The sequence below is a fragment of the Aulonocara stuartgranti genome (assembly GCF_965226115.1).
Source record: "Aulonocara stuartgranti genome assembly, chromosome: 13".
In the NCBI taxonomy this organism is placed as follows: Eukaryota; Metazoa; Chordata; class Actinopteri; order Cichliformes; family Cichlidae; genus Aulonocara; species Aulonocara stuartgranti.
In genome coordinates, this window is record NC_138949.1 from 21,845,431 (window position 1) to 22,133,788 (window position 288,358).

General features: G+C 40.9%; 10 protein-coding genes and 1 long non-coding RNA gene across 22 annotated transcripts in view; 7 read left to right on the top strand and 4 right to left on the bottom strand.

Annotated features, from left to right (window-relative positions):
- Positions 1-14,301: 14,301 nt before the first annotated feature.
- On the top strand, positions 14,302-25,500 carry LOC309720875 ((E2-independent) E3 ubiquitin-conjugating enzyme FATS). Its single transcript, XM_082558073.1, has 5 exons — positions 14,302-14,534; positions 19,039-19,219; positions 20,806-20,869; positions 21,397-21,496; positions 24,918-25,500. Exons 1-5 carry the CDS (start codon positions 14,427-14,429, stop codon positions 24,945-24,947), a joined length of 483 nt encoding a protein of 160 aa, XP_082414199.1. The 5' UTR covers positions 14,302-14,426; the 3' UTR covers positions 24,948-25,500.
- Positions 25,501-28,820: 3,320 nt separating this feature from the next.
- Positions 28,821-128,334, top strand: adam12b (ADAM metallopeptidase domain 12b). 3 transcript variants are annotated; one of them, XM_082557350.1, is made up of 23 exons: positions 28,821-29,381; positions 42,267-42,388; positions 45,338-45,411; positions 69,058-69,136; positions 71,852-71,928; positions 72,571-72,754; positions 73,465-73,530; positions 74,298-74,369; positions 74,778-74,947; positions 75,426-75,510; positions 79,339-79,487; positions 102,212-102,389; positions 105,921-106,010; positions 108,421-108,616; positions 108,741-108,849; positions 109,295-109,493; positions 111,578-111,655; positions 113,438-113,546; positions 113,892-114,078; positions 114,814-114,922; positions 117,178-117,432; positions 123,992-124,167; positions 126,516-128,334. In XM_082557350.1, exons 1-23 carry the CDS (start codon positions 29,264-29,266, stop codon positions 126,565-126,567), a joined length of 2,934 nt encoding a protein of 977 aa, XP_082413476.1. In that variant the 5' UTR covers positions 28,821-29,263; the 3' UTR covers positions 126,568-128,334. The 3 variants fall into 3 exon arrangements, with proteins under 3 accessions (XP_082413476.1, XP_082413477.1, XP_082413478.1); XM_082557351.1 differs by having other exon boundaries at positions 113,940-114,078; XM_082557352.1 differs by lacking the exon at positions 28,821-29,381 and adding an exon at positions 41,498-41,621.
- LOC309720431 lies at positions 83,085-90,744 on the bottom strand. Of its 2 annotated transcripts, none has more exons than XR_014280483.1 (2): positions 90,502-90,744; positions 83,085-83,533 (listed from the first exon to the last, which is right to left on the bottom strand). It is a non-coding gene; the product is annotated as an uncharacterized lncRNA (long non-coding RNA). The 2 variants fall into 2 exon arrangements; XR_014280484.1 differs by lacking the exon at positions 90,502-90,744 and adding an exon at positions 83,736-83,818.
- Positions 128,335-131,729: 3,395 nt separating the features above from the next.
- dhx32b (DEAH (Asp-Glu-Ala-His) box polypeptide 32b) lies at positions 131,730-138,834 on the top strand. Its single transcript, XM_082556681.1, has 11 exons — positions 131,730-132,138; positions 132,272-132,465; positions 133,052-133,427; positions 133,539-133,775; positions 134,239-134,332; positions 134,417-134,566; positions 135,272-135,463; positions 135,561-135,701; positions 136,464-136,654; positions 137,677-137,867; positions 138,448-138,834. Exons 1-11 carry the CDS (start codon positions 131,857-131,859, stop codon positions 138,620-138,622), a joined length of 2,223 nt encoding a protein of 740 aa, XP_082412807.1. The 5' UTR covers positions 131,730-131,856; the 3' UTR covers positions 138,623-138,834.
- A 455-nt stretch (positions 138,835-139,289) lies between these two features.
- On the bottom strand, positions 139,290-152,669 carry edrf1 (erythroid differentiation regulatory factor 1; the record flags this gene model as incomplete). Of its 2 annotated transcripts, XM_082556680.1 has the most annotated exons (26): positions 139,290-140,206; positions 140,646-140,818; positions 141,104-141,219; positions 141,361-141,514; positions 141,777-141,926; positions 142,626-142,784; positions 142,921-143,147; positions 143,267-143,485; positions 143,640-143,840; positions 143,969-144,160; positions 144,258-144,405; positions 144,869-144,940; positions 145,080-145,361; positions 146,105-146,216; positions 146,628-146,739; positions 146,824-146,971; positions 147,947-148,058; positions 148,747-148,868; positions 149,000-149,101; positions 149,216-149,360; positions 149,469-149,593; positions 150,053-150,178; positions 150,265-150,331; positions 151,148-151,356; positions 152,194-152,293; positions 152,593-152,669. In XM_082556680.1, the coding sequence occupies 25 exons, from the start codon at positions 152,290-152,292 to the stop codon at positions 140,041-140,043; spliced, it is 3,738 nt and encodes a 1,245-aa protein (XP_082412806.1). In that variant the 3' UTR covers positions 139,290-140,040. The 2 variants fall into 2 exon arrangements, with proteins under 2 accessions (XP_082412806.1, XP_082412805.1); XM_082556679.1 differs by lacking the exon at positions 152,593-152,669 and having other exon boundaries at positions 143,969-144,163; positions 152,194-152,301.
- Positions 152,670-153,008: 339 nt separating this feature from the next.
- LOC309720097 (autophagy-related protein 16-1) lies at positions 153,009-156,740 on the top strand. The gene is made up of 7 exons (XM_082556682.1): positions 153,009-153,563; positions 153,643-153,706; positions 153,827-153,911; positions 154,222-154,295; positions 154,665-154,916; positions 155,046-155,164; positions 156,065-156,740. The coding sequence occupies exons 1-7, from the start codon at positions 153,434-153,436 to the stop codon at positions 156,136-156,138; spliced, it is 798 nt and encodes a 265-aa protein (XP_082412808.1). The 5' UTR covers positions 153,009-153,433; the 3' UTR covers positions 156,139-156,740.
- Positions 156,741-157,130: 390 nt separating this feature from the next.
- tex36 (testis expressed 36) lies at positions 157,131-158,614 on the top strand. The gene is made up of 3 exons (XM_082558074.1): positions 157,131-157,265; positions 157,408-157,482; positions 157,584-158,614. Exons 1-3 carry the CDS (start codon positions 157,191-157,193, stop codon positions 157,902-157,904), a joined length of 471 nt encoding a protein of 156 aa, XP_082414200.1. The 5' UTR covers positions 157,131-157,190; the 3' UTR covers positions 157,905-158,614.
- Positions 158,615-166,266: 7,652 nt separating this feature from the next.
- Positions 166,267-253,247, top strand: ctbp2a (C-terminal binding protein 2a). Of its 4 annotated transcripts, none has more exons than XM_082557349.1 (10): positions 166,267-166,724; positions 190,835-190,996; positions 236,237-236,391; positions 240,725-240,869; positions 241,526-241,732; positions 242,892-243,106; positions 245,368-245,498; positions 245,606-245,733; positions 245,827-245,950; positions 248,992-253,247. In XM_082557349.1, the coding sequence occupies exons 2-10, from the start codon at positions 190,939-190,941 to the stop codon at positions 249,173-249,175; spliced, it is 1,347 nt and encodes a 448-aa protein (XP_082413475.1). In that variant the 5' UTR covers positions 166,267-166,724; positions 190,835-190,938; the 3' UTR covers positions 249,176-253,247. The 4 variants fall into 4 exon arrangements, with proteins under 4 accessions (XP_082413475.1, XP_082413472.1, XP_082413474.1 ...); XM_082557346.1 differs by lacking the exons at positions 166,267-166,724; positions 190,835-190,996 and adding exons at positions 208,043-208,546; positions 209,249-211,558 and having other exon boundaries at positions 245,603-245,733; XM_082557348.1 differs by lacking the exons at positions 166,267-166,724; positions 190,835-190,996 and adding exons at positions 208,578-211,558; positions 246,211-246,288 and having other exon boundaries at positions 245,603-245,733; positions 248,992-249,103.
- On the bottom strand, positions 251,743-274,847 carry zranb1b (zinc finger, RAN-binding domain containing 1b). 3 transcript variants are annotated; one of them, XM_082557355.1, is made up of 10 exons: positions 274,411-274,847; positions 272,290-273,363; positions 264,710-264,897; positions 261,913-262,066; positions 261,037-261,108; positions 260,081-260,279; positions 258,894-259,014; positions 258,353-258,482; positions 254,605-254,834; positions 251,743-253,595 (listed from the first exon to the last, which is right to left on the bottom strand). In XM_082557355.1, exons 2-10 carry the CDS (start codon positions 273,269-273,271, stop codon positions 253,371-253,373), a joined length of 2,301 nt encoding a protein of 766 aa, XP_082413481.1. In that variant the 5' UTR covers positions 273,272-273,363; positions 274,411-274,847; the 3' UTR covers positions 251,743-253,370. The 3 variants fall into 3 exon arrangements, with proteins under 3 accessions (XP_082413481.1, XP_082413480.1, XP_082413482.1); XM_082557354.1 differs by having other exon boundaries at positions 274,259-274,847; XM_082557356.1 differs by lacking the exon at positions 274,411-274,847 and adding an exon at positions 273,887-273,986.
- Positions 274,848-275,513: 666 nt separating this feature from the next.
- Positions 275,514-285,709, bottom strand: abraxas2 (abraxas 2, BRISC complex subunit). Of its 2 annotated transcripts, none has more exons than XM_082557358.1 (9): positions 285,562-285,709; positions 282,641-282,731; positions 281,510-281,546; positions 281,026-281,092; positions 280,525-280,715; positions 280,123-280,242; positions 279,444-279,528; positions 279,193-279,310; positions 275,514-278,888 (listed from the first exon to the last, which is right to left on the bottom strand). In XM_082557358.1, exons 1-9 carry the CDS (start codon positions 285,631-285,633, stop codon positions 278,323-278,325), a joined length of 1,347 nt encoding a protein of 448 aa, XP_082413484.1. In that variant the 5' UTR covers positions 285,634-285,709; the 3' UTR covers positions 275,514-278,322. The 2 variants fall into 2 exon arrangements, with proteins under 2 accessions (XP_082413484.1, XP_082413485.1); XM_082557359.1 differs by having other exon boundaries at positions 280,123-280,245; positions 285,562-285,654.
- A 32-nt stretch (positions 285,710-285,741) lies between these two features.
- eef1akmt2 (EEF1A lysine methyltransferase 2) overlaps positions 285,742-288,358 on the top strand; it is a gene marked incomplete at its 5' end in the record, with an annotated part of 5,922 nt that continues 3,305 nt past the window's right edge. For both annotated transcript variants that reach the window (XR_014280482.1, XM_082557362.1), the window contains 4 exons: positions 285,742-285,851; positions 286,248-286,313; positions 286,417-286,531; positions 287,903-288,010. Coding sequence is in view for 1 of the 2 variants with exons in the window: in XM_082557362.1 (XP_082413488.1) it covers positions 285,742-285,851; positions 286,248-286,313; positions 286,417-286,531; positions 287,903-288,010 (399 nt within the window). The remainder of the gene's footprint in view (positions 285,852-286,247; positions 286,314-286,416; positions 286,532-287,902; positions 288,011-288,358) is intronic.

Below are 288,358 nucleotides of genomic sequence, written 5' to 3' on the forward strand. Positions count from 1 at the left end.
AAAAATTAATCTTAAAATCTTTTTTAAAACTGCTGCTGTGTCCGCAGCGTTTGCTCTACAGGTATGATTTTACCCTCAAAACGTAGCCATGGCTGTCCTCTTTCATCCAATGTGTTTACTATTGTACTAGGTGTTATGGTTCTTTCATAAATGTCACCAATGCACAGCCTCCTCCCTCCAACTCTTCCATAGACTCTAATGTTAAAATGGCTCAGAAGGTTCGTTTGAAAATCAGAAGAGCATGGTGTCTTTCCACTGTCACCACGTCCATATAATAAGCTCCACAGGCATGAAAACTGAGAATTAGGTAGACTAGACATTGCTGTCGCTCACGGTGAAAGAATTTTGTCAATACGACTTTTACTTTTCATTTGGGAACGATTTGTTTCGGCCTGACTTTTCTGTTCATTTTAAGCAGCAAAAGTGAGGCGCATGTCTGTGTACGTGTGTATGGAGCCATTGGGTGCAGTCACTATAGCAACCAGGCTCACACCTGCCTGCTTAACGAGCTCTCTCTGCCACTCTGCCAAAATTAATCTTAAACACTTCTCTTTCAACGGCTGCTGTGTCCACAGTGTTAAAGCCATCATTTTACCCTCAAAACGTCGCCATCGTTGTTCTTTTTCCAACATCTTGTCTTTCAAAGCTCAGAGATGTCAACTTTTTAAACTGTGTGGGTCCAAGTGGAGGGATCACATTTTAGTCATTCAGTGATTCAAAGAATATGACCTTTTAATATTCTTTCAGATGTTTTCTGACTCTAAATGTTCTTTTCTCATTTCTTAGGTTTTTCTAATTTACAATTAAAACATTTTCAGCTTTTTTCCAACTCCTTCTTCTGTGTAACCTTCAGCTTTTAGCAGTTCAGCACCTTTGTTTTCAGGTTAAATTCGTTTTTTTTTTTGTTTTTTTTTTTTTTTTTATCTCATTCAATATTTTTAACTCAAAATTCAGCAATTAATTCATTTCAGTGCATACATTCAGATTCAAGCATTCACACTGCAGTTTCTTCAGAAAATGCACTTTCTAGTTATATTTTATTCTGTATTCCGTACGTTTTTTGTAATCCTATAACTTCAAAACCGTTCAACTTAGAAAAACCATTCAAACACCGTTAGATTCCTATTCTTTTGGACAACACTGCTTCTATTTTTCATATTTTTAACATTTATATTTTTAATTTTATTCAACTTTATTCAACAAAAATTTATAATGTATTTCAATGGGGAGACCCTTCAAATCCTCATTCAACTTACTCATTTTTAAACTCTTACTACTTCCACATACATTGACATAGAGCCACCATTCAAACTTTAAAACGAAGACAAGACATTCAACTATTCAACTTGTATTTATCTTTTCAATATCTATTATACTTTTTCTTCAGTTCCAGTTTAAGTTTCATGATGTTTTTTCACCCGTTTCAGAGTTTATAATGGGTGTGTATGGGACGGAATGTTGGGGCTAGAGTGAGGCAGCTCAACTGCTAGAGTGAGAGGAGCAAAAAAATTAATCTTAAAATCTTTTTTAAAACTGCTGCTGTGTCCGCAGCGTTTGCTCTACAGGTATGATTTTACCCTCAAAACATAGCCATGGCTGTCCTCTTTCATCCAATGTGTTTACTATTGTCCTAGGTGTTATGGTTCTTTCATAAATGTCACCAATGCACAGCCTCCTCCCTCCAACTCTTCCATAGACTCTAATGTTAAAATGGCTCAGAAGGTTCGTTTGAAAATCAGAAGAGCATGGAGTCTTTACACTGTCACCACGTCCATATAATAAGCTCCACAGGCATGAAAACTGAGAATTAGGTAGACTAGACATGGCTGTCGCTCACGGTGAAAGAATTTTGTCAGTACGACATGTACTTTTCATTTGGGAACGATTTGTTTCGGCCTGACTTTTCTGTTCATTTTAAGCAGCAAAAGTGAGGTGCATGTCTGTGTCGTGTGTATGGAGCCATTGGGTGCGGTCACTATAGCAACCAGGCTCACACCTGCCTGCTTAACGAGCTCTGCCTGCCACTCTGCCAAGATTCATCTTAAACACTTCTCTTTCAACTGCTGCTGTGTCCACAGTGTTAAAGCCATCATTTTACCCTCAAAACGTCGCCATCGTTGTTCTCTTTCCAACATCTTGTCTTTCAAAGCTCAGACATTTAAACTTTTTAAACTGTGTGGATCCAAGTGGAGGGATCACATTTTAGTCATTCAGTGATTCAAAGAATATGACCTTTTAATATTCTTTCAGATGTTTTCTGACTCTAAATGTTCTTTTCTCATTTCTTAGGTTTTTCTAATTTACAATTAAAACATTTTCAGCTTTTTTCCAACTTCTTCTTCTGTGTAACCTTCAGCTTTTAGCAGTTCAGCACTTTTGTTTTCAGGTTAAATTCGGGTTTTTTTTTTTAATCTCATTCAAGATTTTTAACTTAAATTCAGTAATTAATTCATTTCAGTGCATACATTCAGATTCAAGCATTCACACTGCAGTTTCTTCAGAAAATGCACTTTCTAGTTCTATTTTATTATTATCTATTCCGTACGTTTTTTGAAAGCCTACTCCTTCAAAACCGTTCAACTTAGAAAAACCATTCAAACACCGTTAGATTCCTATTCTTTTGGACAACACTGCTTCTATTTTTCTCATTTTTAACATTTATATTTTTAATTTTATTCAACTTTATTCAACAAAAATTTCCCATGTATTTCAATGGGGAGACCCTTCAAATTCTCATTCAACTTACTCATTTTTAAACTCTTACTACTTCAACATACGTTCACATAGAGCCACCATTCAAACTTTAAAACGAAGACAAGACATTCAACTATTCAACTTGTATTTATCTTTTCAATATCTATTATACTTTTTCTTCAGTTCCAGTTTAAGTTTCATGATGTTTTTTCACCCGTTTCAGAGTTTATAATGGGTGTGTATGGGACGGAATGTTGGGGCTAGAGTGAGGCAGCTCAACTGCTAGAGTGAGAGGAGCAAAAAAATTAATCTTAAAATCTTTTTTAAAACTGCTGCTGTGTCCGCAGCGTTTGCTCTACAGGTATGATTTTACCCTCAAAACGTAGCCATCGCTGTCCTCTTTCATCCAATGTGTTTACTATTGTCCTAGGTGTTATGGTTCTTTCGTAAATGTCACCAATGCACAGCCTCCTCCCTCCAACTCTTCCATAGACTCTAATGTTAAAATGGCTCAGAAGGTTCGTTTGAAAATCAGAAGAGCATGGTGTCTTTACACTATCACCACGTCCATATAATAAACTCCACAGGCATGAAAACTGAGAATTAGGTAGACTGGACATTGCTGCCGCTCACGGTGAAAGAATTTCGTCAATACGACCTATACTTTTCATTTGGGAGCGATTTGTTTCGGCCTGACTTTTCTGTTCATTTTAAGCAGCAAAAGTGAGGCGCATGTCTGTGTACGTGTGTATGGAGCCGTTGGGTGCAGTCACTATAGCAACCAGGCTCACACCTGCCTGCTTAACGAGCTCTGCCTGCCACTGTACCAAGATTCATCTTAAGCACTTCTCTTTCAACTGCTGCTGTGTCCACAGTGTTACAGCCATCATTTTACCCTCAAAACGTTGCCATCGTTGTTCTTTTTCCAACATCTTGTCTTTCAAAGCTCAGAGATGTAAACTTTTTAAACTGTGTGGGTCCAAGTGGAGGGATCACATTTTAGTCATTCAGTGATTCAAAGAATATGACCTTTTAATATTCTTTCAGATGTTTTCTGACTCTAAATGTTCTTTTCTCATTTCTTAGGTTTTTCTAATTTACAATTAAAACATTTTCAGCTTTTTTTCCAACTTCTTCTTCTGTGTAACCTTCAGCTTTTAGCAGTTCAGCACTTTTGTTTTCAGGTTAAATTCGGGGTTTTTTTTTTTTATCTCATTCAAGATTTTTAACTTAAATTCAGTAATTAATTCATTTCAGTGCATACATTCAGATTCAAGCATTCACACTGCAGTTTCTTCAGAAAATGCACTTTCTAGTTTCAAATGTTGCTCAGTTTTATACAAGTTCTTTCTGTCCTGAACGTTCTGAGAATGTCTGCAAAGGTAGTGATTGCAACTGTTAATGGACAGAGTTGATGTATGTGTTCTGAAAGTTGATTAGAAGAAAGGGGACAGTGCACACTGAGTTTTTGAATAGCATGTTGTTGTTTTTTTGTATATGTGTATATGCTCTGTTTTGAAATTTGCGATCAAGAAGTTCTATGGCCATGTTTTTTGTGGTTATAATGTTATGTAGATATTTTAAATATATCTATGCCATTTCAACTGTGAAATAAAAGTGTCTCTTAAGCTGCAAATATTTGTTTTAGAAAATATTGATTTATTATTTAATAGAATAATAAGAATATTTATTCAATTCGATTAATATTAACTAGTACATTCATAATAAATATTACTTAATAATTACATAGAATATAACAAAGAAAAGATGAGTAAGAAACACAAAGAAATATCAGCAATGTTCACTTGGGTTTTGTAATTGGATGCAATGGTATTCTGAGTAAAAGTTACAACCTGTAGATGAGTATTGCCAGTGCAATTTACTTGTGTATTTCACATAAAAAATAGATGGTTCTAGTAAGTAAATATTACTTAGAAATAGCCCGAGTAAAGATTACAAGCACTTTCTGTGTGGAAAAAGTTGCCTAGCTTTTTTTAAGTAAATGTCACTCCAATTTTTTTTCAGTGTGCCAAATTTACTATTCCTATAAAGTAGGCAGTATGAATTATTAATTGCATACAACACAGTAAGTGCAGATAGTGCTACAGCTACACTGGTCTAACCATCTCAAGATGTGGAAATACTTAAGCGGCAAATCTAGAGGCAAAAGCCATGATGACGAAAATGAAGGGCATTATTCCACTGATAAAAAGACGATCTTCTGTGATCTGATGAAGCTGGAGTTTTCAAGGGATTTGTGTGCGTGCGTGTGCGTGTGTGTGTGCGTGTGTGTGAGAGATTGAGATTAGAATTGTTCTTCTGGGGCTGAAGATGGCTTTAGTACAATATATCAATGGTGTTTCTGATGTAGGCGAAGGAGTTCTTCGGGTAAGTGAGAAAATAATCTGCTCAGAGTTTGTCTAATGAACATGGCATTGTGTTAGAGCCCAGTATTGATTGTACAAATCCCCACGAAGCTTGGTGACAATCAAATGAAAAGTGACATGGCTGGAAGACTTAGGGTGAACGTACTGTACTACAAGAGAATTTTAATAGGATTAGTGCAGAATAGACTCCCCTGCACATATCCTGAGACGTGGTGTGTAAAAGCTATTTCACAGTTATTTCCAGGTTCCTTCTCAGAGCGTTTAAACAGGAACACTGATTTCAAAATTTTAGACAGGAAGAAATAAAACTAGGAACAAGGATGCCAGGATGCTTTTAAGAAGAATGGACTGAGGTTACTCTTTTTTTACTTAACTGACAAATCACTATGAAACAACCTTTTAAGCAATTTGCAGATGAAAAAGTATTGAGCTACTCTTTCTTTGCTACCTTTAAGTGTGCTTCAACAAATAGGCTGACATTTACTCGAACCTGCAACATCTGGGCTGGGCCTGTAGAGCGTGAAGGGGTCCCCTACTGGGCCATCCGCACCTTTCTTGCAGAGCTAACTGCATCCTCCCCAGCCTACCTGATTCTGTGTGTTATCTGAAGCAAAGTACAAAACACAAGCACACTATAACTGCCCTTTCCCATTCACCGCAAACAGTACCGGTTTCTCCTTGTACTTATGTTTAATAATTTGCCGATTTGGATTCAATAAACAACTCTTTGTCCCCTAATTCTGTGTGTGGCCTTGCTTTTATTGTTTCTGGCCTTTTGCTAGGCCAGCGGAAAAAAACCCCAAAAAGCCTCTTCACGGAATGACTTTAAAATGATCGCTGTGTATTTACACCTATTTAATACAGTAGCACCATATGGCTCTGATTAATCGCTGGAGACATGAGCCAATGATCACGACTGTGCTTCATTCAGCGCATGTATCAGTATAACCAGTGGGTCATGAGCAGTGACAATAGTGAAATATTCCTCGATGTTTTTTCTGTATTAGTTGAGTAACTGGGTAATTTATCATGGAGAAAGTGTAAACTTATTGCATTTTAGTGTGATTTTAATGCCAACCTATTTTGGCTGGGTTTCATATAAGGGAGAAACAATAAGGTGAATATTCAGCACTTTCAGCGCTGTACTGAATCTAGACATTTATTTATAGTTTTGCCTTTACTCGCTCTGTTCTTTCGTCTATGTCCTGGTCGGCCTATTCCGAGAAGATGTATTTGTCTTTTCAGAGCAGCTTTGGGAAAACATGTTGGTGTGAGCAAGCACTGGAAAGAGTAAAACTGGGTGCAAACAGCTGTACTTTTTCCTATATATTTTTTTTGTCTTTGCTGCATCAGTAAACTGAACTGTGGGAGCTGAGGAGAGCTTCTAACTCCATTAATAACTTGTGCATTAGGGAGCTATTATGCATGTCCTGAAACCTGAGAGCCAGTCACCTGTTCTGCTACCTGAGCCTGGGCTCTGGGGACAGAGGAAGAGGAAAGGACATCCTGAGTTGTCTGTCTGAAGGACTCCACTCAAACAGGGCCTAAAGGAGTGCTGGGAGCTTCATAAATCCCTGGGGGTTATTTTTTAACCAGCACAACTAAACCAGAGGCGTTTGTAGAGAAGTAACTGGGAAATATTAAAATTCAGTGAAGTGTGTCCACCAGAGCCATTGTGGTTAAACTTCTACCAAGGACTTCTTTTTTGTTTGCACAGTGTAATCGGCTGTTCACTCTCATTTGGCTAGCTTAAGCTCACTGGCTAATTTTTATAAACATATTGACTTAGTTGATTGGTTTTTCTTTTCTCCTTGAGCCCCTGTCAGCTGAGAGGAGTTTCCAATACAGCTTGAGAAAATACCACAGAGCACCCTCAGCTACCTGATGACTACACAGATCTGTTATACTCCTGGGTGAGTGCAGGACAGCTCACACAGTGGCCGCTGCTGAAAAAGGGGTTATATCTTTTCCAAGGAAAGATTGGACAGTCACCTCTTTAACACAGATACTCTTCTTTATAAGGTAAGAAGACTCCACAATGTGGTTGGACGGGAGATTTCAGACTGATGAAATTTTGTTTAAAAAATGTTTTTCGATTTAAAGTAAATGTTAGGTCAATAATTGTTACCCTTATGGAAAATATATTATGATAAACGATGTGGTCATAGGAGTTATACAATCTACCCAAACCGAACAGACTTTCTGGAAAACTAATCTTCAAAATGTTTTTTGGGAGGCTTTTTGGGTTTTAATTTCCATTAAAAAAAACTCCTGAGGCCAGTGGCATGTTTTGATATTGTGATTTTGAACTAATTACTGTCCATGTGACCACATTCCAGTGTCCCACAGTCAGGACTATTACAGCATGCTTGACTCACTTCGAAATAATTCCACTAATCCAGGAACAAGTATGCCACTGCCACAGCTCATAATGAGGAGCACGCATGAATGCAACGTGTATGTTTTTCCTCATAATCCGTGACACATTGATCAATATTGAATGTGTGCTCGAACAATAATTTAACTAATAATTTAACAGAGAGTGGAAAATAGCTGGGTTCTTTGCTTTGTTTTGCGTTGTAAGTCAAGCTTGCAGAGAAATTAAAGACACTGCATGCATAAAGTGGAGGGCCGGGGTAATAACACTAGTTCATGACAGAAACGACCTATGCTAATAACCACACATACCAGTATTTTGTCTCTCGGAGCTCTCTCAACACTGGCTGTGCTGATGGGTTTATCTCTCATATGCCCACAGTTCTGCACAGCCTGTCTGCTTCCTAACCAGCTGTAGGTCCCACTGCCTCCCTCTGTGTTCCTGGCACTGTCAGGAACACAAAGGTTTACTCAATCACTGGTTTCCATGCATGCAACAATGAGCAAATATTCACATCTGCCAAGTTCAAACCCTGTTCACTGTCTGTGTGTTGTCACTCTGTCTTCCATGCACACCTTGCTATGCAGCTTGCATATTTTCTTCCAATCTCTCACAGACTGACTGGTTGGTGCATAATGGTTACTTTTAAAGAACAAGACTGGCTTCTAGAGTAAGACATGGCAGACCAACAGTGTGTCTTTCTTTCAATTCTTCATTAACCTTAGTTAATTTCATTTTTTGAAACCTACATAAAACAAATCAAAAAGAGTGGGGCACTCATTTCTGACGCAGGAGTAAGCAGTGCTCCTCTGGAGCCTTTTCAGCCGCTTGTGCTAGCTGTTAGAAAAAGTATGAAGTAGGGGTAACATGCTAATGATATCAGTCATTTATATATTTTACATTCTTCTTGGCAATTAAATTATACATAAAATACAAGTGTGAGAAACTCTAGCCTGTACTAAAATACTATAAACATGTGAATCTGCCATTCATCCAAATTCCAAAGGTGTCCTATTAGAGCGAGACCTGGTGACTGCGGAGGTCATTTGACTACAATGACAATGAAATCATTGTCCTGTTCAGGAAAGCAGTTTGAGATTATCTGAACTTACTGCATTTTCTTGTTGGTAGGGTTTGATGGGTGAACTGAGGTCACAAAGGGATGGATATGATCATCAACAATACTCAGGTAGGCTGTGGTGTTTAAATGATGCTCACTTGGTTCTAAAGGGTCCAAAAGTGTGCCAAAGACATACTCCCCACACCACCGCACCACCACCATCCTCAACCACTGATACAAAGTAGAATGGATCCATGCTTTCCGACTGTTTTCCATCAAATGCTAACTCTACCAATCTAAACGTTGCAGGAGAAATTGTCCAAAATCCTTTGTCCAAGTTTGGTGAGCCTTGGTGAACTGTAGCCCCAGTTTCCCGTTCTTACTGGCATGAGCAGCATCTGCTATGTCTTTCTACTGCTGTAGCATATCTGTGTCAAGGTTTGTCAGTAGTTCAGAGATGTTGTTCTGCATATCATTCAAAGTTCAAGGTTCAAGGTTCTTTATTTGTCACATGCATAGTTATACAAGTATAACACACAGTGAAATGTAGCCTGACACGCTCCTCGACATGTGCAAAAATTGGGGGGGTGTAGAGGAAGGGGGGGGGGGGGGGTGTAGAGGAAGAACATTTTATAAATATATATATATATATATATATATATATATATATATATATATAGTATATACACTGGGTGAATGTGCAGTAGTAGCAGCAAGCAGGTGAGTTCTGTACATTAATATGAATAGATTTCATGGTTATTTCATTGGTTATTTGAGTTACTGTTGCCTTCCTATCAGTTCAAACCAGTCTGCCCATACTCTTATGGCATCTGGCATCAACAAAGCCCAGAGAACTGCCTATTATTGGGTATTTTCTCTTTTTTGGTCTTTTCTCTGTAAACGGTAAAGATTGTTGTATTGTGTATCCCAGGAGATCAGGTGTTTCCGAAATTCTCAGATCTGCTGAAACATGGCAACAGCAACGTCACATTCAAAGTCACTTAAATCACTTTTCTTTCCCATTTGAACTTCAGCATCAGTCGATTCTTGTCTTGTGCCTAAATTCAGTGAACTGGAGGGTGATTGACAGATTAGATATTTGCATTAATGAGTAGTTGAATAATTGAAGTATTTGATAATTTACAAAATGTAAACATGATATCTATATTTCTATATCTTTAACATATCAGTCATCACGAATATCGGTAAATTCTGGCACCCCTAAAGGGTCTGGTCCATTAAAAGAGATTCAAGCTTTTGGTCATTTCGGTTTTTTTAAATTCATGTTACCATGTTTATTGTCAAAAAAGTCACCTGATGATCTGAATTCTTAAATATCTTGTTTTTAACAAACACTGCATATTCAAATAATTTCAATTACACTTGTTGGCTAAGGAGAAAATAAATCAAAGGGAAAATGGGCTGAAACCATGTATGTATTAATTTCTATTTCAGCGTTGTTGTTCTGGCCTGCATTCAGTTCCCAAGTGATTCACCTCAAAGTGGAGCACACACAGTAAACATAATTACTTCCCTTGTATAATATGCTCTGTACAATTCATGCAAACATCTGAACGGGCCAACAGCGAGACTTATATTTTCAAGGTCTCACTGTAGCATTGTATAACACTGAAAGAATGCTCTGTGTGCTTGAGTAAATTACGCCTCCATTCATAATAATCTCAGTTTTATTGACTGTAATAACTACATTGGGCTTTGTTTAGAGAGCAGTGCACTTTGGGTATCATGATTAAAAAACTGAACTATGCTCAGTGGTGAATAAAATGAGTTGATAAAGCCTTTTTCTTTGCCTTCTGAAACAATAGGACAAAACATTTAGGTTATTGTACGGTGTCAAGACATTATCCAAAAAGTGCCAGCCAAGCAGGCCGATAGCTATGTTAGGAGAGTCATCGTCAGCTGAGCTGGAAAGCAGAAAGCAAGAGAGAGAGATTTTTCTTTTGGATGCTGTTAGGTGGGAATAAGCATGGCTCCGAGCGTGGAATAAATGATGGCATGATAAAGTGGAGTGAATAATGTGATATTGAAGTGTTAACGGAACTACCATTTTCTGTGACAGGATAGGTGTACTTTTGTGATGAGTGGGTAAGTCTGATAATTGCATTTTATGTTGAGGAGTGTGCCTTTGAAGTGGACTTCTCTTTTAAGTCATACGTGGTGTGTGCAGCCAAAATCAGAAACCGCAGTGCGCTAATGTTTTCTCTGTACTGAGCTGACAGATGAAAGAATTATAAGACAGCTGGTCGATGTCAGCAGGTTTCCACAGCTGGAGATTTCCAAACTTACTGACAGTTAACATCAATGAACAGCTCTTGTTATACTTATTTGAGGTCTTGTGACCTAGACCGATGTGACTGCAAATATCGGTGAGCTCGCTACTGCACAGTGCGATCTTTCACTGTGTACTTGTGGTATTTTGTACTTTAAGATGTAAGTGGAAAATCAAATCTTAACATTTAATTCTCAACAAAAAGCATTTAAATTGAGGATTAAAAAGGAATCTCTAAATCTAATTAAATTATGTTTAAAGTTTTCTTTAATATTGGTTTATAATAACATTCAAGCAAGAGGAAATGTCATTCATTAATCCAAATTATATTTGTGCAAACGTCTCCTGATATTTAGCTCTCGAGGATGTGAGTCAACTCAAGGGATGTTTGGGGAAGATGTTTCATAGTTTGCCCTTCAAAGACGATCAGAAGAAAAAAAATATTAACCGGTAAAGTATCCTTACAGCGACAGTAGGAAACTGTCCTGTTCGATCTTTGATTTTCTTTTTTTAGGTGAAGTTTGAAATAGAAACAGGGAAGGCTCTGATCTTTGTTTTTCAAAGGACCAACTGGATTGTTCATTTTAAATGTCATGGATAATTTGTCCCCACATGCTGTCCATCAAGTTGCACATTGTCATGGAAACAGCAACAGATAAAGAAACAAGTAGCACAGGAGAGCAGATGATAAGTCTGCCCTGTCACATTACAGCAGTTCATATCTTTGTATTTGCAGTCTTTCTTTGTTTCATTTCAACTACAGAACCTCTTGGTTTGCAGGGGTATTAAATGAAGACTTGGAGCACAACTCTGATACAAGACATTTTTCTTTTCTCTGTCTTTTCATAGCCCTCAAATACGGATATCACCGCTTCACTGCACAGAAATGTCCTGTTGCTGGGTGTGTGGTGGGGGTAAGAGGCAAGTGTGAGGTGAGTGTCTCTTAGAGCAACAGCAGAGACGGTCTATTCTCAGGCAGCAGTTACTGGATATCTTCAGTGAACTTTCCACCTTGTTTTGGACTGAAGATACCCCCAGAGGTGGTTGTAAAGAGTCCACAGAGACATTTTCTTCCTTCTTCACTGCAGCCCTTTAAGGTCCTACCATCACTTTAAGTCTCCAAGATATCCACGCCAACACAACCTGTGAAGTTAGCAACTCCTCCAGAAGTGGCAGAAACCTTTGGGAGAAGAGCCCAATCTAAACCCACCATGAGAGTCTCAGTTTCCCAACTGAACGTGTGCAGACCAAATCCTGGCTACCTGATGCCAAGTGACTTCAGACGGGCCTACTCACCAGCTGATGGATTGGCAGTGAAAGATCCCGGAAAGAAGAAAGTACAACTTGTGCACTGCAGACTGAGCTATACAGAGGAAGACAGAAAGCAGGAAGTGATTGGTGGCTCAGTAAAGAACCTGTTCTCCTCACAGCCTTCTTACCGATCTTGTATTTATCACGAGGTGCCTCTGAGGTGCACTAGATCCTTTGTGTTTTTGGACAAGCCACTTTGTATTTCCCTTGTGGAACTACAGGGGAAAGGAGCATGTAAACCAGCTTTGTGTAGGTCTACATTGTCAATTCGCCTTGGTACCTCGTCCTGCCACAGATCCTCTAAAGATAGCAAACCAGCCAAAAGAAATGAGGGATATGCGAAATCCAGAGCAGCCATGTTGGACAGCAACCAACGTAATGGCCGAGAGAGCTCTTCGGGTCGCTGCAGAGGCCCTCTATCAAAGCACAGGGGCTACAGGTTCAACCGAACACCACCCGCTTGTGGTGTTAACAGCAAGAATGAGGATTCAGACACGCACTGCCTCAGTAATACTTTGGGATTATTGTCATTCAGAGGGCCAGGTCCCTCAAACACAAAGACTGGCACACAGAAGGGGAATGCAGATGAGGCTAGCTTCTCTGCATGGAGAAATTTCAGGCACAGGCAGCACACTTTCGAAACTGGCTCAGGTATGAATTTCATCACCTTGATTCACAAGTCTAAAACATTTAAAGTGGCCATGCCAACTGATCTGTATACTCCTTTGACTGCCTTATATATATTCTAAAGCTGCTGTAGATAAGATCGCATTATTCTGTAGGTGTGAAAGTAATCTAAATGTGGTCTTGGAGGGTAGAAAGTCTCATTTTTTCACTCTGCCTGTCACCTTTTGATTTATACTTCATGCATGGATAATAGACTCACACACACCTACCACACTTATCCTACTGTACATTCACATTGTTTAAATAAATCCCAGCTGATACAAGCACACACTCAGCTCAACTGCAAGTTTTATTAAAGTGCAAACACTTTCTTTCATCCTCCTTTTACTTTTCACACACTTTGCTGCTGCATATCTTAACAATAGACTTAAAATAAACTGGGGGGGGGGGGGTTTAAGAATCTTCCAATCTCTTAAGAAGTCAGGACAAGATTTTATGAAAGGATTATTTTTTTAAAAAAATGTAATTGTGTTTATGCCACAGAGGAATTTCCTGTTTTAGAAAATGGCAATTAAGACAACAAATCAGCCCCAAAACAACACATGTGAGTTGTTCAGCACATGTGAGATTTTCAGTGTCACACTACAACATGGTCTATTATTAAATGCAAAATTTGGTCCAACTATTTCACTTCAAACGCCATCTTAAAACACACACTTTGACTGTTTTCCTGCTTAGAGGTAGTCTTATCTGTGCAATGTTTGAATAAATCCCTAAATATGAAGTTTATATCTTAGTTTAAGACAGAAAAAATGGGGAAGCAGTTAAACAGGATGCGTACAAAGGTATAAAAACCAACATATCTGCACTTCTAAAACTGACTAAAAGGCCTCACTTGCTTATAGGCAGGAGCCCAGAAGGCCTATAGGACTGACATTTGAGGTCCTAGACAAATAATCATCTCCTTGGTGAAATTCCTCTGGTTTTTACTTTATCACTGTTTTACGTTCTAAGTGACTGTTCTTTGTACTCATTTTATATTTTTCACTTGATGTAAGATGAAAGGCTGTTAATGGATGATTTCCTTTTCACTGGAATTTATAGTGAAGCCAAGAGGGAAAGCTACCTCCTATAGAAATAGTTTGACCGGTGACGCTACTTTGTAATAGTGCTCTATATACATGCCATACGCTTATGGCAGGGTATTCAGTGGAGATATATATTCTACAAAAGCTACAGGAATGGGGCTATGGGTGGTGGATGGATGCGCTGCCATCTTTTACATTATTCATGGGCCACACTCGTGTTCCCTCTGGGTTTTTCTATCTATCTATGTGTGTGTGTGTGTGTGTGTGTGTGTGTGTGTGTGTGTGTGTGTGTGTGTGTGTGTGTGTCCCTTTGCAAATTATAAAAGTTTAGCTGGAGCTTAAGCATACTGTGAAATCTTTATTACAGTGACGGAAAGAAATTAACTGGAACAAACTGCAAAAGATACCGCTTAACACAAACACAACTTCAAATTATTTTTGCTTGTGAAATGGGGAAAATCATCTTGCTCTTTGAAATTTATTTTGGTTTTGATTGACAAGACTCGCCAAATTAAATTTCACTTTTTTCTGTGTCCGTCAAGTGGTTTCCGAAACATGGAGCAAGCAAGAGAGACCTGCAAAGGGCAAAAGGATGACTGCTCCACAGAAAACTGAAAGAGTTCCTACTTTGGATAAGACCTGTTATTATGATTCCCCACTGAAGACTCTAGAAGGCACTCCCAAGACTCTCAGCCTTCAAGTATGAGCCATTTTTCTATACTGTTTTTTGTTTGTTTATTTGTTTGTTTGTTTTAAGAAAGCTCCTTCAGAGTTAATATTGACCTTTATTTGGGAGGTTATATTGAAATGAAACCTCCATGGAGTCCCACATCATAACAGAAATGTTTAAGAACAACAGTCTCATAGATATCTATTTTTGGTAATACCCAGAAAAATGCTTTGTTGGCTGCAAGAGCTGTTTGTTGTTGCAATGCCACAAATGGCCAGAGGGGTCAAATTTTCCTATAGCATAAATGACAGAATTGTAACCAGTTAATAGTACTTAATGCTTTTTTGCACATATGCATCAGTACTTCTACAAATTTAAAGAGATCTTGTATCTACATAAGGCTATAGAAAAACATGGTCCAATATATGCATCTATCTATCTATCTATCTAGCTAGCTAGCTAGCTATCTTTAAAAAAAAGGGGGCATGTTGGATTTACTTGATTCAATAGTGGACATTGGTTGCACACAAATGTTTTGCTTTGGCAGAAACTTAAACAACTGAGTTAAATCAGCACAACTTTTTCATATTCAGTAAACCTGTGCATTTTGTGTTCATAAAACGCGATTAAAACATGTTCAAATGAAGTAAGTTGAGCTCTTGGAATATTTTAATCCTTCACAATTTTGTCATTTTATTTCAACACTATTCAATAACTTTTACCCCAATACTACTTGTACACTTAAATACTACATGTTGTCTTCATATTACATAATGTTCAAGTTACCATAAAACTTGAATGGGTCTACAACAACTACGATCCTCCTATCTTTATCCTGGTTGCAGGAGGGCTGGGAAATAACCCTGAAGTGATAGGTTACGAGGCAGGGTACACCCTGGACAGCTCACCAGTCTATCACATAGAAACAAACAACCATTTACACTTACATTCATCCATCTGCTTCCGCTTATCCTTTTCAGGGTCGCGGAGCCTATCCCAGCTGTCATAGGGCGAAAGGCGGGGTACACCCTGGACAGGTCGCCAGTCTGTCGTAGGGCTAACACATAGGGACAGACAACCATTCACACTCACACCTAGTGGCAATTTGGATTATCCAATTAACCTATCCCCACAAGCTGCATGTCTTTGGACGGTGGGAGGAAGCTGGAGTACCCGGAGAGAACCCACGCAAACACGGGGAGAACATGCAAACTCCACACAGAAAGACCCCGGCCTGATGGTGGAATTGAACTCAGGACCTTCTTGCTGTGAGGCAACAGTGCTAACCACCGTGCTGCCCATTTACACTTACATTCACGGGTAATTTAGAATCACCAGTTAACCCTAACTCTAATAACTGCATGACTTTTAACTGTGGGAGGAAACCAGAATACCCAGAGAGAAACCACCTCAAACTAGCCAGAATGTGGATTTGAACCCAGGACCTTCTTACTGTGAAGCAACAGCACTAACCAGCATGCCAACAATCTACGAAATGCAGGAAAGCTATGATTTCCTGTATTTGATGCAGAATTTTTTTTTTGCCCTTGTTAATCCACAATAAATAGCAATAGCATGCTCAACAAGAACAAATTAAGTTGTTGAATTTCATACAGATCTTTCATGATTTAATTACGTTCATAGAAACATGAAATTATTGTGTTCAAATTACAAGTTAGACTTTTTTTAATGTAACAACCACCCAATTTACTTTTTTTGGTATACCAAAAAAAGTAGAGGTGGCTGCTCGACTTGACTGAGATGGATGCCTTCCTGAAACCACGATCCAAAGAGCGCGAGACTGAAACCCATGCAGTGCAGCGGGATTTAACATTGCTATATTATTGACTTACTTTTTGTAAGTAATTGTGTTAAATACACGCGAGATGCTTACGTAAATCCAAGAGCTGGCCAATCCCTTTTTTTCAGTGTAGATAGATCTTTATTCTCAAGTGTTTGACTTTATTGTTGACATTTAAACTCAGTTTTTGCCTTGTTGACTTTGTTTCTCAAATGCAAAATTGTGTTTTTGTACTAAATCAAATTTCAGGACTTTGTAAATTACGTTTTTACACAAGTTTTCCAAAATTTGGCATCAAATTCATAATAAGCACATAAGTCATAAAAAAAACAATTTTTTGCCTCAGTAATTGGTATGTTGTGTTTGTTCATTTTCAATTAAATTTAGGGTTTCAAATTGGTTGAAAGGCATTGCATTTTGTTTTATTTATTTTTTACACAGTGACCCAGTTTTTGTTTTGTTTTGTTTTTTTGGTTTTTTTTGTTATTTGAAGGGTGTTGTAGGTGTTTTTACTGAAATGATTTCAGGCACTCTTTCAGCTGTGTAAGATATTATTAAATATAATTTCAAGGAAAGAAAAAAAAACAGACCAGACCCTCCAGTGGCAAATTGACTTCCAAATTTCTTCTCTTTCCACTCCTTTTGATCCATCAAAGTTAAAGAAAAATGTTGAAGGTGAGTGAAGCTACTGTGGATAGAAATTCACAAATAATTATTCTACACGGCACAGAACCACGACCAATAATACAAAGGTTGTTTTGGAGGGAAGAAAATACTACAAAAAGCAGTTTGGTATTGTCACAATGCTACCACATAAGATGGAAGAGGGCAGTATATGTGCCATGTGTAACCTTTAAAATCCTCATTAGTCAAGTTTTACATATGTACACTGCTCAGTTAAGCTTTCCCACACAGAGAGCGTTAATTTGTTTTCCTGTTGAAATGAACATCTGTACAACAGCTGCATCATCTCAATGGGTAATTTGAGAGATTTTCTTTTTATTACTTTAGCTGTTTTTCTCATTTTTACATTTTAGGTCAAACGTGGACCCACTTGCAGACTCAAACACAAAGCAGAATAAAAGCAAGCTTTATTATCAAGTCTACCTCTGAAACTGAAACACAGAGACCTACTCAAGGGAAGCAAGAAAGTAAAACAGACACTCCAACAAAGGATGGGGCAGGGCTATTTATACACAGAAAACAGGCTGGGGATGAGAAACAGAAGAGAAATGAGATGTAGGCAAATGCAATCAGGACAATAAAGAGACAGGAAGTAAAACTCTAATCAACGGAGGAAGCCACCTATCAGAATAAAACAGTAAATTAACAAACAATTAAAAGAAGACAACACCAAGACACGAATAACCTAACTTTTGGAGAACACAATAAAATGAGATGGATTGGGAAGAAACAGAAAACACTAAGGGAACTACACTCGTGAAAAATAATCAGCTCGGCTGAGAAACTAAAGTTGACCGAGGATTCACAACCCAAAACTAAGACTGTAAATCATTTTAACAGGCATTCAAACTCCATAAACACAAAGATACCCAAGTGAAACTTTAAGATACTAGAATAGTAATGAAAAAGCAGGAATCCATTTCTCCATACAGACCAGAGTTCACATAATACAGAAAAACTAAAAGTGTCAGCGTACCAGGATAACAATGAATACATGAACCCAGACACAGGATCACAAAACAGAAAACAAAGACTCAGCCACATCACAAGCAATCAAACTCACGTTTAGAATAATAAAGGAACAAAAAGTTAAACTCAAATGTGTTCATTAAGATCCTAAATTCAAAAAACTTGATGAGGACGGTCCTCAGTCCTGGTCCTTGAGTTTCTCTGAAAACTTTAGATTTTTTTTTTTTTATATCTTTCAGCTTTATGTTTTGCTTTCTGTATTATATCTATATAGACCCAGTTCTGGGTCTGTTGCTGTCTTACTTTATGATTCCTACTCATAATATTTATTGTTTGCAATCCAGTGCTTTGTTTCTTGTATATTTATTTATTTATTTTTGCATTTCAGTGTTTTCCCTGTCTCTCATCCATCTTTCTCTCATTTCTGATCGTGCCTGTACTGCCCTCTCCATCATGTCTTACATGAGACTCTTAGTATTTGTCTTTTATTTCCTGTTTTAGTTTGAAGATTGGTTTTCTTTGATTCCTTACATCAGTTTACTTACTCTTTTGTCGTTTACCATTTACCATTCTGTTTTTGGCCGAAATTAAATCCTCGTTATACTACCCCCAGCTTTGTGCTTATGGTCCCACATCTTTACATTTCACATATTTTGGCACATGGGTTCAACAAATTCAGGAGAAAAAAGAAAAAAACTAATAATTCCAGTTTCCCTTTTTTCTTTTTGCTATTTGAAAGCATTTTTGTAGTTTTATCTTGTTGCTGTGATGGGTAAAGATCCAATGAGTTCTGTGAAGCTTTTTAAAGGATTCCGCTTCCCCCTGTGAGCAAGGCTCTTCTACCTTTATCTCCACTAAAGCTAAGCATAATATTTCCATGTTGCCTCCACCTCCTAGCCATTACAAGGCTGTGAAGAGGATTTTCCAAGGTTAAGATGTAGATTAGAGATGTTTTCAAAATAGATTTCAACCCAGTGAAGATTTTCTTTCTCTTTCCACAGGATTAGTGTATATGAGTTGTACTCTATTCTTCCCACAAACAAGCAGCTTACTGTATATATATTCCCCACCCAACCCCAGGAGGCTTTGGAGCTCTTCAGACCAGACTTCATCAGCCGATCTCAGGGTCGACTGAGGAGGTTGGAGCAGAGGGCTAGGATAAGGAAATCACTGCAGGACTCCAATCCAGACCTGGTGCAGGGCCTTAGGGAAAATCGTGTCAAGCAAAAGAGGAACTGCACCACACCAGATCCACTTAGCGGTAAGCACAGCTGAATAACTCAGGTCGAAACCTGGAGCAGAAGTAAGCCACTTAGTAGAATATAATGTCACATACTTATTGGCCCACCAATCTGAATGATTTGATTCTGCTGTAAAATGACAGCAGCACATCAGGAGCTCTAAGTCACAGTGAAAGATCCTGGAGGTTGTGGAAGTAAAAGTAAGGCAGGAGCTCTTGCAACAACAGCAGGCAATCCACAGTGTAGCTACTGCAGATCAGATAGGATTCAGTCCACAGCAGGCCCTCATCTCCTACATTGATCTTTTACCATGTATCCCATCTCTTCTGTCACTTCTACAGAGACAGAAACATTCATCAAACCCATGAAGCACTACGATGAAAGCTCCTCCAGTCAGTGTAGTTTTCTGGAGACACTGCAGCCTCCAACACACAGAGTGAGAAATAATTAAATAAGAAGCTCGTAGCCATACCATATTGAATTTTTCTAGCATTTTGAGGAACTGTGAATTGTTTCTCCAATAATTCTTTTTAACCTATCTAAACTGGGGTGGACTGAAACAAAGGGGAGGACATTACATTTTATTCCCTTTAAAGTGTAGTGGCATTTATCCAACTTTGCTCTCTGCTGGACATTTTCTGGTACTGCAGATCGGTTAAAGCACTGTTTTCTGCATGCAGGAAATAAAAAAGTTTCAAAAAATAGACCATAATAATCCTTTGGTTTTGTTTTGTGCTATTTCAAGTTAAAAAAAAGATTCGTCAAAAAAGCATTCATACGCAATGCCAAGTATAATTTTAAATACATATAATGATGTGTATTTTTTTTAATCGTGGTTGGGTTATTTAAGGTTCATAAAGGTGTTCACTGTGCAAGAAATTGGCTTCTATATACATTTTTCTGAGCATTAATCTCCAGTTTGTGCTTTTGAAAAATGTGGGATTTTATTACATTGGTGGAATATGAGCTCTCCACAGGTTACATAATATCAAATGTTCATAAATGCATCCTAATTTTAAGAGTAGCAACACATCCCATAACAATCATTTCCTGGCTTTTTTTGCTGGATAACAGCCTGTTTTTTTCTGAAGTTATAGGAGGGATGTGTTTTCAGATCATCTCTCGGCTCTGAATTTTGTTTTGGAAGGTCATGGCGGGGTCATGAAATTAGGAACCATGAATAGCTCACAGTCATCTCTGACTGAAGTTTGGATTCTAATTATAAACAGAGTTAGTAGGACTAGATATGCCCGTGCTTGGCATGTGTGTGGGTTTGATATCTGTCCATGTGTGTGTGTGTGTGTGTGTGTGTGTGTGTGTGTGTGTGTGCGTGTGTGTGTGCATGCGTGTGTGTGCATGTGTGTGTGTGTGTGTGTGCGTGCGTGCGTGCGTGCGTGTGTCTGTGTGTGTGTGTGTCTGTGTGTAACTGTCTGAAACAGAGAGATCACACACAGCCCTCAGTGTTCATTTACATATGCGAGATTCATTTACATTTTAATTCTTATTTGTTATTCCTGTGTGTTTGTGTGTGTGTGTGCGTCATATTATTGCCTGTGTGTGTGGGTGTGTGTGTGTGTGTGTGTGTGTGTGTGTGTGGGTGTCTTAGATAACCTTTTCAAGCCTAGAGAGAGGTCTATATCGAGTAGAGAGATGCAGCTGAGGTCCAGACGGTGAGTTCTCAGATCAAACCCGAGTCAGACATTGTCACTCTTCTTCTTGTTGCACTTTGCTTTTTTTTTAATTCAGCACAATCCATCACCCTTGTTTGTCATATCTGGATGCATCCACACAATGCACATTCACACATATGCATGCTGTATAGATACAATAGATCTTTGACGCCCAAATGTCTTGGCAGGAGATATGAGCTTTCCTCTGTATATCTTATCTATTTTTTTTCTTCCCTTATCTGGAAAGGCACACCTGATCAGATGATGGCTGCCCATTGTAATTTTTTTTCAAAAGCAACATTATCTGGCTTGGAGGATCTCTTGACAAATTGGCTGTAGTTGCGGGAATGAAAAAGTAGTCTGAGCGAGACCTGTTTATCAATGGATCCAGGTTTTTCACTGGCTGTGGTCTCACTAGATAAAACCTCATCTCTAGTATGCCAGTCTGCTGGCATGGCTCAGCCACCCTCAAACTTCTGATACTATATTCCCCTGCTGCGTATGAATATGCGTTTTTCTGTCTGTAGGATTTACAACATGCTGCCAGAGGTGACAAAGAGAAAGGAGGAGGAAAAAAGAAGGGCTGTATCTCAAGCCAACAGACTGCGGGCCGAAGTCTTTAAAAAGGTAGTGCTTGGGTGATTTTGGTATAAAAATCAGTCCTGAACACTGATTATTGTGCATGAAAACTGTCAACAAACATTAAAAATACTCCTGAAGTACAAAAGAAAACACAAGAAGGGTTGATCCAAAGGATGGCATGGTGGGGCACAGATTAGTATAGCGTCAACTCACAGCAAGAACATTTTGGATTGTGACCTGCTAGTCAGGTGGGAAGTCTTTGTTCTGGTTTTGGATAGCCTCACTTCCCCCACAGTTGAGCGACATTTGCGTGAAATTAATTAGTGTTTCTAATTTGGCTGCGGTTGTGAGGAACTCTCTGTGTTAGCCTACGGATGGACTGGCAACTAGTCCAGCATGTACCCTGCCTCTAGCTCAACTCCACCTGGGATAGGCTCCAGCCCCACTCTCTAGTTTGATAGTTGTACCCATACAACCCCAAAACTGCTCATTTTTAAATACATATTTTTTGCTGTTTAACATTACAGATGCAACAATGTATTGAACCGAATGCAAAGAACTGAAAACTGAGTTTGTACAGCTCTAACAAGCTTAAAAATTCAGTTTTTTGGTATGACCACCTTTATTCTTCAACACAGCCTTCACTCTTTTAGGTAAGCTTTCTTTGAATCGCTCTAAGTAGTCTTCAGGAATAGTTCTCCAGGTCTCTTGCTCTTTCTTGGATGTTGGCTGCCTTTTGTTCTATTCTCTGTCAAGATGATCTCACATTGCTTCAACAATGTAGAAGCTGAGTTGCTTGGAGGCCAATCCATGACACTTGTGTGTTTTTCTATCCAGCTATGCTTTTATTGTACTGGCAGTACCATTCAGATGCTTTCTGGATGGTATTGCATGGTGGATCAAAATCTAAAAGTACTGAAATGCATAGCGTACACTCTGTTTTACAGATGGAGACACTCACTGTTGTATCTCTCTCCTGACCCCCTCCATACATATTAACAATTTGAGACAAAGTGTAAAAATTTGGTTCATCACTCCATAAGACCTGTTGCCACTGATTTTCAATCCAATTTAATTGACATACATTAGTCTTGTCTCCCTGTTTTCCCTTTCTTTCTCACTGAGACCATTTGTAATCAGACTTTGTTGAAAAGTAGATTGTTGAGACGGTTGAAGGTGTAGGTCCACCTCTCAGGTCCTGTAAATGTTTTTCACCAAATTTCTTTAGGTCATGATTTTCAGATACTACTGTAGTTTTTCAGAACTGCCACTTTCTCTTTTGTCCTCCAGTTGTCCAGTTTTCTCAGTTTTTAAGGACACACTGCACATCATGCTGAGATATAACACATTTTCAGACAATAGCTCATTAGGATTTACCTTGTTGGTCCAAAAATACATGTTTATGCTTGTCAAATTGTGTTATCTTTGGCATTTTTCAATGAAAGAAACAAAGTATGACTTTAATGGCAGGTGTCAAGTAATAAAGTGCCTAAAGATATTATTTAAAATTGGTTCTTTGCAAAAATGTATACACAACCCTGGTTCATCCTTTGACTTAAGTGCCGTTTTGAATGATTCTTAGGTAAGTGTTAAGCTGCTGGACTGAAAATGAGTAAAAAAAAAAAAAAGGCAGTCACCGTCCGCAGAAAAGCTTTTAAAGTCTTTCTGAGAGCGTGGAGAACTGTTGCTCAAGACCACTCAAAAAAAAAATGTACAAGTCTGGCTCCTTTAAAGCAAAATATAAATAAATGAGGGGTGGCTCAAGACTTTTGCACAGTACTGTATACTCAAGTAATGTTTCAGTATTTTCAGTTGTATTTGACTGGATTAATTAATGGAAACATAAGCACACACAGCCAAAAAAAACAAGAGGCCAGTCATTCTTCAGCATGCTAACATGTTTTAGCATATTTCTCAGAAAAGCTAAAAGAAAACCATTTCACAGAAAAACCAACTTAAACAAAATATAATATATATGTTCAGATGTCTTTAACCATCTGCAATTGTATCTTGATTAATGAATATAGTGTCCGCATCTAAAAATGAAGCGTGGTTTGATCCTTGTCCACCAGAGGTCACTGCTCAACTGCTGATGTTTCTGTCGTTTCTCACTGTGGAGTATCGCCAGTGTATGAATTCAACATTAAGGTCTATCTAAACACAAATCCTCATATTTGCTTGAAATCTGTTATTTGCGGTGTGTTCAAAAATCAGAAAGCATTAAAGAACCTTCTTATCAGTCATGCCAGAACAAAATCATTACTGCATTACAGCTAAGCCTGTTTCATCCTTTACACAACCATGTCGTTTTGGCTTTCACTGCTACAGAAAAATCTAGCACTACAAAAGCTTATATCCATTAGGCAATGCTGACATGATGCAGCACAGCTGAAGGATGTGGAAGCATCCACATCCTTCAGCTGTTAGGGGCCTGTGGCGAATGAATGATATATTTAGGACATGCGGTGTCAGACAGATCCATTTGGCTTCCCTTATGATCGAGTCTTCAGTCTCTAACATAACCAGAACAATGAATTCACTGTCAGTCAGGTGAGATGTGAAAAATGTGAAGAGATGTCTCCAATCTCATACAGATAATTACACAATTATGACAGTCTCGGTGTGTGTGTGTGTGTGTGTGTGTGCGCACAAAAGACAGACAGAGACAGAGAGAGAGAGCGAAATGGTGTGTGCACGTGTTTTTCCATGATCTTATTCAATATGAGCTAAAATTGAAAGGCTTATTTCTTCTTTGCCACTGTGTAGGCATGCTGGGAACTGTTTTGCCTTAGGCCTCCCTTTCATTTTTAAGAAAACTGTGAATCTACAGTAAATCACAGTCGTGTGGTTTACTGACACAGCGAGCAACTGTAGAAGAAAGTGTGATGTCAAATCGCTCTGTAAGAGAATATTTTATTTCCTGGTGAAATGGAGCAGTTATGATGCCAGTGTGACCTTCCCACCTCTCAAATGAAGCCATTAGCTGGGCCCAACCACAGAGACTGAGAGAAAAGGAGTGTGTTCACCCTAACAAACACTGTGTGCTTTAGAGGTTTCATTTCATCAGAAATTCTCCAACCCACACACACACACACACACACATATACATGCACACACAGGGGGGAGCCCAACTAAGACTCACAGCAGGGTCTGATAGCACAGTGTAGAGGGTGGCTGGTTGTGAATGCTGGCTGAAATTTCATTTCAGCTGTTGTGTAGTACTGTAAGAGAAGCATGATTGCATAGCAGGGGTGTATGGTCAGGAAGCAAGCTATAATTATTCCCCCTACCTGAGCTTAGCCTTCTCAGCAGTGAAGCTGATGGAAGTGAAAGCCAATTTGGCAGCCTGCGTCTTACCTGAGTGATGCTGAGCTGTTCTTAAAAGAGAAGGGAGGTCTAAGAGTAGACAGATATGTTTTTGATCTTCAGGAGCTAGCGTAGCATTGTTGTTTTTCTTGTCTTGCAGAAAATTCTGGATCAGGTCCTGCAAAGATAAATCGGACACCGGCGAATGGGGATACTTCACTGACCACTTACTGCATCTTCAAGCTTAACACTTTGCAATAATAATTACTGTATAACTCCTTTAATTTCTTACTTAAGTCATGCTACATGTATGTCATTTGATGTTGTATTTTGCATCCTGTAACCAGAAAAAAACGATATTGCAGATATTGTCACCAGGCTTTTATTAGTTGAGGATAATGTATTTTGGCTATTATCTGTTACTGATATGATTCAATCTGACACTAAACAGAGATGCCAGATTATTATTAAATAGGCAATTTTGTAAAAGTAGTCTGCAGGTGGAAATTGCATGAAGTGAAATCTGTGTGAGATCAATTGTGTGCAAACAATAACAAAGCCCACACACCCCACCTACCACCGACAATTGCTCATTACCGACAAATGTGATGAGTTTGTCAGTTGTCAGGTCTTTTTTGCTGGTCAAATAAACATGCAGCAGTCAAACAACACAGACATAATCATCTAAATTGAGCAGTTTCGTTCCTGATGGTTTTCTTCATTGGATATATCTTTTTCCACAAATGTCGCTCAAGGGCTGCAAAATAAACTGAATGTATCCCTCGGACATTCTGCGTTAAAGTTATTTTACAGGAAGTCAAGCCTTGGTGCTTTAACCAGAAAACCTTGGCTGTCATTGTTACTGTACAGTAGGTGTTCATAAAGCAGGAGAGGGAGGCTACGTTTCGTCATTGACTTCACATGTGCCTGGAGGCCTGTGGAACCTCCCATCCGGAACAGTGGAATTTCAAGCTAATCGAACTCAGGAGACTTGCAGCACCCGTGAAAGGGGCCTTTGTCACACAGCTCCAAACCAAAGATGACATTGTAATAAGAGAGGAGACTCCTGAGCACAGCCTGGGACCGCAGACCACATATACCTTGTAAAGGTGACTGACAACTCTGTGGCATTTAAACAGTGCCTGCTGGGATGAGGAGAGAAGACGGGAAGGACATGTGCTGCAGGAAAAACACAGTATATTCAAAGAGTAAATTCTTTGGTGAGTCAGTTGCTTTGGAGTAAATGCAAAATGTTACGTTAAATGTTTAATAAAGGTTAAATTTGCTTACTGCTGTATTTCATTCTCCACTAGGATTAAAGTGATTAATTAAGGCCCTTAGGTGCAGTAAACAGCATCAATAACTACTGACTTTACTCCTGCCTGTGTTGTCAGGTCAGCAAAGCCATTTTGCAAAAGTAATGCGCATGGGAGAAATGTCCTCCTGCCATGTAGACTGGTTCCAGTTGATGAACACATACTGACAGGCAGTCGTATAAGAGGAGACGAGTGCTTGTCAGTCAGCCCGTCTCTCTCTGAGGCATCATGTGTCTGTATGTCACAGCGTTATCTCCACAGAATGTGTACTATGTGCTCTGAGGCCCTTCAGCTGGCTTCCCAATGGCTTTGACTGACTCAACAGCCCTGAGGGGTAAGACTGATATGGCAGGCTTAGAAAGAAGTGAGCTTACAGTGCTAAATGTGTATGTGCATGTAAAGCCACTCATTACAAGCGTTTAGTCATTAGGCATATCCCTAGCAGGCATACTATTTGAAAATCTAGCCTCAATGACATCATGTGTTTTTATATTTAGGTGTATTAAGGCGTTAAAGCCATCAAAGAATCTCAGGCTGAACAATAGGTAGTCATTTAAAAAGGCAAAACTAGACCTAACGCAGACATAACTCCAGTCAGCTCAGGCAAAGCGATGAAATTCTTCCTCTTTCTCCCTTGCTCTCAGTTTTTCTTTTTTTTTTTCAGTTTGTAACCTCAGTGGAAATGTGAAGTGAAATGACGCCTGCGCAGAGATACATCTGTGACTTTTTTGCCTGCAGCACACTCACTAAAAAAGATTAGGCTAAACCACACCAGGTAGCCTGTGCAGAACACAGATGGGGCCTGATTTATGGCGGTTTGTGTGCCTGGGCACAGAGACGGAGTGAAACAGGAAGAGGAGATGATAGGTGACTCATATTTTTTAATATAGATTGTTCTGAGAAATTGAATCATGCTAGTTCGGTCAAGGTCTTACATTTATTCCATCAGTCATTACAATTATAAGTTGTGCAGATAGCTAGGTCTATGGTTTAATGCCACATTATTTCAAATCTTACTTCAAAGTTTGCCACGCAAAAAAAAGACAGAAAACTTATAGGAGCAAATCAGGGCACAACAGGTTTAAAAGGCTTAGTGTTTTAAAAATGTCAGCTCAGAAACCACATGAGTCTGCATTCAAAGATTTTCTTCTACACAACTCATCACAGAATTTCTCACGATCATTTCCAACAAATTACATCCCAAGCGATGCTGTGGTAAAACTCGCTAACCTCCCTTGGGCTCTGCCCTTTTCAGAGCTGAGTTCTGTATCTCACTTGTGTGTATCTCAGCCGCTCTATCATCACATGCTTGAGAAAGTCAGAAAAAAGCCAGTCATCCTAATTCACCCTGGACCCGCTAGATGAAAGAAGACATTTGTCTGTGTTTCAAGGATGAGTAGGAGGACTAAGACTAAATAAGCAAGATCAATATTTGTTGTGTTCATGGAATTAATTGGTTTAAATCTGTCTGCAATTATTTGTCGCTGACATATAAAGAAATGTTTAAATGTGCAGATTACTTCCATGCAGAAGCGGTTGGAGAAAAGCCACATTTGTGTATCCTGGTAACATGCTCTGAGAAATATACAGAAATTCAAACACACTGATCTGGTTTTTATGTTTCCTGTTAAGTTGTGAGAAGCCAGCAAAAGAGAGCTTGAAGATTAATAAGAGGAAGATATGCACAGTAGGTTACATTATATTCTCTGCAAAATCTTTTCTTTACAGCCTACGCACATTCCTTCTCAGAAGCAGACTGTTCAAGACAAGGCTGTCTGATTTCTTTAGACTTGTAACTCAATTCATTAATTTCACAATTTTATGTAAATTCACATTTTTTTATTTATTATAAACTTTCATATATTTTTTTTCTCCTTATTCGTTTGCTGCTCTAGTTATATTTTTTCCTGAATAACATGTTTTGTCATTGTAAGGCTGGCCATATGTCAATATGTTTTTTTCCCTTTAAATTCACCTACTCTTTGTTGACAACAAGCTAATTAACTATCACAGACACATAAAGGGCAAAAAAAAGAAAGAAAAACTATAACTAACCAGCATCCCCCCCTGCAGAGTTCAGGGGGAAAATCTATGCATTCATTGATTTACATCATCCACTCGAATGTTCTCTGAACAGAAAGCGCAAAAACGTATATGATACTGCTATTAGTAAATACATTTGCTTATACAGACCAATCCCAGTCCACCAGTAAAACTAACATTGTGTGAGAGAATAGTGCAAACTGCATTAATAAATAATATGTACACTATAAATCTAAGAAAAACAGCTGCATGAAATACTACAGAAGTGTGTGTACAATCATGTGCCTGAAAGCTGTTTTCACCTGTCAAAATACGCAGTTATTATACAGTGCTATATATCGCCGATTTTTATAAAAGATTATGCTAATATAATTATTTTTTATATTTTTAATCTCCAGGTTTCACAAGTGGCTATTGCTGCTTAAGAAAAAAAAATGTCCTTGAATGTCCAGAATAGACTTAGTTGAATGAATATGATTTTTATGGGCGAAAATATCAGATAATTTCAGTGGGCTGGCAGCAAACTCATTAAAATTGTTAATGATTGGTTTTGGGGTGAACTCGTTTCGGTTTCTATTGTGAAAAAGTTCAAGAACCACTGGTCAGTGGATTAGGTTTGACTCCGTTATAGGTAAAGGGAAACAAAGAACGACAGCGGTCTTAAACGCAGATAGACTTTAGGACCCAGAGGCGTGTGAAGAGCACATGGCAAACTGTAGCTGCTCTGGGTCTAGAGGGGATGGCAAGTCCGCTTCACTATACTCTCCAACAGTCTCCTCTCATTCTGTCTGTGCTGTCGCTTTCTAACACCCTCCTCACATCAGCAACACCCTTTCCCAGAAACATTTAGCTAACACTTGCCGCTTATCTCTCGTTTCCCCCCTCACCGTTGTCCACCATATGTTTGGTGTTGCATGGAAAAGTTTCTGAGAGCTTCTTTCTTGGAGTGACAGCCTGCCGCATCTTGTTGGGAGTCTGGGTGGTGAAGTCTGTTTTCCTCCCTTTTCTTTTTCCCTCACACTCACTGTGAACTGCTTTGACCCGTATCTCCATCCTGTCACCAGTGTTGAAGCATCTGGTGGTAGCTACGTTAATAACGCAGTCTGACCGGAGCGCTTTTCCTCATTTCACCCTACCGAACCCGGGCATGATGCGAACCTGGAGGCGGCGGAAGAACTTTGGCTTGCTGATCCTCGCTCTCCGAGTCTGGTGCCTGTCCACGGCAGCAAAACATGCTGACAGCATGGTTTACAACATAGAGAGGGGTGAGTGGATATCTTTATTGTGAATATCAGTGCTATCACTCAGCGGGCTCATTGTCATGTACAGCTGCAGATGCTCAGCCACAGTCTGGTAACGTGATTTTCAGTGTTTGCACATTTTATTTATTTCTCTCTTTACAAAAAAAGCCGTTTCCTAGTCTCAAGCTGCGCATTTTACACATAGGCTGGGCAGAAAGGAAATTGGTTTTTTTAACATCAGTTTTCGTACTCAGATGGAAAAACAATAAAAGGAAGTCAGACTGCTGCGGATGAACAGATAGTTTGACATCCAGGAGGATGCAGCTTCATCTTTAGCCTGTAAACATAAACCCAAACAGGATGTCTCCTGAATGAATCAGCCACTGATTATGGGGTAGTCTGTGTATGGGATTGAGCACGTGACACAGTACAAATTTGTGCGTGTGGATGTGTGGATGTAGTAAGAGAAAAGGAAAAGGAACAAAAATAAATGCCACCCACTGTTAAACGTAAGGAGCTATTCAAATATAGATATTTTTGAGGTGATCAAGCATGCTGAAGTGATAAATAAGAAAATACAGGCCATATAAGGTTAAAAGTGCACTACTGAAACAATACGACATGCTACCATCACAGCTGGAGCAGCTAATACAGATGTACAGTGCCAACAAGTCAATAATAAGCTTTCATGAAAGAGAAGTAGAAAGATTCAGCTCATGAGTTGTTTGCTGTCCACATCAGCCAGCTGTCGGATCATTAAAGCTGCCACACACTGGGTTAGTTAAAACAGAAATGCAGAGAGTAAAACAGTTGTAATGGGTTGCGTGAGCGTTGAACTAGGGCAGGCTCTTTTGTGGCAGCAGTCAGATACAGTAATGTTGGATATTGACTTCAGCCTCTATGTGAAACGTTTGTCACAGTCTCCCCCCACCTTGGTGGGGGCTCTTGCTACAGCGCTTTTAGTCATACTACAGTTTGTTCGAATGGAGGCAGAGAGGGTTTTTTGTAGCAGACTCTTTTCATGTTCTCCCAAAATTGGGATAGACTAGGATAGACTTGGTCTATCCTATTAAAAATTATGATATAAACGTGCACAACACAATTTTTGACTTCTGAATTTTTAATTTATTTTGTTATTTATGGTGGTAAAAAGAAGACCAGATGTGCTGTAGTCATGTTCTCCATCCAGTAGCTGTAAAAGTTATGTCTATTCTCAGATTGGTAGCAAAAAAAAGGAAATAGTGTGAAGGTGTTATACAGCTACAAAGTCCAGAAAGGAAGGATTTAGAAAGGACTGGTTGGGTTGACAAAATATTGACCTTTGACATGGGATACTGATGTTTGCTTCCCACTTCCTAACAGTCACATGAATCTCTTTTAACCAGTGCCTCCCCACGTTAAATGATTATTTTGTTTTCTTTTTTTTGTAAAGAAATGTTGTCCTGTTTTGTTGTTCTTATGTGGAAATAACAAATTACGTAGGCGTGCACTGTAAGTAAAAGATTGTCACATTGGCCGGACACAAAAATCATGTCATAAATATCCATTTAGTCAAAATGGTTTGGCTTAACAGTGGCCTAAATCCATCATAACTGGATACTTGACTTAAGCCAGATTTGTGATGAGCCCTGCCAGAATCGGTCAAACTTATGCCAGTGCAGTGATTTCACACTTCTCCAGTGCTAGCCTTAGTGTTGCTGCTGACTGAAACTGACTCAATCCTTTTCTGTACCCCCCGGAAAAAAAAAACTCTGCGGCTAGTACCTCTGTTGCCAAATCTGGCAGTCCTATATGGATCAGATCAGCACTGACTGACATTCGGCCTTCCTGTGCCAACACTCAGCTGCAATCAGCAACCTGGACAGAGTTCAGAAACTGTTGTGTTGTCATTTAGTGAAATAAGTGATGCATTAGATAATGAGGACATTCTCTGTAGTGGTTTTGAAAGTGCCTGAGCGAGCATGTCCAAGGCTTTGAAGCCAGTAATAATGCATATTTGAAGACATGTGCTACAAATAAAATAGTAATATTCACCAAAAAGTAGGGAAAAAGTGTCAAAAACTTTACATTTAAGTTCCGCAGATTAAAATTAATCTGTTTAAAGGTTTTGTGCTATGAATGCAGTCTTTCATCGTACTGTATAATCATTTGCTTTGTCATACTCCCATCCCCTCTGATTAAAACTTTGACTGACAGCTCAGGAAGTGATTAGAATAGTAACATATTTCATGTTTAAGCTGGGAGATCAGCTTCTTTGTGAAAGTAGCTGTAATTAAATTTTGGTTGCACAGTGTTTAACAAGCCTACAAAGTAAAACTCAGGTTATCAGTAGTTGACTCAGCCTTCTGCTTGTTAGCCTTCAGAAAGCTTGTTTATATTTATGACTGGAATATTGAGTATGTTTGAATAACCATTTGTGTTTTCTTGTGTGAAGTGCTACGGCCCTTCAGGGCTCAGTTGTCTTCTGAACTTTTATAGCAAAAATAAAATAAAAGTCCCATAAGGGCGAGAATCAAGCAGGCCGTGTTTGTAAATCTTTGATGAATCGTTCTGTCTATTGCTTTCTCTCTCTGCCTGACTTTCTTTGTCTCTCGTCTGCATATCAACTGGTTTTCTAAGGGTCTTTTTTTTCCCCTTTTTTCCGGGTGGAGGAAACTCAATAAATAATTAGAGACAGAACCAAATGACCTGGATTAGATTTGAGGATATCAGCTGGTCAGACTGACTGCAGCTTCAGACAGAATTAATTAGAAAGATTAAAATGTCTGTTTTGTCTAAACAAACAGACAGCGGGGAGAATAAAACCTACCCCGAGTGCCCTGAAACACACAATAATGTATGCACAGACTCCTTGGTCTCCGAGGAGCATCGGTCACCTTTCAGCACAGTTTCCTGGGAAGTAGCTCTAGCCCATTCTCCAGTCTGTGGTGGAATGCTGACTATCGTCTGTGTGGGGAAAAAAACAACAGGTTTCTGTAAAATCCATTTAGGAAATAACCTCATCCTGGTCTGTCTCTCAAGCCCCTCCATAAGCTGTCACTTGACATTTTGAGGACAGGCTGGCATTGATCTGTTGGCCGCGAGGGAAGGCCACGCACAGTTAGAGTTGTCTCCCTCTGTTAAGCATCATTGGTCATTATAGCCATCAGTGTGATTTAGCTTCCTCCTGCTCTGCCTGTGGATGCTACAGATACATAATAGATATGCTGATGTCATGCGAAGGCAACTTAACACAGCGGTACACAAAAAACAGCAGTCACAAGCGACTCGGAATCGAATATGTATACATGGAATAATTCCTGATTTTATTAAGAAAGAACAGGGTGGAAAAAAAAGAGAATATGTTAGCGATGTATTGTGAAACTGTGAGAAATCTGGGTGTTAGACAGCATCAGAGCTACAGACCACCACCTAAAGAGCTCTGACAAACAGCAGTCAGTCATGTGTGTGATGGATAAGAGTGGGTGCATTTCTCTCCAGTCTGCATTATCCTTTAGAGAACCAAAAAAAAAGACACTGAGACAGGTGAGAAAGCAGTCAGTCACCTACATTTACCGCAGTGATTGGATGTGTCAGACCGCCTGTGATGCTTACATATTTTAGTGGGACACTTTCCCCTGCACTGAAGGAAAAAATCTTTATAGTGGAGCAAAGAGAGGAAGAAAGGAATACTGAATAGGTGCAAAATAGGATGGGAACATGGAGTCGCTCCTGTCACCACTGTGAACAGCGAGCTGTTATTTATGCTAGAATGCAGAAGAATGACAGATTTCTGAGAAGTTTAAACATGCAGTCGTCTCTGCTCGCGTCCATAATGAATGCGCGGCTGGCTGGAAGTGTAGCACAAATGGGAAGTGTACAAAAGAGCTAGTGAACATATGATTTCTTGAGAGCAGCGGTTCCTTGTTTGTTTCTTTTCCTTTGACCAACCATCCCTCTGAAGAAATATTAGGTTTCACTCAGATGAGAGAAGCATGGAAGTGGACTGATGCAACAACATGATTCAGGTTTGAGACTCACGCAGCTGCACAGCAGGCTGAACCATCAGGTTGCCCTACATCAATAATTTCACAACAGAAAGGTCACCACACCTCCATGTCAGCCTGTTTACCTTGAGATGTTGGTTATTGGATCCAGTCATGCTCTTCAGCCAATAGCCGTTATATCCTGAAGCTTTTCATGGAAGGAATTGAAGCTGTTTTGAGAGAATAGTATATGAAGAACACTTTTTTTTTTTAGAGACATGTGAAGCAGAATTGGCTCTGCTTTCTCCACAGAATTTGGGACCTCTTGATCTTTGTCTTATTGGAGTGCCCATACTTGAATTTCCTTCCTTCAAGAACACAAAAGGTTTTGCTGAGTGTTTTGTTTTTGTTTTGTTTTTGGTAAAAATTTAGCACACGTTGAATCACTGATTACATAATTGCATATTCTGAATGAATACAATCATTCAGTCCTTTCCACACATAGAGTGGGCTGCTTAGGTATATTAATGGCCACCCAAATATGCACTGTGAAATGTCTGAAATGTTATTTTTTTTAATAATCTGAAAGAATTGCATGTTAGACCTGTGATGTTAGGCCTAATGTGTAGCTTGCCTTTCATCTTATAGAAGCTAGGAAAGGCTCCAATTGCCCCATTAGCTGGATAACAGGGTAAAAAAAATGCATGTGTCATAAGATTAACGCTACATAGAAAGTTATTTTCGGCTGCTTCCTTGTCACACGTGGTCGTCAGAGCAGGTTTCTCTTCATGTTTGTTTTGGGATTTTACACCAGATTTTTGACACAATCGGGAAAACTGGAAACTGAGAGGGATAGCATCCTTGCTCTTATTTTGAAAGGCTGAAATGGCTGCTAAGGAGTTAGCCTTAGCCTTATGTTGCTCAGTCATCGTATTTGTCAGAGCCCCAAAAATATAGCTATAGATAGCAGCTATTTGCTGGTATATGTGGTACCATATATATGCCGTTTATGACAGCCAATAAAGGAAAATTAAAAAATGTCGAAGACACAGAAGAAATAGAATTTAACTTGTTATAGACATTATATACTATACTACAGTCTCACTGAAGCGGTGCTTGGAGATTAAAGTCTGGAGATCACCAGAATCAGTAGAATCGCTCTCTGGTTACTATTAATCATTTCAGGAGTTGTAGACAGGAATAGGGTCAGTGATTAAGGAACTGACCGACTGACCAATTGACTAAGATTATCATTGTAATAACAAGCTGCTAGCATTACTGATATTTTGTTAAACCTTGTCTCCCCTGCTGATAGCTTTTGGGTGACCCAGGATGTGTGATAAGTTCCAGTTAATCCCTAAATCCCCCGAGCTGAAATCCCTATAGCTCTGAGACATAATGCCCAAATCTGTGCAAGACAAGACGGGAATTGGCTATTCCACTGTTGCTCCCACAGGATGTGAATAAGACACACGAGTAAATCTCACTAAACCACGCTGAGAAATCTTGTATTACCATCATTTCACTCTGAGCCAGTGATTGCTCGATCAGAACAATAATGATGTGTGTTTGGAATGGATCTAGGAGGTAACACATCCAGGATTAACACCTTCAGCACTAATTACACCAGTTTGTTATCACAGGAAGAGTGTGCAATGTGGGAACAGATAGTAGGCACTGTTGAATTGTTGGTAATGAGGTAACATTGTAGTTATCTATCCCTGCAAAAGACCCTGGGACACTTTAGAGTGGTCTCTTTCACTGTGTCTAAAAAGCTCATAATGCTTTTCCTCTTTGTTACATTTTAAGCCCATTTATTTTTTCCCTTAGAAATCATAGAAGAAAAATTGCAGGGCTGAAAAACTAGTCAGTCTTACTCAGAGTGCTGGGTAAATCTTTTGATGCATTGTTTAAACAGAAATTTCTTGGGGTTTTTTCTCCTGTAAAAAGAACACCAGTGCTTTATTTTGATCTCAAAGAATTTTTTGTTTGTTTTTTTGAAGTCTTTTTTTTTTTTAACCAGTGCTCGAGGCATGGCTCTAGTTACAGCAATGCTGGCTTGTCCTTTCATTATTTATTTGGTCCACTGGTTTGGTTCAGAATAAAATATTTCAACAACTTTCTGATTGTAGTTCCGTGGCGGTTTTCATGGCTCCTGAGGTTACATCCTGCTGATACAACCTCTAGGCAGTTTTTTTTATAATGTTATAATAAAATTTTTTATAATGGTACCATGAGGTTGACATTTTTAGTTTTATGTAAAATGTCATGACAGCATTTTAATTTATTGGCATGACCTGTGGTCCAGACATCCATGCTGCTCAAAAGAACAAGTGATGCAATCGCTTTTTACTTTTACACCAAGAGCTGTCAGAGTGTTCCAGTGGAATATATCACCAACCGCATCGACTTATATATCCAAGATGGATTGGATTATGACTAAAAGTACTTGCTAAAGTAAGGACAGTCCTGCCTGTCTCAGCTGTATGCTGTACTTTGCGCAGCAGCAAGATCCTGGGTTCAAAGCCACCCATAGTGAGATTGCCCACAAAAAATCCTTGTTGGCCATGCTGTGGGTTAGCCCATGCAGGCCCCATAGTACTTTTACCTCACAGGCCCACATGAAGGCCCCTATTTTTGTGAGCAACCTCTTCTGGGCTTGCCCATAGAAAACCCATATAGGGCTCCTAAAAGCCTGACTTTTGTCTGACCTGTGTGGTCAAACCCACTCAGATTTCCCTGTCTGCACAGCCCCACCGTTCATCTACACCACCCACTGTGGGTCTGCACAGGAGTATTTGCTGCAAAACTGTTTGCAATAAGAAAACACTATACAGGGAAGTGGAAAAAGCAGCTGATTTAAAACCTCGGTAAATTGGAAGTTAGACTGGATCTTATTGATATACTGCAAAAGAACTCAAATGAAAATATTAGACTGTTAGGGAGAGTGCTTGATAGACAAATACATGTTTGTATATCAAGGATATATCTCCAGTCCAAGTCTGGGAGGAACGACAAATCCACTGTGCGTTACACTGTTAAAGGCATCCAGTGTAAAAATCTGCCAAATCCAAAATGTGGTGCTACCTGCTGCGGTGACCCATTGTGAATGGGCAGCTTACTGTGGGCCCCAGTACTGGCGTGAAATGCAGTGGCACATGTAGGCCCTGCACTGCTGGGCCCGGGTGGGGTCCCAGTAGTGTGTGTGTGTGTGTGTGTGTAAAGACATTTTTATTTACTAAATACTAAGATAAGATAAGATAAGATAAGATAAGATAAGATAAGATAAGATAAGATAAGATAAAACTTTATTAATCCCTCAGGTGGGTTCCTCTGGGAAATTCGGGGGATTAATAAAGTTTTATCTTATCTTATCTTAGTATTTACTACTATAACTTATTACATTTTCTTCAAGATAAAAGTGTAATTTCTAGGAAGGCGTTCATAGTTTGCTTTTGAACATTGCAAATGTGTGGAAATTATGCTGTAGCTTCAGCTTTCTTGTTTAATGCACTTCCATTCTGGGACAATGTGAACTAATGTTGAGCAAGCAGGCCAGTTATACTGCTCAAGATAAAACACCAAATTGAAATATACATTTGTACATTAATCTCTATAAGAGAAGCCTGTCTGTTCACCGAGTGACTTATTTTCCATTGAAAGTCTTTTCTTTGAAGTTGCTTCCACCATCAAACATTAATTCATATGCAGGAAAGTATCTAGCACCTCCGAGAGCTACAGCGCTCCTTTTTTTTTTAAACAATGCCATTACTACTTTTGAATGTCTTTTATTAGTCTACGAACATAATATTGAAGTAGGAACTGTAAAATGCTCCCTTTGATGTGTTAAAAAGAAATGCGTTGTAAAAGGAAATAAAAGCTGTAGTGCTGAGTTCTGCAATAAGTCTTACTGAATAAGCTGTAATATGGTAGACGGTCACAAAGATATATTGATGTTATTATATTTTTCTGAGAAACTTCTGATTAAATAAGTGCTAGCACAACCTCACTTTTTAATGTGTTTCTTTATATTGAGACCTATTATTGTGTATAGCGGCCTCATCCACCATTTTTTATAAAGCACTTTCTTTCTAGGCAAGCAATTATATATTTAGAAATCAGCAAATACTATTAAGTCCGGAAACATAGAAACACTGGGTCAAAGACCCAGTACTATGACACTGTGGCTCTCTAAGGGGAGTTACTTTTGGCTGTGCATGGTAACTTCACACCTGTTTTCCAGGCAAACTCATTGTAATGACAGGACCATAAGACGTTACAACGTCTGGCCAAGAAATTGTCTCACACATGAAACTCTGTAAAACCATCTGGTTTAATTCCTTTCACATTCCCCTGATCTCCAGTCCACTCAGCTAAACTAAGCTAACTATCTGCTGGTTATAGCTTCATATTTAACAAAGATGAGATTGATATTGATGCCTTCCTCTAACTCTAAGGAAGAAAGGAACTACTTTAGTACTTGTGTAAATGTACATGCGTGATAGAGATGAAAAATACATAATAAAAAATGAAAAATATCCCTCTTTGAAAGCTTATAATGTGTAATGTACAAAGGTGGAAATGGCCTCGGTATTTCATTCAGAGAAACACTTCTTTATTTGATTTCATATCAGTTAAGGATGAAAAAAGCCAGCCTGCCTACACTTATAACAACGCTCATCTCACGCTCACGCAGGGATTTTAGTTTGGGTCAATGTCTTACCATTTTGTAATCAATAAGGAAAATCAATACAGTAATCACTCCCAGAAATGGTTCTGGATCAGATCCAGATTTCCATCAAATCCAATTGTAACAGTTGAACTCACCTATGCTGTGTGTTTCTTATCAGCGTTTTGGCAGTTGTCCCTGTGTATGCGCTGGGTACCGTCATTTTCCTTTTTCAAGCTAAAAGCCTCTTCAGTGATTCACTGTTGGCCAAGATTCACCTTTCTGAGGGCATTTACAGATGATTGGAGGCTTAGAGGGTTGGTTTTGCAGCCGCTGTGCAGATATTGACCAATAAATCTTCACCATTATCAAATCCATAATCAGAGTTCTTATCCTTTGATCAGCTGGCATTAAAGGTCTCTTCTCTGTGTTGAGAAATAACTGAAGTCATGTCTTCAGGCTTTGTTGTGTTTCCTTGATTTTATTTTTAACTCTGCTCAAAGAGTTCCTGCTTGATGACTTTTTCTCTTTGTGTCACGTTGTCTGAAATATTTCTTCACTTTGTGATTCTTCTGTTTGCATAATAATGAATATTTTTACAGCTTTTTACTATACAACATATAATATATATAATAAACAACCTAATAATAAGTTGATTTGCAGTGAATTATTTATAGAAGACTCTTACTAAGAAGCTGTGGCTACTGTACCTTAAAGATAAAGATGGTTGTACCAAATATTGACTTTCAAGCGTGTTAGAATTGTATAAACTCTTTTTTAGGTAAAAAGGCAAACACAGCCTTATTTCCTGTTTTCCCAGCAAAACATAAAGACGTTAAGTTACACTTAGTTTGTATGCATATGTTGTTTGACGCTAATCTGATTGCAGAAGGTCTCTCAAGTCCCGCTGTGGTGTTCATCTTCTCTTGTGTTTCCTTGAACATTTTGCTTATAGATTGCTAAATGTCCTTCATCCTGCTGAACACGTCATAGACACCTCAGCTTCACTACTGGAACTTCAACATTATGCACTCCACACTGTATATAAATGCCACTTGTTTTGCACATATTCAACTCTGTATATTTTATATATTTTATTATTATTATTATTATTTTTATTTTTTTACTATTTAATTTGTAAAAATGTGTATACACACACACACACACACACACACACACACACACACACACACGTAGGAAAATATTTAGTATACACATCCAGAAATGCATACACTATTATATATTGTACATATATTTATTAGTTTCAGGTTGGCCATTCTTGTATTTTGCTCGTTTGTGTTGTTGTGTTTGCACATCTCTGTTGCTTGTGGGGCTCGCACACAAGAATTTCACTCGCATGTGCTGTGCCAGTGTGCCTGCACATGTGATGTGACAATAAAAAGTGATTTGATTTGATTTGATTTGATTTGATTTGATTTGATTTGATTTGATTCATAAACTCGTTTTGACCTTATGTTTTGTATTCTCTTATCCATCTCACTAGAGGGACCCTATAATAAAATTGCTTGTTGATCAGATACAAAAGCAGCCAGACATATGCATTTTTCAAAAGGTAATCCATGCTGCTTTGGCTGCTTTGCTTAAATCCCTCCACAATATAAACACCTTTCTCAATCAAAAAGATAAATGGACAAAAAGATGTGAAAGTTATCAGAGAAGCCTTTTGTTGCAGCGGGTAAAATACCAAGTCTATGTAATGAGGTAGAGTTTTTCCCAGAGTCCAGCAGCCTCTTCGATTTGACTGCAGTAATTGTGGCTCATTTTGTTTGTTTATGTTTTTGGCTGTTTCACTGCCCTGCTGAGAAAAGTGGACATCGGCCTCTGTTTGAATTCCCATTTCCTACCAGTAATACTCAGCTGTGCAGAATATGAAATAGTGGCAGAAAGAAAAATATATTTGTTAGATCATCAAAACAGAGTTGTCTTTAAAAGAAATCTGGGTTATGAGGCTATTTAAAGAGAGCTTGGGGGAAAGATGATCTTGGCTGCAAAACAGAACTTGTGTTTTTCATGTGTGACCCACAGATAATTCTGCCTTGTGTCCAATATGGGGGTACAACTGTGGTTGGCTTAGCAGTCATGGAGCTCTCAGAAAACATACGGGATTAACCCAGTTTTAGTGTGAATTTAAAAGGTTCCCAAAGAGGATAAAACCCGTGAGAATGATGATGAATGTCATATTTCTCTGCTGTTTGAAGGGAACTTTCTTTTAAGTTTGCTTTGGCAGATGTTGCAAACTGAAGCCTAGCACACACAAAATGCTACAAAAACTCATTAATTCACATATTAAAGGGGTCACTGTACTTCAAACAAAGCGCTTACCAGAACATCAAACGGCATCTAAACCCCCCCGAATTAGGGAGGCTACGTCCAACATTGAGTGAGCACGCTTACTTTACCCAGAGACTGGCCATGTGTGTGGAGGAGAGAAAATGGGCAGGATTAGATTTCACAAAACTCCCTTTGTCTCTTTTTGTGTAGAGACAAATGTAACGAGATGGATGCCTTCAAGGAAAGATTTTCCGTATGTTGCTCTTTATGATGGCAAGCTCGTTAGAATGTGGCTTTACAGAAGAATTAGAAATACTTAGATGTGGGCTGAAAACACATTGTACTAACTAGTTTGTTTTGAGCTCACCCAGGCTTGAAGTCTCCACTCCAAACTGATATTGTTTAAGGATCGCAAACTCATTTAGTGTCAGAGAGCTCTAAATGATTTGTGAGGGACCCTGGTGGAAGTGATGAAGTCTTTAATTAACAAGACGTCTGCCTGGCTTTCCTTTTATAGCTCTTTTTTAATGGCACTCCAGCCGCAGCCTGTGGTCTCAGTCATGCTGCTCCGTCTGTCTAACGTGGTTTTCGTGCACCACTAAAACCAACAAACTACCATCGGCATATGTTCAAATATCCCATTAAATGTAGGAGGTCCCTTTTATGCCCTTGTTAGCTTATTATGTACTGTGGCTAAGTTGAGAGTGTGGGCCACGCTGAGAACACAGACAAGCCGCCGTCACAGACAGTTTGAAGTTGTATGAAGCGTAGTCACGGTGGCACAGGAGTCAGTCTTCAAAGACAAGAATTGTCACCCTTTGAAGAGACAAACGTACCTGAAAATCAAAACACCTCCAGGCGGGAGGAGGAGCAACAAAATATGTGGGATTGTAGCATTTCTGCTCAGTGTACTGCTGAACTCTTGTTGCACTGTGTATAATGTTACACATGCACATGCAGACACGTGGATGCTTTACTGCAAATCTCCAAGGATTAGAGAATATGCCGAGACTTTAGATGTATAGTAAATAGAGGCGGCGCACTCACTCTCAGTTTTACTTTGTTGATAGCGGGAGCGTGAAACCTCAAACAGCCTCTCCCCTCCCCTTTTAACACTCTCTATTCAATCCTCTATGGGTTTGTAACATTTATTGGGCTACACAGGAATCCTGCTGGGCTAGCAACAGCACAGACATGCTCTGTAAGGCCGTTAGGGACAGCCAAGTCTTCTGTGGAGCTGAGAGAGACACTGAGAGAGCAGAGGGAATTGTGACTGATTCCCACATTTTGCTCCAAGCATTGATATGGTTTACTATACTTCATCTTATTCTATACACAGTAAGTTTCTTTCTGTCCCAAAAGAGCAATCTTTTAAAAACTAATTAGCTTAACCAGTTTCTTACTTTGGTAATTTAGCTCTATTACAAGTTTGGAAGAGGAGTAAAATGATATGTGGAAAAGAGGAGGAAACAGCACAGTATGGTGCTCGTTCCTGAACTACTATACAAAGTTGGACAGGAAGAAAGATAAAGGTATATATATATATATATATATATATATATATATATAAGAAATGGGAAAGACAATTTCATCCTACCTTTTTTAGAAAAAAAAACCCATTCCCATCTGGGGAAATATTGCAGAAGAAGAGTTATAAACTGCGTGAGAGCATCTATTATTGATGCTCTGTCTGTGGCTGTGGTCTTGTTGCAAGGGTCCTTTGGGGGATAGCATATCTACTCGCAGGAACAGGAGTGAGCTTTTACTCTTTCTCTGCAGCACCGACCACAGTCTTTAATAGTGTTCTGCTCTGCTGTGTGTCTGAGCCTTCCAAGCTTTTGTTGCATTAATGGTGTCCTTGAATTATTGAGGATATTACACAGCAGCTTTGACCCACATTTCTGACCCCTTTGTTTGCAATCTGTATTGTTTGTAGCTTGATGCTAAATTTCAAGCTAATCTGTGCTGATGATCTTTTCACAGGAAGTAGTCCAGACAAGGCCGAACAGAGCGGGGAGGCAACCAGGCCGCAAACTTACGAGACCGCCATACCTCTGTTGCTGAAGGGCAAAGAGCGCAGACCTCTCAGCCAACTCACATCTGGGGTAAATACTCTCAAAACCATTTAGCAGAAATAGCTTATTGGTAATAAGCTGACTCAGCCAGATACTGAACTAATGTCAGTGTGCTTTTCAGAGTGCAGCCAAGTATAGATGTCTGGCTTTTTGTTTAACATAACCACAGTATATGATTCCTTCCTCTGTTGCCTCCATCTGTTGCCTGTCTATTTAATTTCTTTTGGTAGAGAAGTCCCCTCTTTTGCTATGTTTTCCCTCCATGTCATGCCCCTTTTTGTAGTTCTTCTCCTTCCATGCTATCGGCTTTGTTTTGAACATGTCCTCATTTCTTTGTTAAATATGAGTTTGCCACACACTAGACACTACATATTGTGAACTTATTGCTAAAAGCTCTGTAACAGCTTGTAAAGAGTGTCATTTCGTTCATGTACTACACATTATAAGCTAGATTAAAAGATATATACAAATCATCCCTCTCTGGTTTCTCTAAACATGCCTTCTCAGGCTATGAAACCCTGTCTGTTCCACTTACTACAGCTGGAAAGGGAAATGTTTGAAATTTGGCATCTCTACCGCAACTTAAGGAAACTTTCCAGAGGAGGGAAATGTGTAGGTATTCAGAACTCCCTGAGCAATCAAACACTTTTCCTCGTGCAGGGAAGTCACCATCTGAACGATTTGTTTTGTTTAGGATTTTTTTCCCAGCGTTATGTGCCTGCCTCACAGTCAGTCATCACAAAAATGTCACATACTGTGGGGAAGTGAAACTACGTTTTATAGCCTTAATCATTTTGAGCTACATTAGCCATATTTTTCTATCACCTACTGTGCTGATATAAGGCATTTTTGTTAAGGCGAGACAATAGTTAAAGCAGCCTGCTGTCCCATATTAAACTTACTACAAGGGTAACTTGTGATTGTCTTATCAGAGACTGCAGTAAAAGTCACAACACAGAGGCAGATTTATGCACACACTGGTCATTTTGTTGGGTATACTTCGCTGTTCCTATTGTCTTCAGTCGTGCCTAAATTCTTCATGGCACAAATTAAACAAGGTGTTGGAAACATTGATCATTTCATCAGAGATTTTGGTCAATATTGACATCATAGCATCACAGTCTGCCCTAGATTTATCAGCCTTGTTGTAAATTCCTCTTCCATCACCTCATAGTGATGCTCTTGTGGATTTAGAGCTGATGACTGTGCAGGCCGTTTGACTGCACTGGATTCACTGTCATGATCAAGAAACCAGTTTGAGATGATTTGAGCTTTGTGATGTGGTGTGTTGTCCTGCTAGAAGCAGCAATATTCAAGGAAGCTGTGGCATTTAAGCAGCTCAGCTGGTACTGAGGGGCCCGAAGAGTGCCAGAAATATCTCCCACAAATCATGCAAACAGCAGCAGCCTGAACTGTTGATACAAGGCAGCATGGATCCATGCTTTCATGTTGCTCATACCAATGTCTGACCCCATCTTCTGAATGTTGTAGCAGAAATCTATTCATCAGACCAGGCAATATTTTCTAGTCTTTTATTGTTCAGGTTTTGGGAGCCGTTGTGCATTGTAGCCTTAGTTTCCTGTTCTTACCTGCAGGAGTCACAATACTTGTGGTCTTCTGTTGCTGTAGCCTATCTGAGAGATGTTATCTTACTGCTGGTAATAGTCTGCTGACATCTGCCATCAACAAGGCATTCTCACATTTTCACAGGCATCTTCAGGCTCTGCTTAGATGTATATTACATATTTGTATCGATACGCAGCTGAACAGGTGTAAAATGGTCAGCTACGGTATACCTGCCTTGTGTGCCAAGTAGAAGTTTTCTTGGAGCTGTAAAGTATTGCAGAATTATGACACATTGTCTTTGTTGCACAGTAGACATGACATGAATTGTCCACACACATACTTGCAGACACACAGCTTCAGACTGGCCAGCAGAGTATTTCCCCGAAGGCATCGGTCAGCTATCCTAAGAAATGTCACTGTGAAAGAGCACTCTGTTGATCTAAAATATCAGCTGATGAAATATAAATCCATTTCTGCTTAGTGTGAACATGTCTGACCCTTTTTCCTCTCTGCTAGCTTACGTTCATGAATCCTTTTTACAAAACTGAGGCTCTAAAGCATGGAACTTCTTTGCCTCTGTTTTGCCTTAAGGACGATGCTAATTTTCAGAAAAGCATTAACTCACCTTAAAGCTATATTTTGGAAATTGACATTTTAATATTTGATAGAGGATTCAATTTTTAAATGACACTTGCAGCCATTCGTCATTAACACCAAACCACTCACGTCACGTAATCATTACAGCTGTTGCGACACTTTTTCTCTTCCAAAAAAATCAAACTTACGTTTTGGACCAAGTCTGAAATACTGTCAAAATACATTATTGCAGATTTTGTGTTTTTATACACCAGTGACAAAAAGTCCCATTTTAAGTGAGGCTTTATCAATTTATTGCAAACAAACCTTGTCAGAAGCAAAGAAGCAACATGTCATTGAGTGACATGTGGTTTCCCACACAACACCATTAATTAGTCCTCCTCCTTGTTCCATTATTCTTTTGCAAAACCTAAACCAATCCACTGTCAAAGCATCTTAACATTGTCTGTTTTTAGACACATCTTCATGCTGAAAAATACACTGTTTCCTGAGTTGTCTCAATATGCTGTGAAACATTAAACAGCAACAGTACAGTTTCCTCAGTAACAGTAACAAATCCCTTCACTATATTATTCATTGTAATTCTATTCAGTGGATTTGTTTCCATTAAAGGCTTAAGGATTGTCATGGTATAAATGGAAGTTGATTCCAGATTTGGGAAGTGAATGATGTGGAAGTTTTCTTCCTGTTCCTCTAGCACTATTGTGCCTTGCCCCATCCTGCTTTGTGCACGAAAACGTCAGCTGAACCTTCACGCACGTCCACAGACAGGATTGGTGATTTCTGGGCATGACCTCATATCTTTTTGTGTTTCAGAGATATCCTGCATCGCTGCAGCTGCTGGTGCCCGCAGAAGGTGAACAGCTGATCCTGTTGCTGGAGAAAAATGAGTGAGTTTTTTCTTATGACTCATTTTAATACTCACCGGGTGCGTTGAGTTAGAAGAAACTGCATGTTTAGTATGCTAATCACACACAGAGTCAATAGATAAACCATGCTCCTGACCATTGCTTCCTCGAGTTACATATGCAAGAGGACAAGACATTGTGTGGGTCTAGGATACGGTATAGTGTATTCAAGGAGGGAGAAAATAATATGTCCCCTTGTGATTGGATTCTTTTATGGTTCAGTCTCTTGGAAGGGCTAAGAGATGAAAGCTGATAAAGAATAAGGCAGCACAGAGCTCAGAGGACATGCTCGTCCTCCCCTTCTTTGCTTTTCAGCATCTCTCATCACTTCTCTCCCTTCCATACTGTGGAAAATAACGCTGTGAACTCTGGAACGAGGGGTGAGGATCATGTAGAGTTCATAAATATGTAAATATAGCCACACAAAGTCACGCTCAAACTGAAATACACTGAGAAGAAATATATATAGAGAGAGGCAAGAAGGATAGCTGTAAAGCCAAAAGAAAAACCAGGTTACATGTCCGGGGGAAATTTAGAATCTTACAAGAATGATTGCATTACCGATTCAGGTCTTGTGTCTGTCAATATTTGTTATTCAGACGGAGTGGAGACATAATATTTTACTCTGCTGCTTTGGGATACGGATATTGACATTGAATTGATAGACTTGGTGAGGAACTGGTGAGGCCCCTTGTCACTGCTAACTCTCAGAACAAATTCAAATTGGACTTTCGAGATTCAAAATGCAGAGCTGTGTGCGAGACAGAAAATGAAAACCAATAACTGTTGTCGAAATTTAGAAATCAAATATCGATTCACATCTTTATTCTCCATTTTAAGGAGCGATTTCAGCAAGTGGTCTATTATGTGAGCAGATGAACAAATGAGTTAGCGTACATCCCCTAGGTACTCTGCCACTCCACGCTTCGATAATTCAAAACACTTGCAAAACAAACTAGAAATCAGCTCATGCTCCTCTCTAGAAGCTAAACGCTCCTTAGAAAAACACTGTCCCAACTAACCCTTCCGTTCCTTGCTCACCATATGACCTCCTGTAACCTCAGCATCAGCTGTGAGTCATCCGTCACCGGCTGTCACCAGCCTGGAAGCAAGCTGCCTTTCCCATCCGGCGTGTCAGGCCAGATGTGTCCTCTGATATCGCTTCAGCAGTTCAGCCAGCTCAGAACAGGTGGTCTCTGACCTCTACGTGTGCCTGTTATGTCGAGGGCGCATCCGTTGAGTCTGGGGTAGGAGGAAAGATGAGGGCGCTTAGGACAAAAAGTATGTTTGTAGTTTAGTGAAGTCCTTGAGGTTTTTTAGCAATATTTAAGATTCAGACACATCGTCTCTGCTTCCGGCGTTTGGTGGAGGCAGACACAACATGCGCTTCTGAGGTGCTGTGCAAATTAACTTTTTTTTTTTTACCCAAATCTGCATAGTGCTTGTCAGTACATATTTCTTCACCAGATAGTCATCAGAGGCCATAGGATTAGAAATAGGATTGAACTTTGCAGATATTTATTCTGTGATTGTCTCTGATAGGGAACATCAGGATATGACTGTTTAAAGGTATAGCTCATTTTCAAAAACAGCAGTCAGTGTCTGTCCCAAGCAATGTTTAGACCCTCAGGGCCTTTTCATTTCTATCCAACTCATAATGATTTTTAACAAAAAAAACTCCAGGGAATATCCTTGGGCTCATGTCTAGTGCATCTGAAATTTAGTCTTTTGTATAATTTTTCAAAATCACAATTTGAAGATTATAATCAAAGTAAAGGCGGTTCGTCTAGCAAGCCTTCACACAACTGAATTTAATTAGAGGGGAAATGTAGTAAAAACATTAAATGGAGTGAAATTTCCAGAATGAAGCAAATAAGAAGAAGAACAATTTAGTGCTGGTATTCAGGAATCGGATACATCTGAATGAGGAGAGCCCTAGATCTCAGTAGTGTTTCCTCTTTTTGCTGAGTTATTGCATGTTTTTGGTGAAAGCTCATTTTTAAATTTAATTTAATTTTTTTTTTTTTTTGCTTCAATTGCTGAGCCCGTGCAGTTTGCTCATTTGGCACTGCTGCAGAGCACACCTGTTTCATGGCAAGTGTGAAATGATCTCAGTCCTTACCGATATAAACAAGCTACCAGATCCAATTAATAAACTGCTGGTTGTTAGCTGCTTGGCGCTGTCCCATGCAAACTTGGCTATAGCAGGACAAGTACAAATCTACTGAGGAAGAAATCAGAGGAGATCTTCTGTTTGCCTGTGTGTATTTCTTAGGCGGCATGCACAATGCCTGTATGCAGAGTCAAAGTCCCTTTATATTTGTACAACTTGTAAATGAAGTGTTACTGCACGAACACCTGAGCTTCAGCTGAATTTGTTTTCCCCTGATGTTAGAGGCTATCTCTTTTGTGTTCTTGCCAGCCATGAGGACCAAACTGTCTGAATTCAAAATGTAAGCAGCATAGATTTTACATTCTTTTGTCAGTCCGTCATCATAGCTTTTGAAAGAAGAGCCCTGCAAAGCTTATTTTCAGAATATTCCTCTTTGTGAATATTGGCTCCAAAAAAGAGTCACTTCTGTGGAAGTCTTAGTACTTTTGCACTGTACACTGTATTTTGGCTTTTATTACTTTTGTACCCATGCAACATATATATCAGAGAGTTAGTTCAGCCTCTCTTGAATGCCATACCATATCATTTTTCCTTTCCATCACAGTTCATTCAAAGTTGGCAGTAAAACAGAGACAGAGGAGACATTATATCCCCATTTTCATAAAAGCAACATGAACATCATCATATATGATATTTAAGGCTTGACCTGTTGTACAGAGCAAACTGTGTTAGACAGACATGCACACCTTTGCCAGCAGTGGCTGCTTTGAAGTATAGCATTGATCAATAGCACTGTTGCCCGGCTTTAAATGATTAATGGTGGTCATACGGGACATGGGACATTACACATTAGTCTTGATTAAAGACTTCAATAGCACTGTCTGGGGGACAAAGATACTTCTGTGTGTGTGTGTGTGTGTGTGTGTGTGTGTGTGTGTGTGTGTGTGTGTGTGTGTGTGTGTGTGTGTGTGTGTGTGTGTGTGTGTGTGTTGTAGTTTAGGTATTACTAATGCTTTGGGGACTGAGGCATTATGGGGATATGGGTTAGAAGGTAGAGAGGATCATCTGACAATCGGAAGGCTACTGCTTCTGTTCCTGGTTCCTCGAGTCCACACGTGTTCATAAAGGCATAAAATACAGTGCTGTATGAATATTAAAGCTAATTATAGCTTTATATGTGAAATACACTTTATAACCAGCACTCTATTTACCATTTTATGGAGACAAATGTTGCTGCATTGTAAATAATTATAATGCATGGATGAAATTTGAGGTTAAATTAGGTTAACCAAGTAGTATTAATGATTTTTGATTAAAGGTAAAGTACGTTCCCATTAAATCAGTGGTTCTTAACCTGGGTTCGATCGAACCCTAGGGGTTCGGTGAGTCGGTCTCAGGGGTTCGGCAGAGCCTCCGCCATGACATGCATGGCTCATTTTGTGCACCAGTAAAAAAATCACATTTTATTTTTCACTAAAGAGGGGTTCAGTGAATGCGCATATGAAGCTGGTGGGGTTCGGTACCTCCAACAAGGTTAAGAACCACTGCATTAAATGAATGCAAATCAGTGAAATTAAGTCATAAAGTCACTGAAGTCATGGATACATAACTGAAAATGTTGGGGCTGTTGCATTATACGTTCACTATATATGCAGAAAACTAAGAGTCAGATTCATGTACAACTGTGTATTTTGTGTTGTCTTTTTGGAAAATGAGTTAAACTTAAAATACAGCGATTACCACATTTACTCTAAAAAGAAAAAACCTATTGGGGATTTCGGTACTGGATCATTCCGTCTTCTGAACAAGTAAATGTAGGAATATTAAAATGCCAAATAATGTAAACTGTTGACCTGCAACAGAGTTGCTGACAAAATAAGTACTCAATGAAATTCAAATATTTCCTATTTTGAAAGGTTTTCCCGATGCTGTTGAATGGAGTTTACTCAGAAGAGATCTGAGTAAACTCTTGAACACTTGGGCCCTTTTCTTAAGCAGTAAACACACAACAATTTTCAAGCTGCATTCCTAAAACCACTTAGACCAAACAGTGAAACACTCATAACGACTCTTTTTTTTTAGAAAAATAAAAGAAGCACATGGGGGAAAAGTCTACTGAACATTCATGGTGCACTTCATTGGAAAAAATAGAAAATATGGCATTCAGGACATGGTACCATTATGTGGCCATTTACAAAAAGGGAACAGTGACAAAGAGGACGCACGCAGGCACTCATGCACATATTTATATTGGCAACATGATGTACTGAAGCGTCAGTAAAAACCTGATGATCCACAAACTAAATGGCCTGTTCTCTTCTTTTGATCTCCTGTTCGTAGTGGCCACAGAGAATCAGCTGTGATTGGGTTGCACTCTTTGCCCTGCCTCCTTCATTGTCATTCCATGAGCGACGTGTATCGCAGTTCCTCAGATTTTATCTAAAATTGCTGCTCTTGTTCTTACTCTTCATCATCCATCACCTCTTGCACACTGGTTGCTTCTATCATCACTGGGGTCAGTCTTCAAATCACTGAGCTGTTTGTGGACTCTGAACTGGGTTCGTGACATCATTTTCAACAATTGTGGATAATTTTGAGCTATTGTGTGGAAGCTATGTGCTGTATGTTTAAATTCTTCTGCATGTGGTTAACATTATGTATCACAAGTTCATAATCTGTTTTAGCGAGTGTGTTTTTAGAGTTTTGCATGAAGATTTGATCAAATCTGTTAGTTTTGTCTAAGTTTTTACAAAACGTGATTTAATACATTTGTTTAGAGAATGGAGTTCTCTTTTTTTACAATTTAAATAGTGAACACATAGGCTAGGTATGATTATTGTGCTTCACTATGATTTTTAATAAAATACATCTTTTCAGCTATTCTTCTTGAAACACAATGAGCTTGATGTGTCCATATTCTAACTAGCTCACTACACAAGACCATGCATTTCCCATTGAGAACATTTCCTTTCATTCTTCTCTGGCAGGAAAGAAAAGAGGAAAGAGGCCTTTTGAAACACATGGCCACATCTAAACAACATCATTATGCTTTTGACAAAAAAATCCCCATAGCAACATCCTCAGTGTGTTTTCCAGGGGAAAGAAGATGCACTCTATTTCAATAACACAGCTGACAATGCCAACATCTCTCTCTTCGTGCACCACAGAGCAGATATATTATTACGCAGTTCATTCACTGTGGAGAGTTTTTGGCAAAAAAAGAAAAAAGAGAGTGATCCCAGGTTACTGTCAACTATGAGATAAGTTGAACTTTATGCAATACCCATGTGTTTGGGTGTCAGCTCTGGTACCTAAGCAGGCCTGTATTAGGGACTGCATGTGTAACTACTCAGTGATAATAAGTAGTAATGTGTTTTCAGGCATTCTAAATAAGCACGGTCAGTAAATGGGTTAGAAACTGGATCTTGGAAGTTGAAAACAGCAGCAAACTTCCTCTACTGGGTTCTTCCTGCACCAACTCTTCTATCACTCCCACTTCCTCTGCTCCAGTGAGTCTGTGATCGAGTTGTAGCGATGCTTGCTTCCTGTCACATGTCTCTCTGTTTCTCTGGCTATATTCAGGTCCCCCCACTGCCACCAACCCCAAACACCCCCTTCTTATGCTATCTCTTCCTATCCTCTCCTCCCACGCTCCCCACATGCTCGCTTGTGTTTTCACTGGTGGCAGCTAATCTGTCACCACGCAACCTGAGACCCTGTCAAAGCCACCGGTGGGAAACGTTGGACCCCAGGCTGCTGTTTGGTGCCAACGCATGTGTACTTGTACTTTGGTGCCAACTCTCTGTATGACTTTGTCTTTGGATGCCAAGCCATTTTGTTGTGCCTGTCACAATTAATTCAGGCATTATTAGGTTAAACACCTACAGAGGATTTTGGTTAGCGGCTTTCTTTGCTCCATTCAGTTAAATAGTTGTTCTCAGACTTTGTTTTCATAGGGATTAAACACGGTGGAACATTGTATTTTATTTTGTTCAGCGGCATTGGAAGGTTATTTTTGTTGCCTTTCGACAGAGCCAGGATATCTGTTTTCTCTTGTTTCATGCAGGTCAACTGCAGTAACAATGGGTCCCTTTTCCTGCTGCTTGGTCAGCCAGAAAAACAAAATACTTTGGCAGTCGGGTCTATACATTGACGAGTATCCCGAAACACGCATCCAGTTTGTTTGAGTATTGATCCGATTGTGAATTCTACCTCTAACATTGCATTTGTAGTTTTTGTTAAGCTTGGAGCGCATAGTAATCACATTTTGCCTCCTGCCATCTTTAATTAGTTAGCTGAACAGTTTGTGGATAATGCAGATCGTCCTTGGGGACAGTTGCCCAAATCTTGAATGACACTATGAAAAGGAGAGAGAGGGAGGGTAATTTTAGGTGTTGCTTTTTTTTCTTCTTTTTTTTTTGAACACTGGGTCAAAGCCAAGCTCGCTCAAAGACGCTCACATTCGACACTTTTTTCCTCTACTTAGAAATAGTTAGAAATCTGAGGTTAGTACTGAGCCAAGACATCAAATCATCCAATTTGATGTCATCCAACAATTATCCAATCACATGACAGCGACAGTGCATTTAGGCATGTAGGCATAGACCTACTAAAGTTCAAACCGAGCATCAGAATGGAAAAAGAAGGTGATTTGTGACATGGTGCTGTGCTGGTCAGGGCGGTCTGAGTATTTCAGAAACTGCTGATGTACTGGGATTTTCCCACACAACCATCTCTAGGTTTACATATAGTGGTCAGGGACGAACTGACAGGAAGGCAGTAGTAACTCATTACAGCCAAGGTAAACATAAGAACGTCTCTGAATGCACAAGTGAGAAACCTTGAAGCAGAATGTCTACAGGAGCAGCAGACGACAGTGTGTGCAAGAAACTGAGGCTACAGCAGCAGGGGACTGCATCAAGTGCCACTCCTGTCAGCTAAGAACAGGAAACTGCAAAAGCATTGGCTCACCAAAATGAAAAAATAGAAGATTGGAAAAATGTTGCTTTATTTCACATTCGGTTGGTAGGATCAGAATTTGGCGTAAATAACACAGAAGCATGAATCCATTTTGCCTTGTATCAACAGTTCAGGCTAGTGATGGTGGTGTAATGGTGTGGGTGACATTTTCTTGGCACACTTTAAACCCCTCCGTACCAACTGAATTACCACAGCCTACCTGAGTATTTTTGGTGACCATGTTCATTAGTTTAAGAGCACAGTGTACCTGTCTTCTGATAGCTTCTTACAGAAGGATAGCACACCATGCCACAAAACTCAGATGATCTCAAATTGGTTTAGTCAGATGGCCCCCAGAGCCACCAGATCGTAATCCAATAGTACACCTTCAGGATGTGTTGGAACAGGAGAGTCAAATCATGGATGTGCAGCTGACATATCTGTGCTGTGTCATGTTATTCTTTCAAAATGGAACAAAATCTCTGAGGAAGGTTTCCAGTACCTTGTTAAATTTGTGTGATTAATAATTAACTGTGCGTAAAGAAAATCACATAGTTCCCACTGTAGACACATATTTTGCAGCTTGCACTTGTTGAATAGAGCACTTATCTTACAATTCGACTGCCTAAAACTGTTGCTGGACTGAAACAGATGAAGTCTGGTATGTTGGTGAATAATTTGAAAATGTGTTCCAGGTATTGTTGTGATTGGGCTTTCGCTGAAAAAGTTTAATGCACTAATGCAGTCTATCAGCACATGGTATCATCTATTTGCTCCTGCTGCAGACCTATTTTTAGGTGTCTGCAGCAGCAGAGAGGATGCTGAGGTTGTTGTCATAGCACTTAACTAATATGGTCGTGTTGGTCTCTCTCTCTTTGTATTGTAATTTCTCATTTATGTAAGGGGATATAGTGGAACCTTAAACATACCATACAGAAAATAGAGAATGGTCACCTGTCAACGGAGCTAGTTAGGAGAACACTTAGCATCCTGTGAATGTAAGCAATTCACTATTTAGTTTCCAGGCGCTTTGCAGAGAGTAAGAGGCTCCTAATGAGACCAAAGGGGTGATGCATTTGCAGCCTTGTTCGCAAACCTTTTTTGTTTTAAATTACGCTCTGTGATATACTCAGTAGGGCATCAGTGGAATGAACTGTTGCCTCGGTGTCGGTGAGCGGAAAATCTATTATCTGTGTTGGAGTTTTTGATATGTGGAGTGGGGCTACAGATGTTGATGCATAATATCCACATTTATCCTGGGCATCATTTATCTGCATCAGCAGGAAATATGTCCTGGAGAGTGTGCTATATGAGCGATTACATTACCTCACTGTACATCAATAGATTGCTCAAGATAATGAAATGCATGTGCGATTTGTACATTATCATGCACATTCATATATTTGTCTACGGCAGGATACAGCCATTAGTGTACAGTTTGTCATCGGATTTCAGTTTCTAGGCCAGGGACTCAACCTGCAGAGTATATCATAATAACATTTCACACACAACCTTTCAAAACCCTTAGCCATAAAAGCCTGGTGTAAAGGCTTTAATGAGAAATCTTTTTCAAAGCAGACATTGCTTTGTGCATGATTCACATCCTATGCCATATCTCAGCAAGGAATAGAGAATGGGTCAATTGTAGGAGACCCATGAGAAATAAGGACTGAGACAGAACAGCTCAGCAGCTGTTTTACAATCTCATGGGTGTTTATCTGATATGCTTATTGCCAGCAATAAGACTCAGAACGCCATCAGTCACTGCAGGTAATATAAGATATGGAATATAGAGTTGTTGTTTTTTAATTCCTGATGCTGCTTCAGCACTAGGCGTGCAGCAGTTTAAGCGGGTATTGTCATTAACGTTGCAGATCCATTCAGTTTAATGTCTTCCTTTCTAAAATGTGTATACACTAGTGTATACAATACAAATTTCTAAGTGTAGAATTTATGCATTTCAAAACTATTGTGTTTTATTTGGTTAAATGTAGATTCTTAGTAATGATTCTTAAAATGTGTTTATATCTTATAATAACTAGACTAGAGTCTCATTTTTTTTGGTTAAAACACAAATTGTTGTTGTTGTTAACAATAAAAAAAACTACATGCAAGCAAATAATCTGATTCATTTCAATATTCATTTTAAGATGTATTTTTCTTGTAGTAAAACTTTTCGGTTTACTGAAAATCCTTTTCTTACAAACGTTGTTATTAAAAGTAAGCTTTGCATGTCTGTGTGTGTGTGTGTGTGTGTGTGCTGTTTGTTTTCAGAAGCATGTACTGCAGCCTCTCTTCTGAATTGGGAATAGCAGAAATTAATCACTGACACGTCTTAATCGTATTGCAAATAAGAAGCTGAGTTTGTGAGATAAGCACTTTTTATGCGCATGTTGTTACTGTTTAGAGAATAATCCAAAACTGCTATGGTTTTATTTTCTTTTTTTTTTTAAGTAAGTGAACACAGAAACACGTATGAGGAACATACTCAGTCATAATGCTGCAGGTGTCTGTCCATTAGTGTGACTGTGTGCATCTCAGAGTTGAGCCATGTTACAGCAGGCTTAGTTTAAGTTACCAGAGGGCTCCTTAAAAGATTAAGTTGACACATGTAGATTGATAGAAACGGGTCTTTGCTGGCCACCTTGTTAGGTAAAACACTTTAATTGTCACATGGCAGCAACTTAATGTTACTTGTCATAGTTGTCGGTGTCAGGTGGGCTGGTCTGAGTATTTCAGAAACTGCTGATGTACTGAGAAAATATCCAGTTAGTAGCAGTTGACTGGGAAAAAAATACGTTGTTGCAATGCTACAGTAACTCAACTAATTGGTATAACCAACCAACCAAGGTATGCAGAAGAGCATCTTTGAATCCACAACATAAGGAGCCTTGAATCAAATGGACATTAGTAGCAGAAGACCACAGTGGGCGCAGGAAAGTGAGATTATGCTACATACAAAAGATTGGAAGGATATTGCTTGATCTGATGAGTCTTGATTTCTGCTTTGACATTCGGATGGTAGAATCAGAACTTGGAATAAACAGGATGGAAGCATGGATCCATCCTGCCTGATATCAAGTTTATTGGTATATTACTGCTGCACATGTCTGTCCCTTTATGGCCGTGTTCTGATGGTTGCTTCCAGTAGTCAGAAAGCTCAAATCAGCTGTTTTCTTGAACACGTCTCTGAGTTCAATGTATTGTTGCTGTCCAATAAAGCACCTTTTTGATGTGGTGAAACAGGAAGTTCACATCAATGACGTGCAGCTGAAACATCTGCAGCAGCTTTGTGATGCTATCAAATCAATACAGGCCAAAATCGCTGAGGAGTGTTTCCAGCACCTTATTGAATCTGTGTCACAAAGGATTAGGGCAGGTCTGAAGGCAGAAGAGGGTCTAACCCAGTACTATCACAGTGTACCTAACACAGTGTTCAGTGAGTGGATAGCTTTTAAATTTCGTTTGACTCTCCAAGCTCTTTGGGGAGTTTAATTCTCAAACATTTCATGCTGGCGAGCCTTTTTAAATACTGATCAAATTTAGAAAATTTAATTTAATGAAATAATGAATGGAAGTAAAATATTTATGTTTACAGTTGGGCTGAATGAATTTTTGTGTAATGCTGAACACTCTGCCCTGTTTATCTTAGCAATGTGTTCCCAAATCTCTGCAATTAATTTAGCCTCTTTAATGTGACAGTTTCATATAAATACCGAAGATGATGGCCAAAGACTTAATAAACAGTGCTTAATCTTTTAAGCTTATTACTACTTTACATTTATTTTTTAGTGATATAAGATCAGTGATATTTTTTAAATCCTTTTACCGTCCTTGCTTGGGTTTTTTTGTAGCGACAGCTACTTTTATGGCGTCTGTGCCCTGTGGTCAGTGAGTGATGAATCGTGGTGCATTAAATATATTTAAAACGCAGGCATGCTCCAGACTGCTCTCACTTTCTGTACTCTAGGTATCAGTGAACCACTGAAACTCAGAAAAGGAGATGTGATTAAGTTAAAAGCACTTCATTGTTTTACCACCCGTAGCCCATACAATAATTGGCGTCTCCTGCTCAATACCCAGCAACCATGACGCCTTATGTTACCCTGCATCAGCGTCAGTGACAGACCGTTCACCCTGATCCTTATGTTAAACTGATACATCCGTGCCAAGTGAAAGTTACCAACTCCACCATGTTTGCAGGGTAATGGGCTGGAGAATGAAAGATTGCATGCTATTATCTTATTGGAGAATCAGTATAGGATCTGTGGAAGTGTAAAGAGTGGGTTTAATGACGTGAGACGTTTTTTAAGAGGAGGGGAAGAATGCCTCATGCAGTCTGGGACTGGAGAGATGATGGTCTGGGACATGTGTAGTCAGTGGACCATGTTATAATAAAGTAGTTGCCTAATGCACCACACGTGCCCCTTGCAGCTTATAGTTTAAAGTTTTCTTCCTCTCAACTTTTAGATTTAAGAAAGGAGGAAAAGTGCCAGATGTGATGGATGAATGTGATTGTGGGAGAGCAGGAGCTGATGATGATATGCACCAGTTATTTCTTCTTCTTTTTTTTTACGAAAGAAATGGCTGAAGAAGACAGAAATCAAAGGGAGGGGAAAAATGAAAGACATCTTTAATGTCTTTTCTGCTCAGCTCTTAATTGCAAATTTCCCCTGAAGGCAAAAAAAGTATGGCTGAACAATGAGGCTGCCCAGGGGAACCACCATAGATTAATTGGACAGATAGGAAGCCTCTGACATTAACATTTATGCATTTGTTTACTCTTTTTCAATGAATAATAATAGGCCACCTCCCTTGAAGATCCCTACTCTCTCATTAGTTCCAGTTTGTAGTTTGTTATGGATGGGAATATTGAAGCAGTAAACGAAGAGTTCATCGCCGTTCTGGGCAGGAATACAAAAAGTATTTCCAGAGAGAGTTCAGAACATTTTATTTTCACAACTTTTAATGGAGATTGTGAGCTTCTGTACATGTACATCAATTATCTATATTATTAGCTTCACTATCCAGAGGGAATGTTGAAGAAGGCTTTTTGGTGTTTTGTTGGGACAAATGCTAAAGACACAATTTACAAATTGAGATTTTGAGTCATCAGTTATCAGATATTCAGACATTTTTTATTTACATTTTTTGATGTTATTTAGGGTTTTTTTTCTACTATCCCTCATCTATTTGAATGATAATGCTCACATAAAGTTTCGTAAGATATATTTGACACATTTCTGCTTTCACTGTTTTACTCCCTGCTCTCTTTTCTTATAGAAAATGGCACACACTAACTATAGAAAGCTGAAGTAAGTACACCAGCTCTTTCCCAACCAACCTACTGGTCTTTTTTGGACTTGGAGAAGTCTGTGTCTCTTGAGGTGTCCTTTGGGTGGTGCTTCAGTAGTATGGGTCCATTGTTATGGAGCTCTTCAGGGAAAAATAGCTTGGCATTGTTGGCAATAAGTCAGAGCCCTTCCCACTGAGTGTACCACTCCAGGGTTTCCTTTCTTCACCGTTTCTTTTCACATCCTTTATGGACAGAATTTTCTAGGTGTAGCCAAGAGGCGGAGGGTGTCTGTGGTCTCAGCATCTTGTCTTTCCTTTTCCAGATGATGTAGTTTTGTCGGCTTCATTGACAGATGGTCTCCAGCTTGTATTCTGGGTTCTCAGTTAGAAAAGGGTGGAGAGTTCTCTCTGGGTTGGGAGTGACTTGCTGCACTAAGTAGAAGAGTTTGGGTATTTTGGGGTGTGCACTAATGTAGATGCTGTACAAGTCCATCCAGTGGTCAATCTACATTTCTACACTCAACTATTGCCACAGAGTGTGAGTAGTGACTTAAACTAGGGCAACTGAACTTGCTCAGGAGGCTGTCTGGGATTTCTCTTAGAGATAGAGAGAGAAACAAAGTCATTCAGGAGGAGCTTAGATTAGAGCTGCCATTCCTCAACACTGAAAGGAGCCAATTGGGGGGATATGACTAGCATACGTTCTGGATGAGGTGTTTCAGGCAACTGGGGTATGATCCCAGTATAGACCCATGATACGCCGGAGAGATTATATTGCTCTGCTGGCAAGAGCTGGCTGTGGAGCGGGAGGTCTGAGCATTTCTGCCTAGACTGATACCCCCCAAATCATAGACCTGGATAAGCAGGAAAAATAAAAGCAGAATGAAAAATAGTAGAATGAAAATAACATTATAAAGTTATTACTTTTTTTCCCCTAAATGCACAAAACACTTCAAATCCTCTGGTCACAAGGATGTTAAGAATGGATTTTTAACATATAATCTCTATATGCTCTTCCACTGAAAGCATATTTTGCTAACATCTTACGATATAAAGTGTTTATGGCTCGCTTCACATTGGTGGCACAGATCTTGCCTCCAAGCATTTTGAGTTTGTGCCATCATCATCTCGTGCCCAGAAATAATCTGTACTCCTTTGTTAGGGTTATAAAGAATTCATGAGCTCCTTTAGCCGCACATTTCACAAGCAGTCTAATGTTTAGCTGCGTGAACTCGGTGCATTAATTACAACAAACAGCCTCAGTGGCGCGATATGTAGAGAAGATGTGTTACGGGTCCCAGATGTGAAGACCACAATAACAAAAAGAATACAAATCTGTAAAAATAAAGGTAGAGTCTCAGAGAAAGAATCACAGGAGCACTCGTGTCTTTTCCCGAATTGCATCTCTTATTTCAGATCAACAAATATAATTTACATCCAGTGCTTTCACTTGTCAGATATGCTCAATAACTGTAAAAGGTAAATAAAAGGCATTTGGCAAATATATGCATCTATGGTCATTACATTTCTCCAGTTTACACTGTTAACCACACTATTCCTTCACTCATTTACATCAGCAGTGCAGATAGCATATAATGCCTTAAACGTCTTATTGCTCTTTCTCACATATAGGGCAAACTCAAAATAGCTTATCCACAAATCTGATATAAGTGCATAAATCTTACTAGATTAGACAAAACACACCTGGATGTATTACTTTGCAATGTAACAACATAAATGTACATTCATTCTTAGCTTATTCTTAACATTTCCACATCACTTGAACCATAAAGTATATATAAGATATTTTAATCTCAAATAATCTGATGTCAGGGCCTTTACAGTTAAATTGGAGCACCACACACACATATTTGCTTGTTAAATGGAGTTTACCAAGTTTAAATACATCCCGCGGGCTGGCGAACTCTCGCGGTAACTCTCGCGATAACTCGCGGTAACTCTCGCGAGACTTGGGGCTGCGCGGCTCGGCTTTACCACCGCTGCGGTGCCGCGCTTCAGTAATTTTCAACTAAACCCCACTTAAGGTTACATCGGCGGTGTCAACATAACTCTCAGTAAACACCGAAGTAGAACAAGGCACAAAACCCTCATACACTGTATTTTTAAGACGATACTGACCTGTAAAAATAAAGGTAGAGTCTCAGAGAAAGAATCACAGGAGCACTCGTGTCTTTTCCCGAATTGCATCTGAGAGGACAGGAAGTTGGTCCGCTCTAGGCAACCGCGGGCGAACGACTACAGTGTCAACAGTTCCGCTTATTATTTCTCACTTTTACTCTCCTCAATTGTTATGGACTACACGTAATGAATGTAAAATAATAATTGTCTTAATTGCTGACATATGTTTTTCTTAAAAATATTAAAATTTCCCAAAATGTGGTAGCACATTTGTGTTCACCACACGCTCCCCAACAGCAAAAGTGGCTCCTGACACTTAACTTGAATTATAAAAAAAACCTTTAAACTAACAAAGTCTCTTTACAGAAGTCCCTGGAATATTCCTCTTGCCCAGGTGTCCTTAGACTTCAGGCATTCTTCTTCCTGAGATTTCTGTTCAATTCAATAGCAAGGAACAACATATGAAACAGGTAAGTAAGGGCTAAGGGTGAGGGGAGAGGGGTAGGGGGGTTGGGAGTAGAGAAGAGGGTAGTAGAGGGAAGGATATGGCGAAGGTTGGACGTTGATGGTGTTCACCGCAGGATGAGCCTGATAGGCTGGTTGACCCAAGGATGGGTAGGTGAAGAATGTGGTGGGACGTCTCTGCCTGCTGGACTGCCTAAGATGAGATGGTGGCTCTGGATGGATGTCATCCCCTGGCTCCACCCTGGGTTCTGGCTCTGGGTCAGGAAGCTCTACTGGATCAGGACTGGACTCAGTGACGTCAACTTCTTCTTGAACCTGAGGCATCTCCTGATCGTCACTTAGTTGAGGTAGGTCTGGGTCTCTTAACACAATTAGATCCTCTTCCGGAACCATGGCACTTTTTTTTCTAGGTTGGACACGAGCCCTTAAGACTTGTCCTAGTTCACTTGGACCGGAGCTCCGTTGCGCTCCACTTGGAACTGGTGTGACTGGAGAATGGCCCCCTCGAGGGTATCTGGGTACACCAAGCCAGTACAATGGCTCACCCTCTTCCGAGTCAGTTGTGTCAGGGTTCGGCTCTGGTGTCATTGGTCTTCCGGTGGACTTCTTGTTTCTCTTGTGTGGTCTTGTACGAAAAGTCTCTTACAGTGACTGGCTGCTTAGGGCTAATCTGTATGATTGGTTGTGGTTGCAAATTGCTCTGCTGGCGTGCTACAGCAGGTGACTGGGCCCTTACAGTTCCACATAGTCTTAGCCTCTCACCCAGTGTCTCATACGCTTTCCTCAACTCCTCTAACTGTTGTGTTTCTGCGTTTGCATAGGGGTTTGGTGATATATCTGGTGGATCTTCCGGCGGTTGTGGGTCTAGCACGGTATTGGATGGTTGTGGACTGGGCATGGCATGTACTTCATTCTCACCAGCTGTTTGCACGGCAGGATTACTTCCCTGGATGACTAGATTAATCAAATCATTCAGCGTCAACAAATGACTCATGCCCTCATCTTCAAGTTGCAGTAGTGTGTTTGACTGTATGTAGGAGGTGATATAGTCCATACAACCTTCTTTATCATCCTGACTGAGCTGTGTAGTGTCTTTGTTTTCTGATGCGAGGCTCTTAGCGAGTTCGAAGAGGTCTTGACCTTGGAGTGAAAACAAGCGTCTCCTGATATTCCAGGCGAGTTCCTTTCTCTCGGTCGACATGTTGTATGTATTTCTGATTATCCTTCAGCTCGATAGTGACTAGGATGCGTCACACTCCCCTCACTGAAGTACGGTTCCACGTTGAGGCAAAGGTCCCCTTTTCACCTCACTACCTGGACACCTACTCGCTGGCTTGGCTGGAGTAACGGCCTTGTCACGATTGTGTCGTGGTTCTGGTATCACTGGATCTGCCCTCGACGACTGTAGAGGAGAGATCCCGGACGAGCCCCCACAGTTTGTTACGGGTCCCAGATGTGAAGACCACAATAACAAAAAGAATACAAATCTGTAAAAATAAAGGTAGAGTCTCAGAGAAAGAATCACAGGAGCACTCGTGTCTTTTCCCGAATTGCATCTCTTATTTCAGATCAACAAATATAATTTACATCCAGTGCTTTCACTTGTCAGATATGCTCAATAACTGTAAAAGGTAAATAAAAGGCATTTGGCAAATATATGCATCTATGGTCATTACATTTCTCCAGTTTACACTGTTAACCACACTATTCCTTCACTCATTTACATCAGCAGTGCAGATAGCATATAATGCCTTAAACGTCTTATTGCTCTTTCTCACATATAGGGCAAACTCAAAATAGCTTATCCACAAATCTGATATAAGTGCATAAATCTTACTAGATTAGACAAAACACACCTGGATGTATTACTTTGCAATGTAACAACATAAATGTACATTCATTCTTAGCTTATTCTTAACATTTCCACATCACTTGAACCATAAAGTATATATAAGATATTTTAATCTCAAATAATCTGATGTCAGGGCCTTTACAGTTAAATTGGAGCACCACACACACATATTTGCTTGTTAAATGGAGTTTACCAAGTTTAAATACATCCCGCGGGCTGGCGAACTCTCGCGGTAACTCTCGCGATAACTCGCGGTAACTCTCGCGAGACTTGGGGCTGCGCGGCTCGGCTTTACCACCGCTGCGGTGCCGCGCTTCAGTAATTTTCAACTAAACCCCACTTAAGGTTACATCGGCGGTGTCAACATAACTCTCAGTAAACACCGAAGTAGAACAAGGCACAAAACCCTCATACACTGTATTTTTAAGACGATACTGACCTGTAAAAATAAAGGTAGAGTCTCAGAGAAAGAATCACAGGAGCACTCGTGTCTTTTCCCGAATTGCATCTGAGAGGACAGGAAGTTGGTCCGCTCTAGGCAACCGCGGGCGAACGACTACAGTGTCAACAGTTCCGCTTATTATTTCTCACTTTTACTCTCCTCAATTGTTATGGACTACACGTAATGAATGTAAAATAATAATTGTCTTAATTGCTGACATATGTTTTTCTTAAAAATATTAAAATTTCCCAAAATGTGGTAGCACATTTGTGTTCACCACAGATGCAAACACCAGAGGCTAATATTGCATAAGATGGACAGGTCGGGCCTGCACTTTAGCAGCAAACCATAGCCAGAGAGAAGTTAGAGGACTGCCCTGAAATTGTGCACAGGGCTCACTCTTGCTGTGCTGTAGATGAGCACTTTTCCCCTCACACTGATTTGAAAATGTATTCCCCCTTTAATGGGAGCAGGGAGAGTATGACATCATGTTCTTTGTACAGTTATGAGGAAAAATATGTTTAGTGTGGGAATTATTTTTTGGTATTAAAAATTCAGAACGTGTGGGCCAGCAGCAGTGAAACAGTTCATTCTTTAACAGCCCTGCTGTGCCTGTTAGCTCTGGTGCTTGGCGTTATGTTCACAAGCGAGGAAAAATAATAACAGTGATATCGCTTCAGCAGAAATTGCAATGTTTCCCACCCAAACTGAAGTGTGCTTTCATTAGAAATATCAAAAGGTTTGGGGTTTGACACCGTAGCCGTTTTAATCCTTGTTTTGCACCTGCAGCCTTTCATTTTTATCCAAATTCTGTTATCATTTCATAAGACTCCGTAGCAGTAAAAAAATGCAATGCCAAGGAAAAAAGAAGAAAAAAGCAATGGGTGGTTAAAAAGAAGAAATATCCGGAAGCATGAAAGATAAGGTTACCCTTCATCAGGCTATAAAAGAAAATAAAACCCTTTAGAGTTGAAAAGGACATGCTGGGTTTCAGAGGGAGAAGCTTATTCAGAATGAAGAAAGTGACTCCATTATCACTGAGTGCTTAAAAACCTCACCTGCTGCACAGTAATACGATCACCTTTCACTCATGCTTTAAAGTGATCAGGAGTATGGATATCTGCATGAATTTGTGTGATCAGAGACATCATTTTTTTTTAAAGAGCCTCTCCATTTCCCATCAGTCACCAACCCCCCAGACTTCTCTTATTCCCCAAGGAAACAGATAAGACAGCTTTACCATTATTTACTCTTATTCGTGTCTGATATTCCTCATTTATGCAGCCTACAATCCTCATTTTCTCGGGTAACAACTCAAACAGTCGGGAAAGAAACTGTATGGCATTTGAAGTGTCATGTTCAGGAAAAAGTTTCTTAGAGTTTATTATGAGATATTTCTGTTTTTTAACCTGTGATTTCTGTTATTTTTAGAGCGTGTGAGAGCAAGAGTGGCAACCTTTACTAACTGTGCCCCTGCCATGATTCATCACCCTCCTCTGCTTTCAAGCACAGGGAATAATGTTTTTCCCTCTGCGGTTTACTTTACTGATGTGATGACTTCAGTTGCCTTAGGCGCCACTTTGAGCACACAATGCCATGAAGCCTGAGGTGAGGGACACAGACAGACAGGCAGGGCTGTCTGAACCATCTTGGCAACGGAGAAGGATGAAAGAGTATTCAGATATGAAAAATCAACTTTGCTTGTAAGTTGTGGACACGGCCACTCGGAGATTTAATCATTTGTATGTGCAGGGGCACTTTAGGAAAAAGTGTCATCATGCGGACCTCTGAGGACTCGCTGCAGGATTTTTTTAATAGTCAAGCAGCTGCTCCCTCTGTGACTTCTTCCTAAGCAAAGAGAGATCTTGACTCATTAAGGAGCTATCTTTGCTTTGGTCAGTCAATATTTAAATAGGCCTGCCCCATCAGCCAGCATGTTTGATATTCATCCAGTGCCTGCTGGAGCATATATAATGGAAAATCTTAGTCTGCTCATCCATGAATGTGACTCTTTAGTTTCGCTTATGGTGGTACTGTAAGTGTTACTATGAGACCCAATCCTTTGCCCGGCTGGTAAGAGTCTCAACGTATGCTGGTTGGATCTTTTTAGTTTAATAACTTTAAGAAATATAAGGTAGTTTGTCATGAAAGTCTGTATGGATATTGATCCATATAAATGACCTCTTGGCATCAAAATATCCTAACAGCTGCTTGTTGAATTGGCACAAAGTTTGGCACGGATATTTATTTTTCCCTGGTGATGAATCCTTATAAATTAGATTAGATTGGGGTGACTCGGACTCAGGATTTAGAGTCTTTGTCTGTTTGATTTAGTCATCTGCTAATCGGAAGGTTGGTGCTTCAATCCCTGGCTCTTCCAAGGAAAGGACAAGATGCTGAACCCCATCAGGGTGTGAGTGTGTGAATGTTAGGTTAGGAAAAATCACTTTTATGAATGTGTGTGTGAATGGATGAATGAGGCATGAAGTAAGAAAGTGCTAGAAATACACTATATAAGTACCAGTTCATTAGATTAGCTTCCATTGTGATCTGCAATTAAAGAAGAAAATATTTGACCTACAGTAGCAGCACCTGTAAAGTTAGCAAACATTATCACAATAACACTGGAAACACACAAACTAAGATTATTATACAGCTCTAAAATGCTGCACAAATGTTGCCCACACATTATCTTAGGTCATTTTTATTTCAGTGCGAAATGTCTCAACAGCTATTACATGGCTCGCATCAATTTCTGAACAGACAGTCCTCTTCCCCAAAGTTGAATATGTAATAAGTTTGGCATTTTTCCGAATCATCAGATGCTATCATCAGATGTCATTTTAAATTTCTCCGTACCCCCCAACGTTAATGATATCCTCACCCACATTTTGACCCGACACCTTAAATTTCAGTGAGACAACAAAGATGAAAGTAATGCAGAAATGGACACGATGACTCTTTTATGAAGCCAGTAAAGAAGATTAAAGGAAGGCTTTTCTTTAATTATGTAGTTCAGGGAATTTTTTTGTTTGTTTGCTTCCCTCACTCCTCCCACCCTCACCACTGTTTCTCCCTAGTTTTCTCTGGTTTTGCTGGCTTGTACACTCCGGTGCACTCACAGCCACAGCCACGGCCAAGCCTTAGCTGAAGGCACACTGAGCTGTATGTAAATCAATTTGGAACGCAGCCGTATGTGGAAATAGAATTAGACTTGTCAGCCACACCTCTTTAGTTCCTCTCTCGTCTTCATCTGCCTCTGTTTCTGTAGTAGTCTGCTCTTTTTGGAGTTTAGCATATGCTACCATAAGTAGCAGCTATAGGAAGGCTTAGGGGTTAGGCTTGTGGGGGAGAGGGGATTAAAAGAAATCACTGAAGTTAGCACTCTTCAAAGGAAGTAGAGAGGCTGCAAGAAGAGCCACATTGCTCTCAAATGGTTCCATGCTCAAGGGGATTTGTGTAATGGTGAATTATTACATGAGACACAGTCACATGTATGTAAATGAGTTTCTGCACTTGCACAGAACGTCGTACTGGCTGGATCAAGAGAGAAAGATGTTATTATAAACATCGATCTGTGTAAACAGCGAGTGATGCATTTAGTTTTCGGTTCATCGATCACACCGTTGTAGCGACTCTTTGTCTGTTTGATTTGATTTGTTCTTTTTAAATAAAACTCTTCAAAATACTTGCTCAATTCAGAGACAACAATAGTTCTATCTCCTGTAATTTCAGATATGGCAGAAAATAACATCTGCCAGTTTGTTTTATGCCTCTAAAATGAAGAAGGGTCCTCTGTGGTCTGCCGTAATGAGTGCTGTCCTTGTCTGTATTGTCCCTGCATTGTGCTAGTCCTATCTCTGCCAGCCTCAGTTGTTGTGTAAGATATAGTGTAGCGTTCCACTTATGCCAGCAGATGGAATGGAAACACAAAAGTGCTGTATGTTCATCAGAGACGTCGCGGGACGTCAGATTTCGAAGGCCAGATCGGCTATTTCAGCAACACAATGAGTGTTCTTGCAAACATATGTGGGAGTCTTGATTTAGATTTACTGGAAGGTCCTTTCCAAATAGTGAATCATGCTCCTAATTATATTTAAACATCACACGCATGAGCAGCACTCTAGCCTCAAAAGGCAGCTGTGGAAAGCTATTCATCTGGCTTTTTAGAGACAATCAATAATTCATGCAGTTATTTCAGAAAAGTTAAATTAAATCTAAGGAGGCGCATGTAAGATGGGAGATTATTCTTTAAGACAAATATTATTTTCTGCCTCCCAGGGGTGCTGTTAAACAGCCCGTCATTTATCACAATTAACCTGGGCGGCCATTAGTGGGCTGTTAATTAGATACTACACTGTGTCTAATGAATCGCAACACACAGTTAGGACCACAGAATCTGTGGTTATTGATTTAAACAATTACAGGAATGAAAATGAAAAAGAAAATGTGTTTTTCTTTGTGGAGGTGTAATATAGTGGCGTAGACACAGAGTCATCCCGCAGAGCATAAAACATCCTGCAACTTATTCATCAGTAACAGCTACGGAATAAATTATCAATCCTCACAGTATGCCGTCATTTTTCTCATGTGGAATAAGGACAAGTAAAAGATGTATTTATTTTCCACATGATTCAAAAATGTCAACACTTTGTCTTTTGCAGCATAATCATGGAAAATTGATTGACGACAGAGGTGGGCTGTTGGCGCCAGTAAAAATTGCTTAATTATATGGAAGTGTACACTTTCTTCCTTAGGTAGCTGTGTTTTAGTTACAAACATGAGTATTCTGCGTACTGGGTCAGATACACGACACAACATTAGAGCGCTGCGACAGTGAGAATCAGAAGCATGAAACGGTCTTCAGCAGTGTAAGATACACAGATACGCACCAACTGAGCTGCAAGATAACCAGTGAGGAAATTCTCTGCAAACGCACAGTAAACATTCATGGCCTCATAAACTCTGTGTACTCTTGCCAACAAGTTGATTACAGGGAGATTCCATCATGTAAATCCTGCAGCTTTTCCGCAGCGTGTGTCTCAGTCCCGGCGGCCACACTGCCCCTAAGCTGGCTTTCCCAACATGTCCCAAAAAAATACAGCACGAGAGCATTTGCTTGGAATTACCGCTCACGTGACACAAATCCCATCTTTACAGCAAACTGAGCCGTTTCGTTTCCTATAATTGTGCTGTGGCTGTTTCCGAGCGCCACTGTTAAACATTCACTATTAAGATACATATTTTGGGCTTTTCCGAGAAGCATGCAGCATCCTCTGATGTGTCATCAAATTTTTATGAGACGTACCGGGCTCTTCAAAGTGATTACTGGCCGCTCGGCTTATCAGATTTGGTTTAGAGCTTGCTAATGGCGTGATAAGGCACATTAAAGCGATAATAAGTATTTAATGAAGTTTAAATGTGGTCAGGCTCGGGGCACAGAGAATTGATCTTCCTATAAACGGGTGATAAAATAATTAACTGTAAATATCCAGATAAGACATTAAATGGACCTGAAGAACGGAAGAAAAAAACCCACTATTGGCTTAATGCCTCACCGTTGCCACTCGTCTCATCTAATTCTGGTTTGTGGTACATGCGATTTGCGTGAGCTGGCACAGCACTGTGGGGTATGTGTGTGATCTAGTTTTTAAGTCTCCTCTGTTACTTTTTTGCCATATAATCACCTTTAGGATAATACACGTCAGACTTGCAAAACGTATTGTTTGTTTTCTGGGTATTTCCACCTCCCTCTCTTCTTCTAATGCACTCTAACACACACACATCCTGAGATCATCCTGCCTGATGTCAATCTGAGTATACAGCTGCAAAAAATGGGTGTTCCTGCTGCTCCTTTGCCAATGCTCAGGGTGGGTCTCTCCATGTCCATCTGTTCATGGCCTGTAGAGGAAAGCACATCCACTCTCTCTCTCTCTCTCTCTCTCTCTCTCTCACACACACACACACACACACACACACACACACACACACACACACACACACACACACACACACACACACACACACACACAAGTGACACACAGTTGAAAAGATATGCACAGATACACACTCACGCATGCTGAGAAATGACATCAGCATTTGGTTCAACTTGTTCATGCTGAATGCCAGGGGATTCAAGGACACTTATGAATCACATAATAAATTTACAGAAAATCAAGTCTCTCCCCGCCTCGAACTGCTAAGTGTTTCATCCACATCATCCCCCAAATCCTTACAAGCAATCTACATATAAAGTCAACTGAGGGTCAAGTCCTCTCGGTAGTCTGAAAACAAAGTCTTCTTTTTTCTAATCGATGAGTAAATAAATGGGTTTTTTATGCTCTTGTCATGTTCTCTTCTTAGGGGTCTTTTTGCCAGCCATTACACCGAGACACATTACCGGGAGGATGGAAGTGCAGTCACCGGTGCTCACAACTTCACGGTAGGGCAGCGTTGGAGTGCTTTTGACATTTATGGTCAAGTTGATGTTCAGCGATGCTGCACAGTCACGTTGTAAAAAGTGACCCTTTAAAAACTCACAAAGACAGACGAGTTTTTTCTTTTTCCAGAGAATCAGCTTTACTCATTTAAAATCAAATCTAGGACAGAAATGAGTTTTGTTGTCGTTTTTTTTTTTTTTTTTTTTTTTTAATTGCTTCCATGTGGTCGAGTTTGTATTTGAAAGCCTCCCACTGTTGGTGAACACACTCTATCCCGTGGCCTACTTGATGATAAGCTGTGTTTCATGCTGGTAGTTTTTCAGCCAACATTGCCATCAGGATTTTATTATGGAATCCCCTTTTAGCAGATGGTTTATTCTTGACTGCTTGTTTTATGCTGTGTTCATGCTAGCTGTGCGAGGCGAAGTGCTCGCTAGTCTTTGGAAACAGAGAAAGTACTTCTCAAGGCTTTTTAGTGTGACACATGGATGGTTGAAATCAGTTTATGTGGCTCAGGAAAAAAATAGCACAACTGATCCTTTATAAAAAAGCTGTTTTATTTTGTTTTTAACATAGTTCACAGCCTCTTGCCCTTTTTGCTGCCTAGTTGGATCATGGACACTGGGGACACTTTTTAGCCAGTTTCCCCACAGTTTAAATTTTTATCATTTAATCCTTCATTGGTGGATGTAAGAAGAATTCTAACAGACTGGAGACCTTCAGTACCTGCTGAACAAGTGTTACCCGATTCAGTGGCAATGAATGTGCTGTACTGAACCTGCATTTCTATATATTTTTCATATGCAAATGATTTAAAAACATTTGCTACTCTTCTAGCATGCAAGCCCACACCTAAACCTGACCTGACCTCTAATTTAGGATGTAAATTGACTCCTTAAGCAGCTTAGCAGTGGGTCATTATTTCATGCTGCTTAACAAAACATTATTCAGTTCTTGTCTGTCTTTGGTTAGAATACCTAACTCAGTTTGGAACAATGCAGTGCATGTCAGCTAACAACTTTAAGGAAATGAATAACTTGGATACCAAGAGGTTGACTGTGATTTACAGTCATGTGAAAAAGAAAGTTTTCACAGGGATTTATGTAGCACTGTGAATAAATAAGTACACCAATGATTCAAAGGCTTGTAGAACCAGCAATAACTCTTCTTTACAGTCTTGCTTCAGTTCATTGAGGTTCGTGGGTATTGGTTTATGCACAGCACACTTAAGGTCCTGCCCCAGCATTTCAGGTCCGGTTGAGGTCTGCACATTGACCATTGCAACGCATTGATTCTTTTCTTTTTCAGACATTCTGTTGTAGCTTTGCTGCACTGCTTGGGATCACTGCCCTGTTGCATGACCCACTTTCAAAGCTTTAGCTGTCAGACAAATGGCCTCACGTTTAACTCTAGAACACTTTGGTATACAGAGGAATTCATGCTAAACTCAGCGACTGCAAAGCGCACAGGTCATGTGGCTGGAAAGAAAACGCTCAAATCATCACCCATCCACCATTGTTTGCCAGCTGCTATGGGGTGTTTGTGTTGATACACCGTGTTTGGTTTTCACCAAACACCGTAAGAAAACATCTCCACTTTGGTTTCAGGTGTCCAAAGGATGTTATTCCATGTTTTTAACCTCTAAATGCCCAGTGTATTATATTTAATGCATCAGTTTTTAGATATCTGCATCATCAGTGTCATTGTTTTCCCCAAAAACTTAAATAAATGACATAATACGGTTTTAAGGAATAAGTTGCCAAAAAAATCCTGGATATATGAAATATGATACAAATTAAAGCTTAAGGTGAAAACTTTGTTTTTCATATGACCGTATTATCTGTTCTGTATTTTCATTTGAGTATTTAGTCACTCAACATTTAGCTGCTGTAAAAACGTCAGAGACACAGAGACAGTCACTAACTGTACCTGATGTTATCCTTTGTAAAAGGTGAACCTTGCTAGGTCAAACACAGCCTGAGCACAGAGCCTTTATAGCTGTTCTATTTTTATCCTTAATCTAATGATTCTCAAATCCATTACCAGTTCATTATCTTGTAGTGAACTTGTTAAATGGGAGTTTCTTCACTTCATCTTTTTGTAAAAATCCCACCCCAGATTTCTTCTTACTGGAGTTCAGTACAGGGAATGAGAAATGGTCAGTGTAGTGGGGAATGACAGTTGATTTAAAAGGGCTTGAGTGCTACTAGACAGTAAATGGAGGTCTGTATTCCCTCTTAATGAGAGTCATTTCCTCTGTTCTCCTTGTGGTCAGACAACAGCGTTTTCACTGTTTCTGAGGAGCCTTAAATGTCCCCATTTCCTTCCACTAGAGCAGTCTGATGGATTAACGAAAGGCGAACAATTACCATGTTACTGTCACCTCCCATGCGTGCCAATTTTTTCTGCTTTCTCTTCAACTTTATAAGTTGCATTAATTTTAAATGGCCTGTTTTTATAGAGAGGGAGTGTAGACAGATTTCTTCAGAGCATGCTAATTTAAATGAACACGAGTTGGGACAGCATCAGCATAGTCCCAGTGTCTTTTGTACTGTATTGCTCTTTTGAAGTCAGGTAAGAGCGTCAGTACAGCGAGAGGAATGTGACAAGCTGCTTTCTTCTTCTGCTTTTTTTAGCATGACACATTTTATATCACACTTTGTTTCTTTAAAAGTGTTTCTTATTTCCAACATGTAACAAAAAAAACTCTCTTTTAGAATCACTGCTACTACCACGGGGAAGTGCAGGCGCATCCCAGCTCTGACGTTACCCTCAGTGCCTGCTCAGGCCTTCGGTAAGAATCTCAGGCATCATTTTGCATTCAAGCAGCATCACTACACTGCCCTTTAAGTGCTATTTGCCACTCCAATGTTTATATTTATTTAAGTCGCTCAGCACAGCAGCCCATCTCTCTTAAGCCCTTAAGCGTGCTGTCAGTGAGTTGGTGTGACTCGTAGGAATTGGTGAAATGTCACACCTCATTGTCTTTACTCACGGTGGGATCCAGTAAATGTCTGGACTCATTTGGGCAGTAATTATAATCTTGCTGTTGCTACAAAATGAACCACAATCCAAAGTTGTATTTAAACTGAAGTATTAGGCATGCACATTTTCATCTGTTCTGCTTAATCCAACAGCAAGGAAGCATTTTGGGAACAGAAAATGTTAAGTTTCCCCATAAGGACCACTTAGATTTGTTTGGTTATTAATGTGTGGTATATATTTCTGATCTGACATTAAAAGATGTGAGTCTTTAAAAAAAATGTCTTTTTCTCAAACAAAACAACATCTGGTTTTAGTAAAAGTGGGATTGCAGGAAAAGAGCCGCCCCAGTTATGTATTCCATTAGAGAGAGCCCATTTAATCAAACTCTGCATATGAGAGACTGGTCATGCTTTGAGGTTTTGTTTTCCGACTTATCCTGTTGTCTCCGCAGAGGCTTCATCGCACTTGAAAACAAGACATTTATCATCGAGCCTGTGTCTGGCGATGACACCGGAGTTCACTTCATTTACCGAGTGGAAGAGCTCAGACTGACCCCCGGAACATGCGGCCACAGCTTCAACACGTCCTCAGTTGAAAACCACATTGAAAGCCCCTTCAAGTCCTTCCACACAAGGGTGAGATTATTACTGGGTTTTTCTTTTTTATCACAGTGTCACTGGATAAAGCGACTAAGGGCTACATTATTGGTTTGCAGTTTTTCACCATTAAGCGAGTCTGAAGGTTAGGCCGATCATTGAACTGATCAAAGATAAATGGGCGTTTGACCAGGATGAGTATATTGGCAAGCATTCTTGTCTGGATGAGTTCCCTCAGGGTGTTGCCTTTGGTTTGACACTCATTTTATCAGCGTTGGGAGCACAGAGTCAAGGGCTCATGCAGAAGGTTTGGCCAGTGCTTTGCATTGAGCAGGTGCAGCATCCATCTGCCCCTATTTCCAAGCATTAAGAACTCTGTCTGACTTAGGGAGTGAAACTTGCCTATATACAGTACTTAATTAGATAGATTATCTCATCTTTGTTTGTTTTTTTTTAAAGGAAATATTTCTGAATATCAGCTGGGACAAAGCCTGATTTGCAGTGTCAGATACCAGAATAGATACCAGGTTATATCTTTATATTTAGTGAACAGACGTTTAAGTGTTATCTTCTCATCTATCTCTTGGCAAGAATGTAAATAAAATACCTTTTTTTAGCTGTTGCAGTTTTTAAAGGTTCATCTTAAGTCTTTTAAGTAGAAGCGGTAAGAAATGACAGAAATGGTGTCTTGATCTTCTACGCATTTCCTAATAACTGTCGAACTTTTCCCATCTTTGTTTTTATCACAGCATAAAAGGCATGCTCAGAAGACAACCAAATATGTCGAGCTGATCATTGTTGCAGACAACAGAGAGGTAATGCACCTACTTGCCTCTCTTCGCAAATGCAGTTTTTGACCAGCAGAGACGACACACTGAAAGCCCACAATCCTTTTGTGGTATAAGCATGAGCTGTAGTAACTATGGAATAGATCCCACTGGAGCTGCAGAGAGGGATGAGTGTGCAACAAGCAGTGTGGTCTCTTTTCTGACAGGAAGTTCTTTTTTCAATTTCCCAGCAGAGCAGACAGGAAACGGGGAAAAACCATGCGGATAGTGAATAGTCTCCCATAAGCACTGAAGAGCTATTTGTGGGGCTTCCTCTTGACAGCCCTCTGCTAATGCCACTGACCTGAATGGGAGGAAAGGAAATGAAAGGAAGGATAAGGGATCAAGTATGTTGTTAGGCTTAGATATACAGTCCAGCATCGGTGCAGTTGGATGCACAGAAGGGTAAAACTGGAAGGTCTGACTTGAGCTGCAATTTGGATCCAAAGCTTTGCAAGCTGTCGTATCTGCCAGCATACCTGCTCCCTGTGGCCATGCCATTCGCCTCTCTAACACTAGGAGATTTTTCTAGATCCAGATGGTCACAGCTTGACAACCTGCCCAACACGCAGAAAAATGTAGTGCCAGTGAATATTTCAACTCATTCATACAAATCACTGCTTTTCTGTGTCCTTTGTTGTGGTTTGAGGATTTTTTTCTATGTTCTGGAAATGACGGTCTCTTATGTCCTCATGAAACACTCACAATTTGCGAGTGTAATTTCTTCCACTGATTACATGCATTTTTGTTTTCAGTTTCAGAAACAAGGAAAGGACTTGGAGAAGGTGAAGCAGAGACTGGTAGAGATAGCCAATTATGTGGACAAGGTAAAACATCCTCCACCCCTTTGCACAGGAGGGATAAATCACCTTTTTAAAATAGAAATATTTTTGGCAGCAGAGATTAATGGCACGTCTGCGTGATATATTAATTTCCTACTAAAGCAGCTGACTTTAGTCTGCCTAACACCACTGCCTGAGCTGTGTCTCTATAGCTTACATGCTGCGTAGGCAGATAGATTTACTTTAAGGAAATGGCAAAGACATGATCTTATACTGTCAGAAAAATAAGGCAACGTGTGATTGATTAGGCTTGCTAGGATGAAAAGAATCATACATCAATTAATTGAGTGAACAAAGGTAAAACCCCAGTAAACAGTCTCACTTATGTAACAGTCTTATGGGCATTTGTGTTTTCTCCATGCTTTTCCATTCTTATTAAAATCTTCTGTGCAGTTCTACAGGGCCCTGAACATCCGGGTGGCCCTTGTGGGTCTGGAGGTGTGGAGCGACTCTGATAAATGTCCCATCACCCAAGATCCCTTCACCACCCTGCACGAGTTCTTAGACTGGAGGAAAGTCAAACTGCTTCCCCAGAAACCTCACGACAATGCTCAACTTATAAGGTGGACATCTAAATTATTAAATGTAATCAGTCCAATATTTGCACCTAGACTGCATGATGTAGGGGTGAGACCACATACATCCACCAGGGAATGGACCCAAACAGAAATCAGGATTGAGATTTTCATCTGAATCCTTTCATTTTCACATCAAGCTTATATTTCCCTGTTTTTACTATTTCCATTTGGTGGTTAAGAAGATATGATAGCCTACCTGGTTATGTTAGGGCATAAATTCCTGGATTGAAAATGTAATGCATTGAATTTGTTAGTAGAATTTAACAGTGCTGCTAACAAAAAGACAGACTGAAACAATGACATATTCTCCTGACAGGTGTGATATGATTAAACAATCATATCTGGCCTGATATTTGGAAAACTAATTGGTAAAATTGAAGTTTTTCACTTATACCATTACTATAAACATGTAACAGCAGTTTTCTCCTCTAAAAGTTCCGTCTCCTACTTCTCTCCTTGGCAGTGGGGTTTACTTCCAGGGCACCACCATTGGCATGGCACCCATTATGAGTATGTGCACTGCTGAGCAGTCTGGAGGTATTGTCATGGTGAGTGTAAAATCTTCCTACTACTCCCAGCATGCCTCCACCCTCCCTTTCCTCTGCGTAGCTTGATTGTATCAGTGTTGACATTGTTCAGATTCACTAGGCTAACACAATCCAGCCCCGATTTACACAGAAAAGGTGTTCATTGTTTGCTGGAAGGGCACTTGCAGACAAGCCTGCCAGGAAGTCTTGCTTTAAAACATGATGACATTTGTGTTGGCCCTCCCTTACATTAACATTACCACAAACATCAGCTTGCACATAACAATATGTAAAATGTGTACTCTTAGAAGGATTGCTCTGCAGGCACGCACACTGTTGCTATTTGAAGTCTAACAGTCGTGCAATCAATCTTTTGCGCTGCAACTCAAATGCCTCTTTCAGACCCACGTGTTAAACTGGCTTTCTGTCAAGGTCAGCATTCATCAAACAACAATCCGTCGTAAAATTCTTCTAAAGCTGGACAGGTACTGAAAGCTTTGGTGACCTGGTGTTTCGATCACAAATGGAAAGAAATTCAGTGATACCAGTGGCTAATTGTCATTTCAGCTACTGGAATGAAAGAGAGGACAGTTATCAATGAGGGAACATGAGTAAAGGTGGGCGGAAGGTTAAACTGATGCTGCTCTTTTATGTGGTAATTACTAGACGTTTTCAGTGTGACTCTCCAGTTTATCAGTGATGTGTGTGGAGCTTCTGTTTGCAATGACAAGCAGGGGTCACTCCTGAATGAGTCCAGTGCAGGCTGAAAGTTCACTTTCTATCTATATAGCATCAAATCACAACGGCATTTGCCACAAGGTGCTGTGAATCATTCTGTTAAAGAGAGACACTAACAATCAGGTGATCCACTATAAGCAACCATTAGGCGATGGTGGGAAGGAAAAACTCCCCTTTAACAGGAAGACACCATCCATCAGAAGCAGACTCGGCGAGGGGCAGCCATCTGCTGTGACTGTTTGTGATGGGATAGAGAAAAAACAAAGGATAGCATAAAGAAACGGGACAAAATGCAAACTATGTGACAGAAGAGAAAAAACTTAATGGCATTCTCACCTGGGGAATGAAAAGAGTCAAGTGGAGTCAACTCAATGCTCAGTGTATCATAGGAGGCCTAAGTCTATAGCAGCCCTAACTATATGCTTTATGCTGTCTCCTAAATCCAAACTGGGAGCTGTTTCCAGAGGAGAGGGGCCTGATAGCTACGTTTAAAACCTCCAGGAACCACGAGAAAGCCTGCAGTCTGACAGCAAGGTGCTCTATTGGGGTAATATGGTACTAAGAGGTATTTAAGATTGTTGATTGATTATTCAAGGCCTTGTATGTGGGGAGAAGGATTTTAAATTCATTTCCAGAGCTAACAGGGTGCCAATGAAGAGTTGCTAGTAGAATTGGTGGGGCACAGGATTAAATCAAAGGACCTCGACTTTCGAACAGAACCGCATTTACATTTTTATGTGATGAATTGATCTATCTGTGAGTGAATGTCAGCTCTTGCACAGCATGCATTTGAATCAAAAATCCATTTTTACCCACGACTGTGTCGCACCCCTGGTGCACTGAATTTCGACACGTAGTAAATTAGCCGCCTGTTAGGCTCCTCTGCCTTTTACAGCACTTGATATCCGCGCCAAATCACAAAGCGGTTATCATCCCAGTGCCATTATGCCTCATCCCAGATGTGTCCCCCATTAATGGAGATGTTTTCCTCTGGCCGTGGCCGTACTGAGGATTCTCCAGATGTTTGGTTTCCCCATCACTTACATACAGCAGATGGTCTGGACCAAGATTAAAGGGCCACGTAAGCAGTTAGGGGACAGTAAGAGGAGATGAACTGTTTCTCAAACCGTACGCTACAATGTATTAATCTTCCTCAGTGCAGCCTCACTTTTTTGTTTTAGCACAATGCTATGTTTTTTTTCTTCCTAAGTCTTTTTGTAAATGATTTTTATGTGGTACAGTATTGTCGTCTGAGAGTTATTTTCACACCCATCATAGCATTTCTTGGTTGCAACCATCTCCACAAATTCTCACCATTACAACAGCAGCTCGTAGCAGCTTCAAAGTAATGGCTGTGGCTGTTGACTCTCATATTACACTTTTTTTGTGAGGGAGCACTCAGCTATGAATTACACGTACACACACACACACACACACACACACACACACGCACAGTGTAGATGCACTAACCCACTGGTAAACATGACAGTAGCAAAGGAAAGTTTTCCCATCCTTGCTGTGAAAAAGCAGGGTGCAGCTCCCCATGATGCTGATCTTTAATCACAGCAGGAAGTGGTTCATCTTGTCCTTAACATTGACATATGACCTTGTCCTCGAGGGAAGCATGACATTTTTCTCATATAAGCTGCATGGCAGAGAACTATGGTAAGATGCACAGTAGTAAATTGGCAGCCTTTCTTTCCTTCCTTCTTTTTCCCTGAGGTTTGCTTAATTACAAATTCTGAATCTTGCACATTAACACACAGACATTTCAAGGAATATTACAAAATTCATCAGTGGTGTTTTATCTGCTGTCACAGATATTTCTGTATTTTCTTTTAGTTTAAACATTTATCCTAACATTTCTTTCCCATTTCAAGCACTCCTCATGGCAGAAGTTGGATTAACCAATTTGCCTGCTCAATGCTCTGGTCTGCACAGCATATTGAGATACTGGAGGTTTGTGCATAGGCTCATCGGCAGCCAGCAGTCACCTACATTACTTATCTCTGTGTAAACCTGCAGAGAGGTTAATGTATTGCTTGGCATTAGTGGCACTCATACATAGGCATGCAGTGAGGAATCTGTATTCAGAGTCACAGCTGGAAAAAAATGCATGATACAGTCGGTGATTTTTCTCTTATTTTTTCTACCTTTGGGCAGAGTCAGGCGAACTGTTTTCCCTTTGTTTTCCTTCTTTATGCAAAATAAAGCTTATGAGTTACTGTTGCTTATATCATGTGTACTATACATTCATGAGATTGATATCAGTGTTTTTTTCTTTTTCTAACAGAAAGAAAAATAATGGTAATATCAGTTTCATTTTTCAGATAACATTGTGAGAAATGTATGCTGCCCATTAGTCTGTGCATGAAAATGTGTCTGTTTTGCGCTGAATGAAAGGAGATTGTCAAAACCTGTTGGTGATTTTCTTTTCTTTTTTTTGTTACAGTTTGCGGAAAATGATGTATTTTATCTAACAGCAGAATTTTGGCAAAATAATAACACATTTTGATTGTAGTCATTTGTCATTGTTTACTACCATTCCCGTTCACCTTGGCACACATGCTTTATACACTACACTGACTTAATATCTTGGTTACCCTCCAAATGCCCCCCATCTCTGTCTGGCTCTTCCCACCAAGTCTGTCTATAAAACTAGCAGAAAGTGAAACTTCCTCCTCTTTCGCGCGTGTCATTCTCCATCTCTGTCTCCCTTGTCTCGCTTATCAATGCAGCACCAAGTCACACAGAGATAGGTTTATAGGGACTTCCTGCAGAAGCTGTCTCCACTGGCAGCAGGTATGATTGGGTCTGCAGGGGTAGTGGAATGGCAGATGAATTCCGGCCTCCATGAGGAGAATGAGTAATAGGAGAAGGACAAAAGGAGCAAGGTGGACAGTTACTGTTTTTTGAAACTGCAGCTTAAAAACGGTCTTCTTTGACAACTCTCCTCTTTTCTTTGCTTTTTTTTGTGAGGGATAATTCACTTCAGTTCACTTTTTTGTTGTTTTTCTTCGCTTATAGCTTCCCTAAATAACTTCAGGCATAGTCAAACGCACAAAATTGTACACATTTACCATGTTGGATTCACTTTTTTGTCCATTATAGGATCACTCCGACAACCCGCTGGGTGCAGCCGTGACTTTAGCACATGAGCTGGGTCACAATTTTGGCATGAACCATGACACCCCAGAGCGCGGCTGCGGCTGCAGGATGACCGTTGATCGCGGAGGCTGCATCATGACCCCCTCCACAGGGTAAGATTTTTGCCACCTTTTTTATTTTAATTGGGTTTTTTTAATCCTCAATTGTATTACAATGTTACACTTGCATTTAGATTGTAGCTTTAAGCTGATTTGTCCCGCCAAAATCCATATGACATGTTTTTTCCCCTGCACCTGCATTTATCCATCTAGACTGTTTTGCTTGAGAAGCCCAGTTATTCTACAGTTATTCACTGTAGGAATGTCTGCCTTCTCTTGAGTGTAATGGAAAGAGATAGTACTTGTCTTGTATTTCACCAAGTGCCAATAAAAATACTTTTAAACATCTCAGCAGCAATGTCTTTTTTTTTTTCCAGAACTCATGACCTAGTTACTCAAAAAGCAAAAAAAATGAAAACTCGTGAGCAGTTTCATGTAGGAACTATTTTCTTTCTGTTGTCTACATACACCAACCTAAAGAAGTTTGGGGCTAGCTTACATCAGCGCTCGGCTGAGGGGGCGAGGAGTGGGGGTTAATGTTTACATCCTGTCACGCTTAAACTAGGAAGTGCCTTTCAACGTGAGGATATGGGCTCTTTCTTCTGCACAGTGATGTTTGGCGTATTGTTCAATAAAAGAGAAAACGGTTCCGACATGAAGCTCCTCACAGCAAAGTTTGTGTATTTTATTTTTTCGTAACCGAGTCATGATTTCTGGAAATAAGCCCTGCTGCTGAGGGTTTGTGTTGTGGGTTTTTTTTCATGTATTTTTGGCACCACAACTTTGAATCCCATTTAGTTCAATAGTATCAAGAGAAGGCAGACATTTCCACAGCAGATATTCTCAAAGCTGGGCAACTGACACCAAAATAATCTAAATGGATAAATATTGTTAAAGGCCAGGGGGTAAAATATGTCAAACTGATTTGGGGTTTAACTGTCCACTTACAGTTTAAGTGCTCATTCTGTCATGTTCTCTGACAAATTAGTTTTTGAAAACGTGGCTTTTAATTTGAAAAAACACAAATTTAGATAAACTTTTAAAATTGGGACTTGGGTTTTTGCTCTCTGTTGTGGCCACAGCTGGGATACAAGATCAAAATGTTTATCAGCCTAGCTTCCTTTGTACCTGAACCAATCACAAAGCATTCACTGCAGTACTTGCATTGGTGGGTTTGTTTTCATCTGTACATGATGCTCCATTGTTTATAAGTTGATGAATGAGAAAAGGTTTAAATCACATCCACAGAGAGACACACATGCACACACTTTGGCCTGAGACTAGAGCAGCTGCTCTAGCATTCTGCTCGTGTTGCCTGGGTCGCTGAGATAACAGAGCTGCTGCAAGAGATGGACTCTGTGACTGTTAGTAAACAGCGAGCAGATAAGGCGAACCCAGAGCTCAATACCAGATTTCACCCTTGGTCTGGTGCCAGTCTGGTTTGTCTGATGGTGAATCCCGCAAGCCACAGATGAATCGGCATGAATACACTGTGAAGAAGACAAAACCCTGAAATGCATCATAACTGTTATTATTCAAATATTCTTATAGAGTTTCCAAACTACAAACAAAGAAAAAAAACTAAAATAAACCCACATGCCGACAATAACCCAATCTGTTGCACACATTATCTCTGGGGGAGTTAAATCATACACACATGGGGCTGTGGATTTGTCCGTGGAGAATATTGCAGGAAAGGTTGCCAAGCCTTATAAAACATATGCTGTTGAAGCTTAAAATTAGATTCAGATAAACTTTGAAATGCTTTTTTTACAGCACACAGAACAGGAATATTCTGCCCTCCCCCATTACCTCACACTGAAAGGGCATTAGGAAGGGATGGTTTAATATGGGTATAATCACAGCTAACAATTGCAGCAAAGGGCAGCATAAACACAAGAAAAGTCAAGAAATTGAATAAAGACTGCACGTGGATAAATGGATGACAACACAAAACAGAAAGATTAATTAAACACAGTTGTTTGCAGTTTGTCGTGTATTTGAAATGACAGGAGAAACGGGGGCTCTGAGTTTGAAGCAACAAGCACATTAGGATGAATTTTTGTCTAAATAATTTTACTGACACTTGTTTTGACCTTTTGTCATTAAAAACTAAGCCAAAATTTTTTTAAATAATTTCTAGGACTAAGCAGAGACAAGAAGAAACAAACTGCAGACAATAAAATCCATGAAATCTGATAACAGGCACACAAATAATGTAACTTGTATAATGTTTGCCAGAACTGTTCCCAGAAAACCTGAATGACCTCTTACCATATAAATTGAAAGGAGGGAGAAGTTGTCAAAAACATTGCATTCGTGCAACCTCTGGCCTCATCCTGCTGTTTCGTGCTAGAACATCTATTAGAGCGAAACTTTTTAATGCAGTGCATGTCAGACCCCAGCATACTGACAACATCTTCTAGTGATGTCATGCCGAGAATTTCAGAAAATTACCATACCGCATTTTCTAAATAAATAAATAAATAACTTAATTAAGCAAAACCCCACTTATCAGCACTGTTACATTAGTAGTTGAGAGTGATGATCAGTGACCTTTTACTCTGTTACCCGCTCCTCTGTTTGCCAACCATGTGGAATAAATGCACACGCCTTGATCCGCTGACATTTTGCATGCCGATTTTGTGTTGATACACTGACACAATGTATCAATATTTAGCTTTTAAAATAATAATGTAACAGTGGCACCCTATGAAGCACTGTGTCCATGAACACGTGTCAAAAAAATTAAGGGAACAGTTTATCACAGGATAACATAAAGCCAGTTAAACTGCAGGGATCTATTTCATCTGCTTTGGTGTAAGTCAGGGGTCGGCAACCTGCGGCTCTGGAGCCGCATGCGGCTCTTTAGTCCTTATACTGCGGCTCCGCGTGGTTTGGGAAAATAAATTTGAAGTATTTAGCTGAAGTGTATTTTATTTATGTTAGTTCTTTTTTAACTTGTAGTTCTAAATTGGAAGATTATTGTGATATTGAAATAAAAAAATAAAATTATATTCTATTAGTTTTTCATCTCTCAAAATAAGCGTCACACTCGCGGAAGCCAGTGTACCCGCCGAAACGCCGTGCATTTATCAAGACTTTCAACCATTACTATTATGGATCTTCGGATCCACATTATGTCAGCAACTATTCTCCACTGTGAACTATGTTACAAACAAACACAGCTCATGCCTCACAGATGACAGCTTACAGTCCTGTGTAAAGATGAAAGTGACTTCGTACAGCCCTGATTTGCAGACGCTGTGCGCAGAGGTTCATTCCCATTGTAAACATGTCACGGCAGACCCGACGATTTCCATGAACATGCTTTTCAGCATCTCTTTATTGACCCCTTTTCACACACGGTTGCTGTACGCATATAGCCGGCTGTAGCTTTGCAGCTCACAGCCTGACACACACCAACACAACAGCATAGATAGCACAGACGTTAAGGCGGGGAGGCGTGATTGCGGTTGCCGCTCAGGTGCGTCCTCCTCCCCTGCAGCGGTGCTGCAGACCACGCCCCGCCACACACATTAACCTGGTAAAATACATATTTAGGCAGAATTTTGCAAATATCCATTTTTCATTTTTTAGCAGTGTAGCAGATGTGAAATGGTCGACTGCGTTGTGACAACAGACACGGACTGGCTGGAAACAGGGTTTATTCCTATAAAACAGAGTGCAGCAGCAAAATCAGTGTCACACAGCGGCAGCAGGCTTCTCCTCACCCAGTGTGGAGTCCGTACAGCTCTGCTTGCATCATATAAAAGAAAATACAACTTATCAAAATAATAATTTTCACAACCGCCACTTCAAAATCAAATATTACAGTGGGGTAAAACAGAGACAATTATGGAATCACTAACAATAACGTATAACATTCAAATTCCCATTAAAATAGGTCAATTGCATAATACATATTCAAACAACTTTTTAACTCTTCCCAACATGGCTGAAGATACTGCTCAGAGCACAGCCTCGGGACATGAGCTCATTATACACATAAAACAAAAACTACACATTTACACATACCTATAAAACAGAGTGCAGCAGCAAAATCAGTGTCACACAGCGGCAGCAGGCTTCTCCTCACCCTGTTTAACACAAGTCAGTTCCACACAAACGGATGATACAACAGATAAAGCGCAGTTCCAAATATCATTTTTCTCACTCAAAACGATTGAAAACACTTTGAGAGCTTTTAACCCTAGGAGCCAATACTTAACAAAGACAAATACACCGAATTTATATGGATAATTTAGTACAGGGAGAAGAGCTACAGAAAGCGTGCCTCACCAGTGTGGAGTCCGTACAGCTCTGGCTAGGAAACCCCACACCCGCAATGTGGCCGCAGGTGGCGTTACACTGATTAATGTCCCACTTCAACAATGACACACGGGACCTCAGTTCCACAAAAAATAAAGTTCACACAATAAAAAAGTATAACCTATGTACAATACAGTTTTGAGAATGTTCACAATTCGTACATTATATCTCAGCTACATACTCCCCCCTGAACTTCTCAAAACCCGTTAGGTAAGGGTGAGCAACTGAGCGTCACATATAACATTTCGTAACTGTCAATGATCTGGAAATTCACTACCCGGTGATACGTGCAACAAATATGTTTCCCAACTCATGGGGAGAGTAAACAGAAGAAAGTTGGCCAGACCCCCTAATGTTTACTCGCAAGAGAAAGTGCCTTATACACTATCCTGAACAAACAACACGGTAACAGCTACTATATGATGAATAGTACTCTGAGCTGAAGACAATCTCAAAATAGGTGTTAACATCTGACATGAAAATCACCCAACATATAAAACAAGTAGCCCTCACAGAAACAAGTTCTTGGCAAAGCTGCTCACTACATTGCCTGTTTGTAGGTTTCTTTGCTTCATAGTCTGGATTAACCTATTCACAGGCTTCACTATTCGACCCACTCTCGTCCTGATCTGGCCTGCTGCATTACTTGGGGGTACACCACCATGTTTCACGAGGCTCCCAACCTCGCTGACTGGCTGACTTTCAGGGTAACTGATACTTGGTAGTGTTCCCTCCTCAACTGGGGTAGTGCAAGCCCTGCTGTTGTTGTCATCACCTACTTCAGGGTAAGCAGCTACTTCACTACTGGCACTGTCACTGTCCTGATGCTCCTCATCATCCAACTGCGCACAGACACTGTCTCCAATACTGTCACACTCTTGGGGTCCTCTAGGAGCCGGGACACAGTCATCCGTCATCTGAGCCACCCAACGGGCTGTGCGTTCAGTACAATCGTCCTCAGGATCAGCGACAGGGGATTCTCCATCAGATTGACTCTGCTCCTGGCCGAGTTCTGATTCACTGGCAAAAGACATCTCTGGTTCGCCCTCGGACTCTATGGGCAGGAAATTAGCCTGCAAAAGCAAGTTCCTATGGACAACTTTCTCCTGTCCACTCTTGACGTTCCTGATGCGATACGTGTGGCATGTGGGGTTCTTGGAGATCACAGTGTAGATGGTCGACTCCCACCTATCAGCTAACTTCCTACGACCCCGTTCGCCCTTGTTTGCCAAAAGGACACGATCTCCTTCCTCAATGTCAACACCTTTCTGCTTTTTGTTGTACAGGTCTGCTTGACGCTGCTGACTAGCTCCGGTGTTAGTCTGGGCCAATGCGAGTGCTTCTCTGAGGTCATCTCTCATCCTTTTTACATAACTGTCATAGTCTGTTACATCATTGTCCCTTGCAACATTGTGAAACATGACATCCACTGGTAACCTGGGGATACGCCCGTACATTAGGAAGAACGGTGCGTAACCAGTGGACTCATGAGCGGTGCAGTTGTAGACAAAGGTCAATGTCTGCAACATCTGAGGCCACTTGTGCTTCTCCCTCGGAGGTAGGGCTCTGATCATATTTCCCAAGGTCCTGTTAAACCTTTCGGTGTGACCGTTACCCATAGGGTGGTAAGGTGTCGTTCTTGACTTCTGCACCCTGGCCACTTGCAGCAGCTCTTGGATCAACTCACTCTCAAAATTGGCGCCCTGGTCTGAATGGATCCTTTGAGGGAAGCCATAGACACAGAAATATCTGTCCCACAACTGGCGCGCAACTTGTTTTGCCGTCTGATCTGAGCACTGGAAAGCATGGGCCATCTTGGTGAAATGGTCAGTCACTACTAGAACATCCACACTCTTGCCCCTGTGATCCTCTGCGGACCAGAAGTCTATGCAGACAAGCTCAAGAGGACCGGTAGTTTTAATGCTTTCAAGAGGAGCCCTCCCCTCAGGCTCGAGTGTTTTGCTGACAACACAACGTTTACAGCACTTGACATGCTCGCGAATGTCATGCTCCATGTTGATCCAGAAAAATCTCTGCCTGGCTAGGTACAGAGTTCTGCTTTGGCCCTGATGGCCAGCATCATCATGGACACCTGACAGGACTTGACTGATTAATGTGGATGGGGTCACGTACTGATGGCGCTTTTTGCCAGTGAGCAGGTCTTTGCTCACTCTGTACAGGATACCATCCAACACTTTCAACTTTTCCCACTGTTTCATCGTCTTTTGCGCTCTGTGCGACAGGTGAGCTCTTTCTCTACGTGATGGACGCCGACCACGTACGACGAACGGAATGACTTGAGACAGTGTCACATCTGCTCTCTGCTCCTCCTGTAGCTCCTGGAGCGAGAAGGCAGACAAGGTGTTCTGGCCTAGTGAGGGAAACCGATCTAGCTCTTCAGTCAACCAGGAGATTGCTCTCTGTTTTGAGCCTTGGTCCCACTCAGCATGGCCTGCGAAGACTGCGGAAACTTCATCATTAGTCAGGGAACAACACCCTAGGCTCTCTGCAGGGGCCAAACACTCAACACTTTGGTGGTTGGCACTGAGCCTGAATGCATCCTGAACCGAGATTTCTTTGACCTGTTGCGACTCCTCTAACAGGGTTGCATAGGGTTCAGTCATGAGTCTCTGACTAACACGGTTGTGAACGAATGGCTGCCTGCTCAGTGCATCTGCAACGACATTTTTACTGCCAGGAATGTACTTGATGCTGAAGTCGTAGGGGGACAGCTTTGACACCCACCTCTGTTCACATGCATCAAGCTTGGGCTTCGTGAGAATATATGTTAGGGGGTTATTGTCTGTCCAGACGGTAAAGCTATGCCCCTTCAACCAGTGGCTGAATTTGTCACAGACAGACCACTTTAGCGCCAGAAACTCAAGGCGATGGGCGGGATAGTTTCTCTGTGCACGGGCGAGGGCCTTGCTGGCAAATGCAACGGGACGTGCTTTACTCTCGCCCTCTTGGACTTGTGACAGCACAGCACCCAAGCCGTCCTGTGAAGCGTCTGTCGACAAGATAAATGGTTTGTTGAAATCAGGGTGAGCAAGCACAACGGAGTCAAGGAGTGCAGCCTTCAAGCGTTCAAACGAGTCAACATGCTCCTTCTTCCAATCACTTGGGCTGAGCCTCCGGAAAGAAGCAGCACCTCGGGCATTTACTTTCTTTCCTTTAGGAGCGGCAGTCAGGGTAAAAAGGGGTCTGGCAATCTTAGAACAGTCCTGTATGAAGTGTTGGTAATACATTACCATACCCAGAAACGACTTTATCTTCTTCTGGGATGGCGTAACCCCGTCCTCCATCATGAGATCAGCCTCTGAGATAGCGGTGATCGCCTTAACCTTGTCAGGATCGGTCAAAACCCCGCCTTCAGTCACAACATGGCCCAGAAATCTCACACTCCTTCGGAGCAGATGACATTTTTTGGGGGCCAGCTTCAGTCCATGGGCACGTAGTCTGCTAAACACAATCTCCAACCTCCTGAGAGCCTCTGCTTCATTGGGTGCATAAACAAGCAGGTCGTCCAGGTAGCACAGCAGGGTTAGGAAATTCTGGTCGCCAAATATGCCCATCATGAGACGCATGAAGCTCGCTGGGCTGTTGCACAGGCCTTGGGGGAGTCTGTTAAACTCGTAGAGCCCCATTGGTGTTGTGAAGGCCGTTAGCTTTTTGTCCTCCTCTGCCATCTCAATATTGTAGAAGCCAGAGGTGAGATCCATGGCACTGAAAATTGCATTACCTCCCAGGGCTGCCAGACAGTCTGACTGGTGGGGCAAGGGATGGGCATCCTTGACTGTGCGTGCGTTCAACCAGCGGTAGTCCACGCATATTCTGAGATCTCCATTCTTCTTCCACACCAGTACCAGTGGGGACGCCCACTCACTGTTGGATTTGCGGATCAGCTCTCGCTCCTCCATCTCTGTGAGCACCTGTCGCAACTTGTGGTACTGCCCTGGAGGGACGCGCCGATAGGGAAGTCTGAACGGCCTGTCGTCAGACAGATGGATGCGATGGACAAAATCCTTTGCCAGTCCACAGTCCAGCTTACCCTTGGAAAAGACATCCTCATACCTGTGGATCAGTTGCAGTACCTGAGCCTTCCAGTGGTCTGAGACTTCACAAGAGTCGAGGTCTAGGTCCTCCAACCCCATCTTCTGCAAGCTGTCACGCAGGCTAGGGCAGGAGGGAGGGCTACTCTGTGCGTCGCTACACACTGTCTGGCTCTGGACCCTAAGGGTCTCACTTGGGTTTTGGTCAGAAGCCACTTCGAGATCTTCAACAGCTACACAAGCGGAAGCATCTGCTACCTTAGCGTTTCGTCTCAATGTGATAGGCTTATCACATGTGTTCAGGATTCGAACAGGGACCCACCTATTGCCACTCATAGAAACCACAGTTCTACAGACAATGACACCTTTTTTATGAGTTTGCGATTTTGGTGGTTCAACCAGAATGGCGCTGCCCTCGGAAAGGGGTGATGACGCTGGCAGTCTGCCCCATACAAGGTGCTCTTGCTTGGGGAGTAGAGTCACTGCCTGAGCTAGTTTGACAGTGCCAATGACATCTGGCATTTTGTCACCCCTCCACCGGTTAATGCCAGACAGCATATTCAGAAACTGCACTATTTCAGGCGCTTCTGCTGATTCGGGTTTGCTCAGGACTTGCCAGAAATGGGGGGACAGCCTGAAGTGTCTGAGGAGGTGTTTGATAACATTTGTCCCTAAAATCAACTGATCTTTCTGACCGGGGACCACTAGGGCAGGCACTCTGAACGTACAATCATACACTTCCATTTTCAACTCGCATATACTCTTGGGTTTAACCTGAACTCCACCACAGCCCACTAGCACAATGTCGGTACGAGCGTCGCTTAATTCCAATGCGACCCCAGCGCTCTTTAACTCTCGCTCCGCCTCTTCGCTCAAGGTACACGCCATGGAACCTGTATCAAGAAGGGCCTGCAAAGAGACTTTGTCATTCACCAATGCATTCGTGTAAAATAGGCTGTCTGCCTCATCAAGTCTTACTATATTCTGGGAAAGTACAACAGTACCAGGTGGGGCACACTTCAGGCTTTCTTTGTATACAGTCTGTATGTCATCACTGGGATTGAGGGTTTCACACTCTTCGCTCACACTGTCCCCTCTCAAGTGCAAGCACCCTAGTTTCCCTGGGGATTATTTTGCTGGGTAATGGGCTCAGCTGCTCTGGGGCAGTCTTTCCTCTGATGCCCAACCTCCAGGCAACCTAGACATCTCCTCTCTCTCATGCAGTGAGTGCGCGTGGAATGTGAGCTATTGCCACAAACCTGGCACGAAGGGAACCTGGCTGAGGCTAGAGGCTGTGGTCTAATTACGGGGTGGACAGGCTGGTTGGAGCGCTCTAACACCCTCTCCAGCATACTGAGCACGCGGTCTAGAGCACTTGGGTCTGAAGCGGCAGCTCCAGCAGCCTTACCCGGGCTGTCCTGGGAACATTTTACTGTACCTACTTGGGCATGGTTCAGTTCAAACTCAGGCGACTCGCTTGTGGTTGTCGCAGTGGCCACGAGGAGGGGATGGGGTCTGGCAGAGCCCAGGCTCTTCTTTTTTGCATGACACTCTCTTTGGTGTTCATCAATGGCTTCCTGAACCTCCATTACTGTCCATTTACTGATGGGCTTACATTTGAAAACACAGGCGAGGCTGGGATCAGGACAATTTCTGATAAACATCATGGCTATCTCTGCCTCCATGTTCTCCATTTTGCCTCCCTGACGCTGTAAATGCTTGTCAGCTGCCTCAGCAGCGATATTAAGCCTCACCCAATAGTCTACTGGGGTCTCTTTTGCAACTGCTTGGGTGGCATAGAAGTCAGCCAGTGGTTGACAGGAGCCAGGACTATCACTAAAATAACGCCTGAGTATGGCATAGATGGTCTCAGGGTTGGTCGCTACACCAGAACATGAGTTACTTTTCAAACCCACCTTAACAATGTTTTTAGCTCTGCCGAGGAGGTGGTTTAAGACTTCATCCACCTGCACGGCTCTAGACAACCCTCTCTTCTCTAAGTACACTTCCATCATGTCTATCCACTCATGAACAGAGTACTTATCCGCATCATCACCTCTGTACATAGGTGGGTCTTTGATATCTTGTCGGACCACTAAGTTCACTTTGGAGAGGTCGAGAGTGGTGTCAGGGCTCTTAACTTTGGGGGACTCGGCTGGAGCTGTCTGGTTTGGACCAAGTGGGACTTGACTGGATAGTAGCCGGCTAGCGATTGATTCACCTATCTGGGTTCCCAATTCACCAATGAGCTCACGTAGCTCTTTGTGTGTGCTGTCGTCGCTCAAAGCAGGGGTTGAGGACTGGCGCTCATGAGCTTTATTTCGAATAATGTCATCTGACTCTGCTGGCTCATCACGCGACATTATAGACCTGTCTCTCACTTCATCTGCCCCAGACAGTCTCCAACCTCTCCCAGCGACTGGCGTGAAAAGGTTAAAGGAGTCTTGGCCCCTACCAGCCATGTTGCTTACAGGAGGTTAGCAATAACTACAAAGGGGATCAGAAACAAAAGGAATACAAAAATACCTATCACTCAGAAAAATACAACACAAGTAAACACGGCTCAGTTAGACTCTAACAGGTGTAACTGGGAGAAATGCCTACTAACAGAACACTGGAAATTTTTTGCTGACCCACAGAATAATTTTACTTATATTACAGGTGTCGGAAGTGTTCAGCTCAACCTCAGCGATCGGCAGCGGCTGATCAGATGCATCCGGGTCACGGCACCACTTTTATGTAGCAGATGTGAAATGGTCGACTGCGTTGTGACAACAGACACGGACTGGCTGGAAACAGGGTTTATTCCTATAAAACAGAGTGCAGCAGCAAAATCAGTGTCACACAGCGGCAGCAGGCTTCTCCTCACCCAGTGTGGAGTCCGTACAGCTCTGGCTAGGAAACCCCACACCCGCAATGTGGCCGCAGGTGGCGTTACACTGATTAATGTCCCACTTCAACAATGACACACGGGACCTCAGTTCCACAAAAAATAAAGTTCACACAATAAAAAAGTATAACCTATGTACAATACAGTTTTGAGAATGTTCACAATTCGTACATTATATCTCAGCTACAGCAGCATAGTACTTTTTTTCTAAGTATTTTTTAAAAGTCAGGTCAAGGCTCCAAAAGCCCAAAGGCGATATAAGGGTGGCGGCTCACAACAGTTTTTCTTTGCTACATGGATCATTTTAGTTCAGCTGGGTGTCTTTCCTTTTGTTATATTTCTTTAAGAGTTCAAAATGTGTTAATTACATAAATAAAATGTAATTTTCTCTGTAGCACTTCATGGATTTCATAAGCAACACACCTTAGTTGTTCACACAAAGCATAAAAGTAAAAAACAATATATACAGTGTTATCTTCATTTTTGATGTCAAAAAGTTTTTGCGGCTCCCAGTGTTTTCTTATGCGTGGAAACCAGGTCCAAATGGCTCTTTGAGTCTTAAAGGTTGCTGACCCCTGGTGTAAGTGAAGGTGACAGCAAGTGTTCCCCAGAAAGAAAATGGTTTTGCAGACCATGTTTTCTCCTTATCTCTTCTGACTGATTTTCTCTAGTTTTGCATTTTTGGTAGTGTCCTTGTCAGTAGTCGTAGCATAAGATAGTACCTGGAGCCCATTCAGGTTGCACAAGTTGTCCAGCACCTATACATGCTGAAATAAGGTTTGCTGTGTCTCCCAGTCTAATCTTACGCGTGAGGAGGAGACACCAGGAGACAGACCCTTGCATCATGAGCCCAGAGAAGGACCGATATCTGCTCCTTTGTATGTCTGGGGGTACTTTCATTTGCACCAAAGCAACGGATTAAATGGGTGTGTTTACCAACTGGACAGACTGATGTCTGATGATCAAGCTCATAAGTGTTCACTTCATTTTTTTTGTAGTTTATTTTATTTTCTGGGCTAAATCTATTCAGCCACCAAAAAAAAGATGAGATTTGGTTAAAATGTGACTTCTAAAAGAAGACATCCCAGGGTGCCGCTTTAGTTAGCCGGGTCGAGTAGGCAGCCCAAATCCCATAAGGCCACCGCAGAGGCCCTGAGATGTTCTCTGCATGTTATTCCCCTGCTCTCTACCCTTCCTTTCCTTTTTGCATCACTGTCCTGTTCAGCAAAAATTACCCCAAAACACATCTTTAAATAAATGACAACAACATTTTTCTAAAAAGTTAAAAATTGTGTTCTTTATAAGATTTTATAAAAAACCTGAATTAACCAGCTTTCACCTTATCTGCCTAATTTAATGTGAATTCATTGCCCAAACAAAGTAAAGAACTAACTATTAGCTAAAGAGCTCAAGAGTCTCCTATTTTTGGTGGAGACCAAACTTTAGCTAAAAGGAGAGGACATGTTGAGTCGCCTTGTTACCTTCTCCAAATAAATGTTGCTCTCCACGTGCTGGCTAGAAATGTTTAGGATCATCAGTATTGTGTTTCTTATTATTCTGCTCCTTCCAAAGCCAAAACTGCATAAGTGCTTCAAACTCATAAAAAGTTTCTACATAGACTCCAATTAATTTGCATGTAATATTAAGGGTGATTAACTCTGTTGCCTACACAGCATTTCTGTCCTGACAGCATCCGTTCTGCAGCATCTGTCTCTGCTCGTAGTCTGAAGTTTGTCATGGGAAACGTTTTGCCAGCGTTTGCGAGCCTGCTTCGAATATAAAAATTATGAAGTTACCCAAGTTCAAGCATGACTTAGCCAGCTATCTTCTAAATTGAATTTCCTAAACTATCAGCCCAAATTCAGTTTCCTGTTAACAAAACCAATAATTTCACAAACCAATCTAGATCTCATTTCCCCCCATCACAGATCTGGTTTTGTTTTTTAATATTAGCAGCCTCCTTTGACCCTTGGTTCATATGCCTCCAGAATGTTAAGCACATCATTGTAAAGCAGTGTAGGCTGTTTGACTGTGTGTTTGGGATAGTCTCATGTTAGACTTGCTAATGGAGGAGAAGACAGGCTGCATCTAAATGACGTGATTATCAGTGACGCTGCCAGCTGCAATCAGGGCCAGGGCACACAGAGAGAGATCCGCAGAGAGGTGCTTTATGCATGGATAGACGGGCGGAGCAGGAGAGCTGCGGTTTCATTTGTATTTTATCTCCCTCAGTGGCAAAGCAAGAAGGGAAGCACAAAAAGAGATAGAGGGGAGAGCAAAAGACAAACATTAAAAAGACGACAATGAAGGAATTATTTTGGGTAAACATGAAAACCAGTGACGGGCTTGTGAGCCATAGAGACTGGCCGTGGGAGATTTGTGTCTTAACAAGTGAAACTGAGGTGCTGAGGAGAGGAGAGTTTTACATGGACGTTTTGAAGCAGGGGTGTCTTCTTTAGAAATTGAGCCAAGAGTTGCATCATATGAACGTGGACAGAAAGCTCAGAAGTACTTTCCTGTGTCTATATGTGTTACTGGGTAGACTGATGAAGCACAGCAGGGGTACTGTGGCTGGATTTTGAGGCCAAGAGATGACTGCTTTGTCAAGATAATACAAAGGACCTTGTGTGACTTTTGTCACTCTCTTATAAGTAGAAGAGCCCAAAACTGGGGTGAAGTGGGACAGTACAGAAAATCTGAAGAAAGAGAGAGAAAGCTGGTAAGAGTGCTAGTGGGTAAATGTCATGCGCCGTGGTGCGCGGGCACGAAAGGATCCAGGCGCAGACTCCGAGCTAACAAAAAGACACTTTATTAAAACAACGAAAGGCGACCCGGGGAAAGTAGAGAGCAAAACAGAAACTAAAAATCCGGGGAAACAATGACACGAGGAAGCCGGGATCGGGACGGCGGGGGGCTGCAATAGAAAGGGGAGATGATTACTAGGGAGCCAGGAAGCGGGGAGAACATATCAGGACTGAGTTAGAGTAGGGGCTTACGATAGAACGGAACCGTGGGAGCTCGGGAGGGAAGTGTGGCAGTCCGTGGGGGCAGGAAGTCCGTGGAATGGCGAGTGGGCCAGGTGAGCGCCGCGAGATCCAGTTGAGCCGGAGGACAGGCAGGTAGCAGACGCCGAGTAGAAATCTGGACAGAAGTAGGCAGGTTAAACAAAGTTCCAAGCAGAAAAGAATGCACACTTTTCGTGGAAGTCTGGTTACCACTGTGGGGATGACTACGGACTGGCGTGGAGCATCCGTCAGCGCCGGATTAAGTGGATCTCCGTGTAATCACCGGGATGGAGAGCAGGTGTGCTAGTGATGGCCCAGCCCGGGGGTGTGGCTACCCGAGCATCACGCATTCCACAGACCATGACAGTAAATGTAGGAAGTGTGGCTTGTGCTTTGTTTGTTTTCTGGATTTTTAATCACAGTAGGCTCCGTCTGGAGTAGCAGCTTAACATTTCCCAAAAGGTCAAACATGTCTCTCCTGTTTAGCCTGGGCTAGATGCATGTCAGTCTGAAATGCAGTTTAGGAGAGCAGCAGAGACAGTCCAGTGTCAGTCAAAGGCCCCATAAACAGTAGAGCCCTTCATAGCCTTCATTTAACCAGTGCCTCTTCCGTCTACAGACCTTCCTAAGTCCAGCACCTGACTGACATTTCCTCATCCTCACAACCTTCTGACATGATCAGGCAGGAATCATCCGCTCGCCACAGTCCAAAAAAAGCTCCTTCATGTACTAAAGATGGTCTACCTTTAACTCACTACAGTGTCGAACCATTTTGTAACTCAGAATGAAAAAAAGCTACAATTTTTGCTCCTTTTCTTACCTTTTAAGTGAGCAATTTTTTTGTGTTAAAGGTTTCCAGCAGGTTTTACTGGAAGCCAGGCAAGCATTCACACCGTATTAGATCTCATCTCAATTAAAATCTTCTTAGACTAATCAGCTTGTGTGCCATTTTGGAATCTTTTAATTAAAAAAGGGTCGTTTAAAATGCTTTATATGCAATCAGTAAACTCAGTTTTTCAGGAATTCTCGTGTAAAGTGGAAAATCGTATCATTTTTGCAGCCATGTATAAATCAGCCAGCCTGATTGCTCAAGTCCGACAGAAATCTAATCGGTATGCACTGTGCAGCGGTCGCCAGGAATCCTTTGGCCTGGCTAATTTCGAAGCACCAATTTTGTGCTATTAAGTTGCATTATTGGGAAAGTAGGCTTTAGTCATTTTGGAGCTTGAGCCTTACTGGGTTAAAAAAAATGTGACATGTCAATTTGTCGTGTCAATTTGCTGCTTTAGTTTTGACAATTCTCTGTACTTTCATTGAGTTTGACACTCTGTAAGATCAGTCTCATGAAATCTGTGTCAGACTGTGCTACCAGATAGTGCGGTGGTGAATGACATGTGCTAGAGATAATGAGGAAGTGGTGGAGACTGGATTTTTCTGCCAGTTTTGAATCTGTTTGGTTTATATAAAATGTCGTCTGTCGTTGTAATTGGTCGTTTTACGCTGTGTTCTGATTGGATGGTTTGTAGACATGGAGCGTAGCGGCATTCACATTGGGATTATTCGGCTCTAAATTTCTGACTGCGTCTTGACTTTTGCTGCAGGCTGTCTTTAGTCAGCAAATCAGCCATCCTTGGACGTATCTTCCAGTGTAATCAAGAGTTGCTGTTTTGGATTTCCAGCCATAGATTTTGCTACATTTCTCTCACGAATGAAAACCTCCACTTCAAACTAGTGATGGGTCGTTCGCGAACGAAATGGCTCTTAGAGCCGACTCTTTGACGTGAACGACGCGAGCCGGCTCCTTATCGCGAGCCGTCACGTGGGTTTTTTTTTTTTTTCTTTCTCTCAGCCTCTCTCTCGCACTTTTTTTCCGCTTCACTTAGCAAGCGAGCCTTGTGCTTTACGCTGGGCAGAGGGGGGAGGGGCGGTAGTTACACTCAGTAGCACAGGAACAGAGAGAGAGAAAGAGAGGCAGGGACAACAACATTAGAAAGGTATAGTAATCATCCACAACTATTTTCGGTTGCAGATGATAAAGGATTGAGAAAGTTTATTCATGCAGGTCCATATGACAAAGAATATGCATGTTCTTTTAGTTTTCATATTATAATTTATATTTAATTGTGTTGGGGTTTGCAGTGTTTTGTGTTCTTTTCACTTTAAATTTGTGAAAGGAAAAAGCAAACTCCAAAACACGTAAAAACTCCAAAACACGTAAAAACACGTACAAACTCCGAAGCACGTAAAAACTCAGAAGCATATAAAAACTCAGAAGCACATAAAAACTCAAAACACGTACAAAAGACAACAGAAGTGCTCCAGGATGCTGGGCGCAGTGTTGAGCCTTTGTTATCTTGTGGCTACACAAGCCAGCAAGTACCAACGACCGGATTTGGTGTGTGGTAATAACAGGTAAATGAACTTTTTTTTAAATTATTTGAATATATATATGAGTGCCTGTGTATAAATACACAAACAATACACACATGCTTTCAATTGTGTAATTTAAGTGATCTAGTAGCTCTGCTTTGGAAGTTCAGTTCATGCTAGAAATGTGTTTTGGAGTTTGTACGTGTTTTGTCTCTAGGGGCCACCGCATATATTTATATATAAACATATATAAATAAAACCACTTGTTTTTACGTTAGTAATTCCTTTTGTGCATAATTTTATATTATTGTTAATAATAAATTAATTAAAGCAACAAAACAACCTGAAGAGCCGGTTCGGAGCCGAAAGGGCCGGCTCTTTTTAGTGAGCCGAACCGAAAGAGCCGGATCTCTAAAAAGAGCCGGAAATCCCATCACTACTTCAAACAGGCTTAGACCACACAGTAAGGGGGAAAGTTTATTCCCCGGGCTTTTTAGAAATGCAACACTAAATCACTGTGTTGCATCTTTACGTCAATCCAGTGTTTCACTTGATAAGTGGGTCTGTCACTCATGTTGTGCATAAGGCAGATCACTGGATCACGTACATCATTAAGTCCTCTAAGTACCGAGTGACTGAACACTGATGAGTGGAGGAAGGAAGGGTAAAGAAGTTCTGCACTAGATTCATGCTTTATTCATGTACAGCATGCTCACACATTTAGTGCCTGCAGATAAACTGTTACCACCTGGAGAAATGGGAAAATCTTAATTTGCTACTTTTTTTACCTTCTAATCTTCCAATGCTTTGTTTATATATACAGTTTGTTTACCTGCACTGAAAGAGCAAGAGTTAAAAGGCCGATTGCAAAAACTGGCTTTTACTTAGCTTGGCCTTGATTACTAAGATGATCGTTGCTAGTTCCAGTCTTTTAAGTGAGTAGAGTAACACGTGTGACCATGGCAGTTACCTGGCACTGTGCACCGTCTTGCTAATTTGTCATATCTGATTTGCAGTGACTGTGGAGGATCAAAAGAAAAGAAAAGACAGGATGCTTGAAAGACCTGTACAGTCAGCACAAATATACTGGCTGCCATTCAGTCGAACTTGATATCGATCAAGTAAAAGCAGTGAATAAAATTATTATTCTGACCTGGGCTCAGAAAATGTTTTGAAGAGAAATGGAAAAATCTCCTGAGTGAATAAAGTAATGAAATACATTTTTTTACTAAAAGAAAATTCATCCAGCTTGCTATTCAAAAAATGTTGGTATACAGCAAAGTAATTGCTGATGGTTTAGCTAGTTTGATCAATATGGAGAGCGACCGAACAGATCAGGTGCAGCATTTAGTAAGTTCTCATCAGAATTAAAACCTCAATCAGCTCCTCGTCACTGCACACGTTAAGTGGATTTATTTTTAGCATGTAGAAAAACTGAGATACACTGTTGAAACTGCATTTCTTATTCTTATATGAATTAGGATTTAATGTGTAGTTAAACGTCTTTATACATTAAACTTCTCAGCCTACTTAAGATCAAAGTGAACTGTATGTGGCCCATGATGGAAAATGAGTTTGACATCTCTGACCTACCTGAAGATCCCAGATTGCACCTCATGTTCATCTTAAAGTAATCTCTTGTAACAGAGGACTTTAAATAAATTGCAAAAGATAAAATTAGAATTCAAATCTCGAGGCTGTGAACAGACAAGATGCTGCTGTAAGTGTCTTTGGAGTGCTGATAGACGGATATGTGTTATTTCTATTTTTTCTAATCTCATATTCTACCACCAATGTGTCAAAACGTCAGGTAGAAGAGCATGATGAGGTCTAGCAAGAGTGGTGTGTGTCTGCAAAGCTACCCCAGGCATGCCTTTATCCATAGATTAGATCTGAACAAACAGCAATTAAGCTCAGGCAACAACTAAAGACACTAAATTACCAGGGGGACATATTTCTAACCCTTCTACCTGCTCTGAAATCAAAAGCTATAAGTTGAGAAATAAACAAATCCTCTCTTATAATAAAAGAGGCATGAGACAGAAAATTATACGTGTTGTTATTAGATTTTTATTAGATTAACCGTAACTGCTTTGCCACAATAAAAATACTAGATGTTTTCATCCCTCTCACTGATGATGACACTGCTACTGCTCGTCAGTGAGATGTATTTTCCTCAGTCAGAAGCAAAGATTCATAAGGCTGTACAACACTGATGAGATTAGGATCTTTAACAGTGTGTGGTATTCACATTGCAAATGACATATTTGCCTTTCAAACAGTAATGACAGCCAGAAAGCATGTGACTAATTAGATTTTGTATAACTCTTATGAGCAGCCAAATTAGTTCCACCCCAGCAAACTACACCTGGAGAGGGTGCGGGGCTTTAAACCAGTATTGTCCAGGGAAACCTACACTCTCTGCTCGGCTAATTTCTTGGACAGCGGAGCAGCCGTGTGGTCTCAGCTGTAATACTGCATACGTTTGATGTGGATCTGTTGCAAACTAAGATCTGCTCATTGGAGCCATTCCCAGAGTAGGTTTACAGAAAACTACTTGCATGCTTCTGTTGACCTTACTCGGTTCGATTTCCTATTATTGAAGTATTTTTTTACTGTGCTCCTTACACAGAGCTGCAGAAGCAGTGAGGGTGCACAAAAAATATATAGAGGAAGAAACAATTTATTGCAAGTGCAGCAGAGATTTTAGCCTTAAAAACTTCACTAAGGACGTTTTTTTTTTCCTCTCAACTTGATCTTAGATTTTTTCTTATGTAGCGTAGTTTATTTAACACTGAAGAGAAATAATATATTTGAAACCACATTTTTAAGAGTTTTACATAAAGTTCACGAGCGAGCCACTGCACTGAAACATTTTCTCTGCTTCTTGCCTGCATCACATACCCAGTGAACAGTAATTTAATGTTTTCTTTTCCTGTTCACATAAATTAATTTCCGTTCTCTGGTTGAAAGTCGCAGACATTCACCCAGAGGCACAGAAACACTTGAGAGGCGTCGCCACAGATTCTGTCTTTGATTGTGCATTCGTGCTCATCTGCGTCTGGACAGGATGCCGCTTTGTTGTTTCTGTTCATTGTCATAAAGAGCCGCATCGGGCCGTGGGTGACAGAGATGTTCTCACAGCATCCTTGGGCACCCTGTCGGGTTGACACTGCATCTGTTGCCAGGATGGAGTGGGCAGCTGTTACCTGGAGGAATGTCAGCTACAGATTAGCGTCACAGCTCAATTATCAAAGCCCTGCTGATACACATCATTGGCCACGTTAGACATCACTTAAAGGCAGATAATTTAGAGCAATTTCTTGGCTCCCACTATGCCCGCTCGAGGTGCCCTTTACTTTAAATAGTCAAGCTTATAAATGACAGAGCGCATCTTGCACAGAGTTGCATTTAAATGGCTTAAATGTCATTCTACTTATTCTAACCCCCATCAATAAGATTACATTAGGCTCTCTTTCTAGCTCACGTTCACTGTGTAGTTTTTATTCTATTTTATTATTTAACCAGTGGGAGGGCTAATCAGTGTTTTTAGTAATGATAGCAGACACAAGCTTTAGGCTTCAGGGATAATAAAGTGTGTTTTCAGTTACGAGAATAATCAATGATCAAGCTTTTGTCTCAGACAAAGCATAGCTGTAGACACACTGGTTCTCACTCCTATTTTCTTTACATTACATTTATCCTCTGGGTTTTTCTAATACTTTCCATGTGGGTCTAATTTGATCCAGAGAAGCTGTATTTTCCTCCATGAAGAAATGCTGCTGACAACTGTCCCAGCTTTTTCCATTAATGCCAATTTATTGAGAACAGGCTCTCCTTACCCCTCATGTACACTCCGTCTCCTTTCCTGAAGCAAGCCTGCGTTCTGTTATCAGAAGCAGACTGTGCTATTTACAGGGGGCTTGGTCTGCACTGTGCTGTGTGGTTTGAACTGCATAGCCTGTCTGTCCTTGATTTCATGCATGGTTATCCACACACAGGACAGCAGAGCTTGTTTTCTGAGTACCTTATGGTGGTAAAAAGACTCTAACAAGTGGCTTACGTGAGCAGACAAGGGTGGACAGAGACAGGCTGATTGGCCTGTGGTGTGTCAGAAATGAAAGCAGTCGACATTCAAAGGTGAACAGTGTAAGTGTAGTGGAAGCAGCATCTTCACCCAGGATTGACTGATTTTCTGTGTTCTTCAGAAATATTTATGTGTGTATATATATATATATATATATATATATATATATATATATACACATATACATACATATATATATATATATATATATATATATATATATATATATATATATATATATATATATATATATATATATATGCAGAGTCCATTTCCATTGAATGCCTCCACCCTTATCTCAAGCCCCCTCAGGAGGAGTCAACTAACAACAGTGAAATATCCATGCAGTTGCAACAGCCAAATCCCCCTTAGGCAAAGGCAAAGCATCACACATCCCTACCCCCCACCTCTGTCCACTGCCAGGCTCCACAAACATATTCTGTGTAATGTTGAATTTTCACAAATCTGCCCTGTCAAGCCTCAAGCTTTGCAGACAGCCTCCACACCCCGTTGCGTTTGAAGACCCCAGTCAGTCTATCGCTGCATAAGTACGTGTGTGACATGTTTCTTTCTGATGTCAAGCTTTTCAAGCATCCAATGCCAGCTCCTTTTCTCCGTGCCACGTCTGCCAATCCTCTCCGCTAGCCATCGCTCCCTGCCACCCCATATCCTCCTCTCGTCCTCTTTTTTTATTGAAGCTCGAGTGTGTCCCTCGATGAGCTGTGTGAGCTCTGAGATATCCATTTTACACCCCAAAGCCTGCCTTTCTCTGAGTGTTTTTGTGATGCTGTTCCTGTTTGTTTGCTGGCATGAAGAATGTAGCCGGAGTCTCGGTTATGTTGCTATTGTATGCTGGGTTGTAATGCAATATATCCTCTGGGTTGTGTTTTATTCTGTTAGCATGTTTACTATTCAAGCCTTAACTGAGAGTCCAAACTTGACACAGGGCATATAAAATGATTAAAATGTCTATTTTTTATTGTTTTGCAAGTCTTGAGGGTCATTTTGAACTGGTTTGTCCTGTTTTAATCATTCCCTGCCTTTTTCCTTTTTAGCCATTTGGGATCTGTTTAGATGTTTTATGTCACTTTCTTTGCGTCTTCATGGTTGGTTGCTGCCTCTTTGCAGGCTTTTTGCCACTCGTGACCAAATCTCTGTCCCCACTCCTGTCCAAACAGCAAGATTTTTATCTTCTAGTCCACGATTTATTTATTCCTGATCTCCCTCTAGTTTTTTTCCACTATTTGTCCACTCTCCTTTGGTCTGTTTCTGGCAACACTGTGCACGAATCCTTTCCTCTGTCCTACTTTTCTGCATTTTATTTATTTTCTTTTTTTTCAGTGTCAGTCCCTCACCTCCTTCAATGCCCTATTTATCTCTTTGGTTTGTGGAGTCGCAGGAACTCACTCCAACAGGAGGGGCCGTTTCCCCGGGCTTCACAGCTGTTATTGGCATATCACGCAGTTTCATCTTTAAAGTCATAACACTTTCTTCCTTTCTATAAGAAATTCCATTTCTTTCCTCGCTAAATTAGACGTTAGTCAGCACTTCAGGTAAGTGATACTAGGGAATGAAATTAATGCGGTAGAAATGATATGGTTTCGGGCTTGGTATTTCATAAAGGTTTCACATGCACACATGCTCAGACACAAATCATCCACATCCCAGCACACCACACCTCTTCCATCCAATCAGTTGCTTAAATTGTCCCTCTCTAACCAGGATATGACTCTTGAAAATGTAGCTGCCAGAGAAAATGTTTATATTGGACATCTCAAGGACCATTTATGTATCATGTAGGATAGAAAATCCATCGAGATGGAGTTCATATAATGCCAGTAGACCATTAAATTTGTGTGAAAAGACCTCTCGAGTGAGCAGATTGAACAAAGGCTGCAATGAAGGCAGAGTGATTGAGTTCACTTTTCTTGACATATTTTTTGTTAAAGGCACACATCAAGGAGTTTTATCTTTGTGGAATTTGTATTAATGCTCTCCATTCTTTCATTTTGTTCAGCCTTGTTCCTACATTCTTGTTGCAGGTATCCCTTTCCAACCGTGTTCAGCACATGCAGTAAGAAGGACCTTGCCGCCAGTCTGGAGAAAGGCGTGGGAATGTGTTTGTACAACATGCCCGAGGTCAAGGTGCTTTACGGAGGCCAAAAATGCGGCAATGGCTATGTGGAGGAGGGAGAAGAGTGTGACTGCGGGGAGCCAGAGGTAAGGTCAACACAAAAGGCATTCAACCACACCTGCACCATTGGAGTGGATCAATCTCCACCTGTGTGGTTACAACTGAACAGGGCATGTAAAGCTAAATGTGAAAGTGCATAGAAAGCAAATGTTTTCAGTCAATCTTCCCCTTGGTGAGTTTGGAGAATCGGAATTCAGACAAATAAAAGAGTATCCCTTTCTCCAAGATGCCCAAAAACCTCCCAAAATATTCTCTGCTTATAGTAAACCATGTCTTCAAATCAATATGTTTATTCCCAAATGTAAGAAATGACTGGTTGTGAATGAATAATGCAAAAAAAACAAAACAACTTTTGTGCACTTGTCTTACTTGACATTTCCCTTGCAAACTGTGCTTTATGGAAACAATGTTACTGTCCTATAAGCAATCATCCAGAACCACTGAAAGTCTCAGCCACGCACTCAGACCCCTAAAACAAACCACAACAAACTTCCAAGTTAAACTTTCTCTTCACCCTGAAATGTGTTTTTATGACTTAAAAGCAGAGAAATCTAGTAAGCTGGAAAAAAAATACCAACCCAAAAACCAGCAAGCCACCCAAGGCTTCCCGTGTAAGTGTTTTATTTACATCACACCTTCTCTTGATTTTCCACATGTGTGGAGCGAGGCTCTGACAGGCCGCTCGGCTGATGCCATATCCCCGCTGAAGGCCCATTAATCAAACCACTGTATAACAGTGTGACAAAGGAAACAAACAAATCAGGTCGAGGCTGAAACACATTTTCTTTGGCTGTACCAGCTAAAGTCTGATGCACGCATCCGTGCACACATTGTTTCTTTCTCGTGTGCACAGCAGGATACACTACCCTGTGAAGGGAAGTGAAACTCGCATGTGGGAAGCAGGTAACACTCTGTTGTAGCCAACCCAGCTGCTTGGAAATCACAGGAAATATAGTGAGGAATATATCACTTGAAATTCCTGCTCAATATACAATGAAAATAGTGACAAATGCCCTTCAGAGGCATTTGCTAAGTCCATTAATTATCTTTGTACAGTGCAGAAAGTCATCTTGAGAAGCTGGAGCCACTAAATGCTTGTCACTTTCCTTATAAATGAACTATCGTATCTACATCCTGCACATATTATTGCCCCATATCTAATGATGTACTTCTCAGTCATCCATTTCTGAACTGTTAATCAAATTCAGGATTGCATGAGCGCTGGAGTCTACCCCAGCCTTTAATATGGCTCTCCAACAATTAGCTTGTTTTAAACTCCAATCAGACTGACACCGTGATTATAGCCTCTTCCAAGTTATATCCTAAAAAAACACTTGCTTCCTTTTGCTGCAAAATCTTAGCGTAATATTTGATTCCTCTCTGGGCTTCGACTTCCGTGTAAAATCTGCGTTTCATTCGTGTTTCTTTCACTTAATTTATTCTTGTTTTGCTGTCAGTGGCACTTTACTGTACTCTACTGTATTTTATTGTGGTTTTTATGTATTTTAGTCTACTTTAATTTACCTTGTGACTGCCTCTCTGTGAAAGGCACTTTACAAAAAAAATTACTTACTTAGTTTAAGAGAGAGGGTACATGTACAGGTCACATTCACATCTACATCCAATTAAGCTAACATGCATGACTTTGGACTCTGGGAGGATGCCAGAGTAACTGGAGAGAAGACCGGCACAGAGAGGTCATGCAAACTCAACGTAGACATGATCCCCTCGCTAACCTTCCTGTTGTGAGGCGGTGGTGCTAACTGTTCCGCAACCTTGATGCCCGTTATGTACTTTTATAACTTTATTAAAATGCTTATAGAAATCTGTGGATCCCTCCGTGGGTGTGCCTCCCCAGAAAGTCACTGACCCACCACCAAACCAGTCTTGCTAAATGATGGCAGCATAACGCTCTCCACGGCTTCTCCAGACCTTTTCACCTCTGTCGGAGGTGCTGATAGTAAGCCTGCTCTTATCTGTGAAAAGGACAACAGTGGTGGACCTACCAATTCTTCTGACGAGTCAATACAGATGTTTTGTTTTTGTTTTTTTCTTTTTGTTACGGAACTTATGCATAAGCTTATATGTTTTGCCGTTACATTTGCAAATAATTAGAATTTCAGCTTAAATTCAAACATTCAGGTGAGTTTTGACCTTTAGTTGTCTGAAAAGCCAGAAGCAGCGTAGAGTTTTGTGGCAGCTTAATTAACATTTACCAACTGCAGCTATAAAATGAGATATGAATTGTTGATAACAATCTGTAATCTGGTAGATTTAAATGACATTTATTGCCTAGTGGATTTTATACCTTGTTTTTCGCAAGCTCTGTTCACTCTAGAGATCCAAATATAGAGCCATTAGGCTAATAAGCTTAAAATACTGACATGTTAAGCAGAAAAGTTCAAATAGTTTTTACTGAAGTTGACACGATGTAATCGCCAGGACAGTCTTCGAGTTGATGCTTTTTCCAATTAAATTACTGCTTTTTTTTCTGTTTTCAACTCGCTGAACTTCGACTGACTCAACATTGCGTTTGTTCGATTAGTGCTGTTATTACTGTGTTCTCCATCATTTAGATGGCAGCAGATTGTATTTCGGTGAAGTCGTTATGTTTGACCACCAACAAACTAACCATAAATTTTCCATTCGGTAGTTCCATCTCTGCCAGTTTACCTCTTTGTAACCTCCATGATGTCAGCACACGGGCTTGTGCTTGTTAGATCTGCCGACCCACTTAGTCCAAGAGATGAAAGCAACTTTCTTCTTCCCTCTTAAAAAAAAAGGCCTACATCAGAGCCAAGAGGTAAACAGCCATAATCATAAAACCTCACATACACTGAAAATTAGACATCCAACAACTCGCCTGCCTCCACCTTCAACACATCTTGTCATTACCTTAGGGCCCCACAGGCTAAACAGCTATGTTGTTTGTTTTTGTGAAATAGTGTGCTTTCTAGCACTGCTTGCACAAAGCTGATGTGTTTTGGGATTCAATAAAAGATAAACATCGACAGATAAACGCCTCACTGGGGATTTTTGTTACGGCGTTACTCCCCATCCAGCTCCTCCTGACACATGCTCTATCGGCTCATTTTCTGCAAGCTGATCTTGTCATTGTGGTAAAGTGTCTACAATCTTCAAATCCCGTTTCTGCTTCTGGCCACGATGCCCTAATAGTCAACTCCAAAACACGTTTCTGTTATCTGCATCAAATCTCAGTGGAGGTTTTAACACACGCCCTCTTAAGAGCTTCATCTGATTTCTATCTCTTGCTTGTCTTCTGTTTTTTTGAGGGGGCGTATTGCATTAAACATGTTCCTTTCCTTTTTTTCCCCTTTTTTTTCACTACTCTAAATGTCTAAAGAATTTGCCAAATCCAAAACATATGAGCCTGAGTTTATATGTGTCCCTTCGAGGGTCTGCAGGTCAGGGTAGGAATCTCCGGACATCTCCCCTGACCTGGAAGTCTTTATCTGACAGGGAGCAGCCAGCAGTGGATCTTCAGGGAAGTGATCAGGTCCGCATGTTGTTAACTATTTTGTTTTCTTTTCCTCCAGGAATGCATGAACCCGTGCTGCAATGCCACCACATGCACCCTGAAGGAAGATGCTGTGTGTGCCCACGGACAGTGCTGTGAAGGCTGCAGAGTAAGAGATTTCATGCAGTTCTTGGTCTTTTTCACTTTGTCCTTCAACTGTTTTTAATTTACATGCACTCATACGTTCCTAAGAGCCAAATAAATTCTGTAAAAGCTTTTCAGAGCTTCACTTTTTATAAAAACTTTCTAAAACTCTTAATTCTCGGCAGAAGGTTATTACTGGTGTGAGTCTGCTTGTTTGTATAATTTCATATCTCGGGTGATTTTATTCCAAATTTGTATATCTTACATCAATAGGAAGGCTTCAATTAAATTCAAGTTCAAGTTGGATAGCCTAAGATTTGCTTCGTCTTAAATATTCATGGTTTTTGTTTGCCATGGAAATCATTTTATGTTATCTTTGGTCTTCTCTTTTCAAAAAAAGTACTTGTTGAAAATGTATTCGAAGGATTGCATTTAGAGAGCCATTGATGGCCTTGTAGAATTATATATCTTAAGATATAAGTACTGCAAAGTGTTATTCACAAGATACAGCTTCATGTTTTGTTTTTGCTGCATAAGTACAGTACTGTAAAATAATCTAGAGCTACTTTCCAAAGGTATTTCAAAGTTTTTCGTCAAACCTCGGCTGCTTTTTCTCTTATTTTCAGTCCTTTAACCTAATTGCTTTCAGAGGAATGTTTGTGGTGGTTGTTGTTGTTTGTTGTTGTTTAACACTGACCTATGAATTATTACAAGCATAAAAACTTACCAACCCAAAGGGTGAATCAGTGTTGTGTCTGCACATAACAGACAGCTTAACCGAATACCTTTAGTCACTTTGTTACCAGCAGCCTGTCACAAAAAACCCAATGTGCTCCTATTTCTTTACTTAAATCAATCACAAATGCCAAAGATAACTCAGACAGGTATAAAATAGCATTTTTGCACCAACAAGGTGTTTCCCAGAGAGCTATTACCTGAAAGCTTGGCATACCTCCGTATGGTGTGCAGTATGTCCTGAAATAAACAAATGCAGGACGAAAGAAGTGACGACCAAAAAAATCAATCTCCAACAAATGGACAGTATCTGAAAATCATGTCTTTAAGAAATAGGAACAGATTCGTCAATGACCTGACCAAGAACGCAAGAGATGCTTCTGGCCTTTCAGTTGATCCATCTACTGTTCACCAAAAGACTCATTAGAAATGATCTCAGTGAAAGAGTGGCTGTTAAGAAGCCATTCTTCAGGAACAGAAACATGGAGAAAAGGCTGAGGTCGACCAGATTACAGAAGAACTGGACTGAAAATTAGAGGCAACTAAAGTCATTGAGAGATCCAAATTTGATCCAAATTTTTAGTTTAACTCCTCATCAGTATGGACGGAGTAGGTCAGGAGAGGCTCTGTCAGGGTTTGGACTGCATTTCACATTTTAGTTGTGGTGTTGGAGATCTTGTTAAAATTGATGCAATAATTAGCACAGAAAGGTACCGTCAGACTGTGAACCACCATGCATCACCATCTTGAAAGTGTTTGGTTGGCAATGGCTTCACCTGCCAGCATGATAATGATCTCAAACACACGGCCAATGGAGTAAAAGCATACCTGGGTAAGGAAAATAACACCATCAGTCATAGATTGGTCTCCCCAGAGCCTAGACCTCAACGTTATTGGAGGAGTGTGGGATCATCCTGACCCAGAACATAGCATCCAAAGAAAAGCTTTGAATGTCCTACAAGAAACCTGGAGAACTATTCCTGAAGACTACTTGAAGATATTACAAGAAAGCTTTCCTAAGTTTTCATATATGTTTTCCCATGTTTAAATTGTTTTACCAATTTCCCATTTTCCTGGTAAAATATAGAGAAATAAGGGGCTAATCGAGACTCTTGCACAGTATTATATTAGAAGCTATTTTTGGGCATGTATATGACCTTGTAGTTTTTCATTTCATTTTCAGATTTAAGCCCTTCCAGACACTTTTAAACTGTTAAACAATCTTACTGGTTTTATTTCAGCATCCAAAAGCTTTGATGTTTTCAACCAGTAATAACAGTGATCATCCCAATATTTCCAACACTTGATAAAACTTTTGATTACAGCACAAAACAGAAACTCGCAACACAATAGATGAGAGCAAAAACAAATTAAACTGGAGTCGACCTCAAATCTTCTTTAAATTCCTTTTAGAGATTATCTTGCGTTTGGCAGATCCACAAGAGAAAAGCCAAGGTTTATGGTCACGTCTTTCATTAATTAAGCCTTAACCTGCAAATATCACCTTTAAAACCCTTTATTGATGCAGACTGGCATAGCTTCATAGATTGAAATGCCCTCCTGTCCACCACTTCCATAGCTATGCGGAACATTTATAAAGCCCAAAAGCAAAAAAGAGCTAAATAAAGCTGCTGTTCAATGAGGCAGTGTTTATCTACTGTAAAAGGGGGTCTAATGTACAGAACTCTATATATTCACAGCTCAAACCTGCTGGCACCCTTTGCCGGGAAACCAGTAACTCATGTGACCTGCCAGAGTTCTGTACTGGTGCCAGCCCTCACTGCCCAGCCAACGTTTATCTACATGATGGACATGCCTGCCACAACGTTGACGGCTACTGCTACAATGGCATCTGCCAGACTCACGAGCAGCAATGCATCACTCTGTGGGGAGCAGGTAAATCAGTGGATGCTTGCCACCTGCAAATTTATGCATAATCTTTGCTTTTCTAAGGTAAAACATTGTTTCATTTTCATGATTACATTGTGGGGGGTGGTTTCTTGTTTGTCTCTGTACAAAGGAGCAAAGCCCGCCCCTGGGATCTGCTTTGAGAGAGTCAACTCTGCAGGTGATCCTTACGGGAACTGCGGGAAGGACTCCAAAGGCTCCTTTGCCAAATGTGATGCAAGGTAATGCTGCGGCTGCACTGATGTGGTAAAGGTAAAGAGAAATTACTGTGGAAAACAAAGCTAATTAGCTCACGTAGTGTCATTGGCAATCATCATTATGCTGTGACGTGATCTTCAATCTAAAGTTTGCATGGCTGAATAATGTAATTTCAGAAAGATAGCAGCTAATTAAGAAAGTATTCATGAATCAATTTATTCTATTTTTGTCAGCTAATTGTTCTTAAGATCTTCTCCCTTCTGGTAAATTCTGTAATCAAGCTTTTTGTTAATTGATGTAATTGCTTTGATGACCGGAGGACTGAATCACTGCAGGCCCCTTCAGCACTCTCTCATCCTCCTCTGCAGTTACTGATCTTCCACTGTGATTGACAGAGCAGCATTATGGCTTTTTTTTTTAAGTTGTACTATGTGTGTGTGTTTCTGTATGTGTATGTGCTCCATGCAGTGATGCAAAGTGTGGTAAAATCCAGTGCCAGGGTGGAGCCAACCGCCCAGTGATCGGAACAAATGCCGTTTCCATTGAAACTAACATCCCTCTGCAAGAAGGAGGACGTATTCTGTGTCGAGGAACACATGTTTACCTGGGCGATGACATGCCTGACCCTGGACTGGTGCTGGCTGGCACAAAGTGTGGAGACAACATGGTGAGTGATCAGTAATGTAAAGGCCTTCAATTCAACCGTTAAAACTTTATTTATATTCAAGATTTAATGTAATGAATCGAGTACTGCTCACCATTATACCCCAGTATCTACAGCAGAATTTTATAATATTGTTCTTTTCTTTTTTTTCATTAACTACAGTATCGGTTAGCTTGTTGTTTGTTGTCCTATAAAAACAGGATGCAGTTTAATTCATATTCTCTAGAGATGCTAAAAGGCTCGCAAGTGCATGAACCTGAAGTTGCATTCCCTTGAGGAGTACCCGACCGTACAGCAAGGTTTTCACTTCCTATAGAAAATGGCCAATAAAGCTAACTGTGTGAATCCACTGAGCATTTTTGCACATCTTGCTTAGGGCTGAATAAGACTTTTTTTTTTGAGCTCTTGGTTTTATTAGGTGTGTCTCTCAACTTTTCTCTGTCTTTTTGTTCCTCTCCAAACTTCTCTCACCACATCACTGACATCAGTCCCTACTCCTGCCAAGTAGGAGGCTAATAGCTTTCGAGTGGATAACTTACCGACCTAACTGCCTCTTCAATCTACAACATTTGCTGATTTGATGATAATCGGTTGAGGGAGCACACACTGATCAGCCAGGACATTAAACCCACCTGCCTATTATTGAGTAGATCTGTTTCCATATTGCCAAAACAGCTTTGACCCATTGGGGCAGGGTCACAAATGCTGGGCTTGGCCCATGGTTTCTGGCACCAAGATGCTGGCAGCAAATGCTTTGAGTGACATGCTGGGACCACATGGACTCTTCATTGGACCCCAGAACGATGCCTTTTTCATGCCTTTTGATCCTCGAGTCATATCAGGTTTTGGGAGGGGTTTAAGGCCAGTATGCATGATCTGAAATTATTTTTATGGACATAGTAGGTGTTGGAGTTATCACTTGACTTGATTGGTGAAGCTCCTGCAAGTCAGAATAGGTCATTGAGCATTAAATCCTTGCAGATATTCTTGATGCCTGCTCGGGAGTTCTCAGGCATTTTTAGATGATTGCATTTACCAAATCCCCCCAGAGCTGTGGATTTGGACTTGTGAAAGTCATTTGTGATTGAAACTTGGCTAAACGTGTGAGGGCTGTGTCACAAAAGAAATTAACCAGGTTTCACACGGTTGTTCTTAACACAGGAGACATTTACTGTATTGCATAAGGTTACGTATAAAAAGTGTTTCAAATTGCTGTGTTTCTCTTACAAGCAGTGGAACTAAATAATAGGGTCTACAAGTGTGCTTTTTCGGTTGCCTCCGGGGATGTACCTTGGTGCCTTTGTACCTTCCCCATTGAGCTGTGTGTGCAAAATGGACGTCAGCCAGGTTAGTTTGTCTCCTGGCTACAGTCTCCCAAGTCATGACTTAGCGCCCTGGAAACTTTGATGACCTGGAGGTGGCTGTTTGTCATGTGCCTTTGTTCTCTAAAAAAAGGATTTGTATTTCCATGCCAATCAGGGTATTAAGTTAGCAGCTCACAGCCTGCACAGCAATACACAGCAAAATCACCAGTGTTAATTTAACACTGGTGATTTTGCTGTGTAGCAGTGAATAAGATGAGAGCTGCTTGCCTAATGCGGGCCTTATTTTCTACATAAAAGCAACCGTCTTTTTTACATTCTGATGTTTTTGTTTGATCTAAAGAATAGAAAGCTTATTGTGATTTTTGCCTCTTCAGCCCCGCACCGCATTGCAGCTACCTGAGCAGCATTCGGCACTTCCACCTGAGTGGGAAATTGCTTATTTCGCTGTAAATCTCCCACAGACGTCTCTTCAGATGTTAGCCTAATCATGACATTTATATGCAGCATGTGTAGTTTTAATTGATCATGTTAATTTCAACTTCAAGACCGTTTGATAAAAATTCACAGGGCAGCTGCACTCTTCTGTTTGAGTTAGCAGCAGGCATCAATGATGCTCCTTTATGATGTCCATAAATAAGATATTTTCCAGCTGTTCTGCAGAAGTATAAACCCTTCTTCTTATTCTTAGTATTTCTGTTCATCTTCATGGACTCTTGAATTCAGCACCTCCTGAAATATTTAATGGTGCTTTTCTCTTTATAGGTGTGCCTGAATCGGCAATGCCAGAATGTCAGCGTCTTTGGTGTGCATGAGTGCTCGGGAAAGTGCAGTGGACGTGGGGTGAGTGCAAGTACATATTAGCTCAAATTTTTGTGTTAAATTATACACTGTAGCCTTTGAAACAGTGTCAAAAGCCTGTGAGAACTCTGTATTTATCTATTCAGTTGCATTTGGAACAGCTACATATACCCCGTAATTGCAAACAACAGCAGAGCAACAATGTATTTACAATACAGCCTTGGACTTATGGCAGCTTCTCCTATTACGTACAATCAATCTTCATTGTTCCACCGAGGTTAAATCAATCACTTTTACAGCATCATTTAGGGGCTACTTAAATTGTTGTCCATCATCTTTTTTACTACACAAAGGGAGAAGAGCCAGTGCAGCACGTCAGGGTGTCCACCTGCACACAATAGTCCTTTTTTTGCAGCATAAAAGCAGCTCGCACTGCTCTAAAATGATCACCCTTTTCTCTTATTAATAATTCAGCAAAGGGTGCTTTTATGATTTATTTAGTTTGTTGTTTAGTTCTGTGAATCAAACATTCACCGCAGGCGAGATGAATTTACAGACACCAACTCAATTACGGCATCGTAAAGCGCCGAGATTTTGTGCAACAAGAAATCAAAGCTATGATTCTGAGATATTTTTTTTATCCTCTTATAATTTGCTAAATGTCTGTGAAACAAATTAGCTTGTAAATGGAAAATAACAGCAACAAACAAAATATTGTAGCCGCGTGTTGATTGGCTCAAAAATAATCACATTAAAAATGACTTTGTGGGGGAATTTGAGAAAATTATTTTCCCACTGTGCGAAGTAGAGCTGCATCTCCCCTCCTGCAGAAATATCTGCCAAGAATAATTTGCCTACCATTTTGTCAAACACCTCGCACAGTACGAGACCTGACTGGGAAAGCAGTAATGGTCTGAATTTACCTTAGGAGCTTGCCTGCAAGTCCTCTTGCTTTATCTCACAATGCATGCGCTGTATTGACGCTGGAATCTATTTTTTGTTACTTATTTAGCAGGTAAAAAAGCACTTTGGGGGCTTTTTTTCTGCACCTTTTAAACACAGATCAATGCCACGTTTTCTATAAATAATCGGATCAAAATGTGTGTCTGTGTGCACCAGAGTAGCTGATTGTGGTTTCATCTAATTACCATTTCAAGCACATAGATGTTCTTAGACTTTTAAAAGTAATTAATGGCTTTTACATGTATAGGAGATGTAATCCATTTCTCTATAGCTGCCCCACAGAGTTTTAAAGAATTTGATGCCTACTTAGATTTCGCACATCTTTCACACATCTGCTTCAGTTTTTATTCATGACGCATTATGGTAACATTTCCCTTCGCACAAATATAAATCTCGCTCAATCCATAACTCCCTCTCAACCCCCCAAGTGCCTCTTAACCCTATCAGTTGATGCAAAGGAGTGTCCATGGCCTGGAGGCAGGGAAGTCTCTGGACTGTACGTCTGTGCTATATTAATCCCCTACAGCTGCTCAGCTCTCTATTTGTCTCCTCTTCTATCCACCTGACAGCTGGACTGCATTATTTCACCAGGGAATCCTCCTGGATCAAACTTCTGCACTGGAAACTCGAGGCTTTAGGGGACAGTCTCTCCCTTCCACATGCTTTATCTATTATAAGTGTACACACACAAGCACAGTCAGTGCTCTGTTGGATTGCTTTATTTAATGGTTTATGACCAATTTAGTTTGCACCTTGTTATTTTGCTGTTAGATCTAAGGCCGTTTGATACTATTTGATGCCGGAGACAAAAGAAATAGTCAATATTGCATCTAATACACACTAAAAGTACCTTGTTTACAGGTTTGCAACAACAAGAAGAACTGCCACTGTGAAGCACACTGGGCACCGCCGTTTTGCGAGACAGCCGGCTTTGGTGGGAGCATTGACAGCGGGCCAATGAGAGCTGCAGGTAGTGTGGACAGTTTAAGTTCTATCGTCACTCATCTAGGCAGACAAACAACAACACTAACTCAGAAATAAGCAGGAACACAAAGCTCCTTATACGTCTCTTTCTTGCAGAGTCATTTCTGGATTAATGTGTGGTTTGGACTAAAGTGTAACTTTCCTAGTGCAACACAACTCCCTTTCCACCCTGTAATACATTATACTGTAAACAGTTTTTATTAAAAAAAGAAAAAGAAGGAATAGAGTGAGAAGCAGAAATGAGCAGAGAAATGTGAACTGTGTGAACTGCTGGCCATGGCCGAGCTGTAACGGTCTTTACGTTATGTCCTGTCATTGTTCCGTGCTGTAGATGTGCGTGTGTGTGTATTAATGTGCGTGTTGTCATATATGGCATCAGCTGACAGCGTGCTGATTACTGTGGCAATCCTGGTCACCCTGGTGAGTCTAATGGTAGCCACCGTAATCATCTTTCTGAAGAGGAAGACTCTGCTGCGCTTCCTCTTCACCAATAAGAAGAGCACCTTGGAGAAACTCAGGTAACATTTCCCTCTGAAAACCCGTAAGAAGAAGAAAATTTCATAAAAATTTGCATTTTTGTTTTCTTGCAAGTTTATTTATGGGAAACTTGTACACAAAATATACATAGTTGACAATTTTCGTAACTGCTTATATAATTCAGGGTCATGTGGGCAAGGAGTCTGTTCCATCTCAGGATTAAACCGATCTATTCACACTCACAGTCACACCTACAGCCAATAAGCAATCCCCAATTAACCTAATGTGCATATATTTGAACTTAGCCACCGATCTTTTCTGGACAGTTTACCCACCGTGCCACATATTTGTCACCAAACCTCAAACAAACACAGTCAGTGAAAGCTGGTGAACGTTATAAATCATTTCACTGCTGACAAGGCTGATATTTCCCTCAGGAGTTTTTAAAGCACCAGCAGAGCTAAAAGCAAATGAGTACCGGTTTTCAAACTTGAAACTGTGATTTTCTAAGTTGATCTGCTTCATCAGGGGTGTGATCGCACTGTTAGATACAAATACAGCAGTGGTAGCAGGAGTGTGGAAGTATAAATAGGCAGACAACTATCATTTTTCGCTCTTTTTTGTTGATATGGGTAATATTTCTGCACTGAGAAACAAGAAAAGGCTTCATTTCTAATGTGCTCTACCTTCCCTATATCATACCATAGCAGGAGGCATGTAGTGAAATATAAATATAAATGTCTAAATTAAAAAAACTGCTTACACTGTGCTCATAGATCCGTGGAAGCTACCAGGCCAACCAGCCCCATCAGAAGCGAGTCCATGTACAGACCCACACCGCAGCGCAAGCCTCCCCCCAAACCCTCCGGGGCTAACATTTTTAAGGTCAGTGTCTCCATAATGTGTCTGTCAGACAGCTTTCTTTATGCGTGTCGGCCTACACCGTGTCTTCATACAACCGTGAAATTCCTCTATATGAGCGTGTGCGCGCTCATTTCTGTCACAGGCAGTTTGGTTTCTTTTGTAATGATGACATTTTCTTAGAGCACTTCACTAACATGCAGTCAGGCCTCGGCGTAGAGCCGTAACGCTTCCATGCTCGTTGACAAAACAAGATGATGGCATGCCGGCTAATCGATTCGGCCTCACTCTATCTGTCACTCGAAGCAGTATTAATTACAGTGTCGTTGTTGAAAGGATGCGGAGAAACTTTAATTGAAAGATTACACTATCTATGAGAGATTGTAATGTTGTTATTTGAGCCTCTTTAATAGTTGTTTGTTTGTTTCGCTGTGAGAATGAAGCAGAGGTGATTGATTCATGCTGAGGAAGAAAATAGGCTTTGATTTGTTTGTTGGAAACGATAAGCACAGAAGGAGATTGCCTATCACTTGTGTTTGTGTGCCAGAATAAAGGCACTTGCATTTATTTATCGTGGGTGTGTGGATCTGGTTTGTGTTTGCACTCACCAGTATCTGCAAAAAATGTGCAAAAATTGTTATATTAAATATAATAACTGAGTGAGGTCGATCTGTCTGTCTGTTCTCGTTATTCTGATTACTTCAGCCAGTTGTCAGAAGTCCAGATGTCAGTCAGCTGTCTTTGAACACATCTGCATTTTCTCTTTATGTGAATGTGTGCTGTCCAGCAGCCAAATCCTTTATGGCCATTTTTGGTGTTATTGGGGTTTTTTTATTTTCGTTTTTTCTGGAGCGGAGGGTGAACAGCTGGTCAGGACATGTTGTCAGACTTTTACAATTTCACAACATCACATCTAATGATTTTGTTTTCCAGTTTTATGGCTGATTCTGACATCAGCTTTCTGACGCTAATGAGACTTTATGACTAAAGTTGGGTTTTACTTTTATGTTACCTCAGTTTCACCCTAATATCACAGGCTTCAGCTTTTAGAACCATTAGACAAAATTAGGCTGCACCTAATGACTTCATTGTGCAGATTGTGTGTTTGATTATTTTCATGTCTGAAAGGGTCTGAAAGGTTCAGAATATAGTGAAAATAACCGTCAAACCATCAGCTATTGGCCAGCAACAGATCAGTGCTTCAAACAGTCCTTTTGGAGCAGACTTTAAACAAATGGGTACGCAGCAGTGGCACACTGAACAACCTGTGTGGTATTTTAAGCTGAAACTTGAAAGACACCTTCTAGGGACATGTGAGACCTGAATTAACTGGCTAATAAGGGGTGTAATATGGGACCTTTAATTTAGGATCTGTGAAACCAACCGGGGCCAGACATCAATAACTGTTTTTTAAAGAGAGGCATGAGCCGAAAGGCCATAGGACACCATCTAATATAGTCTAGAGGGTAGTAAGATTTAATCCAAAGTGTGTGAGACATTTTGTAGTCTTTGTGTCACCTCAGAAATATATTTTGATGATGTTCTGTGTGCAGTGAGACTCGCTAATGAGTCCACGTGGATCCAGAATTAACATACAAACCTGACCCAGATACAGCATGTGGCAACCATTCCTAAATACTTTCAGTTGCTGCTTGAGCTTTTCAACATGTAATGTTTATCAAAAGGAGGCAGTTAAGCTGGTGCGAGGATCTGGATTCAGCCGAAGTGGCTCCTAGGTGAGGTCATTTCAGCGTGTCGTAGAAGTGGGAGGAAATGAGGTTACGTTTCTCGGCTGACCCGAGAACGTCGATGGATGGGTGGAAATGTCCTCACAGTTCAGAAGCTGCAGCTGAAATATTTGTGACATTTTGCTTAATAAGAGAAAATGAATCATCAAAATGCCTGTCTGCGGTTCACACATTCTAATTATTTTAGCACCAACAAGACTAAATTGCAGGGGTTTAGAAAATAATCTTGGTAAGAGAGAGTGGAAGGTAAAAGCCTGTCAGATGAGAATTTTCACATTTGCATATGTTATATTTAAAAAAGCAGGTAAAGTTTAATTTAGTTATAGTTTCTTTATCTGTCAAAGACTAAATATAAAAACTGTGATCTCATGAGAGAAAAGATGCCTTGTTCCAGATTTGGCCGCAGTCCCTGAACATAATGTATAAAATCAGTTTGATTTCTAAGTTTTAGTTTCAGGATCATTTTATTATGTATGCTACCTCACTACAATTTATGTATTACTGGAAATAACATGTGCGATCTCTTTTCAGCCATCTCTCCTGAGTGCAGAGCCTCTTCTCCCACCGCACAACTTCCACTCTCACAGCCTGCGCAGACTGCCCCTCTACCAGCCCCTCCACATCAGTCAGCCCATGCCGGTGTCTCTCAGTGTGGGGCAGCCCACCCTGCCTCTTCTGCCGGCACACTACAAAGTCCTGCCGACGGACGCGTCCGGCTCCCCGCCACCTAGGGTGCAACCTTTTCTCAGCCTGCCACGCCATCAGTCGTCGTACAGAGTGGACCAGGTTAGTATGAAAAAAAAAAAAAACGTTGATAAATGCTTTTATTTATTTAAACACTGACAGACCCTTTTTTCACAGCACAGCGTGACTCACACAGAAGTGTGTTTAATATCATCACTAACACTTCTGTTTACCTGCCACTTCATGGCATAATTGCTGTCGTGAAACAGGTTTAATGGACTTCCTTTGATCTCACAAGCTTTATCTTTGCCTTCGTCTTAAATTGTTACTGTAAAGTTTAAAATTGCAATTTATTTTTGTTGACCACAGCTTTAATGGACTGTACATTCTCAACAGCCCATTAAATTCAAGTTGTGTATATGTTCCTCTACATTACTCCAGACTATATTCTCAACCACGCCACACATTTCTACACTTATTTTCCACAATATCTAGGCCGCCATCAATTTTATTACATTTCAGTAAAGTGCCAAAGTAACCTGCCAAGACCTGAAGCCTCCCTGAAATAGGTCACGGTGAACATTCAGGTATTTTTTTTTGTTAAAGTTACATCCTCAGTCAATTGCAATGAATCCCTGGCATTTAAGGACACTGTGACAGCTTAGATTTGAGTCAGTTTGCAAAAAAAAGCAATCTTCCTCAGCAGATGAAGTTTGCTTAGCACTTATGGAATAGCAGATGCTCAAATTTCACGTTTTCTAAGCACTTTAAGCCCACCTCATCTGTAAAAGCTAAATCCTTTACCTTGGAAAAAAAGTCGCTGACTCGATCAGAAGTCCTTACGGTCCTTAATTTGAATATCCACAGTTCGATGATTACAGGGCAGACTCCATCTGCAGAGGAAGATTCATGTGGTGCGGCTGAAAGGTCCAGATATTGTGCTGAGATAAATGTGTGTGTGCTTGGAGATCAGAATCAGAAGCAGTGGTGTTATGAAATTGTTATGCATGATTTTGTTATGCATGATGATTTACTTTTTTTCTCTTTTGATTTCTTTGATACGTTTTATAGAAATGTAACTTCAACAATAAACAAAGCAGAATAGAGCTCGCTGTGGCAGATGAAAAGTGCATTTTAAGCCTCAGAACCTACTAAAAGTAACAGAAACCAATGGATTGTAGGGTAAGAATTAATATGAAAAGCTATGTACCCTTAAAAAATGCTCCACAGTAATGTAAAATATATGCAAATTGTAGCTAATGGCCTAAAACTTGAACAGCCACCTGTGTCGTCATTTTTAAAGGCTGTAGCTAAATGTTGGATAACAGAACCTGCTGGATTTCTGCACTGCAGTGGGTTCGCCTGCCCACATATCGACAACAAATTCAATCTGTCTCCCTCACGGTGACCCAGCTCCTGAGTAAGGTGCTGCTTTCTGCTGAGCCGGCAGAATCAGAGTCGGTGGAGATAGTAAATCCATCTGTCCGCTCTGGTGGTGGATCCAAATCCCGATTTGTTCCCGGAGTAGCACAGCGAGGAGAGCTGTGCTGGATGACGGCGCTTTGTGAGCCACAGCGGGGTGCAAGGGAAATTGGCAGATGTGTCTGTCTGTTTAAAATAGAAAAATAAGGAGGAAGACATTCGTTTTGCATCTGTTTCTCTGTTTGCGTTAGAACATAGTCCCAGATGTTAAAGCAGAGCACGGAGAAAGGTCCGGTTTGTATACCTCCGAGGATAACATGGTGGAAATTAAATGAGCACATGTGCTCAAGTTTTTTTGAGATTAGTAGACACAAATAGATTGTCTCAAGAATGGGATCAGGTTTTTAAAATGCAGCGATTTGCCAAACACTTTCAAATGCCTCCTTCTGCAGTTTTTATAATAGAGGCATATCCCCTGTAGGCTTCCTAAATCACTTTATTTCAAGTATTGTATTTGCTGTCCCAAAAACATACAATTATCCCACATAAGAGCAAAAAAACGAGAGAAAAGTTTTGTAGCAGAACTTTCATAAATTTCTGCCATAAATCACCTGATGATCATATACAATCAAAGGAGCTGCTACCTTTATTAGATCAACTTTATGTGGGGTAGTAGTTAAAACCATCAATATCTGTTACTGCCACTTATACATTGATGACTCTGTACTAACGGTTATATTTCAGTCATAATAATGCCTGACCATGCAAGAGATGCTTCTGCTTTTTTACATACATAAATTACTTTATACAATGTAAGTGTATTTTAAATATATATTAAAGCATTGGCTACTTTTGCATTAGTGAGCAGCAGAAACACCTGGCATCGCATCCACTTCTGGATGGTTTTGTGGTGTCCATGTTAAGCTTTGCAGCATATTACCCTTGATTGCAATGACTGCGTGCCAACTAAAGATGTACTTTAGCTGAAAGGCCACTGTTTGCTCTATAAATTGGCTGCTCACTGCCTGCCAAAACAGTGAAATCCCGCTACCTGCTAATATCTGTTAGCTCGTTTCATTGCAATGAAACAGATGGGCGAAGTAGAGATGGCACATGTGGGTCAGAAACAGAAGACAGAGTTCTGCTGACATTTAATAGCAGGCCAACAAGGACGAACAGGACATCAGTCCTTAAAAAGAAAGCGTTTAACAAGTTTATTGTAAGACTTGACACAAACCCCAACCTCCGCTCTCTGTGCCAGTATGTCTTATTTTAAACAGCGCCTTGTCTTGCAGTGTTTCTCTTTGTGCCGAGCGCAGTCCATTAATATCAAGGTGTTTCCAGGGCAGTAAATTTTATCCCACGTTTGTTGCGATGAAAACAAAACTGCATGGGACCCGTTTTTTTTTTTTTATCTAGTCTTGCTGAAGGAAAAATACAAATCAGATACCCGTAGAGTCCAATAAATATGAAACAGATCAGTTTTGTTGCACTGCACAAGCATACTGCAGCGTCACACTGGCGAGGAGTGAAAATCGTGCCTTTCCAAAATGTCATCTTTTAAGGAACCTAGAAAAATAGTTTTGTTTTTGGCAAGACGACCGCGCATTTTTCAGTTCCTCCGGTGGGTTTTGAAAGGTGCTTGTAGGCTCAGGGCTCATAGATCTTTCTCAAGCCACAGAGGACGGCGCAATCCTTCATTGTGAATTAAGACATGTGAACACCACCAAGTTTCCAGTTACAGTTTGAGGTTTTCTGCCAAGAGTGGTATTACAATGCACATGGGTCTTGGATTAATCTTGCATTACAGTGGATGCATCTGTCTATTTACATCTTAGTTTTTTCTGCTTGTCCCTGGAAAACAGCCTGATTTTCTTCCCTTAAAGAGTTGGTCTTCACTTAAACTTAATTCATGTAGAAGCTTGGCAGTAGTGGAACGACGCTCACAGGAAAGGACACAGTGGGTGATACACAATATTCACACAGATATCTCAAATTGGATCACATAAAAATCCCACTGTATACACGTTATTACCACAAACACTACATAATTAAGGAAATTCGATTAAATTCAATGTTTTTTATACAGCCCCAAATCACAACAAAAGTCGCCTAAAGGCACTTTATATTGTAAGGTAGACCCTACAATAATACATACAGAGAAAAACCCAACAAACATATGACCCCCTATGAGCAAGCACTACTGCTTGCTCAAAGTGCTTTGGCCACAAAGGAGCTCTATGCAGTCCTGTGAAAATTTAAGAATACTATTACCGCTTCCACGAGAATTAAGCCGGTAAGTAGAAGCCAGGTGGTGCTATTCAAATGCACTTCATTATGCACAGAAGTGGTAATCCCAGCAAATTCACTCCAAGTTCAGACCGTCCAAAGCTCAGAAAAACACAAGAGCTGCATCTCAGACTCTACAGACCTCAGTTAGGATGTTAAAGTTCATGAGAGTATAATTAGTAAAAGACTGAACAAGTACAGTTTGTTTGGAAGGGCTGCCAAGACAAAGCCTTGCATCTGAACAAACAACAAGACTGCAGCAACAATGTCCTTTGGATAGACCACCAGACCAAACAGGCGATGTTTGGCCATGATAACTCGCCCCACGTTAGGCAAAAACCAAACACAGCATTAATTTGGGCTTGTTTTTCAGCCATGTGACCTTCCAGTCACTGAGTCAACCATGAATTCTTCTGTATACCAAAGTACCGCGGACTCAAATACGAGGCTATCTGTCTGTCGGCTTAAGCTTGGCCAGGTCATAAAACAGGAAAATAATTCCAAGTACGGCAGCAGAATGCCGAAAAGGAAAAAGTTAAAGTGCTGCAGTGATCAGCACTTTAACTGTGATCTAACTGTGATTTAACAGTGATCACACAGATACATTCACTTCATTCTTGCTAAAGGTGGTTCTATAAGCTTTTGAGCCAAAGGGTGTGTTTTTCACAGGGCTGCATGATGTCCTATGAAGACTTCCTTTTTCACATGACTGTCTTTAACAACATGCAGTAAATGAAAAGAGCTCTTCTTGTTCTAACTGCTTCTTGCAGACATGACTCTTGTTGTGGCCGAGCAGATGTCAGCAAAGCTGTTGTAAAGCTTTTATTTTGGACTGCTGGTTGGAAAAGACTGGCAAGAAAAATTGTTAGGAGGATTTTATTTATTTTCTGACATTTTATGGACCAGCTTCATTTCTGGTTTTATCCAGAAATTAAACCGCAGATTATTCTGCCAAAAAATGAAAACATTTGGTATTTGCTGCTGTAATATTAGTTTCTCCTTGCTTATTTCAACCTGCAGCAACACACTAACATACACTCCATGGACAAAGTGCAGGGTGAGTAAGAATAGACACACGATTTTTGGAGCTTGCCTGCATAGATTTACATCCATTCAATCATCAACACTAGACAAGGTAAGGTCTGACTCATATCTCCATTTAAGGTGGATGGGGTTGAGGTCAGGGACTGATACACAAGCTAGTCAGTTCTCACACACAAAACTATTCAACTCATTTTTATGAATCGTGTGTTCCCCTCAATCATGCCATAAATTTTGTGGGGTTTTTCTATTATATAAACATTCACTGGATATTTTATTAGGTTGATCTTGCTAGTACCAGGTTAAACCCCCTTTGGCCTTCACAACTACCCTTGTGGTAGCAAGTTTACTGGAGCAGCTTTTCTATTCAAGGCCATTTGTCAGGTTCATGAAACCAGTTTAAACTGGTTTGAGCTTTGTGACTTGCTGGAAGCAGCCATCAAATGATGCTACTCTGTTGTCATAGAGGGATGAACATGGTCAGCAACAATACTCAGGTAGGCTGCGCTGTTAAAGCAAAGCTCAGCCACAGCACACCACCACCAGCGGCAGCCTGAATTTTTGATACAGGGTAAGATGCAGCATCACTTCATCTTGTTTATACTAATTTCTGAATCCCATGCAAATGTCACAGCATAAACTGAGACACATCAAACCAGACAGACCTGATTTTTCCAGTCTTCTAATCCAGTCTAGTTTTGGTGAGGCAGTGCAAATTGCACCCTGAGTTTCCTGTCCTCGGCTAACAGGAGTGGTACCCAGTCTGGTCTTCTGCTGCTCTAGCCCATCTGCTCAAGGTTCTAGATGTTGTTTGTTCAGATATGCTCTTCTGCACACATTGGTTGTAACTTGTGAGATATTGTTGCCTTCCTGTCAGCTTGAAGAAGACTGGTCATTTTCCTCTGACCTTTGAAATCAACAATCACCCAGCTGCTTTTTTTTTCTTTTTTGGGGGGGGGTGGGGGTTGGGGGGGTTGGACTAATCTCTGTAAACCCTAGAGATGTTTGCGTGGGAAAATGCCAGCAGATGAGCAGTTTCTGAAATATTCAGACCACCCTGTCTGAAACCAAAAATCAAAGTTACTCAAATCACCTTTCTTCCTCATTCTGATGCTCAGTTTAAACTTTAACTGTGTCTGGTGAGTTTAAAGTATCACTGCATTTGAATTTCTTTATTGCAATTTATGTAAAAAAAAAAAAAAAAACAAAGAAAAAAAGCATACATGCAGTTAGTGTTGCCATGAAAGATTGTCACATTTGAGGCGCCTGGGTTGCGCAGCAGTGAACACACAGGTTTATAACTCTTGCATGTAGATGTGACAAACTCGGTCACATCTTGGCTGCATTCATGAATGTTTTAAACCATCCAGCTTTCTGAGTCTTATCCATGCATGATGTGGGGATTTTTTTCTTCTTCCACATGCAGATTACTTAAAGTTTGCTCATGTAAACCTGCGTGCGTGTGCCATGGCGTGGGCAGTTGTGGGAAGGTTTTGTGCATGTCCGTTTGTGTGTGTGTGTGATAGCAGCCAGGCAGCTGGTAGCAGATGTTTATCAACTGCGCGCTCCCTCTGTGTAGATTAGTACCACATGATGACACCTCATCCAGATAACCTTCTACCCTCTCACAGCACTGCCACAGAGGTGGTGGAGACGAGCAGGGGGAGGTTTGGGATTCATCTCATGTTAGCTGTGGGAATTCAGAGGAGATAATGATAACACAGTGCCCTCTAGTGAAACGCATTTGCGTCTGTGTTCAGATAGCTGCTGCACAACTAATCCATACTGAAAAAAAAGCTTAGAAGGTCACTTGCTCTGTGCACTGACTCAAGATAAGACTGACGTGCTTTGTGGTGTTTTTTAAATTAGTACATGAACTAAATTGGTACTTTTTGTGTTCTTTTTATAGGACTTTGAGAAACCCAGTCCACCCCAGAAGCCCCTACCTGCAGACCCACTTGGGAGGAGCTCTCGACTGGGTAACAGTGTCGCAACAGCAGGGGGGCACATCCCCGGGAAAGCGGCCCTTCCCATACCTATCCCCACTGTGCCAAGGCCTCCACCCTCCATCCCTTTACCAAGCAGGTCTGTGGAGCATGACAAAAAAATACACTACTTAAAAGGCCTTTTCAGACGTCTTCATCTCTCTGTTAAATTGATGGCTTTTTTTGTCACTTAGTTTTTGGTAGTTTATTTAAAGAGACTTAATTCTTGTGTGACATTTTGCACCTAAGAAGAAGCCGTAGCAGTTCGGGAAAAGAGTAATGTCATCTTTTCTGTCACAGGCTGCATCACTAATGGAGTTCAAGTTATTTTGTGATTAAAGGCTAATTAATGATTGTTGTGAGCGCGAGGGACGCTCATTTACTTGTGAATCTTTTGACAAATTTGTTCACCAACCTCATCATTTTCAACTCTCACAACACTCATTAAATTCAGCTTTGCTGACGCGCTCTGTGTGAAGTATGCTGTTGGATATTCATAACTTCCTCCTTATAGTTGGGAGTGCTAGCCTGGCTATTACGGTGGTTATACAAGGATTATTACCTCTTCTGTCCCAAAGCATGAGGGCAAATAAAAAATTGTTTTTCGCTGCATAAACTTTTCGCATTTGTGATGCTTCCTGTTTTATTAAACCACTTTTATTATCGCTGTACACAAAAGCAGTGAAGTGGAGGATTTGATATACTGAAGCAAACAAAGCATGCTTTTAACGCAACAGCATTAAATTTCAGTTGTACGTCACCATCATGCAGAATGCACAACTAGTTTGGATTTATTAATTCCTCTGGATTACTTATAGTTAGTTTACTAGTAAAAGTCATATTTCTTGCAGTTTTGCCTCTGAAAACCACCACACTGGAATTTGAATCAAATATACACTGTTTTATTGAAGTTCAGCCTTTAAGCTTTAATTTAAGGGGATTACTGACATTTTTAGACACAGTCCCACATTTTGAGAGACTCAAAATTAATTGGACAAACTGACATAATCTTAAATATAAGGAAAGTTTTTAATAATCTGATGAAAAGCCTTTGCAGTCAATGATTGTCTTAAGTCTAATATCGCTAGACCTGTACTGCAGCTGGCTTCAGTTGCTTCTTGTTTGTGGCTTTCTCTTCCTCCAGTTTAATAACTGAAAAGCATACTCTATTTTGTTGGGATCAGGTGACTGAGCTGGCTGTTGAATAGAAGAAGAAGAATGTCCCATTTCCTTTCCCCTGAAAAACTCTTGGGAGTCTTTTGGAGTATGCTTTGGGCCATTATCCATTTGCACTGTGAAGCACTGTCCAATCTGGCTGAATCTGAGCAGAGAGTATAGCCTTGAACACTTCAGAATTCATCCTGCTACTTCTATCGGCAGTCGCATCATCAATAAACGCGAGTCACAAATCCAGCTTGGCTGAATTAGTTTCTTTTCATTTCGATCAAAGGCTCTAATCTGTCCTTCTTGATGTAAACTCTATATTTCTATTCATGAAGGCATCTCTCGATTGTACAGCGATGCTGAGTTTGTGTTGGTTTAGTGTTACTGAGCTCTGAGTACCCCAGATTGTTTATTTGGTGACTTGTAAAGCTTTTGTTCTCTCACTGATAGATTTGTTTTGTTTTTTAACCTAGTGATGGCCTCCTTCACTTACACTGACGTTTCTTTGAGCCTCATATTTAAAATTACAGTGGAAAAGTATAAAATATAAATTGAAAACTTTGAATTGACTTCAGATATTATGCCTGCTTCACTTGTCACAACACAGCCAGGGAACAAGACATGGCCAGACAACTGCCTGTCAAGTCAACTGTCTAGTGCGTATCGAGTGCGTAGTTGATTTAAAATAATCTTTGGTGCTGTACAGAGGCAAAACTACAAAAACTGTAAAAACTGTGTCTTTATTCAAAACTTATAGACCTGAATATACTTCTTGTCTCCAGTCTAGTAATAAAAATAATGCCATTATCTCTTTCTGAGTGATGTCATTATCGACAATGAGATTATTCTTCTTTTGCCAAGTTACATTTTCACAGTCAGTCCAGTTTCCAGCATTGACCACTTTAGTTACTGGAAACGATACCCTACAAAACAAAAGCGCTATCCTTTTCCAGTGTGGGCTGAGCAATCCAAGCTCCCTTTCTCAAGCAGATTTCACAACTGGTGGTGAGCTGAAGTGCACAGTGAAAGAGACGCTTAAAGAGAACCTAATGGTGTCATTCATCTCTCCATGTATCTATTATTGATAAGCTAAAGCAAAGATGTTTTCCATTTGACTTCTCTCTGAATTTAGAGATCCATTCAAACTGGACAGATTATCATCATGTTTTAGATAATATACATTTTCAGAAATGAGACCAACCTGTCTGAAAGGAGATATTTATATAGTTACTTATTATTACCATTGTAATGTTGTAATCTATTTGTGTTGTGTTCACTCTTCAGACCTGCACCGGCACTGCCATACAGACCACCAAAGATTCAAAAGGACTGTTGAGCTCTCAACTTCATGGACATGTAGATCTCCGACTAATAGATGGAGACTTTCTTAATTTGCACTAATTTCTGAGACTCTGTTAGACCTTTGGGACAATTGGAAGTGTCACAGAGTTCCCAGCAAAAACGGGGGCTAACATCAAACCTTGATGCTACGCCTCTAAAAGGTGCTTTGTCATCCTTGCTCAGGTACCAGTGAACTATTTATCTATTTAACTATTTAACTAGGATACTACCGGTTTGTGCAAAGAGGACTCTGATGAGGGATGATTCTCTTCGTGGGAAACTCGAGGAAAAGACGAACGCGAGGCGTCATTACGGACACTTCGTTTTTGCATTCTGTGATTGTTTTTATACATTTTCTTCTAAGCAAAATGCTGAAATATAAAGTCTTTTTTATAACTCGTCACGTTGCTTGAATGATCAAAGTGCAAAACATTTTGTTTTTTGACTTGGATGATGATAAATGGAGATAGAGGACGAGTCGGTAAGTAGTGGCGCAATGTTATTTCTCCAGTTTTTCATTTTTTATCACGTACTGAACACCAAATAAGTCCTCTATGTCCTTGTTGCCTCAGTGCTAAAAAAAAAAATCTCCTATTTTTGTGAAAATACAGCTATTTTCTTCATGAATCATCTAAACGCTGGATAAAAAGAATTTGATTCCCTTTTAAGACGTAGACTACATTTTTATTGTGGCATTAATCCCCTCACTTTACAGTCTGTGCACCAGGCTCTTTTATTCCTTATAAGTTCATTTTTGCAGGAAAGTACAAAGAGGAAAGTAATTTTCACACACCTCAGCCTGCCTCTGACATACTGCTCGGGGCATGCGTTGGACTCTAGACATGTTTTCTCCTGATACTGGCAAGTGCTGTGGAGTGTCAACAGACTTGACAGACTGACTGTGTTCCAGAGAATTACACCACCGCCGAATGATTCAACATCAATACTGGCGTTTGTATGTTTAACGTTTGCGCTCGCCTCGTCCTTGAGAGGGCGAGCCAAGCCGGATGACGCCACAAGCTTTCCAGCGAGATGTTTTACCGTATCCGTCCTGTTCTTTTTGTTGCTTTCACGACATTCCTTTTGGAGTTTCTATGACTTCACTGTTGTCGAACGCCGAGCTCACTCACGCATTCACAGCGGCGCTCATTGCACCCCAGAGCATGAGTCAGGCTCTTTTTCTTTTTTTTTTCTCAGTGTTAGTTGTTGACTTGAGGGACTCAATTGTTAACTTCACAGCGCAACGTGTCAGTGTTTGCATAAGGCATTTTGTACTTGCAAAAGTACAAAGTACTTGCAAAAGACTGAAGCCAGTCACGCCCTGCATACCTGCATTGTGTTTTTGTAGTATCTAAATGATGCTTTATTTCCCTTGTTTTGGATGTGTTCAGATGTGTTCAACAGAGTCACCGCTCTGCTGGAAAATATGTCTTATTGCTGTGTCAATTAGCTGTTCAATGTTTATGCCATCTGTAAAAACCTAAATGTACTGTGTTTATTAAATTTTAAGTGTAACATGTTTAAAAACCATTGTAAAGTGTAAATGTCAGTTTTTCTTTTTTGTTGTTGTTGTTGTTTTCTTCTTCTTTTTTTAAAGCACAGAAATGTAAAGAACTGCTTTGAGACGTTGCCACTATTACATTAGGAGGTGAAAACATGGTGTTGGACGATTTCCAACGTTTTAAAAGAATGACAAAGGTGTCAGGATTACATTTAAGCTGTGAGAAGACATCAGAGCCAATTAAATGTCCCCTGTTTACAAGACGGTGTTTTAATTTCATTCATACTTTGATTTATGACTATAAGAATGCAACACACCACATTAAAATCCACAAAGAAGCCACCATGACCAATAAGGACGATGCAATAAACCGACTGACCAACTAGCAACTGAACTGCCTTAACTTTTCATGGCGTAGATTCAGCAAGGTGCTGGAAACATTTCTCAGGTATTCTGATCCATATTGACATGATAGCATCGAACAGTTGCTGCAGATTTGTCTGCTGAAAATCCACAAAATTAATCTCCTGTTCCACCACTTAAAAGTGCTCTATTGGATTGAGACCGTGGTACCTGCGGAGAACTTTTGAGTACACTGAACTCACTGTCAGGTTCAATAAACCACTTTGAGATGATGTGAGCTTAACACGGCATGGCGCATTAACCTGCTGGGAGCAGCCATCAGAAGACGGGTACACAGAGATCATAAAGGGATGGACATGGTCAACAGCAATACTCAGGCAGGCTGTGGCATTTAGGACCCAAAGTGTGCCAAGACATTAAACCTCCACCAGCAGCAGTCTGAAGGGGTCATATGAGGCAGGATTGATCCATGTTTTCATGCTGTTTATGCCAAATTATGTTCCTACCATCCAAATGTCACAGTAGAAATTACAAGACTCATTAGAACAGGAAACATTTTGCCATTTTTCTACTATTGTACAATTTTGGTGAGTCTGTGTAAACTGTAGCCTCAGTTTCCTGTTCTGAGCTGACAGGCGTGGTAACCGGTGCGGTGTTCTACTGCTATAGCCTATCTGCTTTAAAAGGAGATGTTCTTCTGCAAATCTTGGTTGTAACCAAGTTAGTTTTAAAGCTCAAACTAGATGTGAAAAAACCATTTTAGTTACATAAAATAAAAATAAAAACTAAACTTGAACAGCCAAGTTTGTGAATGCAATGACTTGAGAACAAAGCGACGTAGGAGTTTAAAGCTGATACCATGGATGGTTTCTGCTAAAAACCTCTGGGAAGTTTGAATTTCGTTTACTTTAAAATGTCAGAGATCACATTTTCTGAAAACTGATGTAGGATTTTGAAATCGATACCATAGTTGTATCTATTTTTTAGTATATTAAAAAAATTGTAATTTTTATTTTTACAGTTTTATTGCAGCTTGCCCGATGAGCCTTTAATGGATGTGTTTATTGAGATTCTGAACGTGTACAAGACTGTGAGTGAACTGCTTTCAGAAAGGTCTGTTTTTATTTATTATGCCCTGCTTACAATACTAATTAAAAACTACTAAAACTAAACATTTTCAACATTGAAAGCTAAAATTAAACTTTTTTTATTATTCATTATGATTTTTAAAAAGATTGAAAAAACTCTGGAGGTAACAAGCGGTTATTTGAGTTGCTCTTGTTGTCATTTGGACCTCAACGCAAACAAAATATATTTTCTCTTTTCCGCACCATTGTGTGGGAAACTCCTAGTAAATCATCGATTTCTGGAATACTCAGGCCGGCACTAAAAAGCATCACCTTTCTGATGCTCAGTGTAAATTTCGGGAGGTCATTTTTACCATATCTGCATACCTAAATGCACTGAGTTGTTGCCATGCGATTCACTGATTAGATATCTGCATTAGAGAACCCTTGAACAGGTGAACCAATAAAGTGTCTGAATATATTACTCTGATGAAAGCAGCAAATATGAAAAGAAAGACATCAAATGTCCTTTCTTTTATTTTTCGTTCTATTAAGCAGAAATCTGTTAGCAGGGTTTCTTTGTGTCACTTAAAGGAGCGAGACTGAGCTATGGCTCATTTTCTCAGTGACGTCTTTTATGCAGGTCCTTTCAGGTACCTCATGAAGTCCTGCACTGCTTCAGCAGTTGATCTTAGTTGTTCAACAGTGCCACCTGCTGGAAAACATGGCTCATTACAACAACTGCAGCGCCGCCCTCTCTGGGGTTCAGCTCGTTATCTTGCCATAATGTGCTCGAACTACAGGCTGAAGTTGATTAAAGGTCAGCTCCCCCAGCACTTGTTAACACCACTAGCACTGGAAAAGCACACAAAAACAGGAAAACCTCAGAGATCTAAGCTGCCCTTAAATCATCATATAATCAACATCAGAGTCTAGACCCAGAAAGGTTGGACATCTACTTCTATCGCCACTCCATGCTGTCAGATTTTCATACTAAGCCTTAAATGTCTCAGTGGATATGGGCTGAGTCAGTTTGCCACAGAATCTTTTGTCACCTACAAACAGACATAAATTCATATTAACTACATACATTCAGGGTCCAGCCAGAACCTCATAAATCAGAAACAGAACTTAAGCACAAATAGTTCTGCATTCACTTCAGGGCAGTGATTTATATAGAAATATAACCATAATACAACCAATTCAGTTGAGTCCCGTGTTCCAAAAATAATCTTTTTCAGGTAAGTTGACACATCAGTGCAGACCGTTGCTCCAAACTGACTCTCTGCCTTTATAAATTAGAGGGCAGTTATTTACAACCCTTTCCCAACCTGCCAGAGACTGTAAGTCATTCTGCTTTGAGACTGGCAACCCCTGCAATCTCTAAAGTAGTTGCCTACAGTGGTCACAGGAACTAATTGCAATCGGTCACCAAATGCGAAACAGTTCACACAAATCACTGGACATCAAGGTTATTTCCTGGTTGCACCGAGGTTGCTGGGGGGGGGGGGGGTCTAGCTCCTCAAATTTCCTTTTTTGTCTGATATATAAATTTGTTTTCTTTTAATTTGAAAAGTTTGGACCTATTTAAATGCTGACTGCAGTGTTGATCTTTGTAGAAATGTCATTTCATGTATGTAAAATGTAGCTAAAATAATTAGATGTGGTTTATTAAAGATTTTTTTCAGTTGATTGGTTGGTTGCCTTTCAAGAAGTTAAAGATTAAAGCCAAATGACAAATAGCAGTGATCCAAATCATTAGACCCATATTTCAAAGATCTTTTTTAACATTTTATCTTAATAATTTGTAGTGCTTTTCCTTACAGTTAGTGCAGTTTTAACAATATGAGACAGTAGATTTGACAGAAGTAGGGCTGACTGCTTACGGTTCTTCATTTGATGGCACTTTTGTTCATTTAATTTGAGTAGGATGACCACTGATGAAATCAATTTCTAAATTACACCACAGTTGATAAATAAATGCATTTTAAACTGTGCACAAGTTGTGATCTTTGTGTCGCAGCCAGATTTCATTGTAAACACCAGACCACTCTGAATCTCTGCCCACAGATCTCTGTGTGTGTGTGTGTGTGTGTGTGTGTGTGTGTGTGTGTGTGTGTGTGTGTGTGTGTGTGTGTGTGTGTGTGTCATCTGTTGGTGTCCGCACTTCTGTGAGATTAGTGGCCACATGACAACACTGGGCTGGCCGCCTGGTGAGCCTTTCATTTGGCTTCACTTGCGGAGGCGGGCTGAGTGCTGTCCAACAGTTTACTGAGAGCTGGAGACCTACAAACTCAATTTCTGTGGCTCTGTAAATGAAGTGTAAACCTGACAGACCCGGAGCCTAGTTGTGATGGCGCAGGACGTTACAACTTTAACTGGAGCGGACTATTTAGAGGGGAAATCACCCTGTTGTTCAGACACAGGAGCTTTGAACGAAGGAGACAAAGAATATGACGACATCTTGGAGCTTAATCAGTTTGATGGACTGCCTTATTCCTCCAGGTTTTACAAACTGCTGAAAGAAAGGAAGGAACTGCCAGTGTGGAAAGCAAAGTGTGAATTCATGGACACTTTGGCCAAAGAACAGTTTGTTGTTGTCAGTGGCTCTGCCAAAACTGGAAGGAGCTCTCAAGTGAGTACTGTGGGGTATTCAACACTTCAGCACTGGATGGTTTTTCTTTTTTTTACAGCAAGACATTTAAGTCATTTTTCTGGAAGCATCTGTAATGTAAGCAATTTGTCTTGTTGATCTTACTCTGAAACAGATACCTCAGTGGTGTGCTGAATTCTGCCTGTCAGTCCAGTTCCAGCACGGCATGGTGGTTTGTACCCAGATACATGCACAACAGGCTGTAGATCTCGCCCTCAGAGTGGCTGACGAGATGGATGTCAACATCGGTCACGAAGTTGGGTACAGCATCCCTCTTGAAAGTTGCTGCACTACTGACACAGTCCTCAGGTGTGGTACAGCAGCACTTCCTACGTTTCCCACTTTATACATCCAATGTTTCTTTCTCAGAGTCTTTCTCTCAGCATGGCGGCTATAGTAATGCACGGTCATGACACACAAAGCTAAATCACCCCGCCTTTTCTTCTTCTCAAAGGGGAGGTGAACAAAAGGCTTGAGAGGCTCTTTTCAGCAGTTCGTCCACAGCTGCCCGACTCCCTGTCTCCCCGTCTCCCCATATGTCACACTCCCTCATGTGGGTCCCTCATAGGTTAGCCAGGAAACAATGAAACTAAGCACATTAAGGGGAGGGAGACAAGATAAACAGGCACCCGGCAAGGATCCCCCTTCTCAGACTAATTATTAGAGTAAATTACACTAATGGCAGCAAAGCTGAAGTGTAGACAAAGTGTTTTTCATTAAGTTGCCACCTTCAGGGATGCTGAATGGATTTTCTTTTAACATACTGGTTTAAGCATGCAGGCTTACATTATAGAAAAGATTAATTTCATGCTATATCAAAATAGATACAGTGTGCCTGTGCGTACATTTACTTGCTCTTTCCTAATGTCAAGCATCATTTTATGGCCTTTTAAAGATACTGCACGGATGACATGCTTCTGAGGGAGATGATGTCAGACCCTTTGCTCGCACACTACGGTGTTGTGGTCGTGGATCAGGCCCACCAGAGGACTGTAGCCACTGATGTTCTCCTGGGTCTGCTGAAGGACATCGTCCTGCAGAGGCCAGAGCTCCGTGTGGTCCTCCTTACAGCTTTCCCACCCAGCCCCAAGCACCTGGCCCACTTTACCGGGTCGGCAGCGCGTTTGATTCACCTGGAGACCCCGGGTGCAGGGGAGGTGGTGTACAGCAGCACAGGCGACGGCTATTTCTGCTCTGCTCTCCGTCTCGTGCTGGAGATCCATCGCTCCAGAGAGAAGGGGGATGTGGTTGTGTTTTTGGTGACAACGCAGGTAAAAAAAAACCCAAAAAACCCAAAACATCACCGCATGACCAGTAGATTCAGAAGCCTGAAACTAATGCACGTCTTTCTCTGATTTTCCTTTTTGTTAACTCTCTACCAGGAGATAGATCTGGCCCACAACATCCTGTCCCACGAGAGGAAGAGCTTACCCATCGATCTGGGTGAGCTACTGCCAATAGCTGTGCACCCTGGGCAGCCTGGGAGTCTGCCTGTCCTGGGGGAAGAGGAAACCAGCCAGACCCGCCGAGTGTTCCTCAGTTCAAGCCCAAATGAGGACTTTTTCTGGCCTGTTAGCTCGATAAGCTTTGTTATTGATGCCGGGCTTGAGAAAAGATATGTAAGTTGGTTGTTATTTGCATTATTTAAATCAGCACTTACATGAAGGCTGATTTCCAGGGTTAAAAATTACATCGCTGATGCAGAGACCCAGTTGCTGATTAATTAGAGAGTTTCATGTGTTGAAAAAGCAGAGATTTGAATGCATTGTATGGGACTTCCTATGCAGAAAGAAAATGAGAGAAAAACCGATATTCTGAAGTCTCACAAAAAAATGTTAAAGCTTAAGCTTTGGTCTGGAAAACAAGGTACATCTTATATTATAGCACAACACAATAGAGACAATAAGTCAAGTTTTAATTTTAGCCTCTTGTCAGTGTTATGTAAAGATAACAATTTAAATCATCAGTCTTTCTCAAATTATTTTCTAGATATTTCTGTGTTATTTGGGGTGAAAATATTTGCCATCAAAATGTAGCTTAGTTAACGTAAATCAAGGTCAACAGCCCGCTGTGCTGTTGTAGGTCTACAACCCCAGGATCAGAACAAACTCAGTCATCATTCAGCCTATCAGCACCGGTCAAACCGAGAGTCGAAGGCAACTGGCAGGTCCGGCAGGTGAGAAGTTAAAATGCTACAAAATCTGTGGCTGCTACTTCACTGCAGCTGTCCCATCTAAAAAATGATGTTTGCTTCCTGTAGGCAAGTGTTTCCGTCTCTATCCAACGGATAGACAACTTCCTACTCAGATACGCCCGCATATTGTGGAGTCTGACATCACATCCACTGTGCTGTTCTTGAAAAGGATGGAGATCGCCGGACTGGGTCACTGCGAATTCATAGACAGACCAGGTGAGATCTGCATAAAATCACTGTAGAAAAACTGATTTTTGTCTGAACCATTGTTCCCTAACTTAATTAAAAATCCGGTTCATTCAGTTCTTTGCCTTTTGTTCCAGCACACAGGAACTTTTTGTATTGGAGGGCAGTGAGCCGTGCTTCAGCTAAACTGACAGCTCCTGTTCTGCGTGCATCCTTTTAGAGCTGACCTGCTTTCGTTTGCTTTTGTTCCCCCGGATTTATTCACCCCCACAAACACATAAACACACAGACACTGAGCCTCACATTAGCTGATTAGAGCACAGACATGGCGGAGTTGGTATGAAGGACAACACAAGATAATAGACAGCTGTGGTTTCATAATTTTTCCCTTCCTCTCATTTTGTCTTGAGGTCTGTGTTTGTATTTCTATAGGGGAAAAAACGCATTTGTTTAAAAAAGAAAATAAAAAATAAATAAACAGCTTTATTTTGCATAGTGATACATGGCAGATGTTGGTGAGGATTATAAAATCCTAATCTGCTGCTGCCCATTCACTCCAAGCATTCCCACTGGGGTGCCAGTCCACTGTGGGGGGCTGTCCTGGTGCTTTGGATTACTATTTGGACGGCATGAAAAAATGGCACACAACACTTTTACTCAACATGTATTTCAATGTAATTAATTATCTCATATGTTTTTTTTATGGTGCTTAATCCAAAACCCTGTCCAACCCAGATCCTGCAGGCCTCATGCAGGCTTTGGAGGAGCTCGACTACCTAGCAGCTCTGGATAATGACGGCAACCTGTCTGAGATGGGCATCATCATGTCTGAGTTCTCATTGGAGCCACAGATGGCAAAGACCGTGCTCGCCTCCTGTGAGTTTGACTGCGTCAGCGAGGTGGTCATCATTGCTGCTATGCTATCAGGTAATGTGACTGTGTGGCTGTTTAGCACAAATATGCTATAAAGAGTCATGTAGATCTACAAAACCGTGCTTTGCTTTTTTTTTTTGGATTCTTTTAGCGCCATCTTGCTTCATGGCTCCTTCTGTGGAGCTGAAACCAGAGGCGACCCAGTGCTATATGAAGTTCCAGCACCCAGAGGGAGACCACTTCACCCTGATTAATATCTACAAGGCCTTTAAACAGTGCCAGCAGGATCCATGTGAGTGAGCAGAGCATCGCCACGCACAATCTCATAATGTTTATACCAGTGATAAGTTTCCTACAGTTTAGACCAACGGTGTCAAACATAAGGTCCAGGGGCCAAAATCAGCTCGCCAAAGATTCCATTCTGGCCCACTGAACATTCTTGGAGCATGTGAGGAAGGACATGAATTTTAGACTTTTTATTGCATTTATATAAGTTTTACAGCTTTTCCTACATGGCAGTTTATACAACACTAAAGTAAATAAGTAACAGATAAACAAATAAATAACAGAAAGATCCTGGTGTTTTTACCATCTACTATAGAAATTTGGGATTTTTACAGTGGGTTCACAGTAAAAGTTATGAATAATATAAAATATAAAATTATAAAAAGTTATAAAAATGTAAAACACAGCTTTCTATTAGACTGTAAAATGAGCTGACATGTTTTTTCTGTAATATTACACATTTATTTCTTACAATTACATTTTTTTAATCAAGTAGAAAAAGTGAGATTTATTTTTGAAACTGCACTTCTTTTTCTTATATTAAAATATCGCGGGGATTAAATGTGTAGTTAAACTTTTTTACACTGACAGAAAGAGGTGTTTCACTGGTTTGGCCCATTTAACATCAAAGTGGGCTGAACCACAGTGTAAGATGAGCTCGACTTCCCTGGTTTAGACAGTAGGCAGAAAAACTAAACACATGGCAGTTTTAAGAGTTTAATTACTGCCACCGATTCAGTAAACCAAACCCATCTTCCTGTTTTGTCAGACTGTAATATAGAGAAGTGGTGTCAAGACTTCTATCTGGACCACAATGCTTTGCTGATGGCCGACGGGATTCGCAGTGAGCTCACCGACACCCTGAAGAGGATCGAGCTGCCCATTTCAGTGCCCGCCTTTGGTTCCCGAAGTAACGCGGTCAACATTAAGAGAGCCCTCTTAGCGGGTTTCTTCATGCAGGTCAGAAAATGTAATTTATTAGCGTCCATCCTCCCATTTTCATTACTGCTTTTCAGAGTCAAGGTCACAAGGCAGGTAGGGAGAATCCTGCACCCATCCATGCACACGGCCATATTGGAATAAACTGTTAAGTTAGAAATCCTGTTTTCTTGTTGTTGTTTTTTATTCCAGCCCAGAAAGCACAGCAACTGTATTCGATCTGCAGTGAGAATTTAAATACTCTGCTTACAACAAACACCCACAGTCCTTCTAAAGACTCTTAAAAACATTAAACTCTCCCGAGTGGAACTAATGGCAGCATTATGAAGGGTGTTTTAATCATGTGTAATTTCACTCAGAGTTTAGTCTCCATAATTAACGGTCAAAGAATGGGGCCCATTTCGAATATTAATGCATTTCCATTTATTTAGCATGTAGGTGATTAAAGACATGCTGAATAATTTATGACTAATTTAAACAATCAAAGCTGACAAACATTATCATTATATTATTTAGCCCCAACAGCTTTACCACCATGTTGCCTTCAGCTTTGAATACAGATTTTGACTGATTAATTAAAGACTTCACTGGTTTGCATCTTCGCTTCTTTGCACACTAACTTCAGTTATTGAACTTAGCTGTATTTATATTTTAATTCTAACCACACACTTCAGTTGCGTTCATCACGTCGCTTTGGCTCGAGCTCACATTTCAGCTTCTGTCAATCTTAACACCTCATCAGACTCTTTAAACACCACGTATTTTGTGCTCTCAGAGTCTACCTCTCAGCCGACACTTCTACTCCTTTCGGAACTTGCACTTGTTTAACTCCTCGTCTTTAAATTTGACTTCACTCACTGCTTATTTAACCTTCCCTTCCCTTTCAACTTATTTCCATATTTGCATATAGACTGCCAGATTGTGAGTGTGAATTCAGCTTTTTTGTGTGTCATTTACTATGGTTTTTATTTTTAAAAACTGTATTATTTAAAGGTAAAAATGACAAGTATGAAATCACATCCTGCACCAACTCTTTTTCCCAGGTGGCACGTGATGTGGATGGATCTGGGAACTACTTTATTATAACCCACAAGCACATAGCGCAGATCCATCCTCTGTCTGGCTACGGAGCCAAGAGTCCCAAGCTGGGCCTGCCTGAGTGGGTGTTGTTCCACGAACACTCCTTTTCAGAGGACAACTGCCTCCGCACCGTAACCCACATAACACCACAGGAGTAAGTCTCAGCCTTGTTTCCATTTCCTTCCTTTAACATTTTCATTTGTTGACTTCTTTAACATTTGCATAAATGACTAGATGCAGTTTTTTTTTAGACCACCCTTCTGAGGGAGGCTTAAATGTAATCAGATGGACACATTCCCCTTCCCCTTTGAACCGTATGTATTTAAAGGCCTAGTTCAGCTCAGACTGGTCATGCTGGTTGTGGAGGGAGGTCCTATAATCCTGCTTTCTAAGTATCTGCTAGTTGAAGAAGGGATTATGGATTGCACAGATCTCTAAGAATGTGGAGCTGCAGCTTAATGGAGGGAGAGAAAGCTCTATAGCCTTTCTCATGCTGTCTTACGTTTCACATCCCGAGCATGTGCAAATCCGTTCACTGTAGCTCGAATATGAGGAGCAGACACACCGTAAGTCTTCTTTCCAACAAAGGCGTGTGCCGCTCAGCACTAAATGAGATCGAAAACAGCTTTGCAAATTGAAATTAAGTTTGCATTAGTTAAATTCATCACAAATTAGAAGGTCTACAGTTGTTTTTTTCGGTGCACAGAACACTAAAATATTCTCTCCTTCGTTAGGTTCATTCAGATGGCACCACAGTACTTTTTCTACAACTTACCATCGAGTGAGAGCAAAGACATCCTGCAAAACATTTTGAACCACGGGGCTTCTCAGTACCAAGAAGAGAAACCACCAGCAACACAAAAGGAATCCCATGAGGATCAGACTTCTGACCGCTGTGTTATACAGTGACTGATGGAGCCACTGTTTCAAGTTATTGGGACTTTTTGCACAATATAGTACAGAAAGAGACTGGATCATCAAGTAAAGAATCCTATAATTGTATTACTTTTTTGTGGCACAGTTACTGTGCCCTAACCCCCAATCCCAATATAGTCTTTGTATGTTATATTTGAATAGCTATAAAAAATGAACTAATATATGAAATAAAAATATTGCTCTTTTTAAGCCCATATTATTCGCATTTATACGTGTTCAAGATTTTTTACATTGCCATCGAGTCCTTTAAAGATTTTCTGACTTCCCTTCCTCCTCATCTCTCTTCAGCCATCAGACAGATAGCACTGTGTCCCCGGCCTGATTAATGAGTTGCAGTAGCAGTCTGGACATGTCTGCAGCTCCATCTGGTGTGAATATAGCTGACACCAGAGGGCTGACCCAGTTCACTGACACCACAGTGAAAACATCTTTCACCTCTTTGGTGGGCTTGAACAGCGCATCAAGGACGGTTGACCATAACCCACAGGGTGCCATGCTGCCTTGAAAATTGCAGGGGCTAGTTTGATGGCAAAGCAAACTGTACTTTTTTTTTTCCCAGAGATACAGTACTTTTGCAAACTGGTGTCAAATGCATATCGTTAGCAAGCAACAATTTAAGAGAAAACAATATATCACAGTATGAAATTCAAAAACATTTTATTATTATCATCCCACAGCAAACCATGCTGATTAAAAAAAAAAAAACAAAACAAAAAAAACCCCTCAACAGCACTGTGGACGAACTAACCTCTAAAGCTTCCACTGTATGCTTCCAATTTATTGCACATTCTAGTTTTTGGAAAAGCAAATAACACGTTTTAGCTTATTTAAGCCTGTCACACATCAGTTTATTTTATTCACAGCTTCACTGGCATTATTGAATATCAAAAACGCCAATTAAATTGAAAAGAATATTTTGCTAAGCTTGTTATTTTTAAGCTCCTTTGTGTTGCATTTACATTTGGTAATAACCGCTTTTAAATTGTCATCACATTTTTTGTGTCTGTAGAAAAAAAATAAAAATAAAATAATAATAATTTTAGATGTTTGGTACAGTCATAAATGCGTAAGAGCTTTAGAAGTGACCTAAAACTAGCTAAGCCATCATAAAATTAAATAATAGCATCTGAATTTACAAGTCTTCACAAAAATGTACAGTTTAAAACCTGTGATGCAAATGTTAGAAAAAGATGAAGGCGCTGGAGGTGAAGTTAGCCTTGAGACTGTAATTCAGAGTAAGACAGGTTGCCTGAGTGTTTGCCTGTTATTGTGACTACAAGCCATTATTTTATATCATCGCATCTTTGAGGATGTCAAGTCTTCTCCAAAATGTACCCTGGAAGTTCGGCGAGGTCCAGAGAGCAGAGTCAGATTCTTGAGCGTCTTCCTTGTTATGGCTTGCGTGTGCCTGTGTCGTCACTTCCTGTCCGCTGCATCAGCTGCTGCAGGAGCTCAACGTAGAGTTCGACGCGGCTGACAAGAGGAGCGTTTTTCTCAGCACGAAGCAGCTTGGAGTATACATTCTTATAGGTTTTCAGCAGCTCATCGTCCTTATTGCTGCAATAAAGATGAAAGAGTTCAAAAAGGCAGATGAAAAGGTTGCTTAAATTCACAATTAATCTCTTTTGTTCTTGTTTTTTCCTTTTTAAATACATTTCATGTAGTCATAGTAAATGTTGCTGTACCCGTATACTGTCAGGTAGGACCGCTACTTAATTATTACAATGTGATAAACAGTAAAGAGTATGATCTATTTTAGCTTTATTATATCACCTTTAAATGTTTCTTGTTTCATTAAATCCAGGAACTTTTCCCTAAAAGTTTGATCTAGTCCCAATGGGTTTCTTTTATTATTTTATGGCTGTTTTACAGCAATAGCTTCTTGCCATCTCATGATGGTAAGCAATAAGGCAGTGACATTAAAGACTGATATTAAAATAAAGGTCTGTGTAAAATTTAAGTAGATATCCTAACCAGCTTTCATACTGGAGCTCACCTTGGTTTACGTTTCGCTGTCGTCGTCAGTTTGATCACCTGCAGGAGCAGGAAGGAGAAACTGGGCTCAAATACGCCAATTAACTTCATCACTTCCTGGAGGTTCAGTCCTGCCATTGGGCCATTGGCTACGTCGGAAGACTCTGCTGACTCAGCAGAGTCTGTTTCATTCAACTATGGAACAAGAAGTAGAAGGAAAAGACTGTATGTTACCAAAGCTTTACAAATTCAGTCATTTCCACCAAGTTATTTTTACTACTCAGAAGAATTTAGCTGTAATGGGGTTACTGGGGCTTCATTAACATAATATACACTCATTCGATTTATTAAATGGTCAGAAAACACTTAGATTTTTGTTAAATAAGGAATTTGAAACTCCCTGCCTGTGCTGTATGCTTAAGTGCATAAATCACACCCCTGAGCCAGGAAAAATCCTCCATGAGCTACTGTGAAACTCACCTCTGTCTGCTCCTCCTGTAGCTCTTTATGAATCAGCTGGAAAGCATGGCGGGTTTCTGTCATGATCTCTATTGCCCCAGTCAGGCTCTTCAGCTTAGCTGTGCTGCTGTTCTGACCTGTGGACAAACAACATGAAGAATTATCAAAAGAGGCTTTGAAAAGAAACACTGGTTTTCAATTCAACCCTCATCTGACAAAAATAAAACAAAACATTGCAGCCAACATTGTGATAGTCATCATAATGAATAGCTGCGCACCTGCCATCGTAAACTCAGCAAAAGCCACCCTCTCCAGTAACGTGCGGAGCAGCTCGCAGGGTGCGTCTTTGAGGCTGAGGAATAAACTGACAGCCTTGCTGTAGTGAAGCTCTGCCAAGCTCCGATGCTGCTTTCTCAAGTGTTCATCCCCCACCTGTCACACAATTACAGCCAGAAACACAGACATCCATCAGCTCATTATACCGCTACAAGTATAAAGACAGGCAGCGTATCCCACTTCTGTTCTTTTCTAGTCAGCGTGAACGTCGTTTCCTTACCCAGAGTCACATATTTTATTTTTGGCATGCATAAAAAGCATTGAGCCAATAAATGCCAATTATTAACACAAAGAGCATCCAAGACATTGGAAAGGAGAATGGTTTTCTACTGTTCTATAATTTTACATAACTTCCCACCTGATTGCGAAAACAGCTGTGGTACATAGAAGCCAAGCGGTGGTGGATGGTGGCGGCTCTGTACTGGTAGAGTGGCTGCCGAGCAGAGTCAGTCTGCAGGTCGCAGTACTTGAGAGACTTCATCATTGCTTCGGTCACCTCTCGCTCAATCTGGTAAGACAAACAGGAATGGATAAATAAAAAATTACTGTGTATGAAAAATAAGAAATAAAATGTACTTGTAAATGTGATGAAAATATGATTAAAACACAATATTTATTTACTTTCATGGCTGAGAAATGATGATATCAGGTATAATACAATATGATAAAAACATAAAAAACAAACAAACAACAAAACAAAGCAGATAAACAAAAATACCCCCCCCCCAAAAAAAAAAAAATCTTGTCCTTGCTTTTTTTGGCGAAATGAGGAATTCTTTCTCAGCTGCAAGTGTGAGAGATTCAGCATAGCAAGGATAAAGCTGTAAACTGAAGTGCTACCAACAAGAGTGACTAATGGACTGAAATCATTTTCCAGCCAAAGATTCACTATAATGATTATTCAAGTGGGGTGTGTGGTGTTTGCTGACCCAATTCATGCACAGTGTGTGTCCCTTTATCAGCGCAGAGCTGGTCCTGACACAAAAAGGCTACAAGTCAGACAAGTAGACCAAAGTGATCTGATAACAAAGGGAAGGTGTCCACACATGCATCATTAGCAAAAGAGGGAGAACTGCAGTGAATATAAATTGCATGTACCGTGTAAACTAGCCAAAAATATATGCAAGTACGATTTTGATATCCTTAATAATGTAAAATGTGTTAAAGCCTTAATATTCTACCTAGCTCCAAATGTGTTAAAACCCACCTGTTCCTGGGCCTTCCTGGATACTGGGGCATAGTCCTGCAGAAGGGTGGCCAGTGTGAAGTATGTAGTGGACAATTCCCAGTTTACACTGTCCCACACTGCTGAGTGCTTCTCTCTGCTTGCCAATGCTTTCATGGCCTGCAGGTAGTAGTCTATAGCCTGAGGTAATATTGCAAAGATAGTATGATTAGGCACAGTCAAGATGCAGTGAGACAGATGGTTGAAAAAAAACAAAAAAAGCAGAGTGTTAGTAAGAACACTTAATCAAGAATTTAAGAAAACGTCAGTGTGGCACCTTGTTGTAGTAAAGAGCCTCTTCAGGTGAAAACTCTCCTCTGCCTTCATCGCCAGAGAGGTTACAGTGGGCCTGGGCACAGATTCTCATCAGCCTGCCAGTATTACACAGCAGTAAGGCTGTGTTAGTGCTGTCCCCAATGGCTTCAAAGTCCTTCATCCCTTTCTCAAAGAAGCCAAAGCTCTTTTTCCACATCTCCTGCTCTGCTGCAGACACAGACTTCTTCACTAGAAGGGGAACAGGAGAATAAAAAGGCTGGTGATATACTACAAAAAAAAAAGAAAAAGAAAGAATAACTCTCGCCGTACTCTTTTAAACAAACTGCATTTGCTGTAATGTAACTTACCCTCTTTCTCAGCCTGCATGGCTGCAGCCTGGTTCATGTAATAGACTCCCATCTCATTGCGTATGTTCCCCAGTCGTTTGAGAACCTGACTCAGCTGATCTGAAGTAAGATCTTTCAAAGGCTCAGAGACAAGTAGTTCATATGCTGCCTCATAGCACTTGCTGCTAACAAACAGCTGGTACTCTGGGTCCATCGCTAGGTCTGTTGCCATGCTGAAGGCTAGTAGATAGAGAATAAAAGGAATGGAATACTTTTTAGGACATTTTGCTAAACAATTTATTGTGAATGACTTTGAAGACAGTGAAATATTTAAGACACTGCACACCATAGCAGCAGGAATATCAATATACTGAATTTCTCTTTAGAGACTGACCCTGGCAGCTGCTCTCTCTGTGCAGGCTGTGCAGAATCTCCTGGTCCTCTTTGGTCTGGTAGCTGTATTCCTCCAGGTAAGCTGCTCTGTTGTTTGCATTTTGAGCCAACATCAGCTGGATGTCCCCACACAGAGACAGGCACTGGCTGTGAAACAGCAGCACATGTGGGTGCAGTGTACCGCTCACTGAACAATAGGCATCTGGAAGATGAGGGGATGGAAGAAGACAATTTTGAAGAAACTTGTCACTGTCGAGATTAAAATTAAACAACAAAGAAATGTAGTTTAAGTTTCAATTAATTGATTATGAAACAGTTAAAGAACCTCACCATAACACTGCAGAGATAGCTTGATGTAACGCAACGCTCGCCCATACTTCAGCAAGTTAGTGGCCGCATCAGAGAGGACGTAGTAGGCCTTTGAGGCTTTGAAGAAGAGTTTCAGCTTCATATGATGCTGCCAGGAGCCGGGGATCATCCCTGAGCGTGTTGTGTGCTTCGGCTCCCCTTGCAAGGGACCTGCTGCTTAAAAAGCAAGAAGACAGGAAAAGGAAGCCTCAGTGAAAACCATGTTTGTCTATATCACGTTTTCTTCTGCAGTATTATAAGTTGTTTTTACCCCTTTCAAGCAGGAGAGAGATGCCTTTCTCAGTTGCACAGGCTCCAGTAGCACTTCTGTCTTCATATTTGAGAGGGATGGGTGTGTTGGGGTCAGCAGCTGGAAGATCGCTCTCTTTCTTGATGCTGCCATCCACCGCCTTTAATCCCTGTGGATTATGTTACAGCATTACAAAACTGTATCCAATCAATTTAGTAACATATCGTTTCGACGTGTCCAAATTGACACCTAGACTTTTATACATAATGCATCTTGACCACCAACAGTCCAATAACAGATCCAGGCAGTAGCAGTTATTGTAGCCTGAAGCTGCTTGTCTGTAGCAGAGATGGGACACCGTCTACAGACATCTGACAACCTCACTTCTTTTCAAAACCACACTTTTCCCCCCCATTTTTAAACATCAGACAAACCAAACAGACACTGAGATCACTTCAGGCAGTTTAACAAAACAGTTTATAAACCAAGAGCTGCAAGAAGACTTTGATGTGTAAATGTGTGTAGGTGTATTTGTCCTTTAATATAGAAGAGAATGTCAAACTTTTTGAAAAGTCACATTTTTTTTGCACTGCAGGCAAACAAACATTCACATTAAACATTTAGAAAGTCACCTTAAGCACATAGCTCAGGACAAGTCTGCATCTCTCTTCCTTGTCTTGAGAAACGGGGAAAGCACAACTTGGCTGAAGAAGTTTAAAAAAAGAAAAAAAGAAAAAGAAAATATTAGTTTGTATGTATATAAAGATATTTATTTCTGTACTCCACTTTCCACCATTCAGTCGATGCTAAGAAGGCTGTGGAAACTTTTACAGATTCACTCACTCTGATCTGGTGAGTGGATCTATACTTCTCCGGGACTGAGAGCTCCCCTACAGAGCGGATCACAGCCACCGCTTTGCTATCATCCTGCGGGCTGGAGCAGTTACTGTAGGAACCATCATCATCGCTGTCCTCCGTCAGATCCTCCTCTTCTTCCTCCTCCCTGTCTTCGTCACTGTAGCTGTCCTCTGAACCACCGGCCCGCAGCGACTCCCCTCCATCTTCTTCAAGAGGCTCGTCGAGCTGGAACAGCTCTGACAGCATATAGTGGGCAGAGGCAATGATCTGAGCAGACAGAAGACAGAGGAGATCAGGGCTGAAGTCAAGTTCAATCAAATCGAAGTAATGGCATACTCAGAGTTAGTCAAGTGGTTTCACATTGCATTTTCTCCACTGTCTGAACATACATACGAAAATAAGAATATCAAAGAAGAAGCAGGAGAAAGATAGTAAGGACTTAGATCCATTAATAGTTGGACAAAGTCATCTAAAATTTGCCTCTTTATACCACAAGTCCATCGCTCCACATTTTAAGAGGCTCACACTGTTAGTGTTTAGTATTAAATTTAAATATTATTTTTAACTTAAGAAAACAGCAGCGAATAGAAAAACACTGCAAAAGCACACTTCTTCTCCCTCACAACATTCATGAAGCCTCTGCTTCTTTTAACCGTGTCTCAGTGCAGTCCTTCAGAAACACTTCCATTGTTTTTTCTACTTCCATCCATCAATTCTCTTCCGCTCATCCTTTTCAGGGTCTCGGGGGTGATGGAGCCTATCCCAGCTGTCTTAGGGCGAGAGGCAGGGTACACCTGAACAGGTGGCCAGTCTATCGCAGGTTTTTTCTACTTCCTTTGTGTTTTATTCAACTTCTGTTGTGCTTTGTCACCTTTTGCAGCATTTTTTCTATTTTGCTGGTGTTTTCTTAAGTTGCAGTTCATTTGACCTTTCAGGGCCACCGTAAAACAACCTGTTATTAACTTGGAAAGAGTATCGACTTTCTCATTTGTCTGAAAATCTGCACCTACCTGAGGATGTCTGTCTTGATGTAGAAGTTTGACACAGTTTAGCAGCAGAGTTCTGATTGTGCCATAGTGCTTTCTGTTTTGTCGCGCGTTTAGCATCAAGTTGCTGGCCACTCTGTGTCACACACACATGAACATAAAGTTAAAACAACAAGAACACACTGACGTACTAGCATGCCCGGTAACTACTGGTTTAATTTGATTTACACCTTACAAAGCTCAACAGTTTATCAAAGGGCTATCACACAGAGACAGATGTCATTCACATCCTCATCTCAGGCCAATTTAGAAGAAATCAAACTAACATGACAGCTGTTAAACTGCACCTGGATAAAAACTGCAGTCACGTGACAACAGGCGAACTCCACACATCTATTCAACTGGTTTACACCCTGAATCTTCTCGCTGTGAGGTGTCAGTGCTATCCAAACACCCACCCCCACACTTCAAACTTTACAACCACTTTTCACAGCTGCAGGACTCCTACAACACAAGGCCGCTCGTATTGTCTGTCTTAGATACTTACTTGTATAATAATACAGCCACAGGAAGAGTGAAGGGATTCTGATATTTCTCTTCCTCAGCCTCCTCACACAGAGTTGTAAGATCATAAAGCTTCACAATGTCACTCCCACTGGCTGTGGATTTAAGAAATTACTTTAGAAAACACTTTTTCAAAATAATACAACTTTTAGATCATTCCTGCTCACTTTTCCCCCCACCTTTGAAAAGCCAGTACGTGTGACCCTCCTTAGTGCAGTTGGACTTCAGGAAAGAAAGGACATTTTGGGCGATGTCTTTCACGACTCTCGTGGAGAAAGTCGAGTTCTCCAGATGAGGGATGTCCTCTGTTTTTATCATCTCGTATTTCTGAAGTAAAAATCAAAAACAATGAGAAAATTTCCCACCATGAGCACCACAGCACAAACTGCTTATGCTCACAATACTTGTTGTTTTATTTATTTATTTATTTATTTTTCCCACAAGCAAAGAAAAACTTTATCCTAATTAATATGCAAATTGTTTCAGTAAGGATTACCACCATTTAATTGGATCACCAATTGCATATGGGAGAACCTCTTGCGTAAGCATGAAGTTGAACTATGTATTCCTCTCACTATATTACATTCACACATATCCTTTTAATTAAACCAATCATCTTATCACATTTAACAGATTTTTCATTCCAACATGTTTGTCTTTTAATGTGAAATCGTTTTGAACTTGTAGACTAAGTCTAAGGGCAATTTTTCCCCTGATTTAAAAAACTAATTTATGCAGAGATTTGCTCCAAAAACTAATTGGATCATATATGCTGTACACACTGCTCTTTAGTGAAACTTGGTGGAAACATCGACCAAGTGCATTACATACAGGCACAGGCACTGCCTAGGCTTGTGGTTCGTGTTTTACTCCCCAATGACATTTGCAGCTTAGACCTGACACACAAAATGAACTTAATTAATGAACATGTGTTATTGATTAAAAGAAGCCATAAGCCTGCTGATTGTTAAGCTGTGGAGGCCTTCTTAAATTAAATCTCAAAAGGACAAGCAGGATTTTATTTACCACTGCACCCTTAATGTCTCTTGTGCTGTTGTATTATATTCTTACATACAGTATAGAACAATTTCAAATATCTCTGCGCAGCGAGTTACAGTCTCCTCCTTCTGGATGAAGCCTTATAGTCCCAAATTCTCAAAAACACATTATGTAAATAGCTTTATTCCAGCAGCCACCACTCAGATGAACAAATCAATATTAAAATTGTAAGTACCAAGTACCATCATCTTATCTAATGATTTTCTATTAGGCATGGCTACTGTATGAAATATTTTAGCTTACCTGAACAATGCCATTAACGTGAAAACACATGACAAGTTCTGGGACGTTACACATCAGATTATCAAGCCAGTAGTCGATACCTGTCAGAATGTTGATTGGTTTATTGTTGTCCCTGAAAAAAAACAAAAACAAAACACAGAGTTCGATGTTTGAGACTGAGCAGGAAGGATGTAGCAGGATGAATCCAATGATGCTGGTGCATCTCTTAAAGTCAGTTATCCTAAATTAAAAGATGACTCTAGGAACAATATTTACATGCTATGATGCCCTACATCAGCAGTCTCCAACCTTTTATGTGCCACGGACCGGTTTATGCCCGACAATATTTTCACGGACCGGCCTTTAAGGTGTCGCGGATAAATACAACAAAATAAAACTAGTACTGGTACCGAAAAAAAGAAGATTTATTCATAACACACATGAAAAGACCCAGGAAAGCTGAGTTAACGATAAAAACGGTAACAAAATAACGCTGAAAACCGATAAAAACCCTGAAAACCACACATTTCACACCTGAGCCTCAACTCTCGCGGCCCGGTACCAAACGAGTCATGGACCGGTACCGGTCCGAGGCCCGGGGGTTGGGGACCGCTGCCCTACATAATGTATGCCAACCTATTACATAACTGTTTCATTATGTCATAAGAATAATTTAACATTATGTTGGTGAGACAAATACCCAGAAGGAGCTAAAAGAATCAAATTGAAATACAATTAAAATGCATGACTGCACTGTCATTTAGCTCCTAACGAGTGCTAATTTCAGATCCTGGGTAGGAACCAATGAATTAAAATCCTACCTGAGTCTCAGACTGACGGCAGGATAACGACCACCACCGAAAATAGGCATGTTGGACCCAACCAACATGTGTATGTCTTCAAAAGTCCACATGATGTTTCGTACAAAGTCATTTCTTAAACCCTGTCATGCAAGGGACATCAAAGTGTAAAAAAATAAAAAATAAAAAAAATCAGAAGATACATGTAGACACAGGGCATGTGCTTTTAGCTGTAGTATTATACTATTAAGGAAGGATGAAAAGATTGTGTTACCTGGCCGTTCTCTCCTTCGTTGAAGATTGTCGGGAGGTTTTGCTCTTTAGGAACAGAGGTCACCTGGCCCAAAGCAAAACTGCTGTCGACGGTAACACTTTCCTGCACATTTAACAGCACACTTCATTTTTATTTCATCTCATGTGACACAAAATACTTTTGAATGTGGAACAAATACAAAATTTAATTCCAGAGATGACTAAAAGCTTAACTTACCTGTTTGGGAGCTTCTGATTCTTCTGCATTAGACGTGCTAGTGAAGGCTGTAGGCCATGAAGAGCTGAACTCATCAGCACCACTGTCCTCCTCTCCTTCATTCAGGCCATCTGATTGAGGCTCAGCAGCCCCATCACCATTTATACTGCAAGAAACAAAACAATAACGAAAACAAAAAAGTTGTTTTACTATCAGATTGAAGAATAACTCTCGTTCAACTCCAGCATTTATTCGAGCAAAGCCAACTCCTCACCTATAATAGAGAAACTTTGACAGGATTGCTTTTTGATACCAGTGCTCTTTACTCTTCTTTTTTCTCTGCCACTTCTGATCTATTAGCCGCTGGTAAAACTCCTTCAGCCATGTCCAGTCTCCTGTCTACAACACATAAGTTGCATTGAGAGTTAAATAATATATTCACTTAACAGTTACTACCATGATTAATAACAATAATAATAATTTTAATATTGGTACTAGCCAATATTCACTTCAGCATATTGTCAAAAAAATAAAAATAAAAATTGCATTTACACATTTCAGTGGGCGAAACTAATCTGTTGTGTCACATCAATTTTGCACAGGGTGAAATGTTCTCAATGTTTTTACTAAATCTAAAACATCAGTTTTAGAGTTCTGTAAAAATGTATTTTCTCTGAAACAGGAACAGGAAATAAATAACACAAAAATAAATAAATCAATCACTGGAAAAATATCCATTGGGACTCCCTATTCATCAAGCTTTTATGTTAAACATTGATAGATGCCCCTTACTTCACAGTTAAAATTAATAATGGAGGCAATATCCTCTTGATTTTAAAAAGTGTCGCTCGGCTGTACCTGAGAGGATCTCATGAAAAGCTCTTGAATGTCCAGCTCATCTAAAAGCAAAGTCCTCCCCACACGATGAACTGCCATACTCAGATGGGACTTGCTGTAGGGAATTTTCAAAAGCTTCTTGATGTTCTGAAGGTAAAAAAAAGAATTCTGTTAACATCAACTGCATGCCTCTGAAGCTAACAAAGAAATAGCTCTGCAGCAGCTCCACAAACCTCTGAGTCTGAAACCACATCAACATCATCTCCGATGCAGTCGATGAACTCGTACGCCATCCCAAAACTGCAAAAGAAGAAAAACAGTTTACTCAATACAAACTAACTGCATAGCAATAATTAAAGTCTTCGTCTTCAAGCGTATCCATAATTTACCCACTCACATCCTAAATGAAAGTGCAGCAGCTTGGGGGGTTTTAGTACTTTGAATTATGTAGTGAAAAGTCCTCCACTGTGAGTTTGAACCATAGTTTTGCAACTATGCTATACTCCATTCCACACCTCGTTTATTGCGGATAGAGTATCAGTCTTCATGGGTCTCCACAAGTGCATAAGGACCAGTAACACAGGTGATCTGCTAAGCAGATTTTCACAATTAGGAAAAGAATATCTGCTGCTAATAGAAACTTTACCTAGTTTCTTCTCTCATCCAGACATAGTCGCAACATCTCGAAGAAATAGAACTGAATGTATTAAAGCTGCATATCCTCATAAATGTAATCTTGAGAAGTAAACCATTTTTTTTAAATAAGGTAATAAGATATAACTAACATTTTTTTCTTAATTTCTTGTTTCTTATGATTTCATTCAGACACACCCACACCAGTGGTGGTGAAAGCCAAAGTATACATTGGGCATTTGCATTGTCCAGTGTGTACCTATCCATAATTTTAACTGCATTTGGTTCTGACTCATGCTGTGCCCTCTTTAGTTATTTTTGCCATATAGTTAACCATTTCGCAAATTACATTTAAGCAAAAGATTTAATACTTGGTGTAATGATAAAAGTGGTGCCTATCTACCTCAGTCATGAGCTCGACACCAATTCAAATTCAATCTTTCCCATAAAAACTAAACCCGTGCCCCCTTTTCTAAATTATACCTGGAAAAGGGCTTGCTCTTGCTGCTAGATCCTAATATAGTGGTCCCAGCGCTGCCCAGCTGGGGGTTTTCTCTCAGCCAGTTGGCAGGAGGTAGCTTCAAGTCGGTCTTTTCCTGCAGGAGGGCATAGCTGGTAGGTGGTGGGGCTGCGCAGTACTTGACCACAGCACGGCTTTTTATTTCACTGCTGCCTGAGCATATTGAGGATTCCTAAAAATAACAATATCAAGCTTGTGAGAATGAATGGACAGCACTGACAGAGTAACATTTAAATAAGGATATGTCTGGCAGTTGATTATCATGAGTATAGTATGCAAACTGATGTTCTTCTGTCAGCTGCACCCTTTTAGGATCACCACAGTGGATCGTCTGCCTCCTTTCAACCCATCTGTACCATTATACTCTGTCAAACCAACTCTCTGCATTTCCTCCTTTACTGCTTCCACAAATCTCATTGGTTGTCTTTTTTCCTCCAGCTCCATATTTAACATCTTTTGCCCAGTAAATCCACTATCTCTCTCCTGCAAATGCCCAAATGCCATTTTTGTCAGTGTCGCGGTCTCCAAACCATATATCACAGTAGGTTTGTAGGCCTTTTTGATGTCCTTTTTATCACTAATCACACCTGGAACTCCTCTTCACCCACTCCACCCTGTTTGCACTCACTTCTTCAATGCCCTTGTGTACTGTCCGTTACTTGATGATGATGACCCCAGGCATATGGAATCCTTTACCTTCACTACTTCTACTCCTTTCATCTACACTGTCTCGCTCCCCTGTCACCTGTCTCGCTCTTATTCACTCACATGTATTATGTCTTGCTTTTCTTGACCTTCATTCTTCTCTCCAGAGCATTCATCCACCTCATCAGGCTCTCCTTCACCTGCTTCCCACTCTCACTAAAGTTATAGGATGTTTACAGATGGCACTATAAATCCACTGTAGCCTAACTCAACATTAGCACTTCAAATACTAATTAAAGAGTGTTATACATGACAACATACTACATACTAGATGGTAGATTATCCTTGCAGACTAGTTACTTACATGTTTACTGTTGTCTCCAGTGCAGGTAGGACCACTGACTTCTTCCTTTGCATTATCCAAGGGGGTGCAAGGCTCTCCGTCTCCAGCTGATGCGCTCATACTGGACATACAAAGATCTAATTCACCAAACAACTCCGATTTAATAAACAAATAACATGTCCATGGCTTCGACAAGCCGTGGACCGTCTATACATCAGTCGAATAACGAATGAGGTAAGTCAACATGTTGGCAAAGTTAGTTAGCTTGACAAGCTAGCTCCTCGATAAAGAAACCCTGGCACGTAAAGCTGTAAAATGGAAGTTTCACTAGACTAATTCAACCTAAACGACACGAAGGCGAACAGTTTTCCTTGCTTTGTAAACGACTAATGTTTAGCTCTTAGCTCCGTGACTACTTACACAAGCCTGTAGCCTGCAGCCAGTCTATTGACAGAGCAGTCGCAAGCGCTAGCAATAAGCCAACAACAACTTCCTGTTTCAAGGCAAAAAGAGTTACAAAACTAATTTTATCAGTTGTTTCGAAGAATAAAACTTTTCAATAATAATAACATCTTTACATTTACATTTTAAAGCTATAACTTTAGATATTTGTTTTAGTAAAGGAAAAATATTTTATCTGAAACGATTTATTGTGAAAAATAGATGAACCGGAAGTGTTTTCATAAGTTCTTTCTGGAAAAGTGGAGCACATTCTTCTGATACCTTTTATTCTGAAATTCCCTGTTCACACCATTGTTTTTAATTTAACGTGAGCTTTGCATGTGGTGTGACTTTTCTCTTTTTAAACAATTTGATTCAGTGTGAGGTACGCAAACAATTCCAGTGCAATTCTGTTCAGGTATTTAGCTGTTAAAAACCTGTAAAAAGTTGTGATACTTTTTTAAATATGTAAAAAAGCATCTCAAACAAAAGCATTTAGGTGCAGGGATATTTTTATAAATTATGAGATGATAAGTCATGAAAATATTAGCAGTGGAGGGACAATTTAAGCATCTAAGTAATTATTATATTCGAGTACTAATGTTTCTGCTGTCCATAATATAATATAATATAATATAATATAATATAATAGGGATCCTTGTAAGAATGTCTAGCCAGTAGTGGAATGTCAAGCTGGTGAGTGAAAAGGGAGGAGCTGTGAAACTTTGCTGAGTGCATTTAATTCCTGCGTGGATGACACAGACTTCATGTGAGGGCAGAAGACGCTGTGATCCAGCTGCTTTAGTATAGTCTATACTGGATGCGCAAACGTGACAGGTTTTTCCTTAAAGTGTCCATTATAATGGGAAGTTGGAAGAATCACGTGCGCCAAGGGCTGCAGCATAGAGACCACAGAGAAAAGCTCCCCTTTGTTGGCGTTTTCACAAGCTGTAAGATTAACTTTTCTCTGCCTCTCTTGATGCTGTCCTCTCTATCAGAGCCTAAGGACGTCTGCCTGTTTTCTTTTAGTGTCTCAGCTGGAGGAACGCTTTGAACTTCGCGACGAGATTTTGGCTGATGTTCAGTCTCAGAGGTTAGAAATGCAGAATTTAACTTACCCTACATCTGGCGTTTGCGCTGATCGGTTTGTCCTCTGCTTGATTTTTTTTTTTTGTAAAGTATTTTAAATCTGCTCACTTGTTTTTATTTTCAGTTTAGAAAGACATGGAGTTGAGGTTGGGGGAAACGCCACACTGCTTCGACTCCGGCTGAGAGAGAGTGAGCACCTGGTAGATAAGGTGGGTTAAATGAGGAGTAATCCAATGATTAAACGCCCCAGCGGCTCAAACTTTCTACTACAGGGAAGACGTTTACGTAAAATGCAGAGCAGCATATTTGCACTGATATGCATGAACACCACATCTCACAATATGAAACAACTTTCAGAGCATTTGACCTTTATTTTAAAAAATGAATAAATAAATAAACATTCATTATTGCAACTGGTTCAGAGGAGTGGAGAAAATACTTTAATAATCATCTTTAATGGGTGTGTGCTGTTGTCTGCTTTTGATCTGGGTCACTTCACCCTTTGTTTTGCCTACCCAGTTATCTCAAACTGTCTCCGACCTTACCACCGTCCTCCATCTCAAAGAAGATGAAGTACAGTACTGGCAATCACGGTAATTCAAATACCTTGGTTAGTACTGACTATGATTCCAAGATTAAAAAAACACACTAGGTGACACAGACAATGTAAAAGCAACACATGATGGACCAGATTGAGGAAAGTGTTAATTCACGGTATATTTCAGATCTAGTAAAGGTATTTTTCAAATTGAGTTTCCCCATAATTAGTCAATATGTTGCCAATTAATCCTAGAGTAGTAAACAGTTAATTTGGTCATATAATAAATTTATTTTATATTCGTAGGAATACTGAACCACTGAAATAAAGAAGTATAATTTTCCAGGTTAGGCCGATTGTTGGGATTTTGTATTCAGAATATAAGGGATCAGTTCGTCACCATTATAATACTTTGCTGTTACAGTGTGTCTCAGTTCCATCAAGAGGCACTTACTCTGGCTAAAGGGAGTAACACCCTGAAGGAAGCCCTTTCAGAATATGAGTTCACCATAGAGTGTCAATCCAAAGAGTTAGCAGCCCTGCGTGTGGATCAGCAGTGCCTAAAGGAAGCTCTTGCAGATGCACTGAGAGAGAAAGAACGGCTATTACAGCGATGGATGGAGGAGAAAATAAAGGAAGCGGACAGGCTGAATAATTACAACATCACTCAGGCAAGGTGAGATAATGAGTTCAGGAGTTTCTGTGTGACTTGCAAAGCTCAAAAATTTAAATATGTTAACTTTATATGATAGCATGGTCACACTTTAAAGCTTAAAAGTTGTCTGGGACTGCTCCCTTTTACCAGGTGGCAACATTTGACCAAACATCTGAAGAAGCACCTCCAGAAAGGTGTGGGGAAAGAGCATGAGCCCACGCCGACCAATTCTTCAAGTGATGCAGCACAGTCTACATCAGCCATTCAGAGTAAGAATCTGCATATAGATATTAACACACATTAGATGCAAACAAATGGCTGACTTTTAGGCCGTCCTTTTTGCTCTTTAAATTAAGAAGCTTTAGGTCGTAGGTTAAAGACAAGTGTGCTAATGAAAAAATGAGACAATAGTGCAAAATGATATTTTTTTGTTTGTTTGCTTTTAACCATCTAACTAGATAGCAGTGGCAACTTCATAAGAGTTACAGTACATGAAGTACTGAATATGAACTCTTGGACCCAGCTACTAATAAAACCTAATGGTAGTTAAGGATTTAATAGGAAATTCATATGCAACCACTTCGATATAATGCTATTTTTGAGCAAGATTTTTTTTCCAATTCAATTTATTTATATAGCACTCTTCACAGCATAAAAACTACAAAGTCCTTCACAGTAAAATAAAAACAGGTAAACAAAAAAAATAGCACAATCAAACATTCAGCACAAATCTAATTAAAAGCCAGTCTAAATAAATGAGTCTTAAGCTGCTTTTTAAAAGAATAAATGCAATCAATGCAACGTAATGATGGAGGGAGAGCATTCCACAACCTGGAGGCCACCGCTCTAAAAGATCTCTCTCCTCTGGTCTTAAAACGTGTTCGTGGGACTAGCAGCAGCCTTTGATTAGATGATCTCAGGCTGCGAGAGGGAGCGTGGGGTTCTAACAGATCAGAAATGTAGGCAGGGGCATCACAATTCAAAGCTTTAAAAGTCAGTACCAAGATTTTAAAATGAATTCTAAAATGTATGAATGTTGCAATAATAGCGAATACATTAAAGTCTTTTTTTCCCCCCACCACTTTAATCTACAGCTCAAGACCTTTAATTCAATGTTTGGTCAAAAGAATCAGTGGTAATTGTTTTGTGTCTGCCTATCTTGTCCTCAGGGATCAATAATCCAACAGATATGCACAGTGGACTCCCAGACCAGTGTCACATCTCAGGTCCACCACAGGCCTAATATTCCCTTCAGATCGCAGGGAGAACACTTTTTTTCTCCCCAGTGCTTATAGATGAAATGATGACATAAATAATGAAAATGTAGTTGGTTTTTCTTTGCAAATGTTAGGACAAATTGCTCACATGGATCTATTTTTATTATTTATCTAAAAATATATTTAAAGATCCACTATACTATGCAAATTTGTTTGTGACGTATAGTTAGAGTGCCTAGTTTCACATCACAAGTCACCCTGAAGTTTAGCTGATCACATGTGGACATCATCTTCATGATCAATGCATCAAACCCTTCCGGTTCTACGATTATTATTCTTTTAATCAGTTAACCTTTGAAACAACTTCATATAGTTTTCAGTTGTTTTTTTTTTTTTAACATTTTAATTACTGTTCAACGAATTAAACATTTAGTAATTTTGAAAAATCAAGCTCAGTGTTAGTTTACTGCACACTCTTGTATGTAATTATGTGTTACTGTCTTCTTTATCACCTGTAAAAGAAAATAAAGAGACTTTTTTTTTTTTTAAATCCCCTCTCCTGAACAAAGACTATTATTTTAAACATTGCATGTTGTATTCCTTAACTGATTAAATACTAAGAATTTCATTGTGGTGTATTTCTCATTCTGTTTGATTACAAATCTGAAATATTTCAAAATGTTTTGGGGTTGTTTTTTGTTTTGTTTTAATCATCAGAATTCAGTTTCTGATCTCTAGGATCTGATTGCAGTTTGTTTGCTGCCTGTTTCCATGGTCACCAGTGTTGGCATTAGTAGTTAAGTTGCACAGTTTGTGGAGTGCGTGTTTGGTTTTACTGATTGTGGTCTAAACACCTCAAGCTGTAGTGGAAAAATGGTAAAAGGCGGAAAGCGTCATTTTTCAGTGAGCACTGATTGCAAATGGGTAAGAAGTCTTCATTTCATTGGTTTAATTAAATCATAGCATTCTAAACCTAGATGTGTAATTAGGTTTTCTTTCATTTTGTTCCCAGTTTGCTCATCCAGGTTTATCAGAAAATGAGACAAAGACTGGAGAGAACTGTACAAGCACTGGGATCATGCTGACTCAAGTGAAGTCATCGTTGCCTCAGGCTTTAAACTTTCAACGCTATCCTAAATGGAAAAGTCAGCAGGTGTGTATGTAGATAAGGCATGGCCTTACTGCTTTTGATATCATAGTCACTGCCAGTGGCCTTGATAGTTTTTCTTGGACTTGCTATCACAGTTCTGTATTTAGTTGCTCTCCCAGTATGAGTTTTATGGGTTAACTTGCAGAAATCCAGAGAGTATCCCTTCTCAGACCATGACAACAAGCACGCCTTAAAAGACGACGTCATTGTATTCTCTCATGTAAGTATGTAGTGAAAGGTTCAAGGTTTTGCTGAACACAAGATTCACCACATTATACCTTTAAAAGGGGACCGTGTCTATTCTATGTTGATGTACTTCAGAGTGTGGGAAGAAGGAAGTGTCTTGATGATCGCAGACAGCATATCTCCCGTTTCTGCCTGTGCCATGGTGGAACTGACAATAGCACCAAAGAGACTCGAGGGAACGCCACAGCCTACCAGAGTGACTTCATAGTGAAGGAGGTTGTTGATTCTGCATCCAGAAACCGGCGCTTCCCTCACAACCACAGGCAGAAGTCTGCAGAGGCAGCTTTGGCACAGGCGGGGGAGACGTTTATGTGGTTCGGACGAGACGATTCTGATCAGTCTGACACCCTGCAAGTGCTGGCAGCTACCAACTGCTCAACACCATCCAAGCCTTAAGATATTCTTACATTTAATGCCCAGATGGCATCATTAGGGGGCCATAGCATGCACAGAGCTTCCTTCACTTGCATATGAGCTGTAATCCATTAAAAATTGTGAACCAAGATTTATCCCACAGCATACTCAATATCAAATGTTCCAAGATTGGAAAAAGCATTAACATAGTTTAAGTAACATTTATTGCATAGAAACTATGCAAAGTGATTACTTTCAAAGTTTAGAACCTGCAAAAACTACTTCAATACTTTTGCTAGTACTTAAGTGATTTTATCTCTGTATTTCTAATATTGTAAGGCTGGTGATAAAATGATCAGAATCAATGGCAGGTACTTTTTGTATCTCAACTGTTGAGAGTTCAGTCAGCCTCAGGCAGAAGAATGAACTATCAGCTAATGTTGACTCTATTAAATGTGCCAAAGTTGCTACAAACATTTCATAAACGCAATATAGCAATGTAGCACAATGTTATTTGAACTCAAGTTAGCATAAGCTGAGTTAACGTAGCTATGGATGCATCTGAACATCAGTGTGCACAGGCCTGATTTGAGTGCCACTATTAGTCTACGTGAGGACTGTTGGTGGTTCACAGTTTTGCCAGCAGAGGGCAGCAGGGTTACATGAGCCATTTGGCCTGCCTAGCCAGTGAGTTGTTCATTGTTCAAGGGCCAAGTTGTATGAAAAATGTAATAGCCACAAAACCCCCTGTGTAATATGCATGTTCTGTGAGAGAAAATGTGGGAGGGGGGGGGGGGGGGGGAGGAATAATTAGAAAAATGATCCTGCTATTTTTATTCAATACATATCAACATGGAGATATTCAATTAGAGCATGTGAAATAAATTAAGTTTGATTTGAGTCATAATGCATGGGCTTGTTTCACCCCAGGGGATGAAAAGGATGGATATGTGTGTGTGCAGCCCATAAAGAGAGAGGAGGAAGCGTGGGAGCCAATGACAGCGAGCACTGCTCAGAGAAAAGCACTTAAGTGAAGAGTGTCCCCGACCACTCTCTCCAATAGCTGATGTTTTCTCCAGAGCATGCTCTGACCAGCTGCTTTCTTTCTTTAAATACTCACCGGGGAGATGGATTTTTCTCACAAGCTTTCTTTCAGCTGTTGTAATTAGCTGATCCACATACCACGCTGACCTTGTAGGCGTTTGTTTCACTTTTAAAAGGTGAAGCAGACCTCAGTCTTTTCTCAGACAAGATGGCTGAGAGATGTTTGTGTGAATCTGTGGGCCTTTTGCGATTTCACTTTGAGATTATCTGGCACATCGCCGTCAGAAAAAACGATCCCCTGATGCAGGTGCACAATTAGGAGGGGGATGTCTGATGAGGAGATTACTTTTGATGGTTTCCAGGTCTGTTTTAACCCTATTTCTGCCATGTCACTGAGACAACAGCCTGGAGCATTTTGCTATTTTGCCTAAACTATTGTCAAATATTTTGTGAAGGCCAGCAGTGTTGCTGATGAGAGAGAAAGAAGCGCTTATTAAGGAAAAACACCTGTGCTCTGGTTTGATGGTTGGTTGTTCCTGGTCTCGACTGGTTGTCTGGCACCTCTGTCCCTGTGGGTGCATTTCACAGACTGCACTTTTCTTTGGACTTGCCACAACTTGAACAACTCCTCCGCACAGAAGCCACCAACACTTCAAAATCATAAAGTCTCATTAGCTCTGTCAGAAGAGCAGTAAGGCTTTTAATACTCGACAGAAGAGTGAGAATGCTGAAATAACATGCCAATCATTAGTCGTGTCAGGCTGTGCGTACTGTATGTGCCATGTTTAGTGTGTTACTGCATGCCTGTTACATCACGTAGCCGGCAAGTATATGTAAATACAGTTGCATGGTAGAAAATCAATCCTTCTCCCAAGGACAAAAGGCACATCTCAGTAAACAAGCATTCAACCACCAAAGCCTTGCACTTCATGAATATTAAATCAGTCACTTTGAATCCTACCTCTTTGGTGTTGGTGGAGGCCCTAGTCTGGATTCTTACCATTTGCTGTGATTTATTCACAGGTGCATGTGTCTCTTTGATGTGTTGAGTTGAGAGGTTTTGCACCTGTTAGAGAAAAAAATGCTTTGAAAACAAGAGGTGGATTTGCCAGACAGTCAAAATAACAGCAACAGAAGGAAGATTTGTGTTGCCATGGTACATTGTGTGCGTGTATGCGTGTGTGCTTGTGTGTTTTCTTTTCCAAAAAAAAGGCTGCTGCGCTGTTTTGACACATTCTGTTGTGTGCAGCAAAATTGGTTTTTGTCAAACAAGATCTACCTTCCTTTTTTTGTAAATCCCACATCAGTTTTGGCATCCGTTCTGACATTATGAAGTTGTGCATTTTTCATTTTGTGCATTACCTATTCATTAAAGATGTAACTTGAAAGAGAGTTGCTATGGAGATGCTGCGGTTAAATCGCATATCTCAAAGATTTTTTATTTCTGTTTATTCTTTTGCCAATTATAACTACGTCTAGCTATCTTGACTTCTTTCAATTTTTCACCCCACTTTCAATATCTTTTTTGATACGATGTCAAGGCTCACAGTAGGACTTTTCCTTATGCCTAACACTTAATCTTGTTCAAACACTCAGCACATAGTCTAAACAGCAACTATAGAGTCCAAAAGTCTTTCGAATTGGCTGGGTTAAACTACACCCAAACTTTAAGACTCCTTCCAATCTCCTGTCAGTCATTTCTCTTGCAGTGCTTCCAATTCCCTGGCAGTGTTATTTTTTCAGCAGCCAGTTGGTTGGTGTCCCCTGGCAGCCTTAGTGGTCCTTGTTGCAGTAACGGTCAGGGGCCCTCCTGAGTCTGAGGGTGGTGATAAAGGTGGCTGGCTATCTCATTTCCACAGAGGACTAGATAACATCCTGAGAACATTCCCATCACTTGAAGAGTTTGTTCAGTTGAGATAAGAGTTCCCCTGCTAAAACCCAGCTGGGAAGCTCTGTGTTTGCCTGAGTGTGTGTGTCTTTGCACTGTGCATGTGTGCCTTAACAGAGTACTTTGGAGCATGTTAGCTGCAGCTCTTTTCTGTGCTGCAGCTGTGAGGTCCGCCAGGCTCCGATCGAGACGCTGCCTCAAAAGATCAGGCCTATCCTTGCATTAAATCACATTCCCCCATGCATTTTTCAAACCTCCGACAAGGCTTGCATGTTAATTTGTGCGTAGGTGGTGAGAATAATTACATTAGCCTGGTTGTAAACAAAGACCTACAAGCAGCAGTCTGTTCAAGTATCCCACCAGAGAAAGAACAAGCAAGTAGTTTATACAAGGATGGATGAATTTATAATGCATGCTTTACATGAAGGCATTCATAGCTGTTGTATCTGTAATTAAATAGCAACATGAAGAAAAATGAGCTGTTTTTCAAGCAAAATAAGCCTTATGCATTCTTGATTTTTTGTCTTTTGTTATATATTTAAAATAAGGGGAAACAATGCACAAACCACAGAGGATAGTTTTCTTCAGAAACACACTTTTATAGCCCCAAAAGCTTTGACTCGATTGCTGCATGTGCACAATGTTACCAAGTGTTTCATCACTGCTTAAGAAGCTCCACCTCTTAGTTCCACCACACTGCTCCTTCATAACCACATTTTAATCTCATTAGTAAAAGGCATAATGCAATGTACAGAACCAGAGATAGGCCACACACACACATCCAAGAGTGCTTATGCAGTGTTTCATACTTGAACAAAAGGGGGTCATTCATACAGGAAGCTGATCAAAAATATGTCAACAAGTGAAGGCTGCCTCAGTCTTCTCATAGGAAGAGCAAAGTGACACAGCTAAAATACGGAGATTCTATTTTCTGCTCCGAAAGAGAGCCTGTGTAACTTCCTGCTTTCAGCCCCGCCGCATACTGTATGTAACTGTTTATATAGTCAGCCCTGAAAACTGCTTCAACATCTCATAATCACAGCATTCTATTTCCTGCTGCAGACCTCACAACAAGTCTAATTAACCGTTTTCACACTTATTTTCCAGTCAAACGGGTAAATCTGCCTCATTTGCATTCTATTGAAGGCATAAATATGAGGCAATGAAGGCATTCTTATGTCCTTTAACGGATATGACAGAAGCCTTAATGCAGAGAAATATAATTAGATGTGAGTGTGGCCATTGTTATTATCATGAGATTTTGTGCCATCTAAAAAGCACAAACTGCTTCACTGTGTGTCTACTAAGTGTACAATGGCATATTCCCATGAATCTGACATTATTATCAAATGTAAATTACACTGCCATGAGCCGCTCATTACAATGTGTGGAATGTGTCACAAGTTGTTAAAATCTCAATTTAACATGATCTCCACATTTTAGCTGTGGATAAAGTCTTCTAGTGGTGAAGTTGAACTTAAATTAAATGCACTTCTCCTCCTCGGGAAGGACGAAAGATGTAAATGATGTAGCCAGTGTAAAAGTAGCGGAGTTATGCACACTGATTTATACAAGGTTATTTTTGAATAGCAACATATTGGATGCATGGACTGAATGAATAAAGATCTTCACAGTTTATGTTGATGTTAGAAGACATATGAATCAAAAGAGCCAAGTATTATAGTACGCACACAGCATCAAGAGCCAGTAAAAGGAAATGCTATGCAATAAGGTGATTTAAGCATGAGAGACTGAGTCAAGGTTGCAGTGAAATATTCATTCAAATGAGGTAAAGAGTGAAGCAGCATAAGAATAACCCGCCTTTAAAGATTAACATAACCCTTGGAGGTGTTATTGTATCCCCATAACCAAGTCAGAATTCAGCAGGTGCAGAACAGCTCTCCCTCTCTTTGAGTTACTGCATTAAGTCCCTCAAATTTAGTAGCACAATCATGAGCCTCCCGTTCACTCTCTGGAGTAGAAGAATCGCTTTGCATTTTAAAAAGGTCAAACACTCAGATCTCTGCCAGGAGGAACTGAGGGAAGAAATAATGTCTCTCTGCAGAAATATGCAGTCGCACACCACTGATCCTCTCCAATACCCACTGTACAGTGAATAGATTATAACTCTGTGTGTGTGTGTGTGTGTGTGTGTGTGTGTGTGTGTGTGTGTGTGTGTGTGTGTGTGCGTGTGTGTGTTGACTGACATCCTCTAACAACTACTGTATAAACAAAGGCAAATCATAATATTGTATCAAACCAAATGTGGTGAATATTTCAATAATGTGGAAGATAGCACTGATCAATTTTTCTACAATTAGACATATTCAATTATTATCAATATATAAATAGTGCATTTGTACTCTATGAGCCGCATCCACTCATTCACAACGCATTTTATATATCCTTTACACACTTTTTTACCTATAATGCATTCACATACAGACAAATGCATCAGAGGCTTCAGTATGTTGCCCAAGGACACTTTGATATGCAGACTGGAGGAGCCGTGGATCGAACCACACAGTTGCACAGTTCCTAATGGTTGTTTTTACTTTCAGATGTGCTTTGGCAAATAAAGCCTTTGCATATTTGTTTTTACAGCAAGGGCTTTAACTATGTAAACTGCAGTAAACACAAAAGAGGATCAGCTCATGATTAGCAAACATTGCATTTTGCAGGATTTAATTTGTCACAAAAAAGCTGATTTTAATCACCCTTTGCCTTCAAAATGACACAGAGATAACAGATGATGCTGCCACATATGTCTAATAAAAGCACATTAATGTATGGGTCTTACATACTTCATTACGCATGTCATTTGATATCATTAAATGATGTAATATGTCATTAGCTTCTAAATATATTTGTGGCTAACAAATACTCTCTGTTTCTTTATCCTCCCTTCCCCTCTTTTTGCGCTGTGAACATATGCTTCTATTGGTGTCCCTTGTTGGCTAGTGATGGTCTTTGGAGTGTTTGGGTTTTTGCCCAGTAGTTACATTGTGCCGGAGACAAGATGACCACAGGGAAGGATGGTCTCAGGACAGGGCCAAAACCCCCCAGGCCTGGGACCACACATGCAGGATACATGGTACAGCAGATACAAACAGAAAGTATGGAAATGATTCGTCTGCTGCTTGAGGTGGTTTTCTTTGTCTTTGTGGAAAGCTCTACTGGACGTGCTGGAAAACTATGCAGAGACTGAAGTGACTGGGAAATCCAACCATGCTCTCCGCCATCTGTGCCGTGTTATATGGCTGGCACTAATGTGTGAGTGAATCGAGGGTCTAAAATAATTGTACTGCAGGGACTGGAACTAAAAAGGAATATACGCTGCATGTTTTGACATGAAAGAACAGCTGCAGTTGCTGCTATCTGCACCTGTGGCACGAAGAACAAAAATCTTTGCATTTCATCTATCTATCACATCATATAACACTAAATTACAAGTTTCTTTACTTAATTGTTGGCCCAGAGCTGATATCAACTATGTGTAAGCTAATATGTTTATGGATTTCAGATAAAAACAAAAGGAGGCAGCTTAATATGAAATGTGGTTAACCTGACAGTTAATCAAAATGTTGTTTAAATAAGATTGGTTTTAAACTGCACTTCACGAACAAAGAGAATGGTGAAGCTTATCTCAAGTGATCAATCAGTATTATGCTAATGCCTACAGCTAAATGTGTTTAAATAGTGTAAAAGGGGTTATGTAATATAATACGGGTGATACTTCTGACCTGCGCATTAAGCAGTTGAGCTAGAATACATTTATCAATTTCATGGATGGTATTTGGGCATTTGGCTAATCTTATTGTATGTTAATAGGTCTAATTTATATATTCTTTTTATTTAATTCAAATTAATTAATTAAATTCAAAGTCTTAGCTGTCAGCCATATTTTATATAACATGGAAAAGCACCATAGGTTATGGCTAATGCTAGTTATATGAGTTAACATTATCTGGCAAACTACTGACATAACATAACATGTTGTATTATGTTAGTTTTAGAATTTAGGCATCAGATAGTATTTTGACAAGTGTTAGCTCGGGTTTGCTAACTTTTTTAAAATTTGTTTTTATATGAGAATACTTTTAAATTCAAGTAGGCTGTTATTATTAGAAAGCTTGGCTAGCATGATTAGCATAATTGAAGTACACTCAGCATTAGGGTTATGGACATGCCCTGGGGTTCCAGAACCATCCAAAAAGGTCACTGTGCTTCCTCAGCTGAATCCTACTGACATACTTTTACAACTATAAGTAAAATATAACCAATCAGTTGTTTCAGCAACAATAATTCAATTCAATTCAATTTTATTTATATAGCGCCAAATCACAACAAAAGTCGCCTCAAGGTGCTTTAATTATTTAGTTAATAGTAGCTTAAAGTATCTGCACCACCATGACTGAGGACACTGATTTTAGAGTGCATGGGCTTATGCAGTATAACACAGGTGACAGTTTAAACCTGCACATAAGCATCTGAGTTAAAATTCCATGTATTACTTTAATTGGTGGTATTTGGCTAATAATAGTATATGTATGTTATTATTTTCTTTTTTTACTTAGTTAAAACCCCCCAGTTAAGCAGTACTCAAGTGCTAGCCATGAAGCACATTTTACATTACACCATATAAAAGCACCATCTGGGTAAGCTAATGTTAGGTCTGCTAGTTGAATTTTGGCAAATTACTAGCATAACAATTTAGAAATTTGGGCCATATTATATATATTTTTTGTAGAATATAATTCTGTTTTTGATTAAATATCTGTGCAGTGTGTGACCATCTTAGAATATACTAATAGTATATACTATTACTTTAAAAATTATATATACTAACAGGCTGTTAGTCTTGTCAGTTAGTTGTTATGTGACTAACACTGTTAGCATTATCCAGGCATGTTGTATTATGTTATTTTGAGCATTATATATATATATATATATCAGGTCATGATAGATTGCTTATGCTTCATTTTGTTTGTGTAGGCTGTAAAGGTGAGGCATTAATGTCTGTTCATTTTATTTATTTATTTTTAGGGTAACAAAATAGCAATGTGAGTTGAACATAACACTTGCTTATCCTGTCTATCTGCTCAGACTAAAACCCTGTGCACACTAATAAGCTGTACTTAAATTAGTATTAGAGACACTGTATAGATTTGTATATATTGTCTCTGTACTGGTCGGAGAAGATATTACAAGGAATCATTGCTGCATCTCAATTCAGACGTTCAATAAATAAGTTTGAAAGGAGCTGGTGGTAAGAAGACAAGAGTTTTCAGACAAACCATACAAACAACAAAGAAAAAGACAATGAATACAACCCCCCCCCCCCCCCCCCCCAAAAAACATATTTAACTGTAGTAACCGAGGCTTAACATTACGAAGGAAAATGTACTGAATAATAGTCGAGTCTGAATCGCCTTTCTCGAAAATTCCTACTGTCCCATCTATATCAACTGGAAGGAGAGCCTCTCATCTGTGCTGTGCGCGCGCGGGCCCGCGTGTAGAGTGTTGAGTGTGTGTGTGTGTGTGTGTGTGTGTGTGAGGGAGAAGTGGGCAAAGGCTCCGCCTCACTCAAAAAGCGAGAGGGGGAAAAAAGGAAAAGCAAACTGATACACACCTCTCAATTCTGGCAGGAGGAAAAGAATAGGAGTGTTTATGAACCGTATAAGTAAACAGCAGGATAACCAGGCACACCGAGAGCCGAGGCTACTTCCCCCCGTAAAAACCGACACCAGGCACCGTTTCCCTGCGCCGGAGATTGTCCCGTTGCGTTCAGGATTAAGTTTTTATGTCATCTAAAGGTGGATCATTATCTAAATCCGAGATAACAAGCGAATTTGAAATGCGTAGCCTGCGATGCTATTTCTGGAGCCCCCAAAGCCGACGTTTGAACTCTCAGTAAACATCCAGTCGAGGTAGGATTCAAGATTATTGCAAAGGTGGTGTAAAATATGTCGGTGTGTGCTCCACCGGGGTATAGTTTTGAAAGCTATACTCGCATCGCTGTCCATGTGTCCCTGCGCCATCAGCAAGGAGAGACAAGGGAGGGTGGGAGTAGACATTAGCCGATACTCCACTTCATAGTGATGTGGAAATTGGCTTTATTAAGTTCCTAATGAGGCTGGGCAATTAAAAGGTAACGGTGAACATTCATTAAACGTCCAATCAAGATCAGCTATGAGTGCTTTAAATAAAATTTAAAAAATTGCATTGATATATTTTTTTTTTTTTCATTTTTCATCCGAAACCAGGAAGAACATGCACGGAAGGAGTTTGATTAAAAGTTTAGTACTGGTGCAGGCCTATTTTGCAGTTCTTCCTGGCATCAGTTTGGACATCTCTAATCAGCTGTAGCATACTAATTAGTGAGTGCCAAATAAGTTAATCACTCAATCAGATATCTATATGAGCATCTGCACATTTTCACACAGAGGATGGTCCTTCTATTTTTTAATTTTGAGAAGCACAGAGTAGGCACTGATTCTCATAACTCTCACTCCCTTTTCTTTTCTTTTTTTTTTTTAAACTGCATTTGGAGGCTCTAGTGAAAGAAAGCTTCAAGTGGAGGAGGAGGACGAGGAGGGCGGCTCCATTGTCTGGCCAGTGAAGGGGTGGGGATAAGAGGCTGTATGCAGATGTGCTGCTGGCAACGGACATCTGCTCTACCCCCTTGGGCATTGTCACAACAGGCAAGGAAACTTAGTGTGGAGCCTTCCTGCGGAGAAAAGACCTTTGTTAATGATGTGCAGGCCATGACCTGCACCCTTCCAGATCCCAGGGTTTGCATTTTAAACGCTACATTTAGCCGAACATTTAATTCGGCTTGCTTTGAATCAGATAATGTGGAGTTTCAGATATTCTGATTTTGTTTTTCCCAGCTCCTTCAGTCCCACCTGCAGCACCACCCTCCCCGTTTGCCTTTCCCTATCTCTCCCCTCATCTGCCAACCTTCAGCTCTGATGGGGGAGTTGTGGTGGTGGTTGAACTTACTTTCCTGTTGTCTTTGTGGACTGTGTGTGTTGAGATATGAAAGCTGGCCTCTCAAGGCAAATGCATCACAGGCAGCATCAGAGTGTACATGGCAGCTCCTATCAGGCCTTTTGATTCATCGCTGAAGGGGAAAATGCCAAGAAAATGCAAAATCACCGTTTTAATATTTATGATATATACATACATACACACACAGACACAGCTTGTGCTTCATGGTAGCGCTCGGTGTTGATGTGCCTGTGCGCCTGTGTTTGTACTGGAAAACAGGAGTCTCATTTGCCTCAACAGATATTCCCTGGTGACTGCTGGAGTCACTGTACTGTGATTAGGAACATGATTTGTGCTTGTACTGAGCACCGTTGTATATGGCTGATTTGCTGTGCAACATGCTTGTGTAGGGACTTATTTGTGTGTCTCCACTGTGTTATACCATGCTGGAGAGTTGAGATGCAAACTGGGGAGCAAGTGCACCAGAGCAGGAAAAGATGATAGTCTTTGAAAGCACAGCTGCTCTTACTGGCATGTGCCCGCTTATTTGGCATTTGCTTTTCTTTGGACAGAGGTCGCATGTTTTGTTTATTAAGAAAGCGAGCACTTACTTGAACTATATCCATGTCCCGTTGTTGATATGATTACTCTGTAAAGAGGAACAGCTAGAAGCACAACAACAGCAAAAGGAAAATCATAATCATGCATCGACTGCCTGTTTTGAAGTCACAGAAGCAAAGCAATTACAATTGGTTAATCATATTCTCAGAGCCTAATTCTCCATTTAACACAGTAATTTAGATGCTGCTGGAATAGCTCTTGTGAGCTCTTCTGACAATTCCCATAATGGCCAGAGTACTAACGGCTCCCTAAAACTTCCCGTAGGTTGGTTTGAGAGGATTGTACTGTCATGTGATTTTTTTGCTGTGCATTGTGGAGAGGGGGTAACGGGTGTGAAATTGCACTGTGCCAGTTGCAAGAGGCTGAAAATGTACCAACTATACCACAGGTCTCTTTGAGCATGACTGCAATTAATCTTTTATCGGATAAGTCTAGGTTTTGATTTTCTTTATGCGAGTTTTGTTTGAAAAAAAAAAGTCAACTACAGCTAATTATCCAGTTCAGTTTATTTCGTCACAGTTTGAAGTTGAAATTTGCATGTTAAAAAAACAAACAAAAAACCCCCCAACACAATACACAACAACAACAAAAGTTTTTTTGCACCTCAGCGCATGTGACACAGATCTTTAGACATCTTACAACTCAATCCTCAGATTGCATTAAGGCTTTGATGCTGAAAACAAAGATTGCGCTGTGATGTAGTGCACTTTGCAAACCGAGGGCTGAGCACTTGAGAGGCATTACAATGATGAGGGAACAGTTGTACTTTAATTATTCTTTGAGCAACTGTTGTGCTATGTTAACAACTGCTGCTGCCTGGTAATAGTTTTTTCTCAAAGAACACACATTTAAAAATCTGCTGTGTTTAGTTTAATTGGTGCATTTTGCAAATCTTCTGCACCTGCTTTCTCCCTGTGCTGTTGTGCTGTGTCTCTGAGTGTGTCGTTTTTTTCCTTCTGCTTGTCAAGGATAGTTTTGGGAGAGTGGATGTGGACTGCAGCAGACAGCAGCAGGTGTCTGATTCTCCTCGCTGATAAGACCTGTTTGCTCAGTGTGCTTAAAAGTCGCTGCGCTCTCTGACTCGCTGTTTGTACATGTGGGTGCCATGCACTCTTGTCTGCCACCACTGATAGGATATACACAGTATGGAGAAAGGAAAACATCCTCAGTGGTTGCTCTTATGTACAGCCAAACCCTTTCCCCCCTCCCCATACTCTCATGGGTGTATTCTTTATTTATTTTTTTTTACTTTGGTCCTGCAACACTGGCGTCTTACAAGCCTCTTTGAAAGCTTAGCCAATTCCACATAATGTATTTGAATTGCAGTTTAGCTAATGCAGCAGCCAGGAAATAAGCAAGTTCTAGCCCACTGCTGTATTTGAAAGCATTAAGATTTTTAATTGAGACAATCAAACGCAAAACTGCAGAATCATAGTGTTGCCAAAAGCTACACATTAAATCCAAAGTGATGCCATCACTGAGGTGCATTGTTGCTTGTACTGTTTTTGAGAGATGCTGCGTAATTTCTGGATGTCTGGGATCATATTAGGAATGTCACGATGCCATAAATGTAATAATCGCTACCAACAGGACTAATATTGGTAAAAAAAAGGATTAATACAATTCTGGATACCCAATTTGCTACTACATAAAAAAAAAAGTAGCTACTTAAACACGAACATTTCAGCATATATGGTAAAGTGATAGGAAACAGACTGAAGTGTTAAGATAGTTGCTGAGTAGCCTACTAATGTTACTATAAGCCTATGGAACATTTTGAATTTCACAATAGCAGTGTCAGTGGCCTCAAACAAAATGGTAAATAATACTTTGGATGTTGTTAATATGGACTGAAACTTACTCAGCTTGAATTCTATAAAAAGATCCAAATGTCATTATTTTAAGTGCTTTCCTAAATTGGATCTGTTTCCTCCCTTGGACTGAAAGCATATTGCATTTTGCCTTTTTTGAATTAATTATTGCCCCTTGATCGTCCATCCCAAACACAGAGTACTTCCATACTAAGCTGGAGCTACCGTAGCAGCTCCACTAGAAAATCTAGATTTTGTTGTGCCATTTGTAGTTTTTCCTGTTTTTGTAGATGACCTTATTCTGCTTCTTCGCATGTAAAGAAAGACTACATGGGGCGATCGTGGCTCAAGAGTTAGGAGTTCACCTTGTAATCGGAAGGTTGCCGGTTCGAGCCCCGGCTTGGACAGTCTCGGTCGTTGTGTCCTTGGGTAAGACACTTCACCCGTTGCCTACTGGTGGTGGTCAGAGGGCCCGGTGGCGCCAGTGTCCGGCAGCCTCGCCTCTGTCAGTGCGCCCCAGGGTGGCTGTGGCTACAATGTAGCTTGCCATCACCAGTGTGTGAATGTGTGTGTGAATGGGTGGATGACTGGATATGTAAAGCGCTTTGGGGTCCTTAGGGACTAGTAAAGCGCTATATAAATACAGGTCATTTACCATTTACAGTACTTAACAGGGTCAATAGCGGCTGTTTTTGATATTTGGATGCTATTCTAGTGATTGCATGACTACTATGTAGATTTTCAAATGGAAACACAAAGACTACAAAGAGTCTTTGGTGGTGGAGTTTAACTCTGCAATATTTCATAACATATTTTTAATATTACAATAGAGATATGACATGCAGTAAACAATTATTGAAGCATGCATATTTCACGATTCACACTCTGCATGTGTTTTAGTAGATTGTTTGTTAACATACCCTCCAAACACTGAAGAGCCTATACCTACTGGAATGAAATGGATTCGATTCTCAAATGTTTGCGTTCTGAATATGAATGCATGGTGTATGTACAGAAATTAACTTTCCTGCTTATGATGTAAATGCTCATACTGCCCTGAAAGTCAAAAGCTTTTTTATCTATTAACTATAAAAAGCTGAGCTGCATCATCCATGAGGCAAACTGGGTATGTGTTTAGGGGCTTGGACCATTTGGGGGTCCAAAAGTAAGTTTTTAAAAAAAATTTTATTTATTTTTGAAACCAGTCAAGAGTATGTTTGTATTTTCCTACACAGAATATTACTCATAAAATACAATCTTTCCATGCCAATCCCCCTTTCACAGATTAGTTTTCCCTCTTAAACCAAGCTCGCAATTTCCTTATCAGTTGAGGGCCTACTGCCTTTCATAATCAGAGATCCAAATAACCTGCCTCCACTCGTGATTGTTGCTTAGGAGGTTAATTATGCTCTCTCACTAACAACCTTCTGACATGTCATCTTCTAAATGGTGAAAAAGTGTAAGAAGATTATATAAGATTATATATTCTCCGTCAATGGGGAAAAAGACACTTTGTTAGTGGTTTTTGTGTTTGTGAAAAAATGATCTGATCATTGCACTTGCATGTTAACTTTGATTTGTGCTCTTTAGCCGCTGGAACCGGGAAGGTGAACACCAAGCTAGTTCAGAAGCTTGAGGGAGAGATGCAGTAGTGGAGAGTGGCACTGAAGCATAAAGTTACTGACATGTTTTTAAGTTCAATTCAATTTAATCAAGTTTGGTTTTATTTTAATAGTGCCAAAGCACAACAACAGTAACCTCAAAGCACTTAAGGTGAAACCAGACTGATCACTTAGATCTCCAACTAACTGAAATCAATTTAAAGTTTGACTCTTTTCTTACTAAGCATATTAACAAGTTTGGACAAAAAGGGCAGAGGCAGCACATCTTATCTTTCATCCACTGTATGTGAGGGATTGATTCAGCAAATGGGTGAAAAGAAAAAAGCATATATAGTCACAGAAATACAGCAGGCAATTTTTCAGTTCAGTTCAGACTCTACTTCTGATCTCTCACATACTTGCTAGCTTACATTAATTTTGGATTCGTGGGGAGGGGAAAAATAGTTGAAAGATTTGTTGGCTTTGTACCAATTCGGAGTCACTCGGGAAAGCCTGCCTGAGGTCGTACTGGCCATGCTTGGCAGTTTAAACATAGATCCTAAAAACTGTCGAAGCCAGGCATATGATATGTAAGTAATATGACGGGCCAGTAATGGGCTGCAGTCTCACTTAAAAAAAAATCCCTTAATCGATGTGCAGCTTAATCTCTGAATTTGGTGGATGTCAACAGTATATAAGGACGCAGCTAAGATGCAGAAAGTTTCTTTGACCTTTGCAGTTTTTATGTGTTTTGTACTTTTAGATTTTAAAAATGATTTTTTTTTAACAACATTAAAGTGGACATTATATTCACACGCTGTAGTTTCCATGCAGATGCATCTAAAGCACTTTGTGGAAATTATGTGCAATAATGGATGTTCCTAATGACATATCCTCTGATATGGATGGAAAATGCAATGCATGCCAAGAGGCAGCAGAACTGTTTTCCCAAGCTGTGCTGTCTTAAAATTCACGGCGCAGTTTTGGGACCGTGTTTTAAGCATATTCAAAGTGACAAAAGGCCGACATGGATCCACTCACTGCTTTTCGTCTCTTTGTGAACATGGGATAATTCACTTATAGATCAGCTTGATCACAAGATATGCAGTGAGTGTTCCCATTGTGTGCCAGTCATATAAAGGTGAACTGCAGCACACCAAGAAGCCTAAAGTGTTTGCAGATGAATCTACCGAGCACAAGTAACACTGAAAGGCATGGATCTTTAGGCGGTAGAAACATTTAACCTCAATATTGACAAGTGAGGTGCCTGTTTATACCACAGATTGGCAGCATTAGTGAAAATTTGGGATTCTACTGCACATGGAAGCTGAGGATGTGAATATTCATGCTCATAAACTAGCTGATGCACCGTGTGCTTATACCGGTCTGATTTAGATCATAACTTTGCAAAGGAAATGACCCAATTCTGATGCTTTGTACAGAATGAACAGGATACATCTCTAAAACATCTCAAAACAGCTTTTCCCATATGTGTTTGTAGCCCTTCATATGTTTTTGAATTTGGCTGTAACTAAACGTAAAAGACTCAACAGCGCCTCAGTGTGCTCTCACTGATCGCCATCGAATCTAAACTTACTATAAAGTTTGAAGTTGTGACAGAGTAGAACAATGACGGAGACTTAGAGGATGACAATCATGCAGAGACAACTTAAAGTCTGGGACGACTTAAATTTAAATTATTGCTAAAAAAAAGCAAAAAAGCTCTCTGTGTTAATTTTGATGTAACATCACTTCCTTTACATTTTTCTAATGAAGTACAGGGCTCTAAATAATGAATAAGAGCCGCTGTTTCTATCTCATATGTCTAAATTCCTTAATTTTTTAAATCCTGACATTACAAAACAGAGTACTGGGTTATGTTTCGTCTTTTCTGTAGTATATGTAGCTTTTTCGCATTTCTAGAAAAAGACAGAGGTGAAGAAAAGAGAAAAAGATGGCAGATGAGGGGAATGTAAAGCTGATTGATAGACACAGAAAAAACTTGGAGAGCAGTGGAGGAAAACAGGAGAAAGACAGGCATTTGTAGGAAGACAGTGTACGGTGAACTCTGTATTCCCCCAATAAAAGAAAAAAACCCCCAACAGATCTGGTTGTTGTATTTCCCATTCAACATTAAATAATATAAGGCGTTTCGAGCAGTGTTGTGTTTCTTTTTAAGTGAGGTACACTGCACTCTCCATAATGAAGAGTGTGCAGTACATGCTCTGCATCTATGTCTGATTGATTAAAGAAAAAGTCTGGATATTTGTTTTAGAATTTGAATGAGTTTTGCCCTGTGCAGAATAATATATTAAGAAAAAGGAAAAAGCCTGACCACTGCACCATGTTGATTAGGGCTCCATTAAACATGTGTGCCTAGGAGTCTGTAACATCATTCGAGCCTTTTAATAAGCACACTCTAGATTTTTCAAGGGGGGTGACTGAAGCCTATATTATAGTGAATGTGGCACAATATGTGATGAGGAAAGAGATGAGCATTTCTCTAAATTATTAACTCATTATATGATTGTAGGAAAGCTCTTGGCAGCAGTGGAAGAGCAGTGGTGGATGTTTGCTCTTCCTTATATTTATGATTGAGGGAGTTTGCTAACTCTTGCTTGGCTGTGTAATAGCCTCCCACCTGGCACGAACTATCACACTGTGGATTCACTGTTCCTTCTTAATGACTGTCTATTTTCCTCCATAGAAGTCCTAATTACTCTCAACTGCATTCATGGACATTATGCCAGAGTAAGACAGGATGAGGAGGGGAAGGATAACAATGGATGAAGGGTCATACTTTGGAGATCTAACAGGACTGTAATACACCTTTTCAACATGGAAAAGTGTGTGTGTGTGTGCCAGCGGAGAAAAAAAAAAGAGTTGATCTTCTCCCATTTACCTCCCCTCCCTCACTTGGCATAGCTGGAGCTTTAAACACCTGCCATTAACTTTCATGCAAACCACAGAGGATTAGGAATGAATAGTAGTACCAGGTTCCAGCTAGGTGTGCAAGTCGCTGTGCGTTTTTGCGATTGGTGTCTGCGTGTCACTTTTGCAGGAACTAGCAAACACAAAGCACCATCTGCACACAGCAGGCTGTCCTGACTGCCTGCTCTGCTCACTGGGGCAGAGAAGAAGCTTTCTGCGAGCATTTTTTAAGAAACTGACTCTGCTTCTGCAGTGGCTACGCTGGTTGTTAATGCTGACAGCTAATAATGTCCTCCTGGATGACTGTGCTTCGCTGGAGCCAAAGAGAATAGACAGAGACTAATGAAGAGAGGCAGGAAGTGAAGGAGAGAGAAAGACAGGAACAGATAGAGAGGAGAATACCAGTGGGGCGTTCAGCTCTCGCACTCCTAGCTGGTGAAGTTTCCTGCAGATTACACACATATACACACAGGCTGAAAGTGCAGGCACATGTACTGTATTTAAATTCTTCGCTGTTTTTTTCTTCCCCGTTCCTTCTTAATCGCTCTCTCCTGTCTCTTGAGGGAGGTGGCATAAAGAGGAGTAGGGGGGAGGAAGCAAGCTCCATTGTGTCTCTGCAGAGACCCTATTCCAGTGCAGCTGACATAGACTTGTGTCAGGAGGATCCATCCTGCTGATTTAGGCAAGCTGTAAACTGAAAGAGATGTCTAAAGTGCTGAAGTGGGCCCTGGCCAGTGGAGAGATGGCTCTGTTTGTTTGCCATTCTGCTGAGCACTACTTCACAGAGAAAACTTTTCTGTCCAAATTTGCTGACGAGGAGAAAAGGGACAAAAAAAAGATGGAGTTTGGGTTTTGAAAGTCACTCATGGGGGCACACAATGCTTTGGCCATTGTGGCTCTTTGACACTGACATTTGGACTTGGTGGTCGAAGGGGTGGAAAGAGTTAAAAGCTTACTTTTTTCAGCTGTCTCTTAACAGACAAACCTTTTTTGCCACTGCTCACAATTCTCAGAGACAGCAGTCATTGAACCTTCCTACGACATGAATATGCATGATAAGTCCGCTTTCTTCTCTGCCCTCTGAGCTGTATTTTTTTTTCCACCCAGAGACCTGTCGTGTTGTGTTTGATTGGCCCTGACATTTGAAAAGGTCCTTGAATAAAAAAAAGAAAAAAAGAAAGTTGTTTATGACAACTGGAGAACTCTCCTCGCAGCAGAGTAAAAATGGCATTTTGAAAGGAGCGCAGCGCCTGCATGTTTAAATGCTAATGGCTCTGCAAATGTGCGTGCTAATAGGATATTTTAATCTGGAGTAGTGCAGTACGTATACTTTCAGCATGCATGCACACTTTTTGAGTGTTACTTCTAATAGCAGTAGAAGGTGTGACAGCTTATTTTATTAACTGAATGTGGGGGTTTTTTCTAATAAAAGATTCCATTCTGTCTTTATGGAAGTGTGGACATTATCTAAAGACAAAGAACAGGCTTATACCCAGGAAAAAAAACCCTTAGGGAAATCTGTTTGTGAAAATCAGGCATCTGCTATGTATTATTGCAATGGTTATGATGCATATAAAGTGTAACAGCTTATTTTACAAGCTTACTGATGCTGTGTGGCAGAGTAAGGCTCTTAGTCCTTAAGAAAGGGCCCTTGGGGTTCTGGTTGGGTAGCACTGTTGCGAGGCATCGGCTCCTTGTTTTCTTTGCAGTAGCCAGCCAGAAGTGCCAGGAATCTCACTGGAGATTCATCGGCTTCTGAAGTGTTTTATCTAGTTGTTCTTTCTGCCCTTTAGGTTTTGCATTGTGTCAACATGAAACAGTAAAAGATGAAGTTGAATCTGAGGCAGTTTTCCCACATTTTTCTCCAAAATAAAAAAAAAATATATTAAAAATTATAGATGTGTATATATATATATTCCTGTCATTATTGTTACTTTATGTTTTACCCACAAACCATGAAACAATTGCCAGAAAATTCAAAAACTCATGTATTATATATGATACACTAGGTTTAAGCCATGTCTGCACTGACCTGAAAAATATAGACATCTTTATTTCCAGCATATGGTTTTGGTAATATGCCTATAAGCATATAATATACTCATTACCTGTAAATTGCAATGGAATCTGAAGTAATAGTTCTGTTTTTTTTCAGTGATCATGTGAAGGACTGTGAACAACAGCAGTTTACTACCTACCTTTTTGAACCATCACAGATGATCCAACCTTCTTAGCACAGCCTCCAAGACACTATTTTTAGGGAGTATGGCTAACTTGTCGTTATCTCTGGAGGGTTTTTAGACTAATGTGCTTTGCAACATTAGTGAGGTAAAATGTGACACTGAGAAAAAAATTCTTTTTTCTAGGGTCTATCTACTCATCCTTGGCATTTTGTTTGCACTGTTATATAATTTCAGTTATGAGTCATTTAAGAAGGAACAAAGGGTTTTGATTTGGAAAGCTAGGTAACTAGATGGCAAGCTCCTTAGACAGGGTGTTTAAGTGATTAAAGGCTCAGTTGCACAGCCCTAGTGACTTGAACTATTTTCTTGATTTAAATCCACAAATTGATGGTTGTTCTAATTTTACACTTTCACTGTAATATTTATCTGTGTTTGTCTTTGAGTGGGTGCTTCAGACAACAGAACAATAAAATTCCAAATTTATATTTTTACTTTTTTTTAATGCCATAATTTTAGCTATCCAGTCCAGATTATTGCTTTCTGCGTGGCACATTTTCATGCATTGAACAGCCTCTTTACTTGCATAAATACTGGCAGGATTCCAGGCGGAAAAAATCTGGCTGATATCCATGAAACCATTTGACTCCTAAAGCACACTGTTAAGTGAGAGGATGCACTTCTCCTTGATTTAAATGAGCAGTGGGTATCAGCAGTTTAGCTCCTGCGGAGCATCAGCCCCACACACACACACACATGCTTACACATTGTCACATAAGATAAGTTATCTACTTGTTGCTGTATGGAGAGCTAAAGCTTCTGTTATGAAAAATGGGCTATTATCTTCTTATTGATCACATTGTTGATGAGACAAATGGCGGAACTGATAGATGGAGTTTTATCACCTTAACTGTTGTCAGTATGAATATGGATATCATCAATGTTTGGCGAGCCAGAGGCTAACGCTTTGATTCTGTGCTGCTGAGGTGCTCAGTGGGACGGTTGGCTTTTCAACTCGTCAGCTTGTTCGCACAAAGACATGTTTGATTTCCCCCCCATGTAGAGATGTTTGATTCCTGGTCCTGAACAAAAAGGATTTACTGTGGGTTAATGTTTCACTGAGCCAGAGAAAATCCACAGACTTGGTCACTCCTACTCAGTCCTCTGTGAGTACCCCCCTCGGGACTCTTCGTGAGGTTGGAAATAGGTGTTGCTGGGCTTTTAAGGCAGCTTTAACAAACTCTTGACATCACATACATCTAAGCTCCACGTACTTTTATTCTTCACTTTTATTCTTAAACTAAATATCTGACATGCCGATCTACCTCCAAGCATCTTTTTAGCTGATCAACATTTTTCCAATAATTAAGTTTTGTGCCATGAGGAGAGAGGGGTGTGCAGTTCATTGCTATTGCCATTGTCAGCGATTTTGCTGACGCATGAGCTCCGTGTAATACCTACAGCTCTACTGAATGTGCTGTTTAAAATGGCAGCATAGTCAAATATAAAGAAAGTGAGAAGTCGCATTATCCAGGTTAGACATGGAGCCAGTGCAGCATTGCTGGAAGCAAATTTTTTTTTCATAAAATTCACATACAAAACGAAATACAGGATTTCCTGACACCAGTCAGGGTGGCTGTAGCTCAGGTGGCAGAGCAGGTCATCCACTAATCAGAAGGTCGGTGGTTCGATCCCAGGCTGCATCCTGGCTGCATGGCAAATATCCTTGGGCAAGATACTAACCCCGTGTTTGCCTACTGGTGGTGGTCAGAGGGCCCGGTGGCGCCAGTGTCCGGCAGCCTCGCCTCTGTCAGTGCGCCCCAGGGCAGCTGTGGCTACAATGTAGCTTGCCATCGCCAGTGTGTGAATGTGTGTGTAAATGGGTGAATGACTGAATGTAGTGTGAAGCGCTTTGGGGTCCTTACGGACTAGAAAAGCGCTATACAAATGCAGGCCATTTTACCATTTACCAGTCATTGTGTCCTGGTATTCTAAATATTACCCATTAGACTGTGTTTTAACACCATTTTTCTTTTTTTGTGCCCTGAGAAAAGCGTTTTCATTTGAATGCGTACAGAAATGTGAAATGATGATAAACTTGAAGGTTATATGCTTTCTGCTCAATTCAGCCTCAGGGGAAGTTTGAGCTTGTGAGATATTTCAAATAACTCAAAGAACATAGTTTTTTCTGTTCCAGTTTTTACTTACTCGCCAGTGTCTTCTCTCCCTTGGTTAAACCTCATCCCTGACCTTTCTCTTCTCTGCTCTTTTTCTTCACAGTTAAGCTCTCTGTCCCTTATTTTTCTATGAATATCAGTCATGACTCCTAATCCGTCTGTGCCCTTGTCTTATCCCCCCTTCCAGTTTCATCTCTGTATGCTTTTACTCACAGGTGGTGATTTTTTGTTTTTTCATAGCTGGCTCTTTATGTTTCTTCTCTCTGGTGTATGAATACTGGCTTCTGTCCTTGCATGGGGGTTTCATCTTGGTATGACCTGACTTATACACACTTATATACATGAAAGCAGGTGCACACACACATGCCTGCACACAGACAAAGGCAGGAAAGCGTGCACATGTATGCAATTATATGTTGTCAAGTTAGTAATTTCACAAAGAAGCTGAAAAGAACTCCCACAAGCTTGGCTGTCCTCAGAGGTGAAATGAATAGAGATAAAATGTCATTAAAAAGAAGTTCTTTCAGTTTGTCCTGAAACTAAATGTTCTGTGCAGGTAGTAGTCAGAATTGAGAGAATAAAACCTTAAATGAAGACTATTTGGAATGATGTCCATGACCATTGTCACTATCTCATGTCTGGCTCCCCATCCTCAAGCCTTTCATGCTGGGCAGACTTTCTCAGACCCCCTCCCTAGAGGCACGATGCAGCCAGACACCCACCTTGGCCCCAGTTCCCATCCGACACGTCTGTGTTTTTTGGTGTCTGTCTCTATATGCGCATACATACAGTGTGTGTGTGTGTGTGTGTGTGTGTGTGTGTGTGTGCAGCAGCGTTCAGCGATGTTCTCACAGCCCAGCTGAGACTGACAGATGGAATCATTTCACACACAGACAGAAAGGCAGGATACAGGAAACCGGGGTGTGTTTAATAGTCCTGGTGCTGCTGTGGTTGGTATTAATCTAGGTCAGTGGCGTTCAGCTCACGGCGAATTGGCCTCTGGGGCAAGCTTGGCCTTTTCGTAACCCCATTTACTCCCTATTTTCTGTACTTACAGTCCAGTTGCCATATGTAGTTTACCATTATAAAGAACCTTACAAGATGTTTTTGGCTGTTTAGTGTTGGGCATATTACTACTGTACCTGCTTTAGTTGACCTTTTGTAATCAGAGCCCACTGGCTTTGTAGCAGGCCAGATGGCTCACACCAATTAAAGTCTCTCGACCTTGAAAAAATGCTCCAAGACGTTCAGCTCACAGCTTAGTAACTTACTTTCATTTTGTTCTAGTTATTTTAATGCGTACGAGACCGCTTACACTTTTGACAGCTGAGCTAAGCTCCTGGTGACAGTTTTTCTACTCAGACATACTGTTGGTAAGGCTGTGCATGGAACCACAAAACCTGAAATCATAAATGCTGTCAAGTATTCAAATGTTAGCATGAGACTGAACTTTTTTGGTTTTACAACAAAATCCAAAGTTTGATAAGATTAAACCAAAGTTCCAAAGTTTTAGGAGGCAGGAGAAATTACGGGGGAGAAACTTTTTTATTGTTTTGTGGACCCAAGAACAGGATCCAGGAGTTGAACACAAACTGAGCTTTTAATGCTCTTAAATCTAGAGCAGGGGTCTCGAACTTAGCAAGACTCTACAGAACTTGACTGCATGCTAAGGTGGCACTTCAGCCATTTGATTCATGTTACAGCAGCTCATGAGTGCATGAACATGGTGCAATAAAAGTACTTTTAGAAGTACATTTTTCCAAATACTTACATTTACTTAAATTTACTTGAGTGGGGTTAGGGGTTGCCACTTCAGCATGCAGTCAACTTCTATACGATTGTTAATGACCTACTAATTTTATTCAGGTGTTTTGCAACAGGGACACATAAAAAGTATCAGGACACCGACCCTCGAGGACTGGACTTCGAGACCCCTGATCTAGAGAATCACATGTCAGTGTGGATTGGTGCTCTGCAATGCATTAGCTAAGCAAGTCCAAAATCCAAAAAACCATCAAATATTCAGAAATTGCATGGACTACAAATTCAGGAAATACAAGAAATACAGGACAAAGGAAGACTAACACAATATATACACAGGAGATAGAAAACAGAAGAAGAAACAGGTGGGGAAGCTGAACACAATCAAGACAACAAGCTGGGGAAATAAAGCAAAACAAAACAGAAGAAGAACAAACAGCTTCCAAAATAAAACAGGAAATAAAATAAATGGAAACAAAAGACATACAGAGATGAGACAGGAGGAGCACAATGAAAAAACACAAGATAACTAAATGAGAAAATCAGTAGTATTTAAAACTAGCATATACTGTACGTCTCAGGAAATAAGGAATTCATAAGGGAAAAAAACTACTTGTGGTATACCACTTGTACCCAACATTTACCAACATTTGTGTTCATTCTTGAGTAGAACTTCCAAAAGTGTCCAGAAATATGAAGGCCAGAGTTTGCTTTCATAAATTGACTTCAGGTTTTTTATGCAAACTCAAAATCTGAAGATGTAAAAAAAAATTTAAACACTAGTCAATGGATTTGATGTTGGGCTTAATAAATTAAGAAGACAGCATTTTAAGAAAGTTCAGGAAACTTAAGTAATGATTTACATTTTTGTCTCATTACTTAGTTCTTTTAAAAAAATGTGAGCATTTGCACTCTTGTCATGAATTAATCTCTACAGTTTAATTGATTTTTCAGTTGGTTCATATTCATCAGGTGCTCAGCAGAAAAAGACAGATCATCAAGTTCAACAATTAATATTACCAATGGCCAACATCACCACACAGAAGTGTTTTTTATTAGACTAAAATCATTCTGAAGGGACCACTGAAGTTGTGGAAAATGGTATTTGTGGTGTTGTTTTATTTTTGTCTCTGTATTTCAATTAAGTGATTAAACAATTATTTGTGTTTCGTTTTTATTTATAGTAAGTGCACTGCAAGGATTGTTTGAAACATGATTCTGGCATTATTTATGATTAAACATCAAACATTATTTGATACAGGTCTAAATTTTTGTTTAGCTTTGACTTGGCACTCAAGTCCTACAAATATTAATTACATTACTGTGCAATCTGAAGAAGAATTAGTGAACTTCTAGATGGTTTTGATGATCAGTTCACACCTAAGCAGGTTTTTTTCTGGCTTAGAATGGGTCTTTTCGGAGTTTTTGTTAGTTTTTTTTGGCACAAATTTATGCACTTTCTTGTGATGTAGGCCCATTTGAGAAACAAAGATGTCTATTGTAATCAGGCAAATGCAATTACACTACTTTGGCCCTTTGGCTCTGGCTAAATCCTCTTTAGGGTTGCCAAAAATCCAATATGTTGGAAAAAGCCTGCTCAATTGGGCAAATCCAGTACAGTTTGTAAAACTGAAACAAACAGGGTGTGTTTACTCTTACTTTTTGAAAGAAAAAAAATAGAACTATTTGATTTAATTGGAAGAGAAAGTTGGGTATTAGCTCATGATGGCTCTTTTTTGGTGCCATGCAACTTATTAGACAGTATAACTCCCAACCTGGTTGCTCATGCTGCATCGTAACATTTCCTTAATTTCCTTTCATTATCATGTCTAGCATTCATCCCCAGGGAATTTGATCTCTTATGCTGACCTTGAAGAGAATCTGCCCCAAATTTCTAGTGTAATGCTCCTACATGTAAGAGTAGCACGCGCGGAGTTTAGCACCCAGGACTGGTCTTCGTCACTTGCAGAGATAGGACCGAGGTCACTGACATCATGTTGAATGAAAGCAGAATAGTATGATTTATTATCACAGTAAAAGCCTATTGCTAAAAAGGGGTTTATTGTGACAAAGCTCTTTACCTGTCAGCTTAAGTAATAGAAATTTAGGCATGATTGTTTATGTGTGTGTGTGTTTTTACACGAAAAGCGCTCGCTGAGTTGAGATCAGTAAATCCGCATATAGCCTGTCAGGCAATAGAGAAACAGCACCACAGCAGAATCATATTTAGAGACGTGTTTACAATGTCTTTTTTTATTTAATTTAGACGTGGACCCTCTTTGTTGAGTCTTCAGTAGTCTGTGTAGTTTTGGGATGCTGTGTATAAATAAATTGCCAATTATGACAGCGGATATTTCATGCCAGACTTTGTTTATGTTCATTAGCTGTAAGGAACTAGAGAAAGGTGGTATGCAGGCTATGCTGAAAGCCTCGCTGGGTTAGGGTAACAGGCTACTGTGCACAATAATGTCACAGTTATGCGTTTCCTGGGTGACTTAAACGAATAGGCATTATTACAAAATTGTGCATTAGCCCAAGTCAGCAGTTAGTACTGCAGCGGTCTCATTTCATTTAGAGCTGCGAGGAGAAAACGACGGTGAGAATGTGAGAGGGAGGAGGGGGAGCCGGCGAAGGGGAGAAGATGGGGAAAATGGTTCAGAGAAAAGGCGATGTAAAGGAGAAATAGAAAATTAAAGGACGCTGACTGCCAGAGGCTGACAGGACATGCGAAAGGAGGTAAAAGGATACATGAAGAAGCCCAAAAATGGACGGACAGACATTGGGGATTGTGATGATGATGGAGAGGCAGAAAGAGGAAGGCTGTAATTGCCAGTAACTGGTGTATTTAGACAGGGAGGAAGAAGAAGCCTGCCAGGAGAAGGGAGGTGTAAATCAGTGGTCTGAGTGACAGCTTTACGTGCCCCTCAGAGCCCCAACTATCCGATTAATGAGAGGAGAGAAACCTTAACTACCTTCGCCTCGCTGCCTCCTCTGTTTCTGCTACCTTGCACTTTCAGGGACAATAATCATAGACTCTTAAGGTGTAATTTTTGGTAGCTGGCACAGAAGTATTTCTCAAAATGTTGACTGTAGGATTTCCCTGTCCATTGATGTGCTGCATTAATGAGATTTAAGGCAGTTAGTGTCCAGAAATCTTGGGGATTCTTGGTTTCTAAACTACATTCATCCTTGAATGAACTGAAGAAGCGTATTTCCTAAATGTCACACTTTACCCTCAAAAGGATGAAGGCTTTGACTGGCAGATGTAGACACAAGGCTTCCATATGAAAGATTTAAAGAAAAGGAGATGAAAAAGAAAGAAAACTGACAGATCTTGAGATTATTGCTAGAGGAAAGAAATTTGAATGTTTTTTTATAAGCTTTAGAAGGTTAAAAAAAAAAAAAGAAGAGAAGTCTTTATAAGATTTATCTCAAGGCCACCAGGTCTCTCTTTAGCTTTTGTGAGTCTTTTACTGCATAACCATACTCGTGCAGCTCAGTTCTTTTTTTGTGTGTACAGACTGTTCATCACCAAGTTCACATAGTTAAACTGGTTCACTGAGGTCAAGGGCTGGAAGCTTGGTTGATGAGCTAAAAAAAGGATACAGCTCTTTTTTTTTTTTTCATGATGAGAACTCTCCCTTGTAGTAACTCCTTCTGAGATATTTAAGGCGTGCACGTGTTTTGTAGCTTTGCTTCATTCTGTGCCTTTTCACCTTCAGCCAAACCCACAGGTTTCTTAATCTGGAAAGAGGGCTCCTCTGAGAAATGGCCTCAGTCAGAAAAAGACCTCTTCACTTTCACTATTTCACTTTCTCTTCTCTCCGTCTGTGTATTTAGTGGTATTGCCAACCTAAACAAGATCTCCTAGGCTGCAATTTTACGCACTTCTCTTCACAGAAATTCACAGAAAAAGTTTGAGCACGAGTAAAAGAGATGTAACACCGAGAGAGATTTGTGTGTGAAGTGATAAAGTGGCTTTTTGTGCTCCTGAAATTTCTTGATGTCCACAGTGTCAGATTGAAAGGCGCTGTATAAATTCATAACCTCTTGATGATGCAACTGCTGCGACAAAGCAATGTAACTCCTGGCGAAGCACTCAAAAGATTTTATTGTGGCATTTTGATAAAGATTTTACTCTCTCTGCATTGTGCTTGGGAGCACATCTGTGGTGCACATCTGCCACCTCTCACAACCGTTAAAAAGCTATTAACTTTGAGCAAATCTCAGCTTGGCGCCTCATTTATTCACCATTAAAGTGCATAAAAGAACTATTCTTTAAGTCCATCTTGCGAGTGGCATTTAAACTGCAGCTGAGTGCATTTTTTGGGGTCCGTGTTTTTGAGGGTTCAACTCTTACTGTGTTACACTCCGCAGATATGTTGGAGATGGAGTTATATCAGAACCTGTGTAGATTTCTTTTAGTTGAAACTGAAAACCTGTTCAAAATTCAGATACTGAGGACTATGTGGTGGACGGCACATTGGAGGCCAAACTTATGAACCTATAGTATGTTATCCTAGATCAAGGCCATCATCAGAACAACTCATTTCACATTGTGGTCCACATAAGTCGGCCAGACAAGTGAAACTGTAGTAAATGAAATGAAAGAAACTTGTCAGCCTGACAAATTTACACAATTGTAAAATAATAAATGTTTCAATTAACAGAAAGGGTTCTTGTAGTTCATTGCGGGAGTATCCTATGATTATAAATGAGAGAGTTTCTGTTAGTTCACAGATAATGTCCGTTTTTTGTTTGTTTGTTTGTTTTTTTCACTGTGGACCAGCTGTATAAGACAGAAATTTCAGTAGTTGACCATTTATTTGTTTATCAATCAATTAATTAATTACAATAGTAAGGTATAAATGTCCATGGGAGAGCTCTTTATCCAGAGGAAAAGCTGTAAAACTTATTAAAATATGTTTAAAAGTCCAAAATGTATCCCCCCTTTCACATTTTTCAAAGTCGTCTAGTTCTGTAAGTCCATTTGGGGTCTGATTCTCGCCCCTGGGCCTTATGTTTATTACTCCTGCTCTAGATTAACAGTATACACCTTCAAAATGGTCTCATCTAAGCATTATGGCATGCAGTCCAACAGTGCATGAAATGCATCCAGGTATAAAGGCAAGATGCAATTACAAAGTAACACTTGTGGACTGGCTATACTGCAGAAACTGTGCGCACTAAATGTCGTGTGTCTTTGTCGTAAATCACACTGTAGCTCATAAAAGGCTGAAGTTTATATGTAGTTGTAGTAAATGTTTTTTCTGCCTGCGCAGTTAAGAAGTTACCAAGAATACTGTGAGGTTTGCATCACTCGACAGATCAAGCAACAGTTACTTTAGTCACACTCTAACTGGCTCACAGTCGCAGACTTGTGAACATGAGTACCTAAACACAGCTAACAGTCCTGTGTGTGTGTGTGTGTGTGTGTGTGTGTGTGTGTGTGTGTGTGTGTGTGTGTGTGTGTGTTGGGCAGAGTGAGCCCTCTTGTAGGCTGAGCCAGACAGTCTCAAGGGTTGTGTATTTCTGTTGTTTGCATATGTGTTGAGTGTGTGTGTGTGTGTGTGACTTTGTCCACTCTTTCTCTTCCTCTCATCCAACTCTGAGCACGTATTTTCTCTCAGGTCAATCCCCTTATTGTTAAGTTACATAACAGCACTTAGTGAAGTAACAATCTAGCGGTGACGGTGCTAAGGGCCGCAGGATAACTGTACTTCCTCTCTGGCACTCCTCTGACTGAGAGCTGTGCTTAAAGTTGTTGTTGACATTTCAACCCGCTTAGTGGAGTTGAAATGTTTCTTTTTTTTTTCTTTTGAAAATGGAGTGGATCTGTTTCTTACATGAGTCAAAATGTCTGGAATTAATTTATGGAAATGAAGTCATATTTACCACAGTTTGGGGTTTTTTGATGAAAAAATTGGAGCTCTCAAACTGCTGAGGAGGCCATTCCTGGAAGCCTGTGTGGTTTGCCATCCTGTCATTTGAGGCATGGGAATATAAATGTCATATTTGAAATGGTTTTTAAGGTGTAGATGATAGCAGCAGAGGTTTGGGGCTGCGTGTCTTTGGTATAATTGATAAACTGAAAATAGTACACTTGGTCATTGGTTGGTTAATGGTTTATTGGTTTTAATATTCAGTAATGGCCAAAAGTTTTGACCCATCCCTCATTTGTTTATATTTTTCTTCCAAGGAGCCAGGCATTGTTGTAATTTTTAAACTGGTCTTGAGCAATAGTTCTCCAGGCTTTCTGTGGGGTTTTCAACAGTTTTCTTTAAACACTGGTTTCTTTTTCACTCATTTTCAGCCAAATCCTTGCACCTGACCATTTCCAAAAGAATGCCTTTTGTTTGCTTGTTAAGCCACTTAAAAGTGATCATCCAGGCATAAAAAGCCATCTAATTCAAGGGATCAATCAGTATTCATGTCTGAATTGTGCCTTTAGTCACTTTGCTACTAGCAGATTGTCACAAAATCACGTCATTTATTTCCATTTTTTTTAGTTAAATATATGAAAAATGTCAAAGATAAAACAGTTTGATAGGACAAAAATCCAATTTTTGGGAACAACAACGTGATTCCTAAAAAACTGTTTGCCAAAAGCAGTAGCTGAAAGTCATGTCTTTAAGAAAAAAAAAAGCACATTTAGCAAAGACCAGACACAGGACTTCAGAGATGCATCTGGCCTTTCAGCTGATCCAGCTGCCTCATCAGAAATGCTGTTAATGGAAGGGTGGATGTCAGGAAACCATTCTTAAAGATAGAAATAGGGAGAAAAGACTGACGTATGCCACGTTACAGAAGAACTCGACTGAAAATCGGTGGCAACTGGTCTTAGGCAGGGATGAATCCAAACTGAAAATGTTTGGCTCAAATTGTCATCAGTATATATGGAGAAGGTTAGGAGAGAGATGCAGTGGGTGTCAACAGCCATCTGTAAAATACAGAGCAGTCATGGTTTGGAGCTGCATTCCTGCCAGTGGTGTTGGGGATCTTGGTAAAATTGATGGTAGATCTTCAGATTTGAATCCAACATACAATATCACCTGGAGAGCATCTGATTGGCTACAGGTTCATTTTTCAGCATGGCAACAATTTTAAAAAATGCCAATGCAGCTATTTCTCATGTCTGAAACAAGAAAAATAAAGAAACAGGGGGAGGTTCAAGACATCTGCACAGTATTCTATATAGGCCTAAATTATATAGTATTCATATGTAAATAACCTTATGTATCACATCAAAAGAACCATATAAAAGCAAGTTCTATTGATGTGGAATGTCTCACTGTTATACGTGCATATAGCTGCCATGACAGCATCCACTGGTTAGCAAAGTGCTGAATCTTAGTTGTTTGAAACTGAGTAGCTTTGACTGAATCCACACATTTAGTGATTCATAAGTCATTAGCCAATGAGTATTTCCTTTCTGAGTCCAGAAATAACTAACTTACAGCTGAACTTAATGTTTCAGTCAGTATGACTTAAAGTTGGTGGTTCGATCCCCATCTGCTCCAGTCTGTATGCCAAATATCCTTGGCCAAGATACTAACCCCATGTTGCTCTCCGATGCATCCATCAGAGTGTGAATGTTAGATAGAAAGCGCTTACATAAAGCATAGAAAATGTGCTTGTATGAGAAAAAATACATCCATATTTTGTGCTGTCTATGATTGCATAATATAAGAAAAACAAGTGTGAACCCTATAATTCTATCACCCTAATGCAGTTCGACAAAGTATAGTTTTAAATTAAAAATTAGAGTCTGATAGATGCCTTGGGTGGTTGATATTCACCTATTGCACATGTAGTGGTACAGGCATATATAAAGTGCGACTACACACGTTTTTTAATCATGCATAATACACAAGTTTATTTGGAGTCTTTTAAAAATTGTACAGTATTGTATACGGTATACAATACTCGCAGTGCTGCAGCTCTTGTAGCACAGTCTGTTCTGCTTAACAGACATATGCAGAGTCTTCACTGTGAATTGCAAAGTAATTTGTGAAATGAATTCCTGAAAAGTTAATGAAATGTTAGCCTCTCCTTTTCAGAATAACTCCAGCATACAGTATGTATTTATATGTATGAATGTCAGCCAGTATACATAATTTTACTGCTCTTTGAATATCTGCATTAGCATCGGCCTGCGATATTCAGTATGCGTTATTAAAAATAAACGGAGAGCTCATTTGTTTCATCTTGTTTCTACACAAGCTTCTCTTTAAAAAGCTAGTTATACTAGATGTCACATCATTGTGATAGCATCATTTTCTTCCCATCATCACATTGTCTAAGCAACTCCGTGTAATTATACATCACTCCAAGTTGTTCTGTCTGCACCGGTCGCTGCATCATTACCGACATCTTCTTGTGTTACAGAGTTTGTCCACCAAGGCAGCCATCAGCAAAGTGAAGTCTGTATCAGGAGAGCTTATAATTAATGGCCAGATTCACTTGTGACCTATAGGGTTACGTCTTTTGCAGCACAGAATCAGAGATGCCCATGCATGTCTCCTCCGGTCTATTCATAGACGAGGCAGAGTGACTCCCCCGCCTCTGAGTGACTGTTTCCTGCTTTCACTCTTGCTCAATTACTTCTCCTCTGACTCCCACATGTGGGTCTCCAGCTCTTTGGCAGGGAGGCATATCTTGTGGAGGAGGCAAGCTGAAGCACAGCTGACTGGTGGGGCGAGCTGAACTGTGCTTGGGTTTAAAGAAAGACGCCAAACTGTGGCACCTCCTCCGGTGTTGCTTTTAAATTCCCTTTCACTGCAGTGCACTACACCTCCCCTCGCTCCCTCCCAACAACTGGCCAAATTAAAATGCACCATCAATTCATCACTCAGCCACATTGTTTAGCCCACCCCGCGCCCCACAAAAACACACCGGTTATAATTGCATTTAGAGCAAATATCGATATATCATCATGTAAATGGTAACGCGAGAGCCATTCTGAAAGTGTAGCACTCTAGGATTAGGCCCAGAGGCAAAAAATGGAAAGAAACGGAGAGCGCAGAGTTATAAAAGTGCTGACAGACATACAGTTAAAATGTAGGAGGATAGTGTCACGCTGTACTCATCCTGTTAGATGATGTTTTTCTAGTACTTTCTCTCCCACCTACCCCCTTTTATGTCTTTATTCTGCTGATACAACCTCCTCCTGTCTGCTGACTAACTGACCCACATTCCTCTGTGTGCCCTCAGTGTGTGTGTGTGTGTCTGTGTGCCTTCCTGTACCATCCTCTCTATCTTTGCCTGCCTGGCAAAAAAAAAAAAAAACTAAAAAAAACTGTGCCGTGTCCCTCAGGCTTCAGCAGGAGCCAATTAGAAGAATGCTCTTTAGAGTAGCATCAGTCACTGAAGTTAATGATTGCTAAAATGCCTCATTTATTTACTCACTCCCCGTTTTTCTGCTTGCTGCTGTGTTTTACTCAATTTGGAAAGCACGGGTTGCACAAGTGACATTTCTTAATTAATTTAAATAAAATGTGCTCTCTGGGACGAGGCTCCCTCTGGTGGAAAGACCAGCCTCTGCAAGGTAAATTAATAAACATAGTAAACGAAGCGATAATGAATTGCCTGATGACACTTCAGACAGTCCAGAAATCGTGATTGGAAGATGTTAAGACTGTATTTAAAATCTATGGTAATCCCAAATAAAGGATTTGGCTAAAAGGCACCTAACTCTAAGCACTGGCTCTACATTTTATTGGCAGTTATATGCATGCACTGTGCTGCTTTGCATTGTTAAGTATTGTGTGCGAGGTGCTGCCTCCCAAGGGGACTGCTGATGCAAATTATCTTAACTCCAAGTATAGCTCATCACTTATCACGCTTACCCTGATATATGTGTGGTAGCTCACTAAAAATTTAAAAGTATAAATACTCTAAACAACCTCCCTCCATCTAGGCATCCTTTCATTAATGATCTTTGTCACTGCTTTCTTGAATTTCAGGTGTAAAATATCAACTCTCTTAGCTTCTTTGGGATTTTAAGGACAAGAGGTAGGGTCAAAAATCAGGAGAGGAGAAGTCACTTCATCCACCAAGCTGTGACGAGATGGCTCTAATCGACAAGCATAAAGTGAAACGCCAGCGGCTGGACAGAATCTGTGAGGGTGAGTGTGGCGAACTTCTTCATTCTCTGTTTCTGTGTGTTTACATTTGAAATGCTGGCTATACATTCAAATATTGATTTTTATTTTGTTTTAGGTTGCAGGCGTTCTTGTGACTTTGAGTGGGCACATATAACTTTTGAGTTTGTCTGAGTAATTCACTCTGAAGTTTCCACAAGTATTTAAGCTTTTTAGCCCGCTGCTACAAAATTCAGTGAAAAAGCCAGCGGGATCGTTTGCATAAGTGTGTTTGTGTGTGTCAAAAGGGAGCCTTGGGACCCGCCGAGGCTCCAAACTTCATCTTTGAAGGATGTCTAGCCCAGAAAAAAATGTGTGTGTGTGTTTGGGTTGATGGCTGAGGCTTGAGTTCGATGTTTCCACATTGCTGGAAGAATGAAGTAGGGAGACTGTAATAAAGCGAAGCACTCCTCAGAGCCCTGGGATTTGGTGGAGTTGGAGTTGATTTGTGTGTTTAAGATGGAGAGAAGCACAAAACAAGAAACTTTTCTTTTCTGCATTTTGTCTTTTGTTTTTTACCGAACAATCAACAGGCATCTGTCCAAACTCATCAGCTGCACCAACACTTTAGTGCCATACTCAGCACTTTGTCTTAGATCTACAAGCCATCGAGATAAATTTAGCACACAAAAAAAGTGTGTTTAAAAGCTAAATTACAAGCTCATTAATTCATGATTTATTTGAAAAAATGCGGGGATCTTACACCTCAACAACCTCGACAGTCAGATAAAACAAGCCTTGTGAATAATTTACAGGTTTATCGATTTATTGTTTAATCAAAGTAACTGATATTTATAATAATGATTAGCTGCACCTCCTTGCTGTTTATTTATTACCCCTGAGAATTCCTAGATGTTTACCAGTGGCGTTTAAAGTATGAATGCAAATGTCCAGCATAACATTAACATAACATAACATTCTTTAACCTGCCAGCTCCCTGGTATAATGCAGGGTGAGGAATATAGCCTCAAAATTATACCATGATATTTCAAGGAAATTTGCAATAGTGGCATCTCTGAACAACACTTTATCTGTGACTGCAGCTTGCAGCCAGCAGCATTTATTAGTGTGAACAAAGTGAAGGATATTTTCCATCCTTCTTTTCCAGTAAGCTTGTGTCGTTGATGACAAACTACCTCATTTGTTGTGGTTCTAGGAGCAGCAGCATTATAGACAAGGGTGATATAGCATAAGTTAAATGTAAGCAGACAAAGTAGCCTTGGCAGTTTTCCCTGGACATTTTCAGTAAAAGTATAAATAACTGCTTAACACTTTAACAATAACAATAACTAATGTTACTTGTAATTCTTGTAATTCTTCAAGAGCTTGCACCATATTGTCACATAATAAAACTTAAAGTGGAAAATATTTTCTGCCTGGGATGTTGTGCCTTGGGTTGATCTTTTTAACAAGTTATTCTCTTCTTCTTCCTGCACATCATCACCTGCTAGTGTCTGCTAATATAGTGTTTTTGACTGAATCCTGAAACAGGATTATTTTTTTTGTGTGGAAATTTTGCAAAGTATTTGTTGGCTTTGTTGGAGGTTAGATTCATTTTTAGGGACTGAATCATCTATGGAGGCTGACTCGCTGCTCTCTCGCTCTCAGACATCTCTGGGCTTGGGTCATTGTGCATGTTTGGGAATGTAAATGCATGGTGTTGTTATATCATTGATATCATGATGGGACACTTATCTATCCCATAAATGTTTTTTATGTCTGTATAGTGGTGGATGTTAAGATATGGCACATCCCCAGTACAGAGTCCAGGGGATGACTGGCTCTGTGTTAAAATAGCACAGGTGAAATCATAGTAAGCGAGTGGGCTGCATGCGTCCTACAAGAGAGCAGACCCTCGGCTAAATCAAAGAGTGTTTCCAGTAGTGAGAACACGTCTGCCTCTCTGTACTACATGTGAAAAAGTGCAAATTTGACAATGTCCAGACCTGATTTTTCTAAACTCAGCTGGAATTAATCTGAGAAAAAGAGCTGGACAGTCTGAATTGGACTGTCTATCAAATGAATGTAGTCTTGCAGTCAATGAAAATTGTCTTTATTAAAGCTGCCAAAAACTATAAGCAAATATTTTTTGCATGCAAAAAAAAAAAAAAAAAGTAATTTTAGTAATTTGCATGATATTATGGTATTCTTGGACACCTTCAACACATCACATATAAACTTACTTTATTATTTCTAAGAAGAAAAAACCCACTAAGATTGGGAAACACTACTTAATAGATTTCTTAATGAATCCTTGATGCTCTCAGTTTCCACCCTCACAATGAGATCCACATGTGGCATCTCAAACCTCTCCAAACCACCAACCCTGCATGGAAACACATTTCCCCTCCTCTTTTTTTTTTAATGGAGAGTAATTACAGTGTGCTGTCTGTGGAGGCAATATCTTAAACAAATCCAAATCCAGTTTATTTATATAGCACGTTTAAAAACAAAAAGTTTGCCCAAAGTGCTGTACAGAAACACAGGGTAAAACACAAGATACAACCACTGACACTCACATAAAACATAATAAAACACATAAAAACCATATCAACTCAAGCCAGTCTGAACGCTATCGAAAAAAGGTGTGTTTTCAAAAGCATTTTAAAAACAGGAAACGAAGATGCCTGTCTAATATTTAGAGGCAGCGTATTCCAAAGTTTTGGGGCCATAACTGAAAAGGCTCGTTCTCCTCTACATTTAAGCCTTGATTTTGGGACAACCAACAGCAGCTGGTCAGCTGATCTGAGGGTCCGTGAAGGAATATAAGGTTGAAGTAACTCGGAAAGGTATGGGGGAGCAAGACCATTAAGGCATTTATAAACCAGTGTTAGGACTTTGAAATTAATTCTGTGATGAACAGGAAGCCAATGAAGAGAAGACAGGATAGGTGTTACATGTTCATAGCTGTGGGTACCAGTTAAGAGGCGGGCAGCAGCATTTTGAATGAGCTGAAGACGAGCAAGAGATCGTTGGCTGACTCCAAAAAACAGTGCATTACAGTAGCCAAGCTGTGTTGAAATAAAGGCATGTATTACCTTCTCCATGTCACGTCTTGACAAAACTGGCTTCAGCTTAGCTATTTGCCTCAGCTGGAAAAAGCTTTTTTGCAACACCGAACTAATATGCTTGTCCAATTTAAAATCTGAGTCCATAATGACTCCCAAGTTTGTCACATGCTGCTTGATATAAGACCCTAGCCAACCACAATTTACAAGCGGGCTGCATGAAATATTATTAGGTCTAAATACAATCACCTCCGTTTTACTCTCATTGAAACTCAAAAAGTTCAGAGCCATCCAAGCTTTGATATCTTCAAGGCAGTTCAAAAGGATTTGGATGGAGCCTGGGCCATTTGGTGCTAAAGGCAAATAAATTTGGCAGTCGTCTGCGTAGCAGTGATAGGATATTTCGTGTTTTATAAAAATAGACCCCAAAGGGAGCAGGTATAATGAAAAAAGAAGAGGGCCAAGGATTGAGCCCTGGGGCACCCCACAAGGAAGGGGGGCTGAGGTGGACTCAAAATTTTCAACTTTAACACTCAACGTTCTGCCACTCAAATATGAGCGAAGCCAATCCAGTGCTGCAGCTTTAATGCCAACCAGGTGTTCCAAACGAGAGATAAGAATATTGTGGTCAACAGTGTCAAACGCTGGAGTAAGATCTAAAAGCACAAGGATCACGGAACTTCCACAATCAGTAGCTGAAAAGAGATCGTTAAAAACACTTAAAAGTGCTGTTTCAGTGGAGTGTAGATGCTTAAAACCAGACTGAAAAATCTCTATGATGCCATTAGCATCAAGAAACGTATTCAGTTGGGTAAAAACTATTTTTTCCAATAACTTTGAAAGGAATGGAAGTCTTGAAATAGGTCTAAAATTTGAGCAAACTAAAGGGTCAAGGCCATTTTTTTTAAAATAAAGGGCTAACAATTGCATGTTTAAAACCATCAGGAACCACACTGGAAGTAATACTGCTATTTATAATAGCAAGGACTGAGGTTCCAATTGAAGGGAAAACCTCTTTAAAGAGCCATGCAGGGATCACATCCACGGGAGAACCAGAAGGTTTAATTTGACTAACCATCTCGTTAAGAAGTGTAATTGAGATGGGTTCAAACTGGTATAAGGCAGCTTAACAGGGACTAAACGTGGATGGGTCATATGTAGGAGGTACTATTGCTGACCTGATGGACTCAACCTTGTTTACAAAAAAAGAAAGAAACTGATTACATCTATTAGCAGAGCCTTCCGGGTGGCAGACTGGGGCACATTTAAAATAGAACTGATGGTCTTATAAAGTGCGTGGGGATTATGACAATTTGATGCAATCACCTGAGAAAAATGGCTGTTTTTCTCATTTTTCACTGTATTTTGATAGCATTTCCAACAGTCCTTTAACGTTTCAAAAGAAACCTGCAATTTGTCCTCCTTCCACTTTCGCTCTGCTCTCCTGCATTGACGTCTGACCGCTCAGGTGGCTTCATTTAACCAGGGCTGGGGAATACATTCAGGGCGCCTGGTTTTTAATGGGGCCATAATGTTTAGGGTCTCAATACAGGTTCCAGACTAAGTCCTAAACTAATTTCAGGGTCAATAAAAGCATTTTTTTCTATAAAAGTTGAGGAGAAGAGAGCAGCAGTGGAAGAATTAAATATTCGACAGCACCTGGGTGGAGCACGAGCTTTAAACTCATGCACAAGAGAAATGTCAAATAAAACAGGTTTGTGATCAGAAAACATGGAATCTCCAATTTCCAAATTAAAAACAGATAAACCGCATGATAACACCAGGTCAAGAGTGTGCCCCTGCTGGTGTGTGGGGCCCCACCACACACCCCCATCGCCCGATTGAGGCCGGGGAGCAATTTGACCGAACCTACTCCCCCCTGCGAACTGGGGCGAGACTCGGCCCAAAACATCGGCGCCCCCAGCCCCTGGCCAGGCGACGGCGAAGCTGGTCCGGAGGTCGCCCGCGTAGCAAGCGGACACGGCCCCACAGGCATGGCCGTGAGCTCCTGCTCACAGGCGGCTGGGCAGACGTCAGGTGCTGCGCCTCTGCCTCCAGTAGGCACAGCCCCTTTTGGTCCTCGTCCACCTCTGGGTGGAGCAGCTCCTCTTCCTCCGGCCGGTGCAGACCATCGCGCGCCTCGTCCACTGCCTCCAGTTGGAGTGCCGCTCCCGGCTGAAGCAGCACTTCTCGCAGCAGCTCCTCTACCTCCGGCAGGTGTAGACCCTCGCGTGCCTCGTCCGCCGCCTCCGACTGGAGCGGCTCCTCCACCAATTCCGGCAGGAACAGCCCTTCACCCGGCTGCTCTTCCTCCTCCGGCCGGAGCGGACCGCTGCTCCTCTCGTCTACCACCTCCAGTTGCTGAAGTGCCTTACGTGGCTCCTCCACTGCTTCACCACCGTCGGAACACCCCTGTGGGGGGTGGTGCCCAGGCCCAGAGCAGCGCCGCCAGATCCCCAATCCTTTTCAGGTGGCGCTCGGTCTGGTCCCGCAGCTCTTCCTGCTGGCGACGCACCTCCGCCGCCTGCTCCCGCTGGATAGCCGCTGTCTCAGCCATCATCTGGGACAGCTCTTCCCTTCCCTGGCTCTGTTGTGGGCCCGTCGTGCCGCCTCCTGGGTTTCGGCACCAATGTGGCGAGAATAAGGCACGGCGGGACCACGGAGTAGGCAGCACGGTGGCACGGTGGTTAGCACTGTTGCCGCACAGCAAGAAGGTCCTGAGTTCAATTCCACCATCAGGCCGGGGTCTTTCTGTGTGGAGTTTGCATGTTCTCCCCGTGTTTGCGTGGGTTCTCTCCGGGTACTCCGGCTTCCTCCCACCGTCCAAAGACATGCAGCTTGTGGGGATAGGTTAATTGATTAATCCAAATTGCCACTAGGTGTGAATGTGCGAGTGAATGTGAGTGTGAATGGTTGTCTGTCCCTATGTGTTAGCCCTGCGACAGACTGGCGACCTGTCCAGGGTGTACCCCGCCTTTCGCCCTATGACAGCTGGGATAGGCTCCAGCGCCCCCCGCGACCCTGAAAAGGATAAGCGGAAGCGAATGGATGGATGGATGGATGGATGGGACCATGGAGTATCATTTAGAGCCATTTTTATTCACATCTCACCACAACACAACCCCAACCCCTGAGTCCCCGTGTTTTAACATGGCGGGCGTGATTGTGGATGCCGTGCAGGTGCGTCCGCACGGCACCGCAGACCACGCCCCACCACAGTCATTTAAAAAGTCTTTGTTAAACTTTGGTGGTCGGTAGATTACTGCACACACAATCGGTTGAAAACATCCCAGTTCAAACATCAAAAGTTAAAAACTGGAGGGGGGAACCGGTACATGGAGTTGCTTGCAATTAAAGTTACTTTTAAAAACTGTCAATATTCCTCCTCCTCTACCTGATATCCTTGGAGCATTTAAAAATGAGCAGTCGGAGGGCAATATTTCAGAAATGAAGCTAGACTCACCAATTTTCATCCATGTCTCAGTCACAAAAAGGAGATCCAATCCATTTGAAGAAAAGAAATCGTTTATGACAAACGTTTTACTTGCTATGGACCGGGCATTTATTAAAGCCATCCTCATTGGAGCTGGAGTCTGGGCAGAAGTTGTCTGTGAAGCCCAAATCAAATCAAATCAAATCAAATCACTTTTTATTGTCACATCACATGTGCAGGCACACTGGCACAGCACATGCGAGTGAAATTCTTGTGTGCGAGCCCCACAAGCAACAGAGATGTGCAAACACAACAACACAAACGAGCAAAATACAAGAATGGCCAACCTGAAACTAATAAATATATGTACAATATATAATAGTGTATGCATTTCTGGATGTGTATACTAAATATTTTCCTACGTGTGTGTGTGTGTGTGTGTGTGTGTGTGTGTGTGTGTGTGTGTGTGTGTGTATACACATTTTTACAAATTAAATAGTAAAAAAATAAAATAAAATAATAATAATAATAATAATAATAAAATATATAAAATATACAGAGTTGAATATGTGCAAAACAAGTGGCATTTATATACAGTGTGGAGTGCATAATGTTGAAGTTCCAGTAGTGAAGCTGAGGTGTCTATGACGTGTTCAGCAGTCTGATGGCCTGATGGAAAAAGCTGTCTCTCAGTCTGCTGGTACGGGACCGGATGCTGCAGAACCTCCTTCCTGATGGAAGCAGTCTGAACAGTTTATGGCTGGGGTGACTGGAGTCCTTGATGATCCTCCCCGCTTTCCTCAGGCACCGCTTCCTGTAGATGTCTTGGAGGGAGGGAAGCTCACCTCCAATTATCCGTTCAGAGCACCGAACTACTCGCTGGAGAGCTTTGCAGTTGTAGGCGGTGCTGTTGCCATACCAGGTGGTGATGCATCCAGTGAGGATGCTCTCAATGGCACAGTGATAGAAGGTCCTGAGGATGTGGGGGCTCATGCCGAATCTTTTCAGTCTCCTGAGAAAGAAGAGGCGCTGCTGGGCCTTCTTCACTGTTTTGTTTGTGTGTACTGACCACGTAAGATCCTCAGCCAGGTGTACGCCAAGGAACCGGAAGCTGCTCACTCTCTCCACAGCAGCGCCGTTGATGGTGATGGGGGTGTGTACTTCTCTGCACCTCCGGAAGTCCACTATCAACTCCTTTGTCTTTGCGACGTTGAGGGTGAGATGGTTGTCTTGACACCAGTGGGTCAGGGCGCTGACCTCCTCCCTGTAAGCCGTCTCATCACCGTTGGTGATAAGACCCACCACTGTAGTGTCGTCCGCAAACTTCACAATGATGTTGGAGCTGTTAGTGGCTGTGCAGTCGTAGGTGTAGAGTGAGTACAGGAGAGGGCTCAGTACACACCCCTGTGGAGCACCAGTGTTCAGTGTGATGGGGGATGAGGTGATGCTGCCCAGTCTGACCACCTGGCGTCTGTCAGACAGGAAGCTAAGGATCCAGCTGCAGAGGGAGCTGCTCAGTCCTAGATCCTGCAGTTTCCTGTCCAGCTTCGAGGGAACGATGGTATTGAATGCTGAGCTGTAATCTACAAACAGCATCCTCACATATGTGTCTCTCTTCTCCAGGTGTGACAGGGCAGTGTGTAGTGTCAGGGCTATGGCATCATCAGTGGACCTGTTGTGGCGGTATGCAAACTGTAGAGGGTCCAGTGAGTCGGGTAGTGCAGAGCAGATGAAGTCCCTGACCAGCTTCTCGAAGCATTTGCTTACGATGGGGGTCAGGGCTACAGGTCGCCAATCGTTCAATGAGGAGATGGTGGAGGATTTGGGTACAGGGACGATGGTGGCCATTTTGAAGCAGGCTGGGACTACAGACAGAGAGAGGGAACACTCCAGCCAGCTGAGCCGCGCATGACCTGAGGACGCGGCCGGGAATCCCGTCCGGACCAGTAGCTTTGCGTGCGTTCACCTTCCTGAAGCACTTCCGCACATCCTCCTCAGACACAGTGTGCGCACTGACGTCATCCGCGGTGCGCACACTGTCCGGTCTCATGGTGTTCGCTGTGTCGAATCTAGCGTAGAATACGTTTAGATCCTCACACAGAGAGGCCGTGGTCTGCGGTGTGCTGGTTTTCCCTCTAAAGTCTGTGATCGTGTTTAGTCCCTGCCACATACTCCGAGGGTTGTCAAACTGTTGTTCCACCCTGTCCCTGTACTCACGTTTGGCTGCTTTGATCGTCTTCCGGAGTTGGTAATGTGCGTGTTTGTAGTCCGATGTGTTCGCGGAGGCAAAGGCGGTGTTCCGTGCCGCCAGTGCCGCGCGAACATCTCCGTTAATCCAGGGTTTTTGATTTGGGAAGGATTTGACTGTTCTGGATGGGACGACATCTTCCACGCATTTCCTGATAAATCCACAGACTGAGTCTGTGTATTCATCAATGTCTCTGGCGGCCACGTGAAACATTTCCCAGTCCGCGTGATCAAAACAGTCCCGCAGCGCAGACTCCGATTGGTCCGTCCAACAGTGCACCGCCCTCCGGGTTGGAGCTTCCTGTTTCAGCTTCTGCCTGTAGGCGGGCAGGAGCAGGATGGAGCAGTGATCTGATTGGCCGAATGGGGCGCAGGGGAGGGCTTTGTACGCATCCCGGAAAGAGGTGTAACAGTGGTCGAGTTGCCGGTTTCCACGTGTGTTGAAAAGGATGTGTTGATGGAGTTTTGGTGAGACTTTCTTCAGGTTTCCCTTATTAAAGTCTCCGGCTGTGATAAACGCCGCCTCTGGGTGTGCGGTTTCCTCGCTGCTGATCGCGCTGTACAGTTCCCTGAGTGCACGGTCAGTGTCGGCTTGTGGGGGAATGTAAACAGCCGTAATAATCACTGCTGTAAATTCCCTCGGTAGCCAGAATGGCCGGCACTTAATCATCAGGTACTCCAGGTCCGGTGAGCAGAAGGATTTGACCGGGTGCACGTTCGCATAATCACACCAGCTGTTGTTGATCATGAAACACACACCACCGCCTCTGCTTTTCCCAGTAAGATCCTGTGACCTGTCCGCGCGGTGCACAGAGAACCCCGGCAGTTGTATTGCGGAGTCCGGTACTTTGTCCGATAGCCAGGTTTCTGTGAGGCAGATCACGCAGCAGTCCCGCATCTCTCGCTGGAATGAGATCCGTGCCCGAAGCTCGCACAGCTTGTTCTCCAGAGACTGCATATTAGCCAGTAATAAACTGGGTAACGGTGGTCTGTAAGTGCGCCGTCTCAGTCGAACCAGAACGCCAGATCTTCTCCCTCTGCGTCGGCGTTTGCGGCCTCCAGGGCCAGAGAACAAAGGCGTCTCAGGTGAGATGAATGGGGGGTCTGCAAACGGAGCGTCCGTGTTGCAAAACTTGAACTCCGGAAAGTTATAAGAAAGACCGTCTTTTATGTCCAGTAAGGTTTGTCGGTCGTACACAAGGAGACAAGTGCTGCTCGTGAAAAAATAAAGGAAAAGTAAAATTAAACACAGAAGAAAGCCGTTGCTTGGGGGAGCTCGCGACGAGGCTGCCATACTCGGCGCCATCTTGATCACTCAAGTTAATGGGCACAAATTCACAAAGTTTATTCCACGGCGCCCAAGACGTGAAAAACACCAGCGAGCAGGCACACGTCCACTCAAGCCTACGACAGGAACCAGACAAGGAGCAACATGATTCAGGAGACGCCTTGGGATGCGATGGAACAGACTATAATCCACTGGAGCAGCCGCTAGAGAAAAAGTAAGGCAAGCTTTAAGCTTCACTAGCTGATCGGCTCGTTTACTGCGGCATCTGCGACGATGCGTTGAAGCAGGAAGCGCTCCGCATAGCAGGTAAGCAGGAACATCAGCCAGAGATGGGGGATACCCTGTTGTTTGTCCTTGCTGATTTGTCAGAAACTATTGAAGATCCAAAAGTTTTTGGCGTTCATATACCAGTCGCGAGTTGATTTGGGTGGCACAAATTGTAAAAAACAAAACAAACAAACACAAAATTGACAGAGACAGACGGTGAGCCGCACACACCGGCACCATCTTTGTTCAATATATAACAGTGTTGTGTGAGCTGCCTTGTTTGTTCCACAGTGTCAGCAGTGTCCATATCTGCACTACTTATCAACAATGAAGTCACTGCCAAAGATGAAGGGGGACTTTTTTTTTTCTACTGCAGTTAGTCATCACAGCTGCTCTTAAAAAAATCTGTAGAAGAGGGTGATTCACATCAGGGAAGTTAAAAGATCAGAGGGTGGTGAATCACGCTGCTTTCACGGTAGCATTAAATCTACTGAACCATATAAAAAGAGTATTTTAAAACCAGAGGCATGGGGTGTTCTACACCATAATGTCAAAGCCACCCACTATTATCTATAAACAGAGTGGTGGGACTGAGGCGTGAAATAGAAATCAAAGTTCATATCATGTGTATTGACAAAAATAAGAACGTTATGGAGTGATTGTGATTGTGTTGTTGTCGTGGGCTGCACTTGGCGAGACGGCAAGAGGAGCTTCTGTAATCTCCATTTATCTTCTGAGGATAACTGTGTCAATCCAATACTTGTTTCACAGCAGAGCGCATTGATTACATCTTTACTCATTGTGATGAGTGGCTAACTGAGCTGCGCCTGCGGCCTAAATCGAATTCGAAACGGCTGATCAAGTGTGGCTGTTTACTCCCATCAAAGGTAGTCACGGTGCTGGAATGTAGAATTTACTGGAACGGTGAGTGTTTTTCTGTTGAAGATATCCGATGTGATTCATCGTCCAAAGATATTCGCATCGCAGTATAGAACAAATACTCGGATTTGAGATTTTGAAAACAGATGCTGTTCGGCTTTTTGCCTGATGAAGCACTTCTGACGGTTAATCAATAATCAGTTTGGGCTTTCCCGCAAGAAGTTGTCTTAGGAAAGTTGGTAAACTTCCCAGAACTGGAAACAATGTTGTCATTTGTTCAGTTGTATCAGTGGACAAAAGGCACTCATTAGATGCATGAAACAGCACCACTGCCCTTTTCCCTAATGCTTCAATTTATTAAGATTTAGAGCTTAAATGACCAGGTGTTTGGGGCAGCACAGTGGTGTGGTGGTTAGCACTGTCACCTCACAGCAGATTTGTATACACCAGTCTGCTGGGGCCTTTTGTGCCTACTTAGATTCCCTCTGGGTACTCCAGCTTTCTCCCCAGCAGCGACATGCATGTTAGGTTAATTGGTGATTCTGCATTGGCTCTAGGTGTGAATGTGAGCATAAATGGTTGTCTCTCTGTGCTAGCACTATGATAGGCCCTGGCTGTTGCCTTATTATAGCTGGGATAAGCTCCAGCAGACCCGTGACCCTGATTTGGATAATCAGAAAAAGACCCGTGTTGATGCAGTAATCAAAAGACTGCACATTGAACAATGCTGAAATTCATGACTTTTAGTGACATGACAGATTAAAATAAGTCACCAATTCCTCAGGAAGTCTTGTCAAGCATATTTTACGATGTCTTTATTTATTTTATTTTATTTTTTATGAGACTGTCTCATTGGTTCTCTTCTTTTGTGTGTCTTCTGTCCTGTCTTCTTCCCCCTACCCCAGCTCTTTGGTGCAGATGCCTGGTCCCACAGGAGGTTTCTTCCTGTTAAAACGGAGTTTTTCTTTCCCATTGTCACCAGGGGCTTACTCACAGGGGGCTTTCTGATTGTTGGGCTTTTCTCTGTATTACTGTAGGGTCTTTGCCTTTCAATCAAAAGCGCCCTAAGGTGACAGTTGTTGTGATTTTGCACCATATATTAACTGTGACAGCGGTGATCAATAATCTCTTGCAGTCGATTGTGCTCTTGTTTTGAAAGTTCAACCACAGCACTTTCTGTATCCTATTTCTCTACTGGGAAGCTCTTCAGGCTATTATTGTGAGACTCATCTTGCAGTCCGACAAACTTCACGACCCGTTTCAGACTGCAGGTGACGGTACTCTTTGATTTGCTCTCTTTTCTGGGAACTGGAGGGTCACTCCAACCAGGACGTGCAGCTAGTTGAGAACTGGTTCTTGTGCTGCTACAGTGTTATCCTACTGATGCTGCAGAGCAGCAGAAGGAGTACCCTCACAAACTTCATTTTAATGAGGTGCACTTTGAGTCAGTTCAAGTGATGAGAAACATACATTTAGTATGATTTATGCATGTATTAAAAAACAAATCATGGGTAGCACAGGCCTCCTGCTGAAGCGACAGCTTTCATTGACTTAGGCCACTGGGGACTGGACTGAGATAGTGTGAGGGCCGGTTCCAGCCCCCGAGCTTGTACTGTACTGTATCCCCCCTTGTATGAACTACGTAATGAATCTGTAGTTGTTGGGAGTTAAACAACAACAGAATCAAATTAATTTGGTGCACATGTATGACAATACTTTTAAAAACTGCACCAACCAACTACTGACTAATCAGCTAATTGTGTCGACATAGAGGGAGTTTATTAAACTTATTAATCCATCATGAAAGTGAGTCCTATTTGATTACAGAGATGTTTCCGCTTGTTTCTCTTTTGTTTAGTTTTGATATCAGCTTCTAAAATTTATATAGTGCAAATGTTCCTCCTCTTTGTGGGTTTGATAAAGTGCCAAGAAGAGTGTAACCGCAATAAGGGAACTATGGCAAACATCTGTTGTGAGCATCAGTTCCCATACTCTGTCATTCCCCCTCCTTTTTCTAACTCTCTCCTCTCTCTGTCTCCTTCTGTCTGCTCCATCTGTGTACCCAGCATGCATTGGCTTGGGCAGCAATGCAAGTTGTTGCCATTGCTATTTAGCCAGAGCTAACTGACTGATCCAGGCAGAGACGGGGTGTGAATGGCGCTGCGATGTGAACTAGGTCGCAGCGACAGCATGTTCCTGAATGTTGATTTACAAGTTGAGAATCTGTGCTTGGACGCAAACACCACAAGGTGGGGTAGTGGAATTTGTCATGGCGACTCCAAGTGCTTTAGCTGGCAGTTAAATAAATATGTTAATGCCTGATAATGCATCTTGTTTTGTCATGTGTACAACGGGGAGAAATGTTTTAACAGAGAGTAGTAAATAATGTGGCCAGTCAAGCCGCTACACTGTAAAATTTTGCCCGTGAATTATTCATCTCCTCGCATTTAACGGACCTGCACGCTTTTTCATTATAACCAAACGCTTCAAATTAAACAGAGAGGACAAGCAGGGACGTAGTGGGGGAAAAAAGGGTGGAGTTGTCCTGATGTCATCCCCCCCCCCCCCCCCCCCCCCCCCCCCCACACACACACACACACCCCAGAGGGGGAGGGGGTGAGGTGCATGGGGCCTCTGTATCCTGAGCTTTTTAGCACACTCGGGGCTCTGCTACATATACCTTTTTGCTTTTAACCCTCCCTTGCCCCCCATTATCCACCCTACTCTCTCCATACTCTGGCATCCAGCTCTTGTGTGAAGTCATCGGAGTGGTGTCTGGGTCAGAGCTCCCCCCGCCACCATCCCACCACCCTGCCTTCAGGCTTGTTCCAGGCTCCTCACCAAAATCCACGACCCCTTTATAGGCTTTATGGAGAGCATAACTGAGCGAGGGGAGCAGAAAAGCAAAGATACAACAGTGTTATATTTGGAGGGAAAAACACTGTCATGTGTGATTTTGTTGTTATTGTCATTAGCATGTGACTTTGCTTGTTTGTTTTCTTACGTCTAGTGCCTCTATTTGGCTTTGTTTATGCTGGCATACAGCACTTTTGTTAAAAGTTGGAAATGGGCTCCTGGAAGAAATCAAATGCACTCCTCAGCTACGACAAGGAGTATTTAATGACTTGTGGCTTCCTTGGATCAGGCTAGGGACTGGATGAAGGATGGGCTGGAGAGGTGGGATGATGGGATGCACGCAATGGAGATGGATTATGTGTAGAGGGATCACAGTGTAACATAGCTGACATAGAGGAAATTCTGGAGAATTTGCGGGCTTCTGCTGCTGTGTGTGTATATGTAGCAGCAAAAATGGAAAGAATTGTGTGTCACTTATGAATTTTGCCCTGTGTATGATTGTCATTTAGATAAGTACCAGCTTCATTGTCATCTACCTCCATTTTACTGTCCATTCATTCCCCATGGAGTTGCCTTTAGAGACAAATAATCCCACTGGAATCACATATAAGCCAGTCATGTACATAATGTCTGTTAAGGCTGCATTGCAATTCATCTGACAGCATTATTCTTTGCAGCAGTGTTGGCATTGTAATCCCATTTCCAGTTAGTGCCTCCTGCCTCGCGCTCATGCATAAGTCAATGTGTGTTTAACATTCGAATCATGCCTTTGGTACGTGGCGTGTCACACTCTAGGAGACAGTTGTTTTTTATTCCTGTTATATTCACTTTGAGTTAGCGTGTGATTCCTATTCATGTATGCACACTAGACCAAGGCCAAGGCTTTAGCAGCAGTCTGCGCATGTGAATGAAAAGGAGCATTAATGAAGCACCGTGGCCACTGCTGTCTGTGCTGCATGTCAGAAGAAGAGCAGAGCAGGGTCAAAAAGCTGAGTGGGGATATGGGATTGCTCAAGCCAAATATCTGTGTGTGCGTGTGGAGAGACCTCAGATTTCTAAATCTGCTTGTTGCATGTAAACCTTCTGATTTGACATTTGGTAAAGCATGCAAACATTTTGCATGATAAGACCATGTGGACACATAAAGTGACCCACGTCTGGTTGTCCCGCTGGCTTAGCTGCAATGTTTGAGAGGGCTGAGTGACAGAGAGTTGAAGCATGTTTATTAAACAATGGCGTTCGTATTGTGCAATGGATTAGCCATAGGTCTAGCAATTGCACACCATTCATGTAAATTGCTTCTTAATGCGTTTCTCTTTAATACTGAGAAAAGTGCACTCTTCTGATTCTTAAAAAGTAAAACCAGAGAAAACATAGAGAAGTATTTTCTGTAATCTATTAATGCCATAACTGCATTTTCACTCCAGGTTCATTTACTTGAGGCTTCTATACGTTTTAGAGCTTTTGAATTTTTAACCAGTCAAATCTTATTCAGTCTAGGGTCTCTATAAGCTTCTGCTGGGGTGGTATTATATTTGTTCTAAAAATCCTCGGCTTAATTCCTTAATCCTGCTGTTACGGGAAATCTGGCGTTGTGTGCACAGTCGGGGAAGTATGGCAAATGTTGGAACATTAAAATTTGACAGTCAGACATTGTTTAGTTTGAAGCAAACAGAACGCCGTGATTTGCTTTCCTGTTAGGATTAGCTCCGCAAACCCTGAGCACACACCTCTGCTCCCGTCTCTCTATTTGAAGTTGACTTTATGGGCATGAGTGATCTGCTCTGCTGTACTGAGTCGCTCGAGAACCAGGGCAGAAAAAGTAATGAGAGGAGCGGATGAGGTTAGGGAAGGAAGTCGGTCTTTACTACCCTGCTGCCCTTGACACAAATGTGGATATATTAATGAATATACTGACAGAGAGCTAGCGATATTTCTTTTTCCAGCTCTAAGCAGCATTATTCAGTTCTCAATAAAGACTGTCAGCCTTGCGATGATGGTTGTAGGCAAGCGTCTCAATTAGGAATGATATGTGTGAAGTCTGACTTTTGGAAATGAATAATCATTTTGGATTATGACAGCATGGAAAGTTGCTTCTGTGTTGTCCAAGTTTAACATTAAACACAGAAAATACTGCGTGTCTTCAGGTGGTGAATGACACCCGTAGATTGAATGAATGTAACCCCCCCACCCCCCCATTGGTTAATAAATTCAAAATGGGATTCAAAAGTGACCCCCCCCCCCCCCCCCCCCCCATTCCTCTGCTTTGATTTAATAATTCATCTTTACAGTCTGTTTTAGATCTTTGTGATGGTTCACTCGTGCCTCCTCTCCTTCCCTTTTAATTTCCTTTCTCACATGAAGCAGGCTAGCAGTTCAGAAAAGCTCTCAGAAAACAGCCAAAAAGTCTCCCTCTTTGGTCTCTTCCTTCTTTTAATTACACAACTCCGATTAAGCAAAATATTGGTGCCAATGAGTATTCAGGAGTTTTCCATTAACACCGATATTAACCAAGGCTTTGGTCTTATATATTACCACACCCTCGCTGTCTCTGAGAGGGAATTTCAGATGGACACTTCCTCATCTTACATGTGTTTTCATGCATTAATAAACAAGATCCAGATCAGGATCGGGTTTCAGCCACAACGGCATGAAGTAAGACCTGCAGAAAGCTGGGTAAGTACACCTTTAGAGCCACACAATGAAAATCACCTTTTTTAATTGAAATGATAAATGTATCCAGTTAATTACAACTTAATGAATGTCTCTTGGATGATACATAGCACAGTTTGTTTTCTTTTCATACGCCTCCTTGTTTGAACAAATTGAAATGAGATTGTGTTTTGGTGCTCTTGCTCAGCGAAGGTTGTAGGTGCATTGGGATTAACTGCTGTTACAAAAAGATCCCTCCCTCCCCCTTCACACACATATGTGCACACACTCGTATCCCCCTCCCCGGTGTTTTAGTTTTCTCTGCAAAGGGGCAAATCCAGATTACAGAGCCTCCCTAAGTGAAGGAGATCAGAGGAGATTTGTGAAAGAGGGGGAAGGTGCTGTATTTTACTGACAGTAAGATGCATATAGATAGAACTGTAATATAAATGGCCAGATTAAATTATACTGAGGGTCTGTACAAAGTGACGTATTTCACTCATTCATTTTGAGGCCAGATGTTGCGTGTGGATTTCATCATGCATTCTGCAATCACAATTTTCATTGTCCTGCATTTTACGTACAGACAGCAGGTCTGACTGATCCCAAATCAAAGAGAGTGAGGCACTGTCAGTAAGCACCACAGAGCCATCAAGGACATTTCACAGAGAGTTGGGCAGCAGTTGCGTGGTGGCTCTGCTGCAAGCATGGGGCCTGGAGGATTAGTGTCCAATCAGAGTGGATTTGATGTTTACTGACAGCACATGGGACTTAGCTGGGAGACCTGTATTTCATTTGTTTTCAATGAAGCTGTACGTCTTGCCTGGCCTCCCCTCCCCTCGCCATCACTCGGCCAAACTACGTTCTGAGACCTGTTGACGGCAGCGCATCAGCAGCAGCTTCAGGTAGGTGTCTCTGAAAGAGCGGGTAAGGGATTTGGGAATGGAATCAAAATCACTGGCATTACCATGATCACGATACTCATCACCATCACCAGATACGCTCGTATCTGGTTCACATGACGTCACAGTTGGATGTGGAATTAAACAGGCTTTATTTAGGTGTAATCCCTCATAGCAATCGGCAGAGCAAGTAAAATGTCCCGGAGAAGGGACAGCTAAACCCTATTGGATTAGTACAAGCCCCTGCCCATCCCAACCTATAACCCAACCTATCCACTTCTTTCCCCCCCCCCCTTTTTTTTTTTTTTTTTTGGATGAATGTTTGCTGGCTAGCTCAAGCATGCACTCTGTTTCTGTGTCTTCTACCTCTGCAGTGTTTGTGTGGTTTGGTGTGATGTGGATATGTTTGTGTGTGGTGTCCTCTTTCCTCATGCGCAACAAGCCAGCATGGCCAGAGATTAATTATTCAAGGGCTGCCAGCAAAGGGGGAAGTCACCTGATAGCACGGACTTACAATATTACAAACAGATATCAGGTGAAACGCTAGACTTTGCTTCATCTTCATCCTTTCTCACTCCGTTCAATTTTTTTGTTGCTGCTGCACATGAAGACCTGAAAGAGAACTTTCTCTCTCTCACACACACTGCCTGTTGGGAGCTCTTTATTTTTTCTATTTCTGTGTTTTTTTCTTTCCTCTGTTAACAGATTTTCAGCTTTTTTCTTTTTCGCCAATGCTTGTCCCTAACAAAGTGAGCCTCGGACGCTCCCACAGTTGGGACACGTTAGGGGGGAATGAGGGTCAGTGGGAAAGACCTGACAGCGTGTACGAACAGCAGGCAAGAGTAACAGGCCGGCGGAGCTCTTTGTCATACGGAGAGGGAGGAGGGTGGTATGAGCCACCACCTGGGGTGCGTCTTCCTGACCTCGATTTGAAACGCGACCCGTATTCCTACCAAGATTCCCTTTACGGACAGGTTTACGCCGAGAGACACGACCCACGGGGGCTTAGGAAGGGCTCTGTGCCAGATCTAAACCACTACGAACGAGTGCCCATGGCTCATCGAGGATCCATTCCACACCAGGACTACTACTCCCATGACCCAGCCATGACTCCTCGGCCACCGGAGGCCTTTTACCGATCTGAGCATCAGCCTCCGCTGCCTCATCCTCTCAGCAGGTCGGGCTCACATTTAGGAATGACACCTGGGGCTCGTACTGCGTGGGATCAAGGTCAGGTAGTGCGGGCTGGATCTCAAGGGCCCCCATCACCTTTACCTCCTCCCCCTCCTCCAAGCACTCATGAATTGAATAGGGCATATAGGGAACCTGGTGCTATAACTTCTGCTAAGATATCCCCTCGAGACCCCCCTCCTGCTCACTATGGAATGGAGCAGCCGTCTCCTCGGTATGCCAGTGAGCCTCCGCCTCTGACAAGTCAGTCCGTTTATACTGATGCTAATGGCCGCCCTCTGGATCCGCAGCAGCAGGCTGCCACCTGTCTAGTGGTAGATCCAGCCAGTCAAAGCATGATTATGAGGCAAGAGACAGCCTCACCGTTAACCATCCAGCAACAGCATCAATTACAGCATCAGCAACAAATACAGCAGCAACAGTTACAACAGCAGCAACAAATACAACAGCAACAGTTACAACAGCATCAACAAATACAACAGCAGCAGTTCCAACAGCAACAACTTCAGCAGCAGCAGTTACAGCAGCAACAACTACAACAGCAACAAATACAACAACAGCAAATTCAGCAACAGCATCTTCAGCAAGAACAGTTGCAGCAACACCATCTGCAACAGCAACAACCTCAACCTCTGCCACCTCCGCCTACCATGCCGGTCACTGACCCTAACCTTTCTATGGCTGCACCACTTCCTGCTCCACCTACTCCAGTCCATACTGCAGCAATTGCCCCTGCTGCACCTCCACCTCTGCAAGTGGTTCCAACTCCAGCCCCTCCTCCCCCAGCTACTCCACTCCCTGCCCCTCTTCCCGCTCCTCCACCAACCGCCCCACAGACTCCTTTGCCGGTGGATCCCAAGAAGTCGGTCGATCCAGAGTTTCTTTCTCTGTTGCGAAACGAGGGCCTCTCAGAGAGCACCATCTCCTCACTTATCCAGCAGGGGTTTGACTCCACTAGCATGCTGGCTGTCATGGAGGAGAATGATGTCCGCACAGTTGCCCCAAACCTCGGTCAGGCTCGTGTGCTGTCTCGCCTGGTCCACCATTACAAGCGCCCAATAGAAGCTACACCAGCCCCCTCCCAACCTCAAACGCCCATGCGAGGTCGCTCTAATAGCTTTAGCCATCGCGCAGACATCTATCAACCACACCACCACCATCATCATCCACCACATACCCCACAACCTTTAGCAGTAGATCCCCAACTAATGCCCCCACCAACACCTGGGGCCATGCAAACTATCTCTCCGCGGATGGGAGAAGTAATCGGTAGAAGGCCCAGCAGTGCTCCCTCGCAGCAGTTACTGGAGGCCTCTGGAGGATACCCAGGCCAACCCCCTCGTTCACCAGGGCCATACGCTGGAGCCCTCATGCCTGTCCAGTCAAGACCCATGTCAGCCTACTCTTCTGGGATGCCAGGGGTGCCTATGCCAGGTATGCAGATAATGCCTCACCAGATGACTGGGTCAATGCCTGCCATTGCGGGGTCCATTCACTCGATGCCAGGTATGCCACAGCAGATGCCTATATCCATGCCTGCTTTACCACAGCCACCGCAACAGGTACCAAAAGCATACTCTACCAACTACACAGTGCCCATAGAGCTGATGAAGAGGGACAGGAACTTAGTGCCATTGTCACCCATGCACAGCCCTCACCCTAGTCCTCAGCTGATCCGAAAGGGTGGGGGACCAGGATCAGACAATGCTCTCGTTCCCGTGGGAGCACCCGTTCAAGGCCAAGGTGCCCTGGCTGCTAACCAGAAGCTAAGTCGACGCACGGGTCCACCAGTCATCGTGTCGACTATGGCATCTCCAGATACAAGTAAATCCTATTTTTTTCTCCTTTTAGATTTATCTGGTATTTGTCTGTTTTCATGATAGATGTGCTCTTGGCTGTTTCACATGTTTTCAATAGATATGGCTGTTTACTTGTGACAGAGCTCTTCATTTTGTGTGTGATTTATGTAAGATACCAGTTCCCATTCCTCTCATTGCTTTCAGGAGCAGCACAAAGCAGTGCTGCTGCTTTGTTAGAAATCATATCAACTTTTAAATATTACTTTGACATTTCTAAGAGCCATTCAGCAGTTGTTTCTTTAAAAAAATAAATAAAAGGAGAAGACACTGTAAATCTATTTTCATCCTTTGTCGTGATGAATCATGAGTAAGTGAATACCAGATAAGCCTTCGCTTTATACCAGCATACTTTGCTTTATACCAGCATTCAGACTAGGGGTATGTGAAATCTATTTAGCTCAGCATGGATACTGGTATGCTATGCATGATTCTTGACCTTAAAAAAATCCAAACACAGTTTGAATGTTAATGGAAGACTTTTTGAATCGTTTTATCTTTCTGGTCTGTGCTGTCATTTGTTTCCTCTCCTGTCTTGGCACTAATTACATCAACAGTAGATAAATGATGTGTCTTTTCTTGCTGCCCTTGTCTATTTTTTATAAAGCTGCTGTCCAGATTTTGAATTATTACCATAAAAGGATAACTTTTTGCTTTAAGCATTCTTGTAATCTACCCCACGTCCTAAGCCGATACTTACATCTCACTTTCTCGTCTGCTTATCTCTGCGAGAGCCTGATTTGTCAGAATTCCTGTTACTTTCTCTGAAGACCTTTTGTCATTTCACTAATCTCATGCAGTTCCTTTGTCAGAATGAGATATCGCCCATTAAATACAACACGAATGGCATTGACGAGGCGCAATATAGAGGATTTGGGAGGAACAGCTGTCAGCAGCCTTTCTGATATGTTTTAAAATTTAACAACTGTGCACGGTCTTCATGTTACAGTCTGTCAGTCACCGCATTCATGTGTGAACAGTTCACATTAGGATTTCTTTGACTAGAGAAGTCAGATGTTGTGTGCAATTATTGTGTGGGAACAGGAGGTAGCTTGTGTGTGCATCTGTGTGCAGTATGTGGGATTGAGTTTGCCACCGACTCCTTCTGCAGATATGCTTTTTTCAAAATAATTTAGCTCTTATCTGCTGTATCAAATGGTAACTATTTGGCGCAAAAGCAAAATCAACAGGCCATTTAAGAAAAAAAAAGAATTTGTTCTGCCACAACTGTATAGGATTCAAGATGTTGCATAATGGTGATTGCAGCATTAGTTGTGTAGCTCTTCAGCTGGGGTGTCATTGTAACTGCAGCTGTTTTTGATCACATCCTCTTTTTCTGTGCCTTGCACCGTCTCCCCATGGCCCCTGAGCCCTTGTTGCAGTAAACACAGATATCTTCCCTCATTGTGATAATAAGGATGCATCACGGTAGCCTCGAAAAGCTTTATAGCCACTCGGGCCACACAGCATTCCTTCAGGCCCTTCTGCCTGCCAAGGTGTACCGCCAACCTGCGTAGAATAGCAATTAGCCTTACCTTGTTCCTCATGAACAGATCTGCTAATTCATTTTATTTCTGAGACTCCTCTTTGTTTCTGTTTTTTTAGTGTTTATTTAATGGGTTGTGTCCCAAATTCACTTTTCAATTCCGGATTAAATAAAATGCATTCAGTCAATTCATCCTCATTGTGTAGTCGGTCAGATTTATTTGGATATCAGATTAAAGCTTTAAATCAGCACAAGAGTGGCTACCTAAATTATATTTAAATCCCATGGCCTGATAGAAGTTGATTTTATAGGCTGGGCAATAAAGGCCGATTTCTCCATCAGCACCAGCTCACCCGAGGCTGACTAGCAGCATCACTGGTCAGATAAAATCGAATTACACTGCTGATGGCCGATGTGTGATTGTGTCATTCTCTCTTTGCAGGTTCTGATGAGTACAGGGAGTGAGGCTTAATCCTTCCTTTGCTGCAGTAATCCATAGATAGTCCCATTTTGCTCAGACCAGCCTTCTGGCTTTCCGTGAGACCTTCTGTACATAGATAGTGGATTGAAATAGACTTAAAATGTACAGGACAGGCTGGATACACATTATTGAACGGAGACAGCTTTGTTGTCCTCTTGTGTGTGTGTGTTTTGTTCCTTTGTTTTCTTTTGTTTTTAAGCCCAAAAGAGCAGACATTAAAAGAACCCCACTGCTCGATAGTCAAAATATGCTTTGGAAACAGATTTCTTCATGTCTGCGTCATACACATATATCACATTGTTAGTACACACACAGTCAGCAGAGTAGACCTCATTTGCATGTGGCTGACATTTGTTGCTTTGGTAATTTCATCTGTTAATGGACACGTCCGCAAAAGCTGCTCTGAAAGCATGTTCCTAAATTGTACGTTGCTAGGCAACATGGGTTTTGGTGGTAATCGTAGGCAGATTTGCTTTTGGTTAAAGGGTCGCTCCATTGTCATAAAACACTGCAAATTTACTCCATCCGTTTTTTTCCTTATACAAAAAGGCAGGCTGAGCTAATGCATTTAGAAAAAAAAATGCAAAAAAATCATCCACTTATTTTGGGATGGCTAAGTAGTTATTTGGAGGTTTTGGTTACTTTTTTCCAAAAAAGATAACATAATTCAGACTTAGCAATATAGTATGTTTCAGCCTGTCAGGTAAAATGTTGCAATGTTGTTTTATCAGGTAACACTATTAGTCTTAATAGCAGCATTAACTCCAGGCAGGTGAGGTGTTTCTGGTTTTTCCAACCAAGAGAATTCGTGAAGGTAGACTCGGGACACACTAGAGAGATGAGGTCTCACAAGTGGCTCGATATCACCCCTGAAGAGCCGAAAATGGTTGCTGGGGAGATAGAGGTCTGTCCCTACAACCTGAATCTGGACAAGTAATAGAAAATGGATAGATGGCAGCAATAATGCTTCTCTAACATTTTTTGTTGAATAAGTTATGAGATTGTAAATTGGATATTCTGAATACCTCAAATAATTCATTAGCAATATGTTGCATCCAGAAGCAGAAAGAATTTCCCTTTGAATTAATAGCCCATGTGTAAATGCAGATGGCATGGCCCCACCAACCTCACTATATGATGCTTTATGGAATACCCTAGAGCAGGGCTAACTAGGACACCCCCACCCCCAAACTGGCATAAACACAATATAAGCTACTCTAGGACTCTACCTTCTTTACTTCCACCCCTGCTGAGGGCGTTGACCCCCTCATCACGGACTTTGGCCAGGTGACTCAGTGCCAGTTCACGTCAGCTTTGCTTTGCTCTGCAATGCATGACTGACACACTAGCCGCAATTTTCTTGCTTGCTTAGGCCTGGCACGATGGTGGGGGAGGGTTGTGGCATGTTCGTTCTGGAGATAGCAGATTATGTATTAACGGGGTCCAGGTCAAAGCTACGGACAGTTGTTAAACTGACTGAGGGATTAAGTAAAAGGGAGAGAGAGCGATGGAGAGAAAGTGACATAGTTCTGCTTCTGATAGATGATGACTTCAAGCTGCACGGTGGGGTGGGGAAACGGGGCGTTGACAGCTGTCAGTCAACCTTAAACTCTCCATAGAGATGAGGTTGGCTGTCAATCTTTCATCTGGCTTTTGAAGGTCACATATTGGCCTAAATCTGGGTGGCAGTCAAAGGTTGTTTTGTTTGGTTGGTTGGTTTTTTCTGGCTAGCCACCATGTTCCTTGCTCACAATTTTTTTTTTTTACCCACCAAATAAATGCCATGCATCCATACATGCATAGTGGAGAGGTTGCCAGTCTAGCATAGGACTCTAAAAAGTGCTTAAGAACGTTTTTAAAAAAGGATTAAACAATTCAGTTTAATTCACTTGTATTTATATGGCAACAAATCACAACAACAGTCACCTTAAGGCACATTATGTTTTAAGGTAAAGACCCCACAGTGATACAGTGAAAACTCCAACAGTCAGAAGACCCCCAATGAGCAAGCAATTGGCGACAGTGAGAAGGAAAAACTCCCTTTTAACAGGAAGAAACGTACAACAGAATGAGGCTCAGAGGGGACAGCCATCTGCATACATGAACCACATTATTATCATTATTATGTAAGGCTAAATCATTCACTACTTTAAACCACCACTTTATTTGCATCAGAGTGAGGAAGGAAGTTGATTTAAGGGACTTTGAATGCAGCATGGTTGTTAGTGCTAGACAGGCTGCGCTGAGTATTTCAGAAACTGCTGATCTACTGGGATTTTTCCCCCAGAATCATCTCTAGGGTTTACAGAAGATGGTCAGAAAAGCCAGTGAGCATCAATTCTCTGGGAGAAAATGCCTTATTGAAGGTGACATTACTTCAATCTCATAGAAAGGCGACAGTAACTCAAATAACCACTCGTTACAACCAAGATATGCAGAAAAGCATGTCTGAACACAGCACATCAAACCTTGAAGCTAGGGCTGGGCGATATGACCCAAAATTCATATCTCGATATTTTTTAGCTGGATGGCGATATAAGATATATATCTCGATTTTTTTTTTAAGCCATAAAGTAAGAACAAAAAGAGAGTTCTTAGTCAAAGCTGTGTCCCAGATGTCACACAGGCACTTTTATTAACATACAGCACAGATGTACATAAAAAATTACTCAAAATTAAATTATGAGCATTCATTAAATAATAATGCTCCATAAATAAAAGAAAACAAGGTTGTTTTTGTGCTAAACAAAGAGCTCACAATTGTGCAGTCAAAATGTAAACTAAAAGACGCTGAGCGTAATAACAAAGACAGACAGATTTCACAGCTGCTCTGTTCCCAAGTTTTACTGTGTGACTGATAGCCTGGAGTTTGAAATCCGCTTCATAACCACGTCTCTTACAGGTGCCATTTATGGTCCTTATACACACACAATACGGTAATATTACGTTGATGCACAGTACGTATCACTCCGCGAAGCTCCTCGGTAGCCGTAATGCGCCGACAATCTATCAAGCGGTGCAGCTCCGTAGCTTACCAAAGTCGTACTCAAACATTTTTGACAGATTGCTGAGCGCCGTGTACCACATAAAATCGGTTCGCGGCCATCAAGCACAACCAGAATTCATACATAAGGCGCGCTGTCAACTTTTGAGAGAATGAAAGGATTTTAGGGTTAGCGCTGTTAGCTCGTTAGCATGTTTAGCTCGTTAGCACGTTGACGCCGTCCAGCCCCATGCATGGGGCGATGCGCAGTAACTCGTTAACGGAGATTTGCCGTGTCCGTCTTGTCGCTGCCTGCACGTGAAGCGATGGGGGAGGAGGGGGAGTTGTCTTCAGTGAAGGCGAGGCGGAGTAACGTTGCGTAGAGACAAAAGTGGACGAAAGAGAGGCAAACTTGCGGCTCCACAACTATAATTATAACGTAACATAGACTATATCGATATAAAGGATATTGTCACATCTTATATCTCGTATAAAAATATATCGATATGTTTTAAAAACTCGATATATCGCCCAGCTCTACTTGAAGCTAAGGAGTACAGAAGCAGTAAACCACACCGAGTATCACTCCTGTTCTTAGTTGACAGGAGTGAAAGGAGGCTACAGGTCATATTGGCTTGTGAAAGTTTGACAATAGAGGAAAAATTCTGCCTTATCCGATGAGTCTTGATTGTTCCTGCAACATTCGGACGGTAAAGTTAGAATTTGGCTTAAACAAAATGAAAGCAAGGTTCCATCCTGCCTTGTATCAGGAGTTCAGGCTGTTGCTGGTGATGCAATGGTGTGAGAGATACTGTAAATTGATAGGCTTCTTTGCATACAAAGTAAGTAGAGGCATCACCTGTGATCCTCAATTGTTTTGTTAAGAAGAATCAAATTACTAATTGTAGGACAGTTTGGGATGAATACAGTTGCTATGCTGTTGGATCTTGTCTTATTGGATCTTATCTCTTATTTATACCCCTTACTGGACCCTACGCCACAGCAGCCAAGACTACCGGGAGTGATAGTACAGTGTGCAATGTTATTAAAAACTGAAGTGCTTGATAAAAATGCATTGGATTGCACAGCTGTTCCCAGTTAAGTTCTTTGTGAGTGTATGTAAGATGTGTTTATGAGAGATTGTGTAAATGGACATTTGCAGATGGTATTGGTGGCATCTGTTAAGGCACGGTGCTCAGTCTCTCAGTCTCTCTCTCCCCTCCAGATGTTCCCGTTATCAGGCACTGACTCTGTTGGGATTACATCTATACGAATATTGAGTAGTCATTTTCCGTTCATGTTTTCCCCTCTTTTTGTCTTAAATTAACATTAAATTGTTTCCAGTGTTTCTTTGTCGTTCCCTCTTGTCTCATACTTGCCTCTTGGTCTTTCTTAGGGAAAAGAGAAAGAGGTAATGGGAGAAATATGTTTCAAACGTAATAGCTCAGCACATTCATTCTTGACTGTGGTTGTGGGTTGTAGAGCCTAGCTGCAAGAAAATGTGGGAAATGAGTAATCTGAAGATGTGAGGTGACTGAACCCAAGCAAAGACAGAAGAACAGATTGAGGAAGAAAGACCAAAGATCGCAGTTCAGCGCAGAGAAGGATGCTATAGATTAGATTAGAAATGGTTGAGGAATACAAATGGGTAGATTATTTTAAACTCTGTTGTGCCATTACGAAGCAAGCGAGTGAGGGAGTGCAGGGTGAGGACACTGCCAATCCATGCAGAGCTCTGTTCCCAGATCCAAAGAAGCTGATGTCATACTTGTAAATAATGTGGAAAATGGAGAGTGAAATGATAATGTGACTTTTTTTTCCCTGTGGCCTGGGGATTCAAGCTATGCAACAATTTGCTCAAAAACATGTCATCAGCAAAATGTGAATTCAAGCATTTAAAGATAAAAAGTGAAAACTTTTATACACGAGAAGCTAAAACCAGTAAATGATAAATGATTTTCTGTTTATTGACTGATGGCTCGACTGACTTATTTCAAGAACAGTTTTATTAATCTTCCCCTGGATTTGTATAAGTGTTATTTAACATGTCGTAAAAGCCTCTGAGAGTGGATAACACTTGCCAGGTGTCTGTTAATTTACAAATGTTGCAGTGATGGTACCAAGGTGGCCTTTAAAGAGAAAGTCTGACCTTTCTGGCTAAATTGCTCTGTTATTTCAGAGAGATACGAAGTGATTAACAGCAAAGAGAAGACAGGCAGTCGAGGTCAAATCCTCAAACAGTTGTAGCTCAAAGGTAGAAGAAAAAAGAAAGCAATAAATTCATTCATTTATTTATTCATTTTCAGGCACAACAAATACCTATATTGAACATAAAATACACAAAACAAAAAACAAAACTTGCCTGAAAAAGGAGTGGGACGAAATTGAGAAGCTGAAAGCTTATGTTTACTTTCCTCATCAAAAAAAGACCTTTTCTCCTCTCACTTCCTTCCCTTCGTTTTCTTTCCTACCACCTCCTGTCTAATTTCTTCTTGTTTTTTCTCTCTTTTCTTTTCCTCAGTGACCAGAGAGTCACTCTGAATTATTCATTTTGAGAAAATTAAATCTTCATGTGTTTTGAGGCGAACAACGAATAAGCTGAACGTGAATATGCGCAAAACTTGACACTCTGCTCGGCAGTGTTTTACCAGAAGCCAACGGGTTGGATATGTTTAGAGGTGCAGATGAATTTCATTTGCACCCAAGGAAAATATTGTACAATTCTCAGTAGGTATGTCAGCCGTGTTAAGGATCACGGGAGGGGGGCTGTAAATAGGATTTGTGTTTCACAGTGTTTTTAGTCTCGCGCGAGGATTTGCGTTTGTGCGTACCTGTGTTTTCATGCATATGAACAGCCGTCATTGGATTTTCCAATCCTGAATTTCTATTATGTTTTTAAAAATTATTTAAAAGAGAGATTACTGATAAATGAGTCAGCGTCTTACATCGAAATCAGATATGTGATTCCTGTCTGCACTCTACTTGTCCAAATTTGCAGCCGGGATTAGGGATGGGTATTGATAAGCCTTTAACGATTCCGATTCCATTTTCGATTCTGTTTAACGATTCGATTCCTTATCGATTCTCTTATCGATTCTTTTTTTTTAAAAAGGAGAACACTAAAGTCAATTAGCTTAGAACTGTGTTTTATATCTTCTCTTTGAACAAGATAGAAATTTAGGAGTAACATGGCCTTACAAACCCAACAGTGAGATCTTAAGAGATCCACAGCCTACGGCTCTTCAATGGGGTGTCACAGGGTCCCCAGGAAAAAAAATGTATATGTAAAATAATAAAATAAATATTCTCCTGTAGCAATAACAAAGTTTAACATAAATTATTCTGTAGCAATTACACAAGAATATCCAGTAATGTCCCTGCCTACAATTAAACACATTCACTTACCAAAGTGAAATCGGGGTCATCTGCTGTGGCAAATGGGTGCAAGCCTTTGACCACAAACTTAGACACTGCTCGGTGACATTCGTCTATCCTGGCCTGAAAGGAGACGCTACCGGTAGACTGCAGCGAGAACTGCCAGCATCTGAGCCAGCCAGACTCTGTCTCTCTCATCATGGTTATCTAAATGCAACGCACAGTAATAGCAGGTTTTGTAATAAGGTAAATCGCGCTAACATAATGTGCAATGCTAATTGATTAGTTACCTGCAGTATTAACGGGAGAGGACGTGGAAACGCTACCGCTGCTGCTGGGTTGAGCTTCGCTAGTCCGGAGCGGATCAAAAACACGACATTCGTTGAACGCAATCGCGTGTTTTTTGAGCAAATGCTTTTGCATGTTCGTAGTGTTTCCTCCCTTTGATGAAATCTCTACTTTGCAAGTATTGCACGTTGCCCTGTTGTCATCCTTTCTCATAAAGTGTAACCAAACTTTTGAGCGTTTGTGCCGCTCAGGCGCCGTGTTTCCTACTGGGTAAAAGACGCTACTCAACGTGATGACGTCATTCGGGGCGACTGGAATCGATAAGGGAATCGTTTATAAAAGTGGCAAACGATTCCAAGGAATTGAAACAGTGGGAACCGGTTCTCAACAAGAACCGGTTTTCGATACCCATCCCTAGCCGGGATGAGGGCTGAAAAAAGTGATGCCTTCCCCCCATTCATCGTGATCACAAACACACACACACACATAGACCCACTCAGTCTCTCACATCTTCTTAACATCTCATCCTCTTTCTAGTGAAGCCAGTTGGCTCAAGTCACCGAGAAAGAGAAAGGTGGATGAAGAGATGATGGCGAGTCAGAGAGCTGGAGGGATGCGCAGAAGGAGAGTGGATGGGAACAAGAATTTATGTGGTGAAATTCAGCATCTGTTGTCCACCTGCAGCTGTGCCATGTCTTTTTCTCCCTTTTCTCTTCTTACTCGTCCCCCCGGAATGCCGTTTGTGCTTCAGTCATTTGGCAGCAGCACGACATGCAGATCACAGGAGGCAGATGGGATGGCGAATTTTAGAGGTCAAATTATACAGTAGGCTCTCTTAGTCAGGCACTCTCTTTTCATGAATGAGACTTTTTTACTCCAGGCCTGGTTTGCGGGCTCTGGTTACATGTTGTAACCAAACCTCCTCAATGAAGTCCTTTAAACTCACCACACTTCGGTTGGGCTTACACTAAACACATCACAATGTGAGCGCCAGTGTTACTATACACGTGGTATACTTTGTTCTTTATTTAATCAGAAGTGTTCAGTGTTTGCTAACATTTGCTTTTTTTTAACTTTGCAATATAGTGACAGTCCAAAAAGTATGCTGCGTTCCCATTGTTTCAATAAAAGATTGTCAAGGTTGTTTCTTTGGCTTCTTTCTTTGATTAACTAAAAGAAATAATCAGTTTACCGTTTCAACAAATTCACACAGTTCATTCATGTCATCCACTCTCATCTTTCATGCTGAGCCACACTGTGTGCTTTACATTGATGGCAGCATGTGTCCTTGGTTTATTGACTAAAACTAGCTTCTTCTTTTTTTTTAACCCTGCTCCAATATTTAAAGATTTAAAAAAAGTAAGAATTTATTCACTTCAAGACATTTACACAAAAACGTATATGGAAGACATTTTCACAGCTGAAATAGGATCATAATAAATAAAACATTGTAAGTCCACCATCAACTCCAAGAAATATTTTGTTTATCGTTGCTTATCTTAGATGTTTGGCCTTCGGTGTGCAGAATGATGCAAAATTTGACATTCGTTTTGGGCAGCTGGAGGCGGTCGGCTCTGGAGCTGTAGCAGGTCGTCCACCAATCAGAAGGTCATCGTTTTGACCTCCCGGCTTCTCCGGTACAGGTTTCAAAATGTTCTACTGCAAGATGCTGAAACCACCTAAAAAATAAATCTGCCCCGATGTATGCGTGTGTGTCAGTGGGCGATTGTGGGTTGGAATGTAAAACACTTTGAGTGGTTGATAAGGAAAGAAAGAGAGCAGTAGAAATCCTGTAAATTCACCATTTTTACAACAAGCTAGTTGGCATCTTACAACAAATATGAAACACATTTGTGTGTGTTAATTTTTCCAAATTAAAAATAAAACACTCTTGTTGCATATTTGGAGATCATAAATATATGAGCAGCCTGAATAGATATTATTATGTCAGGTCCTTAACCTCTTAAGCCCCAAGCCTAACTGATCTCCTGCCTTTTGCCCCCGTATCAGGGTGCGTTGGGGCTTAAGAGGTTAAACTTGTCTCAGGAGCTTCTTTAAACTTGAATTTAGAAACCTAAAGGTTAAATCTACCTTAACCTATGAAACAGGGGTGTCAGTCTCATTTTGCATCATGGGCCACACACGACCCAATTAGGTGTTTAGTGGACTGGATCAGTGAACATAGCCAGTGTAAAGAAGTTTAACTACACATCTAATCATTGACATGTCTTAAGAAAGAGAAGTGTAATTTCAAATATAAATCCTTGCTAATAGAGATGGCTCTTTGGGGTTAAACCTCATGAAATAAATGTGAAAAATACTGAAAATGAACTCATTAGGAGAACTTTGTCCCATAAGTATAAAACATAGAACTCTAAGTTCTTTAATGCGTGATACATGTATTTATTTTACTGCAAAAAACAAAACCCAACTTTTTGTAAATAATGAAACACATGGACTTTTCTGTTATTTGATGCATTACTAACAATAAAAACATCTGTTTCTGTCATTTTATCTGCCACTTACTTACCTTGATGATTTTGTAATTTAGAAGGCTGTAAAACTGACAGAAATACAGTAAAAAAAAAAAGTCCAAATCTTCTTCTTTAAAACCAACCAGTAGGCTGAATTAGACCCTTTGCCTTGCTCAGTTCTTGCCCCTAGACTGTATGCTTGACTGTATGACACCCCAGCTATAAAGCATTAATGCACATCATTCATATCTTTAATTATCTGTACTACTTTTGAACAATTTAGAAAAAAGAAATAATTCTATAAATCTAAATTTTTAGCTATTATCTGAACTTTAGAAATTGAAAAAAAAAACAACTTGAAATTAGTTATTAAGTCAAAATTTTAAGATAATAACCTGAAATTTTTGACTCGTGTATGGCAAAAAATAATATTTTGTATCAGAAATGAGCTGACATCTTAATAACTGGATTTCGGGTTCTGAAAAGCAGTGTTGTGGTACAAATAATGACCCAGAAACTCAGACAGACTTGTTAACCTTTACTATCAGAGTCCTTTTTTAGAAACGGCGTCTCGGTATTTAGCCATCCTCTCAGACTGGTGTCGTAGTAAACATCCTAATCTGTTACTCTTCAAATCCCGGGATCCGTTAGACTCCAGGAAGGATTACCGTAACTTTAAAACTTTAATTGTAGGGATCTGCTGTACTTGCATTTGGAGGAGCTCTAAAGAGCTCAGTAGCAGGTGAGTGTCAGTGTGTGTGAGAAAGAGAGAGAGAGAGAGTCTACAAACTTTTAGATATTGGGAATTAATTTCGCAACTGCTGGATTTTCTATTAAATCAGAAATGTGCATGCATATGATAGCACCCCCATGTGAAGGCTCCGACCACGTTTTGTCCTTGTATGCAACCAAAATCTACATCTTACATCTTTGTGCAATCTTGCAACTGACAAACATCCTGGTGTTTAAGCCTTGAAATTTCATCCAAGGGGTTATAAAGTGAAAAACATATCTAATCATGTCCATTTCAAACAGTGAGAAGAGAGGGTGGCGGAAGAGAAAAATGCAGCTGAGATTGTGAAGATGAGTTTGTGAACAAGGGGGAATGAAACTGAGAAAGGGTTGGGCGGAGGGCTAGTTGGTGGTGGTGGTGGTGGGGGAGAGCTGGCACTCTTAAAGGACCATGAAGGCCAGATCACAAATAATAAAACAGAAAGGGAGGGAGGGAGGAAAGGCTGAAAGGAGGGAGGGGAGGGAAAAAAGAGCGAAAGGAAAATATGTTGAGCGGAGGGGAAGGTCGGAGAGAATGAAAGAGGGAGTCATACGTGTGCCAGGAGCGCTGCACCTCTCCCCGTGACTGGTGCTCTTCAAGGATTTTTTTTCTCCCCTCTCCTTCGACTCTTTTATTTCCCCCCTCTTTCATTTTGAAATTCTTCTGCATAGCCGTGACACCGGATTGTTTTCTCTTTTTTTTCTCTCTCTCTCTTTTTTTCACATTTTTCTCCCCCCACGCCTTCCTCTCTCTCTCTCTGTCTCTCTTACTCTCTCTCTCCCTGGCTCTCTCTCCGTCTTTCTGTGACTTGCAACAAAAGGCTGACGGAGTGAGCCTGACGTCTGAATGAATAGCCCAAACCTGCTGTGAAGGGAGAGCAGAGGAAGACGGAGCAGGGAAGAGGAGGCTGAGGAGGAAAGATACGACTGATCTGGCTGAAGAGGCGGAAAGAGGAGAGCGCTAGAGAAGTGCTGATTGCTGGCTGAAGACAAATAGAGATCCCGATTTTTTTTTCCCCTCCTCCTCTCTGGAGATTAAAGGAGTTGAAAGCAGTGCCTTAACTGCACGGGTGGGGGGAGTGACGATCGTAGTTCTCGCTCTCCTGTCCTCCCCCTCACCCACTGCCCTCCTGTGCCACCATACGTTTTGGTTGGGTTTTCTTTTTCCTCCCCTTAAGAGTACAAGTCGTCTGAGAAATTGAAATGGAACTTCTGGGGGTGAGGTGACGAAGGAGGACAGATTTGGAAACAAGCAGAGGGGAGAGCAAGAGAAGACAGCATAGGAAGACAGAGAGGGAGGAGGGAGGCTGGAGTAGGAGGCAGAGAGGAGAGGAGAGGATAACCCCAGGGCATACTGTGTGAGAATACACCAACGCCCACTTCTTCTTCTTCTTCTTTTTCTTTTTTATTTTCTGCCCCTCATCAGTACGTTTCCTCTGCCATGTGCAGCACCTGATTTGAAGAATGTGGAGACATTTCCCAGGCAAGGAGCATGTTTCACATTGTCTTATGCATACGTGTGCGTTCGTACACTCATCAAGGATAATAATAAAAAGCTGTGGAGTGTGTGTGTTTGTGTGGGTGACTGTGAGGGGTGTGGGTGTGTGGATTGGGAGTGGGGGGAGGCTGGATTTGGCTTTAAGGCTAATGAGCCTCTTATGTTTTTGCAATGAAGTGTGTCATGAAAACAGTGTGTGTGCGTGGACGAGGGCAAGCACCCATGTGAGTGCGTTCAGTGCTTCCTTGGTTTGAAACCACAGAGGTCTCTACACAGCAGCAAGAGGACGGCGAGCTTGGATGAGTTGTCATTTCTGGGGTCAAAGGTCACAGGAGAATGAGCGTGTGATTAGCTGCGCGTAAAGGTTAATGGTCTGCTGTGCGATTGTGGCCTGTAACACATTTTTTGTATTGCCAAGTCTAATAATTTATTTCTACTTGAGAATACAGGCGCAATCGGTGCTAGCATGGAAATTGCATTTTTGGAATAAACTTGATCTGTAACCGTTTATGATTTTAATAACTGGTTGCAATTATTGCAAAAAAGGGTATTTTGTTTGATTTGTTTACTGTAAACAAAAAGCAGAGCTGCATCTTTTCACAGTAGTAAATGAAACCTTTAGTTTTCACTGGGACCCTGCAAAATTCAAACAAGTTCCATTTATGATGCTGCAAGGACATAGCTGATTGATTTTGTATCTGTGCTTTTTGTGAATGATAGCAAAGCTGAGATGTTATATCCACCGCCCCCCACCCCTCGTGTGTGTGTGTGTGCGTGCGCACGTGCGCTCCTGACCTGGATGCGCTCTTTTCGATGTGTGCGTGTGAAGTAAAGCCGGAGTGCACTGTCTGCTGTTTATCAGCTCTGACAGCTGCTTTTGTCTCCAAACGCCGATTGTTTGTAGTCCACGCTAGCGGCGCACAAAGGGCAGCATTTAAAGAGGATGGATGCCTGTCTTCATCCTCACTTTGCATTGTGGTCAGTTTTTACCACAGACGGCACCTGTGATATCTTTATGCGAGCGTACGCTTCTCTCTCTCACACACACACATTCATTTCGTCCTGTTCTTCTATCCCCGTCACTCCCTCACCCATCTGGCAGAGCATTTTTGGTGGTGATAACTTTGGAGGTGGGGGGGGGTGTGAGTGGGGAGGGGTGCAGGCAGGCAGAGGGGAGGACAAACAATGTCTTTGTGTGTCCACATAGTGGAACAAGAGACAGGCTAGGGTGGCGGCAGCGTAGCTGGTCCGGTGGGGGCCTTGAGAAAGCAAGTCTGCCAAAGAAAAGATTACACACACCCCCTCTTTTTCTACAGATGCCAAGGGATCGTAAACACACTCAAGAAAGCAGACACTCCCAAGAACACAGGCGCCGGGTTCTTGTTAACATGTATGCACAGTTGCAGACTGTGACATTGGTGGTTTAGATTTTGAGTAGCATGTGAACGAACGTGCACGAAAGCAATGAAAAAAGAAGTAGAGTAGATGGGGGCTGTCGCATTCAGAGGCGCAAATGCCCTTCGGTGTTTTATTTAACAAGATCTGCGACACCCGGGATAAACGCTGGTCATTAATGGCTATCATCTGTGGGTGTGTGCGAACTTAAGTGCGGCCAAACTCTGTGTTGATGTGTGTGCGTGTGCACAGGACTGAGCTGTGTTTGTATTCCCAATGTCTCCCTGGAAGAAAAATGCCGCAGATAAACATGATTGTGCCACTTCTGCTATACAGACCTCATTCACTGGGTTGCCAGGTATGGGTGGCATGCGAAGGGTTAAGATTTGATATCCCCTAATCAAGCTTTTCCTGTCTACCTGCTGCACTTGCCACAGCTTGCCCCCTCCTCCACCTCCTCCTCCCCTTCCTCTCACTCTTGGACTATCCCATCACTGAGGCCCCCCAGCTTTGGAGTTGCTAGGTAACCAGAACCAGCTGTTGGTCCTAAGCCCATTGAGCCCATTTTGGTCCTGCATCAACTGCAGAATAGTTTTCTCTGAAAGCTCGCTGTGAACTCAGCGACCGCCACTGTGTCCCTGACATCATCGTGCCATGGAAAATCTTCCTCACTTCCTTTTGTTTTTGCAGTCTTATTGTTCCGTTGATACGGGGGCCAGTGTTTGAGCGTCCGTGGCATGTGTCACACCGGCTCGATTAATTTAGCAGCATCTCACCACCTTTCACTTAAGGAAATGAGAAATGGAGCAAGTGAGGGCAAGAGGAAAGTGAAAAGAATGAGCGGCTGGGGTGGCAAGGGTTTAATAAAAGCAGTCACCTGTAATTGAGAGTCAGTTAAAATGACGTCAGGATATAAAAGAGTCTCTAAAGTGTTTCATTCCTCTGTTAGTGAGGACGCTAACTTGTCTCAGAAAGCCATTATGAGAGATTTGAGATGGCAGACTACACAGTGAAATTATTCACGAAATCACAATAGTGCAGGTAAGTTAATACGTCTCTGCAGTCCCAGAGTGGACCATTTGCACTTCAAAGTGTGTGACAACCTAAAAAAAACGGACACACACAAAAACAAGCCTCAAGTAAATCTGGAGGGTGGGGGTGGGGAGAGAGTGGATTAACTTCCAAATAAATTGGTCTTTGTAAACCAACCAAGTCATGTTGAAAACCAGAGCTCAAAATCTGTGAGAAAATAGAGCCAGAGGAGAAAAAGATAACTGATGTAGTGTGATGTTATTAAAAACCAATTTAAAGAACAGTTTCCAAATCCAGGGGGAGAGACACAGGTTTGAGGTTTATTTGAGCAAAGGTTTATTTTCTTTCATTGATTGTTTGCGCTCTATTTAGGAAATGATTCTTCTCCCTCTGAAAACTGTGACTCACAGCGTCTGGCAGTGTCTGAGCTGCTTTTCCAAGATCAGTCCTTCCAAATGAGAGAATTAGACACCAGATCGTATTCACTAAGGAGAGATATTTCTACGAGTCCTGCTTCCTTTTCTTTTGCTTCTATTTCTGTTGTCACAATCCAAAAAGGCTTTTTAGTTTGGAACATCTGTAATCCATTTGTGGTTGAGAGTTCGCGCTTGCCAGCTCTGCCAAAAGTTTTCATACTTCCTGACAAATCATCCAGTTTGTGATTAGCGTTGGCTTAGGATGATATCAACTTTAGGCCATTCAAGCATCCCACGAGGGATGTAGCAACACATGACCTCCACTGGATAAGCCTATCTGCTGTCACACTGAACATGGTTTAGATTTAGTTAGTCAAGCTGTTGGCTTTGTTTCTTTATTACTTGCTGGCTTATACACAATGCTGGCTGTTGTGCTTTGATAAATACTTTGTGCACAATAACAGGAAATTGGCACAAGCAATTAGCATTTTTATCCCTAAGACTACCAGCCAAAATATCTTGCAGCCTAATGTAAACCGTCTTCATTCGTGTTGTTTCTGCTGCTTGCAGAAGTTTATGTAACAGCAAGTAGGACTTGAATAATGGCTGTGGTGAATTTTTGCCCTGCTAAAGAAGGAGTCTGGTATTGGGTGGGACTCTGTTTGGACACGGAGAGAGTTCTGGCTTTGCTTTTGTGTTTCCTTGAGTCCAGGTTCTGGGTTTGGCTGCTGGGTGGAACAGCTGGCAAGCTGCTGATAAACACCCCAGGCTGACGTTGACCCCACCAGGGAGGCAAAGAGAGGCACATAAACAGATACTCTAATATATACAGACAGAAAAGCAACCAGATGCAATCAGGTTTTCTACAAGAGACCAACAAATAGAGATGAATTATTGGGATAAGACTCACTTATGTGCTCTCCTGTGGGCTTTTTACCATCTGAATAAACAGCGGAGCTTGTCATGTGTTTGTTTTCCTGTGGAATAATTATTTTATGACCTCCACAAGCCGGCTTTGTTTTCTCATCAGCGCAAAATAACTAATGCATGATCCTAACACAACCCAAAATTGTCATCTTGTAATTATTAGGGGGAAAAAGTGTGCCTGATTCTCTTAAGCTAATCATCTAAAATCAGCAAACAGAAGGTACTTTTCTGCTCGCATTTATAAAGATGACTGTTATTACAGCCGCGTGCAGCTACAAGCTGATTAATTCCCAGTTATATTCCACAAGGACCAATAATGACACTGTGGTAATCAACGTGTGGTTTACAGAAGCCCGTAGTAATGAGACGTACAATAAAGCAACTATACTTCCAAAACTGATGATGAGCTTACGGCATGAAGACCTTAATGGCTTACAATGCAAACAAGGTGTTTCGACCATCTTTCTGGCTGGTTACCTCAGGATTTGTGTTGTGAATTTTTAGTGATAGTGTACCTGGTTTGGAACCCCTCAAAGTCAGTTGCCATCTGCAAAGCAACTTCCGTTTGTGATTCAGTGGAGTCGAGTTGACATGTATTCTGTTTATAAATTGACAATTACTTGTAATAAATTGACAAAAATCGCAAATATGTTGCCGTCTGTTGCAAACCTGTTGCCATCTACAGTAATTCACATTGACAGAAATTCCCATGAACTGCTTATATTCAAACTCCAGCCAGAACACCATGGATCTGAAACAGAAATTCCACAAATGATGATGTCGTTTTACTGCACAATGGTGCCCAAGACAATCTGCAATCTTGCGTAGACATAGCAATGTAACCAAAAAATAGTTGCAGCTGCAAATGAGTTGTGTTCATTTGTGCAGACAAACATTCACTTCGACACTGTAGTCTCTTGACTAAAATTCTTTTAGTCTTAGTGGAGTAAATCTCATAAGATTATAGTAGACTAAATCTAAAGTTGACTGAGTTGACTAAAATATAAAGCGTAACATTTTTTGGGGTTTTTACAGTTAGAGTTGCTCCACACTGTTTACACTTGCTCCACTAGTGTTTTATTTTCCTAGACATCATATGCAAAATGTGTCCATATGTCGATTCTCGTCTTCCTCCCAATTCTTACTGCAGGAAGAGATCACCTCTGACTGGATCACTTCCAAAACTCATCCTGCCTTTCCACACAACTAAAATCTCCACAATATCCAAATGATTGGTCACCAATTTTGACACTGGTGCAAACTGAGTCAGCACGTTGGTAATCTGTTTGCGCTTAAAATTTTCAATTTGCAAACTTTCGCCAGTCTGTCTGAGAGTTGTTGCTGTGATGTAGAGACAGGCTAGCTCTCAAGAGTCATCGTGCAATCAAAAGTGGTTGCTTAGAGAATCTCTGGGCCATCAGTTGTTCGCTGCAAGTAGTTGTAATCAGTCTGTGAAATGGAAAAAATTCACTCCAATCACTTGGCAACCACCAATTTTTCCTAGTCCCAAGGAGGTTGTTGTTCTACTTTTATTCTAGTGTGGCTGAACCATAAAGTGAACCAGACATTCTTTGTTAGGAACTGAATGATCGAGAGGAATGATTAAAAACAATTAGCTATGAACAAAATTTTTCATTTAAATAAACATGATAAAGGAAAAGTGTATGTTAGCACCACTGCTAGGTGAGCTTTTCCTCCTCATACTGTTATTGCAGTTAAAAATTGTTGCAGTTACTTTAATCGGTTGATTCTTCTAGTCTAAAATTTGCAAATGTGAGGGTAAAGTTGTAAGAATTATTGATGTTATACATCAGTATCTGTCCTGGCTGCTCTTATTGTGTGAACTGTCTCTTAATTGTAGTACACGAAACGTACAGTTGCTCATTGACACGCTGTCATTTTTTCTGTAGCTTAGCGTCTGAAGGAAGATTCAGTCTTTCTGTTCAGCACCAGTGAGCTCCTTCAAATCACTGGTCAGGGATCCGAGTCATTAAGACTCACATTAACAGCTTTGTTAAGTGTTAATTATCCGCAGATTCATCATGTGTTAACCGCGGTGCCACGTTCTGCCTTATTAGGCCGGAGAAAGACGATTAACCACCAGGTAATAATTAATCAACAGCTTTTTGACCTACTTCCTGTAAGTGACTGATTTTTCCCGCCAGCTGCAACTTGTTTATCTGTGTACAAAGTATGAGCAACTGATTTTCTCCTTTTATCTCTGGGTGTGTGTGTTTGCATTTTTCTCGCGTGTGTATATGCACAAGTCGAATATGTTTCCTTGTGTGTGACTCCTGGATGATAGCAGTATTTTGCAGTCGGATAATGAACTCGGCAGGAGTGTGATGAGGCAAGGCGCAGGGAAAGCTGTGGAGCCACAGGTGTGTTTGGCGAGCTGGAGTCCTCTCTCTGGACCTACCTCACTAACACACATCAAACACACCTACACATACAAAATGAGTCCATCCGGTGAGAATAATAAAAGCTTTCATCTTATACTCTGAAGAAACACAGTGAAGCCACTTTTTTTCAGATTATACCTTCTGAAGACTTTGTATCAAGTACTGCTTTCAGCAGGAATTCTTAATAGAGGTGTAAAACATAATATATATTAAATACGAGCGAGACTTTCCAAAGATATATTCATTTTTTGTGTACTGAGAATTTTAAGTGGACAAGCCTCTCAATGTGTGTGTAACATTTGTGTGTCTTTTTATTATGAGTGAAAATTGTGAATGCTTTGCTTCAAAGGCTAACAAAAGACACTTTTTCACATTTTCTATGCTCCTCAGTTATGACAGCAAAGCTAGATGGAGGGGCCATCAGGAATTAACTAGTGACTCACCTGCCAAGAGCCTGTGATATTTATTCAGTTTAGAGTACCTACTGTCAGTTTACGACAGGTAAGGTAAACTAGAGAACTCTAAAAGTCAGATGATCCCCTGTTAGCAAGCATTTGGTGACACTGGGGAGGAAGAACGCCTTTTGAACAGGAAGGGACCTCCAGTAGAACCACTCCCAGGGAGGGACTGCCATGCTTGACCAATGAGGAGTCAGAGGACGAGAAGAGCAGAAAAGAGAGACAAAACAGTCTATCGCAGCCTTGGCTAACACAGTTCCCCAATTTCCTCAGTCACAAAACCCTGCAGACCAGATGGCATCTATCTGGGAATGTCTGGTCGCTAGGGAAGAATATATGTATTCCCTGAACTGGTTGGCAGAGTGGTTGCTGCTGGTAATCGCTGTGTAAAATCAGTCATGAAGAGGGAGCTGCACCAAAAATCTCCTTGTGCTGGCTTTGCTAGGTGTCTTCCATGCAAACAACTGCTGCAAACTGCTGCAGTCTGCTGGTGAACAAATCGATTACAAAGAGGTTTTCAGCTAAGCACTGTTTACTCCTTTGCACCAATTTCACCTAATGACAGCAAGCAACTGCCAACTAGTTTGTGAATACACATTTTTCCTTAGTAAATGGTGCTTACCAGGAGGACAGTCGCTGACTGGTGTCAAAGCATACTTGTCTGTAGTTTTAGCAGTTGATTTCACATGCAGCAAGTTGGGGAATACTCACTTTTCCCTGGCGACCAGTGGTTGCCAGGCAGTCACCAACTGGTCTCTAGCCCTGGGCGACTGGTGCCTGACTTTTTGCTTTTGATATACTATCTACCTTTACAGCCCAGCAGGACTATGGTTAAATCACTAGACACTTCCACCACTTTCACAGGCTGTAGATTCACCGCAAGGGAAGCAGAATGCAGGTGAAGTAAAATAAAAACCCTGGCTATAGAAAGACGACATAAGTGTCTTTGCTGGAAACTAATAATTATCATTTGCTCTTGATACTAATTAGTTAGAGTTTTCTAATTATTTTTTTGACTGCATTTACAGTTTTCTAAAGTTGTATACACATCAGCAAAACATATTATTGGTGATTGCACACATTTCAAGTGATGCAGTTTTAATCTGAAGACAGATCTTCGCTTGTATTCACAAATCAGATACAGACATACAGACTGAAATAGTCACAACTGTCCGCACACATTTGCAAATAATATTGCTTCAATAATATCCCCAAAGCGCTGCACAGTAATAATATTAGTAATGGCTGTCATATAATAGAATATAATAAAAACTGTCTCTTTATCTCCAAAGTATTTTATGAAGCTGAGTTATAAAGTGGCTCATATATCTGTTGTAAAACTCATAAATTCAGCAAAACATAAAACATAGAACCAAAGCAATAACATAAAAAAAATCACCAGCAAAACAATGGCAGTAATAACTAACAGAGTATCATTTCATCTAAACAAGTCTATAAAAGTGAATTTCAAGCAGCTATTAACAGATTATAATCAATCTGCTAGTTTGAGCTCGCTAACAGAGCCACGGGGGAGGCCTGTGTGCTGTGCTTTCATAGAGTTAGAGCTCAGAAGAAACAGATTTTGAAAAGCGTTATTAAAATCAAAGCAACAGAGGCCTCAATGGAGAAACTTTTCCCATAATGCAACTCTGCAGCCTCTTTCATTAAACCCTGCCACCCTGCGAACTCTGCTTCTTTTATACCCCGCTACTTGAGTTTGTGACTCATGCCTTCTGTTAATAATGTCACACACTTTCGTTTCCCTCCGGGGTTGCAGAAGATTTCATACAATTGTGAGGTGAAAGATTGGCGTATTGCTCCTTTAAATGCCCATCCGGAGCTTTAAAAGTAATCAGTCTTGTCTTCAAATCCATCCAACAAATAGGCAATCCACTTGAGCTGTTAAATTTTAAAGATATGATGATACAGAGTCTCAAGTTTTTCCTCACTGCAGTTTTACTCCCTGGCCCCATATTTTGACATTTCACTGAGTATAACAGAGCAATAGAACCAGAGTATTCGATTAAATAACCCCATAAAAATACATGCACGTGTTTGTATGTCAGCTAATATCACAGCCAGAGCTGGGATGGTGACGACAATCTGCAAAGCTCCTTTTTAAATTAACCCAGAGTTTCCATTTCTCGATGTTGGATGTAGAACAACAGCCTGTTATTCGTTTTTTTGTGTAGCTTTATGTGTACAGACTGCGTGCACATTTGCTTGGCAAGCAGAAGGTTGCAAGTTTGATTCCAGCCAGAGTCACAAATCCCTTCGGGGTTGCGTCAGGAAAGGTAAAACCCAAACCAAACATGTTGAGCTACATGCTATGTTGTTGTGAGCAGTTCAAAGTAGCTCATGTGTGCAGTCATTGAATTCCCCATGAGTTACTCCTCCTGTTGCATGTGTGCATATGCACTGCATACCTTGACAACATGCGGTCTGAAAAGTGATGCCGCTGTAGAAATGTCTAACGGCCAGCTGGGGGCGACTTTATATGAGTGTATAAAAGTTTGCAAGCAACTGATGCTAATGTTCACTTCATTTATCACCTCATTAAACACTTTCCTGGTGAGTTTATGGTCTCAATCTCTGGTTTCACATCTTATTATTCACAATATTTTTTGTAATTATCTTCCCAGTTGGAGTCAAATAGATGATTAAACAGTTTATGCTTCAGATCTGTCCCTTCAAAAATCCAAGATGGCAGCAGCCAAAACACACAGCTCCATCCATCCATCTGTCCGTCCATTTTCTGCCACTCATTCGGGCTTGGGTCTTGGGGGCAGGACACTAAGCGCCAGCCCACCCTCTACCCAGCTGCTTCCTCCAGCTCTTCCCTTGAGATGCTGAGGCCTTCTCAAACCAACTGAGAGACATAATGTCTACCAAGTGTACTACTTCTGCTCCACAGTCTTCTTCTAGTGGGAACTGCCTGAAATCCCTCACCCAGGAGATGTTCAGTAGGCAGCCCTATCCAATGCCTGAACCACTGCAGCTGGTTCCCTTTGGGTGAGGATCTTGGTCTACTCCTCCTTATCAGTCTCCACCCTCTGGAGGAAGATCATTTGCTGCCCCTTGTATCCGCAGCCTTATTCTTCTGGTCACCAGTCATAGATGAAAGTGGGAACACTCAACTCGACAGATAAATATTGGACTCTTGGTTTTTCTTGAAATTCTGGAGATTAAAAATCTCTTTTGTAAGAGCAGCCTGGCCTGACAACGGTGGCAATAAACAAGTATGTTTGGTTTTATTTCTGCAAGAGAAACCAGAGCTGCCAGAGAAAAGGGCCCTGCCTGCTTTTGAAACTAGGACCCTCTTGCTGTGAGCCAAGAGTGCTAACCAAAGAGCCGCGATGCTGCCAAGCTGCCATGTATTCCAAAAAACAAGAGAAATGCAATATCATTGATAGAGAGCTTCCCCCAACTCTTTGCACGTGCAAGAAGTGTTACCCCCCCCCCCCCCAAAAAAAAATAAAATGCACAGAAATGCCAAGGCTATTTAAACTTTTGCAGAAGTGTTTGGGTTTGTGTCAAACATAGTAACGAGCTGACTGAGAAAATTTATCTCCAGGTCCTTAAAAGAAAAGAAAATACAATTTCAGAAGGCTGTCTTCTGTCCAGAATAAAAAAAAACAAAAAAACAATCCTGCTGGCGCAGAAATACTGCTGCATGCACGTCTTCCTTTTTTTTTTTTTTCTTTTTTTTTCTTTCGCTTTACATTACTCTCTTCTGATCTGCCTGCAGTGCATATGTTAACATGGTGTAGTTGTGGAGGTCACAAACACTGTCCTTGCTATGGAGCAGTTAGAGAGACAGACATAGCGCGAGCAGGCTTGGACGTCCTCACCACCAGCGCAGATGCCACTAAATAAAATATTTCATAATCCTGCCCAAATCCTCTAATCACCATGACAACAGGCAGCAGGGAGCCAGAGAGTGGTGGTGGTGGTGGTGATGGTGTGTGGACCCCCCTCCTCCTTTCTTTTCCCTCCTTTTCCCTCTTTTAACCAGACTTTGGCTCCACACTGTGAGATTGTTTTTCTTAATAGAAGCTGCGCTGTTTTATGATCACCCAAAGAAGAGATCATCGCATTGATTTTCAGGAAAGTGTTTAAAGTAGAACACTCACTTTTTTTACCCTAACAGGCCACTGTATAGTGTCTCAGTGACCAGCTGCAAACTCCTGGAGAGGAGCATCAAGTTTAAATTGAATTACTGCAGATAGAGTGCTGTCAGAGTCCAGAAGGTACAGATATTCACACAGTGAAGGCCTGCTGGGTTCTGTATGGTGATAGGATAATGGAGGTGATGACCTCACAGGGTGAAAGGACCTGTTGCCTGGAAACAGTGTGGATAACAGCAAGAGACCAGGGGGGTAGTCATATCGCTGGTGTGTGGGTGCGAGTGTGTGATATCGACCAGTGTTGCCAGGTAAGGGAGATGATGACAGTGGTTTAAAGTCAAGTTTAAGTGTATCGATCTCACTCACGTGTGTGTGTGTGTGTGCCACTGATATCACAGCCCACACACACACCGGTCCAGCACTTCCCACTGCGACATGGATTTCCCTGCGTTTTCCTGCTTCTTCCTTCGCTCATTTGACGGTGTGTGCCAAACATAAATAATTAACTCCTTCTCCTCTCTGTCTCCCTGCAGGTATTCGGCCCCAGATTATGAACGGGCCTATGCACCCGCGCCCTCTGGTGGCGCTGCTGGATGGGCGCGACTGCACTGTGGAGATGCCCATCCTCAAAGATCTGGCCACCGTGGCTTTCTGTGACGCTCAGTCCACGCAGGAGATACATGAAAAGGTACACCGTCAGATTTCAGAGGGGATTTAATTGACTTTGAACGGGGCATAGTTGTTAGTGCCAGTCTGACTATTTCAGAAACTGGTTATCCGCTGGGATTTTTCCACACGGCGAGCTCTAGGGTTAACAGAAAATGCTCTGATACGAAAACTATCCAGTGAACTGCAGTTCTTTGGGCGAAGTCTTGTTGATTCCAGATGTTAGAGGAGAATGGCCTCGAAGCAGATGGGCTGCAGCAGCAGAAGACCACACCGTGTGCCACTCCTGCAAGCTAAGAACAGGAACAGGGGCTGTAGTTCACACGGACTCGACAAAATAGGACAGTAGATGATTGGAAAAAATGTCACGTGGTCTGATGAGTCTCAGTTTCTTTTTGGATAGTAGGAATTTACTGTAAACAAGATGAAAGCATTGAGCCATCCTCCCTTGTATCAGTGTTTCAGGATGCAATAGTGTTGGCACACTTTGGGACCAGTACTCAATAGTATCTGAGTATTGCTGTTGCTGGCCATGTTAGTCCCATTACACAAATTTCAAATCATCTCAAACTGGCCTTTTGAACTTGACAATAACCAGAGCTCAAACAAGCCATGAACCTTTGGTTTCCCAACACCTTGTCGAATCTGTGCCATTCTGAATTAATGGAGTTCTGAGGGCAAAAGTGGATCAAATCCAGTATTAGCAAGGCACGCTCACTGGCCTAAGTGGCCATTGTGTCTATTATTATTATATTATAATGTATTTTATATTATTATGTTCTAACTGAATAAAGAAGCCCAACATTTTCCATTTCTTTACTTAGAGATTTGACTCTTCCTCCTCATAATTTCCATATTTTGACATTTAACAGTTTTAAGATGCACTACATATTAGATTTATGTCAGACCAATTATTGACGTTTTCTTGCAAGGTGATGCTCCTCGCTGTAACACTTGTAGAAGCCCCAGTGGCAGTATCTGCAGGAGCACTGACTGTGATACTGACACAGTGTGGACTTTTAATGTTTTTCTTGAAATATTTGCTCTCAGTCGAGTGCAGTAGAATCATCTCTTTCCTCCCTCTCCGTCTCCTCCTCTCTAATGTTTTAATAATATTTCAGCCCACTGGCTTGTTCCACTCTCCCAGTTCAGCTATAATGGTTTCATCACTGACTCTAATCCCACTGGGTGCTGAAGTGCTGCTTTGTTAAATAAGGACGAGGAGGAGGAGGAGGAGGCGGCTGGTAATAGAAATGCAGTATAATTGTTCTCAGCCAGAGTGGGTGAAACATTTGTCTTATTTTACTGTCTATGCACTGGAGCCAGCGAGCAGCAATTTTACAGTCCAAGCTGGAGGGTTTGTGTCTTCACGCTCACAAAGAGGAAAGGAAGCCTTCCAATTCATGCCATGTCAGTTTCAGAGAAAATGCTACCATATTTCAGTTGTTGTAAATGTGTAATGAAAAATGGGTCTGATTGAATTTGTTGAAAACATTTATGCTTAAAAAGAAACCAAACGGTTGATATTTCACCTTATTTTCACCTTACAGACACACACACGACACACAAAAGCGTCCAGTAAGACATTATGAATACATTTCTCACAGAGGATCCACCTGGGAGTATAGATGCTGGCAACGGTCCCATGACTGTAACTGCGCAGCAGAGGTTAAACACACAAACACACACACACCCTCCGACAACCTCACTACAAGAGCTGAAGCAGTGTTCACACACGTGCACATAAACAAACTCTTAGGGTGCAAACACAAGCATGCTGCCGTCTCTTTCTGTGACTGCCTGGAAGTGAGCAGATGCAGTGTTTGAGTTATGCTCCACTTAAAGACTCCGTACTAAACTGTAGCTCTTGAGCTCTCAATGTGCAACTGCAAGCCTGCCAAAAACACCTCGACTTCTGCCGAGCACGCGTTAAAAGGAATTTATTAGAAAGTACTTCTGGCGTATTCCCTGGAACAGTGCCGTCCTTGAAAGGACAAAGAAGATCCTTTGGATTTCTGAAGATACAAAGTGGTGCGCTTTAAAAGTGTCTTTGACGTCATTATAAAAGTAACTGCAGCTGATATTCTATTGAAAAGTGATCACTTTTGCAGATATAATTGAGAAAAAGATTTTATGTTGGAGAAATGTTAGTTAATTTAGTATTTTTAAGCTTTCGGTTGACAAGTGTTAGGAAAAGTAGGGCATTAAACAAAGATGTTCAGCTATAGTCTTAAAATATATGAGCAGTAAATGTATTATTTAAAAAATTGATCGTGCTTGACTTGATGTGTCTTAGATTTTCTCTGTTCTCTGTATTGTTGTAGGGTCTTTACCATACAATATAAAGCATCTTGAGGCAACTGCCGCTGTGATTGGGAGCTATATAAGTAAAACTGAAGTGAATTGATTTGTTCTTTACATTCATCCCTCCATCAACTCCATCTTCACACTAGCTGCCGATCAGCAATCCTTTTTCCCTTTCCGACACAAAAACTCAACAAACCCAAGTCCAAAATTCAAAACTTTCCTCTGAAGCCCCAAGCCTGTGATTGCATAACAAGGTGCTTAAAGTGCAGAGGAAAGTGGTCAAATAACTGATTGAAGTTTGCTTCATTGTTGTAGTGAAATGGCTTTTGGAGCTAGAAGCAGCTGCAGGTGATTAACTTAGCTTAGCTTGTTGGTTTAAAGCCAACAATAAGCCTACCGGCACCTCAGAAGCTATGGTCATGTGAAAAAGGAACTACACCCTCTCTCTGTTCTAAGATTTTACAGATTAGGACAGGAATGAAAAGTCATCTGGTTTTGAGTAGGTCATGCAATTAGGTAAATATAACCTGGTGTGAGCAACAGTGCGTGATGTGTTACACAGAAACTAACTTGTTTGGAAGGGTTGCCAGGAGAAAGTCCCTTGTCTCTAAAGGAGCACGGCTTAGGTTTGCAAAGTTCATCTTAAAAAAAACACAAGACGTCTGGAACAATGTTCACAGTGGAGATGTTTGACTACAATGCACAGTACCAATTATAAAGAAAACAAATCAAAACACTGAATTTCAGCACAAATAACTCGTACAAACGGTGAAGCATGGTGGTGGAGGGGTGATGATTTGGGTCCTGGTCACCTTGCAGTCTTTGAGTCAACCATGAACTCCTCCTTATACAAAAGTATTCTAGATTATGTGAGGCCATCGTGTTAAAACTGGGTCATGCAACAGGACAACAATCCCTGAAATGGCTGAAATAGAAAATAATCAAGATTCTGCAATGACCTGATTGAAATGTGTGACATATTTACCTAATTTTAAGACCTGATATGGGCCAGCTGATTTGTCAGTGCATCCTGATATATAAAACCTTATGTATCAGAAAGAGGGTGCCGTTTCTTTTTCACATGACTGTAAGTGGCACACGCTTTCATTTGGCTAAAGGAGAGATATGTTGGGCTTAGTTTAGTGTAAAGACTGAAAACAGAAATATTCTTCTTCTCACCTTTCAAACACAACTGCAAACATATTTCAAGTTTAATCTCCACACAAATTGAAATGGATTGCAGTAATCACGATCCTTTGCTGTGTTTAAATGCGAAGGAGCACGTGATGTATCAGCTCAGAGCGGCACTTTTTTAAACAGCCATGAATACCACAGAAAGAAAACGTAATTTTTCTCACAGTTTCCACTTCATGTACACTCAGCTTGTATCCCTGTTTGTCCTTCTCCAGCTGGCCCGCTTTACTCGAGTAATGAGAGCGATGCACGAGGAGAGCTTTAACCTTGAGTTTAGCACCCAGCCCTTCCTTCAGATAGCTCCACTGTGAATGCTCTGTGGAAATTCACGGCTGCGCTGTTCTGGCTCGGCTAGGGTTAATTTAGTTAGCAGGATGTGAATTCAGACCGGTTACTTAACAGCCCTTGGCTTGCAGAATCTACTTGTTTATGCTTTGTGGGTTTCTCAGCAGCTGTCAGTCTACTTTATTGTCCTGCCTGCATCCATTCTAACCTTGTTTGCATACAGTTTGAATGGATGTGTTGTGACAAAAACCAGCTTTGGCAAGCACTCATTGTACAGTAAACACAAAGGCAATCACTCATATTTTAGTGCACATATAAACAATCCATTTGCATTTAGATGAAGAATAGCGGACATAAACTTTGGGAAGATGGGAGGTAGCGAGAGCACGCATATTCATGTTGGCTGTTACAGAAGAGCCATCTGAATATCAGTGCCGGGTTGAGGATGATTAAGAACAGTAATGACATTGGGGTAGCAATATAAATGCAGATGAAAATGTTCAACTAATAATGGCTGTGGACATAAGCAGTGATGATGATGAGGCCTTATCCTCTCTGATGTCCCCCAGGTGCTGAATGAGGCCGTAGGGGCCATGATGTACCACACCATCACCCTGACCAGAGAGGACTTGGAGAAGTTCAAGGCGCTGCGCATCATCATTCGCATCGGCAGCGGCTACGACAACATCGACATCAAGGCTGCCGGGGAGCTCGGTGAGACTGAGGGACAGATGCACACGAAAGATGAGCGTTGCGAGCAGGGCGGCTCAGGCGCGGAGCGTAATCACGCGGCGTGAATAATGAAGGAGCCTATCTGCTCGTGTGGCTAGCTCATTCACTACAAAGAGAAAACATAAAGGATGATTCATCAAGTGGAAAATATGCATCGCGGAGGAGGACCAAATCAAACTCTGCTCGCGATGTTTACGCGACACATATGTACAGGAGTTTACTGTAAACAGTAGATGTAACAGAGCTAATTTCACATGCAGAGCAGCTGCTCCGACTGATATCAAACTCTCCCTGTGATTCCCATTTGGCCCCGTCGGCATATGTTTGGTATGAGAACAGGATTTGTGTGATATCCTAATTATTGTCATTTGCGCTCCTATATTTCAGTACGCTGCCAGTCTTTTGGTGGGCATAATTAGCAATTAGAACGATCCTCTTATCATTCATATTTCAGTTTTATACACAGCGGGATTTTATTCTGTAGTAAGTCATAAAGACGGAGAAATATCCTGCCATTTATTTCGTAAAATAAAATACTAGCAAATGGATCTCTCTCTCTCTCCAAAGCAGTGACAGTAATCTGTGAAGCAATATTGTTACAGCAGTAGTCGACTAAATTGCTATCTCTCCTTGTCCAGGCATTGCAGTGTGTAATATTCCCTCAGCGGCCGTAGAAGAAACAGCAGACTCGACGCTTTGTCACATCCTTAACCTGTACCGGCGAAACACCTGGCTGTACCAGGCTCTTCGGGAGGGCACGCGGGTCCAGAGCGTGGAGCAGATCCGGGAGGTGGCGTCAGGAGCAGCCAGGATCCGAGGAGAGACGTTGGGCCTGATCGGATTTGGTAAGTTGCTTGTTTTGGGTTTTATTGCAGAAAGCGTGCAGAGCTGAAAAGTGCATATTGAATGATTAGCCACAGCATTGAAACCAATGATACAGACCACCTGTCAAAAAAACCCACAAATATTTTCGAAATCTGTCAAAAACATGTTTAAAACTTAAAATTATATTGTTATTTATTAACCACAAAACAAACAGAATCCAATTCTCTGCATAACATTAGACCTGTTATTTGTTATTTGGCATCTTATTTTAAAAAAAAGAGTCTACTTTTCTACTTTTATGTAAATACATATTGAATATTCACAAATAACAATGACAATTATATTTTAGGTTTAAAAATATCGTTTTAATTAAAGAGCTTGGACATACTGATAGATTATTCATCACAGATTCATTACAAAATAATTTTTGGTAATTACCAGTACTGTTAGTGCAACTTTGGAACAATTCTTGCATTAAGTTTTGGTCTAATACATTTGGTAAGCTCTGTAGGTCAAGTAAATAACAATGATTATTTAGTTACAACTGCAAAAATGCTGAAAAACTTTCATGTTGGCTCTGAAAGAGAAGTAAAAAAACACATATCCCTCTATAACTGGAGAACGTCGTCCCCTATCCACTGCCCAAAGCAAATTCAGTAGACACATGAGCACCCAAACTTTAAGAAAGGTGGGCTGGTTGGATGAACCTTAACCCGAGATGAGAACAGACGTCAGTGTGATTCTCCGGGCAGTGTTCGACTGGGAAACCTCGAGTTCCAGCATTTGTGTGGATGTTCTTTGACACATACTATCTATTTGTCTAACAGTACCAAACTTCTTCATAGCTAGTGTATTCCCCAAGGACACTAGCTTCTTTTAGCAGGTGCACCCTTCCTCACTGCATAATTTTATAGAACAACTTGCCCAGATCCCACCACAATGTGCGTCTTACACAGATTAAAGGATCTGCTTCCTCCTGTGCATGACCCATCAGGACACCTTCAGAGTCTGATATTATATAATAGGCACTGAACACAAAGTATAGCAGAAGCTAATGATAATATTTAAATGTCTGACCTGAATTCCTATCAATACATTAAGCAGCTGCCGACACATTTCACTAACACCTATTAAAAGTAAGGTTAGTTGATGCTCTTTCTCCTCTCGTGGCCGCCTCAGGTCGTTCAGGCCAGGCAGTGGCCATGCGGGCCAAGGCGTTTGGCTTCAACGTGATCTTCTACGACCCCTACCTCCAGGACGGCTTGGAGCGCTCGCTGGGCGTGCAGCGAGTCTATACTCTCCAGGACTTGCTCTACCAGAGCGACTGCGTCTCCCTGCACTGCAACCTGAACGAACACAACCACCACCTCATCAACGACTTCACCATCAAACAGGTGGGGGGACCGGGAAATTCTGACATGAGGTAAAGGGAGATTGTCTCGCCTTGGCAGGAGCGCTTTCTCCTTGAGGCTGGTAGGACAGCTTCAGACCAGCAGCCGAGTCAGCCAGCTTTGGGTTTATCTAGACTGCCAGCGCTCCTTTGTTGGCAACTTAAAATAACAGGCTGTTAAAGCGAGCTTTTAATGAGTGCTAGGATCAAGCAAAGAAACACAGGTGTTTGGACAATCTCTGAATTCTGATTATATATTTGGGAGTGGATGGTGGTGGAACATGATTCTGAGTTTTTTTTCTTTAGAGTGGTGGGTGGTGGAGGCACAAATCTCTGTGTCAGGAAGGGGCGTAAAAATCTGTGACAAATCAAATATGCGGATCCATCTGCATCTGTAAAGTGGTAGGCAGGGGGTGTTAACATAATCAGGCTGTTCTTCCATGTTGTTTCTGTCCTTTTGTAGCTTTCTAGTGTCTCCCAAACACTGCCAGAGTATATGTGAGTATGTGGGTGTAGGAGCATGTGCAGTCAAAGTATGGTCTGGTGCATGTTTTTCACAAACCATATACAGTACATTTATAGGACAGAAAATATATTTTTATTTTTTAAATGCTAATGAAATTAAATAGTTCTGACCCAAATAGAACACAGTAACTTGACTTTCTTATATATTTAATAAACTGTTTTTTAGCAGTATAACACATGTCTTGTCAAGTTTTTGTCTCTGTAGCACTAAGAATACAAGAAGCGCCTCTACAGTCTTTTCCTGGTCACTGCTGCCACCTATAGAACTTAACCTGTACTGCAAACGTACAGAAGCGCATATTAGTACTTGTGTTTATCTTACAGAAACAAAAATTGAGCTGTTTGATCTTAAGCATTATCATGAATGCAGCCAACTTGCACATTTGTCATATTTATATGGTTCAGATCATTTAAAGATTTTAATATTAGACAAAGTTCTCCTTAGTAAATCAGAAAAGCAGTGTTTAAGTGATGATTTCCACCCCCAACCCCCAGTCTTTTCACTAGACACACCCACATCTGATTCCTGCCAGTTCTGCTGAATCAAGAATCACAAATCACAAAAAAACCTCCCCCAAAACCCCACACATCACACCATGCTCTGCAGAAACTCTCACTCGGGCCACACTCTAAAGATAAAAACTCAGAATCATGTTCCACCACCATTCGCTCCCACATCTTGCAGTCTGGAAAGGGTTAAAAAGCAATTTCTAGGGCTTTAGAACTCCAGCGAACCGCAGAGAGAGTCATTATCCACAAATGGAGAAAATTTGGAAGAGTGGTGAAACTTCCCAGGCGTGGTCAACCTACCTAAATTACTGCAAGAATAATTTTGAAGAGAACCCAGGACAACATCTAAAGAACTGCAGGCATTGTGTGCCTCAGAGTTCATGATTCAACAATAAGAAAGAGACTGGGCAAAAAAAAAGACATCCATGGGAGACTTCAAGGAGAAAGCCACTGCTTACCAAAAAGAATGCTTGCGAACAAACATCCTGATGATCCCTTTTTGAAAGGTTTGAGTCCCACTCAATAAAAGAACCATCATAGCAACAGTCAAACATGGTGGTGGTAGTGTGATGGTCTGGGGCTGATTTGCTGCTTCAGGACCTGGGTGACTTGCTGTAGTAGGTGGAACCATGAATTCCTTCCTCTGCCAGAAAATCCTGAAGTGGAATATCCAGCTATCAATTTAAGCCCTGCAGCTCATGCACACTTGGGTTATGCAGAAGTTCAGTGATGTGAAGCACATCAGGAAGTCAACCTCCGACTGGTTTTGCAGTGGCCGGGTCACAGTCCAGACTTAAATGTGATTGAGGTGTTTTGGAATGACTTTAAAAAGCCTGTTGATGTTCAAAAATCCTCCAATGTGGCTGAATTAAAGCAATCCTGCAAAGAAGAGTGCACCAAAATTCCTCCACAACAACGTGAAAGACTCAATATCAGTTATCACAAACACTCGATTGCAGGAATAATTTTTTCACATAGGAGTCAGGTAGATTTTTTACCTTAATAACTGAAATCATCACATAAAAGCAATTGAATTTGAAGGCATCGGTGTCATTTACGTGTCCCGTTTTATTATTAACAGAAGCCTTGTTTTTGCTTCCCGTGCAGCATTGAGCCAGTGACAGCAGCCCTCTGTGTGTGCCATCACAAAAGCACGCATGCTGTTATTTGTTGAAGTGAGACATTTTTATCGAGAGATGAACACTGAATGCTGCGCTGCTCTGTGTGTAGATGCGTCAAGGTGCTTTCTTGGTCAACTGTGCACGTGGGGGTCTAGTGGATGAGAAGGCTTTGGCTCAGGCCCTGAAAGAAGGAAGGATACGGGGCGCCGCCTTGGACGTCCATGAGTCAGAACCTTTCAGGTGCTTTCAGCATCATCCTTTGTTTATAAGTTCAGTTCAATAGAAATAATGTTTTCTTCCTCTTGTATTTAACTTCCCCGTTTCTGTCTTTATTTGCTGCTCAGCAGTTTTTCCCAAGGTCCGCTAAAAGACGCCCCCAACTTGATCTGCACACCCCACACTGCCTGGTACAGCGAGCAGGCATCGCTGGAGATGAGAGAGGCCGCTGCCACAGAAATTCGCAGAGCCATAACCGGTACCGACACGTCTTAGATGGCACACATTCCCACGCTCGCTCTCAAATTTCTCATTTCTCTGCTCACCATAGCTCAATCTCGCCCCGACACAGGCCGTATTCCCGAGAGCCTCCGAAACTGCGTCAACAAAGAGTTCTTTGTTACCACGGCGCCTTGGGGAATGATGGAGCAGCAGCAGCCTCAAGTTCACCCAGAGATCAATGGTGCCGCCTACAGGTAGGAGGTGGATTTATGTGAGCCCAGCATAACGCAGAGATCACCTGTCATTTTGAGCGCCTGCAGTAGTGAGGTTTAATACGTGGGGGAGGGGTAGCTTAAATATTCATATGTGTGTTTGTAACAATTCTGCATAATAGGCTGGGTCCTAGTTTTTGTGGCGTATTTATACGTAGAACTTGGCCCAAATTAATGAATCCCATGTTAAGTTCTCAGTCTCTATATTGTCTAAACCAGACTGAACTGCTTCTCTCACACAGCCGAGTGAACCAAACCATGGTACAGGCCATAGCAACGGGGGGAATGCAGGACAAATTATATACCTAATTCCCAACCAGGTAAATGAATACCATCACTGCTGGCCAACAGGCCAGGGCAAATGAATAACATCATGAATAAAACCCCTGTGAAACCTGTAGCCTTTTTCTGCCTCTCACTCTAACCTCCCTGTTCTGTAACTGTACCCACTCTACCCAGCATCCCATCGATTCCCCCGGCTCGCCCTCCCCTCCCTGAAGTAGTGGAAAGCAGTACACAGGGTCACTCTAATGTTTGATGTTTTGTTTTGTTTTTTGTAAGGAAGTGGTACATCTGTAGTTATGTATGTGGACTGAGTAGAAAAAGGCGCCATTACTCTTACAGTTCACGAGGGAAGACTGAAAGCAGGAAGTTGGGGGGAGAATAAAAGTTCTAGAAAGGGATTTGGCGGAGAAATCTTAATTTATAATATTTATTTGTGATTTTGTTTGCAGTGAGCGTTTTCCCCCCACATTTCCCCGCCCTATAATAAAGGATCAATTCACCCAAACTGCTGTATTTATTTTTTCTGGGAGGAGCTATAACCAGTTCACTGAAATCTTAAATCCTAAAATCTGATCAAATAAAAAAGGTTCACACTGCAGGTAAAAGTGGACACAAATCTAATTCTTTCTTTTTTTTTCAGAACAGCACCAAACACACAGAATCAGATATTTTCCAGTTTAATTTAGGGCCATTTCCATATGTGTTTTGCTACGCGGTGAGCACAGCCAACACTAAAACCTGCCATAAGAGGTAGTCAGCCTGCTCTCATCAAGTCTGTGATTGAATGAGGTCAAGTTGGCAATTACATGAAATCTATTTCCATCTACAGAGAGAAACTCACATTTAAATGTTACTGTTATCTCAGGCATGAGATATGAGGCTATTTAGTGTTCCTGTTTGCTACAGTAGTTTTGTTGTTCTATGTTACATGCCTACGTTTAAATTCTGTTTTATATTTATTCTAGTGCTGTCAGTGTTAATCTCGTTAAAATGACGTTAACGCCATAACCGCATTAACGCGATTAACTCTCAGTTAGTGAGTTAACGCAGATCGCCCCGTGCGTGGGGCTGCATGACGTCAACGCGTTAGCGCGGTTAGCTCGTTAACGGACGTTAATGCGTTTATGGCGTTAACGTCATGTTCGCGAGATTAACGCTGACAGCACTAATTTAATCTTTAATTTAATCTTTAATCTCACACACACAACCGATTAATTTAACTGAATGGATCACACACTCACCTCAAAAATGGTTGTTTTTGCATTCTGGACAATTCCCGACAAGGTTTAGCCACTTTTTTTTTTTTTTTTTTTTTAAAGAAGCTGGATCTGATTACATCCATATTGAATACTAAGGCTCTGCAGTGTGAACGCAGCCTATCTCTCCTGTTTTGTTGTTGTCATGGGGTTTTTGTTTGTTTGTTTGTTTGTTTGTTTGTAGTTTGGGCGAATGACCCTTTTAGTTCAGATAAGATCCCCTGACATTATCATTTAGAGTTGTGGTCAGAAGTGTACATGCACTCATCATGAGCATGAAAGTCATGGTAATTTGGGGCTTTTAAAGATTTATTTTTCCAGGTTGGAATCATTGTGCATCTTTAATGACTCTTAAAAAAAGCCAAAACAAGAACGTTCCAGTTTAAATTGATTTTGGATTTTCTCTAAGACACACAAAAGTATACATGGTTTTCAGAAGGCCAGTCCAGAAGCGTAATGCTGGAGGTCGTCCTCCTCCGTCATTATTCTATCCAGTTTGTTCGATGTTCTAGCACCACTGGCAGCAAAACAGCTTCAGAGTGTGATGTTGAAAGCCTCACCTTCACTTCTTAAAAGATACCTCACGTCACTGTGGCCAAATAAGATCAATCTGTGTCTCGTCTGATCATAAAACGTTTCTTAAGGAGCCATTCTGCATCCTGTGTGGGCAACGGCAAATTTAAGTCGAGCTTGAAGGTGCCATTTTTTTTTGCACAGGAGCTTCTTTCTTGGTCAACGTCTTCTGGGTCCAGTGGGATTCAGCCTTGGTGGTTCCTGGGCTTTTTCTGAACATCCTGACTAATTTGGGTCTTCTTCCAGGCCTCAGCAAACTGGTGACACAACTGAATAAGTTCTGATCCATAAATGTTGATGCTCTTAATAATCTGCAGTTATTTGGAAATGACTTCACTAGACAATTCCAACTCTAACTGTAGAAATCTACAGTTCTCTTTCTCAGATCTTCACTCAGTTCCTTGGGCTTTCCATTTGCTCCGATCAATCCAGTGAATGATGTCAAACAAATCCTTTCAGATCCCGATCACCAACGACAAATAAACAGCCTTTGGCCTCGTCAAGTTAAAGCTTGGAGCTTCTTTAATAAGTAGAGCCATTGGCACCACTTGTATGGATATATTTATATAGCCCCAAAGTACCATGACATTAATCCCAGGATGATGCTCCTGTACCACTTGTACCATTATTGGACATTTTTAAGCTGATGTTACTCAGTAAGTTCACTGCATATCAGTTGTTAAGTTTCTGTTGGTTTATTTGCATCCTCAGTGCGTCATCGTGCATTACTTATTTCACATTACGTTTTTAATCATGATTTTTTTTTAACATGCAGTTTCATACAGAAATGATCCTGAGTAACAAATATTAGTTTTTTATGGAAAAAAAAGTGTAAAATGTGGAAAAATAACACTTATTAAAAGGTTAGCTCCTTAACATATCTGCTGATCACGCTTTATCTATCTCCAGATTTCCTCCTGGCGTGGTGGGCGTCGCCCCCGGTGGGATTCCCGGACCTATGGAGGGGTTGGTTGCCGGGGGAGTTCCCATCGCCCACACCCTGCCCCCTGGCACCCATCCGTCACAGGCCACCTCCCCCAATCAGCCCTCCAAACACGGCGACCCCATGAGAGAGCACATGACTGAGCCATAGGACTGCTGCTGTAGCTGAGAAGAGGAGGAAACTAAAAATTGATGTAAACTAAAAAAACAAACAAACCCAGCGACCTAACAACTCAACCATCCGACTATACGTACGCTTGATTTCAGCCATCCGAACCTACCAGCAGACTGCCTGCCGGGCAACGTTTCACACTTTTTCTTCTTTCTTTTTTTTTTTTGTGAAACCACTAAGTGAGGACAGTGGACGTTAATACACAAATGAGCTGCCACACGGATCTGAAATCTCCCCTCCCTTCATATCTTTTATCTTCATTCCTTCTCGATTTACACAATACTTTTTGTTTTAGTATATTTTAGGGAGATTTCCTCCTGACTTATGGGACACGTTGACAGTAGCCACGTGCAGGATGGAAACCCTCCCCTCAAGCTCAACAGGACGACTCTGTTTCCTTCAGTCGCGCCCATTTCAGCACAAACATACCCTGTGTTTAGTTTTTTTTTCTTAGACTTTCTTCTTTTTATCCTATATTACTGTGTTTCTGTTCTTCAGTGTGTGAAAATGAACAGATTTACAGTTTTCAGACAAGAAAAGAAAAACAAACTGCACTCCATCTTTGCCGGCTAGAGGCCGCCTGAGTGAAGAGATGGGATGCGGGGCAGTAGATGTGGAAAAATCATCCTTTCAAACCAAAAAGGAGGAAATATAAAGAATAAAAAATGGCAGGCTTTCATGGTTAAATATCGTACATGGACCGCGTCACTTAAATTATGTATTCCTGTTGTAACTTTTCCAAACTCTGCTGAACTGAGGTACTTTTATTTAGTTAAAGTGGCGAACAGTGTCCCAAATATTATCTGTTTGCATCCAAAGGACCTTTGGAGAAAAAGAAAAAAGCTTCTGAAGTATGACAGCTTTTGGAAAAACAAAAACAGCAAATCTCTTACTGACTCAGGAACAATATAATAACCTTCAATTCTGTCCAAAAAGGAATAGAAAAAAGTTTAAAAAAAGAAAATAGGTCTTGATTACTGCTCCTCACGTCTCCACGTCTTTCTCCATTGTGGTATTTTTTATATATCAAATGTACATTTTTTGATGTTCAAGCTTTTCACTCCTGTTAGATTTGTATTGCCTTGTTAAATGTTCATATAATCGTAGTCTGATGTGACCAACCGCGTCCTCTCCTCCTTATAGTTTCTTCCTCCTTGTTTTTCTGCTCTAATGAAAGCCAGCTGTGGCGCCCTCGGAGGCGTCGAGCCCTCTTGGAACAATGGCAGCCACGTTCATTCCCTTTAGCCCCGTGACGTTAGCAAGAGGCGGCTGCTCGCAGATTGTTTGGTTTTTAGTGTGAGTATTTGTATTTGTTTCTTGTACAAGGTGAACATATAGCATACAGTGCAGCTGGAACCAATAAATAAAACTTACTGTTCTGATTGATCGATTGGCTCCGTGGAAGGTTTTTTGGTTTGCTTTTTATATTGTAAGGTAAAGACCTTACTGTTGTACAGTCAGATGACTTTCTATTAGGAAGCACTTGGCAATGGTGGGAAGGAAAATTAACAGGAAGAAAACTGCAGCAGCAGCGCTCTCAGGGATTGCCAGCCAACTGCTACGATCAGGTAGATATGAAGGGGAGAGCAAAGGACACACTGTGATCACGCTACAGTTTTTGTCAAATTTCAACAAAATTGTTTTCTTGATTGTTATGACTGAAGCACGGTAACTGCCGTCACAGTTCCATCACAGCGTTAGATGTATTGCCTGAAACTGCTTTTCCCTAAATCACCGACTGTTCATCCAAACAGTGAACAGTGAAGGGATAAAACATTCAAGTACTATAAAAATTGTCCAAATATCCCTGCCAGTCTCCTCTGGCTGCACAGTTTGTCACTTTGTTCTAGGTTCTAGCCATGGCTCACTTCAATCCATTTATCTTAAGTGCAAAATTCAAATTAGCCCATAATGTATATGCGTTTATATGTATATTAAAAAAAGAAATCTCCCTCTCACCCCCTGGGGGGTGGTATGTTTGTGATAATGAAGCTTGGGCCCTCGATCCGAGTCCTGGGACTTTAATGGGTTCTGCCTTTCTAAGGTTCTGGGATCACGTTGAACTTGACTTTCCACATCTGCTCCAGTTGTTCCTTAAGTTCCTGTTATGTCATTACGGTCTTTGAAATAATTGGGCGGGGGTTCAAATCCCAGTCAGTGCTTGCATCCAGTAATGGTACCCAGGTTAGCCTCCCCCCATGCTACACATGCCACTACCCTCTGATACAGGGGTGTCAAACATAAGGCTCTGATCTAATCCACCAGACCTCATGTGCTCCTTCATATTTGACCACAGAGTTTGACCTTTTAACTGTTTTCTGTAAATTAATGGAAACTTTATATTTGAAACTACAATAACTTAAGATGGACCTTCAATTCACCTGGTTTTAGTTCCACTAGAGGGCGCTGTAACCTGAACACATGACAAAAGCTTCAGAAAGTAGGTCCAATTAAAAAAAAAAAAAAAAATACAAAAAAAGTGACACACTTAAACCCGTGGACATGTTGAGGACATCATTAGCTGATAAATGAAGTGACAGGAAGCGTTTTAGTTGGACATTCAAAAAGGTTCTTTTATTTTTTTTTCCTTATTTTTGCCCATTTCTTTGTGTTACACTCTGTTTAGCGAAGTCACGCCTAAATCCACAAACCATCGTAGTCACAACTGCAACTATTGCATAAATACAAAGCAACATACAGGTGATGCTCAAAAACGTGTATGACTTGAATGAAACACAAAGAGGTTACAGAGTGCGATGGCGAGAGGAAACAAGATGCAAACACTCACAGCAAAAAGAGAGAGAAAGGAACAACTTTTTTTCTTTTTCTGTCAGCTTTGGTTTTACGTGGTGAAATCTGTCACTAATCAAATAAAAGTGGGTTCACATGATGACAACAAACGGGCTTTACAGAGGCAGCGATGTCACGTGTACCATGAGGGTGACCTCCACAACACAGGCTGTAAGGAAGGTGGGGGCAAACAGGAACTACAAGACAGCGATTAGACAAGCGTGACTCAGAGTGGGTGGGGGGTGGGGTTATGTCCACACTCACCTGCCCAGAAAAAATAAAAGCACCAGGTTTTAGGCATCCATATGAGGTACTAAAAACCATACGCAAGAAACCCAAGTAAACTTTTTCATTGATGGTTATGATTGGTTCTTTCCTCGCGGCAACAGTGTTTCTGTGCAATGTGTCTTCATCAAGATTGAATCATTAACAAAACCACAAAAAAAGAGAGAAAATAATATACAGAAAGCTCTTATTAGCTCAAATAAGTTTCCAAACAATAAATATGTAGAATAAATTCATAGAAGATAAAACACACACACACGACTTCAATCAGTCTGAAAAAGGTAAACCAAGAGATCCAACATGAACGTTAGTGCGCTAAAACTTAGTGAGTGTAGATTTGACTTGTGAAGGGAACATCTCCCTTTTCAAGAGCTTCATATGTGACCTCAATTCAAGCAATGATACTGTATTTATATAGAAATGTTTTAATAAATGTGCAGTGCTTAGTATTAAGGATTAAAGTCATTTGTGATTACAGAATCTCTCATTTTTTTCATTAATCTTCTGGAGATAATAAGATTTATTGGCTTTGTCCATGCCTGTTTGAAAACAAAAAGCCAAACAAGCCAACTCTTATCTGGAAAAAACTTGGATGTGCGCTTCTTTTTTTCCCCAGTGCCCATATTGAATGGATATAAAGTATTTGAATCACTGCTGGTATATTTCCTTACACTCTTTTTTTTTTTGTTTGTTTGTTTTTTACAACCACATGCATTTACATCTATGGATAAAGATATTTTTTTTCTTCCTTTACATTTAAAACTCAAATCAAAAATTTGCATTCGTAAATCTTTTTTCTCTCCGTTAGACTCAGGCTGGTCTGAGAAAAGTGTTTGTGTATATCCGAGCGCCTGTGTTTGCCAGAAGAGCAGTAGTGTCTTCTGTCAGGTGGAGGTCTGGTGGGGGCTCGTGGTTCCCTGCCCTCTCCTGAAGATTTTTCACAGTTTGTCCGTGTCAGGAAAGGGGGGGGGGGGGGGATACTACTACAACAACAACAACAACAACAACAAAAATCCCCAACTCAAAGAAAAACTAAAAGAGAGAGGATGGGGGAGGAGTCCTGCCCCCCAGCAGATAGCCTCCCTCCACTTCAGCTTCGTCACTCCTCGTCGTCGTCGTCGTCTTCCTCCTCCTCGCCGTCGGACAGCGAGGCGCAGGGGCGGATCTGGCGGTAGCCGTCCAGCCACTTCTCCACCATCTGAGTGACGAGCGGGTGGTTGCGGCGGCGGGAGCTTTTCTGAAGCGCAACCAAAACGCCGCCCTCTGTCACGCAGCAGTCCAGCCACTCCCGCAGGAGCTTCTCCTGTTGCTCTTCATTACCCATCTGAAGGACAGGAGGGGACAGACATGACCATCAGAGGGAGCCCTGTCACCTCACTACAGCCCAAACACCGCTTACTCCTTCTGAACAGTAACTCAGAACAGAATAAGAGAAGCAAGGCTTACAAAGTGACACGGTCCAGACCACATCTCCCTGCTGCTGAACTTCCTGAAACTGCTAGTCTGTAGTACAGGTTCTTCCCCCACGGCTTTTCTGTATGTAACACATTTGCATAACGCCTCTAGTGGAGAGTTTTAATACCCACAAACAAAGAATGGCAGCTCCAAGTCTGACATTGTTATTTACTGGCTAGATCTGCATTTGCTAACTCCTCAGATACTTTTTCCTTTCTGCACGTCTGACACCAGAGGAACTGCAGACTGAGTGAATTTCTTTATTATTGGCAGCACCGTCCCTGGAATAGTAATTAAATCCTTAATGTTAAACGCTGTGTGGCTATGCTGCTGTTAGTTTTGATCATTTAACCATTGCCCACAGCTACGTCAAAGCTGTATTTCAGAGGAACCACCGCCACCAGTCCAGTAAACAACACTGGAAGTGGGTCACTGTGTTTTCATACCACTTTTTATGCTGTAGAAAGAACTGAACTTAACTTCAGTGTTACTAATTAGCAAATCTCTGTGTGTTTGTTGCACACATATAGTTTATGGAAGCACCACACTAACCAGCTGATAACAACTCTCCACCCTTTGGTCTAACTGTGGCCATTTCTGGCTCCTCCAACTAACAGCGCTGGCCAAAACACTCACACTGAGGCTCCAAAATCTGGAGTCCAGAAATCATTGGGTAACATCATGATGGGTACATCCATCTTTTAAATACAGTCTAAGCAATTTATTTTGTAGTTTCTAAAAGCAGGTGAAAAGCTAAAAAGAAAAATGGAAAGCATACAGGCGACATCTGTCCTTACAGTCTTTTCCTGTACCTGTAAATGAGCATAATGCAGCCACTTAATAAAGTAGAAAAACACCACGTCTGTTGAGTGCCTTACTTCCTGCGCTGAGAGGAAGTGAATGTGAAGCAGCTTCCTCTCGCTGTCGACCAGAGGCAGGAACGTCACTGTCACGTCATCGTCCGTGTTGAGGTTGGCGCCTGCGCCGCGATTGTCAAAGCCATCGTTCTCCATGGCCACCAGCGCTGAGAAGTGGCCCCGCGTGTATCCCAGAGCGATGGGGCTCTTCCAGCAAAAGCTCTGCTCCCACAAAAGAGGCAGGTACACACCTGGAGGGACGTAAAAGACACAAATTCACTATACTATATCTTTTGGTACTGCATAAATATATACTGTACAAATATATAAAAAATAGACTACTACACTACTGCAGCAGAGTCTGAAACGCTGACAAAAAAGGATGCACATCTGTTTACTACTTTTGTGAGCAAACTTAAAATATTTAATTTGAATATTTTGAATTATTTTGGTGTTATGATTCAAGGAGAAGATGAATTATGACGTACTTCCTTTAAATAGAAAACAAAAAAGATCCAAACAACTACTAAGTACACCTCATGATTTAAAGGTTTGTAACAGCGATAACTTGACATAATATTTTCCCCTACGACTTTATCCATCTCTCACATCATTGTGGGGGAATTTTAGGTCACGTTCCTTTCAGATATCGTTTCATTTTATAGAAGTTTGTGGACATTCGTTCATGCACAACTCTAAAGATCCCACCCACAACATTGTAGTCAGTTGGAGATTGGCATGGTCTTTTACTAGTCCATTGCAACAGCTTGTGCATTTTCCAGTAGTTCATTTTGCTCAGTTAAGTTCCTAACCGAATTACATAAACTGGAAGTACCATAATAGGAGCTGTTTGACTTCTCCAAAGGCGTTTCAACACTTTCACTACCTCCTTTAGGATAGGATACACTGGGGCTGTCTTTTATGAAAGGATCATTGCGATGGACCATCTGACCATGTATTTTCCATTTCATATCATAATCTGTTTTGTATTTTCAGCAATAACCTGTTAAATGCACAGCTAGACTCTGAAGATCATGCTGCTGGAAGAAAATCTGCTTCTCATCCAGCCTTGCAAGCACTCTCTATGTCTGATCTCTAAATCCAGATTATGAACTAATTTATCAAAGTGTATTCTGTATAATTCCAGGGCATTAGTAAGGTCTGTTTTACTTTGAGTCAGCTGGGATAATTGATGGATGGAGAATATTTTGCTTCAGTCATAGAACTTCTAAACAAGCAGGAGGGAAGGATTTACAATCAATCACTACATAAAACATGATGCATTTAATTTCACACATTTACAAAGTGATTATTGTGATGCCACAATTACAGGGGAATAATCAGCCTTCTTTGGTGAGCGGTGCAGGTTAGTGTCTCAAAAACGAGCAGACCCAATGAGGAAGCTGAGGAAGAGCTTGATGCAAACCTACCAATCAAAATACAGCGCACGCTCAGGTTTTACACGTTCCCCTCTGAAAATGCCATTTAGGTCAACAAGAGGAGGCTGAAGGAGGATTAAAATGTGCATGAGGTCCTGAGGACTGAGACTCAGGTGGAGCTCGGGATTTATTCAAAGAAGAGCTGCATTGTTATGAACTAATCCACCATATAAAGCTGAGATCTGTACGTACACAAACACTATTTACAATTATTAATGAGCCGTCTGTCTGTTAATGAATACACTTTTATTTGTTCTAGAAATAGCAGAGAGAAGTCGTTCACTGTGTGCACACTGCTGAGGAAAAATAAACAGCTCAGTTAATTAATTTCTGCTTTGTTTCATGAAAATCTCAGTATTAAAGTAAGTTGGGCTCAGCTTTAAATGCTCAAGTGAAGAGTTTTAGGACAGAGCCAAAGTGTTGGCATTGTACTCACAGTTTTGAGCCATCGAACCAAAATTCCAATTAGGCACTCCTTCTGATAAAATCTCCCCCTCTCAGTCTAAATAAATAAACACTCCTAGAAGCAGCGATCACAACCAGAACAGGCTTTTTTTGGTGTTCGATTTAGGGGAATTTGCAGTAAAACTGCATGCCATGAACATTAGCAAATCATGCTCGAGTGACTGAGATATTTTCCTCTTCAAAGGGAAACTCCTGCAAACACATATGCCAGAAGGTCAGCTGCAAAAACAGCACTATCCACAACTGGCAGTCACAAAACTGACACTGTGCCTCTTTAGTAAATCCAGAAGCTTTTTAATGATGAAAGAAAGCTTTGCACTGCTGCTGACTGTTAGCAAGTCTGGCTCTAGATGTTGACTCGTCTTTAAAATCCAGATTTTTGTAATGAATTGATATTTTTCACAACAACATGGTAAGGATATGTTATAGTGACTTTAGATGCACGTTTTGCCATCTACCCTCTGCACATTGTAGTTTCAACACAGCAGACACACTGGTGTCACACTGTTGAGGTGATTAGTGTACAGTCATTCAGATTCTCAGCGCACCCCTTTGACAGCTGATATGAGGCATTTGTGTTTAAATGTGGTTGTGTGCATTATAGACAAACATCTCCACTTTGGTCTCAGCCGTTCAAATGACATTGTTCCAGATGTCTTGTGGTTTATTTAGCTCTAACACTGTGAACCCAAGCTCTGTTCTTTTTAGGAGAGAGGTGCATCATCTGACCACTTCTGGGAAGATTGTGGAATTTGTCTGAACACATACCTGAATGCTTCAGACCAGCAAACTGCTAGAACATGTGCTTTTATAGAGGTACTCTCACTCTCAAACTGTCTTTTTCACATACACGACTTTGTTTTACACAAGCTATTATAATCTAGAGTAGGTACTAACTAACCCTCACAAACAAATGTAGAAATAGTTATGAGAACACTGTGTGCTGACATGCATCAGGGTAAAAGAATAGCTCAGCAGAAATGAAAACACTCAAAGTTACCCTGGATTGAAAGCAATGCTTGAATAAATGTCTCACAACAGTCAATGCTGACTTGCAAATACCAGACTGATTATAAAACAAAACAATGCAGGATGACAACACAGAGTGTCTCATATTTCTTTAGTTCCATAACACATAAAGGCAGCTCTCGCATCTCATGAATACATCTGTAACCAACACCGCTATTGAGGAGCCTGTGTGTTGCTACTCTCCTAGTAACCGCTGTGGTTTTACTGGGTTCACTTGTTCACCACTTTAATTGAGGTACCCCACCCCTCTCTATAGGCGCCCATAAGCACCCCTTCCTCTGTGTGTGTGTGTGTATGTGTGTGTATACATTGGCTCCTGGCAACGTAAATCACTGGTCCATCAGGCAGGCTTTACCACAAGCAGTTGGCCCTTACATAGCACTTTCATCATCCCCTGTACAGCATCACTCAGCAGGCAAATTGAATCCAGACTGTTTTTACTGCTAGTTGTAAAGGTGGCCCCCGCTCTCGGTGCTCTCAGGATTGTTTGACTGTTGATGATTTTCATATGTTCAGCTGTATCTGGATGTCTGCAACCACAATATGAATTCTCCGTGCTCCTGTGACTCATCCTGGCATTTTATGTTGTTTTTGTTATTTTGAGCAACATGGAGCAAAATTACCCATTAAATGAAAGACACTAGACTAATAACTGTTGTAAACAATAATTACTGACGGATCAGAGGGGCAGTTATGTCACCTATGAAAGTTATACACACACACACACACACGTAGGCTGAAACTATTTCACAAAGGAAGTCTAGTTCTACGTCCGCTGGAATGATGCTGAGCACAACAGCAAACAATATTTGACCGAAACGTTATTTCTTGCTCACCTTGAAAACGGGTGTACCCGAGTGTTTCACCACGGAAACTTTTGTAGTACTTTACTCCATAGACGATGATAGGCCTACGAAGTATGTGTGCAAGAACGAAAATGTGGGTCTGTTCCAAGCTGGATCCTGGCTGCAAAAGAAAAAAAAACAAAAAAACCCCACACACACACAAAGTCAGAAAAATACAAAACAATGCTCTAGGACTCAGGGAAGCGATAAAATGAGGGTTCTTGAATGCAGCCAGGATACTCTAAATGTGAAAACATGGAAAACACTAATTTAATGAGCTTTCACACCCAGATATAATAACAGCCCACCCAAATACTTAGTCAGTGAGGGCACAAAGAGCAGTGAGAAGCAGAGAAGTGCTGATGACAGACAGGATGCACTTTCAGAGGGCATTACAGGTTAAGTATACTGCACCAAGAGCAGTAAAACTTCTTGCATAATTCATGCATTATTAGCGTGTCACGTTTTAAGCACATCAAGCTCCTGTCCTCCATGTTTGTGTGTGAGTGTGTTTACTTCCATGTACATGTACCTGGCTGGCAAGGGACAGTATGAAAGCCCAGTCTTCCTGCCACTGTTCCTCTCGGAGGGAAAAGTGCAGACCAAAGCTTTGGGAATACCACGACTCCCACTCCTTCCAGCGGGTGTAAAACCTGCACAGACACACACAGATACACACGCACACAAACTGTTTAGCCTGTGACATTATTTGACCTCTGTGCAGCAAGGCGTGGGCTTGCAATTGACTACATTCCTCCACGTCTGTCGTGGTTTGGGCTGGATGGCATTACTCATTATATCTAAACAGCAATTATCTCACCAAAAAACCCACTGTTTCTCACAAATAGACGTGAGTCACGCTGGGCTTTGGAGTCAGACTCCGTGCCCCTCCACTCAAAAATGTGTTTTCTTTTTTTTTTTCTTGTCTCTTTCGTGTACAGAACAATTTATGTGAGTTTGACACCAGAAGCCTGCATTCAATTTTCATCTGCCTGAACACTTGCACCTATGAGCATGTTTTGGAACATCGCAATCATTTTGGAGCCACTCGTGATTCAGGGTGCAACTTAAATAATTTCGTGTGGAAGTTTAAAGAAGAGAATGTTTTGGGGGTTTTTCCAATTAAACTAAGAAGATGCAGGAGTCATAACAGATCTTTGAGGACATAAAATAAAAAATAAAAAAGCCCTTGTTTCTTATTTCCAGATCAAAGTCTCTGATCTCTTTATAAGCTGCCAATCTAAACTTAGGATTCGTAGACCCCGGCCTCTAAACCACATGTTCCATAGACACGCTGAAGGAAAACAAAATGTAACTTGACACTTTTGAAAGTCAAGCTTTTGTTTTCCTTCAGTGGTGCACTTGAGCTCAGTCATTTCATGATCCACGAATGTTTCTGTGTAAAAAGGTCAGCTAAGCAAAAAAAAAGGAAACACTGGACGAGACAGGGATGTCTGTCGGCAATAAGTTAAGAGTAAACATATCCCTGTTTATTCAGACTATAGTACTTAAAAAATGTAGCTTTTTTGCCTATTTAAGTTGTCTCCTAACTACTAGTCATTAAAAAGAGCAACATACAAGCTCCAATTTCTGTTAACACCTGTCTAAATTTTATGTTTGGTGCACTGTGTCATTCAATGTAACATAATTTGAATTGATTTAAAAGACAAGTGCAAATCAGCTCGAACTACACACTTAATCCCCGTGGCGTCGCCTTACCAGTGAGAACAGTCGTGCAGACTGTCATGGAGGGTTTTGCGGAGTACTGAGTCCTTGTCATAGATGCCCCACGTAGCCTGCAGCACAGAGTCAAGGAGGCAGTCCCCAGCTGTGCGGTTCCACAGGGCATAAAGTCGACTGTCTAACCTAGTCCCCAGCTCCAAGGACCAGTTGATGATGGGAGACTCCTCTTCAAGTTCTAAACAAGAGGGGAGACGGCAGGATATCTCTTCAAAAATAAAATAAAATAAAATTCAAGCAATAACGATAATAATAAGGAAACATGCTGTACAAGGAAGTGCAACAGTGTGGTTGTACAGTGGTCATGGTGTTTCAGTATTAGCTAATGCCTGCTCACATCTGTGAAAATAGTAGTGACATAACAATGTCTGCTTGTAAACCACAAAACCAAATGACTACTCAGGCTCAGGTTATGACAGGAAACCTAAAAAGAGATAAAGACAGAAATAAAGATACTGTATGGCCTAATACAATGTTTGACACACACTGAGACGGTGAACCACAGAGAAGGCTACACAAAAGAGCAGGGACCTTCAGGAAGAAAGGTGACGGCTTTTATAAGCGTTTATGTGTGACCTGAAAGGAAGTACAATCATTCAGCAATGATCAAAGAAATTCCTAAAACTCATTTAGGCTGATTAGGACAAAGGCAACTGGTACATATCCTGAAGTGAGAGTGCTTGGCAGATTGACAAACAGGAAGAAGAAAAAAAAAACTGTTTGCAAGCAAGAAAATACCAGTTAGACAACATAGCCAGCCTTCTGCTGCCTCCCTGTTATAGTATACAGTTTGTGAGGGGACTCCCCTTGTGTGCCAAGCAGCCAGACCATCAGGGGATCTGGTTTCTCTCTCACATGCTAAAAATAAGTGCATGGATACTTGAGGACGGCATGTGATATGTGTTCATAAAGCAGAAAAGAGTAAATATTTCCACCTTTTTGTACGTCTCGGTCCAGCACCTCATCAAACAGTTTTTCCTGAACTGCTGGAGGCAAGTCCTCAATGTCTGAAACACAAAGAAGAGGAATAGGAGCAGGTCTTGGTTTGATTTACATTTTACCCTGATAGATGTGTGCATCTTTGTTTTAACTACCTGTAAAACTTTACTAAAATGACAGAAAAATTTCTCTGACTCATTTCAACTCAAGCCACCATGTTTTGTTCTCTTCACAACAGCCCGTGGCTTTCACTCTCTGCCCTGAGCTCTGCTCAGCACAGTAGCTTATTCTTTAGCTAAAATAAATGAATGCATTGACTTAGTGGAACTGAACAGAATGGGTTTCTATAGTGGCCAGAAGCCAAGGTCGGCATGTCCTGAACACTCTGCAAAACAAAAATCCTTAGCTTAGCTACCAGCTTCAGACTGAACCACTAGATCAGTTCCACACAGTACAATTCAACAGAAATAGCACTGAATGCCTGCAATTTTACCAAAACACACTGGCAAAACACTAAATATGGCTTTGCTATGAATGAAAGTCAAGCATGGCTGGTGCATAGTTGGCAGTACGTGGTATTTTCAGTTTGCTATTACAATACACAAACAATGTAGCCTCCATGTTGTGGCAGCTGGAAACAGACAACCGTGGCATTATGTCCCCGCAGCAATCGAGCAACAAGCAATCTTATACGCCAGAAGTAAACAAAACAAGCATTCTGATACACACTCGGAAAGCCAGACGGAATGGCTTGGCTGGGTTTATTCAGCTACAGACACTTTGAACGGCTTCTGGAATTTATGTTATGATATTTTGTAAACTGTTTTTTTTCTGGCTGCATTTACTCGTTTGTCTGCTAATGCGGTGCTGACCTGCAGGCAGGGTGAATGTCACTAGATCGGTGAGGAAATAGCAGGTGAAGTCTCCCTTGCGCTGGTGAAGAGAGGCGGCTACCTCACGACGGATCTGCTCTGTTAGCTCGGGACAAACCATGGCTGGAATACACTTGGCTGCCTGTTGGGATACCTGCAGAGAGGAGAGCATATAGAGAGAGAATTTAAATCTACATAAAGCGTACAGGATGCACAGAATAAGAAAAAAGCAAGAGCATTTCCTGCAACTACAAAGAACCATAAAACCACAAACTAATGCAAAACCAACTGAATGCATTGCTCCACCGAGGCCTAAGAAGAATAAAATTTAACAGTCACAGCTTCAGCGCCCTGAAAGTCACTTGACTTTGATAATATCTGATGGAGTTAAGATAAAGAGATCTGGAGAGATTATTCTGAACAAATCCTTTTTGTCTGATACGTTATGTCAATTTAGAGAGGCCAAGAACAAGAAAAGAAGTCAGTTCATTTTTATATTCTTACCTAGACTGAAAAACCAAAACCTTCTATGAAGAGAGAGATTATGAGCAAAGCGGTAAAATTATGACTGTGTGAAGCATCCGATTTATCTCTCCTTTTAAATAAACCTAGTAAATTTCTGGAGATGCCATTTAAACAAATTCTACCACATTCGCTGTCTGAATACTTGGGAAAGTCATTCATTTTGGGGTCTGTAGGCAGAAGACTTAGCTCACTGTGTTCTGAGCTAATTTTACTTTCACTAATCAAATCTAAATCACCTCCAAGACACAGCAAGTTCACGCAGGTGTCAGCTTTGGGGCGTTTCAGAGACATGATCCAGTGGTTACTCACTAACCCTGTTGGAAAAGAAACTGGGGCAGCGGCTGAGTGTGGGTGAAGAGGTGTGTGTACAGATAATCCGGGATCACAGTGCTGAAGGCAAGAGGGGTGCAATCAACATCAGCACATGCACAGTTCAAGCAGACACACATGAACTCAGCGAGCCTCACTGCACAGACACACCAGGATGCTGAACATATAATACCAATGCTATTAAATAATTACTGACAGAGGAACATATTATTATACAGTTTGTGGAACAGGAGTGTGCAGCTGAATTTAGTCCCTCTCTTTCCTAAAAACACTCTGGTCCTAGGACTTCTCCTGGCTGATCTCACTAAACGAGAGTAGGAGAAGAAGCTTGAAGCCAATTTTGGGGTCATGCAGATACTCATATTCAGAAATAAAACTACATTTACTAGGTTGAGTAGAAGAGCTCAACCAATAGTATTTTTCTTATTTAATATTTATTTAAAGTATCCATGTGTAGGTGTTATCTAATTAAAAGTTGTTGTTTTTTTTAGATTGAGCCTAATTTTACTTTCCATCCATGCATTTTCTTAATCGCATCTCCAGCTAGGGGCATGGGGTGTATGAGTCTGTCCCAGCTGAGCCTGAGTGAGAGACTGGGTACACCCTGGACTAGGTCTGCACAATAAATCGAATGTCAATCACGATTGTGATTTTGGCTACCCACAAAACAAATGAACACAAACAGCCGACACTGAAAATGTGTGCTTCAACAATACAAAGAAAAACCAGATCAAGCACTCCCTAAATTACAGTTCGATGACGTGCCTGCCTGTGCCAGTCGTAGTGGTTTTCCCTGTATTATGCAGCATGAAGTTTCCTGGATGTAGCCTGGACAAGTAACACTACATTAAAATGACAAAACTACAAAACAAAAATTAAGTGTCTGGCACAGCAGAAGGTGAAGAACCTGTTCCCAGAAGTGGATCATCATTGGTTGGTTGAAAATATTTCAGATTTAGGGCGAGTGGTATTAACCAAGAATGAACCATATTCAAAGAGTCCTGTAGAGCTGCGTCTGCACGACAAACCAACACAACTAACCCATTCAACCACCTGAAAACACACCACTAACTACAGTGTAATCAATACACGAAGGCCAAGAAAAATAATTAAATGGTTGCTAGTATGAATTGTCCATCATCAAGCAGCAAAACAATGCAACGGAAATAAAGGAGCAGTGTAGGGGAGTGTCATTTATAAATAAAACATTTTGTCGCTAAAATCAATAAATAATTCAGTAGATAACGGTGATCTTATTATTGATCCAAACAATTGTGATAACCATTTTGGCCATAATTGTGCAACCCTACCCTGAACATGTCACCAGTACATGTAAGCAGCGCTAACACAGACACAGACAACCATTCACACTCTCACATTCACAACTGCAGCTAATTGTAAAATCGCCAGTGAGTCTAACAGGTATATTTTTGGACTGTGAGAGGAAAGCAGAGCACTTCGAGGACACTTGTACAGACAAAAGAGACCACCATGGTTGTGTGTTGGTTATATGCAAAGCTTTGCAGACTATCATTTACAGTTGAGTACATCCTACAAAGAACACAGAAGTTATAATATACAAAGTATGCCTTTGTAGTGAAGTGAAACGGAGCGTTAAAAACAATTAAAATGCCAACTTAAGCCAACTATGCTCCTGCCGTTTTGAAGGACTTCAGGCAAGATCCCCAAATCCTTTACTCTGTGCAGCTGAAGCCCTATGAAAACAGACACAAACTGGGCACCACAATTTCTGCTACAAGGACTTAAAAGCTAAACATGAAGATCCCAGCCGACAAAGCGTCTTGTAATTAATCATCTACAGTATGACCTATATAGTCACGTATTTAATATGGTCTAGTGCTTTGATAATCTACAAACATAATTCAGAAAGTTGATACCTTAGGGTAGGTGATTTCTGAAAGCGAACCAAGTCTGCACTGACCTCTGTGAGCAACACTGCCAGCATGTCCTGTCTCTGGAAGCGGATGGCTAGGTGAACCAGCGTGAAGCCATCATCGAATGCTGAGGGCCGGTTTAATAGGCGCACCTCGTCGGACGTTAGCTGTCTTGCGATGTCACCTCCCGATGTCTTGTAGGCTTCCACAGCTGCCAGGTCACCTTCTACAACACCTTTCAGACAAAGAGGGGGAAGGAGAAAGCTCCCATCAATAAACAATGTTACCAAGTGATCACTGTGGACACAGTTTTGAAGAGAAGACCTTTTTTTTTTTTTCCTGCTTTGCCCCACATTAGCACAAATTTTGTGCATTTAACTGGCAATCATTTTCATGAAGACATTTAAAATATAAAAATGAAAAGGCTCTGCTGAGAAAAATAAATCCTTTAACAGTCCACTTTTGGCTGTGGAAAAAATAGGAAATGAGCAGACGTGCTGACCAATGCAGTCGAATCACACCAAGTCTTAACACAGCAGAGACATAAAAAGACAACCTTGCGCAGAGGTCAGTTTACACTACACTAAAATATATGAAATATTGGAGATCTGAATGTGCTTTATCTCTGTGGCAGCTGTGACAGCTTTGAGACTTTGCTGACTTTGAAGTCAAGGGGAAAAGACATCAGGGGGCAGAGTGTGATCATCAGAGTGTGATGTTTTTTTCACCTCCTTAATCTTCATGTTTATGTTGTAGCATAAGCGTTGATGGATATGTTTGAGCAGCTGTTGGTGTGTCTGTTCTTTTCTGGTGCAAAGTGTAAATGAAACAACCAACTTCCAGAGAACAAACTCAAATAGTTACCAGCTAATGAGACACTACTGCAGGAAGAGTCATTCTGTGAGAAAAAAAAAAAAAAAACAAAAAAAAAACCAGCAGATTTTTTTAATATATTAACTTTTGCATATGCAATGAAGCACTGCAAAATTGTATGTTTACTTGCAAATTGAGTTATAGTATAATTTTAATTTTTGTCCATGAACTCACACACGTGATTTGCGGACATGAACTGTTAATAGTCAGCTTTATGTTTTAATATAAGTTGACGGAGACTTTTATGAACACGTTCTGCTCAGAATGAAATAAATAAATTGACATATTTGGTTTTCACATCCTTTGTTAGGGAAGGTTAATGAAGTTTAAGTTAAACTAAAGAAAAAGCTCAAATTAAAGGAGAAGCGATCCATCTCGATGTGGCGAGGAGAGAACTTAGAGGTGAGTGATTGAAGTGGCTACCAATGAGAGCGAAGGATACTAACTGACAAATCACAGGGCTGTAAATATGGTAAAGGGTTACCTAGGCAACCGGAGCTAGGCTCATCTGTTAGCAGCCAACCATCAGCAACAAACCAATGTGTGATGAGCTTCTTGCCCGAATACCTCTTAGATTGTGAAGAACATTTATATAGAAGCTTTATTTTAGAAAATAAAAAAAAACTAACTCAAACATTATTGTGTAAATAAAAAAATAGCTATAATAAAAAAAAAATTAAAAAAAAATCAGGAACAGGAAATGTGCTCAGCTTTAGTCTTTGTTATTTTGATTTTTGCAATATTGAATTTTATTATTGCACTCTTCTGAACTTCGTAAATCTTACAATTTGCCAAATTATTATCAGCATTATAATCATCAAACTAATCCTGACATTGCAATTAATATAAAAACATAATTAAAACACTTATACAATAAATGCTACATTTAAATAAGAAAAACCAATACTGAAACGGAACTGAAAACAAAAAGTTAACCCTACAAAAAAACAAAGAAAGTACTGGTATCCCTCAGCCTCCTAGTAGATGCGCCTATGGTATCAATTTCAAAATTCTACGTGGTCTCGTTCTCGAGTTATCGCATTCACAAACTTGGGTGTCCACGCCACCTGTACGCTTGCCCTGCAGGGTGATGACAATACCCCATCAACCTTTTGCAGCTGAGGGGTAAAAACTGATAGAAAATACAAAGCTATAATAACTCTTGTGCAAGCCTCTAGTTCTGTGATCAACCACAGTGAGACAAAATAACCTATTAGTAGTTTAAGCAGAGTAAAACATTGAGCTAAATGTGTTTTTATGAGTAATGAAAACAAAATCAAAGTGTAAATTTCTTTCAAATATGACAGCAGCCACAGAAATATCCTCTTCCCATTTCTAGCGTATACAGTAAATTCTCATGTGGTAGTCTCTCGTACATTTGATAGCTTAAAACACTGTTGCGCTTTTGTTCTCGCGTCAAAGGACCACACACAATGCTCAGCTGCATAATCTGCATGTGAGTGAGAGCGAGAGAGACATGGAGTGGGTAGAAGGACTTGCTGTGCCATGTGGAGCTGGCTAGCGCGGTGAGGGATGAGGAGAGAAACTACACAATAGCAGCGCAGCGTGATAGAAGGATCACAAAACCACTTTCCAAAAAACACTCCATTAGCGTGGGTGTGCCTGTAGCCCTGCAGTCAGTACTGTACTCACAGATCCTTTGGTGAACACAAAAGGCTCCAATATGCAAACAGACATACACTTAAAGACAGACTAATTAGACAGAATGGATCAGGCTAAGTGATTCTTGTCTTGTCTATTTCTCCTACAAAGGACGCACATTTCAATAATGGTGATAGCGGGCGCCTCCATCATAGCAGAATCAACAGATGGATGTGGGTGATTCAAAGTCTATTTGTGATTGGTACAGTTTCCTGTTTAAACAGCCGCTTCAGAGAGAAAAACAGAAGAAGTAAATATTCTGTCAGCATACCTTCCTGTTCAAGGACACCTGGATTGGACATATTAGACATCTTTATTTAACAGGAGCACTGCTGAAAAAAGTACGTAAAAGTAGAAGAAAAACACAAATTAATAAAGCGCAACTGAATTTACAAACACATTTTATAGTAATAAATTCTTCTGTACTGTGTGGGTTGGCTAAGTGGCATTTCTTAGTGTATTGTTTTGTTACTGTTGGTGTAATAGTAACATGTTGGCTTTTCCCTGCAATCACATATCAAAATGATGGCCCTGAATGAGGTTTGTAGTAGTCTGACATTATATTGAGCATCCTGCTGGTATTGACACACCAGTCTGCTTTTTGTCTGAAAGGCTAGCAAGACAATCCCTTAGTATGTCACACCTAACCAAAACAATGAAGTTGGCATTGTTTTAGCATTTTATAATATAACAATATGATTTATAAACATTGTGATATGCTGCATCGTAACAAATGTTAGCATTTCCTTCGGGATTAATAAAGTATTCTGATTCTGATAATTCAACACTACTGTGGAAAAACAGGCATTAAGAAACAGTTTCATTGCATACACTTCTGTTGTTTTTCATATATTTAATGCCAGCTTGGAGTAAATATTACATAAGAGAATACCATAAAATTATTAATATTCATGGTCTTAAGGGAACTAAAAACAATCCATCATTACAACTGCATCTAGATAGAGACATTACAGATGGACCCTTACTGTGGAAAATCTGTCCATATACTGTAGATAGATATTGTCCATATCTGACAATGAGACTTCGGTAAAGACTGAATTAAATTAATGTTCTGATTGAACTATATCATAAACTATATAAGTATATATATAGCAACAATGTATAAATGTGTGGAAATATTGCTGCATTATTACTTTTATCCTTCAACCGGGAAAGGAGGACATGATTTTGTTTGATGTTTGCACATTCCTTGTGTTCACATTGGCTTCCGTTGACTATGCACCTGTTTCCTTTCACATTCCTAAAGTAGGAGGATCCAAGTCTTTATGCTGTATGAGCACTCCCCTTTTTTACTAAAATAAAGAAATTTGAGATGTGTAAATGTAAATAAAACAGAATGTGATGGTTTGTAAAATCATTTGGATCCTATTTAACTGATAATTAAAAAAAACAAAACAAAAACAATATATCAAATGGTAAATCTGAGGAACAGTATTCTGAAAAATGTATGGTTATTTTGAATTTGATGCCAGCAACACAAGAAAATAAGTTCAGGTCAAAGAGGAGAGAGAGTAAGCAAAAGTTTAAATGTCAGCATGTTATGGCGGTGCATCTACGCACACTGCATGAGTATTTTGCACAACCGTAAATGTGCCGGTAATTCAAAATTACACCAGACTACACCTTTCTCAGGAAAGGCCTTGCTTATTTTAGGAAGATGATGCCAAACCACATCCTGCCCATATTAGTGTGGTTCTCTAGTAAAACCTCTGGGTATTTAATGACATAATACTAAGCATTTTGTTTATTTACCAACACAAATGCCACACGTGTTCAGTTTAAGGATCATGGGTCATGCACACTGTAGGAGTGACGGTAAGTTCTACAGCCACAGGCATTTTCTATTTTTGACTTATTTTACATGGATCGTGCTAATTTTAGTGCATCAGGCTCCTCAGTAAACAACTTTAGGTATTGGGAAACCGTGACCACAGTTTCAAAACTATAGGAGTGAAATTTTAACTTCTTTGCCCCCAGCACTTCATCACAGGTTTGATTTTGTGAGAGGCTGTTTGTCACATCCACTATTCTACCATAACATTAAAACTACTGACAGTGACAATCTGAAGTGAATAACATTAACAATCTATTTAAAATACAATGTGCAGGTGTGGCTTGAGGACCATGGCAAACTTCACAGCACTGACTTGAACTCATCACCCTTATGTGACTGAGCATCAGCAAGCAGAGTCAGCAGAACCATCCCAATTCACAGAGGACATCACTGTAATCACATTACATTTTTCTGTAATAATATAATGCATTTATGTACTAATTTCAATAATTACATTAGTCCCTAATCAACAATTATGCTGTTACTTGTATTATATAAACTATTCAAACTGGCTTCTGTAGGAAAACGGTCTACAGACTTTGAAGAGCTCAGATTACTTTCATTTTTAATGCATGAAAGGACAAGAATGTTACTGTAAAGTGGCAGAAACAACTATCCACTACTGCTAATACAACTTTGTGTCTCTTTGTAAGCATCAGCAAAGACGGCATGGTCATATGAAGCTAGCAGTGAAGAACCCTGGATCCAGAGTGCATGCTGACCCCAGCCTATTAGCCAAAGCTTGAACAAATAATAAAAGCTATGATGAGCAGACGGGCTTGTACCCATACCTGGTGCGACAGTAGACTCTCCGTGGCCACAGCACATCTGTGAAGTGCTCTTTGGGCTGTTTTTCATAAAACACTAAAAGAAAGATCCTCTTTAGGACTGGGATTTGTGTCAATGTGTGGGACTGTACATTCGAATTATATGACAATAAATCTCAGGTCATGTTGTACAGTACTGCAGAACATATCGAGTAATGTAATAAATTACCTTTCTGCAGGGAGTAATTAAGTAAGAAAAGGTTTTAGGTTTTTCAAAACATTATAAGTAATTACTCCAGTGTTGCTCAGGACACACCCTATTATGCACTTCACCCAAAGGATGTGCTGTGAGCATTCTGGTACCAGATGCCAAAAGACACCCCAAGGAGGTGTCCATGTTCAAAACAGAGTTACTTTGACAGCACCAGGGATTCCTACATATTATTATGCAGGTGATTTTATTGTTTTCATGCTGATCGGTGTATGTCTATGAACTTCAGCTCACAAAAATTTTTGGCAGCACAACAGATGTTGTTTGTCAAAACATGCAGGCTTAAAAACATGTGATTTCTATTACTCTTGCATGACGTGTTATTTCATATTTCACGCTTTAGTCTGGCTTCATGCAGGATCAGAACCCGTGACCAGGCCTGATGTAGAACCACATAACCACCGTGACGTCTCCCATTTGTTAGTGAAGACCTGTTATGTCTCAAGTCTCAAGCTGGGCGTTTTCACCATTGCCATCTTTTTTTCAAATGTTTTCTAATTAAAGCTGACAAGCAAGGAGTGGTTCTGACAGTGAGGACACTGTAGAGTAATGGGCTAACAATTTAAGATTAACAAATCATTAACCAATAGGGATAACCCTGGATGATCCTCATTTCTGTGTCTAATAACTACCATAATTTACAAACTGAGCTTCATGTTTTATTCAAAATTTCTTCAATCTAGTGACTTAACCAAAAAGTCATCAAGAAAATGCTCGAGATCACAAAGTGGGCTGAGGGCAGTTTTCCAGTAGACTTCTATACAAGTGAACTTTTTTGGCAACAAATAGAAGTGGCCCTGCTGGGTATGAAAAGCTTCTCAGGTTTAAGGCACATCGGCACATCTGCAGAGGCTTCACGTTTCAGACCCAGAAGCTGCAGCCGTCTTTATAGCATGTATCTGTAGAACTCATGCTGAACATAGCCCAAGGTTATCCAAAGCAGGTTTGATGTGTCAATGCTGACTGAAGTGACAAAGGTTGTATTAATTTGTAAAGCTTTGTAAAGCATCATTTTATACTTAAAAGTATACCAGATACTTTTAAAATGGAGGATTATTGACACTTTTTGTTATTTACTTTCTCTTATTAACAGTAGTGCAGCATTTGAGCACCTTAACGACAAAACAAACAATATGTGTCTGTGGTTCCACATGAGCAGCAGTTCTAAGACACAGAATAATGTCTGTGCTGATAAACACAGATATTATTCCTCAGATCAGAACAGATGGCATGAGGCAGATATTGATATAAAACTTTCCGAAGTATGTCTAGTGAACCTGCCAAATAGGGAGTGAATTTAAAGAGATGTCTTTGATTTCTTTTCCTTTAACAGAAGAGGAATGAATTAGGAGACATTTCCAATCAGATAAGGAATGTTAACACTTGAATAAGCCTAAACAAAATCATGCCTACTTGCAAGAGAAATTTTTGACCAGATGAGACTTTGTCCCACGGGAACAAGCGACACAGACATGAGGGAATTCAACATCTGACATGCAGCAAGAGACCCAGAGCAGAGCCAGAAACAAACTATCTGCAGTGATATTGCTCTTACAGGTTTTGAGGAATGTAGCAGGAAAAAAGGCACAATTTTTAATCACTAAAAGGACTTCATTGCGATACCAAATGCAGGCATGACTGTCAAATTTGTGCATATATAACACAGTATATATAACACAGAATAATCAACTGTCAGAGGGACAGATAAGGAAAACAGACGGGAGGTTGAGTGGGCATACAGAACAAACGCTACTCATCCATGAAAAAGGCAAGAGAAAGAGTAAGACAGTGGTGTGAGAGAGGGAAAAAAAGAAAAAACTAGTTGTTCCTACAATGCGCATCCTTCCTCCCACTCTGCATTCGCCAGTGTACAGTGTGGGTGGCAGGACACTTGCTGTCTTTATAGTGAATTTTTTACTAGCTGAATACAGAGGACTTCCAAGCATACATAGTGTGTCTGCAATGTTAAGATTACATTCAAGATAATCTAGATACAGTTCTATAAACTGCTTAGTAAATAGTTGCCTTGCAGGTTGTTAAGCAACATACTGTGAATCATTCACACAAATTTGGGAAAAATGTCATTTCACGGTGTTAGCTTGCCTTATATTATTCACTTGACTCACTGCCCATCTCATAACATAAGCAAAATACAAGTCAAACATACTTCAGTGAAGTCATCCATCCTTAAAAACTCACCAACACAAGCATTGAGGAACAGCCAATCACTCCGTCTCATCCTGTTCTTAATCTGCTTGAGTTTTTTGAAATCCACCTCAAGATCTTCTTTGCTCCCAATCCCAGCGCCTGATGCCAGTTCAATCCTCTGAAAGTCCATGTTCACCTCTGACTCCCGCTTTAATGTTGGCGGTGACCTCCTCTGGCTGCTGCTACAACTCCCTACACCACCCACCACACCTCCTACTCCTTGACTAACCATGTGGCCAACAACAGCCCTCCTGTTGTCCCTGTCCTGGTCAAGTTTTGAGGATGATTGTTGACTCTCAGGTTCCGATGCCAGTTCGATGGGCTCAGCCAGCAGACTATTGGGTGTGGGGTGATCGCACACAACACACTTGAGAGCCTTGGCCCAATTTTCATAAGTGCAGGCAGTGCAGGTCCAGTGCTGTGTATGAGTGTTGAGCCTGTTACGGTCATTATATTCCTCACAAGTGTCTGTAGTGGTGGTTGGGGGAGAGGGGCGACATCCAGAGCCTGAGGTCTGGGGTGTTTCTGTGGGGCTGCGTGGCTGCTGGGTATGATGTCCTTGATGGGCTGCATGCTGCCCATGCTGTTGTTGGTGTTGTTGTTGTTGAGCCTGCTGCCTCTGGCACAGGCACTGAGTACACCGGATAGCTCGAGGCCAGTTCAGATAGGTGCACATGTGGCACGACCACTTACTACTAGGCTCAGGTATGTCAGCAATGCGAATGCGGGGTCGGGCGCTGGAGTCTGGACAAATAAGTAAGCTAGATCCCCCCTGAGATGGACTGTTGCTGAGGTCTGCAGGGCCCCACTGATGCACACTGGCATCCAGGGCAGGGCTGCACTTGAAGGGCTCCTCAGTAATGATGGCACCCCCGCTGGGCCTCTGAGCGCGGCACATGGTGCACTTGATGGCTGACGGCCAGTTCTCGTATGTGCAGTATTCACAGGCCCACTTGGCAACCAGCTCGGTCATCGTCGCACCGCCGCTAAGGGAGGCTTCCTGCCGTTCAGAGGGACTCAGCTTGGCAGATCCACTCTCAAGGAGATCACACAGCAAGCAGCACACTAAGGTTTAAAGGGGGGGAAAAAACCCAAACAGATATGTTAAATAAATAATAAAAAAGACAAACCACAGTATCTTATTAATCAAAGGCAAACACTTCAAGAAGGTAAAGGGATTAAAAATTAGCTTGTTTCTCGGTTTAAATGAGCAAAATACACTGCCAAATGTCCCAAACAAAGCCTACTTATTTACAGCCACCTGTGTATTCAAATTATTGACTGGCAAACAAAATTTTAATAAACAGATATGCCCACTCTTGATCTGGTATTAATTTGTAGTAATAACCAAACTATTGTTTAGAGACCCACAAAAACAAAGTGCAAGGGCAAAACTGCAGCCTAGAGTGCAACACTGACTATAAACACATACAGTTAAGTTATATACACCAGGCACATGCGCCCTACAACAACCAGGCAAGGTAATAAGAGACAAGGACAGATGAAACCTGACGCCCAGCAGGGAGGCGCGTGACTGGTTAAGAGACTTATGCACAGAAAGAAAATTCGCCGTAAAGCTAATTAAGACCTTAAATGATCCAACTGTATGTGTCCCACGCTGTATTCTGAACCATGAACACCAAAATAAAAGATAAGGCTGGCTCCGACAGGGCAGGTCTGTAGTCCCGTTACTGTTTACGCCACGCCTCCCAAGTTTACCAACACACAGTGAGAAATTCAACATTTTTTTTGTGAGCTGCATGTTCTGAAAACAACTGTGTCAAGTAGCTTTGGTACTCACAAGCAACTAGCAAAACTGTCAAGACACTCCGCTATAATATACTTGAATTTATTTAAATAAGCATTTGACTAGTGTGATTTACAGCCAGTAGTGGTAAACTAACAAATGACACTGTACGGCTGTGTCGTGTCTTAACGAAACCAGCTAGCTGTCACTTACCTTCCATAACAACCGCTCGGTTGCCATCCAGGATTTATGGCCAAGCTAGCTGGCTGCGGCTCGCTAACGTTACGGGATTATGTTTTGCTCGTAACCGTCTGAGAGGCCCTTATCAACTCTACGAGAAGGTGTCTTAACGCTGTAACCCTCACCTTTTGCTTTGCTGTGTTTACACTCCTCGGTCCCCCCTCCCCACGCCCGGTGCAGCCAAAACCAATGGAGTTTCTCCCCCCACCCCACCCCCGGTCGGAGAAACCAACTCCACTCCGAACTCAGGCTCCTCTCACTTGGACGAAACTAGCCGCATATTTACTTCTTTTGGGGGCGCCGTTTACTTGGCAGTTGACAGTCCACACATACCGCGTAGCAAGAACCCTCCCTCCCCCCTCCCCAGGTCCCGTCCCTCGGCCTGTCTCTTCTGAGTTTTTAAATCATTTTCCCGTTTTCCACAAACACCAAGCGGACGGACTTTAATGGCGGCACAGGGAAGGGAAGCAACCGAGGCAGGGCTTAAAAATACACTACGAGGGAGAGCAGAGAGCTCTGGGCCGTGTTACAGTCAGAGGCAGGATCAGGATTTACCACCCGAATCTGCTGAGCAAGCCGATTGGTTGACACATGTGTATCCCTTGACACGGACCAATCACATTCTACGTCTCTCATTCCAATTGTTAAAAGGCTCAGTCAAAGCAAAACAGACTCGAATATCACAGAAATAACGAAAAGAGCCATTAGAGCGCCCGTTCTTTTAGTCGCTAGGCTTAGTTAGTCAGAGTAAAATGTGTTTGTTTTATAATTTATGCATCGCAATATGTTGCATCTCTGGCAATCAACCACGTGGTATTCCCCCCTAAAAAGGGACGAAAGGATGATGTCATCGTAAAAAAATACTGCAGCAAGCAGTCTGCAGTAATGCATGACAGCTTGATCAACAGTTCCCAGCGTGAAACTAGTGACGATATTGGTGAGAAGCTCCTATCATCAAAGCAGATTTTTATATTCCACAATAATTAATGATTCCCCAATTCATTTTTCACATGCAAAAATAATAATAAAATTAAAATCTATGACTAGCTTTTTTTTTTCTTCCCAGGAAATCCCAAACTCTTCTAAGCACAAAGTTTTCTTTACATTATAAAGACAATGCATCCAAATAAAATGCACGTATGAGGATTTACACCCACTTACATGTTAATGTCTTTGAAAAATGGAAACTTTAAAGCATTCAATGAAGACTGTTCATCGCAATAACAAAACAAAGAGGCATTATATCACATATGCATGTCTCATTTATTACCCTCCCAGTTCAAGAACCTTATTCTCTGTGCTCATCTAAGCAAGTCCTTGGTCAGCTATTGTCAAGTACACAAATCCAGATAAAAGCCAAGAAGATCTAATCTGCGCTCTGGACTTTGTGCTTTGGGGAGGTGTTTATGTTGCAATGAACCACTTGGGGGCGGAGGAAGTGAAAGGTCATCCTATACAGTAAGTACATGAGTGTATTGGAGCTTAAAAGGTATACAATCCTAACAATGTTAGGTCTCGCACTCTTTACACCAGTGGTCTTCTGTCCTTTTGGTTTCCTATCTGACCATCTGGTCATGACAGGATGGCAGAAGGGATTTTTGTTTTTAAAAAACAAAACAAATTTTCTAGGGCTTGAAGACCAGGATCAAGAGTGAGGACCAAGACTGAGAACTGCTGCTCGATACCACAACACTCAACTGAGACAAGCTCATACGGTAAGTTCAGTTTAAATGCTACCCCCCCGTGTTTACTATACATTCATTATTTATTTCCTTATTATATTCCAGTACTCAAAGGAAACACTCCTAACAAGTCGATTTTATCATTTCTTTTAACATTGCATGATTGTGTTACTCTGGGTGATTATTCAGCAACATTTCTGAGTGCCAGTTCCTGACCAGTGATGCATTGGCATTACACATCAGGGCAAATCAAATGCCTCCAAGGCCAAAAAAAAAAAAAGAAAAAGAAAAAAAGACATAAAACAGGCTGTGTAAATAAAGCAGAGCTTGTTCACAAGGCAAAGTGTCTCCACCCTGAAATCTCTTCCAAATTGAGTGCAACCTCCTCACTATGTCAAACAACCTCCACAAACAGTGCAAACATCCATTCCATGCTTAATATAATAATGTCTAGAGAACACCCCCCACCACTCTCACTATGGCTGTCCTCAAACGGGCCAGAGGTTTAAAAAGCTGTTTGTCACCTCACCAACTTTGCCCTGGGTGCTGCTAGGTCGTGACACAGATTCGTTCTGACTTTACATTTATGTTTCCAGTTTCAAATAATAAAGCAAGCAGTCACAGCTGCAACATTAGGATACACATCCACTCAGAAGCCACCAGGAAAGGTAAAAAGAGGGGGGGAAAAAAACATCTTTGGGAAGCAGAAAAGACAGTTTCAGGGAGACAAAACATGACATTATGGAAATGCATGCTTTAAACTGCAAGGCTCAATTAAAATAAAAATGAAAAAAGAAAAACAAAAAAAAATGTGGAAGTTGATTATTGCAAACACAACACAGTATTTTTTTTTTTAAATACAACTTTTCCCCCCAAAGAGAGGTCTGTGAATGTGTTTTGTGTGCAGACTGAAACTGCCCTGAGTGGAAGGCACTGAAGCAAGGTCATGATGTTTTCATCACATTAAACCAGGTCCTTATACTTTACACTGAATCAGGCAGGTCACAACACATGAGGTCTGCATTCAACTATGCAAAAACGTGAAGGTGATTGCTCAGTCTCTGTTCCCAAAGTTGCAATTCACACTGTACAGGGGTGCCAGCCATAATTCCATTATGATTTTAATAAAGAACATATTAGTAAGAAGTAAGCTCAAAGTGGTTAAATGAACACAAACATGGTCAGTAGTATTGAGAAAACCAGCACTGTAAAGTGGAAGCAGCAGCCAGGTTTTTATATGAAGTACAGATGGATGCAATTTTTCTTTTTTAGCGGCAGCTCTCTGTGTGTGATGCAGCAGCAGAAGGGAACCATAAGCATCTGGTTAGTAAAGCTACAGTACACTGTTTGCCCTGTGAACCCCATACAATGCAAATAAGCTGAGCTAATTTTGGCTCAGGGTGGTCAAAGAGGACTACTCAAGTGGCACAACATGTCAGCATTGGTATAGCACATTATTAAAGAAATCTAAAATTTTGTTAAGTGCAGCAAAGCGCATACAATTTCAGTGTTATCCTAGAAGAACAAGACATTGACACTGTCAGTCAAATAAGATCAACTGTTAATCTGACAAAATATATATATATATAAAAGCACCCATCCTAGAAGTGGCAGAGTAAATTTTGTTTGAAATCTAATCATTATTTTAATAGGCAACGGTACGGTTAATTAAAGACCGTGAAACATGGAAAAGACACTAACAAGTTGAAAATCGAAAAGACAAAATGTGCACATTGAATAAATTCTAGTTACATATATATTTCTTTCTTAAAATTAAAAAGTAAACAACCATTTGCCTACTTCACTGAAAATTGTTTGAAGGCCGCAGAATATTTTCCCTTCATTCTCATAGTTGGTTTGTGTAGAAGAAAGCAAGAAAACAAAAATAGTGCAAGAGGTAATGTAAGAGTGGGTGCTTAAAGTCAGTGATCCAAATTTGAAACAAAAAGATATACACTTAACATACAGAAAGCATGGGCTAATCTCTTAGCCAACCAGTTGGCCTGAATAATGTTTAAATCTTCACTGCTCGCCCTGAAATCCAACAACGCCACACTTAAATATCAAAACCGGCCCACTTTGAAACAAAACATAAAGACAAACGACTTTTCACCCAGTGAGATGCACCTGTTTAAGCCTGCAAAGCCTAGTAGGTTTCCCCTTAAAATGGAGATCAGACTAAGACAAGAATACACACAGTTGGACATCACTTGCACATGCCTTTCACTTTCAGGACTGGCACTTTTTTTTTGTCTGTATTTGCCCATCTTTGATTGCTTTCGATGCCCACCTCTCAAGGTGTGTCACATATTTGTGTCCCTTACACATCCTGTGGCTTTTTTTTTTTTTTTTTTTTTATGTGGCCTGCGAGCCATGAGCATCCCCGTCAGGGCTGAGGGCAGCTGGTCGACCTTGAGCTAAAACGCTGGCAGAGACCATTGGCAGCTGAGCACCTTCGCTCACTAAGTTCTCATATTCGCTACTGTCCTCGTCCTCGTCCTCCTCATCGTCTTCCTGCCCTGCAGCTTGTCTGTCTAACGAGTCAGAGCTTGAGCCGTCACCATTGCCAAGGTACGGAGTGCTGGGAGTGGTAACGGGATTTGAACTTGCGCTGAGGCCCAGGCCCAGCCCGTGGCCAAGACCCAAGCCCATCACCGTAGGGCCAGGGGTAGGGTGTCCTGGGGAGCCCACAGCTTGGGGTCGAGGTAACAGAGCAGCACTAGTAGGGGGGGAAGAAGAGGGCAGGAGAGAGTCATCTTGGGACATGAGGTCAGTGTAAGATGGTGGGTTAGGTGAGGTACTGGGCCGCTCCGGAGCAGAGGGTGTGGGGAAAGTTATCCCGGACAGCGGAGAACCCTCACAAGGTTCTGTGTTCTCCTCTGGAGTGGAATGGGAGTCTGCATTTTGGGCTTCACGGAGCCCTGCAGAGAAAAGAGAAAGATGTAGCTATTAAAAACATGTAAGGTAAATGTAAATGCCACTTATATGCATATTAACTGTTGACTGGTCTAACATGAACTTAAAAACTTAAAACTGAATTTCTCTGAATGTGTAGCTTTGCATTATTAGCTACTAGCTTAAAAGGATGTTATAATCTACAAGATGTTAGTTCACTGTCTGCATCCAAGTTTAAGCCCAAATTTGTGGTTCTAAAATTTAAAGCAGCACGCATTTGAAATATTAATGACATAATTCCAGTATACTGAATGCAAATCAGTTACGTACTTCTCTCCTCTTCTGCAGTCTTGCGTTTCCTGAGAGCAATTTGTTGTTTGAGTTTGTTCACTTCCTCTTGAATTTTCTCTTTAACACGCTCACTTTGTTCCACTTCACCACAAACAGCCTAAAAATAGGGCAAACAATTTATCAGAAAAATTAAATCTCATGCAAAATAGAACAAAATAACATAAATATTCTACTGCCCAAAGAAGTTCATAAAATGTTTGAGGTGAAATAACAGGAATTATTCAACCCACCTGCAGTTTATCTTGTAGTGCACTGTAGACTTGGAATATTGTTCGGATATCCTTCATCACACCGTCTTTGTCAAAAAATTCAGCCCTGCAGACATATTCACCAAAAAAGATTTCAAACACATCTTTCAAGAAAACAAAACGATACACAGCAAAAACCTACATATTTTATCAATCAAGACCACAGATAAATTGTGGTTTTTGTTGCTGTCTTCTATAGTAAAGTTAAACCGTAGCTAACCACTGACTCTTCAAAGTACAAGCTGAATAAGCTGAAGAGACAGGCCTGACCAAACTCTTCCTGTAACACACACGGTACTCTTCCACAGCAGAAACAGAGGGTCTAAGTTTAGATACAAAAACAGAAATAAGAGATGAAGCACGTGCAGGCCTTCACATACCAGCTTTGCACTGCAGTCACCAACAAATATATGCTGATCCTACTTGCACAAAGTGTCAACTATAAACTTTCATAAACACATACACACATTGGGATTTAGCTGCTAATTATGCCCTTAAGGGTAAACTATACTATGGCATCAGGTGAAAAACAGGTGGATGCTGCAGCCCCATTCTCATCATAGGAGAAAAATGGCTGTACAATCCGTACCCCCCAAAATGGTAGTTACCAGTGGCATAGGATAAACAGTTAAACAAAACAAACTGGTAATTCAGACCTTACCCATGCTCTTTAATGACCTTTGCGTAGTTAAGTGAGGTATTGGGAACTGAAGAGACTTTGTATTCCTGCTGGCTCGTGTTACCAAGGTTTGGGATTGAGAGTGTAATCCTCTGGTTGTACCTACTGAGTGGATATAACCAGTTAGTGCTTTTAAACCATGAAAAACTTCTTCAGGAAACATAAACACTATGTTGCGTGTCATATTTTGCCATTTACACATCTTTAAAAAGTCCATTCTGCACCAGCTTGTTATCAGAAGTAACAAGTAGCACCAATCCATTTTTTTCTTTTAAATAGCTTAACTCAGATTATCTTCTGATACCAATTCACAATACAATCCCATTGACATAGAAATACATTAACTGTGGATAAGGCAAATAATTTATCAAAAGCTGTCATTACCTTCGATTAGGTCTGAAGAGCACATATTCCAGTGCGTGTGTGGAGCTGTTGGCGGTGGAGATGAAGCTAAAAAGAAGGAAGACGAGGTCGGGTACACCGAGCAGCTGGGTCAGCTGTTTGTGGATGATCTGTTCCCTGAACGACATCTGCTGCTGCGTATTCCTTCGGAACCGGTACCAACCAATGACATTCTGCACGGCCACAGAAACAACTCTTTTAAAATGTGCTCAAGCCTCTCTATGCCCTGTTTAGGACAAAGTACCAAGTATGTGCAGAGGCTAAATGAACAAAAGACATCATAGTATGTCTGCAAAAATAGAAACTTTTGGTCATTATGAAACTTATGCATTTAACAAAGGATGTACATGTAAGGAGGTGTAATGCCATTAAGCTCAATGCAATGATGATTTCACAAATAGGATTTGTTATGATTACTTTCAGCATAAATGTAACAAGACATTTCATAGCAATTCAGTCGTCTCACAAAAAAAGTTCACTTACTTTCCGTCTATCTTTAAGAATGCTGTTGAGACTTTCTTCATTGACTTTACCTGCGTAGTCATAAAAGCTGATGAGAGAGAGGAAGAAACAGGTTTTAAATGGATTCATCATGTTCCCACGCCTCCTCTGCTTTAGCCTTGTCATATGGGGCCATCTACTGTCCAACTGTCAATACCATAAGCTACTCTGTACATACTCTGTTTTTTTGAGAGAGAAAAAATGAGACTGAACAATAACACGTGGTTTCAATGAGTTACAGTAAGAATTCATCCACCTACCTTATCTTGTTAAGCATGTGTTACAATAAAGTTTTACATCAAGTTTTCCTAAACCCCTAATGGACCGAATTGCTGATGTACAATGTTAGCTTGGATGAAACAATGTCTGTACTACACTATTACAACAAAAAACTAGTACATATACTGTGTACTGTACAGTGAACACTGAATGAAACCTGTTTAAGTGAACAAAGGTCATATCTTACCTAAACAACTGTGCACAAGGATCATGGTGATGGATTTCTGGTGAAAATAAGCAGTGACAAGATTCTTTAGTTACTTATCATCATGTATGCAAATCTTTATGAGTGTGATGCAAATTTAAGGCAACATGTAGACCCACAATTTAAATATATAACACAAAACAACATCAATGAGATGTCATTGACACTGGTGTATTTATCAAATTCAACAAGACACGTGTAACTTATAAGAACAAAAACAAATGTCTATAGGGCCCCACAAACAGCAAACATGACCTTGGAAAGCAGAAACGCTTCTCTTGCTGATTATTTTAGACTTGCTTGCTATTCCAAATACTTTAAGAGGAGATCATAAGCAAAAATAAAATAAAATAAGCAGAAGCATGAGAATATGTAGTAAACAATAAGAATGGTAAATGGTAAATGGCCTGTATTTATATAGCGCTTTACTAGTCCCTAAGGACCCCAAAGCGCTTTACATATCCAGTCATCCACCCATTCACACACACATTCACACACTGGCGATAGCAAGCTACATTAAGAACACTGACTGTCACTTCTAGAAACACTGAAGTATGAGTAGAAAGTCAGGAAGCAGTAAACTTAAGAACTCCACTCAACAAAGAATAAAAATTTAAAAAAAAATCTTCAGTAACACCTTACAGAGGATTTCCCCAATTTAAAATGCCTGACTGTCCAGCTGAATAATATTAGTCTCATAATGTTTTCCTTTTCCCCAAAGCCCTTAAACATCCTATGTCCTAGCAGGGATGATGTGATGTAAATGTAGATATTTTTAAATTACATTTATTATTAATAAATAAGCTTAGTTTTGGAGTCAATAAAAGTTACAAGTTAGTAAAAGGGACGTTAACATTTGTCTGTATACACCTGCGCTGTCTCAGGAAATGGAAGTTTCTCAGTAAGCCATGGCAGTGTGACAGAGTCAGAAAACACATACAAAAACCCTAAGATCAAAGCATGACAATTGAAATACCAGTACTTAATTTTAATCTGCTCATTTCCCGCTGTCATGTGTGCCATGAGAAGGAGGTTTAAAACGGTGATGTGTGAGCTTCTCTGTCCTGTGTTAATCGGTCAACGCAAAAGTGTTTAGTCTGTTTCAGGGCTTACCTACTACCTGTAGCAGTTCAGCGCTGCTGATCTGTGTGTCACTGATGCTCACAGTCTCTTCTTGCCTTACATCTCCTAATAGGAAGCCCTCCTGTGTAAAGATGTTTTCACAGAATAGTGGTTAAGTAGTGTTATTAATTTCCTAATTAATTAATGGCTTAAGCATAAGTTTGCTTGTCTCTACCTGACAAAAACAAAACAAAAACATTAAAAAAACAACAACAAACCCATAATTACATAAATGTTCACATTCCCTGATTATTTTAAAAATGCTGCTTTACTCCTCAAATTCTCCATAGGTTGGCTTTTAAACTTAATACTCCATTTTATAACTCAAAGTCATTTGGATTATCAACCAAACAGCTTCTACATTTTTCCCCTTATTTTTTTAACCTATTCTTGCCTTTGGACCAACTCCTGTTGTTTTTAGATGTGTTATAAAAATAAAATGATCTGATCAAATGATGAAGTCACAAGTCATTTAGTAATAAACGCAACACATGATGTGAAATAAAGGTCAGTAGATTACCAATTCTGCTAATAACACTCTTCCATTAGAGATGCCCAGATCTTTGTTAAGAGTGGTGAACAGGCTGTACTAAATAGGATTTACAAAGGAGTCATACATAAAATAAACAAATGACCTGTTTTACAAGTATCGTTATGACTCCGTGTTATTGTATCTATTCTTCTAAACAGTAAATCATCCGGTCCTCTTTGGCAACTTAAAATATCTTTATAGAACTATTACATTTTTTGCAATTTCTGATGCCCTCTTGGCCAGATCTCTCTCAGAAAAAGACATTCAGAATCACCATGAGAATTTTTATGTGGATAAATAAATAATAATAACAACAACAATAATAATAATAATAATAATAATGGATTTCATTTATATAGCGCTTTTGGGGCCCTCAAAGCGCTATATAATAGATATGCTTCAAGTGTGTTTGACAGAATATAGGTCAACAAGTCATTTGCTTTTGGCAAATACCTGAAATCACTTTTTGGCACTACACAGGAATCAGATTTTTCAGCATTCTCAGCCTCCCATATGGCTGACTTCAAGCTGGTCTGTTGAAGTCAGCTACATGTTGACATGCGATTAGTGGTAAAATGAGTAAAAAAAGTCTGTCAAATTAAACCACTGGAGGAGCGCCGCAAAAACATTTGCAACAACAAACCTAATCAAACCAAACCTAATCAAATCGCGCTCACCCAGCTGAACATGGTCATTTTAAAGAAGCTAACAAAGTGGCTAAACATAAAGTTATCTAGCGCTCAGAGCTGGCTGCAAGCCAGCAGCCTCACTATAAGCAATAAAAGAATCAAAGCATCATCAGGAAAATTATGGAGACGAGTAGTCTTTCATATTTAGTTTTATTATGAAGACAATATTTTGCATTCAAGAAAATGTGATTTTTATTTGTATGTGCTGAAAATTGGAATCTGATACATTTCTACTGTTCATAGCAAACAACAACATAAGACCTATTTCACAGTAGGTAAACACATGTAACTAATCACCTTCTATTCTAGAAAATAAACTGTCATTAATATCAAGTCAGGTCAGCATATTTCTATAGCACATTTTAATACAACAGAAGTTGACCTAAAAGGCTTTATGGGCACATTCATTTGCAATCCAGGTCTCAAAAGCCCAATTGCAAACATAGGACTTACATAATCATGCAACATAATAAAATTATTACAAATATAACTAAATTCTAACAACAGCAAAACAGTCATAATAACAGAAATTGAAAACATTTATGGCGGGTTTGACCGAACCACAAGTAAAAACAAATTAAAACAGTCTTTAGAGCTGGTTTCACAGGCCCAGTTGCCTTTAGTTTTTATGCGAGAAGTGGGCTCTAACCGAGGTTGTGAGAATGGTAACCTCAGTAACCTGAAGGCAAAATGTTATTAGTAACACCTGTGTTTACTTAAGACTACATGTCAAAATATCTGCTGTGAAATAAGTCCACTGCAATTAAAAGACTCCTTGTAACCTGTAATATTAAACAACAAATACACTTTTTGTTCCTGTGTGAACATTCGGTCGCGCCAGCTGCTGGTAAACAATCAGCTCTTTCTGCCTATGCCAGGAATGCAGTCAGACTTGCAGCCCAGTCAAGCTGCAACTATCCACCTGCTCAGGGGCGACTATTAAAAGAGGAGAACGGATGTGAACAGAGGCTGTCGGCAGCCTGGTTTCCTTATTTCACATATGCTATTAAAATCATTTCTCATCGACGACGTTTCTTCGATGTTCTTAAAGAAAATAAAGAAAAACAAATCTGCGCATCCCAGCCGTTTAAATAGACACACTGGTGACTTAAGAGTGAAAATCAGCGATTTGGCTACCAAGCTAATCTAGCAATGCGGAAACAAGAGAAACAAATCTGTTTGTATAACTCCGTTTTTTGATTTATGGCGTTATCTCGGTTTTGAGGATATAGCAAATTCCTTTAAAATAAAAGGTCAACATGACTTTAACTTTTAGGAGTACCTATACGCGGAAGTCACTTAACTTGGTAGCTTAGCTAGCATGCTAAGTAGTACGGGGTATTTCCTGGAATCTAAACTTTCCCAATATGATTTCCTCCATAGAAATAACAGGTGTTCTTTTATAGGCAAAACTATGGCTGTATATGTTACAGCTGTGCCACTGTAACACATGACATCACCTTAAGATTACTATCCCTGTGATCATGTTGCCCAAACTTAACACTCTGATTAAATATACTTGCCGGTAAATAGACGGAACCAATACTAGCTAGCCAGCAACAGGATGATGACACTGGGAAAAAAAACAACACAAACTAACGTCGCCGGTGAACGAACAGACACACCATTGAGCTACACACGTCTCAGCAACCATCGCATGACAGTTTGTAAGCACAGTTTAAAACACTTACATGATCCGCGTTGCTGTTGGCGCTGTGATAACACACAGAACTAAAAGTATAACCTGAAATGGATGCCGCCATGATGGAAACATCCCTATCAATCCCGATGACCCCTGCGGTTGGAAGCACGCCGTTTAGACGCAAAGTCTTGTGGGAACTGTAGGACACGTCTTGACAGGCTAGACAAGCATGGAAGACGCCGGAGAGAGCACGCGTGGCTGTGAAAATATCTCGGATTCCGAGGAAGACCGATGCTCAGAAAATGACTTTGGGACGTCCAAACTCGGAACTAAAGAGTTGTGAGTGTTTGTAACGTAAATTTATGATGGTGGACGTCTTGTGTCAGGCTACACAGTTAGCTAGCGGATACCACTCTCAGAGTCACTTTACACATTTTGTCCACTGTGCTATAAGATAAACACAACTTATAGCCATCAAATCGAGCATGAAGAGGTTTAATTCTTAGTTACAAGCTTACAGGTAACCATTGATAGAGCGAATGGTATAAGTAGAAATGTGTAACACTTAAACCATTAAATTAGAATAGATTAAGTAAGCATTAAATACGAGCTTTTTAGCTTCATGCTGCTGACTTGTTTATTTACTGAGCTACCTGAGTAATTTGTTTTGACCTAACAGCATGTCATGTGTATGCCATAGTATTAACAAATGATCTGGGGGGTTGGGGTTTGCAGCTGGGATGATGCATACCAAAAAGAGCTTGAGACGTTCAACGATATTGGAGATGTTGGTGAGATATGGTAATAATGCAGTGTATTGGCCACAGTGGTCATAGCCATAATAATTTCTTGAGACAAACTGATGGCTTGCTTCACTTCACAATAACCTGTGGCTTCTTAAAAGGTTTGGTGAGGAAAGCATGAGCCGTGTGCTGCGATGGATGGACAAAGCGAAGATCCCAGAAAATGCTGCCATTCTTGACATTGGCACTGGAAATGGAGCTTTTTTAGTTGAGCTGGTATGGATAGAGTAAAATTAATGACACTTTATGTTTGTTTTTTTTATGTATACGATGCTACCTGGCCCTATGTGAAAGGGTAATTGCCACCTAAACCTAATAACTGATTGTGCCCCCTTTACCAGCAATAATAGTAATCAAGCATTTGCAATAACTGGCAATGAGTGTTTCATATTGCTATGAATATAGAGAATTTTATCCCAGTCTTCTTTTCGTTTCGTTTCTTTTTTTTTTTTTTTTTTAAATGAACACAGTTGGAGGGTTTGAGCACGAATGGCCTTCTTAAGGTCATGCCAAATTATCTCAATCAGTTTTAAGTCCAGACTTTGATTAGACCACTCCAAATCATCGAGTCATTGTCCTGCTGCATAACCCATGTTTGTTTGAGCTTTAGGACACAAACTGCTGGCTGGCTAGAGAATCTCCCTGAGGAGGTAGAAGAGCAGAATTCATTGTTCCATTCATTGTTCCTGAAGCAGCAAAGCAGCTCCAGACCATCACACTACCACCACCATGTTTGACTGTAGCTATGATGGTCCCTCTATGACTTGCTGTGTTAGTTAGACAGATGGAATGGGATACAAACCTTCCAAAAAGTTTACAATTTCTCTCATCAGTCCACAGAATATTCATCAAGATTTTTTTTTTTGGCTAACATGAGACAAGCTCTTGTGATCTTTTTTTTTAGGCAGTGATTTTTGTCTTGAAACTCTCCCATCTATCTGCTCAAAACCTTAAAAAAATTGGTTTGTGACCCCTTCCAGACCTAAACATGTCAGTGACTTTCACTGACTTTTTTCTTTTAAAAAATCCCCTCAAGAACAGAGATTTTGGCATGATGCCTTGGGTTTTGAGACCTTTTAGCTTTCTTTACTTAGTCATATAGGTTCTGTTTCAGTAATTTCTTGATTCAGCATGTCTGACAGTAATCATACTAGGTGCAGCTAGTGGGATTGAACTCTGCTTTCCAAGAAAATTGTGGTTAATCACAATGCATCCAACCCAGTTGTAGTTTGTTTTTTTTTCTTACCAGAATGAAACTGAGACTTTTGCAAACTATTTTATCCACAGCTATTAAACCAAAAATCTACAGCTAATGTATATTTCCCATTTCCATGCCTTCCTCTGTTAACACTTGGCGCTTCTGGTACCACTGTAATAGAAAATCCCTTATCTTTTTCTCATTGTTGCTTTTCCTCTGAAGTATTTTTACAAGCAGCTAACTCAATGTCCTGTTTTTAGCAGCACACGCAGGGCCAGATCACATAAATTGTTTAGTTTATATCTTTACAGACATGTTAGTAAGGACAAAGGTTATTATTGTAACTGTTCATAATTTATTTATTATTTGTTTGCTTTCCCCCCCACCAGGCCAAACATGGATACAAGAATCTGACCGGCATAGATTATTCTCATGCGTCTGTGGAATTGGCCAGAAGTGTGCTTCAGGCAGAGAAACTGACAGATGTCACTGTAAAGGTGTGTCCAGTCAAGATTTGGAGTTCATTTAAATTTGTAAGGAAGATGATACATTGTGTTCATGTTCACAGAAATGACCAGCAGTAACGCCAAACACACTTTATAGCTGAAATTTTAAACGTGTGGATTTTGTGCATTAAGTTGCTGCCACTCAATGATGAGCGTAGCATTTAAACCTTTTAATTGATTCTGCATAAATATTTGGAGGGCTAAGTGAATCTTTTTTTTTCTGCAGTGTACAAATCACGCTTTGATACAAAATGAATCCCTCCTAAGTTCCAATAATACAATATAGTTTTCAGCATACAGTGAGCCAACCTAGAGCCTGGGAAGGTTGGAGGAAACTTT

What these genes read in the sequence shown, in the direction of transcription:
- LOC309720875 (XM_082558073.1), top strand. Translation starts at nt 14,427, where the DNA reads ATGACTGCTCCACAGAAAACTGAAAGAGTTCCTACTTTGGATAAGACC. An exon ending in CCAAGACTCTCAGCCTTCAA is followed by an intron (nt 14,535 to 19,038) that starts GTATGAGCCATT and finishes ACCCAACCCCAG; the next exon opens with GAGGCTTTGGAGCTCTTCAG. An exon ending in ATGCAGCTGAGGTCCAGACG is followed by an intron (nt 20,870 to 21,396) that starts GTGAGTTCTCAG and finishes TTCTGTCTGTAG; the next exon opens with GATTTACAACATGCTGCCAG.
- adam12b (XM_082557350.1), top strand. Translation starts at nt 29,264, where the DNA reads ATGATGCGAACCTGGAGGCGGCGGAAGAACTTTGGCTTGCTGATCCTC. An exon ending in AGTGCTGTGAAGGCTGCAGA is followed by an intron (nt 106,011 to 108,420) that starts GTAAGAGATTTC and finishes ATATATTCACAG; the next exon opens with CTCAAACCTGCTGGCACCCT. An exon ending in AGCACCTTGGAGAAACTCAG is followed by an intron (nt 114,079 to 114,813) that starts GTAACATTTCCC and finishes CTGTGCTCATAG; the next exon opens with ATCCGTGGAAGCTACCAGGC.
- dhx32b (XM_082556681.1), top strand. Translation starts at nt 131,857, where the DNA reads ATGGCGCAGGACGTTACAACTTTAACTGGAGCGGACTATTTAGAGGGG. An exon ending in AAACTGGAAGGAGCTCTCAA is followed by an intron (nt 132,139 to 132,271) that starts GTGAGTACTGTG and finishes ACTCTGAAACAG; the next exon opens with ATACCTCAGTGGTGTGCTGA. An exon ending in TAGCGGGTTTCTTCATGCAG is followed by an intron (nt 136,655 to 137,676) that starts GTCAGAAAATGT and finishes TCTTTTTCCCAG; the next exon opens with GTGGCACGTGATGTGGATGG.
- LOC309720097 (XM_082556682.1), top strand. Translation starts at nt 153,434, where the DNA reads ATGCGCAAACGTGACAGGTTTTTCCTTAAAGTGTCCATTATAATGGGA. An exon ending in GTACAGTACTGGCAATCACG is followed by an intron (nt 154,296 to 154,664) that starts GTAATTCAAATA and finishes TTGCTGTTACAG; the next exon opens with TGTGTCTCAGTTCCATCAAG. An exon ending in GTCTACATCAGCCATTCAGA is followed by an intron (nt 155,165 to 156,064) that starts GTAAGAATCTGC and finishes TCTTGTCCTCAG; the next exon opens with GGATCAATAATCCAACAGAT.
- tex36 (XM_082558074.1), top strand. Translation starts at nt 157,191, where the DNA reads ATGCTGACTCAAGTGAAGTCATCGTTGCCTCAGGCTTTAAACTTTCAA. An exon ending in CTAAATGGAAAAGTCAGCAG is followed by an intron (nt 157,266 to 157,407) that starts GTGTGTATGTAG and finishes GTTAACTTGCAG; the next exon opens with AAATCCAGAGAGTATCCCTT. An exon ending in ACGTCATTGTATTCTCTCAT is followed by an intron (nt 157,483 to 157,583) that starts GTAAGTATGTAG and finishes GATGTACTTCAG; the next exon opens with AGTGTGGGAAGAAGGAAGTG.
- ctbp2a (XM_082557346.1), top strand. Translation starts at nt 209,275, where the DNA reads ATGCTTGTCCCTAACAAAGTGAGCCTCGGACGCTCCCACAGTTGGGAC. An exon ending in CAAGGCTGCCGGGGAGCTCG is followed by an intron (nt 240,870 to 241,525) that starts GTGAGACTGAGG and finishes CTCCTTGTCCAG; the next exon opens with GCATTGCAGTGTGTAATATT. An exon ending in AATTCGCAGAGCCATAACCG is followed by an intron (nt 245,734 to 245,826) that starts GTACCGACACGT and finishes GCCCCGACACAG; the next exon opens with GCCGTATTCCCGAGAGCCTC.
- zranb1b (XM_082557354.1), bottom strand. An exon ending in TGGCAGTGTTGCTCACAGAG is followed by an intron (nt 262,067 to 264,709) that starts GTCAGTGCAGAC and finishes TCCTCTCTGCAG; the next exon opens with GTATCCCAACAGGCAGCCAA. An exon ending in GACATTCACCCTGCCTGCAG is followed by an intron (nt 261,109 to 261,912) that starts GTCAGCACCGCA and finishes TTTGTGTTTCAG; the next exon opens with ACATTGAGGACTTGCCTCCA.
- abraxas2 (XM_082557359.1), bottom strand. Translation starts at nt 285,633, where the DNA reads ATGGCGGCATCCATTTCAGGTTATACTTTTAGTTCTGTGTGTTATCAC. An exon ending in TTCTTAAAGATAGACGGAAA is followed by an intron (nt 280,716 to 281,025) that starts GTAAGTGAACTT and finishes GTGGCCGTGCAG; the next exon opens with AATGTCATTGGTTGGTACCG. An exon ending in AAGGTCATTAAAGAGCATGG is followed by an intron (nt 279,529 to 280,122) that starts GTAAGGTCTGAA and finishes ATATGTCTGCAG; the next exon opens with GGCTGAATTTTTTGACAAAG.